Below are 269,895 nucleotides of genomic sequence, written 5' to 3' on the forward strand. Positions count from 1 at the left end.
AAATTTCTTCTTCTAGAAGTTGTTGTTGTTGTCCAAACCAACAATCTGACATAGATAAACTAAACTTTCTTTCAATTATTCACTTAAAACACGGCACTGTTTGATTACACACGAATTCAAGTACGTACTAGACATGAAAAATGTGTTTTTGTTTTGCTTTTTTTGGCTACAAAAAAGGGCATTCAAATCCGATTTTTCGTCGAAAGGTGAGTGTTTGGGACTGATATTCAGGTGAAAGCAGAAAATTTATGATAAATTTTCAGTAGACCCTAAAAATTGTGAAAACAATATTCACTCCTGTCAACCCACACTGCGGGGCAAGTGCAAACGACACTACCGGGGTAAGTGCAAACGCACCTTTAAGCCATGTAATATCAGACATTAAAAAAAAAATTATCTAAAAAATGGTTCAGCATTATATTAGAGTGGTCAGAAAGGGTATCCAAAGTGTTGTATCTGAAGCGGGTATTCAAAATTCCGTATTGCCTTGGCAAATGAAGGTCTTTTGCTTCAAACAACAGTCAGCAAAACTGAAGTTCCAAAAAGTAATTAATATAGCAGAAAAACAGCAAATACATCAAAAAAAGTTGATAAAACATACCGGAACGTGTATTAAATTCGTTTTAGTAACGATACACTGACGCATCTTTGAATAAGTTTGGAAAAAACATTGCGTTTGCACTTGCCCCCATAAACGGGGCAAGTGCAAACTTAGAAATTTTTTCACAAAAGTGCCGTTACTTTTTACCAACATTTTTTAAATTTTCACTTTCTACGGGAATTTGTTGAGAACCATTTTAATGATGCAACGAACGAGAATTGATAATTTTTGAAGATTTACATATTTTTCTAGGACATGTGAAAGTTGAACTATGGTGAAAACCGTTTGCACTTGCCCCGGTGTACCTTACATATTTTCTAGCCAATTTTTTCATTTTTATTATGCCTTCATGATTTGAATGTAATAAATTCATAATATCATCTTTTAAACTAGAAGGAATAATAACTTTGCCATCCATCATAAGCACTCCTTGCTCCAAATGTAGTTTAGATTTCAATCCATGAAATTCTTTAGTTTCCATGTCTAATTTCTTAGGCCAACCTTGATTTAAATACTCAATTATTTTACTTAGACATTTATCAGAACTAGTTTCCTTAGCAATAGAACAAAAGTTCAACGGCATCTCAGAAGAAAAATTTATTGAATATACATGATCTTGATCGAGAGAACTAGGAATTTTCTGCTCGAGGGGGAATCGACTACAAAAATCGGCATTGCCCATTTTATGTCCCGGACGATATCGAACTTCAAAATTATAGATTGACAATTCTAATAAATATCTTTGAAGTCGAGTTACGTACAACGAATGTTTACCCTCTTTACCGAAAATTCCCAGTAACGGCTTATCATCTGTGTAGACTACAAAAGGTTGACCAAATAAAAACTTATGGAATTTTTTTATAACACAAACCAATGCCAACGCCTCCAGATGTAGGATAGGATATTTTTGTTGGGCAGAGTTCAAAGAAAAGGATGTAAAACATACCGGCTTTTCCACACCATTGTCAATTTGTGCTAGTACTCCCCCTAATCCATACGTGGAGGCATCTGTGATTACAACCAACGATTTTTTTGGATCGTAATAGTCCAAAATATTAGCATTCAATAACGTGTTTTTGCTATGCAGAAAAGCCTGATTACATTGCTCTGTCCAATTAAAATGAGTATTCTTTTTTAACAAATCATACAAACACCTTAGCTTTGAAGATAATTCGGTATAAAACGGTTATAATAATTAATTAATCCCAGATAGGCTTTCAGCTCAGTTACGTTTTCAGGAGCCTTAGCTTTAGCTATCGTGGAAATTTTCTCTGGGGATGGCCGTAATCCATCTTTAGTTATCAAATGACCTAGATAAGGCAAGGAATCTACAAAAAATTTGCATTTATTATAGTTCACACTAATATTTGCATTGACAAGTCTATTGAGAACTTGAATCAATTTGTCCAAACATTCTTCAAAGGTTTTCCCAGCAATAAGCACATCATCTAAATAACAATTGACGTTTTTAATTCCTTTTAATATTTTCTCCATCAAGTTTTGGAAAACTGCTGTGGAAGAAGATGCTCCCTGTGGTAATCTGTTATAAGTAAACAAACCCTTTTCAGTGTTTATAACCACATATTTTCTAGATCTTTTTGATAATTGCAGTTGAGTGTAGGCTCCAGAAAGATCTAGTGAACAGAACACTTTGCATCCTGCTAAAGATGCAAATATGTCCTGTGCAAGTGGAAGTGGATAAGTGTTTTGTATTAAAATCTTATTTAAGGAAACTTTACAGTCTATGACCATTCTGATCCCCCCATCTTTTTTTACTATAGCTATTACCGGAGAGGCCCACTCACTTGATTCTATCGGGGTTATAACGCCTTGACCTTCCAGCATGGTTAAATGATCCAAGAACTTTTCCTTGATTTTGTACGGAACTTGGTACGCCTTTTTGAAAATTGGTTGCTCGGGTTTAAAATGTAAATCAGCTTCATGACCTAAAATTGGTTTAGAAAAATCTTTATCGAAGACAGACGCAGATTGAGCCTTTAGTTTACCTATTGTTTCTTCTCTTGTTTTATTCGTTACTATATTGTTGACCAATTCATTATCATGATTGATGAAACTCTTCTTCCAGTTTGGATAGAAAATTTTCAACCAATCGCGGCCTATCAAAGGTTTAAAATCATTATCGTTTTTTAATACAATCAATCTGGCTTTCTCCATAAATCCGTTAAGAAAAACTTCTGTTAAAATCTGTCCAGCTATTACTAATCTGGCTCCATTCACAACCGCTAGCTTCTTATTACAATGAACTAATGGAATTTTTCTGAATAGATTATTATACATCAGGTAACTGATTACAGTTACTGCCGAGCCAGTGTCAATCTCCATTTTCAAAACTCTACCATCGATTTTCGCATTTACTATACAAGGATCACTTATATTATTCACCGCAGATATTATCAAACATTCTACTTCAGAATCATCACTATTGTCATTCAACTTCAAACGATCGAATTTATCAATTGATTGATCCTGGATTTTGTCAACATTTTCCACAAATTTTACGGATGGGTTTTGTTCATAAGAACCGGCTCAGTTTTGTCAAACCTTGTTTTGAGTTTTGCTATTATTTCATCGTAAGTTAAATCCTTGACTTCCCTTTTAGGAAAAATCAGCTTAATTTCATCAAAAACGTCGTCTCCACTCAAGGATATAAACCACGATTTTTTGGTTTCTTCAGTGACTTTGTTCAACCCACACAAAATTTCAAAACGCTCAATATAATTAGAAAAAGATTTACCCACTTGAAAGTGGTCCATAGTACCAATCATTCCAGGTATCGACATTTTGTAGGTTTAAAAAAATGATCCAAATGAAAAGCAAAATTTTTGGTACTAACGTAACTCGGTGACTTACGTCCACACCAGTGACGGTTTGCTAAACCTTCTGATGATCACGAAACTATAAATCAGCAATATGCTCTGGGGTCAGCAGCAATAACTGCCTGTTTCCAATATAGTTCAACAACCCGACCAGTTGTCTTCGCAGTTTCCGTGGTTCACAACAATAGCAACCTCAACAGCAACCTTAGCAGCACCAACCATCAAGCAACAACAACAGCAAGTTGAGAGCGCAATTGGTTTTATCACTGCATGCAGATTAAACCAACTCGGACCGAAGTGCTCCTCACAGTGTCTCTGCCGAAATGACTTTGCAGCTCACTGGTCACCGATCTATCTCACTTGATCCTCGTCTGCCGAATATGCTCTGGTGATATGGTCACTATCCAATTGTTCTGTTCTTTGCTATAATTTAGCCTCTCTTACGCGCTTGCCAAATCCGGGTGGGTATAGAACAATGGCTCAGCCAAACCTATAGATTCAGAGGAGTAAATATCAAACAAAATGGCGTTAAACCACGTTAATATTGAGATTTTAAAGTATGTACTTCTATTTTTTTAATTAATCACAGTTTTAGTTAAAATCATTAGTAGAACATTTACGTTAACTTCTAATCGCTCAACAATTGCCCTGGCCAGAAGCAATGTCTGCAACAACAGCTTTAGTAGCCTTACCACACTACAATCAATCTTACCAACTGGTAGCTTATACTTCTCCAGAATTTTAAACTTCCGCGATCTGGATTCTTTCAGAGATTATAAATCTTTGTTCTTACCTCGTCGCCACTGTAATATATTACTATTTGCATGCAATTGATTTAAGTAGTTACTTAGGAATTCCTTTTGATTTTAAATAAAGATACGTTTCTTAGATGACTCCGTTAACGTTCACGGCTTCGAATAGACTGTCCGTCTTTTTATTCTCATAGTGTGTAAGGTTTCGAATCGCAATCCATGCGATGTTATCAGTAGTTATCTGTTATCAGTAGTGTACAGTGTCTTTCGTAATTCGAGACACCTTGAGGATATTACAGTCTCAAGCCGTGATTTGGTTTAAAAGATCGGCTACGTCAAGATTGCAAAGAAGAGAGCTGGACTACATACATACAGGGTACAGAACTTCCCAAACCGCGATGAGCGGCAACAATCAAAGTCTAAAACTCGGGCACGGAAGCTCTACGAAAAGATGCTGACAAAATATGGCTGCTGTGTGATGGACGACGAAACGTGAATAAAAGCCGAATTTAAGCAAATTCTGGGGTTTGAGTTTTTCATCGGCAAGAGCAAGTTTGATGTGGACGACAAATTTAAGAAGAAAATGTCAAAGTTCGCCTCTAAATATCTCGTTTGGCAGGTCATCTGCTCTTGCGGACTGAGGAGTGAGCCTATCGTGACACAGGGCACAGTAAATCGCCAGATCTACAAATCTGAGTGCCTCGAGAAGCGTCTTTTGACGTTCTTGCAGCAGCATGACGAAGCTCCTCTATTTTGGCCAGCTTTGGCTTCATGACACTCTTTTAAAAGTGTCCTGGAGTGCTATGAGGCCGATTCTGTCCATTTTGTTCCAAAAAAACATGAACCCGCCAAACTGTCCGGAGCTGTGCCCGGTGGAGCAGTACTGGGCAATAATGAAGCGGGAACTTCAAAAGAGCAAGAAGACAGTCAAAGACGAGAAGGACATGTTAAGAAAATGGAAAAAAAAACTTAGAAACTGGTACCGGATGACACTGTAAAGACTTTGATGGAGGGCATCAAGCGAAAATGCGTTTAATTTTAAACTCATTGATTAACTTTTCTTTTGATTTTTGAAGTAAATATATGTATAAAATACCCTCAAATTTTGGTTTGATTCTAAACATCATTAGAAAATTGGCATGTCATTTTCGGTGTCGCAATAATTTCGTGTTCGCCCTTGAGTGAGAATGGCACTTCATGAACGCCAAATTACAAATGCAGTTGTATTTCTTTCTCTAAAGAACGCGGACAAGGTCATCTCAATTGTTGATCGTTACTTGGCTTTATTGTTCCTTTTTTCACTGAAGTAAAGATCGCTTGGCAAACATTTATTCGAATCCGAGTATTTTTAAAAGGTAGAGGTTTTTCAATAAACAAGAGTCTTGCTTTGGAGTCAGGTTCGATAACAACAAGAGATTGTTCAATTGAATTAAAAAAAACAATAATACTGTAGATCGAGTCCTACGCCACTGGCAGCGACTCGTGTAATTTGGCGTTCAACGCGTCGATGGTCGCTTGGATTTCTTCGGAAATTTCCTTGCGCTTCGATAGAATGGCTATGGCATTTTTGTACTTTTTAACAGCGGTCCAGCTACGAAAAGAATAACAAAGTGAGTCTTTATAGAAAGTTTTCAAACAATTGAAGTCTCTTACATCAATGCTGCACCTTCCATGTTTCCGACACTCTCTAGGTACTGGGCCCACTCTGTACACACCTGTTCACGTATCGGGTCGTCATCGGCTTTGCGTAGTTTAGCTATCGCCCAAGCCTCACGGAAAAACTTATGCTTGCACAAGGTATCGATGGATTCGTCAATCTAGAAAAAAGGAACGAGCATGTTACCGTAGAGGTCGGAATGAAATTGAACTTAAAACATACCTTGTGGCAAGCAATGAAGTAAGGGACCGATGCTAAAGCGCCCCGGTTTCCCAGAATCTGATAGGCGTATGCCTCGCAGCTCTTTCTCCAGAATCTTTAAGAAGATTAAACATTAAATTGATACGTTGAATGTTGGTTGTAAGTATTTTGTTAACATACTCATAAGAAACAGAAGGAGTCAATGACAGCAGCTGATCCGTGAGCGTCCCCGAAGCGATTCGTTCGATGATAACTTCCTTGAGTTGGAAATTGATTTGAGGAAGCAGAACTGTACCGATAGATGAACTTGTTGAGTGACGATGATTCAAGGCTGAAAATAATAAATTTATAATTTATAAAAATTAAGTTTACCTTTTTCATATGTGGTTATATTGATCTTAGGAATAATTTTCTATTTCTAATTCTAGTCCATCAAGAAATACAACAAAATTTCCACAAGTCCCTCAGTGAATATATTTATTTTTGGTATAAGTACAAGTAGAAACACGAAAAACCGAAAGTAGAATTTGCTTCAGTCTAGAAGAAATTGTTGAAGCTGTTGATGGTCCAGTTCGCGTATTGATGATTGTTGGCGGCACTTGCGATCGCTTGGGATAGATTGTAAATATGGAAAAACCTTTATGCAGAAAGTCCACTATTCATTATTAATCAACATCATCCTAAAGCATGAGAATCCCGGACAAAAAACTACTTCAACAGGTTTTCAGGGATGAATCAACCATAAAGGCTTAAAATCCCGGACAACTGTTTTAAGAGCTTATGACCTCAGATATGTCAGGCAGGAAGCAAAGGGTTCGTTCAAAAGGAGTATTCTAAAAATATACGATTAGCAAGTGGACCAGCAGGCAACCAAAGGACCTTCAGCGCAGGGGCGGCGGGTTGCTGAACACCAGCAAGATGACACTGAAGTGTAACAAGTGCTCGGTTAGTGATGTCAGTGTTTGTTGGAATTTTTGTTCGCGTAAACTTTAAATGTGCCAAGAAGATTCTTTGCTTGTGGAGAAGCTGACCTACGTCGAAGTTCGCCCCAAACCCCTAGGCACCAACCTGACAGCAGAGCTCAACGTCAACCTAAAACCCCATTTCGATTTCTCCAGGACCCCGAGGTTTTACCTTGAATCGAAGGTGTGCTCCCCGCTTCGAGGCTTGGCCTAGACTCCGCCATTACAACTGAGCCCAGGTCCGTGCGCTGCAGTTACACTCACCGGCGCTCCGGCCAAGGCCCCACTCGTACAAAAGGGCCCGCTACGAACGAGAGAACGACGCATCGGCCCGTCAACATACCGAGCGTCGTGAACATCATCGTCGTAGCTTTAGTTGCCGCCTAGTCTGTAGACCGGAGCATCGACCGACAACCGCCTTATAGTTGTATTGAGGAACCGCCGACCGACAGCCAATCCAGTGCAGTATAGTGCAGCTCCTGTAACCTGCACGACCGCCGAGCCACGTTGTGGAAGCGGAGGGGCTACGACCAGGCGTCCGGTTCAAGGAAGAAGGTGCCCTCACAACAGCATAAGCCAGTGGTTCCGAGTTACGAGGTAGGAAGTAGCTATACGACCCAAGACTAACAAGACCAACTTAAATAAATGTGGGAGGTTTCAAAACGAATCGAAGTGTTTTCTTGGCTAGCCGAATCGTCTGTAGCTTAAGCCGACCCTGAGGCATAGAGGGGGAATCTCAGCATCGCTGAACCCGCTAGCCGACCATTTGTTATAGAAGATCGATGTTGGAAAGACGGGTTCCGAAATGGCAATTCTCGATACGTTCAGTTCCAACGGCGGAGACTCTGGGATCCGGATTTTTTTCTGCTAGGCGATTAGTTCGGAGCGGAGCTTAGATGAAGCTGAACACAAAGAAGGCTACTCATGTGATGATGTGCTACGCTGCGGGCTGAATCGGGAGTTTCTCATATCGTTACACCTCATATATATACACACCTTGGTTTTATCTGGTTTTACGAAAATCATCGATGGTGTCAGCCACGACATCTGGTGGCGGGTGTCGATACTATTCGACACTTCAAACAGCGACGCACTGACCGAAATCGGGCTATAAGCTTTATTGGAAATTTTAGTGTTTTTGCACTAAAGGAAAATCCAATACTTTTTACGATTTGACGGTCGAAATAGGGGTGATTCATTTTATAGGAATTTTCAATGAATTTCAAAGTGCGCCAGGATGATTTGATTTAAAGCATAGTTCTTTTAGAAATGGGACACTTTCTTTTGCTAATAGCTCGTTTACTAGTAATCGGACATTCAAAATTTTGCCAGCATTTTGTTGCCTGTAAAAAGTACTATCCGACCTATTTTTTTCAAAATTAAAAATTAACGCGTTTTTGAGATATTTACGATGCAAGAGAAAAAGGAAAAAATAATTTTGCACAGTTTCATTCAAAATCCATCATAATCAAATTGATAGTTGACAAAACCGTTGATTATTCGAAGAATCACTGTATGTAAGTGGTGGAAAAGTATGCAAATACTGTCAAAAATGTCCACAAAGTTCAAATCAAGCATTGGAGTGAAGCATATGATCGGCAACTCCGGCTAAGGGTCATCAGGGAATCAAGTCTCATACCAGCATTTTTAATTTTCAAAAATCGAAAAACTAAGGGTAGATCGCTGAAATTTCAAATAAAAAAATTTTCTCCGATAAGCTGAAAGTGTTGCCTGGTAATGAGTCATTCAAACCACACCTCAAACACTAAATTTTTGCTAGTTCTAAAGCTCGTAAGCTGTATTGCCGGTTCCGAGGCTATGGGATAGATGATTTCTGATGAACGACAAAACTTATGAAATACCCTTTTCAAAACACATTCCAGCGTTTGAATCCTATACCATGTCCGCTCGTGGCAAGGTCCCGAGTATATTAAAGTATATATTTGCTGATTATTTTGTATAAAAATATTATGATTTGCCAAAATTCTGCTCCTGTGTAAAGAAATAACAATATTCAAAACGAAAACTATGGTTTTCGCTGCTTTTAAAAGCCTAAAAAGTGTAATCTTTTATGTACCCTTCGCAAACTACGATCTATACTAACCGATTATACTTTAAGTTTAATCTCATGGTGGTTTTACTTAGTTATTGCCATATTTTGCCAGCAGAAATTCCACTAAAAACGCTAAAAAAGTGGCTCAAAAATAATCAAATTTGTTAATTTCGAAACATCTGTATCCACTAAATTGTCCTCAGTTTTTTTTCTAAAAGAGAAGTATTGGTCCAAAAAGTAGTGGAAATTGAAAGAAGAGGATGTAGCCACTAAAAATACAGATTAGACGAAGTCTGAGTTTGAAAAACTGATCTCAACCATGACTGAAAAAAGTGTGCACTAGCCGATGGGAGGTACCAAGAATAAAGTAGAATTTAGTCTTACAAAAAACGATAAATATTTTTTTTCAAATTTTTTCACGAATAATCATAAGATTACCTTCATTTCCTTCATAGAAAGTTTTTAGATCAAACGAAAGGTTTTTGAGATACACGCATTCGTAACTGTCCCATTTCTAAAAGAACTAAGCTTTATTAATTTAAAAAGTAAAATTAATAGTTCATAGATTCCATAAAATATGCCGTTGTTCAATTTATTTATAAATTAATTTGTTTTTATTCACTGCAGCTTAAATGAGATACATTATATGGAGCTTGATTGAACAAATTTATTGTCATAACCTAAAAAGAAAACTTTCCGTTCCAATCAATTGGCCATGTACATTTGGTGAACATTCCGGATAAGGTTCTGTTCTCAGCAGTACTGATAAAGTTCAAGGATTCCACACTCCATTTCGTACTCCGTTTGTATGTTGTCACCTGCAAATAATATTTATTGATAAATCACTATTTCTTAAGGAACCTTAATTTATATAACTTACCGATGAAAAACTTTCCATAATTGCGAAAATCTGTTCAACTAGCATCGGTGGCAGGTCCGGAAGTTCTTGCGGTTCGAGTTCCTAAGGAGTCTCGCGAGCCGGATTGGAATAAAGGAACAGCGGTATTCATCAGCTTTTTGAAATTGTTGCTTTACAATTATAATTCTTCTCATGTTGATGTTGGTTAAGTATGATGAACATCCAGTGAGCTTTTCCCGGATCATAATCACGCGCCCGAAAATTTCTCTAGCCGGATGTCTAATTTTCATTAATCCGTGCGCTTCCCTTTAAATAAAATGTGAGCTGGAAAAAATAAATTTATTGATATTTAAAACAAAATTATAATTTAATTGAGAAGTTATATTTACTTACGACGAGTTAAATTGTAACATTCTGGAGGAAATTTTTTATCACTAGCTGTTTGATTATTCGCTGCTGAAGGAGTTTCCGATTCCGCACCAACCTGATGAACAAACTGGGGTCAGAAATACACCTGACGTTCTGTTTAAATTAATTTTATGTTTGCCGGCTGCTGGTTCACTTTCTCTTAGTCTGAACCGGTATCGAAAATTCAACGAACAAAGCTACTGGATTTTCCAATACATTTCAAAAAGTGTTAAAAGTTCTTAAGATTTATTGGATTTTCTAGTATCTTTCACCGGATACTGTCCGATATCGTCGAACTGGTAGAAAGTATTGGATTTTGTTATAATTTCCAATTGATTTACCGTTAGTTCCTATTAGACATAGTATTGGTAATTATTATTAAAATGATCTTATACATTTTATAACCCGATTTGGTTCAGTGCGGGCAGTCATTTGCTCCGTGAGTCACTGGGGTGTGTTAGCCGGTTCTCGGAGGCGCATTGCCTGGTGAGGAACGTGAATTGTGGTCAGCAGATGACGCTCGTACTCAGCACACTTCGGAAGGGGTCCGCAGCGGTGAGCAATTTGTCGAATGAAGTGGTGGCGTAAGACGAAATGTCAAGATCAAGGTGTGTATATATTCAGGAGGTGTTACCGAATATCGATTCAGCCATTTTGGCTATGTAGGCTATGCAACTATGCGGAACTCATGAAGTTTGTTTACCAACAAACCACCGAAAAGCTGAGAAAAAATAAACAAACTCATTGAGAGCCCCGCTCACTCCTCGCCTACTTACTGTGAAAGTCGGAGAACCTAGTGTATCAAAAGACCTTGGTTAAGATTAAGATCTCATTTGTTAACACCAGTGATTGAAATCCTCACCAATTTTCTCATCAGAGGCATTCAAAATACACACTTTGAGGCCTCGCATAGCTATACAGGAGACGATACATATACATTCATTCAAACCTCCCCCCATGAGGAGGATCTGCTCTGAGTGACACTATTCGTTTGCTGCCCCGAACGAACTCTCTCAACGTTCGGTTGCTACATGATGCATGAAGAAGACGAGGCACACATACTCATTTACGTTCTTGAATTTGAATAACTCCAGCCGAGAGCTGTCGTTGAGGAGAACATCTTCAACCTCGCCGCAAAGGTTGAGGCAACAACAAAAACAACCGAACTTATTGCGTTGCACGGCCCGCAACGTATAGTGCAAAGAGGGGGGAGGAAAAAGAAACGAAAAAACTAGCTGCCTGCGCAGGGTTGCCAACTCTTTTTCAGAAAAGTCTGGAAGATTTTTAAAAAATGTCTGGAAATTTCTGCAAATGTCTGGACACCTAAGTTTTGAAGGTGGCGACCTTTTTTTTTTGGTCCCCAGATCTCAATGTTACAATAGTATTTTTCTGTCACTATATCAGTCACGTGCTCTGTCTGAGTCTCAATTTAACGTACATCCTCAAAGCGTTTGCCAAGGTTTCGAACCCTTATTGAATTCATAGTTCATAGGTTCTTATAATCATTTCCTCAGGGTGGCCACTCAAAATCCATTTTGGATTTCCCGCCTTTTTCCCGACTTTTTCCCGCATGTTAACAAGAAATTTCCGATTTTGTAAAACAGGAAACAAAACAAAAATCCGAATATTTATTTTTGAAACCACCTAGATTTTGAAAGACATAGATTTCTAAGATTTGCCTTTGTTTTTATATTTTTTTCAAAAATCGTCCTGAATTGCCCGACCATGTAGAAACGTGTGATGGAAAGTATGGTATTTTTAAGTTAAAAATCATCGTTCTTTGAAACTACTATTTTGAAGATATTTTGCTCAAATTCGACCTTCATATAATTCGATATCAAATAAGCAATTTCAACTTGCTTAGCACCTGCTTTGACATGTTTTGTTCCAGATTTCACAGGATCCAAATATCTTTGGTAACCAACGCCCTAGCAGCGACAAGTCATCTGATGTCCTTTCAATTCTTTGAGACATTTTGAATATCAGAGAAACCCCTACCTGCAAAAGACCTCGTAATACATCATATGGTAATATTATCTGATTGGAAATGATCGATTCAAAACCTGAGGGGTATTACAATGGAACAAATATAAGGAAAATGAAATAATCGCTCTTGGTTTTATAATTAAAAACTCTCTGGAGTATTCGACCGAATATTCGTTTGGCCGAATAGTTTAAAAGGTCAATATTCGGTATTAGGCCGTTGAAGCTTCAATTGTTTCGCCTCCTCGGCCGCCTCTCGCTTCCGATTTGCAATAGTTTCTATAACAGATTGTTTTCCTTTTTTTTTTTGTTTTAATAGGACTCGACATCTCTCGAGTGAGTATAACGAGCATACTGGATTAACGATTTCGTTACGGTTATTCCCGTTGTTCAATGAAGCAAGTTAAAACTAGTCAAAACCGATCCAACACGGTAGGAGGATCCATTTCGACCTGGTAGAAATCGGTCGAAGCCAATCGGAAAAAGATTGATGATCAACTGTGAATCATTTTTTACTTGTTTCGCCTTTTTCGTTCAAACTTCATTGAAAAGACTTTCACCGAGCCAAAAATTTCCGACTTTTCGGCAGAAATTCCCGGCTTTTTCCTGCATTTTTTCCCGGTGGATTCCAAATCCCGTCTTTTTCCCGCATTTCCCGAATGGGTGGCCACCCCGTTTCCTGCCATATTACACCATGACGAAATTGAATTTTCATAGAATCTTAGAACAATTTATGTCCGAACACAAAAGTCTGGAATTGTCTGGAAGAAATGCCAAAAGTCTGGAAGTCTGGAAACCTAAAAAAATGTCTGGCAAAAGTCCAAAAAGTCTGGAAGATCCAGACAAAATCTGGAAGGTTGACATCGCTGTGCCTGCGTGCGGTTGCAGTGCAATAATAGCAATAGCAGAAAAACCTCACGCATTCGATCCAGGCACAAACGAGGAGACTCGGGTTTGCTCTGCCTTTTGAATTCGGTTCCCTCAAGGTTGTAACAGGAGATGAGCAGCGTTACCACATATACAGATTTTTCTGTAAGTATACAGATTTTTTGGAAATTTTGTAACACAGAATCTGTATATACAGATTACAGATAATTGGAAATTTATACAGATTTCATACAGATTTTCAGAAAATCAGAGATTTTCCAGGATATTTTGATTATACTTCGAGTTAATCATTAATAATATGCTTTGATGATTCAACCATCCATCAATTCTAGCGTAACATTTCAAAAGGGCGAAACTGCCAAATGTAAACAAATCGAGTTAACGGTCATTCCGGATGTACGCGGTTGCACTTTATCCACAGAGAACAGACATACAAGCTAGCCCATGAAACTTGTGTAAAATTTCCAACGATCATTTAGAACCAACTTTTGTTTTTTGGTTGGGCCACCAGATGTCTCCAAAAACACCAAAGAGAACTGTCAAAACCAAACTGAGAAAAAAAACAAAATTTTGGTCAGTTTTGAACAGGTCGTATGAACTGTTAAGCATTTTTCAAGAAAATTACTGAAAAAGTTTTGTAACATTTTTGTTCGTTTGCATAATGAAAAAATATCTTGAAAGTTAATTGCTTTTTCGTTCAAACTGTGTTTAATTTTGGACAATGGAATGCTGATACTTGAAAGTAACGCGCTTTGAGATGTCTAGAATCATTTCTGATGGGTAAGGCTTATCGTCAAGAATGTTCCTAATTGACTGAATATATCCGATTCGTCCTTTGACGTTCAAGAAGTGCAAAAACTTATTGATGAACTGTTAGTCTGACTCAGTAGTGAAAAAATAAAGGAATGATCACCGGTGCTTTTTATACGGTTTCACTTATTGACTATTTTCAATGAGTTGAACAACTTACTTTTATTTTAAATTAAGGTAGCGTTTCGGGTTACTCTGGGAGACATCTGATGATGGATGAAGAAAAGTAACCGGAATAGTTACGTCAATTTAAAAAATAAATGAAAGTTGTTTCTCTCATTGAAAAAGTGAAAAAGTAAAACCATATAAAATAAAGGAATTGAAATTCTACCCAAACACAAGTAACTCTTATTGCATTTATTTAGCAATGAATTGAACCCGTCTATTTTAGACCGACATTAGTTAAATTATTAATGTCGACTACATACGATTACGCCTTTTCGAAAACTGAGCTGTCGAAAATTTGATTACTAACTTTTGAACGGCGCAATAGATGGCACTGTTTCCAGTCAATTTTCAACGTATTTTTTGGATGTCAGCATTTGAAATTTTACACACTTTTTTGAAGATTTTTTGTTCGAGCTTGTACGTCTGTTCTCTGTGCTTTATCTAATAAACACGGTTTCATCTTAAAAGCGCTTAAAACTTTCAAAAACTCGATAAAATTCAATTGGGCGAAACTTCATGTTGATGCATTTTCGATGGAACGCCTATTCAAAATGGGTTTAATTCTTCTATTCGTGTATAACGGCAGGCGTAACTAGAATCAAAAACGAAAAAGGGCAAAACTCAAAAATCTCTGAAATTTAGTGAAAAAAGTTAAAGTTCTTGATAACCATTGAACAATAAGTGAATATAATGCACATTTTTTTTATTTTGTTGTACAAAAAGTAGTCGATTTTTTAAATAGGATTTAAGACGATGTTCCGAAATTTCAAATGCGTTTTTCTCGATTCGAGCTAACTGCTAGTGTAATTTCCGAATTTGTAACACTCCTTTATTCGTGGCGAAGTTGGACGAGTTTTAAATTCCTACGGGTACAATTCGATTAACAAAATATTATGAAATTGTTGTTTTTCTATCTTACGTTTAGTGGCTTTTCAATTCGTAACCTTTTATCTGAACTTTTCAGCTTTGTGCCTGAGTTTTTCACCTGAACTTTCAAAACGTACATTTAGAACGAGCTTCAATAAGTTCTCTAAATATTTCTCACCTTCGCTGGGTCCTTTGCCGTTCAATAAACTTGCGCACCACCGTATTATCAAGTTAGCGCTGCAGCCTACGTTCGAATAACGTTAAGTTAAAAAAAGGTACAAATCTAGTTTCTGTTGGCCTACCTTAGCTGGGATGTAGTGAATATCACCTCTGCTCACTGCTGTACTAATGCACAAAGTTGTACACAAACGTTTGGCGATAAATTCAACTTAAAAAAAAAACTTTTGCGTTTCGCAATTCCCCTATTGTGTTTGTTTACAATTTCTCTATGTTTTGCTTCTAGCTTTCCCGCTTAATGAGCAACTCTCTTTTCTCACTCTCTCATCGTCCCAATTTGAGAACTGTCATCTATATGAGTGCGTTCAATGCTGTCGGCACGTTAGGCCCGTTCAAGTGACACTCCCCCCCAGTTTGCTGACTCCGTCTCTGAGTCTGCAAACTCTTTCTTAGTTCGCATGTCTAGCGCTGGAACCTTAACAGCTGATCTCTTGTACACGCCTTTCGCCGTCTTAATTCTCACGATACGCACCCACCCGTCTCGGTTTGCCATTCGAATAATAGCGATAACGCATACGTCGGCTCATAGATTGATCACGTGGAAACTGCCCACTAACCAGTGGTTTCGTGTAAGCGCAGGAACGGCTTCATCCTCGATCGGTACATAGGTGAGCGGCCTTGCGTTGAAGATGCTTTCGACCCCGACTGAGACACTCCTAAGTTCCTCCTCCTTAGGGCGATATGGTGATTGTAACTCCGCTAAGGTCTGCTTGACGGACTGTACAAATTGTTCCCAGCTCCCCCCCATATGGGGAGCTGCCGGTAGATTGAAACAGTAGGTGGTGGACACCAAACATAGCTCCTGGATGCCAACGAAATTGGTTTCCCAATTGCTGCCGCTGCACAAGTTTGAGGTTAAAGAGCTAGCTAATAGTAAGTACACCCCGAGGATAGAAAGACAAAATAGAGGACCCCCCAATCTCTTCTCAACTCTACTCCCTATAGCCACTTCCCTTTTTTTCAAAAGGTCGATATTAACGTGTGCGAATGGTCGAGCCGATGATGTGACTGAAGAATCCACAGGTGGGCCATCAACCGCAGGAGAACACGTACAGGCGGTTGCCTTCGATTCGCCTTTCGGGTATTGAACGGCGCGTTCATGCTCCTCTTCAGCGTTCGATTCTGTCTTGTGGTCACAAGAGGTAATGTGATAAGTGTAGTGTACCATGCTAAGCGCTTCTCCATTCGACGCTCCACTGTAGATCGCCCATCCTAAATCGGTCTTAACAGCAATCGGCTGACCAGGCTTGCCTTCTCGACATTCCCTGACAAGTGTCATGTTTGCATGTTGCACACCGATGAGTAGACGAGGCTGGATACTATGATACGACTCCAGGGGAATCCCTCGCAGATAAGAGTTTTCAGCCTGAAGTTGTTTCGCGTCGAGTGTCTGAGACGGTAGTTGCAGTCCGCATACTGTTCGTACGTCTCCCATGTGAAAACGCTCTCCCGTTAGGCCGGACACTTCGAAGCTGACAATCTGGCTATTATCTTCAACACGATGTGTGTCTCCAGTCCATTTGAGACTCAATGGACAAGATTTTCCAGCCAGGTTTAGTTCATCCGCAAGATCTTGGTCCATAAGTGTCAGCGAGGATCCGTCATCCAAAAAAGCGTAGCAATGGATTACAATCCCGTTCCCATACACCACGACTGGAACATAGCGAAACAGGACAGGGCTGGACCCAGACAAGTGAGTGTGGCAGGACCGCTCTTCCCGTTGCACGTTGTCTCCAGTCTGGATGGGCGCGGACTCTGCGTTTGGCTGCATGGGCGCGGACTCTGGATTTAGCTGCTTGTGCAGCAACGGGTGATGTTTGCATGTGCATCCGTTGACTCCGCAGTTCCTGGACACACATCCCCCTCTGTGGCGCTTCAGACATTTCCGGCACATCTTGGCTTCACGTGTGATTGCCCACCGTCCATCGTACGACAGCTCACGAAATCCTTGGCAGTTCGCGAGAGATGCACAAGATCCCCTGCAGACAATACACGCTGTGGGGTAGGTTCTTCTTGTACCGGCTGATGATGAGCTACCTCCTGGAAAATAAGCGCAGTACTCCCCCTGGTGCTCAACGTGAGCATTCACGTACGCCTGAACTCTCCTGCGAGGCTCCTGGTTGTGTGACGATACTTTGGTCTGACGCGGCTTCGAAACCAGACAGGCGTCTTCGCCTATCTCGTAGATCCACTTGTCAAAAGTCTTCAGGTTGACCTTCCGAATACTTCTGGAGTGTTTCGCCCACTGTAGTTGCATTGGTCCTGGAAGTTTGGAAACAAGTGAGTTCAGCAACGAAGCATCCTGCTTGAGCTCCTTCCGACCACAGGCGTCGATCGTCGCCGTCAGGTTTTGGACGTCCAGCGCAAAATCGACTATCGCGTTCATAGACTCAGGGTCGACCGGTGGAATGGCAAGAACTTTGTCTTTCAGGGATTCAATAATAAACCTTGGCTGTCCAAACTTCAATTTGAGCGCATCCATCGCCCTGTTTACTGTCTTTGGATGGAGAAGAAAACTTCGAACGGCAGCAAACGCATCTCCCTTCAGGCAGTTCCTCAGCCGAATCATGTTTTCGTCGTCTGTGTAGCCGCACATCTGGGTCGTGCTCTCAAAAGTGGAGAAAAACATCGGCCATTCCTCGGGATTCCCTGAGAACACAGGCAAGTCCTTAGCGACAACATGGCGAGCGGCGAGCTGATTGCGCGTCAGGTTACAAGTTAACCGGCTACTGGTTGCGTCTTTTCGCTTGCTTTCGCCTTTCTTTGCTGGCGTAGAACGACCCTTCGGATTGAAGCTGGATTCGTTAGTTCCTTCCTTTTCGTCTTCACTAGATCTATCGCTGCTGTCTGTCTCCGTTTCCTCCTCGGAATTATCGCTGGAATCTTTTTCTCCACTTTCTTCCTCTTCTTCGTCGTCGGAGCACTCTTCTTCTTCACTTGTAGAATTTGGTTCCTCTTCTTGGCGCTTGCTTCCAGCGGCGCCCAACCAGTTCTGTACCTTTGCATTAGCGTCCACTTCTTCTTCCGCTGCTTCTTCGTCTTCGAGATCGACCAGCTCCTCGAGAATGCTAAAGTGTTTCTCCATCAACTTCTTCTTTTCCTCCAACAGCGTCTGTTCCGCCACAAGTCTCTGTAACTGCAGCTCTAGATGTGCCTTCGCAGACTTCCTCGAGCCTGCTGACGTCACTGAGGCAGCTTCCAACGATTTTCGCTTGGGTTTCTTCAGCTTCTCCGGCTTCGGTTTATCGACCTTCTTCGGCAATGCAGCGTTTTTGTGAGCCTTGATATCACCTGCCTTCTTCTTTTTCGCTTTGCACTTCTCACAGTTCCACTTCTTACTTTCCACACTTTGGTTCACACCCACACAACTAAAGTGATTCCATCCATTACAATCGTCGCACTGCACCATCCGGCTATTGTCCACCGATTTACACGTCCGACAGCTGTGACCGATATTTACGACCGTTTTCGCGGGGGAAGTATGGCTAATTTCTTTGGGAGGAGTTTTGTTGGTAATGGGGTTGAATTTTTCAGAAGAGGGCCTTTTCTTAGTCGTGCCTGGTTTCGTATTGCCGTTCTCAGAATTGGGGCCAAGAGCAACGGACTTGAGTTGAAGGGGGATATCACTCTTGGCCTTAGGGGACCTACTAGCTACGCTCTTACCTTGTTGGGCAGCAGTGGCTGCGGTGCTGGCTGAATCAGACATCCTTCCGTAAACGAATTTAAAATGTAATTTCCGAATTTGTAACACTCCTTTATTCGTGGCGAAGTTGGACGAGTTTTAAATTCCTACGGGTACAATTCGATTAACAAATTATTATGAAATTGTTGTTTTTCTATCTTACGTTTAGTGGCTTTTCAATTCGTAACCTTTTATCTGAACTTTTCAGCTTTGTGCCTGAGTTTTTCACCTGAACTTTCAAAACGTACATTTAGAACGAGCTTCAATAAGTTCTCTAAATATTTCTCACCTTCGCTGGGTCCTTTGCCGTTCAATAAACTTGCGCACCACCGTATTATCAAGTTAGCGCTGCAGCCTACGTTCGAATAACGTTAAGTTAAAAAAAGGTACAAATCTAGTTTCTGTTGGCCTACCTTAGCTGGGATGTAGTGAATATCACCTCTGCTCACTGCTGTACTAATGCACAAAGTTGTACACAAACGTTTGGCGATAAATTCAACTTTAAAAAAAAAAAACTTTTGCGTTTCGCAATTCCCCTATTGTGTTTGTTTACAATTTCTCTATGTTTTGCTTCTAGCTTTCCCGCTTAATGAGCAACTCTCTTTTCTCACTCTCTCATCGTCCCAATTTGAGAACTGTCATCTATATGAGTGCGTTCAATGCTGTCGGCACGTTAGGCCCGTTCAAGTGACAGCTAGTTTCGCCCTTATGAAAAGAAAAAAAACTTCCAGATTAGAGTTCGGAACCGTTACAATGTAAAACAACATGCAAAGGGTTGAAGAAAGTTTTAAAACCTGTGTTATTGCTTTTAGGAAATGTAACTTTTAATGGTAAAGACTATTGACACAATGTTCAAATCCCAAATGATTGTTAAACCCCAGAAGCACACAGATCGTTATATTTAACGGAATATATCGACCTAAAACTTTGCGTGACCTTATTTTTCACACATGGTGGACATGTAATTTGCCGGTTCCAATTAATCGGACAAAGTTAGACCAAAAACGATTCGCGTATGCAAAATATCAGGTTTAACACTGTGTTGACATGTCTCACAAATAGTAGTCCGCAGAAATGAGCAGCGTAGTTCAAATGAGTGCGCTACGCATTATAAAAAGGTCACCGTAGTTCAGCGTAAGTATCCGGAATGGAAATTTTTGATACAGATTTCAATACAGATTTTTGAGATTTCATACAGATTAAAAAGATTTTTTGGCTCGAAAATACAGATTTAAATGTGGCAACGCTGGAGATGAGTGAGAGCCATTCGTTTGGTTTTTTGGATTCGCTGCCTCGAATGTATACTGCTTCTTGAAGGCGGGCCATATTGAGAGCGTATGCATCATCGGTTTTGTCGTTTTCGCTGCCTCAAAGCAACCTTTGCTTCCGAGTAAAGCAGTGAGCGAGAGAAGGTCGATCAATTCATGCTCAGCAAAATTCAATCACTGGTTAACACCCACCCACAATAATCTCTCGACAGTCGACAATGGCCCGCTTAAGCGAAATAAGAATGTTTGGCGAAAAGTTTTAAAATGAACATAAAAATTTTGAATTTTGGATTTTTTTTCTTGGAAATAGCAATTAAGTTTCCTTTTTGGCTACATTTAACGAGCTAGCCGGAGCCAAAGAGGAAGAAAAATCTATCTTCTCTGTAAAGACCAATAAAATTTAACAATGCTTATGGATTTTGTTGGAGAAAGACCGTCAGCACAGGCTACCGATCGTCTTTTTACGTTACTAGAAGGAGTTAGTTATCAGGTACTGCAGCGAACTCTTATTTCGTCTACACACCCCGCGGAATTTACGCCAACAGTAATTCTTCCGACTGCCGCCTTCCCGCACGCTTTGCAAATTCAACAATCCCATTTGGACATGCTGTATAGGAGATTCAACGAGCCGAGCGAAAACTTCGATTTTAACGTGTCAAAATTAACTTTTAAAAGAAGAATCCTTAGTTTGTAAATAGTCCGTGCATAGTTTAGTATTTTGAAAACAAATACGTAAAATTAAAAAAAAAAAAGATGTGTAATTTTTATATATTTTTGCGTTTGTGACAACAAAAATCTGAGAAACTAATAAGTTTTCCACTAAAATATCACATTTGGATCTAATTCAGTCGAATACTATAGAATTTTGAGATATTGTACAGCTATCCACGGAAATACGTTCAAGTATTTTTTTTTTATTATTATTTTTGGAAGATGAGTGAACAATATTGAGCTAAATGAACAATGTTCCCCAAAGTTGCTGTAAAAGATATAGTGAACAATATAACTAATTATGCCTTTATCTTGCTTCTTAAAAGTTAAATTTTGATGCTCCCTTGCGAAGTAAAATAGAACTTATTCAACTCAATCAATTGATAGCGCAAATATAACTATGTCGAAGACACCGATGAACTAAAACAAACCCTCTGGTCTGCAGTCAATTTTGACCACAAAAGTGTGGGTCGTCCGTCACTGGGAATTCTCCGAACAGATCGTAATTTTTTTTTTCATGGGAGTTTAACTGTCAGGGTCATTCTTCCCTACAACAGATCGTAAGGCTTTGCGTTTTCGTTTTAAGACAGAACGAACTTCAGGTCCCCACCAGGGAACTGCAGTCTAACCTGAGAAACCGTTTTTTGTTCCAGCTTCCATGAGGATTTTGATTAAAGAGGAGACTTAAGAGATGGGTTGAGTACAAGAGGAAATAAACCTTGTGATGTTTATACTGTGCGGCCATTGGGTCTCGTACGGTATATGGCAAGTGAAAGGTACTTAGCGTAGTGTGTAGGTATCAGAAAAAGTTACAGCCAACAATCGATGCAATTTAAGACAAGTTAACAACAAGCTGAAACAAGTTAACGGCAAATACTTACTTTCTTCATGAATAAGCTCTCGCAATTCTTTTTCGCTGCGGAATAATTTTTCGTTCAAATACAGTGCTTCAGCATTTGGTTTTGTTTGATCTTGCTCTGCGGCTTGGGCTTCCTTTTGTTCTTCTGCTTCCTCTAGGGGTTCGGTATACTTAGCCAAACTGGTGATGCATCGAAGGATGCGAGATGCTTTGTTGAGTTCCCGTTTGGTCAAGTGGAATACAGTCTGATAACTGGCGTTCAGTTGAACGTTCGGGGGAACGTTTTCTTTAACTTTCATATGTTGAAGTCGATCGGATAGCGACTGTAGAGAAGAATCTGCCTCAAGCTTATCAGCCTGTGTTTCTATTCCGTTCTCAAGATGATCTGGCAAGGCACCGTTGATTCGCTCTGTTGACACAGTCGGACTATTTCCAGGTGTAGAATCTGAAATTCTGAAGGCTTCAACTGCTTTCGATAAATGTTTATCTACTGATTTTTGCATCTTTTTACGTTCGCGAGCTAACTTATTGTTCGTAGCGCTTTCATCTACAGCCCACTTTACGGGAACTTTGGTTTCTGTAAGGGGAAACAAAAATGTTGACAAATGTATTGTTAAATATTCTGGAAAACAAATGCTTACTTTTCGTGGAACTATTCTCTGAAGCTAGATGTTTGGTGTAATCTATGAAAGACAAAGTCGTGCCTTTACCGGAGAAGATTATAACGTTCTCATGAATCGGTGAAAAGATAGCACAGAAAACCGAATCAGTCGAGTTGTATACGGCAATACAACTGGCACTAGTAGTGTCCCAAACACGAACTGTGCTGTCGAAGCTACTGGAAACAAGCAATTTACTGTCACCGTTTCCCCAACGAACAGTGCAAACTCCTTCTGTGTGGCCCTCTAACGAAGTTATGTTTTCTGTCACTTGGTCTAGAATTGAATGTTGCGTTATTTTTTTTAATATTCAGTAAGCAAAAAACTCTTCCTACCGTCCATGCCATTAGAGAAATCAACCAGATGAATGTTTACACCATTGGATGCTACGGCTAGTATGTCGTTTTTATATTGCATTGAGCAAATATACCGTCGTGCTACGTTCATATGGTAAAGCTTCGCCAAATTATTATCCAGATCGCTGATAGTAAATGAACCATCCTGACTTCCGACGAACAAATACCGACCATACGCAGTCACATCGGACACCATTCCAAACTGTTTAAGCTCGTTAGGTTCTAAGATTAAAACAAAAAGTTTTGATTAAGATTTAAGAAAACCGTTCAGCAGTACACAATTTTTAGAGGCGAATCTACCAAGCAAGCCTCTCTAATAAAATAAAAAAAGTACACAATTTGCATACCATGAATATTAAACCCCATCATTCTGAAGTAGGCAATATGTTTTTTGCCCGATGCGAACAATACCAGACTTTTGATGTTGTTTGCTTCGGTTAGCATGCACCACTTAAGGGCATAAACTTCACTGTTCAAAAATGGGGGTTTCATCAGAACCGGAACGTTGTTTGGGCTGTTGGTGTCCATCAATCCAATGCGGCCTTCTGCCGTACCGAAAGCTATCACGTTTTCCTTCTCCGGGTGCCAATCTAGGGCGGATACCTTGCTGACGACTTTATTCATGAACGGCACACAATTAACGTTGGTAGATGTCATACTGGCTAGGTTTAGAGTAATCAGCTTTTTGTCGGTACAACCAACAGCCAAACTGGAAAAAAATGTGTTACAAATTAGTATCGATTGCAGAATTAATATTGAACCTGTTGCACTTACACTGTTGATTCGTGTGGATTTTCTTGTATGACCATATTGCCGGATGCCATACTAGTGAGATCAACGATTACTTCTGGTCTATCTTTTATTGAGAGAGCAAGTATTTTTCTATTCATAGAAAGGCACCATAGATATTCTTTATTAGGATCATTGGAGGCAATAGAACCCTTAGCTCGAACAACCGAAACTATTCCATCGACCGGGTACCGCACGCTATTCATCTTAGAAGTCATTCTGGAAAATAAATTGTTACATTTATTAACATGCGAAGGGTTTTCATTTTGTTAAACCTACCGAACGCGAGTTGCTCGAAAACGGAAATTTACCTTCCATTCGAACACATGACCAGATTGGTTATTCGCCACAATCTTTTCCGGATTTATCCACGCAACAGTGATGAAAGTGGAAGGCGACATTTTTTTAAACGATGAAGAAGTTTGATTAAATACTCGATCGATAGCAACACCAGACTCAACATCCCAGAAATAGATACTTTGTTCTCGGCTACCGGTTACCATAATCAAACGAGCCAATTCGTTTTGGCTTTTATTGGATTCAGCAGATTCTTGTTTCTCTTTTCCCTCATCATCCACAATGATATAATCACGAAGCTTCTCCGCATCGTCCAGTTCATTTTCGTCATCCGTGTTTATCAATGGCCTCGATTCGTCCCCCAGAGCATCATCATCTTCTTCGTTTTCTTGTTTTTGAGCTTCAATAATATCTTGTTTTAAGCTTTGACAAGCTTCCAAAAAATTGAAACCTTCTGTTGTATGAATTTTATCCCGAAAGCGATCCCGTTTGTTGTAGCTTGACGTTTCTCGATCGATAATAGTTCCGAACTCTTCTTCATTTTCGTTATAGTCATATATGTCAAATATGTCTGAAGCATCAGCGACAGCTGCTTCCGCAGGAGGATTCTCAACTTGAGGGGGATTTTCATCTGAATCTGTCAAATAATCAAGGTTAAACAAAAAAAGAAAGCATTACAGATCGGATATCAAACCTCTCTCTTTTTTCTTCCGCGCTTCAATCTTTGGTCTTTCCTCCCGACGCCAGCTAGCAGAACAATCTTCCGGTATAACGGGGACTTGCATCCAATCAATGGATACGATCTCTTTATCATGGCCACGCATTGTATACAGAATTGTCATGTCTTTGATCGAGAACAGCAGCACAAGACCGGATCGTGTTCCAGCTGCAAAGATATACCGATCATGTGGCGAAGGTGACAATATCACCACTGTCATCGACTGTTTGAAGAAATCCGGATACACTTTGAAGGTATCTGTTAGCAGGCAGTACACGATTAGTTCAGAGTAATCCACCGAGATAACCTTTTCGGTTTGGCTGAAGCATATGGCCGAGCAAACATCTTTATCTCTGGTATGCTGCCGTTTTAAAAAGTGACCTTTGTGGCCCTTGACCGGGGCTTCCTTGTCCATGTCCCAGATGCAGAGAACGTTGTGGTCATCGAGAATTGCGAATTCTCGCTTTTCGTTCCAATCCGAAGAGCAAGCCATCGATTTTATGCTGAAACAGAGAAATCCGGGTAACAACCTTCAGAGCTTATCCTCGAAACATACAATCGCGTTTCCTGCTTTGCCTGTCCTCTCAAATCTTACATCATGCCTGATTCTAACCTTCTTACCCAATGCTGAATTGGGCCTAATTCATTTCTCCAATGATAGGCGAACCATCGCCAGTCTTGGATCTTACCCCATTTTCTTGAACTTGGGCGGAAGTCTACGTCGTACGTGACGTTTCCCCATCATATCAGGTCTCTTCATATATACGAACACCAACACATGGAGGATCTCAATGAAACTCGACGTTTCCTCTAAACTTAGCTCTGACCGTACATCTTTTGAGGATATGATGGCTAGCATCTTACAAATGCTAAAACCACCAACCCAGTGACTATGGACCATGACCGGGATTCGATCTCATGACCGTTAGCTCGTTATACTCTACGCCGCGGGCGGCGGTCAATTAAAACATTGAGGGACATTTTTAACACGCCTTATTATTATAAAAACGGCAGCAAACCCTCCCGAGAAATCCATTGTGGTATGACCGTGCGATCAATGATCTCATGGATTTGCAAACAAATTCCGCTAGTTTTGTGTGATGCTTTGTCTCGCTGCAACGAGTCGCAGGTCTCACAAGTTATTTGAAGCATGTTTCAAAGCCTTCCAAACAAAATGAGACATGCAGTTTGTAGCAGCAACCAAAATAACCTAACGTGGACTTATGGATTGAGATACAAATTATACCTTTAGCTATCTCTTAAAACAGTATCTTATCTAAATCCTATCTTGCTTGCTTATTTGAAACTGTATCTAATGTTACCAGATAAAATTTAAAAAAAAAACCGTATACTTACCTAGCCTTATTACTAAAAACTTTTACTTGCGGCATTTGTCCCTTTGCCAGCGGCGGAACGTAGTTAACATCCGACCGAGAGTAGTACAGTAACCCATTATCCGGTGTGCAGAGAAAACTGTTCTGCCGGAACCACGACTGCAAGTGCGGTACCACAAATCCATCGACTTCGTCACCCATGTTTGTAGAAAACTTTTCAAAACTTTTGCTTTTCTGAATAAACACGTTTATCTTGGAATTACTTGAACTAAAAAAAACAATTCCAATAACCGTTCCAACAAACCACGGGAAAAAGACTGCCGAAAAAAACACGCGCTTGTGTCTTTTGTTTTGATGATTTTTCCAATGTTTGTGAACTTCTTCTTATCACCGCTGTTTGCCAGAGTGAAATAGCAACATCGAAAGTTCGCGCGCCACTCGGGAGTCGGTGGATCGACAATTACACCGTTTTACACAGAACGAAATATTACGGCCAATATTTCAATTAATTTCTGCGTCACTGCAGAATTGTATAAAATGTAAAATATAAACTCAGGCGAATTTTTATTATAATCCGAGCTAGAACGGTTTTGACTAGTATCAACTTGCTAATATATGCAAAATATAAGATTGATACAATTTTTTTTTTGTTTCGATTATAGTCGTTTTACCATCTTTATGGCATCGATTATCGCGACTTTATCAACGTCCCGCATGAGCCAATACTGTACGCTAAATCTTCCGTATCATTCTATTCTGATTACATTAATAGTAACGTTCGATATTGCATCTTGGCTAAATGTGCCTTTGCTTGAACGGATAAAATATTATTCCCGAAAGATACGATGAATCAAGGAATATTTAAATAAGGTAGTGTCGAGAGCCATATTGGATTTTTTTTGTGACGTCACAAAAACGAATGTATCGAAAATTTATATGCGAATGGCAGAAATTTCAAAGAAAAACATGTTTTAGAACGAAAATGAATTCCAATTTCATTTTGATTGTGTTGTAAGACCTCTATTTCACTATGTTATGAAATTTTCTGGTCCTTTGAAGATTGCATTATGTTTTTTTCTCATTTTAATATTGAAAGCGATGTCATCTTGAAGCTAAAACGTTCAAAAACGAAGATAAAATCTACTTTAAAAAAGTCTAGCTGGTAGTTATTGACTGTTCAACTGATTGTCATGATTTTTATACAATCGGTTAACCATATTCAATTCTTATGAAGAACAATTAACATCAATTGATTATTATTAACTCGATTTACTAAAATGCGAATAAATAATTGTGGTTTTATACAAAAGTTTGTTTTTTGATAACTTTTTTGTAACAAGGATCTTAAACTGCACTGACTTGATAATTTTCATAGAAGACTTTAAACTAATTTTAATGTTTTGCAAATTTGAGTAGGAAAAATCCACCATTTTTTCGAACTTCGATGGTCTATTTCTTACAAAAATTACTCGAAAATCCAACTTTTTTCGTACCGATCTTGTAGAGCAAGAATCCTTCTACAATAACAGGTATTAAAAGTGGAACATTTCCAACAAATTTTTCAAATTATCAACGAAAAAGGCAAATTTCCTAGTAAATTAACAGATTTTTCGTGATTGTGACGTCGCAGTGTGTACTAATACTAAAGCAGGGCTGCCTCGACACTACCTTCTTTAAATATTCCTTGACGATGAATATTCTTAGGAACAAAATGATTAATTTTGCAACGCAACCAAATGATAGAGAACTATTTTAGAAAGATACAATTAATGGTCTTCAGAATCAATTGAGTATTTTAGCAACACGCACGCACTTCTTCGCTGTCACATCAACACGCGTTGTCGAACTGTGAAAAAAAAAGTTTCTCCCGGATGAGGTCGGGCAAATTTTATTATGACTCTGTCGTTACGAAACTGGAACCGGAAGACGAAGGCTCCGAAGGAGGATATATGAGGGTAAGTAAAATACCTTTTTGTATTCATAGTGGGAAACTGAAATTGTCTTTTTTTTATTCTCAGGCGCAGGCTAGAGGAAAAATCCGAAGAAACTTTTTCTTCCGGAGACTGAACCAATAAATGGAAAAGCATCACTACCCGCCGACCACTGTAGCAGCAGCGCATGTTCGGCAGTGCTGCAGCAGCAGGCTGAAGTTCGTAAATGCTGCAGCGATGGAACATCCGGAAGCTGTTCCTGCAAACATACGCGGAAGGTTTGTTTTTTGATTATTCATTTTAGATTTCAATAAACTATATGTTAAATAAAATGAATAAAAGTACATTAAACCTTTTTTTATTTTTTCCGGAAATCCAATTGCAATTTAAAAAATTAACAAATCCCCAAATTGGGTTTGAATCCTTTCATTATTGGGTGACGATATGCTCTATCGTTACCTTTTTATGAGAGGATCATTAGATAAAGATAACACGAATGATCAAACCGTTTTAGAACGAGTAGAAAAAAGCAAAAAAAATGAATGGTTACTCTACTTAACGACCCGTTCGCTGTATCGTAAAGTGCGTCCAAACGATTCCATTTCATGGAAAAAAGACCACCTTAATCGTACATCAATAATCCAAAACTATTAAGCTAATCTTTCGTGTGTCTGAGGAAGAAGATAATGGAAATCATTATTGTATAATACTGATTTATGCGGGGTTGCAGTTGGCGGATCGTTATTGGAAAACTTATCCGGTACAACTGTGTTCGATGTTTACTCTTGGGCTCGAACTCGCGGACATCGACTCAGGAGACAACAGACTTGCCAACTGAGCTATATAACAAGCCCTATTGATACAAAATGATACATCAAATAAGCTTAAATAATTCTGTTGCTCGCAAAAACTCCACTGAACCCAAATCCACTCTTAAAATACACATGATTTTTCACTTAAAAACAAGGATCCAGTGATTTTCTTCCATTCAAGTGCGACATATACATTTCACTTGGCAGTCACTTAAATTTCAAGTGAATTCATCCACATTCACTTCACTCGTCACTTGAATTTGAAGTGAGAAAAAATATTCACTTCCCCATCACTTGAATTTCAAGTGAATGTCGGGTCGGTTGTGTTTATTTTCAGAGTTCAAAATGGCAAATTTTAAAGAGCAGCGTTTAAAGCATATGCTGGATTTGGATTTTCCCAATTCTTTACTAGGCGATTTTGGCGGTAGTTTGTGTTAAACGTGATGTAAGAAAAAGTTATTTAAAGGTGTTATCATGTTTCAGCTTGTGGGTTGAACGGGACAGATTTTCTGGTTTGCAGCAGGGAAGATTTAGAAGTCGCACTATCCGCAGTAACCGATCTGCCTTGGGATTACGATGGAATTTTCCTTTCGCCATAAATTTATGGCGAAAGCGTATATGTAAGTATTTGAAATCGTAGTGCTGTTCTATAAATGTTCTTTTATTTAAAAACGCGAGAGATAATTAACTAGAAACTTACTTAGAAACTCAGATAAATTTCATTCGAACGTCATAGTGTAATTCACTTGACCGGTCACTTAAGTGAATTCACTTGACCCATCACTTAAAATTCAAATGAAATTACGTATGGCGAGAATTTACTACAGATGTCACTTATTTTTTAAGTGAAAATTATTTTGGGTGTCGGGAGTCGCAAAGGTGCATATATTACACCGTTTTACACATAACGAAAAATTACGGCCAATATTTAAATTGATTTCTGCGTCACTGCAGAATTGTATAAAATGTAAAATATAAACTCAGGCGAATATTTATTATAATCCGAGCTGGAACGGTTTTGACTAGTATCAACTTGCTAATATATGCAAAATATAAGATTGATACAATTTTTTTTTTGTTTCGATTATAGTCGTTTTACCATCTTTATGGCATCGATTATCGCGACTTTATCAACGTTGCAGTTGGCGGATCGTTATTGGAAAACTTATCCGGTACAACTGTGTGTAGGAACAATAGCTTAGAAATAATAATAATAAAAAAGTTAAATTAAAAATGTTAGGTTTCGAAAAATGAAATATCTGGTCACACTGGTACGCCGGCGGCTCACTGATGAGCCGTTGACAGAAATCTACGGCAGAGAAAAAGGGAACGCAAAAGAGAAATTAACGGCAGAGAAAGAGGGAAAGTAAAAAGGATATTTAACGGCCGATGTAAAAAAGGAAGGAGAAAATAAATCAGTTTGTACAAGGTTGTTGACAACAGAAGTTGTGTTTTATTTTGATCCGAAACGTTTGCGGGAGTTTTGTGCTACAAAGTTTAGTTCGTGACGTGTGTACGATTGGAAGATGGAGTGGGAAATTCACGACAATGGCGTAAGCATCGGTGGCGGACCAAATGCTCCCAAAACGTAAGTAGAAATCTAGTGAAAATGCGAAGAATAAAAAGATAAAAGAAGTTGCCCAATAATGTTTTTTTCATTGAAAATTGAAACTGACGAGTGTTAAACTATGTGCTGAAAAACCAAGATGGCGATTCAACTGTAAATTGTTTTAATTAAACGGAATGAAATTGTAAAGAAATTTTCATATGAGTGGGTATCGATCGGTTCTTTAAAAGGATTAGAATGTGTGGAATATGTTGATTTTGACTGAGTTTTGATTAATGATATCTAATTTTAATTCATTAATTACGCTGAAGAAATTCAAGATGGCGGTTTCCTGTTAAAAAGGTGGAATAAATTTAATCAAATGAAAATGAATGGTGGGAATGGAAATGCTTTTTTATAAAATTAAATAAACTGCAAAATATCGGGATTTTAAGTGTTGTGTTATTTTTTAACATGGATTTTACTTTGCACTGGTTATTTGCAAATTGACTTTTGTTGCGAGAACATGAAGGTGAATAAAACAAAATCAATGGAAACAATTAGATTTTCTTTTTTTTCGATTTCTTGTTGCGAGAACAGTGAGACGGATCAAGAAATCTTATGAAAATTTTATTTTATTTTTTCTTGTTTTCTTGTTGCGAGAACAGTGAGGCGGATCAAGAAAACACATGGAAATTTTTAAACATTTTTCTCTTTTCGATTTCTTGTTGCGAGAACAGTGAGACGGATCAAGAAATCTTATGAAAATTTTATTTTATTTTTTCTTGTTTTCTTGTTGCGAGAACAGTGAGGCGGATCAAGAAAACACATGGAAATTTTTAAACATTTTTCTCTTTTCGATTTCTTGTTGCGAGAACAGTGAGACGGATCAAGAAATCTTATGAAAATTTTATTTTATTTTTTCTTGTTTTCTTGTTGCGAGAACAGTGAGGCGGATCAAGAAAACACATGGAAATTTTTAAACATTTTTCTCTTTTCGTTTTCTTGTTGCGAGAACAGTGAGACGGATCAAGAAATCATATGAAAATTTATTTTTTGTTTTGCGAGAACATCGAAGCGGATCAAAAATATGATCTTTTTTCCAAGATTTATATTATTTTAATTACTCTTTTCGAAACCAGTGAAATGAATCCAGAAACTATGTTTGAAATAAAAACAGAAACGAAAGTGGCAAAAATCGGTTTGCATGATTAAGTGTAAACAATAATGACAAAAATGTTTTTTTAAATCGTATTGATTATATGGCAGCATAGTACTGCTGTAAGCCTCGAGTGGCAAAATCATGGCTAAAAAAAAAAATAAAAAAAAATAAAATAATAATAAAAATGGTGGCATTTATACTGCTGAAAGCCTCGAGTGGCACCAAATAGTGTTTTAGAAATATTTGAATTGTTGAAAATATTTTTCTGAATTTCTGGATGCCTCGAGTGGCTGATTCAGAAATGCATACACAACAATAAAAAAATCAACAATTCTATAAAAAGCCTCGAGTGGCAAGTGAACCAAAAATACATACAAAAAAAAAAAACAAAAATATAACCCTTTGAAGCCTCGAGTGGCAAATTAAAAAATTATATATGGCTAAATTTTATACTATATATGGCCTCGAGTGGCATCAAATAATGGAAAATATTTGAATTTTTTTTACAATATTTTTTTCATCTATGAATTTAAATATGTAAATGGCAGCAATACTGTTGCTAGCCTCGAGTGGCATATAATCATTCGAAAATATATAGACCTTAATCTAATTAAACTTGAATAACCATTGCTGTTAAAAGCCTCGAGTGGCAAAATCATGGTTAACAAAAATTAAAAATGGCGGCATTTATACTGCTGAAAGCCTCGAGTGGCACCAAATAATGTAATTGAAATATTTAAACTCTTTGAATCTATTTGCCTTTCTGGATGCCTCGTGTGGCATGTGATTCAGAAATACATACACAATAAAAAAAAATCCACACTTCTATAAAAAGCCTCGAGTGGCATCAATTAGTGTATTTGAAATAATTGAATTATTGAAGATATTTTTCCGTATTTTTGGATGGACGAGTGGCTAATTCAGAAAAACATACACAACAAAATATCAACAATTCAATAAAAAGCCTCGAGTGGCATGTGAAACAAAAATTGCATACAACTGAAAAAAAACATAACTCCACAAAGCCTCGAGTGGCAAATTAAAAAATTATATATGGCAACATTTTATACTATATAGGGCCTCGAGTGGCATCAAATAATGGAAAATATTTGAATTCTTCAAAAATATTTTTTTCATCTATGAATTTAAATAAATGGCAGCAATACTGTCGCTAGCCCCAAGTAGCATATAATCATTCGAAAATATATAGACCTCTATCTAATTAAGCTTAAATAACCATTGCTGTTAAAAGCCTCGAGTGGCGAAATCATGGTTAAAAAATTAAAAATGGCGGCATTTATACTGCTGAAAGCCTCGAGTGGCACCAAATAATGTAATTGAAATATTTAAACTCTTTGAATATATTTGCCTTTCTGGATGCCTCGTGTGGCATGTGATTCAGAAATACATACACAATAAAAAATCCACCCTTCTATAAAAAGCCTCGAGTGGCATCAATTAGTGTTTTTGAAATCATTGAATTATCGAAGATATTTTTCCGTGTTTCTGGATGCCTCGAGTGGCTGATTCAGACAAACATACACAAAAAAAATAACAACAATTCTATAAAAAGCCTCGAGTGGCATATGAACCAAAAATACATACAAAAAAAAAACATAACTCCTTAAAGCCTCGAGTGGCAAATTAAAAAATTATATATGGCAACATATTATACTATATATGGCCTCGAGTGGCATCAAATAATGATTTGAATTTAAAAAAAAAAAAAATCATCTATGAATTTAAATAAATGGCAGCAATACTGTTGCTAGCCTCGAGTGGCATATAATCATTCGAAATATATAGACCTCTATCTAATTAAGCTTAAATAACCATTGCTGTTAAAAGCCTCGAGTGGCGAAATCATGGTTAAAAAAAATTAAAAATGGCGGCATTTGTACTGCTGAATGCCTCGAGTGGCACCAAATAGTGTTTTTGAAATATTTGAATTATTGAAGATATTTTTCCGCATTTCTGGATGCCTCGAGTGGCTGATTCAGAAATACATTTACAAATAACAAATACAAATAAAATCAATAATTTTATAAAAAGGCCTCGAGTGGCAAAATTTAAAAAGGAGATATGAAAGTATAATAAAGGTTGCTGGAAGCCACAAATGGCATAACTACATCGAAATATGAAGAAGATTAGCTCAAAACATTTCAAAATCTCGAGAGTTAACATTTTACAAATATTTTAAAATGATAACGATGTTCCGCTGAATACATAAAGTTGATATTGAAAATAAATAACGAGTGGCAAAAATTCTTATATGCAACATATACAAACCCAAGTTACAAATTCAACGTGTTTTATTGTTTTTCTCCTAATAGGGAATTGAAGAAAACGGAGAAATCTAAAGTCCGTAAATTGAAAAAGGCTTTAGAAGAAGAAAAGGCACATAGTGATGCGTTACTTTTGAAGCTTAAAAAAGCTCGTCGTCGTAACAAAATGTTTCTCGATTCATGTGGGGAATCATCTGGACAGAAACATTCTACAATGCGTGAGGAGTTTCAAGGACATGACCTGAATGAAGCCTCGTTCTCCTTATCGTCTTCCATAAACAACTTGTCATTTGCCTCTCTCAGTGTTCCGGAATGTAAACCAGTCGCTGATGACGGAGAAATAGATAAAAAGACCTTCCAACAATGGAAAGATCACTTGGAATCTTCGATGCTTCTGACAGGGATAAGTGATGAATTCACAAAAATGAACGTGTTTCGTGTAAGAGCAGGTCGGAAGCTTTTGGACGTGTTGGATAACACAAAAACGCAGCTCAACTCACCTGATATCATAACGGCTCCATATTCAAATGCTATGCATCGATTAAGTAGTTATTTCGGATCTCGCGAATATGCTTTTATGCAACGCGAAAAATTGCGTACCGTGACACAGAACAAAGATGAATCAGATCTGAAATATGTAAAACGTGTTGTGGAAGCTGCTAAAGTTTGCGACTTCGATGAAAACCGATTAATCGAAAGCGTTTCCGACGTCATTCAATTTCATGCTACGAATCCTAAAGTTAGAGAAGTGGCTAGAAAGATTTTGAGAAAGGGAGGCAGTCATATCGATTTATTGGATAAGGTTCGCTCAATTGAGGTTGAGAAAATGCACGAGAATATCTATACAAAGCATAACCAGCAACCACAACAAGTGGAAGTAGCAGCCATTACGCGGCAACCACAACAATCAGGGTTCGGAAACATCAGAGGTGCTTATCGGGGAGGCTATCGTGGTGGATCTCGGTATGTCAGAGGAGGAATGCGACCAAATCCAGGATTTCATATGAACTATCCCGGTAATGCTAACAGCGGTTATGTACCAGCTTCGAAATATCAGCGAGGTTCCAGCCTTAGGCCTAACTGGTCTACAAGAGAAGCGCCTCAAGGTTTTACGCCTCAAGTTTTTTGCTGGAGATGCACTAGTAAATTTCACGAGGCTCATGAATGTTCTGCACAATTCAAGATTTGTAGGAAGTGTAACGAGAAAGGTCATTTGGAGCGTGTTTGTACAGGATCTTCGAAAATCAATTCGGACAAGACAGGCGGACCTTCACCAAATGTTTCAAAAATTGCTGCTATAACAATGTTCGAAAATGAGACAACTACTGAAGATAACGTAAGTGCTGAATAAATAGTAAATCTACCGTTTCAAAAGGAATTATGATTTTTTTTTAAGTTGTATTCACTTTTATGTATTGTTTTTGTTTAATGAAACTGGATTTGAACTAATAAAGTTACATTTTGGAAACATATTTTCACAATACTTTATTTCAGCGTGTTCAAGCGGTTACTGGTTCTACTGGTCACTGTGCTCCTGTGAAGAAAGATGAGTTAATAACCGGTTATATTGCTGGAGTACCCATTACTTTCCTCATTGACTCTGGAGCGGAAGTCAATACAATCAGCGACTCAAATTTCAAATTTCTAATGAACCACAGTGATTCCAGAGAATCATTGTTTTCTATCTCGATGGGTGCGGACGTTCCTCTTAAAGCGTATGCCTCACCTAATGAAATACCGGTGATTGCATCGTTCGTAGCAGAACTAACTATTTCCCAAGATCGTCCTACTTGTATGGAGAAATTTTATGCGGTTTCTAATGGTAGAGCATTGCTAGGTAGAAGCACAGCTCTTAGATATAGTGTCCTACAATTGGGTTTGCATGTTCCAATATCAAAGTTTGAAGAAAATTCTGATACTGAAAAAGGGTTTCCGGGTGAGATATGGGCAGTTTCTTCAGAAGAATTTCCTAAGTTCAACGTACCACCAGTTCAACTTTCTTATGACAGGAGTCTGCCCCCAACAAGAAACGTATTCACAAGTATCCCTCCAGCGTTCAAGGAAGAGACATCTCGCAGACTTCAAGATTTACTGTCGTCAGGAATTATAGAAGAGGTTACCGAAGAAATGGACAAAGCTTTTTGTTCATCTCTACTTGTGGTACCAAAAGGAAAATCGGACATAAGATTGGTTGTAGACCTGCGGGGACCTAACAAATGTATCATTCGTACCCCTTTTAAAATGCCCACGCTAGAATCGATTTTAGTAGACCTGAATGGAGCGTCTTGGTTCTCGACAGTAGATCTTACAAGCGCCTTCTTCCACGTGGAATTACATAGCAATTCCAGGCATCTAACCAATTTTTTCGCCGGAAACGGAATTTATCGATTCGTGAGGTTGCCTTTCGGACTCTGTAACGCACCTGATGTGTTTCAGGAGATCCTTCAAACCATTGTTCTAGCTGATTGTAAAGGAACCCGGAACTATCTGGACGATATCCTCGTCTATGGCAAATCAAAGAGCGAGCATGATGAGAACCTTAACGAAACCCTTCAACGCTTGAAGAACCACAATGTTCGTATTAATATGAAAAAATGCGTTTTTGGGCAAGAATCGGTCAAATTTCTGGGTTTCGTGTTGTCAAAAGATGGGATGAAGGTGGAAGATGAAAAACTCAAAGCGGTCAAACAGTTTCGCAGACCCGAGACACAGCACGAAGTCAAGAGTTTTCTTGGTCTTGTGAATTTTACTGAAAGATTTATACTTCATCGTGCGGACAAGACTGAAAAACTTAGGTCTCTAGCCAAGTCTGATCATTTTTACTGGACTTCTGCAGAGGAGTATGAGTTCAATTTTCTCAAAGAGCAAGCACTTCAAGAAATAGTACGTCTAGGTTATTTTAGAGAATCAGACAGGACTGAACTTTTCGTTGACGCATCTCCATCAGGGTTAGGAGCTGTCTTAGTTCAGTACAACGAGAAAGATGTACCCCGTATAATCTCTTGTGCATCTAAAGCGTTATCTGATATTGAAAAGAAATACCCACAAACCCAACGGGAGTCGCTTGCTGTCGTTTGGGGAATAGAAAGATTCACATATTACTTGACAGGCAAATTCTTCACCGTTAGGACTGACTCGGAAGCGAATGAGTTTATTTTTGGTAACTCACACAGAATAAGTAAAAGATCAATTTCGAGAGCGGAATCTTGGTCGCTAAGACTGCAGTCTTATAATTTCGAAATAAAGCGAGTACCAGGTCATTTAAATGTTGCTGATGCCCTCTCCAGATTAATTGGCAAAACACAAATCGATGAACCTTTTGATGAGACAAGCGAGAAGCATCTGCTTTATTCGATAAATTCCGGTACTATGGATATTTCATGGCAAGATATCGAAGTAGCATCCGAATCAGATGAAACATTGAATGAAGTCAGAAAATCAATTCAGACCGGTAAATGGCCACCTAATCTGACCCATTTTCAAGCTCATTTTAAAGAATTTCGTTCCGTCGGCTCAACTTTATTCAGAAACGATAAAATTGTTCTCCCAAAAAATTTGCATGCTTCCGCTCTTGAATCCGCTCATCAAGGCCATTTAGGTGGTAGCGCTATGAAGCGTATTATGCGCGAATATTTTTGGTGGCCCAACATGAACAAAACTATTGAAGTCTATGTGAAAAACTGCCAGACCTGTTTGATACTCTCTCGCAAAAACCCCCCGATTCCATTATCAAGCCGTGATCTCCCCGAAGGACCGTGGGAAATACTACAAGTGGATTTCTTGTCGATAAAAGGATTCGGTTATGGAGAACTGTTGATGCTCGTCGACACCTACTCGCGGTATTTATGTGTCGCTGAAATGAGGCAGACTGATGCAAAATCTACCAACCGGGCACTTTCAGAGATTTTTTACCAATGGGGTCTACCACTCATTCTCCAAAGCGACAATGGCCCCCCTTTCCAAAGCGACGAGTTTAAAGAATTTTGGCAAAACAAGGGAGTGAGAGTGCGAAAGTCTATTCCACTGTGTCCCCAGTCAAATGGATCTATAGAAAGACAGAACCAAGGAGTTATAAAGGCATTAGCTGCTGCCAAAAACGAAGGGAGATCTTGGAAGAGTGCACTGTTTGAATACGTTCATGTTCACAACACCAAGAAACCACACGCCAGACTCGGGATTACTCCATTCGAATTATTAGTCGGCTGGCAATATCGAGGTGTGTTCCCATGCCTGTGGGATGTCAGAGAAAACCAAATTGATCTTCAAGAGATTCGTGATCGGGACGCTGTTTCGAAGTTGGTAAGCAAGAAATATGCAGATTCTCATAGAGGAGCCATGGAGTCAGAGATAAAGGAAGGCGATACTGTAGTTATGTTGGTCCAGAAGAAAAGTAAGACAGACCCTACATATTCCAAAGAAAGGTATATTGTTTTGAAACGAATAGGAGCAAAGGTAGTTATTCGTAGCGATCGCGGCGTTCAATATGAACGGAACGTGCAGGACGTCAAAATAGTACCACCTACTGTTATTAACCTTGAAGACGATGGCACGCACGGTATTATTAGAGATTCTCGCTTAGAGAATTGTTAATATCACTCAAAATATGAATGCTAAATTTAATTTACTTCTAGGTTCAGATTATGTAGACGATAACTACGAGGTGGTGATGCCAAATAACGATCAAGATATTGCCCTCAATAACGAAGAAGACGATCAATCCTTATCAAATGACAACGACGGTAACATCGTAGCCAATCGATCCTTGGATTCTGAACTGAATTCTACAACCCGACCGAGAAGAAACATAAGAAAACCTGAAAAATTCAAAAATATGTTCCTATACCATGTTTTCAGTTAGAGTAGGAGAGAAGGAAGATGTAGGAACAATAGCTTAGAAATAATAATAATAAAAAAGTTAAATTAAAAATGTTAGGTTTCGAAAAATGAAATATCTGGTCACACTGGTACGCCGGCGGCTCACTGATGAGCCGTTGACAGAAATCTACGGCAGAGAAAAAGGGAACGCAAAAGAGAAATTAACGGCAGAGAAAGAGGGAAAGTAAAAAGGATATTTAACGGCCGATGTAAAAAAGGAAGGAGAAAATAAATCAGTTTGTACAAGGTTGTTGACAACAGAAGTTGTGTTTTATTTTGATCCGAAACGTTTGCGGGAGTTTTGTGCTACAAAGTTTAGTTCGTGACGTGTGTACGATTGGAAGATGGAGTGGGAAATTCACGACACTGTGTTCGATGTTTACTCTTGGGCTCGAACTCGCGGACATCGGCTCAGGAGACAACAGACTTGCCAACTGAGCTATATCACAAGCCCTATTGATACAAAATGATACATCAAATAAGCTTAAATAATTCTGTTGCTCGCAAAAACTCGAATGAATTGTTCTCGATCTCCTCTGTTCCCCAAGATGTTATGCACTCCGATGGGCAGACCGACCTGATTTTTCAAACACGCTTGAATTGTCCTGATTTTTAAAAAATGGACATGGATTTCCTGAGTTTCGAAAAATTTCTAAATTTTAACTGAAATTATATTTAAATGATGAAAATGAAAATAGTAAATTTGTAATAAAATAGTTTAACCGATTATAATTATTATTATTATCATTAAGATTAGAGACACTTTACCGTTTTCACGGCTTTCGTGTCTATCGTTCTATCAGCTTTTCACATTCACAACTTATCAGTAAGATTACAAAGTTTGATGAATTTCAAAACACAATTTTCCCTATTGTTATTGTCAATTGCATGAATTTTTAGACTATTGAGAGAATCTGATTTGACAGATAACAATTCCGCACTCACTAACACCATCACATTCTTTATATAAACTATCATGTGCTAAAAGTTGAAAAGGGACTATATGAAAAAAGGACCAACATCAGAGTTCAGTTACTTCAAATTATTTCTACCATAAATCAACTTTCATACGCACCGTTGCCGTCTTTAACAAACTGCGCAGATTGCACCTATTTCGACCCCCGTGCAAATAATTTGCGCGCAGTAAAATCTGCTCCCAGACCTATACATAGACAATGACACATATCGATATTCTTTACATCTTTGGATAAAATTGAATTAAAAACAATTGCGACTGGTGTGTCAGTAAAAATTGTCAGGGAATCCATAATTATTTGGCTAATTTTTCAGTAATTCGAAAAACGCCCGAAATGCATGATTTATTTGTTCCACTTACATTCTTGTACCCGAATGTACACAATGCAATCCGTTTTCTGTTCGTTTCTTTTCATTTGTTGATCGGTAAATATCCGTTGTTAAACTCCTTGGTTCGCATTCCATAATAATTTTCGCCAAAACAATAACGATTATGCCGTTTGGAAATGTGATTCGAAAATCAGAAGCGAGCAACGGCTGATTTGAAAAACTGACACAGGTTGTCTATGTGTGCGTCAGTGCGAAAATATTTCTGCGTGGAAATTATTTGCACAGGAGTCTAAATAGGTGCAATTTCCGCAATACAGTTGGAAAGAATTTCATAGATAGAGCCTTCCAATCCACATAAAGTCACGGGCTTCATTATAACCTCGATATTCTACCAAAATGTGTTCAACTGTCATTTGAACTCCGCAGAAAGAGCACTCAGGCTCTAATTCTCGATCTCGTTAACAAACATTGCTCTAAGGAGCATTTCCTATCTGTGTATGGGCTAATGTAATGTTTAACTCGTCGTGGAAGGGTTTTAGATCGATTCCATGTTGACTGTCATGCATCCGGTAGACAAGCTTTAACCGAATGGACAGCACCTGCTGCTGGAATGTTTATACTTAATGGTGATTTGCTTCTTCCTTGGTTTGCCAATTGATCAGCCTTCTCGTTCCCTTGAATATTGCAGTGTCCTGGAATTCATGCAACAACAACGTTTTTTTTTTTTCATCAAATGTTTTTCTGTTTCTTGGATCCATGGGTGCCTTGTGTGACCCTTCGAAAGCGCATCAATACAGCTTGCCGAGTCGGTGAAAATGATCGCGCGTTGCAAAGATATAAATTTCTAGGCTGCGATCATGAGTGCATACGCCTCAGCAGAGAATATACTGCAAATATTTGGTAAAGAGCAGCTAAATTCTATATCTCGACTAGAAACAGCAACTCCTAAGTCAACTCCCCAATTAGAAATCGATTATAATCGTTGGTTCAGATGATATTTGAATGGTGTTAACTACAGGCCAACCAAGGTTAGCTCGCTTCACTTGCATAATTTGAGGCGTCTTCAGTATCTGTATTTCACCTTTATCAATTACTGGTCCTGAAAAATCCTGTTTTTTTTATCGCGGCAACCTAATTTTGGACAATACCACTTATTGGCACCCCTGCTCTGTACTCAGGTTACACCGTCGAATTCGTTCATTACACCGTCGAATTTTTACCTAAACGAAAGCTTCGTTCGGTTTCAATCACTGGGGATGTTCAACGAGCCACAATATATTATGTCTGTTCAATGAAACCTAGTCGAAACGGGTTGACACATATAGAAATTGGGATTGGGCCTGCTAAATAGAATAAAGCTTGCTCTTCACTCTTACACAGATTTCCATAAGAATGACAGCTAATCGGAGTGAAATTGTTTAACACACTTCGACCGATTTCTACCAGGTCGAAACTAATCCTGCTGCCGAGCTGGATTGGTTTCGACTAATTTCTACTTGCTTGCTTGCATTGAACAACGACCTGACTAGTTTCGACCAAAACATTGGCTCGTTGAACATCTACCAGTTGAAACCGATTTTTACCAACCGTTGTACGAAGCTTTCATTGAACAGACTTTTTGTTCACCAACAAACCACTGAACAGCTGAGCAAATATTCTGATGTTTGTAAACAAACTCATTGAGCGCACCGCTTACGCCAGGCCAACTTATTGTGAAAGTCGGAGAACAACGACCTGACTATAGTTTCGACCTAAACATTGGCCCATTGAACAACTTTTGAAAGGAGCCAGTTGTTGGAACCGATTTTTACCTACGATTGAACGAAGCTTTCATTGAACAGACATAAAAAGTTTAATTTCGGTCCGTCGTGCGGTCGCATTTCAGTCGGCATTTTATCTTGGTATCGTGAGGACGTGTTTCTTTAACGTTACTTAACATCCGTTGATGTGACACGTGCGTGTGTTTGTGTGATACTCTCTCCATACTCTTCTTCCCCGTGGTGTTGGCTTGTGATAGGCTCAAATTCCTGTAGGAAGAAACTTGCCATCGGTGTCACTCTGTCAGTGTATTGAGATCTTCTGGCCTTGTCTCGCGAAAGGCAATTGCTACCGATTAGCAAGGAATAAACAGCAGTCAGCGAAAGCATCTCGCTCTGGCACGCACTCCATTAATATTCGGGTGAATGAGGTTTTAGTTTTTGGGTTACTTCAAGTGGATCAAATTTTAAACAGGATAAAAATTGTGTTATCGAATAAGTGTATCGTTGGAAGTTTCACAAAGTGAAATATCTTTGCCGCGCTGTATTCTTTCTTCTGGATTGATTCAGGTAAGCAACTCAAAAAGATATTCGGAATCTGCAATTTACCGTAGCTTATCTAAATCGATTTCACTTTGGCAAATGGCTCTTTTGTTGTATTATTGCATAAATTATTATAAATCAACAGTAGAACTTTGCGGGTACATTGGGGTTTAAATTTACATTTCAATGTAGAGCCAGTAGGGAAATACTAGCGGTCTCGTTCAATACTGGAAATGGAATCACAAAATTGCGTTTTCTCTGGAAATATCGGTAAAGAAATGGAGACAAAAATGTATTTTTCCCCTTGCGTCATGCTGGTGTTGAGCTCGTTGAGTAGCCAACACATTCGAACAAAGTTGATTCGATCGATGTGTGTTGGTGCAATTGTTTTGTTTTGTGCAAAATGTCATAATTTTTTTTTTTCGATAAAATAAATAATTTCAGGAATAACATATTAGTAGGGCATATCGTGCTGTGTTTGACGGAGTTGGTTAATTTATTTAGTTTTATTGCTTTTTATTATTAAAATTTTGTTTAAAAAACATTACATGGTAAAATGTCTCAAATAAAAAATCATAATAAAATAAACTCTAAAGAGTATACATTTCTATTGTAGAAAAAAAACTTAAACGCGTAGCGATATTAGCGTGAGACAGGATAGCTAGATTCTTTAGATATTCTACTCCGTTGCTTGGCCAACCAAAAAATAGTTATAGAAATTCCACAAAAATGTATGGAATTGTTTTAAACTATTGATTTTCTAGAAAAACTACTAATTTTAAAATTCTGCAAAAAATACAAAAATGTTAACCAATGTATTTACAATTCATTAAGCGCTTATGCGGTTGAAAAACATAATTTTTACGGGGATTTTTTATTGAGTTAAAAAAATTGCTTTTTGCTAAATTCCTAATGACTGATTGTTTTTAAATTTTGTTGGACCTAAAATAAAGTAGCATTCATTACAAGTTGCAACAAGTCATTTTTTATCATATCTTTTCAACTATATTTGCAAAAATGCTTTCCGAAATTCGAATGTTTTGCAACGAGCGACTTGACGGAACGACTTGTTCGACGAGGAGTGTAGGAGGGTGATGGACGAAGCGAAAGCCGCGCGAGCGGCAGTAGTGCACGGATGCCTTGAAATGTGGACAATCACCGACAACGGAAGAGGCAGCGAGTCCGAATTTTCCAAGAGAAAAAGCGCCGCCTGGAACAGGAGGAGCTCGAGGAGCGGGAGCAGCTGCATCGTTCCCAAGAAACACGAAAGTTCTATCAGAAACTCAAAGCATCCCGCAAAGGCTTCGTGCCGCAAGCCGAAATGTGCCGGGATAAGGACGGGGGCATCCTGACGGACAATCGTGAGGTGACCAATAGGTGGAAACAGCACTTCGATGAACACCTGAACGACGCACATGCAGGAGATCAAGACGGTGGGGGAAGGTACTTCGCCGGCGTAGCCAACGACGCGACGTAGAGGAGCCACTCCCAATGATGAGTGAAGTTAAGGAAGCCTTTAGCCAGCTGAATAGAAACAAGTCGGCTGGGAAGGATAGTATCAAAGCTGAACTCATCAAAATGGGCCAGGACAAGTTGGCCGATTGCCTACACCGGTTGATAGTCCAGATCTGGGACATAGAACAGCTACCAGAGGACTGGAAGGAGGGGGTAACATGCCCCATCTACAAGAAGGGTGACAAATTGGACTGTGAGAACTACCGAGCGATCATTGTCCTCAATGCCGCCTGTGGTAACCTATCTTATAGTCTCCGGACGGATAGAAATACAAGCTTACATTTTGGATGCACAATGTATAATATATTTTCTTTGACATTTTTAATCCAAACCTACTACGATACTTTTCACAATGTTAGATCGCACATCTCGTTTTTCATATAATTTTAAAATTAATTAAAAAATAGATGTGATATTACAATTGATTTGCCAAAACAAAACGCTTTAACTTTCATAGTAATCTCCAGGTTCATGAATTATTCTTCAAATCTTGCTCACTTGATGAGTTGCTCGTTCAGTTGGATTTGGATCTATCGATAAATGAGAACTGCAAACTCCGTTACAATCAATCAATGTTGTTCATGTTTCATCATCAATTCCATCATAAGTTTTGTTCAAGTTGTTGATAACTTGTAAACTTGTAACAGTTTTCCATTTACCCTCTAATTACTTAATCCTCCTCTTGTTTCAACGTTTTTACTTGAAAGAATTGATGATTCATCGGTGTAGTTGAGCTACCGTTGAGCATAGCTATTTTCAATGATTGCAAAATTCAACAAATTCTTTCATTTTCCCGTTGAAAGCTAGGTTACTCAAAGCCTTAAGATGCTTATTTGCGTCTTTAAAAGGGAAAATAATTTCTTGGTCAAACGAGTCGGCCTTTTTATTATAACTTTGAGCCTCGAAAACACCTTTAGTGCTAGCTATCCTATCTTGTCGTTACTTGAAAGCTATCTTCGATCGATTAAATGAAGTTCTTATTCAATGAAAAATTTCATGAATCGTTTGATCGTTCTATCCAGGCAAGGGTATGAAGGAAATAGAGAAACGAAAGTGAATTGTATCATCAACCCAGAGTTTTGTATGAAGCTTTCGTATGTTTGTTGTCATGATAACAAATATTTGGAACCATCACAACATGAACATTTTTTTTTTCACGGTCCACGAACGAGAACAAGGACTTATCTCAAATACTGCGTTTGATTGGATGACTTTTACGATACACAGACATTCTTCCTTCTTAAAGTTTTTTCTTCAACAAAACCAGTTTATTCCGAAAACTTCATTTCATTTCAACAACAAAATATTCATCTGTTCAGATGTAGCCTCAGTTTCCCCAACACCAAGTGCGACTGATTCCTTTCCTGTAAGAACTAATAAATGATTAGTTGTTTCGAATCTAACAGGTGATACAAACCAAGAATTCACTTTTCCAAATCCTTTCTACGATTAACTTAAAGGTTGAATATGCTATAATTATTAACATTGCTATAGTTGTTTTTCTACGAGTCGTCAAAAATATTATAGTCAACGGTTTGTTAGCTTTACATTTAGAATTTCTATACTTTCATTACCTCTTTCCTGTAGACAATACATTATACCTAGTTGCTGTGTTACTTGGCTTATTACTCCTCATGAATCTCTTGCTCACTATTCCTGTGCTTATTGAAGAACTAAAACGCATCGACTAGAAAATCATTCTACAGAAGATCTAAACTATGCTGATGCCTTTCTTTCCAAGTTGAACGTATAGTATTTACATACTAGCAGTTTTAACAATGACTTTAATGTACCTTCGTCAGAAACAATTTATTTTTAAGCACATCAATTTACTCTGCTCAATTTCGGTTCGTAAATTTTTTTTTTCTACCCTATTCACAGTCATTCGAGACCAAAATATCAAGTTAGGTACTTAGAAAACACCATTTCCTTATTTTATGTATGTTTCTGGTTCTTAGCCCCTGGAAAACTATTCTCAATGTCACCATATTTTTGTTCAGTCTTAATCGACCATTTGTGTCGACCATGATTAATGTTGAAAACCCCCTGAAATGGTCCGGATTCGATGTGGCACAATTTGAACTGTATCGAAGCGCAAATTAACCGCATTTTCGAGAACCATCGGCAGTTTTTGTGAGAGAAGGCCAGAGCTCTCCGCTTAACCTGATTCAGGTGGTCAACAATGGCGACTGGTATCGGAAGTTGAATTTTGTTCAGCTTGTGTCAACTGTAAGGCGCGATTCGATGCTGTCGATGGCATCCGTTCAGAGCCGGCTACAAAGCGAGGCTGGTATGAGCTTCACCGAATTCACCTATCAGATATGTCAGGCTTACAATTGGTTGCATTTGTTGCGCAATTGCCGGTTTCAGTGATGATCCTAATAAAAGTACAACTTAAGCCACTTCATCTTTCTCGAATTCCAGTCGTATTGATCTTGGTCATCATTTGTCCGTAACATCGTATCGTATCTCGAACCTGAGATAATGCTGTGTTTCCTGAAATAGCTTTTGTTTTCCTTTTAAACATTATATTGAAAATGTCTCATAAAAATGACTCAATTCAAGTTTCATATTCCTTCTATTTTTTTTAGCTGAAAATAAATGTATACTGTAATTGTATCAAATGTATACTGTCATTCAAACACATATGTTTTTTTCCTTTAACAATTTCTTATGGATTAAATGAACTCAGGCTTTTACACCATTCCCTGCTAAGCAGTGGAATGTTCTTTTTGAACTGGCAGATCATAATAATCAGACTATTACGCCAATTCTCTGCATAGCAGCAGAGTGTCCTGCTTAGAGCAGTGAATCTTCACCAACTGGCTATTACGCCAATTCCCTGCAAAGCAGTGGAGTGTCCAAAAGCAGTGGATCTTTAGTATCAGGCTCTTACGCCAACAGGTTCTTTCACCAATCAGGCTCTTACGCCAACAGGTTCTTTCACCAATCAGGCTCTTACGCCAACCAGGCTCTTACGCCAACCAGGCTCTTACGCCAAACTCTGCTGAAAGCAGACACTTATTTTTCTTACCAGTTCCGTTTTTTCCGGTTTATCCTCGTCGCCAGATGTGGTAACCTATCTTATAGTCTCCGGACGGATAGAAATACAAGCTTACATTTTGGATGCACAATGTATAATATATTTTCTTTGACATTTTTAATCCAAACCTACTACGATACTTTTCACAATGTTAGATCGCACACCGCCTACAATGTGTTGTCCCGAATCCTACACAGAAATTTTTTTGACGTGTCACTGAAAACTGCAACCTTTAAAATAAATCAACCTCTAATTAACAAAACCTGTAATTTTAAATTGTTTTCCTTGAAAGTTAACGAAGATTCATTTATTATTACAGCAAATGTCCTGTAAAAAAGTTGTACACTGAAAATTAAATGTCACGTAATTCGTTTTCGACCTGTAAAATAACGGTAAATGTCCTGCTCCTTTTTGTTACAGGACATTTGCGTAATTTATATAGTATTTTATAGTCTCACATTACATGAGTTAGATGATAAAGCAGTTCAGAGTCGTGCTAAAAATAGCATTGGCGATTAGAAATAAGAAGAAGGTATAAAAAAATGACAAAAAAAAAATTAAAAAAAAAACAGTTTAAACGGTTTTAAATGCCAGAGACAATTCATATGAACTTAAATGGCAAATAATATCAACAAAACAAAGTGTTAATGAAACATTCAACTAAAATTGATGAAAACTAAAAAAAATGCCAAAAATTGAAAAAAAAAAACAAATGTAGGTAATAATGACAAAACCAATGATTTTTTTAAACACCAAGGAAAAAAGTTGAGATAAAAAAGAGTTCTCTATCTCATAAAAGAGATGAACCAGCTGAAAGCTGAAAATCTCTATAATAGACATTAAAAAAAAAAGAGGTCTCTATTTGTTTAACGCCAAGATTTATGCGACTTATCGATTTTTACGATTATGCGTACTGATTTTTTTGCCAAAAAATCATAGCTCGACGGAGATTCGATAAACTTGAGGAAGAAAGTCTATAGTAAGTAAACATGCAAGTACATTTAATTATATTCAATATTATTGTAATTTGTCGAAAATAAATCAAATGCAAGAGTAGATCCCATAAATAAACGGGATGTGCACAAGTCAAACACACTGTTGTATTACGATGCGATACGGTTTTTATTTTCTGTATTAGTTTTGAGTAGTCGAACTCAGCTTTCTGTTTACCGAACGCACACAGTTCAGTTTCCTTACGTCTTCAGCCCTATGAATATTAAGAAAAATTTTCCCCGATCAGGCCGGTGTCACGTTTTCGATCACAGTGTCAACAGTGCCGGCTCGCGTGGTTATAATCACCCCGAAAGACGTACACATTCGCAAATTGGCAGTGATAGCGGTTAGAAATTTCACTTCGCGTATCTTGTATGGTGTGGCCATGCGGGACCGGATATTTTTGACTAGATTTGATGTTAATTCTTATTTTCTTCTCTTTTTTGCAGTGCCCAGCCAATCAACTTGACAACGATTTCTTAAAAAAAAATCTGCTTCCTCAGGTGAGTCGAATGGTTTATTATCATAACCACCAAACACAGCCATTGCGTTCGTAACATAACGTGAGCGACGACGTGGCTTTGGTTGGTATTTGTTTGAGTGGGGCGGCGCGCAAGATGTAAACAAGTGCGACCGTGTATGTCTCTGCTACTAGTGGTGCGATCATCCGATGGCCCGGTCGTCTAAAGCCGGCCCCATCCAAAGATGTTTCGTGTTTGAATGTGTGAATAAATTCGCAAATAGGCACCCGAGTACCTTTCGTTGGAAATTATTCAATCATCCATAATCCGGCATACAATTTTGAGCATTATCAAATTACACTTGGGAATTTTTGTCAGCATCTAATTCAGTGTATTGGATGCTTCAACTAGAATGCTATTTATTTCATTCAACGTGAAGTTGCCTTCTTTTCCGAATCAGTCAGCAACAGCCCAAGTCGAATCGTACGATTGCAGTATGTTTATCTTTCTAGTATTATGACAATATGTCAGTTTTTGCTTCATTCTCGTAAATGACCTATTGAAGTTGTGCAGCATGTTAGAAATGCCAATTGTTAGAAAAATTGTTATCAAATGCCTCAGTTAAAAATATTCAATCATGAAACATTCTTTTTCGTAAAAAAGGATGTTAAATTATTAGATTTTCAATCTGTAAAACTTTTATTTTAAATTTTGTAAGCGATTTTCAGCTTGAAACAGAAATTTTTAAATGGAATAACAGTTTTGAGATTGATACAAATTGTAGAAAAAATTCCAATGATTTCATTAATGTGCCCTTAAAAGTTACTCAAGTATTTTGTGTGTTAATTTTTGGATTCCCGTACCGTAAAATAGGGTGAAAAGGACACACTGTGAATAGAAATGAACAGTTATTAAAAAAATGTTCTTTAAAAGGAATAAAACTAACTCTTTACTTCCATTCATTTAATGGTTTAAATAAAAATTGCGATTTTTTTACCAGTTTGGATGAAAACATTGTAAATAAATTTATTATCGAAGATTATTATGTATTTCGTTAGTTATTTTTTAGGTATAAGTTTGTTTGTTTAATACATGAGAACATGGTGATGAAAGGACAACAAAACCTATAAATAAGAGAAACTCGAAAGGCTCCTGGCTTTTTAAGTATTTCCGGTCCAACCTACGTGGTTAACCCGTTTTCCAACCGTATTTGGGTGGCTTTGACGACCTTGTGCGTCAAGTCGTGCCTGTGAAAAGTGCCCCGCCCTAGGGGCAATCCGTGATGTGGTGAGGCCTGGTTGAAATTTCCTCTGGGCGTTAAAGAGCCGACTGATCTGTTACAAGCCCCTCGATAGTAGTGAGATAATAGTGCTCACAAAAGCCAACAAGTTTCCCAAAGAGCAATTCCGGATTCCGTCCTGTTCCGGTTTTCGCCCAATCTCGGACGAGATGTCCCCGAACCACTTATCCAATCAATCCCATCATTTACAGATCAACGGATTTCTATTCATGTGTCGCAAGTTAAAATCTGATCATTTTGATTTTTCGGATTCCGAAACCGACCACATTGACCGTGGCCAGGGCCAGATGGCCCCGACCCATTTCTCGTAACAATTCCCATCATTTACAGATCAAAAGCTTTCTATTCATCTAACGCCAACTCATTTGCGCCGCGCCTGATGCAGGCCTCCTAACCGAGAAACACCAATCCTGCAGCACAAGATACTCACTCATACACGACACGTACGCTTGAACATTCAAACTCCCGGCCAGGGACATTTTCGAAAATCAGGCTACGGTAAAGTAACGAAAAATTTTAACTCACTTCAGCAATGGTACCTAATCCAGTTCCGTATACTATCCACTTTTCATCACATTCGCAAAAATCAGGCAAAATCAGGCATATTTTCAAAAATCAGGAAAATTCAATGGCTTATCAGGTTGTCAGGCTGAGCCTCGAAAAATCAGGCAAATCCTAAAAAATCATGCAAATCCTGGCATCTCAGCTTCCGGTGATCCTAGCCCGGGCATGTGCTCGTTTGTGTTTTTCGCTCACCCATTTCGCAATCCGCAGAGTTTTCTAAACGCGCGCACATCCATGCTCCTTGCACAATTTTTTCTCTGCTCGTTTTGCTTTCCAATTGTCCGTGAAGATTTTGAGGAATAAAATGAGCGCGTGAACAAAGAATAAACGAGTGAGGAAAACTTTTTTTGAGGTCTTTCGACACACTAGCCTGTGTTGAACCCTGCCAGTGGCTAAGACTATACACGCTAACTTTTTGCTACCCCTTAACGAATACTTTTGACCCGTTATTCAATAATATCATATAATGTTTAAATATCATGTTTTATGTGAAGAAAACTACCCAACGTTCCAGTAAGGGATGTGTAAGCTGTGATGGACTTGGACTATATGTTCGAAATATACCTTTTCCTAAAAGCTATTGATCTTCGTCTATAATCTTATCAATCAGAGCATCGAGGATGGCCCACAGATTTTCGATGGGGTTCAGAACAGGACTTTGTGGGGGCCATTCAAGGGGTTTGATGCGGCAGGAACGGGAAAATTACTTCATCAGATTGGCCGTATGCTTCGTATCGTTATCCTGCCGTAAAACGAAGCACTCTTCGAGGCCTGTCTTGATGAGGGATACCTCGAGGTTTTCTCGCAGGATATTGGAGTATGACTCAGCTGTCATGATTCCGTCAATTTTTACCAAATTGCCCACCCCACCCCAAGAAAAGCACCCCCACACCATCACGTTACCTCCTCCGTGCTTGACTGTTCCTTGGATATGGCGGTCTTAGAGCTCCTCACCCGACTTGCGCCACATATGATCCCGCTTCTTCCGGTTGAATAGCTCGAATTTGGATTCGTCGGCCCACAACAATGTTTTCCAGTACTCGAGCCTTGGGGCGCGGTACTGAGTGTTCCTTGGCGAACTTGAGCCGCTTAGCCTTGTTCACCTGGCTGATGAAAGGCCTTCTCACTGCGATCTTTCTATGGTACTCCTTTGCATGGATGCGGCGACGGACAGTACAACGCAATACCGAAAATTGGAGCTCTTCCTGTATCTGCCGGATCGTTATTATTACGTTTTTCTTCACTTCTAGAATGATTTTCTTGTTCGTTCTGGCATCTGTCTTGGGCTTCACTCCTCTTCCTGGGCGATCCATCTCCGATCCGAACGTTTTCATCTTCTTCTTGATTTTTGATACCGCTCGCTGTCTTGCTGATTTCGTAGTGCTTGACCACTTCCCAGTGCGTTTGACCGTTATTCACATCACGAACAACCAGTTTCCGGATGGACAACGGAATGGAACCAGAAATTTATGCGTTCTCCATATTTTACAACTTATTTCTATCAGAAAAACTTTCTTTTTTTACCAGCGCAACATTAACAAAAATTAAAAAGAACATAATAAACAATATTTTAAAAATGATTACGATGTGTTTTCAATGAATTTTAACCAGAAAAATAAAAGAAATGATAAAAACATAATTTGGACACTTTATTTTGCCCCTCACTGTACGCTAAAGAACACACAAAAAAAAAGCATAGTAAAATTACTAAATCCGTGGTTTAAATGAACAACACACAACCATATTTTTGAGTCAATAATGTTTTGTTCTTGAAATTACTTCGCGCATAGTATTTTTACTATGTGTTTGTTCTTGCTGCGCATAGTAATTTCGACTACATTTTGTAGTAAAACTGTTATTGACAGAATGATTTCGTTTACTTCGTGCATAGTAAAAGTACAATTTTCCATTATTAAAGTAATATGCATTATTATCAAAATGTGTATCGTACCATGATAGAAATTATAAAAATAACATGGTATAATGATCTTTCAGCACGATAAAATCCCCATAAATTATGATATTCATTTTATTAAATTTCAATTTTTATTTATTCATTTTTTTATCCACATTACTTCACTTTACGATTGTGTTATAGCACCACCGGTCGGGGAACTCGGGCTGCAGCGAAGAGAACAGACTCGCTGATTTAGATGCACTTAGCGTCTGAAATGAAAATAAAAAAAAAAAAAACAGAAAAACAATTAATTGGTTAATTATGAGAAATTAAGAAAAAACTTATCAGTTTGCTTATTCAATGACCAGTTGATTAGTTTGGAAAGAAAACACAATTCCACTCACCTGAAAAACTGCATGTCCTCCGGCCAATTGTTCCCGAAATATTAACTTGCTACACCATCGAGGGAGGTTCCCCGGTTGGGGAACTCGAGAATAGCATGAGCCGACACTAAAAGAAATTGAAAAAAAAAAACAGTTAACCTTTCTTGCACACATTGGATTGGAAAAATGTTAAATTTGCTTATCCAATGAGCAGAATTTGAAAGGAAAAAAAACACAATCTAACTTACCTGAAAAATGCATTTCCGACCATACTGATCAGCTATCCGGATCCGACAGCAATAATAGATTCTTGTGGATTTCCACCCTCACCCGGAGCGTTGTCATTATCTCCCACAGCTGATTGGCCACATCAGTGTTGTCGAATTTGCCCCAGGTGCACATTACAAATCGCCGGACAATTTCAAAACGGCCACTTTATTGACGTACTTGCGGGGCAAAATTTGTTTTTTTCGCGTACCGAAATTGTAACCGACTGACGATATTTAACAAATTCAAGTGACTGTTAAAAATAATACATCTGAGCGTAACATTACTATGCACGTAGTATTTTATTAATATGAATGTATGATCAATGATGAAATTACCATGAGTATAGTATTCCCGACAACACGAAGGACGATATGCCAAAATTATCATGCTCATAGTAAATGCAAGAACACGAATCGTGCACTATCGGAATATCATGCGCATAGTAATTTCGACACGGGAAAAATACGATGAGCTGTCAAATTACTCATAGTAAAAATACTATGTTGTAGTATTATCGCCAAGATTTTTGATAGAAAATACTAAATCATGGTTAAAAATACTAAATACTGGATATAGTAAAATTATCATGACGCCGTATTTGAAAAACCTATGCATTTTTTTTCCGTGAACACTTCTAACGTGATTTTGGCGAAAAAAGGAAGACAATTGATTGCAACTGCTTAACCCTCATCCGTCCCTGAAACTTTTACCCGTTTCAGTCCCTGGAGTGTCAATTTGACACTCCTGACTAAAACAAATATTTCTGTTTTGTTTCTCAACCGATTTTTACAACATTTATAGTTGACAATTCATTGATTGAAAAGTACGGTTTTTACACCAGTTTTTTACATTTTTTAGTGGCCATGATCTTTAAAAAAAATCAAAAAAATATATCCTTATGTCCAACGTATAGCTTCTAACTTCAGCTTTCTTGGTCACTAAGTGAAATTCTGTTTGGGGGCATCCATAAATTACGTAACGCTCCTAGGGGGGAGGGAGTAAGCTCGAGCGTTACGAATTGTGACATAGGGGAGGGGGGGAGGCATGCTCATCGTTACGTAACGATTTTTTCCTCAAAAATTTTAGTTTCCTTAATCGAAGCTATTTTGATGTCATGCACTTTTTGCAGAATTATGAACAAACCAAAATCAGCTTAATTTGTAAGCTTCAACATGATTTAAACTGGTTTGACACCTTTGCTCTTTAAAAATTCTGAGATAGACTCCTTAAATGTGTATTGAATATCCGTGAAATAACTGTTGGAAAACCGAATATTAGGTACACAAACCTCAATTCAACTTTAACACGGTAATTTAAATATTTTTCTCAATTAATTAAAAAAATGCAATTTTGATTATTTCGACGAATATTACAAAGTGAAGTATATTTTGCATAACAAGTAATGCTCCTTAAACAAAATTAAGTAAATAATGTAGATCATCAGTGAACCAGCACAGAGCAACTCGTAATAGGACTATCAATTCATTTTATCAGAGAGTTATCATTAATGAGTTCTAAGAAGCGATTTGGATAGATATTTATTTCGTTTTGAAGCACGTTAAAAAAATTTATGTTAGAATGTTTTTTTGATCTTCGAAAACCAGTACTTAAAACATGCGAATATTGGAGGGGGGTATTTATCAGCGTTACGTAATTTTCAAAGGGGGGGGTTCATCGAAGCGTTACGATTTGTGACATACGGGGGGGAGGGGGTCAAAAAAGTGCAATTTTTGCGTTACGTAATTTATGGATGGCGCCTTTGAGCATTCCGTAGCTGATTTACAGTTTTTTTTCGAAGCAGGGTTTTTCGGACTTTTTTTTCATAGAATTTGAATGAAGAAAAACTGAAGTGTTGTAGGTGAATATTGTCTGAGTCATATTTTCCTTAGCATTCAGGGTGCGCCTATAAAAAAAGTAATGATGCAAAATTAAAGATTTCGAGAATTCATTGATGGTCCCCGAAGAATTGTTTTATTTGGATGCACCAGAAAAAAGTTACAAGCCGGCAAACTTCTAATAGTGTCATATTGACACACAAGAGCGGATAAGGGTTAAAATGACGACACATTTTTAGGCACTTATCTTGGAGTTGATAGAAATCGAACATATCAGTGTCTAGGATTCTCTGTAAATGAAGTAAATAATGTGAAACAGATGACAATTTATCTTTAAGTTTATTTCGGAAAATTCGCTTTCAACTTAGGTTGGAAGTCAACTTTCTTCGATATTTTTTTCCCTGGAGGTAGGCATTACCAATTCAATACCAATACATGTACATGTACATTATTTTTGCGAAGTTCAAAGGCTCAATAAAGTTTGCGGATCAGCTAGTATAGTATTAATCAACTATAAACCATATAGAAATTTCTGTCAACTTTAATAAAGTATTTCTAATTTTTTTTAATAATTACTAAGAAATAACTTGGATAAAGGTTATTTACATATTCCTTTTTGAATAGTGCAACAATTTCAACTTACATTGCAACTTTTACGCGTAAGTCTAAATTATTGCAATGTTCAACAAATCTTTTCAATAAAATACGATGATGTGAAACACTTAAGGAAATGATCTTCAATTGATCCAAACAACAATTGGTGGCATATCCTCTAGCTCCAAATCCGACAATAAGTTTTCCAGTTACTACCAGTTAGTTATCATCTCCGAAGCCATACACAGGAACTGGCGCCGGATTTTGTTTCTACGGTTTCTTATTCCTCCGTATCAGATTCGTCGAGGTACTATGTTTATACATATGTACTTATGTGGTGTGGTCTATAACCTCTATTCAACCCACAAATCGCCGCCAATCGATCCCGACTTGATAGTAAAAGTTATTGCAATCTCTTTCTCTTATCTGGAGTGGAACGCTTTTGGTTGCATTTTCTTATTGAGCTGTGCTTACATCACTGTATTAAATGATACCTGCTAAGGTATATGTATGTTTGTATGGTTTTTATCATAAATACTTCTACTGGGTGCTCCGGGTTTTACTTCTATTTCTGTAATGTTCAATGTATCAAGTTTTTCTGTGAAGTTTAAACTTTAATTTGAGCACAATCCCCAGATAAGCTCACTTACCTTTAAATAATTGAGTGAGTGTAAGGAGATAACGTTAAATCACTCGTGAAACTAAACCGTTGACGTATCATTTTTGTTTCGTTCCTTCCAATAAACGTTCACGTTTTTTCCAGGATCCCGTAGATGCGATAAGACGCTTTAACCTTGACAAATTACGTAATGGAATGAGACAAAATGTGCAAAATATTAAATTGCATTTTCCTGCTAATCGGTTGAAGCTGTCTTCGTATATAAAAACTGAATTAAAATATAAATAAAAACAAAAGGTTAATTCGATAATTATTTTCCTACTAATTATTTCACTGTAAAATAGAATTTATTTATCAAATTTTCATGCCAAGTTGTGTCTAAAACAATACCATAAATTATGCGTAAGGAGTTCTAAATGACCTGTAGCAAAAAGGCCCCCAGCGATGGTCGTCGCGCCCGTCAATCCAGGAAAATTTCCCACTCGGTTACATCCTTGTCATGTTATCTAGAGGTCAAATAAAGAATGAAATCGAATGCAGCTGTCTATCTGTACCTAGCTTCGCTGGGTGACGTGTATCAATAGTCGTTTTTATATTGCCATTTTTTTTACTAAATAAATAATAATGTTTGTTTTCCCATCGATGAATAGATAGGTTGTTGTTTTGTGTTTACAATATCCACTAGCTTTTGCATCCCTTTTTTTGCTGCGGTACCGGACAAAATCAGAGGAGTGCCCGCTGTCGAATAACGTTGTGCTTTTCATGATTGCAGCACAGATAGACACACTCTAGTCTGGTTGTTTTTGCGCAATAACCACTCTAAATAAACAGTTTACGCGAGCTCCAAGGGGACTAAAATGTCGGAAAAGGTGATTCCAGACGTTTAAAGTGCCTCCTTGAGGTTGAGGAATAAAAGTTGGCAGCCTACGTAAGGGCTTTATTATTGCATGTTAAACCGTTCCTGATCTGTAATCACGACACAGCTGCTAACCTTGTTATGGGCCTATCTCTTATGCCCTCATATAGTTCGATTGAAGCGAAAGGATATTTGAATAACTAATTGATTATAATTACAAAAAAAATATAAGGTGGTGTACGAACCCCTCCGATTTTATAAAATGAAACAAACAAACATTGTGTATTGAGTGCAGGAATTTGTTGAACATTGATTTAGTTAGACTAAAGAAATTATAAGAATCTCTTTTCATAGAATCCAATTTTCCAAAAACTAAGTTTAAAAAAAGTAATTAATATTGAATTTTATCGACGTTTTCCGGCTAGTTTCTCAAATTAAAAAACGTTTTTTACCAGTTCAAAAGTTTCGAGCTACTCTGGCATTCGCTCCTTTTATATATTTCAAACTACGAGCTTGTTTTAAACTTACAAATTACTGGATTTCCGTCTTTACTAATTTGTTCCTGCTCAGTTTGTTTTGTTTTGCGCTTACATTCGACAGATTTTACGCCTAATCGACACGAAGTTGGCATGACCCTATCAGAATTCAATGAAACTTTGTGGGCATAAAGATCTTACCTAGTAAAGCAACTTAGCATACTTAGTTTTCCCAAAAACTATCTAGACTAACATTTGAAAACGGCTAAACTTTTCAGAAAAACATTTTATTAACATTTTTAGCTCTAAAATTACAGTTCCTACACAAATGTGGTTAGTGAGAGAGTTTTGAAACAATAACTGAATTTTCAGAAAAAATATTGAATTTTTTGAAATCCTACACTGAGAAAAATTCATTTAAAAAACTAAAACTCAATGTCCCAAAAGATTCCATCTCAGAATTAGAAATTAATTTTTTTTTCTAAGCCGGGTCCATACATTGCAACTGTACACATTTAAGGGAACAAAGTTTTTCTTACAAAAACTTTTTCATGATTTTTATTTTTTCAGTGTAGATTTCCAACCTTTAATTCAAAAACTGCTTCGTTGAATCGCAGACACCAGATACCCAGACTGACCACTTAAGGCTGATTTTGGCGCTTGTTCCGCAGCGCTATCTACGGGTTATCGTGAAACTAACGGCCACGGGATATATCACACACACATTTGCATTGTGCTATTTGTTTTTTTATATCAAGCGATGAACACGGTCGTTTTTGATTATCTACTTTTGAAAGAAAAAAAATAACACGACCCGATAGATTTCGAAAACCACTACTAACCGTTTTTGAGTTGGAAGGCATTAACCAAATGAGGTTAGAATTCAACCATAAAGCTTATAAAAATACAGAGATTTTCTGCTCCACTTCCTTATAGCGTTGTGGTTGAAAAATAACCATTTTATGACATTATTGGCTTCATTTGTGAAGATCACTTTCAACTGCAAAATTTCGTTAACCCCGAAACTCCGTCAAGGGTAAGTTCAAGTTTACCGAGTAGAAAAATATTGTGACAACCCAATTTTTTGTAAATAGTTATAAAACGATTTAGGAATTGTTAAGAAAACGACAAATGACATCGTAAAAACATTCCACTGATTGTATATTGCAAAACTACAGTATATTGAATGTGGCTTTAAATTATATTACTGTTTAGAACTCTTAAATCAGTTGAATGGACGAGATTCTTACAAAATTTTGTTGAACAATCTGTTTCAGTTAGAGTTTCTCAAAACCCTTCACCCAGCCGAATATCCGCATTTATAGAGGTTCACAAAAACTGAATAAAATAAAAGTAGAGGTAATATTTACAAAATTTGTAAAGCAATGTTTTGTTAACAGAAAAAGCTTAATGAAAATCGCAACAACGAAATATACCATTAAGTCACCAGCTACAACAACAAATATCAGTGTCAGATTTTTATTTACTTTTTTCTCCAATAAATCCTAAACTTCCCTTCTATGAAAAATTTAGTCACATTCGAGAATTGTCTTCTTTTCAAAATATCTTACTAAACTTGGATATCAAACTAGCCCTTTTACCGCCCACTGGTAGAGGCAGTTGTGGAAACAATATTTTTGGCTTTGAGATGATGTATTTTCCTGAAAATTTAGTATAAATTCTAACAAAGTGCGTTGATTGACATAATGATGATTCTTGACAAACAATCTCAATCATCCGAGTCCGTTAAGTAAGAATAGCTTAGCTTTTCCTGTTCTGTTGTTATGTTATTTTTTCATTACTATTTTTTTTATTAAATTTCGAACCATTTTTTGAATATCGCACGTGTAATTGATTTTATCCATGGGTAAAATAAAACAAACGTGCATTCGTCACATCAAAATCAAAACATTAAATGAATTCACTCACACAGACATACGATATTTGACATTTCATAATACGACAAGAAAATAAAAATGACTTTCGTTTGCATCAAGATAGTACTGTTCTTTTACCATTCAAAATTCGTTTTGGTGGTGTGGAAAAGCATTGAAATCGATATATAAGTTTAGTTACAGCGAAATTATTTCTCATTTACTGTGCTGTGGTTAAGGAACATTAAAATGACCCTTATTCAAAATTATTGTTTTTTGAAGAATGAATTCATTTAATAAACTAATAACTTTCGAAATATGGTTTTAACAAAACTTTGAATCAAAGAATTTGGTTGAATGTCAAAGGTGAAAAAATTTCGGAAGCAAAGAGAAATGGATTTGAAACATACATTTTGAAATATTCCAAATTCAGTGCAGTTTTTCAACATTTTTTTTTGTCGAATAAAAGATTTTTAAGTTGACATTTCTCACGCGCACTTGCTCTCGTGTACGGATTAGGATGGGGAAAAAAGTCTAAAAACATGGTCGCTTTTAAGGTTAATCAAACAGTTTTATTACGAAAAAAAAAAACAAAAACTGACATAAATTAGTCGCAACTTCTTTCCATTTAGAATATTTGTAACCTTGACGACATATTCTATATATGAAATACAAATTTTAAAGTTGTTTTGATAACTTTTGAAGCAATTTTCTGTGAATTTTCAAGATATTTCGTACGACGTAATGAAAGCTCACGCGAGATGGTCATTAAAGTTGTTTTTTGACATTTCTCATGCACATTTGAGCAGGGAAAAATACCCGGTCGACAAACACGGTCGTTTCTGAGGTTATTTTTCCAAAAATTTATAAGTTTTAGTGAAACTATCAGCATTATATCACGAACACTTACAGCGGCAAATAGGATTAAAGATTTTATCATCATCACATTTAAATATTATTCAGCTTTTTTTTACATTGTCTAAACACGTTCCAATCAACCCAACGAGAATGTCAAATATTTATTTCACTTCCAAACCTATCAAGGTACGAGCCAAGAAACAGTTAAGATAAATTAGAAATCAAGTTTTTCAAGGAGTTATATGTATGTATTTTTGGTCGCAGTCAACCTTTCAGATTAAGACGAACAATTCCGAACCTAATGCATTATTTATAAAAGACATTATAATTTTCATACTGTTACTCAGCCGGATAAATTAATTTTGAAATCAAACTGAATCTCAAAATTAATTGGCTCTGAACTAAGGACCGCTATATCGTTGCGTTTGTATTTTTTTTTTCATCTTAATCGATCAATAGTCATTGTTTGTGTAACATTCATCTCTTATAATGATACATTAAATTAAAGGAAACAATTAACATTGCAGACAAAAACGGTAATAAAAATATTTGAGATAGAATTTCAAATACTAAAAAGTGATTCAATCAAGACGGTTTCATTTGGCTTGTTAATTATCAGTGTAATTTTATTTCTTAATGATGCACAGTAGTTTCACGATGCCCCGTCAGATGGCGTATGATTCTTGGCGACTTGTAGTTGTATGGATTCAAGCGCCTCTGATCAGTCTGGGTATCTGGTGTCTGCGGTTGAATTGATTGTTCTGATTTCGAAGAAATGAGAGCTTCGATTGTAATAACTGATGGTAAAAGTAAATGGAAATCCTCCACTGAAAAAAAAATGCGAACTAAAAACTAAAGAAGGTCGATTTAAAAAATGGCCATCTCAGAATTCAATGATTTTTTTTTTGTGGTGGGGAATAATGTGGTCTACAACTCTTCTTAACATCACAAATAGAGCACTCTTAAGGAAAAAAAAGGTTTTCTAACAAAAAACTTTTTTTGCTTTTTTATGAAAAAAGTAAAACAAATGTTTTGGGTGTATAATGATCAAACTTAATTAGAAGCAGATCATTATACCCAGCAAACATTTTTGTAGCTATGTTTGTGTGTATGGTAGCCACCTTGGGTTAGGCACAATTTTCCCGATTGTTTGGATAACGTGCTGTTTTAAGCCAAAACCTTTCTGATGGTAGCCACCTTGGGTGCACGGATTCACCGCAGTTGTGGCTAAGGGTACGAATACACCGGATGAATTTCGCACATTCACCGGATGAATTTCGCAAGTTCGTTTTTGAAGGCCGGCCACAGAAAAAAATTAATAAAAAATAACTAAGTAATAATAAGAACAATAATGACAAAACTCGAAAAAAAAACTTTGACAAAATCATGGAAAATATGAAAATACAAAAAAAAATATGACAAATATAATAACAAATCAAAAATTACGAATATGACAAAATTTTGCAATAAGATAACATAAATCTGGCAATACTACGACAAGAATCTTACAAATGTGATAACATTATAACAAAGCTACGACAAAAAAATGATAAAAATGTAACAAAACTATCATATTTTTTATTATTTTTTCGGATTTTTGTCATTTTTTGTAAAACTTTTGTAATTTTACTGTGGTATTTGTCATCAATTTGTCATTTTTTACATCAAATTTAAAAGTATTTTGTTATATTTTTATCTTATTCTTCATAAAATTGTCAGATGTTTGTTATTATTTTGTCAAATTTTTGTCAGAACTTTGTCAGATTCTAGCCCATTTGTCTTATTTTTTTTTATTTTAATGTCAAAGTTTTGCCATATTTTTAACATTTTTGTAATATTTTTTATTGTTTTAAATATGTTTGCCAGATTTTTGTGATTTCATTGTAAATATTTTGTTACTACTTTGTCTTTTTTGTAAATATGTTATCGAATATTTGTACTTATATTAGTTCTGTCAGGTTTTTGTCATTTTATCGTCAAATTTTGATCATAATTTTGTTATATTTTTTTTTCACATTCGTCATAGTTTTGCCATTTTTGAGAAATTTTTCTCATATTATTGTCAAGTTTTGTAATATTTGTCATATTTTTGGCATAATTTTTTTTATCACATTTGTCGTGTTTTATTCAAAGTTTTGTCGTTTGTCACTATTTTGTTTGTCATATTTTTGTCATAGCTCTTTCAAATTTTTGTCATTTGTCAAATTTTAGTAATAGTTGTTCATTTTTGTCACAGTTTTGTTATATTTTTGTAATTATTACTTTTTTTACAACACTTGTCATATTTTTGTTTATTGCTTTCAGTGCTTTTTTTCAGATTTCTCAAAATTTTGGTTAAGTTTTTGTCAGTCATTTTTCATCTACTTTTTGAGCCCTTTCATTCATTACCTATATTATGGATGGTTCATGCGATTGTCAGTTATTTACTGCATTTGGAATTAAGCGGAAACCGCCATCTTTGATTTCAAGATGGCGTCGGGAAGCGCAATTCGACTTCTACTTATTGATCGCTTTCATCCAATACCCATATTGCGGGAGTTTCATGTGTTTTTCAGTCACTTCCAGCATTTTAAAGTTGAGTGGAAGGGGCCATATTGGTTTTCATGATGGCGTCGGAAAACTCATACCAACTTCTATCCGTTCAGCCTCTTCACTCTATACACATATTGTAGGGCTTCCATGCCACCGTTTATTGCCAGATAGAATTTGTTTCCATTGAAGAAGACTGATACCGCATTATTTGCGAAAATCCGCACAAAAAACCGCGGATTTTTCGTAACCAACACAGAAACGGCGCTGATAATTAGCTTGAGCTTAGATAAACCGTACATTTCAGTAGTTGCTACTCCGTGATTGACAAGAACCATCAAAATTGTACATAGATCCAAATAAATGGGGCTTGGGATTAGCTTACCATTTTCTGTGTACACGTTTTGAAGGTTCTTTATCTTATATGGTCAATAACGGCGCCGGCCACGTCCTTACGGTTCATCGGGGAAAGGGAAGGATTATTAGTTCGACTTCCGTTGCTACTAGAGACCGAATACACCTCTAAATCTCCACGGTCGTCACAGGAAGGGTGGTTTGTTAGTGGGGAAGGTAAATAGGATCTGGATTTCCTTTGGGAAGGGATGTGATCAAAGCAAAGTTAAATATTTAATGATCGTCGCGTCGCACACTATCGAGTACATCGCGTTTTTATTTAGAACAAATACGTCCTAATGTAGCATTGTCATACACATACAATGCATTAAGCACCGGTCCAACTTTGAAGATTATCGCGCGTTTAAAACGAGAAAAGCAAGAATATCCTAATGAGAAAAAACGTAACGCATTATGCAAACGGGGAGAGAAAGAGAAAAAAAAATAAAGCTCGGGATGAATAAGCCTCCGAAGCTTAAAATTCTTAGAGAAAAAAAAGAAAGAAAAAAAACGCCTCCGATCGCGCCTCGCTTATCTGATGTACCTACTCTTTTCCCAAGCAACCGAACGGAGGAGAAAATCTCCATTGTTGCTCTCTTGCAGCATTAAGACACTATTTATAAACACAGACAACCGAATTAACCGATCACGTCAATTTTCTCCCCGCTAAAACACACTAACACACACACAACGAACCGACCCGACTGACGGAAAAATTATCCATTACCGGGAGAGAAAAAAAAATAACCGCATTTGAAATAACTAATATTGATATCATCATACACGTACAAAACACTTTTATCGCGCGCTTTAAACCAAAAGAAAACACGTCCAAAAAAGTTTCTTTTGAAAACAGAGAAACATGCCAAAAAAGTGTTGTTTAGACTAGAAATTAAAAGCAACATGTACTTATCTTGTTCTGATGTTGTACAGTAAATATTTACAGCGGTCACAATAAACAAACACGAAGCTTTTTCTGAAAAAGCAAACACTGCGCCATCTATCTTTTAAAACCAATCTTAACACGATTACAGCGCTATCTCCTTCCGAAAAATGACATCGCACTTTCGTTAAAGCTCTTCAACAGCCATGTTGGCGTCATCACACCACCAAAAATAAAACGAAGCAATCAGTGCACTTAAATTAAAAATTGAAAATTCGATTGATCCATCGCGCTATTCATTATACCACCTTGATTAACATTGGTCCAAACACTAAACATATCGACTTAACAAATGAAACAGAATAAAAATTAACTCTATCACTATAAAATGAACTATTTCTTCCACTCATGGAAAATCACACCCTATACTAGGCAGTGCTTCCAGATCTCCAACACAGAAACGGCGCTGATAATTAAATAAATAAACTTTTGAAAAAGTTTTTTTGATAAATTATGATTTGCGATGAAAAATATCCGAGAGAATATTTTCAGTGTATGTCCGGATGAACTGGATGAATTTGCGCGATCGAGACGGTTCTTCCCGTGAAAATTCGCTTGCACTGTGGTCAGTCGATGTTTTTTCAACGTGTTTCAATGAAAAGCTGGTTTTCGCGCGAATTGGAAATTCGCTTCGCACTTCGCTTCGCGCTCACTGTGAACTCGACCTTCATCAACAAGTCATCGTGAGTTACCCTATATCCAGTCAATAACTGCTGGATGAGACGTTCAAGAGAATGGATTCGTAAGTAGAGTAACTCACGATATCCGAAGGGTTAGGATTGATTGGTTTCGAGAAGTTATTGCCGAATAAACAACTTACTCACTATGCATGCTTCTGTAGTCCCCGCCCTCCAAGATTTGTTTTTAGAAGAGCGCGTCAAACAGCAGTAAAACTTAATACGAGTAGTACTGCCACAGATGCATACCCATGCGCTTAATCTCTTTGTTTGATGCCCTCTTGCATCCCACCTATCCCACACTCAGAGGAAATCTTATTATAAATTTCATAAGATACATCTTATGAACCACTTTTTTGCGTCCAAACTAATTTTTCATAAGAGTCTTATGAAATTCTTTCAATTTTCATACGATGTTCTTATGAAAAATAGAAGAAACGGCATTGTGAAAAAATGATGAACACATTCATTCATAGCATCAGTTTTTTTTCATCATCTAACAGTACGAAGCAATCGCCAGTTCATAGTTATTATAGTTTTCCTACAATGTTAAATGTTATTGTTATCTCCGGAATGGTAAGTTCGATTTGATGTTTTTGGTGTGAACGTTGAATATATTAGTAAACTAAAATACATTATTTGTTTACTTTTCAGCAAGCTGATCGGCAGAAAACGAAAGGTCGAAGATTAAGATGCGGCAAAAAAACTTTGATGGAGCCGTCTGTTGATGCGCTGCTGATGGTGACCATGAAGGATTTAATTTTAAACAAATTTGGCAAACAATAAAGTGAATGTTTTCAACATGAAATATCGAGAATTTTTCTTATTAGAAAGTGATTTACTGTTTCCATAAGAATCTCTTATGAAAAGCAACAACCTCTCATTGAAGTAGGCGTTTATCTTCAGAATTCATTCGCGTCATAAGACAATCTTATGAATTTCATTAATTTTTCTTATGGCGCCACTTCATAAGAGAATCTAATGGCATACATAATAGTATTTTTCTGAGTGCATGATAATTTGAAATGCTATACTGATAATGTACGATATGTATTTTGATGATTATATAGTAATAGGTGATATAAAATAACAATATTATGAATGAAAATGAATAATCATGTATTATAGGTATGACATAATAATAATGTGAAAATAAACGGGTTAGATAATAATATGATAATATTTTGGTTATTTATGATGCCCAGCAAACATTTTTGTAGCTATATTCATATTTTGTTTTATTATACGTTTCATATACATCATAGAATGATCGTATAAAATTTAAAAAAAAATAGTATTTTCCAACCAAAGTTCAGGCAATATGCATACATATATATTTCGTTTCTTTCTAAAGCGACGAAAACTACACCAATTGAGCGTTATCCGACACCTTATTCGTACCTATCAGAAGAATGCGAGAGAGCGCAAGATTTTGCTCTCATAGCCTTCAAATCGTTGCCAGCGACAGTATTTTCCAGATTTCTCATTGGTCAATATTACTCAATTCCCATCTGATTTTTAGCCATCTACATGTTGGTTGCAGAGAGAACATGGCGGACTTTCTATCATATCCGATTTAAACTGACTTCAGGCGACATTTTATACGATCTTTTCACTATGCAGTTGGAATTGCGATTCGCAACACCATTGTAAACGATTTCAGTTATCATTTCAGATACGATGTCATGTTTGCTGGGTGGTAATCCATTGACTCTGGGAATATTTAAAAATTAGAACAATTACGTACAAACAAGTGCATTTAGGTATAATGTGCAGTATGCACATTCAAAAACAAGATGTTGGCAGAAAGAAAGCTAAGTCAATTCTCGTTGTTGGGTAGTCAATAATAATATTTTCAATCCTAGGATGATGAAACTGTGTAATGAATTGAATACCAATACTTTAGAAACAAGCTTCAGGTAATAGAAAATATTTATTTTCTTTACAAAAATTACACCAATAAAATGATACACTTAAAAATATATGTTATTTCAGAATGGACTTGAAAAAGTTTTTGTTCGAATAACTTTTTCCCCTCAATACATAATTTTATAATTTCGAATGTATACTCACCGCAAATCTAGTGGTTATCTTAAAACTTGCTATAGATATTTTAGTGAATTTTAATTTCTGTCCACAACCGTTTATCACAGAATTAAAACCAATTTTGAGCAATCAAAGGGCAATGATATAAGCCAGAGTGGTTTGGTACCGACAACCCAAAAACAAACAAATCAAAACCGATGGAGGGAAACAAACTTCGCTTCATTATGCAACAGACCAGAGTGAGTATAGGTGCATATAACAAAAGTGAACAGGTTCGAAATGCATTCGGCGATGTTGTTATTAAGGTGTGTAACGGCTTAGCTTCCAAAATGCATCGCTACACGTGAAGGTGCTGCAACAAGGGCCCTCCCAATGGAATCCGGTCTCCCCGGCTCGGTAAATTGGTGGTCCCTTCGAAGTGTTGTACCCACTACTAGCAGCCTTCGATGGAGGGGAAAATGTGGAACACCGGGACAAACAAAAAGCGATTTCCAAGTTCAGTTATATTATGTGGCTCCGATGGCCGCTGTTGAAACCCAATAGGCTTACTTGAGGCGAAACTTGTTTCGGTTCGGTCCTAAGGTGAGATCTTAATGATCAATCACATTTGAGGTTGGGTATGTGAGGAAGGGCATTTAAAAATTCGACCACAATGTCTAGGAGTGTTGATGAAATGCATTCAAAAAATCTTTCTTCCATACATAATTGAAACAAGAAACCAAAAATAGCCAAATATCGATTTCCATCTCAACCGGACATGCCAAAAGTGAGTCAGCGAACAATAACCACGGATCGGTGCAATTTGAGTGTGGCTTATGGAATCACAGCTAAAACAGCTCAGCAGTTGTCCAGCTGGATGGGTTTTTTTTGTTCCGCCGTAAGATGCTGTCCGCTCGCATGACCTTTGGTTGTTAGCTTTTTTGTGTGACGTTTTTTGCATTGTTCTCAATTTTTTGTGACCGAGCAAAAAATGTCGCTACATACGAGAGGGTACACAAACCCGTGGATGATACTATCGATAGAATGACGATAATTTCAAACAAACGAAATCTCAAACTCATCCCCAACTCGTTCCGACGTCAAAGGGGCGAATCTTCTTCACACATGCGGGGCCTATGTATAGTCGCTTATGAAATCGAAAGAAAAAACGGACTCTGATTCGGGAGATTTCGAGGAGAAAAATGCTTTGTTGATGACGTCAAACTGGGGTAGTTTTTTGTATGTGGTTCTGTGCTGGTTCTTCTCTTTGGAACCTTTCAGCAGAGATAAGGTATAAGGAAGGGCTCATAAGTTGGCAAAATAATGTATATTAAACATTGAGTTGTAAATCATGAATCAATTTGTATCAATTGGGAACTTCGAACTTGAGTAACTAAGTCCTAAACATAAATGCTACATCAGACTCTCAAGCTTTCCCCTATTGGCGCACTAATGCCTGTCTATTCACATTTCTTTCAAATTTCTATAAAATAAAAATTCTCTCTAGTTTTTCATTCCGCCGAACATGCCATTAAAATTATAATCAATTTTTAACTAAATATGTTTATCAAAAGTTTCGTATTTTTAATTTGCATCCGAATCTTGAACGTGATTAAATTTAATCTCATTCACCACTCGAAAACGCACGCTTATATACTTTTCTAACTCCTTATCTAAACCATTTTAAAAAAATGACTATTTACAAACATATCTTTTGGTTTTTAACCTCCTGTACGGTTAAAAAAAAGAACTATCTATCTATGATTGAAAGATTAATTATAATTTTGGTGGCGTCGGAAAATTGAGCTGATAGACAAAATGGCAAAAATAGATGGCGTTTTTGAACAAAGATTGTGACGATCCCGGGTCGAATAATAAAATTTCAATATGTCAGCTAAATTAAAACTGATTAAAAGATTCAATTCAAATAATAAATGCTTTTGGTTTCAAATATCGTACGCCATAATTGGAAATTATATTTAAAAAACTGAAAAATCTGTGACTTTCTTCATGAAAATTATTGTGTTTGTTTTTACTGAATATTCAGCTCATATTCAAAAACCCGGCTTGATAATTTTTTTTATATTTTAAAATATTATCAATGAGGATTCACTAATTTTGTGTGTGATTTTGTTCCAGAGAGAGATTTCGGGAGTACACCGTGCCTTATTTCGACATGAAATAGACCAAATATACAGATTTCCTATTCTTGAGTTAATCAGATGATCGTTTTTCATGTCTCGTAATATTATTTGTCAAATAAATTTGAAGTTTTAGAACTTTTCAAGCAATCAGTTGTGGTCTGTAAAACCAAGCACTTTTACTGTTTCAATATGAGCTTTAAATCTATCTGAAAACATATAAATCAAAAACATTTGTATGCGACTTCAGCAAAACGAGTTACGTTTGTTGCAATACACCCGTTTTTTAAGGACTTTTTTACTTCAAGGTCGGTTTCTGAAAACCACAAAAACATAACCAAAATCTTGGGAAATTATTTTATTGGCTATATCGGTGAAATTTTATATTCTTTGAGAAAGAATATTTAAGAATTGAAAGAGTATAGTCGGATAGAAGATTAGAATAAGATGAAAGATGTCGAAATTGAGCAGAAGGGTAATTTTAATTTGAAAAACTTTTCATCACATTTCATCGTTTTGTTCCTCACGGGCCTACTACCTTGCAGTGGTTGATACAGATAGTTTAACAACCACCACACAATAGTAGGCCTAGCGTGGTTCGTCCCAAAAGCGGAAACTTGCAGTACGAACGAACCGATTTATCGATTTAAAATATAATTTTTGAATGAATTTACGAAAAAACAATTTCTAAGCCTTCAAATGAACCCTTCAGATCTGCAATACGATGTTAGATGAGAAAGATATGAATGAGATAAATTTGCATGTTTTTAAAAGAATGATCCCAAACTTTTGGCCGATACACCATACTGAGGGGTGATGTGATGTCTATTTTATTAATTAAAAGTACATTCTTAAATTTTTGCAAATTTTTTGATCGTGTTTTAAGAAGTATAGAATAAGGATTCTAATGCAACTGAAATTTTGAAATTTTGTCCACCCTATCCCGAGATAATCGGCTTTGAATATTGAGTGCGACTTTTTGAAAATGTTTTAACTTTAGGTTAAGTTTTAGGTGCAAAACTAAAACATTATTTCTGGGCAAAATAACTCCAAAATAGCTATTGCTCATTATCGTTCAAATGAGATCAGAAGATTTGCAATATTTCCTAAGACGGCTGAGAAATGAACAATCAAAATTTGCATGTTTTTAGCGGGTGATCCCAAACTTTTGGCCGGCAGTGTAGGCCCTAACCGCAAAGGAAGGTTAATTCTGAAAAATGCGTTTAGTGAATTCTCTCGAATATTAAATTCAACATTTAAATTTGTAAGCCCATTTGTGCCTTCAGCTTGATATTTTAGTATGGGAAGAAGAGAACATCACTTACGCTTTGAAATAATAAAATGAAATATGTAAACGTTGATAAACTACAAAAGCAATTTTTTTTTATGCACGAATAATCGAGTTCAGCGTATATTCGAGTTCAGCCTATAATCGAGCCGAAAAAAAGAATAAATCACTCATAAAAGGTGTTCGGCTGAAAAAGTGGTCAACTGAAATTCGCCGTATATTTTCTATTCATTTATATAAAAAAAAACCTGAACACCTCTCATTTTGTAGGTGTGTGTAGAATGATGCCTCTTCTGGGATTTTGACATTAGAACTTTAGTTATCAAAATAGCGTAGAGCTTCAGCTAATCAAAATTTTGTACATGCGTCGTGATAACCCAAAGTACACGAAAATATCGCTTTCCAAGCCACAGGTACAGATAGCTTGCTGAACGAGATATTTCTTGGCAAACTTCGATAGTATAATATGCTTGAAAATGTCTACCACCTTTCCCCTTCCGGTTGCTGTAAAATACTCTTGTCCAGGAGGCTGTCTGAAGTCTGCCTTGGCGTAGGTTTCGTCGTCCATTACCACGCAATCAAACTTTGTCAACAATGTCGTATACAGCTTCCGAGAGCTTGTTTTTGCAGTAAGGTTTTGCTTTTCATTACGATTAGCAGTCACTTAACCTTCTTATAAGTCGATAGTCCGGATCGTTTTTAAGATGTTTTTTGATGGGTTTGCGCTTGAATGCGCTAGCCACTCTTCTGTTCGTCACAGCGGTTCCGGGCTTCCAATTTTCCCCAGATCCAGGTTTTCCAAGTGTTCGACAAACAATTTTCGAAAAATTTTATTACTTTGATGACGGTTGGTTTGGCCACATTCAACGATTTTGCCATATCTGAGTGCGTGTAGTTTGGATTTTCATGGCAAATATTAATTTTTTCATTTTAATTATTTTTGGGCAGGGTTGGTCAGCGCTTCTCAAATCCGACAGCGCTGTGTAAATCGCACTGTTAGCTGCTACGATTTGAAAAGCGCAACACTTCCTTCCGAATTGCTCTACACTCGTTTCCGAGTACAACCGAAGCCAAGTGCCGAGCGAAACCGGTGCCCCAATAGCAGCACTACTGTGAGAGAAGGAGAAATCCCAAAATACACCACACAACAACTAAAGTGCAATTTTTTTCCTTCTCTTCCTATCGCAGTAGGCAACAGCACGAAACGATATTGCTTCTTCTTCTTCTTTTCCTTGTTGGGAAAGAAAGAAACCAACTGAGTTGCTTTAGCGCTGCTCCCCAACACTTAATGAGCAGCTTGCTCTCACCCTGGCGAATCATTTTCTGCTCTTTATTGGGGGTACGGTCGGTGCGTCTTATCAGAGAAGAGCAAGTGTTTCAGAATGAAAAGTTCACTGAGTTACATTTTTCAAGCCGCTCGAGGAGAAATGGACCACCACACTCAGAAAAATACTATTATGTATGCCATAAGATTCTTTTATGGAGTGGCGCCATAAGAAAAATCATTGAAATTCATAAGATCACAACATCGTCTTATGAAGCGAATAAATTCTTCAGATGAACACCTACTTCAATGAGACGTTGTTGTTTTTCATAAGATCGTCTTATGTAAGCAGAAAATTTCATATTTGATGAGAAAATATCAAGATAATTGTTTAACATCAACGTCCAGTTTATTTTCTGGGTAATTTGTTGAAATTATATCATGAACACCATCCGCAGCACATCAACGCCAATGTTCCAACAAACATTCTACCGCACCCGGTCCATTGAACTTATCGCCGGTCAACATGCTGAAAAGTAAACAAAAAAAAATGTGCTCAAGTTCACAAATAATTGGGAAGCTCATACAATAAAATAAACTTACCGTTTAGAATAACAAAATCGCTTTTAGCTTTCAGAAAAACTAATTGCTCAACAACGATGAAAAAATGACTGGTGGAATGAATGTGTTCAATATTTTTTCACAATGTTCTTCTATTTTTCATAAGAACTTCGTATGAAAATTGAAAGAATTTCATAAGACTCTTATGCAAAATTATTTTGGACACAAAAAAGCGGTTCATAAGACGTGTCTTATGAAATTTATAATAAGATTTCCTCTGAGTGCATGTTTTTGCGGCCACCCTAGTCGAACATAAATGGTCTACTCTAATGGAAAACTTATTTCAAGATGCTTTGTAAACATTCAAATGGTTTACCTTTGAGCCAGTAATGATTTATTTTACTTGCCAATCCTTAAACATTCAATATAAGTAAATCCGAGAACAGAACTCGTACTCGAACGAAAAATCTCCCGAAAGATGTGATGAATGCTTATGCCAATTTATAAATTTATTGAAAGAAATTTATCGCTGAACATTCTTTTCGAAGACCGTTACTCCGTATCTTATGAGGCAAAGAATATTAGTGGATCAATAGGGGTATGTTTTATGTCATTGAAAAACAATCAATTCAACTGACATCACTGCTGGAGCCTAGCGAGGTATTGCATGACTACTCGTGTGGTAATGTAAGGCCAAAAATACAATGCATTGAATCTAACAACCCCAGATCGGTATCTGAATTGTGAAAACACTTGTTAAAAAAAATGCAGTGACTGTCCGAAAAATATTATTACATTGAATGGTAAAACTCGGACATCAACTTCTGCACGTTCTTTTTTTAAACTCAAAATTAAGTAGTTTTGGTTCAAAACACCACTTCGGTGGCATCCCTCAACTTTGAGTTTAACTGGGCAATAGCAAAACTAAGTTCTGATAGGCATACTCAATACTAAGTTCGGCAGCCGAACTCGAATTTATCCTTCTTTTTCGAGGGTAGCTTATTTTCAGGGAATAAAAGGATGATTAAAATTTGTTGTACCCGGATGTTGCTGTTCCGGTACAGAGCGGTTGAAAGTTTTGACACTCCCGGTCAAAGAAAACTTCCGGATGTTACTTCCCACGGGAAGTAAACAATATCCGGAAGTTTCCGGACATTCCAAGCCGCTCACCATATGATGACAATGACGGACTGAATTTTACGCTGACACGGTGAACATGCATTTCATTATAAAGTTCCTTCATAGTCTTCCAGAAATTGTTCGTGTTCGTTGGTTGCTGTTCCGGTTCGAACTGAACTTGCTAAGTGTTTTCAGTCCAACAAAGAAAGTTCAATTTTTAGTTCATAAGGTCGAACTCAGCTTTGATCCCTCGCCGAAGGAAAAAAAGGGAACAATTTTGAGTTCGCAGTTCGAACTCCGTTTAGATCCATCGCAAGGCGGAAAAAGGGTACTTAACTTTAAGTTCATAGAATCGAACTATGTTTTGAACCTCGGTCATACTGAATTTTGAGTTAAAAAAATAGAGCGTGTGGATTTGTCTTTAGAGGACCGCAAATTATAAAAGCTATAGCTCAAGAAGAAAAAACTATCATAATTTATTAAATTTATTAAGCTTATAATTAAGTAAGGGCTGTAGTACATGAGTATTGCATCTTACCCCGCTATTGTATTATACCCCGTTTGACATTTTTTTTTCGGGCTTAAATCTTTTCAATTACTCAGCCATCTAGTTTATTTTAGATTGAAGGGTTGCCATCGAACCGGGAAAATCGATATTTCAAACTAGCCCCGCGAAATAACCGGGAATTTGATATCAAAACCGGGGAAAAACCTTATGCAGTGCAAATCACTTTTTCTACATAAATCCAACGTATAGAAAAGTTTGAAGTTAATCAAGAATAAATTTTCATTAAAAACTTGACATAGAAGTTAATTGCATTTCTTTGATGAAAATACGAAATGGGAAAAGTTTATGCGTGTTTCCATTCTTCAATATTAGCTTTTCACCGAATGCCAGAATCCAAATTTTGGATTCAGAATTGATATTGAATTGAAAAATTCAGGCTCAGTATGATATTTGAAATTGAGATTCTGAATGCAGATTTGATTCAGAACTCAGAATCGAATTAAGTTCTCTGTGTTAAGATTTTAATCTTGCATTCGGAAGTTGGACTCAAAATGTAGTTGAATTTTTGAAAAGATTTTGGTGTAAGTTTGAGATTTCAAGTTTTGTAATCGGACAAAAAAATTAAATTTCAAAATTTAATAATATGACTAAGCTTGAGACTATAAATTTAGACTCATTATCTGGATTTAGCATTCTCGTTTTAGAACAGGAATAAAACCAAAACTAAGAAACTAGTAATTGTAATCCATTATTTAGTAACCAGTACACAGTACTATGATTTTATAAATAATTATTCAAATAACATTCGAAAATCATATATCCATATTCAGAATAAAAAAATCCAACTGCAAAAGTCATGCTTTTTATGCAGTTAATATTAATCTAAATCTCCAAGTTAAATCTTAGGATCAGAATTCAAAATTAAAATTCAGAGTTCGAATTGGCAATTAAATTTTGAAACTAATATCGACATTTATTTATCACAATATCAAGATGGTATTTCAGAATTTGAGTTCAACTTTTCAAGTCCTACTAAAATACATTAACATCACAAAATAAGCTTGTTTATTTATAAAAGTATATCTACTGATTTATCAAAATTATTTACCAGGTAAAATATACAGTCCCCCCACAATCATGGGTCACACATAATTATTAGTCACTGCTAATGATCATTAGAACTGCTGATATCTACTTAACTAAAAAAAATTATTTCATATTCATATTTTTAGTTAATCGACAATATCATCAAAATGCATTAAAAATATTATTTGTGCGTTTGATATCAATAAAATTGCTGTTTGAATACTTTTTATCATAGGTAGGTGAACTATAAGCTGTCGAACTACCGCATAAAATTCCAATGTTATTAGGTTGACATCTTGAGCCGTTAAGCCCTATTTCAAAGATTCCAACCAAATGAATTGGTCCCATATAAGCCCAAAGGACGAGTTTACATTTTCTAAGTGAAACTGAGCGAATGAGATGCGAAAGTTCAATAATATTTGGCAAAATAAAAGTGACCCATAATTATTACAGAATCCACCAAGTTCCACACAATCATGGGTCACTTTTTCGCAAGCAAAACAAAACATTTCTTGGTTGCTAGCTCAACCCAATTATTTATTTATTTACATAGTATTCCGTCTCACGACATAACTTGACGAACATAATTCCTAAAATTCACTCGGTTCATAGCAACCGTTCTCCAATTTCTCGGGCACCCCACGTTCGCCAGATCACGCTCCACTTGGTCTAACCACCTCGCTCGTTGCGCCCCCGCTCGTCTTGTTCCTACCGGATTCGTAGCGAACACCTGTTTTGCAGGACAGTCGTCCGGCATTCTCGCAACATGTCCCGCCCAGCGTATCCGGCCAGCCTTCACCACCTTCTGGATACTGGGTTCGCCGTAGAGTCGCGCGAGCTCGTGGTTCATCCTTCGCCTCCACACTCCGTTCTCCTGTACGCCGCCAAAGATGGTTCTTAACACTCGTCGCTCGAATACTCCGAGTGTACGCAGGTCCTCCTCGAGCAATATCCATGTCTCGTGCCCGTAGAGAACAACCGGTCTAATGAGCGTCATATACAGGTTACACTTCGTGCGAGGGCTAAGTCTTCTCGACCGCAGTTGCTTGTGGAGTCCATAGTAGGCACGACTTCCGCTGATAATTCGCCTCCGGATCTCACGGCTGGTGTCATTGTCTGCGGTCACCAGTGAGCCGAGATAGACAAAGTCTTCGACTATCTCCAGCTCGTCGCCGTCGATCGTGACCTTGTTATTACTGGACAAGCGGGTTCGGTCGGTCTCGGATCCGCAGGCCAGCATGTACTTCGTCTTGGACGTATTAATCATCAACCCAATCCTTCCTGCTTCGCGTTTCAGTTTGCGGTAGATCTCCTCCACCGCCGCAGATGATCTGCCGACTATATCAATGTCATCGGCAAAGCAGATAAGTTGACTGGATCTGTTGAAAATCGTGCCCCGCATTTCGCCCACCGCTCGTCGAATAACACCTTCTAGCGCCACGTTGAACATCATGCAGGATAGACCATCACCTTGTCGAAGCCCCCTGCGCGATTCGAATGAACTCGACAATTCACCCGAAATCCGCACACAGCACTGCGTTCCATCCATCGTCGCCTTGATCAGTCTGATCAGCTTCCCGGAAAAGCCGTTCTCGTCCATAATTTTCCATAGCTCGTTACGGTCGATCGTGTCGTATGCGGCTTTGAAGTCGATGAATAGATGATGCGTAGGGACTTGGTGTTCACGGCATTTTTGGAGGATTTGCCGCAATGTGAATATCTGGTCCGTCGTAGACCGTCCCTCCATGAAGCCGGCCTGATGACTTCCCACGAATCTGTTTGCTTGTGGCGTTAGGCGGCGGAGTAGGATTCGGGACAACACTTTGTAGGCGGCATTGAGGACAGTGATCGCTCGGTAGTTCTCACAGTCCAATTTGTCGCCCTTCTTGTAGATGGGGCATATTACCCCCTCCTTCCACTCCTCCGGTAGCTGTTCTATGTCCCAGATCCGGACTATCAACCGGTGTAGGCAATCGGCCAACCTGTCCGGGCCCATTTTGATGAGTTCAGCTGCGATGCCATCCTTCCCAGCCGACTTGTTTCTATTCAGCTGGCGAATGGCTTCCTTAACTTCACTCATCGTTGGGAGTGGCTCGTCTTCGTCGTTGGCTACGCCGGCGATGTACCTTCCCCCACCGTCTTGATCTCCTGCATGTGCGCCGTTCAGGTGTTCATCGAAGTGCTGCTTCCACCTTTTGATCACCTCACGATTGTCCGTCAGGATACCCCCGTCTTTATCCCGGCACATTTCGGCTTGCGGCACGAAGCCTTTGCGGGATGCGTTGAGTTTCTGATAGAACTTTCGTGTTTCTTGGGAACGATGCAGCTTCTCCAGCTCCTGGAGCTCCTCCTCCTCCAGGCGGCGCTTTTTCTCCTGGAAAAGCCGGACTCGCTGCCTCTTCCGCTGTCGGTGATTTTCCACATTTCGACGGGTGCCTCTTTGCACTACTGCCGCCCGCGCGGCATTTTCTTCGTCCATCACCCTCCTACACTCCTCGTCGAACCAGTCGTTCCGTCGAGTTCGCTCCACATAACCGATGACGTTCTCCGCAGCACTGTTGATGGCTGTCTTGATGGTATCCCAACAGTCCTCGAGAGGGGCTTCGTCAAGCTCGCCCTCTGCCGGCAGCGCTGCTTCGACCGATTGCGCGTAGTCTGCCGCGACCTCAGGTTGCTTCAGTCGCGCGATGTTTAACCGAGGCGGGCGCCGGTTTCGCTTGTTGTTCACTACGGAGAGTTTTGGGCGCATCTTCACCATCACCAGATAATGGTCCGACTCGATGTTGGCGCCCCGACAGGATCTGACGTCGATGATGTCCGAAAAGTGCCGGCTGTCGATCAAAACGTGGTCGATCTGTGATTGCGTTTGGTACGGTGATCTCCAGGTGTACTTGTGTGGGAGGCGGTGCTGAAAAAAGGTACTACGTACGGCCATTCGTTTGGAGGCGGCGAAATCAATAAGTCTGAGGCCGTTTTCATTGGTCAGCTGGTGCGCGCTGAACCTTCCAATTGTCGGTTTAAATTCCTCCTCCTGGCCGACCTGAGCATTGAAATCCCCGATGACGATCTTGATATCATGTTTTGGGCAACGGTCGTATTCACGCTCCAGCTGCGCGTAGAATTCGTCTTTGTCGTCACCGGTACTTCCGAGGTGAGGGCTGTGCACGTTGATGATGCTGATGTTGAAGAACCGGCCCTTGATTCTCAACCGGCACATTCGTGAGTTGATCGGCCACCACCCGATCACGCGCTTTTGCATCTTTCTCATCACTATAAAAGCTGTTCCAAGCTCGTGTGTGTTGCCGCAGCTCTGGTAGATGGCACGACCATCTGGATACGTTCGTACCGTGGAGCCCTTCCAGCATACCTCCTGCAGCGCTACGATGTCGAATTTGCGGCTCTTCAATTCGTTGGAGAGCACGTGGGTACTGCCCACAAAATTTAGAGATCGGCAGTTCCATGTTCCAAGTTTCCAATCGCTAGTCCCTTTTCGTCGCGTGGGTCTTTGCCGATTTCCATCCGAAATTTGTTGTTCGTTATTCGTTGCTTATGTTTTTTTAGTAGTCACAGGCTCGCAAGGCCCGCAGCTAACCCCACTATCTCGCAGGAGGACCGTCGTGATGTTGCTGTTTTGGGTCCCGAACACCACCGGGACGCTGTTGCACTCCGCACGCCGCCCCTAACATGGAGAACAGACGCGTACGAAGCCCCCTAACTCATTCTGCATGCGACCAAAGCATCCACCGGGGTTGGGTACCCGATCTCCGCTAAGGTTGCTCGCACCCCAGCTAGTACCACGGGGAGGTAGAGAATCGGAGTTGCAGACAAGAGGTGATATGACCACTACCCGAGGGTTGGGTGTATGGGGTCTCGAGTTGCACATTGTCTACTTCACTAGCCAACCCAATTGCCCCTTGAATGTATACTAGCAAAGAATGCCTCTGAATGTTTGCCAGAAACTTGTTGATTTTCATGTTGATATTCGGGTGTTGCCATGGACTTCTATGTGACTAATAATAATTGTGGGCAATTTGACTAATAACACTAGTTTACAGCATTTTTGAAATCAGTAAACTGAAGGTCATTTTTAATGTGAAATCGGGCGCTGAATCCGAAAATGAAATTATAAAAAATCTCAGTAGAACCGTTTTTGAGTTATGCTCCAAATATGAAATTTCGGAAAAATTAAAAAGTACTTGTACTAAGATTAAAATATCTCAGACGGCATAAAGGTAATTTGAAATCCTTCTTTTGCATATTGAAGGTGAATAAATTTTCTATCGATCATCTGAACACTGTTTTTGCGTTTGACCAACAGTATTGTTGACATTAGTGACATTATAAGAAAAAAAAATTATAAAAAACGAATTTTTTTATAGAAAATTTTGTTTCAACGAAAGTTTTAGACTCGATGGTAGCATTCAAAAAATCTGATTTTCTTTTGCCCTTAAATGTCAATTCAAATATTTCAAGTGGTTATTTATCAAAATCGGTTGAAAATTGAAGAAGTTATGGCTCCTTTACCATAACTGTATTTTTTGTAGTTTTTCATAATTTAACGAACCGCAGTACACTTATCATAATATAGGAAGAATGAAACATGATAAATCTCACTCGCTCCAAGTCAAAATTATTTACTAGCTCACCAGAAGGTCACATGCCAAGTTTCAGGAAGATCTGACCATAGGGAGGGGTTGTTTGAGTCTCAAACGTGAATAAAATTTTGAGGTATTTTGCCTGGAAGGAACGAAAAATACTGGTTTTTCATCAATAACTTCTTTCATCACTAGCTGATTGTTTTTATGGTTGATTTTCTTAAAGCCTAAGTTGAGACAAATATTTCATCCGAAGACTGCAACTCGATTGGATTTGAAACAGAAAAGTTATTGCGGTTCAAAAATTGTATTTTGGTCGAAACTTCTCGTATAAAACGCAATGCGTAAAAAGTACTCATTGCGTGTTGGACAAAATTTGCGGCCTTTGAACTGCAATAATTTTTTTACTTCAAGTCCAATCGTGTTGCAGTCTTCGGGTGAAATATTTGTCTCAACTTAGGCTTTAAGAAAATCAACCATAAAAACAATCAGCTAGTGATGAAAAAAGCTATTGATGAAAAACCAGTATTTTTTGTTCCTCCCGGACAGAAAACCTCAAAATTTTATTCACGTTTGAGACTCAAACAACCCCTCCCTATGGTCATATCTTCCTGAAACTTGGCATGTGACCTTCTGGTGAGCTAGTAAATAATTTTGACTTGGAGCGAGTGAGATTTATCATGTTTCATTCTTCCTATATTATGATAAGTGTACTGCGGTTCGTTAAATTATGAAAAACTACAAAAAATACAGTTATGGTAAAGTAGCCATAACTTCTTCAATTTTCAACCGATTTTGATAAACAACCACTTGAAATATTTGTTTTAAATTGAGATTTAAGAGCAAAAGAAAATCAGATTTTTTGAATGCTACTATTGAGTCTAAAACTTTCGTTGAAACAAAATTTTTTATAAAAAAATGCGTTTTTTATATTTTTTTCTCTTATTAAGTCACTAATATCAACAATACTGTTGGTCAAACGCAAAAACAGTGTTCAGATGATCGATAGAAAATTTATTCACCTTCAATATTCAAAAGAGGGATTTCAAATTACTGTTGTGCCGTCCGAGATATTTTAATCTAAGTACAAGAACTTTTTTAATTTTTCCGATATTTCAAATTTGGAGCATAAATCAAAAACGGTTCTACTGAGATTTTTTTGAATTTCATTTTCAGATTCAGCGCCCGATTTTACATTGAAAATGTTGGTCAGTTAATCAAGTTCACGATTTTTTTTGAATTTTGTAAACTAGTGTAATTGTTACAAGCTATAATTTTGACCCATAATTGTGGTTTTGAAAAACGTTGATTGTTTCGGAGAATTATGTTATTTTTTAACAAAATTGAAAATAAAAACATATTTGAAATCAAAGAGGAAGTATTTAATGACTGAAATTCATGCAAAGCTTGATATTTGGTAAACTAACACCCGAATAAACGAACATTTTGTGGTGAAAGAATACGTTAATTGACTAATGATTGTGAGGGAACTGTATCATTTTCCAGCCCTTTTGATGTTGCAGCTTTCATTCTAAGACATCATTATGGGCTTTCCGTGCCTTTTAGAGTAATCGAGGACATAATTACAATAAATCTCTTTTTTTGCGTCCAATTCTAATAAATCTAATATGATTTTTCGAAGAATTCATATCATTTTTCAATAAAATACCTAATACTCTTTCAATTCTTCCCGCAGATAAAAAATGACAAAATATTTGCATTTAAAATATTGATTAATTATTTTCACGAAAAAATTGTTTTAATGACAAATGGAAGTTTCGGTTCTGATTAGTTGAATGAACTTTGAAATCTCCCAGAGAATTTGAGATCCAGAACGTCAACTTAGATGTACCACATGAATCATGATATCATAATGTGGTTTTAAAATGATAGAATGCGGTTTTTCATGATTCCAATATGACGCCCAAAAAATTCAAATTATATAAATAAAGAAGTTTCCGTAAAAAAACATTTGTCAAAGACTAAGACGAAGGTGACAATTTTCGGTGAACAAATGGAGTACTGGAATAATTTTAGTACCCTTTTACATTTCAACATTTGAATAAATTTATTATCGGTACGAAATCCAACAACTCTCACCGTAATTTTTGCAGTTGTGAATAACTTTCGAATTACAAAATTGATTCACTGAAAATTTTCGGTTTTCACACACTTTTACTTACAAATATCATTAAATGTCTATTTATTTGGTAAATAAATCTTGTATAAGGTATTAAGCAGTTTACTCTTAAGCCGTGAAAAACATAAAATTTCACAAGGGAAAACCAGGAATTTGAAAATGCAAACCCGCTGGCCACCCTGAGATTGACTCCTGATGATAAATCTTCTGAAAGAAAACACTATTTTAAGAACGAACGTGTTTTAAATATTTTCTTTGGAAAAACAAAATTTATCACTTGTGTAAACAAACTAAATAGGATGCAGTGCAGGTACTCTTCAGTTGTGAAGAATTATTATTCTCAGGTTACTTTCTTTACTTTTAATAATTTTCCTCGTTCTAGTCCATACAAGCTAGATAAAAAAAAACTTTCAAGTATCCAACAAAAGCAGTACTTGAAGAAAAATTTTCTTATCCGTGCTGAGGCAAAATTTCACCGGTCCTTTCTTCCCAACGTCACGCGGAGAATGAGAAAAGCGAATCAAGAAAATCCATAACACGACCTTCTTCAGTGGAGTGGACGATTGAAGTGCACGGTGTTTTTCTTTTAACCTTGTCAGCCAGATGCCGCGTGTATGACTTTTAATAAGGACGCTAGATTAGTCGTGTTTTTTTTTCCTTTAACGCTTTCAATACTCCCAGGTTATCTATTCACAATTGCAGAAAGTCAAGTTCAAGAATGCACGCCTCCATTCACTTGCAACAGTTGTGGTGGCCGCTTAATCATGGGTACTTTATCGGAATGACTCCTCGTTGGATGGAGGAAGCGAAACGCACGAATCGAAGAAAGGTGCTATTCAAAAAAAAACAGCCGACACTGATAATACCTGTACCTACTACCTAGTCAACACTAATCCAAATCACATCGCGTTGACTCTGGAATAGCTCAACACAATCAGCCCCATGGACTGGACTCCACACACCGGGTGTGGTTATAACACATGCTTGCTTGACTGGCTGTTAGGTTTGTCTGTCTGTCTGAATCTGACTCTGACTCTGACTCTGACGTTACCTTCTCCATCCGTATGTACGTGAAGAAAGCTGCCCCGTCGTCGCCGAGTTCCAAACCGTGACGGGCTTAAGTCAGTCAGCTAGTCGACCAGTCAGTTACCGGGAAACCTCGCGAAAGATCGGTTCGCATTTCGTTGTCTTGGGCGCAATTCAATGCTCGTAAGCTGACGGATTACTGCAGATATTACCGCACTACTCAGTGGAACAGGTTAGCTGAAATTATACCTACATTGTTGTTCGCTACAGATCTTGTGCAAGGTGTCGTCTTGGGGCTTTGTGACAACGTAAATTAGCAAAATTTCCCGGATTAATATGTTTATTGCGAATTGGACCCACCTTTCTGGTTGATTGATTTATCTCATGCGATTGCTGGGAAAATTTGTTAATCAGATAAAGAAAATCTATCTACGGCCCCCTTCCAGTGGAAAAATGGAAGAGGATCACTAGGTCGGTGGATCATGGACCGTGGAGAAGATTAGCTGGCACGTATGCCAGTTGGACATTTATCGCGCAACCCCCTGAAAGCCACCGATTACAAAATCTACCTCGTCTCGTCGTTCGTCGTCCGCGGCTTAAGACACAAGGTTTCGGAACCCGATTGCTTAAGAATTGTTCGGCCGTTCGTTTGTTCGTTTACTACAACTCCGACGATGGGGTTGTTCCGCAACCGAGCTCTTACGTTGTTATGAGTCTGTCCATTGCGTTGTGGTGTGACAGAAGAGTGCCTTATTGTTCACCACAAAACAACCCAAAACGGCAGAAGCGCTGAGCGGGAGAGAGAAAAAATCGAAGTAGTATGATGTTGGCAGACACATCAAAGTGAAAGTGGCACGTGGAAGATACCTGCAAACCTGCGCTGGACAGGGCCGGATTGATAAATCTACTAGGGGTTCTAGGTTTAATCTTAACTACAAATCGTGTTGAAACTTTTCCCTCAACAACCACAAATGTTCGGCCTTAAATCCGAACATATTTGGCATTATATCCGAAAGCGAAATTTTGAAAACAAACAAAAAATGTTTTCACTTTTTCTTGTAAAAAAAATTGTTTCTTCTAAACTTTTTGCTGATCCGGTGCGCTTTGCTACCCCTTCCATGGAAAAATTTAAGTTTGTGCAAATTATTTCAATTAAATTAAATTTAATTTGAATTTCAACATTATTCAAAAGGGAACTATTTTTCAAAACTTCAGTTTAAACCTTAAAATAACTTGAAGGCTTGAAGGTTGAAGGAGCCACAATAGGAGCGATCTTCAAAACAATAAATAATCCCGGAGGAGTTAAATACAGGCAAATTTGCCCAAAAACAAAAAATGTACCAAACTTTATGAAAACACTAAACCATTGGTTTTGTTGATAACATGTTTTTTTTATCCCCACTTAACCATCCTTGTGGCATTCGTGTCTGCTTAATAACATGTAGATATGTTACATTTCTTATGAGAATCTTCATTCATTAACTCTCATCCGTTCGTGAAATTTTAATCCCTTACGCTGCCCCTACTTTCATAACAGTCCCATATGCAAAAACACGCAAGCGAGAAAATCAGCTTTTTCTGTTTTGAAATATATTCTTTAATTATGACCACAACTTTCAGCATAAACGAAAATCGTTTGATGGAATGTGTTCTAGGTTGTCATAATTCATCGTAAGACCTGAAATTTTAGAAATTGGGCCATCGGTAACGTTGGGAGCACCATTTTATTCGTTATGGGACTGTTATGCGAGCATATTTGAGACCTTTTTCAAATCTATTCGCATAACAGTCCCATACAGAATGTGTTTTGCTAACCAAGCTACTGTCTAAGACTCAAATTTGATCATTTTTTAACTTCTAAATGCAGTTATCAGAAAAAGAAACACACCTTTGGAAAAATATCGTGAATTCTACATTGTAAGTTGAATCTTTTTACGGTTTTGATTCCATCTTTTAGTTTTTTGCTCAGAAAGACATTCCTTCCTTCTTACTGACCTGCCTTCAAGAACAAGTGTGCATAATTCGACATCAAGTGAGTTTAAATCTTTTTTGAATGATTCAAAGCAATCTATTTCGCCGAAAGAAGCATTGAAAAGTAACCAAATCCGTGGTATTTCACATATGGGACTGTTATGCGGGTATATTTCATATGGGACAGCCACAAGTTGATATTTTTTTCGAAATTTCTAGAACAAAATCTCTTTTTTTCTGGTTTTATATTGAAGCCCTATGTTCAAAATGACGAACTGTCAGGTTAGATGAAAAATGTCGAAAATTCATATGGGACTGTTATGCAAGTAGGGGCAGTACAGTCCCTGGAGTGTCATTTTGACATTGCTGACTAAATCCAATATTGTTCTCTTGTTTCCCAACCGATTTTGATAAAATTTATAGTTTGGGAAACCTCGTAATGTAACTCAAATATGTTTCTCAGATAATATTCAGCTAGAACACTTTAGTTTTCCGTTATTCAAAGTCTAAGAAAAGAATTCTAAAAAACATGCTTCAGAAAAACGACTGTAGATCAGCTACAGAATGCTCCATAAAATTTCCTTCCTTTCCAAGAAAGCTGGAGTTAGAAGCTAATCGTTGCACATAAGGTTTTTTTTTTATTTTTTTTCAAGATCATGACCACGAAATATTGTAAAAGAAAGTGCTGTAAAAACCCTACTTTTCAATCAATGAATCTTCAAAATTGTATTTAAGTTACACCAGAGAAATTTTGAAAAGATCATTGGTAAGTTGACGTAATTTGGCACATTTTTGCATTTTTTGTTTTTTTTTTTAAACGAACACACACATATAGGATCTCAGTGAAACTTCATGTTTCTTTGAGGAGATCTAAATTCTACTTGAGACTAAGCATGCATCTTTCAAGGATATAATGGCTAGCATTTTACTAATGCTAACTTCACCAACCCACAGAAAGAGTACTATGTTTGCCGTGACCAAGACTTGATCTCATGACCTCTGGCTTAGAAGACTTGAACGCTATCCTCTAGGCCACGGTCGGCGGCAAAATATGAAACGGCGGTTTTTCAAAATATGAAACATAGAATTCTTAACGAATTTTCATAGGTAGCTGTTTTTCAAACATTTTGTCAATTTGCAATTTCTCAGATTTTCTAAGACTTAAGTTCAACTTTGCATTGGATTTTGAGTATATTAACACGACATTTTCACCAGAAAGGTAATTTCATACCCCGATTCTAGTGGTGTAATTACATTGTAGTTTTTTAGGTGAGAATAATGCCTGAGAAAAATATTTGAGTTACATTACGAGCTTTCCAAAACTTTAAACTTTGTAAAAATCGGTTGACTAACAATAGAGATTCATTGAGAGTCCCCGAAGATTTTTTTTATTTGGCTGCACCCGAATAGATTTTATAAGCCGCCAATCATCCAATACGGTCATATGACACTCAAGAGCGAATTAGGGTTTTTTTTAAAAAGGAAGCGTCTATAAATACAAAATATCATCTAATTTCGTAAAAAAAATTAGTTGTCAATTCAATAATTCATCAAATTATGTAAAAATGCTTACGTTCATCAATTTTCAACAAAAAATCCATCGAGGATTTTATAATATATTTGTTAATTTTGTATGTCGACATTTCGAATAACGAGCGTAAACACGTTGGTATTGAGTGATTTTCTATCATTCATTTACGACAAGCTTTGCCCAAAAACAGTTGAATCTGATTCTGATAGCAGTTCAGTCAGTTCGGAAATATGTCTCCAAAAAGTTGAAAATATGCTAATTCGATATTAACGAGTTGGGCTATTTAAAAGTGAACTGATTTACGATAAATTGGCGATTATTCAATTGACACTCTATCCGGTTTCTCCCTTTCTTCTTTTGACTGGTTCGTAAAAAGAATATCTCACCTATAGAGCTATAGCGTGGATCATAAACTGATGAGTTGGCATCGTGGTAAAATATTGGATAGCGAACTCGAAGGACTGGAGTTCAAATCTCGGACGAGGAAAATTTTTTTCCGTTTTACTAAAATTACTTAAAATCCTTCATTCTTCTTTTTGTGGGTAAATCGAATCGTTGGAATCTTGTCATTTTAAATATAGCCTCCATTATTGTAGCTACAGTAGGGTAAAATTCGTTTAAACGCATGCTATTTTTGTTAGTTTATGCTTCATGCGATCTAAAACATGTCAACTAAATTGTATGCTATTAGTCATTTGGTGATATGAATAAGAACCTAGCAATCGCTTTTGCTAAGCAAATCGAGCAGTCGAGCAGTCGCTTGAAGCAAATGCTTTGATTGGTATGAATAAAGTTTTTATTTGACAGTTGTTTTCTTGGACACCAGCTTTTACTTTTAGAACAAGATAGTTGGCATGAATAAAACACAAATATGAAGCAATTACTTGGCAGATAGCCTAGTATTTGCTTTATTTCTTAAGCATGCTCTGTAGTAGACTTTTGAAATAAAAATTTGAGTCCATAAACAAGGAATTATATTAAAAATGATTCTTCATTTATTGTTATAGTATATTTTGTTGTTGGATGTAAAATTAAAACAATGGGTGGTATGAAAAAAACTTAGTAATTGCTTTTGCTAAACTGAATCGAGCAGTCGAGCAGTCGCTTAAAGCAATTGCTTCGGTTGTTATGAATAAAGTTTTTTTGACAGCTGTTTTCTCAGTCAGGAGCTTTTACTTTTAGAACAAGCTAGTTTGGTATGAATAAAGCTCAAATCTGAAGCAATTGCTCGACAAATCCCATAGCAATTGCTTTATTTTCTAAGCATGCTCGGTAGCAGACTTTTCCAATGAAAAATTCTTTAATAACGTCATGAACTTATCAAATTAGCAATATTTCACTTCAAAACAATTCAAAAAGGTATTTTCAACATGGATAAAGAAAAGTCGAAGTGATAACTCCACTTTTTTCATCTTCCTGTCGTTGTATAAAATCATTCGTCTAAGATGACAATAAACAAATCAATTAGTAAATATTTCAAATTAAAAAAAATCCGGCTATAGTGGAAGAAGTCCCAATTGGCTCAAAATAAGAAATAAATTGTAATAATTTAAAACATTATACAGATCTCTCATTTTTATATAATTTTTTATAATCCTAAGATTTAAAAAAAAATCTAAATTAAAATGCGCGCCTATTGCCTATTTTTTTTATACATCGGATTATCCCGATCCAAATACATGTGGGAGAGCTTATGATAAATATTAAAGTTAGGCCATTTTTGGTTTGACAATATTCGAATATCTTTCTTTAAACATCAACATACGAGCCCGCATTAACAAAAAATTCCGGTCGTTCTTACACCCACCACCCGCACCGTCGACTTCAAGGCTACTTTAGCCGTACTTTTCAATTTTCTGATCGTCTTCTTTCATTTTACTTTAGAAAACTTTAGATTCTGCTGGTTGGATAGCTCTTTTTTTCGAAGCAAAAGCTATGTTCTAAGACTTTAGTACACATCCGCTAAGCAAATGTTTATTCATACCAAACTAGGCAAATGCTTTGGACTTTTGCTTTGATTGATTTCGAGCTAAGTAAAAGCTACCGAAGCAATTGCTAAACCTTATTCATACCACTAAATCAGTTTGTTTTTTAAGAGAAAAAACTATTTTTCATTACATGAAATATAATTTTAATTTGTTATCACATAAATATTCTCTGCTGGAGAAATAGAACCTGATAAACTTTTTTTATCATTTTAATTATTGAAGTCTATATTTTATACATTTTGCAGCTGATTATAAGTTTATGTAAATTTCGATTATGTAGACATTCATGGAAGATCCCCATGGGCGATGGGCGCGCTCGCAGTCCCGGTATACGATTTCTCGTGTGTTAAACAGAGAGAGAAATAGCCTTCACTCCGATTAGCTGTCATTCTTATGGAAATCTGTGTAAGAGTAAAGAGCAGGCTTTATTCTTTTTAGCAGGCCCAATCCCAATAGCCTTGTTTATGTTTTTGCTACAACTGATCATCAGGGCTTAGCTATGGAAAAAAATGTTGGATTGCTGCGATGATTTTTAATAGTTGAAAGATTTAGAGTAGTTTTTATGCTAGTTTCTGTACATTTTTTTTTCTTCGGTTTCGTGCCTGTGTGCTAATAGTTAAAGCGTAATCATGAATCGCATGATTTTCTTTCCCCTTCCCTTAACTGCTGATTTTGAAGATTTGGATTATCGCGAGAGTAAAGTGTACCATCCAAGACGTACTGGCCACGATAAGAACTTCAAAAGCTTGTACCGGTTCTCACGTAGAAACGTTAATTTTTTGGCAAATACTTTTTTGAACGAATACAATGAAAAGCGAGGTGGTGCGCTGGATAATATACATAAAATGAAATGTTTACTTCGTTATTTAGGAGATCCCGGATTCCAGGTAATTGAATAATATAATTAATTAATTAATAATGATTTCATAATTTTTAAGGTTGGCGTTGGTGAGGATTTAGGCATTCACCAATCTACTGTTTGCAAAACTATTTGGAGTGTTGCTAAGAAAGTAGCATCTAAGGCTTCCGATTGGATTAAATTTCCTCAGAATTATGAAGATTTCGAACAAGAAAAGAAAATTTGGCATCAAAAGTACAAATTTCCATCCGCAATAGGAGCTATTGACTGCACGCACGTTGCCATAAAAAGACCACACATTTTTCACGAAGAATATGTGAACAGAAAAGGTGTTACAACTTTTAACGTACAAGCAACGTGCAACGGAGCTGAATTGTTCACCAGCGTTGATTGCCGGTGGGTTGGCTCAGTTCACGATGCGAGGATTTGGCGCAATTCGGGAATTCGAAACCTTGTTGCAGAAAATCTTTCAGGTGCAATTCTCCTAGGGGACGAAGCTTATCCTTTAACACCATGGCTAATGACACCCTTCAAAAAAGCAGAAACAGTTAGACAAAAAGCATATAATAAGTTGCACTCGCAGGAACGTGTGATTATTGAAAGACTTTTCGGGCAGGTTAAACAAAGGTTTCCAATCCTTCAATCAAAAATACGTTTATCCACGGATAAGATACCTACTGTGATAATAGCATGCTTCGTCTTACACAACGTAGCAAAATTTCTGAACGATGATGACTTCGCTGAGGATCTTGATAATATTCCTGATATTTTAACTAACACGGGACAAGACACTGAAAATTTAAATATTATAGAGCGGGGTAAACGTCGACGAGACGTTATATCATCCTATTTAAGCTAACCCTTACATAGATTATACACTAACCTCTACCAATTAATTCATCAATGTAATCTTATATTTTAAAATGAAAGCGTTTTCTTTGTAAAACCATCACGTATAAACGGTCGGTCTGAACGAAGGCATTCGAGGGTTTCAATCAACTTTAAATGGGATACAAGCCATACAATTTTGTTGCGATGTTCTTAAAAATCGATTCGCGAGCACGAAGAAGATAAGGACGTGTATATGAAATAAAACATTGATTTCGATATATTTATTCAAAGGTAAAACGAAGTTTACCGGGTCAGCTAGTGTTATATACCTATATAAAAATGAATGTTTGTTGTCTGTTTCCTATAGACTCGGAAGTTACGACACCGATCAATGCGAAATTTTGTTTGTAAGAGTGACGACGACGACAGTTGGGTTGAGATTTTTATCCCACGATTTAGAGTGGCCCATGTTACTCCACCGGGTCAGCTGGTGCGCCATAAAAAAGTTCTGCCAGAACATTTTAAATGCCAACTATATCGAGCGAGAGTATAGGAAATTTGTTAATTGTTCCGTTTTTTCGATGAATATACAAATTCAAGTAATTGGAGGTTGTATGAATTTATTTCGGAAAGAAAAATTTATCTATTTTATAAATCGTTTTTTTTTTTCAATAACAAAAGTTTTAAATCTTTAATTTCTTGCTTTGTTTTGAGCAACTCCATCTCCTTTTGATGCTTCTCCGTTTGCTGTGCTATAGCCAATTCGTGGGACTGCCTGATAAGTAGGTCTTGGGTTCCTATTAGATTAAGCTGCTCTTGAAGCACAATCTGTTGCAGCTCCGCTATTTCAGATTTTTGTGTTGTTCTCTGTAATTAAAAAAACTAGTCGACCAACTAGTCGAAAAAGAAGAATACAGTTAATATGAAAAATAGAATAAACAAACATATTTTACATGATCTTTCAGCTATTGACGGGTTCTCCTCTCCTCCCATAAGCTCAAACATCGTTTTTTCGGCTCCGGTTAGCACAATTGGCAGGTTTCCAGTTTGTTTCAAATCTGTTTTTTGTTTAACTTTGCCTTTCATGTTTGCTATTTTTTTGGAAACCTGTTTATCAGTCATCTCTTGACCATAGCGGACAAGCAACTCCAGTCTGAACCGTTCCATGTCACGGATCTTCCTCGCCTTCATAGCAGGTGATTGGGATTTTTCCAGCAATGAAGGTGCCAACTCTTTTAAAAGATCGACAAAACGCTGATCAAATTCGGTTTGCTTTTTCATTTCGCGCTTTCGGGACGGTCCTGCTGATGCTGCAATTTCCTCTCCGGATGCTGAAAATAATGAAACATGTTTCATTCACTGCATGCATTCATTTTACATAAAAAACGGTCAACGAAAAAACAAACAAATTTACCATACAAAATAACCGAAAAACCTACCTGAATCGTGGACACTTCCTTCTGACACGGCGATAAGAGGCGATTCGACGGCGTCATCTACGATTTCTCTAGTAAAATCCATTTCGTACGGAAACCTTTGAGTTAAACCTTAACGAACGCGGTAGAGGTAATTTCCAAACAAAATTAAATTTCAAAATACCGCCAAAGGCTACTAAGCAAAAGCTATGTTCTAAAGTTTTAGTACATCTTCGCTAGCAAATTTTTATTCATATCAAACTAGGCAAATGCTTTCGACTTTTGCTTTGCTCGATTTTGAGCTCAGCAAAAGCTACCGTAGCAATTGCTAAAACTTATTCATATCACCTATTGGGTGTGCAACTTACAACTGTAATGACTCAATTTGAAAATTGAGTGTATTTTGAATACGATACAAAAGATATTGTGATGGAAAATTCGTTTAAACGCACACCATAAAAAGTATGCATTTCGCTTACCTGCGACATCGAAACTTTTGCGTTCTGTCATTTTGGTCTTGTAGTAGTGTAAGTGCGCTTTGTTCTGCTTTCTGCTTAGTCGATCCTGACATTTTTGCGGTGTGATTTTTTAAATGGCGAAAGGTAGATACTTGAGTGAATCGTAGCAAAAGATTCCTCTTGAAATGAAGAAAACCGGTATGAGCAATTGTGAAATAGCAAGGAGAATAAACAGATCCGAAACAGTGATTCGAAATTTGTTGAAGGAAGGTGAAAAATACGGTGTAACTACAGAAGAAAACCAAGGGAAATACCAAAATCAGAAACCGAATTCTGGAGCTGGCTCGAAATGGAAGGTACAATGCAAACAAAATAAAAAGGAACTTGGACTCCCAATTACCAACAAGCGAATTGCGCAGATACTACGAGGTTCTGGACACTTGAAGTACACAATAAAGGCCAAGAAACTGAATTTGTCTCAAGCTCATATTAAGGCGTGATTGAATTTCGCCAAAAAGTACATGACTTGGAGAAATGAATGGAATAATGTGGTGTTTTCGGTAAACAGAAATTCAATCTAGACGGGCCTGATTGTTGTTCATACTACTGGCATGATTTGAGAAAGAAACCCAAGGTTAAGCTTAGTCGAAGATTTTGAAGGCGGGACGCTTATGGTTTGAGGTGCTTTTTCACGTCACGGAAAAACCCCTATTGCTACCTTTTCCACCAAGATGAATTCAGAAAAGTACGTGGAACTCCTGGAAGACGTTCTGGTTCCATTTGCTGAGGATTTTATGCCGGAAGACTTCATTTTTCAACAGGATAATGCAACCATCCATGTCAGCAACACAAGTATGCGATGGTTTTTGGAGCGAGGCATTACGGTTTCGGATTGGCCTGGTCGCAGCCCAGACCTAAACCCGATAGAAAACCTTTGGGGCATCCTAGCTCGGCTTGTGTTCAAAGGTGGAAAGCAGTCATGATCTGTTAAGGAATTAGAGGCTGCTTTGAGAGAATGCTGGCGATCAATTCCTGGAAAACGCTAGAAAATCTCGTCAATTCAATGCAGAACAGAATTTTCCGAGCTATTCGCCAGAACGGAAAGCAAACCAAATATTGACCACTTTTTACTGTTGTAAATTTTTACTTAATTTTTGATTCAATACATAAAAGCTTAAAGCGTTTAAAAGAATTTTTCTCATAAAAATCTATTTTTGTCTCTATTTTTGTCCCAGCTTATAACTTTTTTTCCTAATAGAATACGAAGTTACGGTCTTCAACAAAGTTGTTCAGCGGAAAATTTCCTTGAGAAAATTTATAAATTTTCACAAAAACCACCATCTGGCTCGGTTCTACAGACGAAAAAAAATGATGTTGATTTTTCAATAAAAATTATTCAATTTTCTCATACAAACCTAAAAGTTCAAATTTACTCATGTAAACGTTACTTAAAAATTTTGCAAAAAATCATGGATGAGTTTTGGAACCATACGAAGCTTTTTAGACCCCAGGGTTTGAGAAATTCCAAAATGACCCAAAATCGACTCATTCTACTGTATATGCTATTTTGGTAAGTTTAATACAATCTTTTCATCTGGTATATTTGATTGATTAATACTGCTGTTCCTGCGATATACCTTCTTGAATGTTTGCTGGGCTCCCATTTTTGGATTCGGTGGAGTTTTAAAGTATTAAAGAAACCATTCCCGGTCTTGAAAACGGCTACACACTAAGTTTCATGTTGATTGGTTCAGCAGTTTCCGAAAATTGTTCAAATTTTGTTATCTTTTTTATTGATTTTCTACGGGAGCTTCCACTCCTTTAAGTCGGAGCGATTTGAAAGTATTTTAGAAACCATCTCCGACACCAAAAATTCTTATATATCAAATTTCAAATTGATCGACTCAGTAGTTATCGAGTTTCGAGTACTACGAGTTTCGAGTCGCAAAAACATATCGACATGACCTTGATGCATTAAAAGAAATTCAGTAATCGATAAGAATTTACCGTGCTTTAAAAAATAATTTAAAATATTATTTGAAAATCACAACATTTATGTCATCAACCAACGAATTGACTTCAGGTACACGGAATAATCACAAAGTTAGCAAAAACCGGATGCAACGTCCTCAGAAATTTTCATAAAAGTATTTAAAGTTGGCTGACTAATGACAATTCCTTTTTCTAACAAGAGTTTACCATCAGATGCTCGAGAAAAAAAATACAAAAAATGCTTTCACTTAGACTTAACAGGAAATGCATGAGCTATTTACGTAGAAAAGAAGGAATTACTACAAGACACACGTAAAAATGATGTGATGCACCAAAACACTAGTTTACGTGAAAAATACCGTAAAATTAATTTCTAAATTATTTTGGGTGTAGTGTTTTTGTCTGCTTTAAAAAGTATTTACTTTTGTTCCCATCTTGTTAGAAGCGTTTGCTACCTGCATATGTGAGTGAAGTTTTTCTACCATTGCTGTTTGTTTTTCGATGCATTGCGATTTATTGCCATTATCTTTTTCATAACTCTTAAAGGAGATGTTGGCCCACTTTGGTGTCTTCAGATGGAAGTTGCATCATAAATTGGGCTTTACAATGGTATTTTTAACAGAATTATTCAGTTATGCCGACGACACTTTTAGACACCATTTGAAGCTCATTTACAATTTTTCATGGTTATAAGATCATTACTTAAAATTACTTTAAATATTTTATAGCTGATAAAATTGCAATGCGTTTTAATGTACAATTTTATGATTTCCGTTGAAAAATATCAGAGTTATGAAGCTTTCAGATATGGTTTTATGTTATTTGCAAAAAAAAATCTAACCGAATCTAACTCGATAAATAAAAATGCATATGTGCAAATACATGTGTTTTCATGTCACAGAAATTAACCAAATTTTCAATTTTGGGAAAGCTATGAAGACCATCGGCACAAATTGTCAAATCATAAAAAAATCCCCTTCTGGCAAAAGTTTGCAAAACGGAAGTTGTAAATGATGAATATTTTAAAATAGAACATATTCAGATTTATTATTCGTTTTTTGATTGAAATTTTTTGGTTTTATAGATTCTTTGTTGTTTTTCACTTGTATACTAAGTTATCTAACGGTTTTTTTTCTAATATTCACTGTATCAATCAATTTTTAGAGAAAAACTGTTTAAGTCTAAGCAATATATCAAGCTAGAACTATCATTTTCTTTGCTCAATCTGTTCCTTTTTTCCAATTTAGATCATGTAGGGGAGATAGGGCATAATAAGCACCCTTCTTTTATACAAAAGTACGTATTTTCTTTTAAAAAAAAATCATGAGGATTTGTTTCGCACTACATATAGTAAAAAATTAACACCAAAAAAGAAATATCCTTTTCATCTTTACAGAAATATTAAAAAATAACCAGCTAGGTTCTCAAGTGACGAAAATATTATAATTTTTGAGCACCACTAAATAAGCTTTTATGACCTTTAAATCATCTTGATCTTAAATGTACGCACTGCAACATGATTTACACATTGTTTCTCAATTTTCACCATCATAAAACTTTTGATTTTTCACTAAAACGCGTTTTTACTTAACCTTCCCATGCCGTTCGGGTCAATATGACCCGAAGCGCACATTTAAAATCTCTTCATCATTATTCCAATATACTGAAGAACTAGGAATTTTGACAGACCAAGTATGTTCTATGAAAATAATGATCAAATTAACGTCAAAAAATTGAAATTTGAGTTTTGAAAATCGGTTCATTGGGAAATGAAATACAGCTAAGCAAAGCAAAAATTGGATAACGTTTTTTTGAAGTTAGATTTTTTTCTACCGGAAGATCTGAGATAGCGGTCAAAACTTTCATTGGACCCCAACATATCTATACACTGTCGGATAGATGGATTCTTGACGATTTCAAACATCAATGAAACACTTAAATACAGAAAAGCTGTTAAAAGTTATGAGCATTTTAAAAATAAAATTTATTTTTCGGACTTTTTACTTTCTGAACCAGTTTCTGATAACTTGGTAATACATATCGACTTTATTTTAACATTTTGAGTAATAAGAACAAATTACCTACACAATGAATATAATATCATCAAAATCGGTTAACATTTACAGCCAGGAGAACGAAATCAAACCACAACTCAAATTTCCCTGAAACGGATATTTTGCGAACGGCATGGGAAGGTTAAATTTGTTGACTCGGGGTGAACAGAGCACTACCAATCAGGGCACGATGAGCGTTTTCTGCCGTAGAATCTAGCAGCGAATTGCACCGTTCAGTGCAAAATGCATCAATCATGATTGGTAAATGAAAAAAAAATCGCCTCGACCAGGAATCGAACTCGAGTCTATTGATTACCTCTCCGACACCTTACCAATAGGCCAAATTAGATGGTCAGATGAAACAAGTCAAGCTGTAAAAAAACGCTCATCATGCCCCAATTAATTGTGCTTATTCTGCTCCGGGGGGGTTCTCATTATGCCCCTACAATGACTGGTTTTAAGCTTTCGGCAAAAAAATTTAAGCTGCATTTTTAAACGTTTTTATCTACTTTTTCAAGTTTCATCCAATAGACAATAGACTATTTGAGTGTCTGATCAGGAAACAATGATGTCATTCACAAATTAAAGCTGTTTTTTATTGTTAAATAAGCGTTTTCCTTAAGGTGGCCATTATGCACTTATCTCCCCTAAATTTTTAGTAATTTGGCACTTTCTATTGGCTTCGGGAATTCCCGGGATTTTTTAGCATTAAGCGGTAATGCCAGGCAGAGATGCCATTCTCTACCGAGAAAAACAGAGAACGGAGAAAAAAACACCCCCGTGCGATAGTTGCAAATCACCCGGGTGAGATTTTTCGATCCTCTCCACACATTATTCGCACCCCGGTTTCGAAAGCCACACACACCTAAGTTCAATAGCTCCGGCGTGCGACGATTTGTCACTGTATAGAGCACCCCGGTGAAAACACAGAACCGACTAGTTGAAGCCACCAAAAAGCAAAGACAAAAACAAACACGACGGTGTGCATAATAATAGCATCAACAAACGATGAATGTTTCGGGCGAGTGGTTCAGCTTCGTATGTGTTGGTAAACGCAACAAGCCAAGCCAGCTGCCGTCGCTGTCGCTCTCCTTGGTGAAAACATTTTTTCACTGTAGTGTGTGTTAGCTCTGTCGTGTTGATTTACAGATTCTCTACAGAGGTTCGTCTAAAAATCTCTGCGGTGCGTTTCAGAGAATCTCTACCGAGAATCGAAAACCGAGCACATCGGTGATTCTCTTTAGAGAAATTGCAAGCCTGATGCCAGGTAGGACACTCTATATGTGACCCCTAAATTATCATTATTATTTCTTTATTTCATTCATTGTTTTATTATGTGGTAGGGTTTTTTCTCGTATTTCCTTTATAACTAATCGTTCCTAATTTGTTATTAATTTTAAATGCCGTTTTATCGTTTTACGATATTCGGCCCAGACCAGAGTGGTAGGTCGCTCTTCGACTAGTAGTGACTTCGATGAGTCTTTTTCGAGTCTAACGATGATGCTCCAATGTGCTGTAATCAATTCAAACACAACAATAACGGACGGCGGAGCACGGCGACTATTTTTGATATTATCCAACATCGATATTGTTTCTTCGTTGTTTTATATGGCTCCTTTCCATTGGCTTTGGGTTTGGTTTGGGTTATTCAACATGCGGAGTCCGACCAATGTTATCTGTTTGTGTATCTCTTTGAGGTTGCTTCAATGTCGGCTGTGCTTTTTTCCGGCCACGAAATCGCGCCGTTGCATCCGCGTCCAGCTGATAACGACGGTGAGCTTGTGATAAGATTTAAAATCAATAAAACAAGTGCAGCGGGTCATTGTGTCTCTAGGTGTATACTCCTTTCGTTATCTCTCATTTGTGCGTGTGCTTTGATGAAGTATATGTATCTTACACAATGCTAAGAACAATTAATAAATTGAATATTATTTATCGAGTATTGTTAAAAGAATCAGAATTTGTCCGTACAGTCCAGAAGATTTTGTAAATAAATCGTTCCAAACATTACGGTTGCCGTTTATGCTACCCTGTCCATTATTCGCATGCGAGTTAAGTCTAATGTGGATTAACTGTATAGCTAAGACCAAATTTGAGCAAAACAACCATAAGTAGGACCTATTAGAATTTATGACAGGAATGTCTATTTGGTGCGGTATAGTTGAATTTGAACAATTTTGATTCTAGCGAAATGAAAGAATGGATGAATGATCCAGACAACTCGTCACTGATTGCGCGTGAATTTCGCGACCGGCTAATCATCCAATCTAATGCTCTTGACTTTGTATTCTTTATTTCCTTACAGATTCTCGCGCAGCGGTAGTTAGGAAAACATCGGCCAAAATTTCACCATCACAATCACTGGCAGCGAAAAAAATACCTGATAACCAGTATAAACAGTCGCCCCAGCACCACAGCGCTTGTATTGTCCCAGTTGGTCTCAGCAACGGTTAACGTCGTGCCGGTTTAGTGGTCTAATATCTCTAATATCATGTCAGCGAAGGCAATACGCGAAGCAACCGGAAAGGACATCATCAACCGACACTTGCCGGGAAGTGATCATGGAGCGGCCCAGTGTCGGTTTGCCGCCGTCAACGAAACCACCAAGTGGGCCCAGCTGGTGGCCGAAAATCCCTGGTTGGAGACCACCGTAAGTGATTCTTGTTTCTTTTTTTTTTTTTCGCGCAGCACGAGAGGGGATCAGGTTATGTCATAACTTTTGTTATCTCAAACGACACGGTGGGCTTATCAGTGCGCCGATTGTTTTGGTGTATTTTTTCGTTTGTTCGGAATGAGCTTGTTGCTGACTAATAGATTGCTGTTTTTTATTTCTTGCGTATTGATGCAGTTCTGAAGCCTTGTCTAATTTTATTATGCACCAATCGTATGATAACTGATAAATGCCTTCTGGATGGCAACAGCTTCTCAGTTTAAGTTTGCCTTTGTTCGCAATCTGCAGATTTGAACTTGACAAATGTAACTTTTTGAAAAATAACAGTTGACAGAAACCAGTAGAAATCAATTTCACGATTGAATGAAGCTTGAACAGACAACAGAATGCATTCTGACAAATTACGATATCAGAATATGACTCCATTGAAAGTTTGGCGGCTTGTAACTTTATTCGGGTGCATCAAAATTCTAAAAAAATCTTCGGGGACCCTCAATAAATTCTTGAAATCTTTAATTTTGCATCATTATTTTTTTATGGAAGCACCCTGAAAGCCCAGGAAAAAAAACTTCCTAATCAGACCTGTATAGATATAGAATATAGAAATCGTTGCGCCCAATAATTGATAATACTTATCCCCTATCCACTTGCAGCCTCTTGTTGTCAAGCCGGATCAGCTCATCAAACGGCGCGGCAAACTAGGACTGATTGCCGTCAACAAAAACTTCACCCAGGTTAAACAATGGGTTGACGAGCGGATGAACAAAAACCAGAAGGTTGGCAACGCCACCGGAAAGCTGCGAACCTTTATCATCGAACCGTTCATACCACACAAAGATGTAAGTAGAAAGCTGTGGACGTCCGGATCAATATTTATAATCTCTCTAATCATCCTTATTCTGTGTTTTTTTTTCAGAATGAGGAAGCGTACGTTTGCATATATTCGCATCGTAACGCGGATACTATTCTGTTCTACCATCAAGGCGGGGTAGACATTGGAGATGTCGACTCAAAAGCCCTGAAACTAGACGTACCTGTTGGACAAGATGTCACCCAAGCGGACATCGAAAAGGTTTTACTGAAGGAGGTGTCGGCTGCCAAGAAAAAGTATAGTCCTCTAAATTCGATTCCAAAATTATTTTATTACAATCTGCTTTCTTTTTACAGGAGAATCGCTAGCTTCGTATACAATTTGTACAAACTATACGTCGAACTGTACTTCACCTATCTAGAAATCAACCCACTAGTGGTTACGGACAGTTCAATCTACATTCTGGATTTGGCAGCGAAAGTGGACGCAACTGCAGATTTCATTTGCCGTCCAAAGTGGGGAGAAATCGATTATCCACCGCCATTCGGACGTGATGCCTATCCGGAGGAAGCCTACATTGCGGACTTGGACGCCAAGAGCGGTGCGTCGCTTAAGTTGACCATTCTGAACCGCAACGGGCGAATATGGACGATGGTGGCCGGAGGAGGAGCCAGTGTTATCTACTCCGATACTATCTGTGATTTGGGTGGTGCCACAGAGCTGGCCAACTATGGCGAGTATAGTGGAGCTCCGTCCGAGCAACAAACCTACGAGTACGCAAAGACCATCCTGAGCTTGATGACCACTAGTCCTAAGCATCCACAGGGCAAGGTCCTCATCACAGGAGGTGGTATTGCTAATTTCACCAACGTAGCAGCAACCTTCAGCGGTATCATAACTGCTCTGCGGGAATTCCAGCAACGGTTGATTGAGCACAACATTTCGATCTTTGTTCGGCGTGCTGGTCCTAACTACCAGGAAGGTTTGCGGAAGATGCGCGAAATCGGAAGTACTCTTGGTAAGTTTCTTAACATGTTTGAATGTTTTTTTAATGGTTCTTTCTTGCTACAACCACGTCCCATTCCTCCTTAGGAATCCCGCTTTACGTATTCGGTCCGGAAACCCACATGACCGCGATTTGCGGAATGGCCCTTGGAAAGAAGGCCATCCCAAAGAGCTGTAATGTCCACTTCGCAACTGCTAACTTCCTGTTGCCAGGCGGTCAACAAGCTGCTGATGCCGTCAAGAAGTCTTCGACTGGCTCTGGCGATGCGGTCAACGGTAAGTCCTGATCTGAAGTTTATCTCAAGTCATCCGGTAGAGTTATTGTAGTAACACCAAAACACCAACACTAACACTAATACTATTATCTTACTACTCTTCAACTAAAACTTAACACTACATACATACATGAACAAGATACTCAAACTTAAACGCACCTAAACACTTAACAACATCCACATAAGACACTCCGGCGTACCGTAGGGAAATCGTTTAACATTGAAGAATAAGTTTTTCCGGCAGTTTCGACCCCAGTGCAAGTGACATCTACGGTAGCCCGCCTTAGTGTGGCAAGATTGCTCTCGAAATTATTCTACTCCAGTAATTCTAGCTGTGATGCAGGTATAATGAGATGTTTTCTGTTTGATTTTTTTTTTTGTGCATATCTGAGTTTTGATATTTACCGGAATTCTGTACATTTGCTACATTGAAAGCACGCTCCTTTACTACGACACTTCCGGTGGATGGTTTTAATTGGGTTTATACCTGTATTTTCTGGCTGTGTTACTGGATGTTGAATAATTTTTTGAACATCAAACCTGTTTCCATACTATAACTTTGTGTAGATTTTGATGGAAAACTGTGATTAACAATTGTTTTTTATTGTGTGACATTTTCCTACATTGTTTGCATTACCATGTCATGAATTTGGCCAACCCGTGAGACTTCTAGTTGATTCTCGGGTGATGGCCCACTTGGCAGTTTTGATTTTTTTCCTGACAAGTTTCAGTTTGGCAAAGTTTCACAGGTTGACAAATCTTCCCGCTCTTGGGGAATGAATGTGATTTTGTACTTAACATGTGATCTTGCGACCTTCTAAACATCGCTTTAGATTACAGAAGATTGCAAACCGTTCAATCACCTTCACATTATCGACTTCCCAATCTTGTCTAAAGCTTATGGATTGTTCACACGCTACTCGAGTGTAAATTTCTCACCATGTCTATCGACATCAGCATCCATATAAGTAGTCATATTTGCCGCTGATAGTGTTCGTGATATAATGCTGGTTGTTTCATCAAGACTTTTCAGTTTGGGGACAATCAACCTCAAAGACGACCAACTCTACAAAGTTGTTTTTGACATTTCTCACGCACGCTTGTTGAGCGTGTACACACGCAGCGAAAAAGTTTTTTAAGACCAAGAAATTTTCCTTTGTTCAGTGGCCAAACAAAGGGAAATTATTTTGATTCTGGGACAATTAAAAAATCCTTTGTTTCTAATCTGTTTTCCTTTATTTCAAAGATTTTTTCACCTTTGAAATTAAAACAAATTGTTTGATTCAAAGTATTATCTTAATTCAAAGAATAAATCCTTTATTTCAAAAGTTTTTCTTTAGAATCAAACTCATAATACATTGTGTCAAATAACAAAGAGTTTATTTCTATAGAATATTTTTTTGAATCAAAATCAATCTTTTTTTGGTCCCAACACCAAGATTTCTCTGAGTGCAGATGAGACGGGACAATTAACCTCAAAAACTCTCGGTACAAAAACGGGCAGCCGTTCGACACACATGGTCGGTTGATTGTCCTGAAACTGAAAAGTGTTGGTGAAACAACCAGCATTATATCACGAACACTATCAGCGGCAAATAGGACTACTTATATGGATGCTGATGTCGATAAAGCCATGGTGAGAAATTTACACTCGAGTATCGTGTGAACAATCCATAAGCTTTCACAAGATTGTGAAGTCGATAATGTGAAGGTGATTGAACGGTTTGCAATCTTTTGTAATTTAACAAATAGGGCTATAAGGATTACATTCTTAAAACTGATCTTGGAAAAAAAAAGAGTTAACAATGGTTAAGGAGTTTGGTGAAATAACTTAGATTAATTAAATCAATTCTTGATCTAACCGATTGTCATGCGTATGATTTTTGAGATTTAACTGTATGGTATTGTTAGATGAGATGCGTGTTTGTTAACCAATATACGGCGTGTTCGTAAACTGGTTTGTTTGGGTGATGCATCGAATTTTTTGGTAGATGTCAAATCACCTTCCAATGCTTTTTCATACATTTTGTTCAATTTACGAACGCCAGCATCGATAGAAAAAATCACTTCGATAGAAAAAATCAATTTACGAACACGCCGATAATCCTTTCTATCAGCGCGTGAGTGTAAAATTCAATATTTTACATAGGGCTCTAAATCTTCCTTTTCCTCGTTTCAATACAATTAATCCATTTCCTTTAATCCTACTAATGTACCAACAACACTGCACATCCTTTTTTCTTTCTTTTAATTGGCACGAAATTATATCCCTTTGACTGATTGGAAATTTATTCAAAATTATTATCATTTTCTTTTTTCATTGATTCCCCCTTGGATTGGCTACAAAAATTCCAAACGCTATTACCCGCAAATACATATACACAACCTATCATTTGTCCACCTTTGTGATCAATCCGTATCACACCGCCAAAACCCGTTCCTGAAATCCTGATCCTGAATGTTTGGTGTGCGGATGTATGCGTGCGTGGGTTGTCGGCCAAAAACTCGTGATCAACACTGTCACATCGTTCATAAACACAACAACAATACATGATCTGAACATCGGTCAACGACGAACAACACCTTACATGAAGCAGGAGCCTCATCTTCATCATCACCGACCACCACACCGGCCCAGCCTGATTCGGCCAACACCGTCGGAACTCCTGTTATTGACAATGGCAACCTAATCGGTAGCAGTAGCAGTTCATTACTTTTGTTTTCGCTTCAGCCACAGGCAACTGTTGGCAATGGTATCTGTAGCTGTAACGGTAGTGATTTCGGTGGTGTCAGTATTAGTAACGGTGTTATTAGTAGCGCTAACAATAGAAATAGTAGTAACGGTAGTTCGAATAGTCATAACAAAAACATAGTCGCTTCCACTAACAACAGCTACACCAATAGCAATGGTAGTAATGAACCTTGTCACTATTCTCTTTTCTTCAAAATAATTCATGGGTGCTTCTTCCTATTTAGGCGGAACAGCCGTTCGATACGCTCAGGCAACCATCGGAAGTGGAGAGTACAAGCGCATGTTTAGCAACCGCACAAAGGCTCTGGTTTGGGGTATGCAAACGCGTGCCGTACAGTCGATGTTGGATTTTGATTTCATTTGCCGGTAAGTGGAAGCCTTTGCCCAAACCCTAAACATTGCTTACGAATATTAAACAAATTTAATCCAATGATATAGCCGAGATGAGCCTTCTGTCGTGGCCATGGTGTACCCGTTCACTGGATATCATAAGCAAAAGTTCTACTGGGGCCACAAGGAGGTGCTAATTCCAGTTTACTCAAAAATGTCCGATGCCATTACCAAGCATAGCGAAGCTGACGTTTTGGTTAATTTTGCATCGCTTCGGTCTGCCTACGATAGTTCGATGGAAGTACTAGATTATCCGCAGATTCGCACTATTGCGATCATTGCCGAAGGCATTCCGGAAAATCTCACCCGCAAGCTGAACCAGGCCGCGCGGGCTAAGAATGTTTCCATCATTGGTCCCGCAACAGTCGGCGGTGTCAAGCCCGGTTGCTTCAAGATTGGTAATACCGGCGGTATGTTGGATAACATTTTGCACTCGAAGCTGTATCGACCGGGGAGTGTGGCGTACGTTTCTCGTTCCGGAGGTATGAGTAACGAGTTGAATAATATCATTGCCCTAACGACTGATGGTGTGTTCGAGGGCGTTGCTATTGGTGGTGATCGTTACCCGGGAACTACCTTCATGGATCACATTTTGCGTTACCAGGCTGATCCAGATGCCAAGATGATTGTATTGCTTGGTGAGGTTGGTGGAGTTGAAGAATATGAAGTGTGTGAGGCATTGAAAGATGGTCGTATTACCAAACCCTTGGTGGCTTGGTGTATCGGAACTTGCGCCGGAATGTTTACATCAGAGGTACAGTTTGGACACGCAGGTTCGTGTGCTAACTCAGATCGTGAAACTGCTACTGCCAAGAATAAGGCACTGGCTGCTGCTGGAGCTCATGTCCCAGACTCTTTTGACAGTCTAGGAGAATTGGTGGGACAAGTGTACACCAAACTCGTTTCCAGTGGAATCATTGTCCCTGCAGAAGAGGTTCCACCTCCCACCGTTCCAATGGATTATTCGTGGGCTCGCGAATTAGGATTGATCCGCAAACCAGCGTCCTTCATGACATCGATCTGTGATGAACGAGGACAAGAACTGCTATACGCTGGAATGCCCATCAGTGATGTTCTACAGAAAAATGTCGGTATCGGGGGCGTTGTATCACTACTCTGGTTCCAACGTTGCCTGCCTCCGTACGTGTGCAAATTCTTCGAGATGTGTCTAATGGTCACGGCCGATCACGGTCCAGCCGTTTCCGGTGCTCATAACACGATTGTTTGTGCACGCGCTGGCAAAGATTTGGTTTCATCGGTCGTTAGCGGTCTACTTACCATTGTAGGTTGAGCAATATTTTGGAAATATTAATTTACTAACCGAGAGCTATTTCAGGGTGATAGATTTGGTGGCGCCTTGGACGGAGCTGCCAAACAATTTTCCGAAGCTTATGACTCCAACCTGCACCCAATGGAATTCGTCAATTCCATGAGAAAGAAGGTTAGTTCAACGTAATTTTGAACAAAATTGGCTACAGAGCTTTTATTTCTTTTGATATCAGAAAAGCTTATCGAACAATACTAAAAACACACTCACTGTTATAAAAAATATTTCTTCATAATTTTTAGGGTCAGCTAATCATGGGCATTGGTCACCGTGTGAAATCCATTAACAATCCGGATATTCGAGTGAAGATCATCAAAGAATTTGTCATGGAAAACTTCCCAGCTAAGCCGCTGCTCGAGTACGCCCTAGAGGTGGAAAAGATCACCACCAGCAAGAAGCCTAATCTAATTTTGAATGTGGATGGTGTCATTGCAACATCGTTCGTCGATATGCTTCGAAACTGTGGTTCGTTTACGAGGTGAGGATAGATTTTTGCTTATTCCCGAGATCAGTAGCTAAGATTTGTTTTTGTAATTACAGTGAAGAAGCTCAAGAGTACATTAACATCGGTGCAATCAACTCGTTGTTTGTTCTGGGTCGCAGCATCGGATTCATTGGGCATTTCATGGACCAAAAGCGTCTGAAGCAGGGTCTGTATCGTCACCCATGGGATGATATCTCGTACGTGTTACCGGAGCAGTACAATTAAGGTCACTGATCGATAACCAAACGACCCAGGGCTCAACCTGACCAGACACAATCGCGCAAATGCATTAAGAAAAAGAGATATCTGTTGAACCTTTCGAGACGCTAAATACGTTGTTCAAATTTGATCCGATTCCCACATAGCACTGGGAACCCTTGATTAACAGAATCTCTAATAATTTTTAGCTGTTAGACCTTGAGAGAAGATACAAACTTCTCAAGCTATAAACAAATACGAAAAGGTACATCCGATTCATTCCATTTGTTAAAACGCCTCTGCACGAGTAATTTTTCCAATACGCTCCTGACACCCCGTTAAGAAATGATTAAGAGCATTAACTCATGTTTAAAACTTGATAAGTAATGCATTTAAAAAACCGCTATGAGAGAATCTAAAATCTGACCGTTTCCTCGGCTACCGAAAGTGGAACCTCAATCAAATTGTATCTCCACGGTCACCGGTAGTTTTCTGCCACCAACCTGAACATTGATCCGTCAAAATATGACGATTGCGGATTTCATAGAAACCTGTTAACGAAAATCGTCATACAAAAAAAAAAATGAGCATGCAAATAAGATGACAAAAAAATAACAATGATAATGAAACTTATTTAATGCGAAATCAACTTTAAATTATTTTCTCCTTACACCGTAAGATTGTCGTTATTATTTAGGATGAACAGCGGAAAGGCGACTTTTCAAGCACTGTGTTGGCGTTCTATATATTGTGGTTTATTGGCAAGTAAGCAAAAGAGAAATAATCTAAATTAGGAAAATTAACGGAAAGGAGACCATTGATAGAACGACCGATTATTGAAACATTAATAGCAGGGAATTCAGTGTGAGAGGTTTTCCAATATATATATATGATGTATTTTTTTTCTCATACAACAACCCTTTCTAAATATTAAGTTATAATTGATTTTCTTTTTGTTTGTTCGATTTATGTGGTTTTTTCGCTCTCATAAATATCGTTCATGATTTGAACATGTTGATTTCAGTTGTGTCTCATATAGGTAACATCATTTTAGTAACCCTGGAACTATTGTATACAAAACATTCATTAAGATTTGGCAGAATTCGTCTTCAGATATAATTTGTGTTGTAAGTCAATCATTATTTTTTACAGTTTTATTGTAATAAACTGATGAATGCTTCTTTAGTTATTGTTTGATTTTATTTAAAACTTGTTTCGAAATTTTTCATTCTGAGCAATGCTACCACTCACTAAACATTCTATAAAAGGAAGTTTAAATTGTTAGTAGGAGGAATTGTCTGTTTTCGGTAAATGCACAATGGCAACATGCTGAATATTTTATCAAATACTAACCATGCACTCAAAACATGTTGAAAACAGATTAATCTCTTACACATAGACGCATGGATGTTGAAAATTCGCACAACTATTGAAGAACTGCACCAGCTAGATAAGCTATATGAGGGCTCTCAACGTAAAACAAAAAATATCATAGAAAGTGCACTGAAAATATTACTAAAAATAGCTCACACAGCGATTATCTGCACAACCCCGCAACCACACCTCTATGTGTAAAACGAATGCCTTCGGAAATTATTGAAAAAGTGAAAAGTTCTTTTGGAGAAAGTGAACCAGGGAAGTTTACATACATTCTTTGAACAAAACAGAGACCTATGCTTTAATTAAAACCTAGTAAGCTATTACCATAAGTTGTTTTACTTCCCTGGTGAGATATCATTAGTATTCAAATATAGATTCAGCAAAAATACATTTCAGGTTGCAGTTTTCAGACGCAGAGTCTTCACGGAAGTAGGTAGGCAGTCAGTGATCAAATCACATTTTAACAAAGAGTGGAATCAACATGCAGCACGCAGCCAAATTGAAGACCATGTCGCAACTGAAAAATCTAGCACGTGCTCACATACTGGTTAGCTGGGACTCAAACGCACAGAATTCAAAGCGTTTGTTTATGAAAAAATATCGCGGTTATTGAATTTTATGCGTTGGATCATTTCTCGATGAAAAAAGATTGTGAGTTATATATCTTTCTAATGATTTCAGTTTTTTTTTTACCGAGAATGCATATACTGTTTTCTGTTTGTTTCTTTTCATATAAACGTCGGCATAGGTGTGTTTTTCGATATAAGTCTTCTATTACGGGTTCGTTGGTGGCTTCTTATGCTTTCGATACACTCAGAAATAAGAATAATTTAAAATAAGGTACACCGGGGTAAGTGTGGACGCGGGGTAAGTGTGGACGATGGCTATAAAAACAATACTGTGCACTATTTTTTCAAACTTTTGATGCAGAATGTTCCATTTACTTGTAATCTATCCAATAACTGTGAAAAAGATACGATTCAGACAATAACGGTTGTTTACAGCGACTTTTTCGGAATTTTCTATTTTCAACTACGATGTCGAGTTGATGTGCATCTTTTTCAATTGCAATTTTCTCCTAAACTAGCTGGCTCTCGATGAAAAACTCTACATTGAAACAATCCTTACATTCCAAACAACCAGTTAGGAAAAGAAACGGCAGTTAAAAATTAAGAAAAAAGAGTTTATTTACAAAAAACTAAAATTTTGTCTCCAACCCCTACCAGGGGTAAGTGTGGACGGCTTTAAAAAGACTTGATGTTTACACATTTTTTCAATTTTCTGTCCTTCATCCTTTATGAGTTGTATTATTTAGCTATATTAAGCATTCGGATCATGAAAATTTGAGTAAAGTACTTATTTGTTCTGTGTTTTTGATGAAATCGGATCTCGTGTGTTGTAACATAAATTACACACTATAATTATAGTATCATGAACTTTTTTCAAAATTTTGGACGGTTCAAGCAATAAAGTAACGTATTCAACCAAGAAAACACAAATTTTTTGAAAATTTCCTGAGAAATCAAAGGGAAAATCTACCGTCCACACTTACCCCATAAAGCGGGGTAAGTGAGGACACCAGCCGTCCATAACGATTTGCGTGATAACTTTTTTCGCTTTGCTTCTATCGAGCTCATCTCTTCAGCTTTTGTAAAAAACATGTTCTGCATCACATTGATCGTCAATTTATCAAAATTGCTCCACTGCTGATTTTTTAATGATTTTTTAAAGTTGAACTATACGAAAACCCGTCCACACTTACCCCGGTGTACCTTAATTAATTTTCAAGTATTTGGTTGTTTCTCTGATGATAATAAACTGGAATCATTAAAAAATAATAACACAAAATCATTTCTTGTCGAGAAATGGTCAATTGAATAAAATTTAATAATCGCGAGACATTTTCTTTCTAAAACAAACGCTTTGTCTTTTGTGCGTTTGAGTCCCAGCTAAGACCAGTATGTGAGCACGTGCTAGATTTTTCAGTTGCGACATGGTCTTCAACTTGGCTGCATGCTGCATGTTGACTCCACTCTTTGTTAAAATATATATTAAAATCGAGTATGAAGAGGACGAAAGCAATATCAGTAGTAAGTATAATAAAAAAGAACAGCTGCTGTTCTATTTTGTTGATGCATGATGTATGTTGACCAAAAACGCAAACGAAAATTAAGTGATTTTCGTTTGCTTGTTTTGTTTTAGTTCAGCTTCAGAGTATATTCATAATAGTTATGGGTACCACATCGAGCGTGAAACTAGCCCACACCGAGCATGATAACGTAGTTGTTATGAGATTTTTCATATATGAAATATTATTATTATTAATATTATTTATTATTAATATTATTTTTTTTATTATTATTTTTCATGTATTTCCACGCTTTATCGTGCCCACTTACAGAGTTATTTCTCTGGGTGTAATTACTGGGATATTTCTCGCCGAGAAATATCTCGGTTATTAAATTTTATGCATTGGGACTATTCGGAAGTGACATCTGGTGGTTGGGGAAAAAAGTTTAGCCGGAGCTTATAACAAACGCTTAAAGCAGAACTAGCCAAAAAAAATCAAACGGAAATCATTTAATTTTCGTACAAGGTCTATGGTCAATGTGCATTATTGACCATAGCATGCAAAACAGGCATATTTTTCCTGTTTATCATGACTTGCTGCTGATTCCATGCTTATAAAATATTATTTAAAAGCGTTTCCACAAAGGATGGAACCAACATGCAGTCAAGTTGAAGACCATGTAGCAACTGACAAATCTAGCACGTACTCACAAACTGGTTAGCAGAGACTCAAACGACAAAAGACAAAGCGTTTGTTTTGGAAAAAAATATCTCGCGGTTATTAAATTTTATGCATTAGATCGTTTCTTGGCTAGAAATGATCGTGAGCATTATTTTTTAGTGATTTCAGTTTATTATCGTCAGAGAAATAACCGAATACCTGAAAACTAATAATTTTTATATTATTTTCATTTCTGAGTGTACAATATGCTTGGAAATAGTATAACAATTTCCACGAAAACTTAGATATTTCCGTGGTAAATTTGCAACTTATGCAGAAACGCAAACCAAACCGCATTTTTTAGGAAGCTCATAAATCTGGGAAGTCGAATTTATGAATTTAAGGACAGTGGCGTACAAGTTAGTGGTATTAAAAATAATTTTTATAGAAAAACTGAAGAATTCAGTACAATGCTCGCTATTTTTCATATCACTACGTTTAACGAATGAACTAAATATTAAAAGCCTCTAGCCTCGGTTATTTCTCTAGTGATAATAAACTGAAATTATAAAGAAATAACTCACAATAATTTCTTGCCGAGAAATAATCCAAAGCATTTTCAGTTGCGGCATACGTTCTTCATTTTGGCTGCATGATGATTCCACTCTTTGTTAAAGTGTGATTTGATCATGCATATCAAGGATTGAACCAATATTTATTAGCTTGAGTGTGCCTGCATGTATGCTATGGTCAACCATGAATATTGACCACAGAATTTAAACGGAAATCAAAATATTATCGTTATAGTTTTTAATTTGCAAATATAGTTCTGCTCAAAGCGTTTGCCTCATTGCCTGTATACAGTCCCGGCTCAAACTTTTTTTTCTTACTCCCAGATGTCGCTTCCGTCAGAATCCCAATGAATAAAATTTATTGTCAATTGCATGAATTTTTAGACTATTGAGAGAATCTGATTTGACAGATAACAATTCCGCACTCACTAACACCATCACATTCTTTATATAAACTATCATGTGCTAAAAGTTGAAAAGGGACTATATGAAAAAAGGACCAACATCAGAGTTCAGTTAATTAAATTATTTCTACCAAAAAATCAACTTTCATACGCACCGTTGCCGTCTTCAACAAACTGCGCAGATTGCACCTATTTAGACCCCCGTGCAAATAATAAAATCTGCTCACAGACCTATACATAGACAATGACACATATCGATATTCTTTACATCTTTGGATAAAATTGAGTTAAAAACAATTGCGACTGGTGTGTCAGTAATAATTGTAAGTGAATCCATAATTTTTTGGCTAATTTTTCAGTAATTCGAAAAACGCCCGAATAATGCATGATTTATTTGTTCTGTACATTCTTGTACCCGAATGTACAGGATGCATTCTGTTTTCTGTTCGTTTCTTTTCATTTGTTGATCGGTCAATTTTCGTTATTCAACTTCTTGGTTCGCATGCATTTCATAATAATTTTCGCCAAAACAATAACGATTATGCCGTTTGGAAATGTGATTCGAAAATCAGATGCGAGCAACGGCTGATTTGAAAAACTGATACGGGTTGTCTATGTGTGCGTCAGTGCGAAAATATTTCTGCGTGGAAATTATTTGCACAGGAGTCTAAATAGGTGCAATTTCCGCAATAATAACCGAAATATTTTTCGACGAGAAATATCCCAGTAATTACACTCAGAGAAATAACTCTGTGAGTGGGCATATTTTTATATTCTTTCATTTCTGAGTGTTAATTTTTGTTAAATGGAAGCGTTTGCTGTGTTTTAGGGAAGATATGCATTGCAGGCAGGCAATTCCCGGGAAAAAGTTTGTGTCCCTGCTGAAATTTCACTCTCCGCAGCCATTTGTCGTCACTGCTTTCAATATTCCTGTATTGCATGAAATTCATGTGCCGACAACCAAACACTCGATCATAAATAGTACATTGAAATATAAATACTTATGACACTCGATAAGGTTTTTGTTATTTGAAACGCTTCGAAGAGATCATAAAACATACCTACTTATAGAATATCACATTATTTTTCATATTTCTAAGCGATTGATACCAGGAGCTTGGAGAGCTAAACCGCGGAAATCAAAGAATAGAATTTGAATTTAATCTTTTCTTGGTGAAGTAATAAATACCTTTTACTATAGTGGAAATAGTTACACTAAGCAGCACTCAGCCAGTTTATTGCTAACGTTTAGTTGGTATAGATAAATGAACATGAAGTAATTCTCTACTAGATTGAATAAACAGCTTAACACAAAGCAGAGTTTTATTTCCTAATGCATTGTAATACAAACGTTTTATACATATTATAGACACGGTATGAGTACGAATAGATCGCTATCGATAGAATGGTCTCAAGTAGCACATATGTCGTCATTACAGGAAATAAGGCGTAATCCGTTGGCTCGGTATTACTCTTTCACTATTTGGCACCGCCTTGAAAATCTCCACGGTTGATTTAGCAGCGGTGTGAAACTTCAGAATTGCGGCCACGTTTCCACATCGATAGCAATAATTTGGTGCCGACCAAACAGTGACTAATCGCTTGTCATACATGTAGTTGATTCCCTCGTGAACCAATTGATGGGCCCGGCATATCATATTCAGAGAATTTTCGCTCATGAAATCGATGGTAACATCTTTGCCGAACAACCAACCCGCACCTCGAGGGCTTTGAGCCCATCCCGTAATGTCTTCCGGATCTGACCATACGAGATCACAAAATGCTCCCTTGTGTGGAATTTCCTGATCTCGATTAATCGTACGAATTTGGTCGAGAGATTTAATCTCTGGGCTAAGCCCTCCATGGACGCACAGTACTAAGTTATCAATCAAGGCAGCTATGTTAAGAAGATCAAACACCCGACAGCAGTACTTCCAGGGATTCACGTTCCCGTATTTGGTAAAGCATTCGTCGTAAAAGCCGTATACTTTTGTAATCTGTCGCGACTCGTGGTTTCCTCTAAGCAATGTTATTTTATTCGGATACCGAGCCTTCAGCGCTAGCAAACGTGTAAATGTCTCCAAGCTGTAGTATCCTCTATCCACGAAATCACCCATGAAAATGTAATTGACGTCCGGAACCTGACCGCCAGTTCTAAACAGCTCTTCCAAATCGTAAAACTGACCATGGATGTCACCGCACACCGTCACCGGAGAGCTGACAAGCTGGACGTTGGGTTCCTCGATCAGTAAATCACAGACAATGTCGCACAGCTTTTTCAAATCATTTTCTGGCAGGTATTTGCAGAGTTTGGTCACCTCAATCCACTGGTCGAGTTCGGATGCCATTATTGCGTTTTATTTTATCTAGAATATAAAAGGCTTCTAATCGTTATCAGTGCTAAATTTATCAGAGAGTACCTACGCAAAATATTTCTTCGAACACAGAAAAAGGAATTGGTGTTGTCAATTTTATAAATAGCTCAAAAAAGCTTTCTTCAAAACGAGTAAAATGTCATTTTAAACAGTGCTGCCAGATCGAGCCATTTTGTTTTACATACTGTTTTACCGGGATTTTTTCCCGGGAATACACTCAGATAAAAAGTTATTATTTTTCGTTGCACAGCTTGTATCAAGTTAAGGCCGACACATTTCAGAGTCAGGGTCGAAACATTTCAAGCAGCTGTGAAACGAACCCAGATAGGCTAGCGCTATCTGTGGGACAATAGAAAAAGCTTTATACTTTAATGATTTCCAACTGGATGTCCGTCGATGTTTGGCAACTTATGTCAACCAAGGATAAGTTGCTAAAAGCAAGTAGGCGAAACCCCTCAGATCAACGGTTAAAAGACCTACTGAAACAGGCCTCCAAGAAACTCAACGATAAAAAGAGACAGTGCAAAAGAAACTATTACTTTAAACTTTTACAGACTGCTACTCCGAAAAAGTCTTGGAAGGTATTAAACGAAATCTTGGGTAGAAATTCCAAAAGCTCAAGTAACACCTCCCTATTGGTAGACGGAAGTGTCGTATCTTAGAGTTCGGCTATTACTTTTAAGCACCGCGTCTTTCGGAAATGCCTTGAACTGCAACTCGATCCTTATACGTCACTCCTAAAACTGATCTCTTTAATCTTGCGCGTCTTTGGTTGCCGTTCGAGACGAAAACGATAACTTCTATCTCTCTTCAATAGTCTCCTCGTTTTAAGTTCTCTTCTTCTCTGATCAGAAACCAACAGTTGAGTTCGTTAAGTTTTCTCACTCCACCAAGGAAATTAAGAATGTTCTCAACTCTCGGGCACCGCTGCCGTGAGATTAATTTAACACACCGAGGTAAATGAATACTTTGAATCTACTGGTAATACTGATTATTTTGTTCCTTCGGCTTATTCTCTACATTTCCCTTCTCCCCTACTCTTAATCAAAAATTTGCAAGCATTATTAAGATTTTTTTTGTTCATATCGCAATGATTTTGGATTCCGTTTTCTGAATTCGTTTTTCTTTTACTAGGGGTAAAATATGAATTAGTATTTCAAACACGGCTTTCTGCATAAGAAATAACGCTAATGACATAAACAAATTCAGACTTAAACTTGAATAGAATTAAAAATGCACATCTAGATTAGCTTTTCAAATGACATCTGATTCATATAGTAGTAACCTTGAACTTTCTAATTAAAGATTGTAATCCCTTTTAAATCGATTTCTAAAATAATTTTTATCATTCAAAAATAAGATGGGGTTTTTTGGTTCCCTATGTTCATCGAATTGGATCCCAAATCATTTTAAAACTTCAATTTAGAACCATTAAATGTAATTTTTGTTTCGGTTTCGTCACAAGATTCAAAGTTCAGTTCAAGTTCTAATCTATGTACACGAATCAAGATTCAAACTTATGGTTAAAAACTCGAACATTGAATACGATATTCAGACTTGCTTAAACTTCATTTTCAAATCCAATCCTCGGATTCAGACCAGTAAAGAATTCAGTTCATAGAAGACATTTGAAATATGATTCGAAATGAGTATTTAGGCAACGACCTATTTATATCCAGACTCTGACATCGTACATAAACTAAATTTAAACTCCTTTTTTTGTAGTTTTGACTCATTTTCGAGTTTTATAATATTAATCTCTGACATTAATTCAGAATTATGCACTTGGATAAAAATCTCGACCCGAAAATCAAATTGTGGACTGAATTTCAAGATTGAGATCTTTCAAGTGTTGGGCCACGGATAAAAATGTTACATTTTTTTTGTTCAGATTTCACACTAAGAGTGACACTTCTAACTGCAAACTCTACTACCCTGTATTAAATATGTTGGGACGTTAGATTCCAAACCTCGCTCTCTTTTTTAGACTTTTTTTTTAAATTTGTGATTCTATGATAAGGTTTTCCGCTCTGATCTTCAATATAATTCTTGATTCAATATTCACATTAAGGCTTCAGATTTGGCTTGCGTTATATAATTTGACATTCAGACTTCTAGGTTCTCTTTGTTCTAGGTCAACATCGATACAGATTTTAAATATTATTCTCATTTCAGTTTTGCGACGCAAGACTATACTCTTAAACTCAGACCTCAGCCTTGGATTTTAAGTAAGATGTATTTATTGTATTTAGGTATTCATAATTTTCGCTCAGATTTAAAATACGTAATTCTAGACTAGATTTGAAATGAAGATATCAGATTTAGTCAAAACATATAATCGGTTAGACCTAAGCGTTAGATGTTATTCCCACAAGTTCGAATATACGACTCCGATTTCGAAACGAAAAAATTGATTTAAATAACATTTACATGTGTAACTCGCACCTCACATGTTGACTCTCACCTCACATCCAGGCTTCTGATCTGTCGGAACATATTTTAGTGTATTATTGCTGTTTTATTTTCTTATACAAGTTCCCTGCTATTTCGTTCACCAGAATTAGAAATTCAATTTTAAAGACATACTCTAAATTATGATTTAAATTTAAGACTTTCCCATCCATTCAAATGACAAGTTCATATTTCTAATTTTCTAATAAACTCATGAAAACATCTAGTTTAGATTCCGAACTAGTACTCAGACCCCAGTGTTAAAATTCATTCTTTCTCACTGCAACATTACATTTATAATGATTCAGATTTCTTATTTTGTTTTTTGATTACCACCTCATATTTAGACTTCAGAATTAATTCAGAATTCATTCACACCTAAAAAAAATTTCTATTTCAATCACGTCCTGAATTTTTTAAAGCTCAAGCCAAACTTAACACAGCTGAATTTTGTTTTACTCGGGGAAGCGTAGCTTCTCATTTTCGCAGGCCTCACAGAATTGGGAGCATATTATTGATCTCTCTCAGGAGATATTGTTTTAGCGCTTCGACAAAATGGAGTTCTTCATGAAAGAACGCTTCCTTACCAGCCTCACAGGGCTTCTTTTTGTTTAGCCTCACAGAGCTTCTAATTTTTATAGCCTCACAGAGCTTCTATTTTATTTTTAGCCTCACAGAGCTATTATTTCAGCCTCACAGAGCCACTTTTTTAAGCCTCTCAGGGCCACTTTTTTCAGCCTCACAGGGCAATTTTTCGAATGCCTCACAAAGCTTCAATTCCAGCCCCACAGGGCCACTTTTTTTAGCCTCCCAGGGCTTCTAAATTAGCATTGCAAAACTTTTATTTTTCTTTAAGCCTCACAGAGCTATTATTCCAGCCTCACAGAGCCACTTTTTTAAGCCTCTCAGGGCCACTTTTTTCAGCCTCGCAGGGCGATTTTTCGAATGCCTCAAGCCTCAGAAAGCTTCAATTCCAGCCTCACGGGGCACTTTTTAGCCTCCAAGGGCTTCTAAATTAGCCATGCAGAGCTACAACTTTGCATCACAAGGCTTATTTCCTCGCAGGGGAACGAGAACCTTAGAAGCCTCACAGGGTCACAACAATTTCCACTATCACACAAACTTTCAATGGGAGCATAAAGATTTGCGCCATTTGTCGTATCTTAGAGTTCGGCTATTACTTTTAAGCACCGCGTCTTTCGGAAATGCCTTGAACTGCAACTCGATCCTTATACGTCACTCCTAAAACTGATCTCTTTAATCTTGCGCGTCTTTGGTTGCCGTTCGAGACGAAAACGATAACTTCTATCTCTCTTCAATAGTCTCCTCGTTTTAAGTTCTCTTCTTCTCTGATCAGAAACCAACAGTTGAGTTCGTTAAGTTTTCTCACTCCACCAAGGAAATTAAGAATGTTCTCAACTCTCGGGCACCGCTGCCGTGAGATTAATTTAACACACCGAGGTAAATGAATACTTTGAATCTACTGGTAATACTGATTATTTTGTTCCTTCGGCTTATTCTCTACAGGAAGAACCATAAATGATCCCTTGCAAGCAGCGGACTGCCTTAACGATTTTTTCTGCAACATCGGACACAACTTGGCTTCGGAGTTGAATAGCGACAAGGACATTTGTAAATTTGGCACATTACGATCTCACTTTCCATCGTTATTCATGAGGCCAACAACCGTAGAGGAAATTATCGTGTTGATCAATAATCTCAACACAAATAAGGCGCCAGGGCCAGACAAAATACCAGCTTCTACAATAAAAACCCACCATCTAGCTTTCGCACAAATTCTTAAGGATGTCTTCAACGAAATCATAGAGACTGGAGCTTATCCGGAAGCTCTCAAGATAGCACGAGTCACGTCGATCTTCAAGTCAGGTGACAAATCCAACCCATCCAACTACCGGCCTATCTCAACCTTGTCTACGATGAACAAAATACTGGAACAGAAGCTCAAAATCTATTAACCAACAGGCAGTACGGGTTTAGGAAAGGATGCGACACACTCACCGCGACCGGAGAACTTTTGGAAGAGGTTTACTGTGATCTCGACAACCGACGCTATTCTGGTGCACTTTTTCTGGACCTCAAGAAAGCGTTCGACACTATCAATCATGAGCTACTTCTAAAAAAACTAGAAATAAACGGGATAAGGGGATCTGCCCTACATTTGCTGGAAAACTACCTCTCAAACCGTCAGCAATTTGTTTCTTGGTGTGGCACTAACAACAGCAACAAAATGCTTACCATTGGGGTTCCACAAGGAAGCAACCTAGGACCTCTTTTGTTCCTGGTGTTCATAAACGACCTCTCAAAATTAAAACTCCACGGGACACCTCGCCTGTTTGCCGACGACACCCTGATCTCCTACAGCAGCCCCGACCCCATTCAAATAGCCCACTGGATGAATAGAGACTTGCTACTCCTAAACGAGTATTTCAACTGCAATTTGCTTTCTCTGAACACAACAAAAACAACATACATGTTGTTCAACTCCGGACGTCGACCGATTCCTGAACTGCCATGTATAAGCATTACTAACACTGAAATCCACCGTGTCAAGAACTTCAAATATCTGGGTCTAGTACTGGACGAAAACCTAACATGGAGTGCACACATTGAGCAACTAAAAAAGAAGTTAGCTCCAGTTTGCGGCGCCCTCTGGAAAGTCTCGTCCTTCGTTCCGACTGCGTGGGTAAAGAAGCTGTACTTTGCCCTCTTCCACTCGAGGCTGCAATACCTGGTCTCGCTATGGGGTAACGCAGCCAGAAGTCGTCTGAGAGAACTTCAGTGCATGCAGAATCGAGCGTTGAAAGCTGTCCATAGGAGGCCCTACCTGTACCCATCAGTATTGCTATACAACGACATCGAGGATTCAATTCTACCCATTCGTGGACTTCGCGAGTTCCAGAGTATAACGTTCATACATAGGATACTAACGTGCCCCGCAGCACACCACAATACCGTACTGCAGCGGGTGTCATCGGTACGTGCATCGCGACAGGCCAATCTCATCCGGCTACCTAGAGTAAATTCCGAATTCGGCAAAAAGAAGCTGAGCTACTTCGGCAGCACGGTGTACAACGGACTTCCAGTATCCTTGAAGCAATCCTCGTCAATCCATCGCTTTAAAATACAACTGACCACATCCTGCAAGCAACACATCAGCCGCTACCTCCACTGAATCAAGTCAATTGCCACGCTAATACACCTGTATATTTCTTTTTATCTACCACCTCTCCGCCTAGACCACCACCGCCTCACCACCGCCTAACCACTTCACCGCCTCATCATACCACCGCATCAACATACCACCGCCGCCTCATCACACCATCGCCTCAACATATCGCCGCTACCACAACATCGCTTAAGCATTATTCGATTATATAACTTCACAATTCTTTCTACTTATAATTGAAATCATGTAAACTTCATTGAATAACATCAACAACAATATGTTCCTTTAAAAGAGCATCTACTTGCTCGCTGGGAACACCCTCTCAAAAACCCACTATTGATGTACGAAATAAATAAATCTAAAAATCTAAACAACAAATTGCAAGCTACACTCACGGCGTGTTCGTAAATTGATTTGTTCTATCGAAGTGATTTTTTCTATCGATGCTGGCGTTCGTAAATTAAACAAACTGTATGCAAAAGCATTGGAAGGTGATTTGACATCTACCAAACAAATCGAAGCATCACCCAAACAAATCAGTTTACGATCACGCCGTCAGAAATAAAAAAAATATAAACATATTATTTTTCATGCTTTTTCAAGCTTTACCGTGCCCACTCACAGAGTTATTTCTCTGAATGTATTAACTGGGATATTTCTGGCCAAGAAATATCTCGGTTATTAAAATTTGAGACATCTCGTGGTAGAAAAAAAAAAAGATTCAGCCAGGACCTAGAGCAAACGCTTGACGCTAAAATAAAACAAAAAAAAGCAAACGAAAATCATTTGATTTTCGTACAAGGTCTATGGTCAATGTGCATTATTGACCATATAATTACAAAACTGCATGCAAATTTTCACCCGATAAATAAACGCGTGCTTCATCACCAAAGTTCATCTGTGATAGTTCCACTCAAGATCAGTTTTCGGCTAGTTTCGCTCAAGATCATTTATCCTATGGGTAAAAATGTCCCTCTTCAGGTGGTTCTGTATAAAAGCTTCGAGTTTTGAAAGAGTTGTTCTAGCTAGATGATATCCACTCGAAGCACAGCTTAATCTCTAGTGACCATATCACTCGTAATTACCTCCCACTCAACCGAGGTTACAACATTGAGAAAAAAGAAAATGAGTAAATAGCTCGAGTTTGAGACAAATACATACATAAGATTTTAAGTAAAACAATACTTCTAAATTATTTATTTACATTGACATTAAAATCTTTTCAGAAAATGAATTGTTTTCAAACAAACCTAAAAATTAAATTAACTGCGTACAATATAACACCCAATACAATTCGACAAGATTTTTGTATCGCTCCGTTGCGGCCATTTCGATCAACTAACGGTTGAAATAAAGCAAAATCCTCCATCCGACTACTCCAGCCAATAACCTAAAATCAAGTCGAGAATACATTACTCGTGAGAAAATTTTTTATCAGGTATTTGATGATTCTCACCGTTTCGCCACGATTTTGTAGCTCGAGCCATGCTTCCAATGGTTGAAAGAATTCCAGCAACGGTTCAGCCGAAAGTCGCGATGTTTTTCCGCGGGTTAAAAGTTTTATCAGCTTCGAGGAGGTGAGCGATGCACCCTGTTGCATTGCATCGCTGAAACGATAAAAAGTACAACGTTAGATGAAAAATTACATAAAATTATAAATTGATGATCACACGTTCTTGAATCAAAATTTAAAATTTACTAAATAAAATTTTAATTTAAACAATTCTGTGTTTCTAAAGGTTTCGTATTTCACTAATAAAAAAAATCTTACCTGAGTATCCTGCCTGCATCACGGGAGCGATAAAAATCGCAAGTATGGAGCGGTCCCACGTGATGGGATGCCACGCACAGCTCGGAATAGATCTGGAACTGGAGCACCGTGGCAACGAAGTATTTGATGTAGTCCTGATCCGATATAACGTGGTACTTGGAACCGGGATCGAAATGTTCGAAGCCTCTCCCCGTCGGCGGAATTATGCCTTGATAACGTAGCCGCAGCTCCCACCAGCGGGCGTTCATGCCTACCGGTCCCTTTTCAAATACATACCAGCGCCACTGGAAAAGGAAGATAGCAGTTTTAACAGATGCAATTTAATTTAGAACAGTGGTAGAAGAAGAAGAAGAATTTGATTGAATCTACTGTGAGAGAATCGAACATTCGACTACGACACGAGATTTTATTCTCAAGGGTGTATTGTATGTATGTATGTATGTATGGTTCCCCCGTCGGTAGCGTCGGTAGCTAGCAAGATCTATATAGCCTATGTCTGTGTGGCTTGGCCTTCGAATTGCTTCTAGGGCTTCCACGGCCGATGGTTCGTCGAGGAAAGACATCCAACCTTCAGAGACCTACAATGGTTGGCAATCCACTCCGCTTGCAATAGTCTCTTCAGATTATCCCCAGATGCATTACCTCTGAAATATTTAGTACATTTAGTTATTAATACAATGAAACACATCTTACCAGTCGGCAACTTAGGGGATATTCGAACCCAAGAGTTTTCTTGCCGATACCGGGAATCGAACCCAGTACGCCTGGGTTACCAGACTCGCGCCAGCCTATCCACTAGACCACATCAGCGCTCTTATTTTATTCTCAAGGGTGTATTCGATGTAAAAAGCGAGTTGCTCGAAATGCCACGTGTCTTTGTTTCTAAATTCTCTTTTTTGATTCCCTAAAACCCAACACCGGAGACAGGGTTGCCTTCAGAGAGGGTTGCTAAAATAGGCACAAAACCAGAGGCAATCAATAGATTGACTTATTTTTTACGCAGAATGTTTCAAAACATGTTTATCTAATAGTTTATACTAATGATAACTGTTCGATAAGCAGTTGTCACAGGCTACAGCCAAAGGACTGAAGCAACTGTCAAATCACATACAAACGGACCATTCTGACTTTTTAGAACCAGAACGTCAGTTCCTCTTTGATTTCAATGGCATTTTGGTACCAAAACGTCAGTGCAGTACTGAAATGTAAGTTCGGAAATTTTCTTCTCTTTCAACTGAGAGAACTTTACAACGATTGCTCGTTTTCGCAGATTTCATCATGTTCGCCGTGGTGGCTAACGCGCCGTTGTACTGAAACGGAGATACAGGTTCAAGTACTGCCGGTGAGCCGTTGTATCTTTTTCGAAAATTTCATGATATTTATGGCTTATGTTCTTTCGTTCTTTGAGACCTCATGTTTCTCTAATTCTTTCCATCACCTACGAAAATATGAGAAAACGTATCGTAATCGTAATTTTATAAGATTTCTTCAGTTAAATGTGAGAGGCCTAAATGATCCCACCAAAATGGATTTTATTAAAATATTCCTAGAGCAATTCCCTGTACCAGTAGATGTTTTGGTCCTGGGGGAGACATGGTTGAAAGATGAAAGAAAATATCTAGCAACAGTTAATGGATACCGCAGTTTTCATTTATTTCGCTCTGATTCGAGCAGCGGAGATCTTGCAATTCTTTTTATTAACCCTCATCCGCATTAGATTTCATTACCCTAATCAGCACTTGTGGTGTCAATTTGACACCACAAGCTCAAATCGTTATAACTTTTGACGTGTTAGACCGATTTAAACAAAACTTACATCAAAAGAAACCTTGTTATGTCAGTAAAATATGTTTAGAACATTATATAAAGCTAAAGTTACAAGTTTTCTCGTTATTCAGCATGAAAGAAAAAAAATCCGAAAAAACATGCCTCACGAAAACTGCTGTAGTTCATATACTACACGTTCAAAAAAATATTTGTCTTATGCATATGAAAGCTGAAGTTTATGTCTACACCATGAAGACAAGAAATATTTTTTTAATTTTTTTTTAATGAAATGATCACAAAAATTCAAAAAAGTGGTCTAAAAAACCTACTTTTCATTCGATTGCTAGTAAATACTGTTTGAGCGATGGTAGAGTTTTAGAAAAAATATGACTACAAACTTTATTGAAATTCTAACATTTTGCTGTATTTAGATTTTTGATGTAACAAAAATTGAATTTACTGGAATTTTTCAAAGTTCACTACTTTGCGCAATTTTTTTACAAATTGAAATTTCATCTGTTTTTGTGATCCACCGTCAGGTTGTACTCGGATTTTCAGTGCTTTTACTTTGTTTGGACCAATCAAAAGTATATTCATTGGAAAGCTAATTTAATCTACATTCTAGTGAGGTGCAACAAATCACGCTGTGAGATTTCACAAAAATATGAAAATTATAAACGTAAAATCATTCCTGAATTTCTAGAACTACAAGCACCGCGTCCAGCAAAACGCAGTGTTCCGAATATCACTCATTTTCAATGAATGTTCCTGATTGCACTTCGCAACTGAACGTACAGCGATCGGGTTTTGTTATTGATTGCTATTGGACCTATCCGATCATTGTTCGTTCTATTCATCGCTAAAATACAGATCACCTCGCATGATGCTTTCTGTCAAAACAGTACAGCACCATCATCAAATTGGAATCTCACCAAAGAGCGATGCATACGGCGAATCATGTTCGTCTAGGATCAGGAGTGAATGGTTCAGGCAGTGAGTGAGTGATACATTCAACCGATCATTAGCAAATATTATTTGATTTTAAACATAGCCAGTTAATAAATTTATTTGATTATACAGCGTGTTTTTACACCAGTAAGCATAAAATCCAATTGTAATTGTGTTCGTGAGGGAAAGATGGTCACTTCCGCTGTGTTTTCAATTTCAAATAAGCTAGGCGGATACTGAGTGAGTGACATTCAGAATGGATCAGTTTGTATCTCACTCATCTCCGATATGCGGTGTTTGCAAAACCGATGATACTGAATGATGCGACTCGGTTGGCATTGCTGAGTGGAACGCTGATCGAGATTGCATACCAGTCGGGCGAAGCAGTTGCGAGAGGCGCCTTCCTATTATACTATCAGAATGTTTCAAATAAGAAACGTATCCTGAGTGTTTGTTTTGATTGATTTTCGGAACACTGGCAAAACGTCTTTGTTTGCTCTCCGAGTAGTTACGGTGGGTGGTGATTCGAGCAGAGAGCGAAGCCGACAGACGAAGAAATGCACGACACGCATCGTTATTTCGTCTGTCGGCTTCGCTCTCTGCTCGAATCACCACCCACCGTACCTACTCGGAGAGCAAAGAAACACGTTTTGCTGGACGCGGTGCTTGTAGTTCTAGAAATTCAGGAATGATTTTACGTTTATAATTTTCATATTTTTGTGAAATCTCAGAGTGTGATTTGTTGCACCTCACTAGAATGTAGATTAAATTAGCTTTCCAATGAATATACTTTTGATTGGTCCAAACAAAGTAAAAGCAATGAAAATCCGAGTACAACCTGACGGTGGACCACAAAAACAGATGAAATTTCAATTTGTAAAAAAATTGCGCAAAGTAGTGAACTTTGGAAAATTCCAGTAAATTCAATTTTTGTTACATCAAAAATCTAAAGACAACAAAATGTTAGAATTTCAATAAAGTTTGTTGTCATATTTTTTCTAAAGCTCTACCATCGCTCAAACAGTATTTACTAGCAATCGAATGAAAAGTAGGTTTTTTAGACCACTTTTTTTAACTTTTTGTGACCATTTCATTAAAAAAAAATTTAAAAAATATTTCTTGTCTTCATGATGTAGGCATTAACTTCAGCTTTCATATGCATAAGGCAAATATTTTTTTGAACGTGTAACATATGAACTACAGCAGTTTTCGTGAGGCATGTTTTTCGGATTTTTTTTCTTTCATGCTGAATAACGAGAAAACTTGTAACTTTAGCTGTATATAATGTTCTAAACATATTTTACTGACATTACAAGGTTTGTATTGATATAAAATTTATATAAAGTTCATAATAATTCAAACGACTTAAATAGATTTTACTTTTGTGGTGTCAAAATGACACCAAAAGTCGGAAAAGGGAGTTTTTTTGTCCAGGCTTCCAGGGTTCGTCCATAAAAAAGTAAAGATGCAATATTGAAGAACTTTTGAATTCATTTAGGGTCCCCGAAGAAATTTTTGTATTTTGAAGCCTCTGAAAAAAGTTACAAGCCTTCAAACTTGCAATGGTGTCAAAATGACACCCTAATCCGGATGAGGGTTAAAGATTCGCTCATAGTATCAGAGAGTCAAAATGTACACGATGATGGCTTTCATTACATACATTTGCGCATTGAACCGGGTGGCTCACCAATCGAATGCCATGCAGTTTACCGACCCCCTTCTCAAGATCCACGTATCTTTTTTGAAAAACTAGACTCCATACTCACATCTTTGAAGCCTCACTCTCAATTATTGATGCTTGGCGATGTCAACATTCCAGTTAATAAAACAAACTGTCCGGTAGTCGAGCGATACTTAGATCTTCTGAGATGCTACGGTTGCCAAGTCTCCAACACAAATATAACCCGTCCAGCAAGCTGCAACATTCTTGACCACGTTGTGTGCTCAGATTCGATAGCCGAAAAAACCTTAAACGAAACAGCAGCACTCGATATAAGCGATCATAGCCTAGGGTTGACTACAATAAATAAAAAAAAAACCAATAGCTTATCGAAAACTAGAAAAGGTTATTGTCCAGCATGAACAGATCAATAAGGCCTTCCAAACCGAGATCCATAACATACAGGCGAACAGTCCCGCAGAAAAACTAGAAAAACTCTGCTTGTTATACAATCAACTGAAAGAGAGATATTCCAAGACAGTATCTGCCGAAGTTAAAATCAGGGGTTACTGTCCATGGATGACACTAGATGTATGAAAGCTGATGCGGATTAAGGAAAAAGCTTTTGCGCGATGTAAGAAGTACCCTACCAATGGCGACTTAAAGGACATTCCCCAGACAACCAGAAGTCGTATTTTCTTTTACAGATTACATCGTATAGAATGTTATTTATTCTCATTTTCGTATATCTGCACCTACAATGTGTGGTCCATGTATATTCTTTATCGTATTTAAAAGCATTGCATGATTTTATTACGACAAGAAGAGAGACTCGTATTTATGTACATATGAACTCGACCTTTGTGTACGACAATTCGCAAAAAATCCGTGAAACGACCGATAGACGGTGATCAGCCGTGACTGAGAGATTTTGTCGTGCTATGCATAAAATAATTCGAAATAAAAAACGTATATAACTACATTGATTCGTAATAATGTGCATGCAATCGTATACCTGTGCAAATTGTCTGATTTTCGTAAAACGTATTTGCTGGCAATCGTAAAAGAATACAAAAAAGTTCAATAAAATCGTTTATGATAATGGGACATCGATGATTGGAATCGAATTAAAGGAGGCTTCAAAATGTTGGTCTATTTTTAGATCATCGATGACGTGTTCTACGATTTGAAAGATTTATGTTATAGAAGTATACGATTTGCTTTTGGTTTAATGCCTTTGAAGCAAATCCCCTTGAATTTATATATTCCAGATAGCGTCGAGGAACCATCATGAGCTGCAGATCGTATGGTCAGGGGATCAAGTCCAGGTACAAACAATAAAATCAGCAATCAGGCAAATAATAAATTTGTACGATATAAACTTGAATTTGACAACAAAAAACGCATTTCTTTGAAATAATCTTATTTTTATTATTTTTATGGATGAATAAACTGATTGGTTTAAAGTATAAAAAAATAATAATCTTATTTTTATTCAACTGACGGAAAATGGTAGCCCTGCACTCAAGTCGCAAAAGACGACCAAATCAGTCGTCAAACTTTACATATTGTTACGAAAAATGTCGTATATTACAACCTCAATCATCTATATGATGATGTAAATTGTCATAGTATATTCCAAAAATAATCAGGGTAGTCGTAAATGATGCGCATGACAAGTCGTGCAAATCGTAATTTAATACAATCCAAATCAAGAATATGTTTGCTAATGTACCTATATGGCCTCCAAAATGATACGTATATACTGGTTTTGCTACATTATATACGATATGTTTACAGGTATATTTGCATGTATATTTGCGTTGCAAATTCGAAATACCCACCAAACGGTTGTCTGGGTCTGTTCCAGGTATCAAAACAACTTAATAGTGCTAAAGCTGCGGCGAAGAAGAGTTTTTATCACAAGGTTTTCCAGAAATCCACCCATAAGGAAATATGGAAAAACTTAAATAACCTGATAGGTGCAAATGAAACACAAACAGAGAGGATTAGGATTGAATTGAATGGAGTAATCACGGGGGAAGGGAAAGCAGTTGCCGATGCGTTCAACCATTACTTTTGTAGCATTGGAACTCAACTCGCAGCTACGATTCCTCGAAATGTTCAGAGTAGTGTAGAATATACCACTAGCAGTAACAGTATGTATATACCTTCGACCAGCAACTGAGCAAGAAGTTGTAATAAAAATCGGGAAGCTAGATCCTTCAAAAAGCCCGGGATCAGATGGAATTCCACCTCAGTTTGTTAAAACCAACCATCTTATTTTCGCACCTTTTTTTTTTTTAACTTTGTTTATTTGAAACGGCTCATACCGAAGGTTTTTGTATTTACAATTCATACATTGTATAGTTGAAGAAAAAAGAATAAAGAAAAAGGGAAAACAATTTTATACACGAAGATCTATAGATTTAAAGAAAAGGTATAATTCGCACCTTTAGTATGCGAAATTTTTAACCAATGTATTCAAAATGGAGAACTTCCGGAGTTCCTTAAGATAGCACAAGTTATACCTATCTTCAAAACAGGCAAAAAACCGATTGTAGCAACTACCGCCCCATATCAGTACTTTCGGTTTTCAGCAAGATTTTGGAACAGCTTATAGCAGATCGTGTCTTGACATTTTTGAAGCACCATAGAATACTGTATAGTTACCAATACGGGTTCCGTGAAGGATCGAGTACTCTGACAGCTGCAACTGAACTGGTCGATACCATCCATGAAGCTTTTGACAATCGAAAGTTTTTAGGAGTCTTGTTTCTGGACTTAAAAAAAGCTTTCGATACGATTGACCACGCCATTATGCTTCGGAAACTGAGTGATCTTGGAATCAGAGGCAACGCGAATGCTCTTTTCGCCAGTTTTCTTGCCAATCGGAAGCAGTACGTGCAAACAAACCAGTCATCTAGTGACCTCGGAGACCTGTGTGTAGGAGTTCCCCAGGGCAGTAATCTAGGGCCACTTCTTTTCATTCTATATGTGAACGATTTGCACAAACTACGTTTGCATGGTAAGCCTAGGTTGTTTGCTGACGATACATCTTTGTCATACGAGAACTCCGATGCTACGACAATAATTTCCCAGATGTCAACGGATCTAGAAAAGTTGAAAGCTTACTTCGATGTCAACCTTCTTTCACTTAACCTGGATAAGACCAAGTACGTTATCTTCAGCTCAACCAATCGGCTCTCTTCCTACCAGGGACAGCTTCAAGTTGATACAACTGTCATAGAGCAGGTGAAAACCTTTAAATACCTGGGTCTTCATTTTGATGAACGCTTGAGATGGGACACACATATTGATTGTCTCAGAAAAGACCTTAGTGCCATACACAGTATTATATGGAAGATATCTCGATTCGTACCTACTAAACAACTAGCTACCCTGTATCATGCATTTGTGCAATCCAAGTTGCAATACATGGTCTCTATTTGGGGAGCTGCAAGAAAAAATGACATCAAACCACTACAAGCTATGCGATGCCTCAAAGCTGTGTACAAACGCCCCAGACTTTTTTCCACATACAATCTATTCCACGAAGCCTCTCCATCCATATTACCAATAGTCGCATTACGCGAACTTCAAATCCACAATAAGCTACACAACCCACTTTTCCACCACAACCAACAAATCCAGCAGCTAAATCACCGATTTCCCACAAGGTCAAGAGGAAATCTGATACATAGTAGAGCTAATACAGAAAAAATGAAGAAATCTCCAAACTACTTCAGCAAAATTAAGTATAATGCTCTACCGGCGTACTTGAAAGTCATATCAAACAAAATAAGCTTTAAATGCCAAGTCAAAGCTTACCTAAAAACCAACTTAGCAAGCTACTTAGTATGATGGAGAAATAAAACCAACAAAACTGTGAACTAGGTGACACACAGTTCGTAGCCCCCTTAACAGAGTGTAATCTCACTCGTATTATATCCGTTACTAATCTCCACAATATCACTATTTTCTGTATTTCCTTCTCTGCCAGCCACCTCCGCCACAAAACCACCCGCCACGAAACCGCCCACCAACCCCACCTCAACACCGCCTACCACGAAACCACGAAATTTGGTGTTAGAGTCTCAAACATTCTGGTATGATTTTTTGAGACAAAATGATCCTAAGTTAAGTAGATTTACAACATATGTTAACTCCGTACTCTTCGTATAAGTTGAAATATTATTTGTGCAATAATTTTGAAAAAAAAATAATAACGAAATATAGCTATGAAGCAGTCTAAATATGTTTCGTAATTTAGGAAAGGAAAACGGTTGAAGCTTAGCTTAGCTTAGCTTGTTTGACTACTCACCACCTTAAATCATTGAACTCGAAATTATTTTTGATATTGTCCAAATAACACAAAATATCGATACATATAAACATTTTACATAATATACTTGAAATCCAAAATTTATCTTTCCTTTGCATATCCTGATCTTGATTGAAAAATTTCGAATTCCATGATTGCAGGCGTGGCTCAGTAGAACAAGTTCCACATCGCCAATGGTTGCTACTCTGTGATTGACCGAGGCCATCAATTTTGTACAAGAGTCAAAAGAATGGTTCTTGGGATTAGAAGATTAGGAAAGAAAAACGGTTGAAGTGTGTAAAAACTACAACCGGAAAAATACAAAAGGCAACTTCCTTAACCCCTGTGGTTATGCAACTGATAAAATAATTTTTTTCGCTGAAAAATTCACAAAAGCTATGCTATATGATTACAAACAACTTTTGTTCTACGAAAAACTTCAAAAAAAATTTGACTGCTTTTTCAAAAATTGCTGGGAATCTTGACTTTCAGTACTTTTTCGGCTGTAGTTTTTATGCACTTCAACCATTTTTTCCTAAATTTGGGAACATATTGAAACCTACTCATAGCTATATTTTTTTTTTATAAATGTTCCACGAATAACTGAGATATTGCAACTTTTACGGAAAGTTAATATTGGTTGTCGTTTTTCCCAACCCACCGTTAGACGGGATGCATGATTCATCTGATTTTCAAACATTGATAAGCGGACACTAAAAGCTCTTTTTGTTCTCTCGTGGAACCTCATTTCGTCAATTTTTCATTAAGTAAACTCCTAGATTGCGTTTTTTAAATTCTTGACAAGTGGGCTACTAATGCATTTGTAACTTATGAAATTTTGTTTTCATCCAGCTTTTTTGTTTCAAGCATAAGTACCGTAAACTGGGGGAACTTTGATCACTTTTTTCATTCATTTTTAAATATTTTGGAAGGAGTTGCTTTTTCGTAATACCTGAAAATTTTAAAACACTTACTGAGGTGAGGAGTATAAACATCTTTGATTGCAGTAAATTCAAATAACATTGGTGATAATAATTAATTAAATGTTTGTTACAAAACCAGATTTCGAGTTTCGGGGTAACTTTGATCACTATGGTTTTTACGCACATCTACATCTTCAAAATATGGTGCCATTTAGCACAGAAGGCATAAATATTAATAGCAGTAATTTTTGTTAGGACTAAACTGATTTTTTCAACTTTTTTTTCAAAAACATTTATAATCAATAGATGGACAATGTTGCTGCATACATCTAGGGGTAAAAATTATGAACATTTCTCAATTTTTTTTTTGGCCTTAAAAACAAATGAAATTTTACCTTCATGCTATTCCCAAGGTCCTCGCACTGTTCCCATGTTCATTTTTTCTTCAAATTTAACCACTTGATAGGGTTTTAGCCATTTTTACAATACGGACTTTCTTATGGAAATTCGCCGTTTTTTCGACATCCAAAAATTATCACCAAATGACCATAAAATAACACTTAAACTGAACCTATACAAAGGAAAAAGTTGAACTTTCACATGAAACAACCCATTTGCTCCTAAATGCTTAAATTTTATCAGGAGAGATGGTTGTTTGAGAGCCTTCGAAAAATCAGATATTTTGAGATTTTAAAATTACATTTTAAATAATATCAAAAATCTTCTAATAAAAACCAAATTTAGTTTATTTGTAACTCAATTTATAAGCTTTAAAACGTAGTAAACAGTTTTCAAATACATTAACTTTTTATTTAGTTAATGATGATTATCTGCAAAAATTTCATGTTGATCAAAGTTACCTCGATGACTAAAGTTCTCCCAGTTTACGGTACTCCTAGCACGCTTTCTCGTATTTTGATAAGCGGAGTCTCAAGGCACTTGCATCCTTTCTTAAATTTTATTATCGGAATTTTTATATGTTTTCCAGCGAACTCTCGTTTCTTCATTTTTCTAATTGATGCCAAGCAGTTATCGCGCTTGCATCTTCAGAAGACTTAGGTACGTCTCGTCGTTTTTACTCTACATGCCGAGCGGACTCTCAAGCCGCTTGCATCTTTTCAGTCTTCCCGGTGGACTCTCGTCTCGCCATTTTGTCAAATAATGCCAAGCAGATTCTCAACGCGCTTGCATTTTTTTTTACTTTCCCGGTGGACTTTCGTTTTGCAATTTCTTCAACTGATGAATTTTTATTTGAAAATAACGAACTTATTGAAAAATCACCTAAATTATGTTCGATTTATAAAAATCCGACCATCTGGAGGGTCGAAACAGCTTTCAGAGCATATTTTCCATATAAAATTTTACAAAATATCAAATTTTGTGACGTGAATTCACTCATTCGCACTGTTGTAACTTATCTAGATTACAACCGATTTCTATAAAATTTAGTGTTTTAGAATCGTGGTATCATTTTCAAAGAAGATATCATTTTTTATGTAAGAAAATGTCAAAGTTTTCTCGTAAAATTAAAAACTTCGCCTTTTTCGTGACGTGAATTCACTCATTTGCGACTGTTTTCGTTCGCTTTTCAAAACAACCACATTGAATATAAACAAATTCTTTTTTCTACAAAATGAAGCAGTGTTTTTTGGCTTCAAAACGTACCGTCAACTGGGGCAACATGCAACAGTTTTCAACTTCAATGGCTTCTAAAATCTTAAAGCATAAAGATAATCATACCTCTTGTACATCAAAAGTTTTAAGGTTGATGGGACACCAAACTGACGTAGTCAGAAATATTATTGGTTTTACCAGTTATTTTGAAATTTACAAAAACATGCGATTTTCACCCTACTAAGAAAAAGGGGTAAGTTGAAACAAACTCTGAAATTAATGAAAAATCAAATGAAAACGTTTGAAATTTTAAAATTTTTGATACATTTGTGATGTCATAACGCATAAAGCACCAATTGCAGTAATTTTTGGTTTTGTTCGAATTAAATTTTTCATTTTTTCTGTCAAAAATGATTTTAAGAAAAAAGTGTTAATCTGCTGCATACATTTAGGGGTAAAAAACGAAACAATCATATCCCAGCATATGCAAACGCGATTTATGAGATTTAACTCTGATTTGCATTTTGTTGCATTTGGCCCCAGTCAGCTAACTGAATTATAAAAATATTTATTTAAAAAAAAATTGGTGATTTTCCGAAAAAATATTTATACACCAACAGTGTTGGTATTGGATAATGAAAGCAATATAAAGTTTGTAGGTGATATCATTGACATTAAGGCAATACGTCATACGAGGTAAAGTTTTTTACGGCATCGAAAAATGTAAAAATTTGCACATCTATTGCTCGATTTTTTAAATTTTTTATGAAAATCAAAAACTTTAACAAACTTTTTCACGATGTTAAAAACTATGTCATCATCAATTTGTTATCATTCAATGATAACTTTATTACAGTATATAGAAATAAAAATTGAATGAGTGTTCTGGTGGTATACAAATGTTGCATTTGCATGATGCCCCGTTTGACAGTATTAAAAATGTATGCAAATATTTTTTTTCTAGTACAAAAATGCGAAATTTTGACATAGAAATACATTGTTTACTGTTTGCTAGCTTCAAAATAAGGCTAAATTGGTGAATATCGTTACGATCCATCTATGGACTTAAGCATATAGGGTTACCATACGTACTCTTTTAAGAGTACATGTACTCTTTTTCGATCGAAAAATGAGCGTCTCTTCTTTTTATGGAATATTACGAAATGTACTCTTTTTTGTGTGAAAGGGATTAAATAGAACTTGCTTATATAAATTACCTTAATTCTTCCGATACATAAATATCCTTACCAATACAAGGGATCCAACTTTTTATGCATTCGTTGCGAAACACTTCAGTTTTGCTTATTTTGTTGAATGTTTCAATGGAGGGAATCACTAGTAAGTACATTTACAATTTCAACCGGAATTTTTCGTTCAAAATAAGCGCCTTTGAGTATGCAATAAAGTCCCGGACAGCAGACAATATGCATAACACCAACAACACGAATCAGCAATAATACTTTTAATGAATCCCAAAATTCGAATAAATATTTTGAAAAAAATTTAAATTACAGTTTTTTTTATCAACTTTGGTGAGCTTTCTCAGTATACAATCGTAAACTTTGAAAAGTCCAACTTAAAATTCTGAGCATTTGACATGTACCTTACAACAAATTGGCGGTTTTTGAATAACCTTAAACATCATGGTTTTTGAATATATATCGTTGGTCTTTACATTTTTTCGCAATGTACTCTTTTTGGCGTTGCAGGATATGGTAACTCTAAGCGTAATGAAACTAATAATACTAAATATCTTACCTTTTCCAGAGCCAAACTGTAGGACATGAAGGGTAGCTTGTCCAGCGCGATGCCCAGCAGATATTCAATGTTAACCATGGTGTTGCCGTTTGTAACCGAAACGACACTGTTCAGAAGACCCAGTTTCTGCAGGTGCGTTGGACCTCCAACACATAAATTAACGGCATTGGCCAAGGCTTCGTGGAACGCCGGATTTGGGCCGTCTCGGTACAGAAACGGCTGACTAGCGTACTGCACGTAGTACTGTATATGAGTCATCTCGTGATGGGCACTTATAAAATCTTCCAGGTTCACCTGGGTGCACTGTTTGATGCGAAAATCAATCTTATTGCAAAAGTCCCACGCCGAAGCTGTGCAATGCCCGTATACTTCATTGGTCCGCTGAAGCATTGAATTTCTCCAAAACTCCGGGGTCATTGGCGGTAGACCCATGGATGTGAAAAATTCTTCAGCCGTTTGGAATATTTTAAGAGGTGTGTAGCCTTGTCGGATCATTTCTCCGGTAACATCGGGAAATTCCGATGGTCCTGGTTTGACAATGTCCAGAATACTACGCCAGTTTTGGCCCCACATGTTGCCCAAAAGATGCGCCGGCAAAGGCCCGTCCCTTCGAACAACGTATTCTCCATACTGTCTGACAAGGCCCTTCCGGACAAATGTGATCAATTGTTTGTAAAGCGGTTGAACCTTGGTCCACAAATCATTCACGCTGAAATAAAACTCCGGATCATCGTAAACCGATCGCATTTGCTCTCCGGCATCGTTGAAACCGTGACGCTCCGCTGCCTGATTGGCGAGATCCAAATAGCGCATAAACGTGTTCTTAACCGGTGGGCCCGTTTTTTCGCGCCATGCCGTCCAATAGTAGCGAAGCTCCGGCTCCACGCGACTCGTTTCCATTAGCTGAACCAGGTCGGGCTCTAGCTTCAAATCGCAATATGTTGTATATCCGGTGACGTAGTTTGAGCTTCGATAAGCATCAGTCCCCCCGGCAGTTGGCTGAGGTCCATTGTATGGGCACAATTTGACATTGTTGTAATTTTCCTTCATAAGTGATATTACATGTGTTATCTGAAATCAAAAGTCAAACGACAGATAATTACTGTTTAGGGCTGAGAGGCTATCTAAGAGTAGGTAAAAGAATCATTAAGCGACTGTACCTCAGCGTTTTTGTCATCGCCTAGGCCGCATCGTCCCGGTTGAACGATTTGGCCCAACTGTCGCCGGATGCTGGAATCTACGATGGTGGAGGAATCGAAGGAAGCTGCCCGGCGCCAGCTCAGGCACTCAAATTTGGAAGCTAAATTTTGCTGCTCCCTCATGCGCCGTTTGTTGAACTCGGACGTGTTCGTCGCGTACTTCCACTCACTGCTGGTTACCCTGAAAGATTTGAGTTTAATTAGCGTGTGGATCTAGGAAGTGCTTTTTCCAACAGGGAACATACCGATTGCACATTTCAGATGCCTCACGATCAAAGTCCCGCAGAAATTGTATAGCATCTCCGAGATTATCGTTGGTGCTCTGTAAATAATTAGGAAGTTTTTTGTTCATTTTGTCTACAACTTTTTTGAAGACACCAATATTCTAATACTACAGAGAGAACATAAAATAAAGATGATATGAAGTCAAGGCCGTGCCAACGGGGTTTTTTTAGGGGTTTATCCCCCCCCCCCCCCCTCCTCTCATACAGTTTTTTTTTCAAGTAAAGTTTCCAGTTCAAGAAATGCATTTACCGGAGTAACGTGAAGTTACTTGATCCCAAAATGTGTTTTAAAATAAGTGTTTACAAACATGTCAGAAAGTTGGCTCGCCTCCGGCGGTATTAAATAACTATCACTCTGGCCCTAAGACATTTCATTCTAAACCACTTTATGACGTTCACGTATTGAAACTAATTTAAAATTGTTAATTTCGATATGCAATTTAATGAACTTGTTGAACTGAAACTCAAATTATTAAACACAAACCCCCTACCTCGTCTCTAAATTTTTTTTTATTTAGAAGGGTATCTAAACAAGTTCATCCCTAGATAATTTTATTATGGGAGAGTGGGGAATCATGGGCCACTTTTTTTTCGTTGTTTCATAACTTCTTTATTATAAAAAATAAAATAAAAATAAAAAATGGTATGGTTTTCTACATTTTCAAGGTACAATATGGTATTTTAAAAAAAAATTAAATAAGTTATTTCCCTCAAATTCTGAATGTTTGAAAAAAGCAATATTTTTTTGGATTTTGAAAAATGGTGGGGAATCGTGGGCCACCAAATCCAAATTAACCAAATAACCTGCAAAGTTTATGAGTTGACAGAAAACTGTGATTTCCTAATTCATTTCGTTATTTAAAAGCAATTTCAGATGAAATAAAAAAGAGAGCTCTGTGTATGATCGCATTGATTCCAAAACCTGGCTCGCGGACGTTTTGGCAAAATTTCTTATATTGGATGGACAAAATATTTTTTATAACTCTTCATTTGGCATGAGAAAACTTTGCAGATAGGTAAAACATATTTTAATTTTAAGTGTATAAAAACATAAAAATATAGGTGATTCAAGATGTGTGGCCCACGATTCCCCACAAGCTATGATTTGAAAATTGGTTGCGTTTGTGTGACTTATTGACGTTTCATCAAAAATTCCTTTTCCAAGTGAAAGATCATGACAAAACTAAGATCACAAGCGTATGAGCGTATTTTTGTTCTGCACTTTAGGTTCCCCATCGATGAAATTAGCGGGTATTTTTTTTAACTATGTAAGTAAATTTTCATAACTTTTTTTAGCTTGATAAATAAAAGAAGCATATGATGTGTATTTCAGTCAACAACATATACAGGGTGGCCACCCATCCGGGAAAAACGGGAAAAGCGGGAAAAAGACGGGATTTGAAATCCAACGGGAAAAAAGCGGGAAAAAGCCGGGAATTTTTTCAAAAAGTCGGGAATTTTTGACTCAGTGAAAATCTGTTCAATGAAGTTCAGTCGAAATAGGTCGAAACAAGTGGAAATGGATTGACAGTTGATCACCAGTCTCTTTCCAATTGACTTCGGCCGATTTCTACCAGGTCGAAACGAATCCTCCTGCCGAGCTAAATCGGTTTCGATTAGTTTGAACTTGCTTCATTGAACAATAAAAGAATGTTACCGAACAGCCAGATTGCTAATCCCGATCAGGAGAGCATATCAAAATAATAACTCAAACGTATCTCACCAAGATATTTACATCTGGTTCAGTTATAATTAAGTACTCCAAATTTTCGATTTTAAGTTTCTCCATTCTGAATTATATCTTATTCTGATTGACAAACTTGAATGGGGTTGAGCTCATTTTCAATGATCAAGATTTTTTTCGGATTGTCCTGAAATAAAATGATTATATCTTATTTTGATATACGTACAACTTTTTCTGAAACACGGACATCGAAGTCAACGGCTCAAACCTTATATTAACGAGTTTCGCTCTACAGATTCATAAAATTGAATCAAATTTTATGAAAACCAAAAATGGGGCATGGTTTTATCAAATAATGTGGTTTATTGACCTTCCACTAAAAAATTTTCACGAAGTACTCATATCTTGATAAATTATAATTTGGATATAATTTGTTCTGTCCAATATCAAACTATGCTATCTGAACGAGATATTATCTTGATAGGAGCATATCTAAAACTGATATAATTTAGCTATGATCGTATAGATTTTTTGATATAATTTGAGATATTTTAACATCCTACGAGTACTGAATTATAACTCATTTAGATAGAAAAAAAAATAAGTATCAAAATATCTCATTTTAATATAATTTTGTTTTTCTCTCCTGATCGGGATCGAATAGAAATGGGAAGAACTTAAATAAGCTATTTGATTCCACACGGTATTGCTCTCTATTTTTTGAATGAAGTTTTCCATTTAATACAGAATTGTTGCGAGTTCGTATTAGGATTTGACGAAACGTAAAATAAGATTATGCAGAAGCAACAAATGGATATTGCTGTTCGCTTCTGGAATCAAAACACAAACCTAATTGAAGCAAGGTGTATTAGTTCTATATTCTTATCGTCGACGCGCTCGAATGACCTTCTGAATGGCGTGAAACAATGTTTTTCGAAAAATCCTGATCTACTGAAACGAGTGATCCAGTATTCCATGGATGGTCCAGCAGTAAATTTGAAAATGCTCAAGGAACTACATAACTAGCGAGGTTCAAGAGCTTGTTTCGAATCCGTCGTACGAGATTCTCACCATTGGAAACTGTGGACTTCACAATGTACATAAAGCGTTCAAGGAGGGACTGAGGAAAAGTGAATGGAATTCGGATAAATTTTTGAGGACGTTGTATAGCCTGTTCAAGAACATTCCACTTAGAAGGGCAGATTATACTGCAGTAACGGGTTCAGCTATATTTCCGTTAAAATTTTGTTACCCTCGCTGGGTGGAAAATGAACGCGTTGCAGAACGTGCTGCCAAAATGCTACCGTATCTCAAACGGTTTGTCGGCGAGGTTAAAAAAACAAGAAGGAAAACCATCCAATTTTTAAGCGGACTTTTCCATCGATTTCCCGGTCGAAGGAATGCGACATTGTTGCTAAAGCTGTAGATGATAATTTTCTGGGACCAAAAATGAGTTTTTTTTGTTACGGCCGCTTCGACTGTTGAGTCCTTTTTACGCGAGTATCAGACAGAAGCACCGATGGTTCCGTTTCTCTTCGATGATTTAACCGGGCTTGTAAGAGCGTTGATGGAGAAAGTTGTAAAGCTTGAACGACTAAACGTAAAATCAAAAACACTTATTGGAATTGAACTCTCAGAAATAAATCTTCTATCTCCTGGAAGCGTAGAAATTGGATTCTCAACTAAATCGGTAATTAAGAAAGCAAAAGAGTCTGGTCACGACAAGGATCCTTGTATTCAGAAATAGCTGTCGTTCGTTTTACTGTGGATTTTCGAATAAAATGGCTATACCATCTCCCTTGTCTTATCCAATCACTCAATATTTATTGAGCGTTAATCCCGATGTAATTGCACACTAGAGTGCCCCAAATGACCCGACATTTGAAAAAGTTATGCGCTGCAGGCTTAAATTGATCCTAGGCCTAGAACACGGTCTCATGTCAAATTGGGGTCAGTTCGGATCACCGGAAGGGGTCGCACAACGAGCCTAAAGTTTGTATGGGATTTTGAGACATTTTGTTCGGGAGGAACACAAAAATCCAGTTTTTCATGAATTACTTTGGTCCCCTTCAGCCGATTTCTTTTGAAAACAGTTTTTCTTAAATCCAAAACTATGAAAAAATATTTCAACCGAAGACTGCATTTCGATTCGAGTTAAAATAAAAAAGTTCCCGTGATCCGATCTGGCTCAAATTTGGCATGAGACCTTCTACTAGGCCTAGGATCAATTCAAGCCTGCAGCGCATAACATTGCACAAGCTTGAAATTTCCCATACACATTTGGGGCAGCCTTTTGCACGCTATCTAGATATTGTCAAAAAACGTTTAGACCTGTGTCTAGAAGTACTTGTTGATAAGCAACACTTAAGTAGAGCTTGTGGCGATAAAATTAAAGACGAATTCGGAACATTATGTGCAATACCTTCAATAAAAACATCATTTCGGGATATCGAAGAAAACACAACCATTGGACATTTTTTGAAAGGAACTTATTGGCGAACCGTAAAAGGAGTTCTTCAATTTGACGACCTTATTGAAGAAAATTCTAATTTTGTCTCATGGCAACGCGACGATGGAAAGAGGCTTTGCCGTTAACGCGAAATGCCTAGTTGAAAACCAAACCGAGAGTCTGACAGCCCAACGTATCGTACACGACAGAATCAACATGTCAGGGGGAATTACAGCAATAACGGTAACGAAATCGTTAATTTAGTATGCCCGAATATTCGGAATTTTGTTTGATTTCCTGTTGTATAAAACCGGGAATTTCGTGAGACCATGCGGGGAAAAAACGGGAAAAATGCGGGAAATCAAAAATTGATTTTGAGTGGCCACCCTGCATATAGGAATACATGCTCACGTAAAGCGACGACGATGATAGTTGGTTTGAGATTTTTATCTCAACACACATCTGAGATATTAAAAGTGGCCCACGTTACCCCATGGCCCACGATACCCCACTCTCCCCTACAAATCACTTTTAAAATAAAAAAAAAATAGATAGATACAATTTATTATTCAAGAAACCAATTTCAGCCACAATTTTATTGTGTTTTTTTTTATTCAACTCCACATTCAAAAAGATTTTGATAAATTACACAAGGCCACAAAATTCACCTTTTTCTGAGGTGCAATGAATTTAAGAGCTAATTTTGATCAATTTTGGCGCATTCGAACTTTTGAAAATAAGATAAAATTTTTTGAAAAAAATCTTCACTTTTCTTCTGACAAAATTTTAAAATATTACAGAAAATTTGAAATAAAGATTTTAATCTTATATTTCAAGGGGGGGGGGGGGGGGGGGGGGGTGGTGAGAGGAATTGTGGGCCACCAAATTCAAATTGAGAAATAACGGGCAAAGTTTATGAGTTGACACAAGACTGAAATTTCATAATTCATTTGGCTGTACTCCATTTTCCCGAAAACCATTGTCCAGAATGAAAAACCAGAAATTCACTTCCCCAGATTTTTTCCCAGAATGCACCATTTACCAGATTTTTTCTCCCAGTATGAACCATTTCCCCGAAAAAAAATTACCAGAATGAACCATTTCCCAGAATTTTTTCGCCAGAATTGCCATTTCCCAGAAAATTTTATATATTTATCCAACCTGAAATTCAAAAAATTCAAATAGATTTTTTCCACAAATATTGGGTTCCCATAATACAATTAATTTGCGGCAAAGCCGCATAACCAACGAGGATGAAGGGGCCGAGGTGGCACAAAGCCGCCGAAGCTCCCAAATCCGAGGCGGCCGACGACCCGCCGTCGGAAGCGGCGGCCCTAATACATTGGTCTAGGTCTGCCAGGGCTTTCTAGGCCAGCGTGAAAGTTTGGGGTGATCCTTTAGCCCCGTCCGCCACGCGACAGCGTGAAGGACAAAACTTCTATCAAGTTCGAACGCGCAGCGTGAGGAGTCGGATACCAAAACGGTTTTTTAAAGGACCATGGTTAGTATTTAATCAATTAAAGTACCCAAACCATAAACAAAGTACAATATTGGTTCTAAAATAAATTTAGTTGGAAAATTTCAAACCTGTAGTTGCATTTAAAAAATCATTTTGAAAAAATAAATTTCGAATCATATGAAATTTACAAGAATTCATTAGAAAAAAATAAGTAAAAATACTAGAGGAAAAAATCTGGGATTTGTGCCATTCTGGGAAATGTTCCATTCTGGGGAAAAAAAATTCTGGGAAATGGTCCATTCTGGGGAAAAAAATTTCTGGTAAATGGTGCATTCTGGGGATTTTTTTTCTGGGAAATGGTTCATTCTGGGGTTTGATTTCGGGTATTTGTCTTGCTGGGAAAAATTCATTCTGGGCAAAAGTTTTCGGGTAAATGGGATACAATCGTATTTAAGTCAAAACATATAGAAAAATATGCTTACGCAAACCTTACGTTACCCCACTCTCCTTTACTTAAAACAATTTCAGCAAAAATTAAACAAAGTTGATTCAAACAAAAAGCGTTTATTTGTAAAATTGTTTGCATATATGGTTGCTTTTTGTGAGATAACGCTATCACATTAATCATTAAAGTTAGTAATTTTCTTTTCCTGATTTCGCTTAAATGCTTAAATAAACAACGGATAATGGAAGGAATTAGTTTTTATTTTATCATGTATTTAGGAAATCTTATTAATCTTCACCTAAATGTTAGAAAGACAAAAGACGCATTTTTTCATTTGTTATCTCATTGCGAAGGGCTTCTAAAACATTCAATTTTAGTTAATTTTATCTTCATTTTTAAATCTACGACAATTGACATTCTCAAATCATTGATTCAAATAAAATTGCATTTTTTGTTACATAAATTTACAATTATTTTTAAACAGCTTTTAAACTTTTTATATAGTCTGTTAAGTTTATAAGTCTGTTTCACACACGGAAAATAATAAAAAGGTGAAATTTACCGAGACAGCAAAGGTGAATGCTCGCAAAAGCCAAAAAGGTAACTTCTACCTATTCGAGGTGAAACTCACCTCACAGCGAGGTAAAATATACCTGAAACGAAGAATGAAAAAAGGTACAATTCACTGAGAAAAAATGTGAATCCAAAAAAGGTAAATTTCACCTCGTAGCGAGGTGAAGTTCACCTGGATTGAGCTGAATCAAAAAGTATAATCCACCTAGAAAGAAAGGTAAATCCAAATAAGGTAAAACTTACCTCGTAGCGAGGTGAAGTTGACCTGGATTGAGCTAAACAAAACGGTACAAATCATCTCGAAAAAAAAGTAACTATTTGACGAATCCGTTTATTGAGGTTAAGCTGTTTTGCCGTTTAGGAACAAGTTCTGCTTCGTGCACAATATGTGAAAATCGGAACAAAATGGTAAGTGTTTTCTTAGATTTCATTTAGTTGTGCTGGTTCTCTTCATAATACTTTACTTTTGTTTCAGATCGGCCCACAGAGCTTCGTGTTGTATTCCCGTCAGCCTTCAGATATTATTCCGGACAAGCCGGACCTGACAAGCTTGGCGAACAAAGGAATTGCCTCAACAATTTTTAAAGAACACGGTGATATATTTCAAAAATAAATATTAGGTAACAGTCCCTATTTATTTAAAATAAATACCAATTTTTTCATGAATTGTGTTTTTTTTTAAATTGATTATTATTGAAGAAACCAATCAAACAAACAAGCATTTACCTTTTAAATCAGTGAATGGGAAAACGGTATTATTTACTATTTTGCTAGGTGAATGAGAAAATGGTAAAATCTACCTTTTTGCTAAGTGAATTGAAAAAAGGTAAAATTTACCTTTTTGCTAGGTGAATGAAAAAAAGGTAAAATTTACCTCGAAAGAGGGGTGGAAAAAATTCACCTCGCAAAAAGGTAAATTTTACCTTTTTTTTATTTTCCGTGCATAGAATCGCATCTTTTCATTTACTGTAGCGCCCCTAGTTGTCACATCGCGAATCTATTGACAGTGTTTTGAGCCGGATGGTTTGTTTACTTAGTGGTGAAAATTTCATAAAGGTTGAAACAGTCAGTCTAAAGTTATCGGCGATGGAACGCGAAAGGCGAGAGAAAATTCTACACACTCACGTAAAGAAATCGACGTGAGAGGAAAAGATCGCGAAATTCCTGAAATATCCAAAATCGACTGTAAATTCGGTGCTGTAACGTTACCGGGAGACCCTTACGGTGGATCGAGCAAAACAAACCAGGCGTAAAAGTCGAACATATGACCGGAAGCTGCGAGCAAAGGTAATTCGATCAGTTCACAATAATCCTGGAATCTCCTTGCGTGATTTGGCGAAAAAGTTCAAGACGAACCACAGTACAGCTCGACGAATTTGTTTGCGAGAAGGCTTGCGGTCGTATCATGCAAGCAAACACCCCAACAGGACGTAAAGGGAATGTTGCGGGTAGATTCAAGTTTGTTTTCGCAGATAAATTTGCTCGTAAGTTGATGATTTGGCAAGGGATCTGTAGTTGTGGGAAGAAGACTAAGATTTTCATCACTGGGGACACAATGAATGGAAATGTTTACAAAGAAGGATGTCTCCAGAAGAGGGTTTTGCCATTCATTCGGTCCCACAAAGGTCCGGTGAAGTTCTGGCCGGACCTGGCAAGCTGCCACTACAGTCGGGATGTCGTTAAGTGGTATAAGGAGAACAAGATCGATTTTGTTGAAAAAAGTATCAATCCACCAAACTGTCCGGGTTTTCTTCCCATCGAGAAATATTGGGCAATAGTTAAGGGCAAACTGAAGAAATGTGTCAGAACCATGAAAAACCCGCTCAATAAACACCTGAGACCGTAAAATATGCAGACTATAAATTTAAAAAAAATTATTGCGCAAATGATGTTCAATTTTTCTTGAGACTAAATTTTATTATGTATCTTGATGCGTTTTTAAAATTTGTCCAGTCTCATTAAAAAAAATCTATTCAATTGATGAAAACAATCATCAATATACTTATTGAAAACACATTATTTGAACGTGGGACTGAAGGGGTGTATAAAATTTATTTAAGCAATTAGTTCTTAGAGCAAGTTCACTGGTGTTGGGAAAAAGTGGTAGAAATTTTGACATTTTGAAAATATTGCCATGCATAAACGTTTGCAAGATCTGTGGCCTTCAAGTTTTTTTACAACACGTGTTGTATTTTCGCATGCTGTGATGCAGAAATAGCAATATTTCTATCACATACGGCTGAAATTGAAACAGTGTTGTAAAAAAAATACGACGGCCAAAGATCTTGAAAGCATTTTTGCATGGTAAAATTTTCAAAATGTCAAAATTTCTACCACATTTTCACAACACCAGTGAACTTACTCTTATAGAACTTTTATCTCGACTAGCATAAAAATTTCTATGCAATCCAAGTTTTGAAATGTTTCTGAAATTCCGAACGAAATATTTTCTGCCTGCAAATATCTACGGTGTCAAAACCTCTAAAATTCATGTTTTTTTTTAATTATTGTAAAACATCATTGACAATTATGAATATTGACAAAAACGCAGAAATTTGCAATGAACTTATCTTTTGAACGTCCTTAGATTATTGGCGATTTGCAGCAAAGCTGCTTGACATGCAACGCCAACTGTATTCCACTTACGGAACTAACAAAAGGGTGATGATAGCTGAATTTTAACACGGTAGTGTATACAAACTGTTTCTGAAATTGAGATTTCTGTGAAAACTTTTTAACTTCAGGCAATGAAAATAAATGAATCTGGTGAGAAAATCACTAATTTACTTATTTCAGTGCTTGTTGCTAAAGAAAAAAAATCTATTGCATGGTTTTCCTATCAAAATTCAATTTTGAAATTTCTAGATATGAATCATGAAGAAGTTTCTCAGAAAGAGAATCGATTCTGGAGCATGTGTTAGAATGTGATTCTGTCTGACTTATTTGAAAAGGATCTACAGCTGAAAATTTGTTAATATTTGCTCTCGAGATGTTAAAATTTACAGTTCTTAAGCTTTTCAGTTTGAAAGCACCGTGAGAACTCTTCTAGAAAAATCTATGTAGGTATATTTTAGTTTTCTACTCTAAGAGATCTAATATTTATAATTTCTATTTTCAATTCATTCTCACAAAGTTTTTTTTCGAACCTGGCAACGATTTTATTTTAGATTGGTTCTTTAATGCAGGTATTGATATTCAAACTATTTGAAAAGTTGTGGATAAAAGATATTTATATGTAGACCTAGAAAAGAAGATATTTATATTTTGTCATTATAAAATAAAATAACTCGATAAAATTTTCTTCTTTTCATTTCTTCTCAAAACATTATGGATTCAAACAAAGATTTGATGTTTTATTTTTCAATTCTATGTTTCTGAAAACTTTTCGGCACGTTTCTTCAAATTATATAGCATTTTAAGTCGTAAAGAACGGTAAAGGAACAGCATTTTGTTTCCAGAAACAATCCAGATCCAGATCTGCAATTTATCTTGCCAGCTTCAACAATGAATATGCTGTTGCTTTCGTCATTGCTTCGCTGTTGTTTTTTGGACAAATATTGATTTGACAAATTTATGTCGATCAACACCACTGTAATTAATTAAGATAATTTCCTTTCGCCAATTGCCATTTGGTTTTGAGAAGCAACGATATTCCAGCTTTCTTTCACACACGGAACATTCTCACTCTCAGCAGTTGAAATCCGAATGCTTATTGTTGTGGCGTAAAACATTTGGTTCGGAAACATTGTTTTCCAGAAAACTAAAAAATTGAAGATTTAACAGCGATAGGTTAAAAAAATATATCTACAGTAATGTAGTTCGGATTTTCTTACCATATTCTTCAAACAAGGGTAAAAAAAATTTTCATTTAACTGCGAAAATTTGTATTTTTCTTCAATGTTTTGAGAAAATACTACGCGTTTTGACACTTGAGTCCATAATATCATGATTTTGATCGAAGTGTCCTTCGAACGTCGTTTGGAGCTGCAAATCGCCAATCGAAGAAGCTGGTCTTCAGTACTTTTGAGTAGGTCCGGCGTATCACAAGACCCTTTTACCGCAGCGCAGCTACTCAGAAATTCAACACTTATTTTTCTGATTTGAACCCCGAAAATAAACTTTCTCGATATCAAACACTACCAAACATTGGACCACAATTAGACTTTGTAAACGTTAAAATCAAATTTTAGCAAAGATATCATTTTTTTTTTAAATTTTTGAAGCAACGAATCAAAGAAAAAAAACGCCAACGCTTTCGGGCACGGCTTACTAAGATCTTTCGATCCCAGGCAACTTATTTTGATTTTTATAAAAACAAAAAACTGGAACTAGAACCTTGGAAATGATTCAAACCCAAGCTTACCACTAAAGGCGGCCGCACAATAGCCCGTTCGTCGTCGCGTCGCGTTGACATTTAATTTTGAGGATGCCATTTTCCGTTTGAGTCACCACAATGGTGCGTCGCGTCAGTGAAGGCATTGTACTAAAACGCAAAACTTGTTCTAAACGGCAGCGTTTTCCAGCGTCGACGTTTTGGTTTTGAAAAAAAATCAAAATTCAAGCGCTTCAGCAAGGTTTGAACTATTTGTTTTTGATTTTTTTCGTCAAAGATTGACACAAACAGATTCAAAAATCATATTATTGTAATTTTATCTCATCTATGATTCAAATTTGTTAGAAACGTCATTGAAATTTATTTTTAAAAATTTAATATATTTGACATATTGATGAAATCATATAGCATTTATTATAAATATTAGCTTGATTTGTCAGTTCCCGTTTTTCAAAAATAAAAATAATAATGAATGAAACATTTTGTGTTGGAGTTTGCCGAGTTTTGTCTCAATATTTCCCTGTCAGCCCTGTCAGTGGACGCTATATTGTGGTGCGAAAATTGTAGAGTGCGTCGCGTCAACGTTTTAGTACTTAACGACGGCGTTGACAGCTGACGCGACGCGACGACCGACGTGCTATTGTGCGGGCGCCTTAAGGACTACCCAAGTAACCATAAGCATTAAGCCATAACCCTTAATTAGCATTAAATCAACGTTTCTAATGCAACTTAGCATTATATCAACATTCATAATGCTTTTTAGTTTCAAATATGCATTATTAATGCATAGAAGCAATAACAAAAATTAACACTAATGATAGCACTATATGCACATATAGAGCTACTATATAAAGTTAACAAGCATTAAGACTGTAGCACTAGAACTTCCTGTTAATGCTTATATAAAGCTTTTATAAAGCGTAGAAACGTCAAACCCGCGAATGTAAACAAGAATGATGTTTTTCATTTGCTGCGTGTGAGTAAGAAAGACAACAAACGAAAACAATCAGAGCGGGCAGTTGCAGTTGTCTTCTCCCAAAATTTTCCAATACATTTCCAAACCATCTCATGCATACATTGTCTATGAAGTTGTGTGACCCGAAGAGTACTTGAAGTACGGGTTTTTTCACCTACGTTATCAGCATCAAGAGTGGTCGAAATGGTAAAGGCGCAAGGAAAGATAAAGGCTGCTGAGGGATCCTCGGTTCGAGACTCATCAAAGTTAATTCATAATTCAATTATAATTACTTCTCATTTCATAGAACACTTAGCAAGCATAATCCTTCATTCAGCAGGTTGATTGATGTTGTAGATAATGATTTTATTTTTTTTAATTTTTGTTCATTTTCCTATTTTGAATTTCCGTTTCACATCAATCATGATCAAACAATTAAAAGATGTTCTAAGTATGCATTATTAATGCTTTTATACGGCTGGCGAAAAATGACGTTTTGATGGTGCTCTAATTCAGCATTTGTAATGCTTATTAAATGCTATGTTGTGATAGCATTTATTCAGCCCGCTATTTCGCCTTTTTAGCATTAAATCTGCATTATATACGCATATAGTGCAAAACAAGCATTAATTCAGAGTTATATATGGGAATATAGTGTTGATTAAGGGCTATGTTTTAGTGCTTATGGTTACTTGGGTAAGGACTCACCAATTTCTTTTGCGAATAACTTTTGATAGAGATTCTCGAGTACAGTCTATAAATATCTATCAACAAGTGAGAAATTCCTAAATGTTTTGAAAAACTGTATTAGAATTGTGGACCTGGGATAATATTTTGAAGTTCTGGCATTTGTTGTGGGTCAAAATTAGATTAAGAATTTAAGATTTTGAGGTAGAGAAGAACATCTTGACGTTTTTGGACCTTGGGGGAGGGGGGAGGGGGGTGCGGTTAACCCTCAAACATCCCCCCTCCCAGTCATACGGCCATGCTACCTAGTATTGTCAATACATATGCTGTACAGTTTTTTTACCGTCGACATCTTTCAATGCGCAACCAGAACTTTCAGTCTACTGATCACATTAAATCTTTCCCCCAGCTAAGCACATAGCATAATTTGAAACACTCCAGAAAGCACACTTCGAACAGAACTTAGCCGATGTGGAGCTCGGTTGGTGGCAGAATTGCACGTGCCAATGCACAAACGGGTCAATTCGTTTGTTTTTTCTCGACAACCATATGTTCTTTCTTCCGGCGAGAAGAAAGTAAATCTTCGTAGAAGTTTCTCCCCTTAGATTCAGGTGTTTCCGAATTGGTTGAACGAATTTATAACTTTAAATATTAATCGAATCACGTTTTTGCTACATATATTCACGTTGTTGATCAATTTTCATAAAACTTCCTCGTATACACTTAATAGATTACCTCTGTATATCTTAGGTCACTAACTTGAGCCGTTATCGGTAGGATAAGCCAGGCGGCATGCAAACTAAACAGCAGTACAGAGATCATTTCAAAGGTTGTCAACTTCCGGATACACATCACGTAGAACAACTGTTGAACATTTTCAAACTCGAATCTCGATCCCGGATTGTTCGAAATATCTATACCGAATGCTTCAAGTTCCCGAACGTAACTGAAAATCGTCTTGTTTTGCAAGGGGAACATCTTCTGTGCCAGCCTTTACTAAATAGTCATTAGAGGGCCCATCAGCCACCACCGGTAGCTATTTGGTTATACTCCCATAAATGCGGCTCTCAAATGTTAGAACGGTTCAAGCTGGAGATAAAAGTTACCAGTGGAGAATTTTTTGATTTGTAATTAGTAGCATCATGATTTTAAGCTACGACTTATGTAAATAACTTTAATGAGGAGCCTATTAGTAACGTGATTTTTTTCGAAAAATCGCAAACCTAAAAAATAAGTTCCGTGAAACTCCCAAAAATATTATAAACCAATCAGATTTGAACCCGCTCAGGTTCCCTGCGCATACGTTTGATGGAAGGAACAACTTATATGTTGTGATTATCGTGATTGTTTCGGAAAATCACACACTGTGACCGGCTGAGTTTTCGTTCCCTGCAAGATGATAGTGGCTAAGGTTTAGGCAGCTCGTTATTTGTGCGTCGAGTTCTTATTGTATTACGTACCTACATATGTACATATATTTTAATTTTTAACTTTACTCTATCTATGAAAATCTCTTCTGAACTACTCGATCTTTCATAATCTCACTGTGATGATGGGATGAGAAAACTTTTTTTTCTGACTTCTTACTTTCATTTTTTTTAATTATTTTTTTTATGAAAAACTTGTTTTGAAAACTTTGTACAGAGAGCAATGATTTTTCATACCTTATACAAATTTAAACCAGCATCGAGATTCTCGCCAACATGAACAATTCGACCACATACGACTTGGTAGGCTGTGGCCGAAGGAAGAGGACGTGTTTTTGCTGTCATCAAAAATTAAAACAAATTTCAAAACTCGGAAAATCGGGTGTACTTTTGAGATGGAAGCAATCCAACGACGGAAATTTTTAGAACATTCAAACAGAAAATTCCTCCTCAAGTTTCAAGCATGCATCCTGGTGGAATCCTCCAACATCTAGAATTTACAGTTTGTTTAGCATTCCCGATGAGACCGTGGTAAGTGAACAGGGAAGTTAAATGGTTCAAGCACCTATTCCTTTGAAGGACTTTTCAGTTGAAGGTACTCGAAAATCGCTGATAAATTCGTGTTCATTCAACTTTCTCTAGAGAAATTTGCATGTTTTTCGGTGAAAATCCAACTGCTTATCCCCAGTGTTCGGAATATAAAATTTGGGTTCAACACCAAAATCATGATTCGTTGCGCGCAGGTGATCTTGTCGTTTATCAGAGGGTGACATGAAAATTAGATCGAGCTGTGATTTGAAACTGTCACCTCGTTTGAGGCACTTTATTGAAAATGAATTTAGACTGTTTCTACAACTATCGTTTTTTTTTTATTCTTTCAACTTCTAGACGGCTGTTCGCTAGAACTTTAACACATTCGCTGAGTGATGATTGATCAAAGAGCGAGCAATTACCTACCCACCCATACTGTTTGTAACGTTCGCCTCTTAACATAATTAGCCAACCGTGAAAAATGACACAGAAAGCGTTAGGAGGTAGCTTCTTATGAGCTTTGGCGAGTAAGGTAGCAGACCCAAGCCTTTATTTTTAAAAAGACTTCTTTCTAATATGAATAACAATGGATATACAGTCGCAAGTTGCACAGTTCACTTACCTTACTATCAGACAGTTAATCTTTTGCTATGTTTTTTGGTGTAGGTTATGACCTTAAGTCACAATTTAGATCCTATCATTTTCCAAATAGAAGATTTACCAAATAGACTAATGAAGATAAGATGTCAGTTGTTAGTTTTGATCTACACTTTTCCCGTTTAACTGATTCATTCTGTGTTATGATTCAAAACTTCGTCTTGAATTACTTTACTTATTTACAACCCGCATTTTGGTACTTTTTGTTCTATCAAAATGACGGTTTCAAAACAAACTGAGTCGTTTTCATTAGTTTTATCTTTAATAGACTGAGATATCACATGGAATCGGATGATTGTTCATACACTAAAATGTTTTTTTAAATTTTTTTTATTTGAAGTTGATTATGAAGTTATTTTAATTAGAAGAGTTTAAATCGTACTCTCGTATGATATAGTCTCGAACCAACTGCTGCACCCTCAATGGGAACAACCTGAAATGAAACAATCATTAGTAGATATCTTGAATTTGACGATAAGGAAAAGAAATTCTTGCTGTAACAACAGAAACAAATAATAGTTTAAAAGAACAAAGATTCATATACTGGAGTGATTTGAACGCAAAAAAAAAGAAATAGAATCAGAAAAAAATACTTTAAAATTGATATGAGAAGGTTTTGATTTCTTCACTGAAAAAAATATCATGGTATTCTGAAATAAATAAAACTGTTTAATTTTACTATGTGCTGATTTTGTCGCTTTAATTTTTTTTTGGTTTTTTTGCAATCCCTTGGTTAATTTTACTATGAGTACCAAAAACAAAATGGTAATATTCAATAAAGAGAGATTTAATTTTACCATAATCAAAAGTTTGAGGATTTAAATAAAGTTGTGGTTTTCATGACAACCATCTGGTTAATTTTACCATGTGATCTTAAACTAAATTAGTATCCCGAAATAAATGCGCTCATCCTGTCAATTAAATAATAAAAAGGGTAATTGTGACAATCCTTGGGTTAATTTTACTATGCGCGAGATATGTCTCGATTAAAACGAAGTTTTGTATATCCAGGGTGGCCACAATATTTTCATTTTGAAATTCCCGGTTTTCCCGGTCAAAAGTTCAAAAGTTTCCAGACTTTTATTGTCCATTTTCGAAGAATATAGCAAAATTTTCAACATATTGCATTCATTTGGTTGTTTCTTAACACTCAAATCAAGACACGAACGCCACAAACGTGGTAAAGTGTCTATACTTAGAGAAAAAAAACACTCAAATCATTGTACACTTAGACGAACTCGATTCTTTTTTAAGGTTTTCATTATATTTCCTTTAAATGATAAAAAAAACATCCTACATAAAATCGTTTTGGGTTTTAAAGCCATGTTTACAAAAAATTAAAAAATGATGTTTTCAATCAATAATTCGTCATGTGACATTCTATCATGTTTTCATAAGTTACAGATACCAAGTGTGTTACTACAGCTCACAAAATCCACGTTTCTGAGAATATTCGAAACTGTTCTGAGGGCGTTCAATCAAGTTAATCTCTCGTCACAGTAAATTCAGTTAAAATTTTGTTTCCAGCGGTATTACATTCAATGATAAATGCATTTTCAAGTGTAATATAAATTTTTGCTAAAAATTTATCTCACTGATTCACAGATGACTGTTTATAATTTTCCCATATTTTTCAAAACACGGGATAAATACTTGTTTTTAGGCATTGTTTGATTATCTAAACTTATCTTTAATGTTTAAATATGTACCAGTAATCATCAAGATCTTGAAAATAAACCGTTATACATAACTTTATCAGTTTCTAAAAATCTGTAAAAATGAGATTGTAGGACATAATTCCCTGTTCCTTTGTGAATCTAAAAATTGCCAAGACTAATTAAGGGTAAATATTGAAAAATCATTAATCCTATCTAGACGCAGTGTTTAAATTTATCTAGAAATATTGCCAACACTAAAAATTGTTACGTAAGAGAATTTAACAGCATTTATTATTACCCCAAATTCATCTGGGTAATTATGAACAGATAAGACCAAAAAAGAATCATCTTTGTTCATAATAACCTCGAGGTTGACCCTACCATTTTCCGAAAATTTGTCTTCTGTTTTCAGCCTAGTTTATAAAAGATTTTTTTAAGTATTCAGTAAAGATGTTTTATATTGAAAAGGCCAAATATTGAAAAAAAAAAAAAGAAACAAATTAAACTTTTGAATCGTTGTTATAATTGTTTCTTATACAATTAACGTATAATATCACGTGTCGTCAACATGTGATTATTTGTAAAGATGCAATTCTTTTAAAGTAATCAATGATTTTCTAAGGAATTTCTCGAATTTGCATGAAATGTGTATGCCACTCGTGAAAAGATTCGACATTTTCAGCACTCGACTTAGTTATCCAATTCGGCAAGCCCCGTTGGATAAAGCCCCGTGCTAAAAAAATAAATTTTTGCAACTTGTTGTAATCAATTTATAGTTACTGATTAATTAAATAAGTAATAAATTACTAAGAAATCATTCACCAGATATTGTTTTTGCATCGTTTTTAAGCATTGAATGCAGAGCATGGAAATCATGATCTCTATTTTGAATTCTGACTTTAAAAGTGCAAAAAAATATGGACAACGAGTTGCATCGTCTTGACTTAACAGTTTTAGGGATTATTGACCAGCATTTTATCAAAGTGTGAGATGAAGAAAAATTAAAAACATTTATTCGATTCAGATTCACCCATTGTATTTTTTTTATTTCAAATTAAGGAATTTCAATTTTGAAATGAATATTTAAACAAAATGCACAAAGAATTCAAAATTGTGATATCTAAATTTATTATCGTAAATCAATAAAAGTAAGAAACATTTATTTTTGATTTTCATAGCGTAGTAAAACAGAAATTTATGATTGTGCAGTTTAAATTGATTGAAACTTGAATTAAAATAGCTATATTATTAAAAAAAACTTTTGAACCCACTAATTTTAAGTCCAACATAAAATTTGGATTATAAATTTCGAAAGAAATTCATAAAGAAACAATGTAATTTGTGTAGCACCAATAAATTTTTTTTAAGAACTAATTTCTAAATCCTCTACTGCATTTATTGGTCTGATTGCATGATTCAGTTCTGTAAATAATTGAAAAATATATTTACAATTTAAAACAAGTGATTTCATACATAACTTACACAGATCTATTTTTTTGCAAAATAAAATATTTTTGCTTTAAAAAAAATTCTCAACATTTTTATGGTTCATTCAGTAGATGGTTAGCTTTATTAGGTTGAAAATTAAGGATTTGATTTCAGTGAATTAAGTTACAGTTAATTGTTTAACAAATATTTTTATTTTGAGTCAGTTGGGTTGAGTCAGGGGTTAAATTATGAACAAATTACTGTTCCGATTAATGATAAAGTTATAACATATTTTAAAGCGTTTAATTGGAAACGACCCCTGTATAAGAGAGATAAATCTTATAAATTTTTGCAAACACATGCTAAACTAAGGCTACACGCGGAGAAAACTAGGCTTTTGAACCAAAACAAAAATGATTTTGTTTCAAAACATTAATTTTTTGAATCTAACTCCTGTTTTATTTGAACCAAAAACTTTTGTTTTTGATTCAAAAATATCAGGTCAGAGTTAGCTATATTAGAAGGATTTTGGATGAAGTATGGTAAGTATGTTAATTAAAGAGTGAATATCGAAGATTTTCTATAAGTGATTGCGTTTTTACAGAACCAGAGCCGAAGGATGGTTTCCGTGGATGCCTCAACTGAGATGAAAGCTGCGCACGATGAAACTGCTTCAAATCCAGCGGTCAGGTCGACAAAAATTTGGACCGGATCGATTTTAGTGAACTAGTTTAACATATAAATTTCTTTCTTTTTATTTTTTGAAATTCCTAATAGGAATTTCAAAACAACAGGAAATATGTCCTCCAATTGGAATAAATGGAAAATGGTTCAATGAACCAATCTTTTTAAATCTAAATCTAAATTACATTGTGGCGAACGAAATCAACTTTGTATCAAATGAAACTGTTTTTTGTTTCAAAGTATTAAGATTTTGATTCAAAGATTTTTCAAAAGAAAAATTCTTTGAAACAGAGGAAAATGCTTTTGAACCAAAAGAATTTTTATTTGTCTCAAAACCAAAGGAAAAAATCCTTTGTTTTTGCGGCACTTTCCTTTGAAATAAAAAACCTTTTCGCTGCGTGTAACTCTAAGGACTTATGCAAAATCCAATTTGAAAAGTGTACGAATAAGGTTTTGAAAATCAAAGAGACTTAACAGTGTACATACATTTTTTTTTAAATATAAGTTTAGTTATAAAATGCAGATTACAATAAAGAAAGCCATTATTTTAAAAATTGATTTTGCCGTCATGAATTGGAATCATTTGTCAGATTCTATCAAATCTAGTGATATTGGGTTTCACTAAGTTTTGGGCTAAATCAATCATTGATAACTAATAAATCAACGACCCTCTTTAAAACAACAAAAACTGATTTAAAATATATTTATTATCCTTCATTTGAAAGAGGATTAATATATTAAAATGTTGATCATTGATTCGAAACCTTAGATTTAAGTACATATCTTAGAAAAGTTCTAAAATGTTGATAAAAATATGCACGTCTCGGTGGCCGAGCGATTAGCGTGGTAAGACGGTCTATTGATGACATGGGGTCGATTCTCATCTCGGTACTGGATGTTAAATGTTAATCTTAAGTTGTCCCCGTCTATTCAGTCTGTAAAGCCTAAATCGGCCAAGACGGTGTATGTCTTTAAAAAGAAATAAACCCTTGAATTTCAAAAACTAGAGGCAGCAAAAAAAAACAAACTGCATATTTGGATCTGTCGCCCTCAAATCAGTCAAAATCAGCTTTTAAATTCTCTTCAAAAGGGAAAACGTGAATTTTGTTGCCTTGTTATTCAAAATTTTCTGGATAAGTTATGACCAGTTATCGAAAAATGTTAATTTTGAAAGCACAACTTAAAAAAGTTGATTTGGACCCCGTGATGGTATTTTTTTCTAACAGTACGTTTGATAGGAGATGGTTTCCTTTTTAAGTCACCAATGTCATATTTGTTATTATAAAGCTATAAAAAACACCGCGCTGTGCGTAAAGATGACAGTCTTGCGTTTAACTCTCGAATTAAACATTATCACTCAAAAATTTGAATATTAGCATCTTTTTAAAATTTCCAAATTTGAAACCAAATGACATGATCTTCGATACTTGCAAAAAAAATTAGGAGACTTTCTGTATTCCTCATCTCGTTCTTCGAGGCAGTTGTAAACTTTGGTTTCGGTATGTGATTTTTTTTCAATTTAGAGGGGTAATTGAAGAGAGGTCAGTGTAGTTAATAAATTTTAAAACTTATGATATTCCTCTTATACATTTTTTAACTGTTCAATTCTGTCTTGGACACTTAAATTATAATTCTGAATTTTGAATTTTGGGTTGAATCCCTGATCTTGTAACAAAAACTAAATTTCGGTGTCTTGTTGTCAATTTTCCCGGTTTTGGATCTTAATTCCCGGTTTTTTCCGGTTTTCCCGGTTCGATTTTCAATTCCCGGTTTTCCCGGTTCTGTGGCCACCCTGTATATCGTTGCAGCTTTCGGATTGATATTACCATGTCTACCATAACTCTCTTTGGTAGATTTTACTATGTGTCAATTGTGTTAACGCCATTTTATTATTTGCATATGCACAAGCGCCGGTCGTGATAGAGTTCTGCACGTTTTAAAGTTAAAGTTTTCGCCGTTAAAGAACATTTTAGGATGGGAAATATCGATATCATTGTTGATAACTTTGATTTATCGGCCTAGCGGTGAAAAGTGATGTCCTTTTTAGTAGGAACATCTAAAGATTGTGATTTTTATTTATATAGATGGATAGAAGGTTCGAAGAAATGAAAGATGGTGAAGCTGAGCGGGTAGAATTTATTTAGAAGCATTACCATCACATATCAAATTTTTGTTCCTCACGGGCCTACTACTATGAAGTGGTAGATACAGATAGAGTTGCATCTACCACCACACATTAGTAGGCCTAGCGTGGTCCGCCCCACAAGCGGGAAACTTGTAGTACGGACGAACAAAAAGATTATATGTGATCGCTCAAATAAGCTCCCTTTAACTCAGAAACGCACCCTTTAACGGGGTTTGGATGCGAAACGGTACGGTGTGTGGTGGTAGATGCAACTCTATCTGTATCTACCACTTCATAGTAGTAGGCCAGTGAGGAACAAAAATTTGATATATGATGGTTATGCTTCTAAATAAATTCCACCCGCTCATTTTCACCATCTTTCATTTCTTCTAACCTTCTATCCATCTATATAAAAAAAATCACAATCTTTAGAAGTCCCTACTAAAAAGGACATCACTTTTCACCGCTAGGCCGATAAATTAAAGCAACAAACATAAATTACGGTGGTTAATCTTTTCATAATAATTGTTGATAACGTTCTGTGGGATCCCGCATTTATCGAAGGTAAGTGATTTGTGGATGAAAATATCTTGTGTACCTAGGCATACATTTTTTTTTCATTGACTTGCAGAGGGCTGTTATAACGAAGAGCTGAGACAGTTGATTGTGGGAAATTGGCAGTTGGATGAAGCTATATACGATATTACGAAAATAGTTCAACAATATTTCGATTCCTATAAGGCTTTGGACGACAGAAATCGACGAATTTTGGTTCACGTCATTGTGAACTACTTTATTTCAAAAAGTACTTCAGCCTGTCCGAAATGAAAATTTTCTAGAAGATGGATTCGAGGTGATTCCTCTCTGAGATTGCTGTACATTTTCTGAAACAAAACTTTAATAACATTAGTACTTTACAACATACTCAAATATTTAAGGATTAAATACTGAAATACTTCTACAGTTAATTAACATTTTTATTTTAATCCCAGGGATACGAAGCCTGGGAAAAAATATCCCTCTGGTTTATTTAATGACCGGTTCCACATTCGCAACAAATCTAAAATTAAGAAGCCCAAACTGGAGGGTCCCTTTGATGTATCTATCATATCGGTTCGGTTGCATCATTAACATCGGAAGGTAAAATCAAAATATTTATCCACTAACCAAAATATTTCACCATTCTTAATTTTACAGAATAAGATGAATTAACCTCGCATAAAAACTGGTTGCGCAACAACTCCAGGCTCGATGATCTAGTGTTGGAACACTGGAGAAGATCGACCCTTCTACGCGTAAGAACGATTAACGAAGATTGTGTCAACGTTTTCTTTGAATGGCCTAGACTCAAAGATATAAACGGATGTATGTTGGTAAGTAATCCAAGTTTATGTTTTTATTTTCTCTTATTCAATTAATTCCTTCTAGATCGATATCGATTTCAAAAAACTTATCGGCGAAAAAAGGCTGCTTTTTAATCGCAGGGGTGCTTTTGTCGAGAAATTGCGGGAGTTCATCAAAACGTTTGAGGTCCGTGATAAGTTATCACAACCATGTATTGACCAGCTCGAAAAAGAGGAGAATCCTTAAGGTTAATTCTTAGTTTCACTATTGTTACCAAAAAAGCTTAATTTACACCTTAAGTGTAAATGAACGAATCAACAATTCCTAATTCATCTGTATTTTTTTTAAACTCTTTTCCGTTTTTCAATTTTTCAATCAATGTGATTTGCTCACGTTCTTTTTAACATCTGGTGTAAATTAGGCATTATAGAATAAAAACATTAACAAAAATTATATCTTTTTAGATTTCGGCAATGTGCTTGTTGCGGCTATATTCCAAGGCGTTGTGAATCCAACACATAACTCACTGCACGAATTGCCTACAATTTTGCAGGCCCAACTGGATTAGTACTTTATTTGCAACACCCAAGACGATCTTTCGAATGCAGTAAACGATTGGATGCAAAATTCAGCAAATCACGGAGTAGCCAGTTTTGCACGAATCCAGATCTATGGAAATAAAAAAAAATTGAAAGAATTTGGAGTCACTACCGAAGGTGTCTGTTACCACGTGAAAAGCATAGACGTAATTAGTAAGCTCAAATTCCTTCTACAGTTACAGTTTGCTGAAAGTTGCGAATTGTTTTGGGTGTTCGTTACCCATTATTTTTATGGTTTTACCAATTCCTCGCCTAAATTAAGAAATAGTAGGGGTTACTGCAGCTATTGGCATTCCTGGAAGAACGGTCCTATCAAACAGTAGGGGAGAATGAGGATACTTGACCCCTGGGGATACTTGATTCCTTAGCTATATCTCCAAACTGGAATGTCGTACAAAGATCAAATGTTCTAGAAAAATGTGCCAAATAAAACAAAACAGCAATGGTTGAAGCTCAAAAAATTTTAACAAAACAAGTTTTTGGGTTATTGAACTTTGTTTGAAAAAATTCACAAAATGTGACTTGAAGATCTTTTTTCATCATTTTAAAATGTTCCTAACATGGAAATATTAAAATAAAAATATTTATTCCAACACATCAATCTTTCGGGTGTAAAATGAACTTCAAAATACAATATTTTCAAAGCGATGGAAAACTCACAACTTTTTTCAGAAAAAGTTTTCTAAAATGTTGATTTTGAGTACAATTGATCCCTAATATATGGGTACAAATGATCCCAGTATATTCTTCTTCTCAATGGATCGTGATCATTGCTGATTACGAGTTTGATAATATTTATCCAATAGCTAATATTCATCCATCAATTATCTGAAGAAAAGGGCAAAAATAATTGACTTTCTCTTGTTTATAAAAAATTGCGCCCATAAGTATGCAATGTCATAAGGGTTGAGAATAAGCTATAGATTTTTTTTTTCTGATAATTATAGATTGTGAAATGAGAACAAACATGACCAAAATAGTTAGTTAACATTCTATATTGGGGTTTTGTTGGGTTTTTTTCCATAGATTAGGGCTTCCTGAATAAAGGATCATGTCTCCCCTAACTTCAAAAATATCGCAATTTTTTTACTCCCACGAAAATGCTTCTAGTTCATCTACGAGTTCAAGTATCGTTCTAATTTTAGGAGCATAGAAACTTGAAGTTGCTAAATTTTTCCAAAAAGATATGGTGCGAATAAGAAAAAGGGATCAAGTATCCCCACTCTCCCCTACCGTAATGGATTGCTTTGTGTGCCATTCTAGGCAAACAGTTTTGACAGAATACATCAACCATCTTAAATTCAATCATGGACTTCCAGCCAATTTTGAGTATACTTGTACAGCATGTGAACCATCAGCTTTCTCAAACATATATCGTTTCAAAACGTTCATATGCGTCTAATAAACTATTTTTTTCCGAGTCCTTCTACCACGGTGATTCATCTACCTGTTCCCGTATGTGAGGTCCCACGCGAAGCATCAATTCAACCGATTGATACAAATCCTGAAACGAGTTCTTTAGAACTAGGAAGAACATCAATCAATGAATGTTAAACGTTTGATTCATTATTAGCTTCATTTTCAACTTTAGCTTAATATTATACGGCAATAAGAATTTTCCTCGTAAACAGGTTATTACTAATACTAATACTAATACTTATTAGTATCCAAAAATTTATAGCAGATAACCTTACGTTCCTTATTAACAGAGAACTTGAGCAAATAAATTTGAACTGTCAATACAAAGATATAAAAGAACTCCTTGAACATATAAAAGAATCTTTTTTTTTAGTTCAATAAAAAGTGAACACAAGTGGGGATTTTTTTTTATTATCTGACGGGTTTGCGCCGGGGGTCTTCAGATTTTCCCCAAAATTGAAAATTGGGTTCATTTTTGCGACTTAAAAACACATGTATTTTTTCAGATTTCTAACATTTTTATTTTTTGAGTTAGCTTCGGTTAGATTTTTTTGTAAATAAAAAATAACCATTTTTCAAAGCTACATAACTCTGTTGTTTCTCAACGGAAATTATAAAATAGCACATCAAAATGCATGGAAATTTTATCAGCTTTCCAAATAGAATAGTTGAAAAAAATTAAATAATGACCTTCAACATGAAAAGTTGTAAATAAACTTTAAATGGCGTCTAAAAGTACCGTCTGCACCACCGAATATTTTGCAAAAAATACCATTGTATAGCTCGATTCATGATGCAACTTTCATCTGAAGACACCAAAGTGGGCCATTAACACCTTGAAGAGTTATGAAAGAAATAATGACAATAAATCTCTTTTTTTGCATCGGAAACAAACAATGGTGGAACAACTGCACTCACATATGGAGATAGCAAGCACTTCTTACAACATGGAAACAAAAGAACTTATCAAAGCAGGTAAAAAACACTATTTTTTCGTCCTTTTCAGACCGCCCCTACTCGCATAACAGTCCCATATGAATTTTCGTCATTTTAGGTCAACATAAGGCTTCAACATAAAAGACTCAAAAAAAAAATATTTTGTTCTAGAAATTTCGAAAAAAAATATCAATTCGTGGCTGTCCTATATGTAATATACCTGAATAACAGTCCCATATGTGAAATACCACGGATTTGATTACTTTTCAATGTTTCTTTCGGCAAAATAGTCTTTGGTTTATTGCTTTGAATCATTTAAACATTTTTTTAACTCACTTGATGTCGAATGATGCACACTAGTTTTCGAAGGCAGGTCTGACGTTCTTAGAAATGACTTCCTGAGCGAAAAACTATCGGATGCAATCAAAAATCGTAAAAAGATTCAACTTACAATGTGGAATTCATGATATTTTTTTGCAAAAGTATGTTTTTTTCTGACAATTGCATTTAGAAGTTCAAAAATGATCAAATTAAGTCTTAGAAGGTAGCTTGGTGAGAAAAATATATTTTGTATGGGACTGTTATGCTAGTAGATTCGAAAAAGGTTTAAATATGGCCGATTAACAGTTCCATAATGAATAAAAATGGTGTTCTCGACCTTACCAATAACTCCATTTCGAAAATTTCAGGCCTAACGATTTATTATGACAACCTAGAAACGATTTTCGTTTATGCTGAAAGTGGTGGTAACAATTTAAAAATATATTCCAAAACAGAAAAAGCTGATTGTCTCGCTTGCTTATTTTTGTATATGGGACTGTTATGAAAGAAGGGGCGGTAGATTGTTGCAGCTTAACTGACTTCATGTTATATCCAAAAATCTAATAACGTATTCGTTTATACCCAGTTTTGCACCAGGTCACAACAAGTTATGCACATTTTACTGTCATTTTTAGAAGTTTATGCGCTAATTTTTGCATCCGTAATTCCCCAGATTTGATTTAAAATGGACGGTGGAACACTGGAGATTCGTGTGTGAGCGATCGAGGTAGCAAAACACTGACGACGAATTATGTTCGTTCTAGTATGGTAAACCTCAAAACTGGGCGAATGTAGAAAACGAATACGGTAAAAGTATCATATTTTCATCATTTTACAGCCTGGGCTGGCCATACTGAGCTCTTTGATTATTTCTACAACATTTGTGCCACTTTATCATACTTTTTTGATCAATGGGAAAGGATTTTGGTGTCCAGTGCTTAGCTCCCGATATAAAAACTATGTAAAGCACGTCTATATTTCATTTTTTTAATCACATTTTTGTAATCCCAAACACAGGTATTGAACCTTCTACTTTAGGCATTGATTATGCTTCACAATGATCTTTGATCGAAAAATTAATAAGTTATATAGTTATATATGACTAGGTTGTAAAAGCAACATTCCCATTATTAGTTATATCACTTAAACAATACGATACTCAGAATTTTGGTTAAAATTTGAAGTCAGTTTTGCTGCAAACACTCTACAAAGCACGAAAAAGTAGTGTTTTTTACCTGCTTTGGTAAGTTCTTTTGTTTCCATGTTGTTAGGTTAGAAGTGCTTGCTATCTCCATATGTGAGTGCAGTTGTTCGACCATTGTTTGTTTTCGATGCAAAAAAAGAGATTTATTGTCATTATTTCTTTCATAACTCTTCAAGGTGTTAATGGCCCACTTTGGTGTCTTCAGATGAAAGTTGCATCATGAATCGAGCTATACAATGGTATTTTTTGCAAAATATTCGGTGGTGCAGACGGTACTTTTAGAAGCCATTTAAAGTTTATTTTCAACTTTTCATGTTGAAGGTCATTATTTAATTTTTTTCAACTATTCTATTTGGAAAGCTGATAAAATTTCAATGCATTTTGATGTGCTATTTTATTATTTCCGTTGAGAAACAACAGAGTTATGTAGCTTTGAAAAATGGTTATTTTTTATTTACAAAAAAATCTAACCGAAGCTAACTCAAAAAATAAAAATGTTAGAAATCTGAAAAATTACATGTGTTTTTAAGTCACAAAAATGAACCAAATTTTCAATTTTGGGGAAAATCTGAAGACCCCCGGCGCAAATTGTCAGATAATAAAAAAAAATCCCCAAGTTTCAATCAAAATTGATCGACTCGGGCTTGAGTGAGGCGCCTCTACCAATAATAATTGATCACGATGAAAACGAATCTAAAGCTTATCCGACAGCAATCAAATTCCAAATGAAACGATACTTTGAGTCTCCCGATGTATTAGAAGAAACATTAAACAATATGAAAGGTTTAGAAAATGATCAGAATATAGCAAACATTATCAACAGTAATTAATGGAAAGCTGTCAAAAATATGTTTCCAAATAAAACAGTTTTTTTTTGTGCGAACTCGAAGTTAATGATGCCATTGGTGCCCATTCAGGAACGTATAAGGTATGAGGCGTACCCACTATATCGGTTTACCAATTATTTAATCTCAACAATATTTTTGCAGCAGGATTTTTCGAGGCAAGTTACGTCATCTGAAAGGACCAGCATATTGTTTTAAAGAATAAGTTGATACTCTAAAAGGCATTGAACAAAATGGCACTCAATTGCTTGTTAGAAATGAGCTTGTTAAAACGATGTGCACTTTTTTATGATCGGTGACAATTTAGGAATGAACTCTTTGATGGGATACGCTACATCGTTCATTTCCAACTATTTTTGAGGATTTTGTAAAATGAGTGAATACGATACCCGAACTAAAACTTGTATTGGAGAGTCGCTGAAAAGAAATCAAGAGAATTATTAAGCAGATCTTTTAAAGACTTGTAAGTATTCCGTTTTAAAAGAAGATTCAGTATTCAACAGACTGTTATTCATTTCTGTTGCGCCAGATTTCAAAATCTTTAGATTTTTTCAAATAGGTATATGGTTTTGGATTATATTCACATGATGGTTAGGAGAGTATAGTCCGAGAATATACCTACCACAATACTTATCAAACGAACTGTAGTAAATTTTTCCAACTCTGCGGTTCAACAACCGAAAGTTCGGTGATGTTTTACCAAATGTGTGGATATTTTAGAGAAAGTTCGGTAGTTTTAGCCGAAAATCTTAATGTTTTGATCGAAAAAACTGTATAAATTCAGTAAATAACTAGTCGGTTAATTAAATTACCGAGCTCGTAGTTCACCAGCTAATGTATTTATAGATTCCAATCAATCCATCAGAAAATGTGACTGACATGACTGATTGTCTAAATAAGAGCGCGAACCAGTCGCTCCGTCGTGTTAGTTCCACATGACTGATGACCTTCTCCACAGGATTTGTATGGAATCTTTATGAACTGGCTTGTTTAACAAATCACTACTCGCTCAAAACTCTATGTCAACCATTTAAAAAATCATCAAAAATGAAATTCAAATGTAAAATGATACCAAATTGAATAACATGCCAAAAAGTCAAAAATGAAAGAAAAACAAAAAATAACAAACATTGCGAATTAAAAAAAAATGTCAATAAATACACAAATGAAAATAACTACAAAAATTGCAAAAATTACAAAAATCACAAAAATTACGAAAATTACAAAAGTTACAAAAATTACAAAAATTACAAAAATTACAAAAATGACAAAAATTACAAAAATTGCAAAAGTTACAAAAATTACAAAAAATACAAAAATTACAATAATTACAAAAATTACAAAAATTACAAAAATTACAAAAATTACAAAAATTACAAAAATTACAAAAATTACCAAAATTACCAAAATTACAAAAATGAAGAAAAATTACAAACATTAAAAAAAATACGAAATTACCAAAATTTTAAAGTTGCAAATTTTAGTCGTTTTAGTCATTCTGATTAAATCTTAGTCATGCCTTTAATCATTTCCTTTTACCAAAAATGAATGACCAAAGTCCAGTTCAGCAAGAATTTCCCAGGGGTTGTAAAGCAAACTTACTGCATGATTTTAACACCAATTTCGAAAAACGGTGGTATCGCTATGAAGTCTTTGTTCTGTAGAATTCCTTCCACTATCACTTGGGCCGTTCGTTCGGTGGTTAGAATTTCAAATCTGAAATTCGAAAACAAAAATTATTTGCTAGTTGTTTTTTTTTCCTATTTCACCAGTAAAATACCGAGGTTTTTTGAGGAAATCGACAATATCCTTCCGGGTGGCAATGTAGTAGGGGCACACGCAGGTCGTCCGGATGTACTTCGAGTGGCCCTGCAACCGAAGCTGCTCCGTCAGGGCCGACATGAAACCATTAACCGCATATTTGGACGTCGAGTAGATAACCGCCCACGGGAAGGCATACATGCCGGACATGGACGAGATGGCAACGATGTGGCCGCGCTTGTTTTCGATCATCTTCTCCAGAAACACCTTCGTCATCTGGAAAGAAAGAATGAAACAGAAGAAGAAGAAGAAAAACTTCAAGTGATGTAATTGCCTATTATTCAAATTAAAGAGTGCTAATGCTGATTCCATGGTATTGCTCAGATCAGAACTCGTTATTTGGGGAAATATATTTCGTGGACACCTAAATGAAAAAGAAGGTTGTTGGGAACAACTTGTTTATCACATCCAGTCGTAAAGTGTCTACCAAACGCAGTGATTAAAGTTCTTATCAAGTTTATGGCCGATGTTTATGAACGATAGCCCGAGCTATTTTGTTCATAGAATATCTGAACTCTTATTAACGAAAATTTTACAATTAAGACACTAGTTCAACACACATGCCTAGCTAATTAGATGTTAATAATTACAATGGGGGGGAACCAGAAAACATAAACACATGAAAATGCTATTTTTGATTTGAAGGTTCGGGCCAAGCGTTTTCGTAAAACAAACTTTCTGCTGCCTTTCAATATTTGCTTAGAAAGCTTTCTCGATGACGAGGAGATTATTAGCAAATCACTTTGATAAATGTTGCCGATTGAAAGTGAAATCTTGTTTCTTCCATCGAACGACAAGCTCGCGAATGGTCATCGTCATTGATTACATCTGAGTGCGAAATTTGCATCCCACTAAGTGGTTTAATAAATTATTCTTCTTTTTTTTTCGAAGATATTTATCATTCAAATTTCTTAGTCAGTAACCATACTGTTTGTTTTCAATCAATCAAGATTGGATAGCACTTGATTGTTTTTTTTTATCTTTTGCAAATTTATGAATGTTATTGGCAATCTGATGAACGAACCGTGAACTGGGGTAACATGTAATATTGTTCAACTTCGATGGCTTCTACATAGAAAAAATATATTTCCACATAATTATAAAGCTTGGGTATCAAAAGTAGTGAGGTAGATTGGACATCACAATAACGCACCTTGTCAGAAAAATTATTAGTTCCTTAAATAATTTGTAGGACTTCAAAAACACGCGTTTTGCTTCCTACACAGAGAAAAGGAAAACTTGCAACAAACTTTCATTTTAATTAAAAAAAATCAAATGAACCCCTTGACAATTTTCCATAATGGTGCCATGAGGAATAAAAAGCTCAACATAAAGGTGTTGCATACATTTGGGGGTTAAAATTTATACATTTTAATAACAATAGTTTCGAAACATGAAATTTTACTTTTAACAAACGTGTGTGTAGAGAATATTGATTGGAAAATGAAAATAAAATTTCGGGATCAGAACATATAATAATTTATGGTCCATCCCCTATGACTCTCATAGCAGAATAGATCTTAGAATGTACAATACTTACAATGTAAAACGTGTGTGTGTGCTGGTGTGTTCCGTTAGGATAACGAGAGATGGATGGAAGTATAAAGCGGGCCATAGACTACACAAATGGTCTGTACAAATTCGATGATTCCACGACGATTGTTTGATCTATGCTCGCCCACACACTATACAAAAAATTTTCACGCGAACACAAACGATTGCTGGCGAAAACAGCAACAGCAACAATGAAACCCATCTCCACCCCGGCTGGGAGGATGGTTTGTACAAAATATTTCGATCCCGACCGATTTTACTCAACCCGTTTGGGCGCTCATTCAAGCAGTGCCATACACTATGCAAATCGTGTTTACAGCGACAAAATTTCATCGAATTTCATCGCATTTGTACAAATGTTGTGTAGTCTGTGGCCCGCTTAACAGTTTTTGGAAGAGCAAGAAAATATACGTCAAAGAGAGAGATTTCGAGAGAAAACAAGCCCTTTTTGGATCAGGCTTTAGTTCGTACAGAGATGTTATCAAGAGTTGTTGGTTCGCGTTTAATTTTCTGGAGGAAAGAAAAACGATCGTTCACGACAGTGTGTTGCTTAACAATCACATTCCAGCGTGTGTGTGTGTAGAATGTTGCTCCTATTTAGATTTTGGAATTCACTCTTCAGTTGTCAAAATGCCGTCCAAGGAAAAAGAGCAGCGTATCAAAATTTTGTTCGCGCATCGCGAAAATCCGAGCTACTCGCATGCAAAGCTGGCAAAATCGCTCAAAGTTGCCAAATTAACCGTTACAAATGTAATTAAAGTGTTTGGAGAACGTTTGTCGATAGCCGGAAACAGTGCTCGAAACAGTCACCTTCATTGACAGAAAACGGGTTGAATGTGAGAGAAAAAGCTCTCCCTTTCATCTTCTTCGGCAGTCGATGAAATAATCTCCGTTTGGAAAGAGTGAGCTTCTTGTTGACTGTGAATGTCTTCTCTTTTGTTTCACCACTCGTTTCACACTCATTCGTTCCACAAAGTCGTGACAGGATCAAACGTTCAAAAATCATTCAATTGGATTCTTTTTGAATGTGTGAGCCAATCATATTCGCCTGTGCTACTTTGCATGTACCGAAAAAAGTGATCAAATTTAATAGCGGCTAAACGGTAAACGATAGACACTTGATGTCTTCGAAACAATTTATCTACGCAACAAAAACTTTCGTCTTCTATTGAAAAACATCTTAAAAATTCATCTAGAAGGGAAAAATGTCTATTTTCAATCAACTTATATAGTTCGGCTGAGTTCGTACATTTTTCTAAATGGATTCATTTTTCAAAGTTATTGGCTTTCAGACGATGTAGGCGTACGAAACATTAATTTTCATTAGATGAATTGCAAACTGAGGCGTTTTCACCTAAAAAAAATCAAAAAATGAATGATAAATCACAATAACAGAAATAACTCAATAGTGATTGATTGTATACAAATAAACTAATGCAATCTAATGTTTCGTTTTTACATCATTGAAAAGCTGATAACTTGAATAATTGAATCAAATAATAAAAAAAATACTCTTGAAGTAATCATTGGGGGCATTGAATTGGTATAAATTCTTCTTGTCTCTATAATGTTCAACAAAGTTGGGTATTTTAGCAATTTGAACATTTTTTTTATAAATACACTGATGTTCTGAAACTTTTGCAAAATAAAAAAAAAATTAACCCTCTAGTGCCACATCCGCCTTAAGACGGGGTCTACTAAAATCGCCATAAAACCATTTTTTTACTACAATAAGTTTTATTTACTTTTTTCGCAGAATGTTTCTAAATATGGAAAGCTTACAAACCATACTAATGCAAATGGTTTGACAAGCAGTTGTCAAAAGCAACAGCTAAGAAAAGTTTAAAAATATGCGAAAACTAAAAATTGACCTATTTTTCGAAAAATGATCAATTTGGTACCCTCAGAAATCCTTGGTCAATGAGTTTTACGATCTAAAAAAATATTGGCAGCAATGTTCCGAAAATCAATCAAAATAAACACTCAGGATGCGTTTCCTGTTGGATACATTCTGATTGTATAATGGGATAGCGCCTCGCGCAACTGCTTCGCCCGACTGGTATGCAATCTCGATCAGCGCTCTACTCAGCAATGCCAACCGAGTCCCATCATTCAGAATCATCGGGTTTGCAAACATCGCATATCGGAGATGAGTGAGATACCAACTGATCCATTCTGAATGTCACTCACTCAGTATCCGCCTGGCTGATTAGAGATTGAAAAGACGACGGAAGTGACCATCTTTCCATCACAAACACAACTACAGTTTGATTTTATTCTTACTGTAGTAAAAAAAGCTATAAAATCAAATAAATTTATTAATTGGCTATGTTTAAAATCAAACAACATTTGCTAATGATCGGTTACATGTATCACTCGCTCACTGCTTGAACCATTCACTCCTGATCCTAACCCAACATGATTCGCCGTATGCCTCACTCAATGGTGAGATTCCAATTTGATGATAGTGCTGCACTGTTTTGACAGCTAGCATCGTGCGAGGTGATCTGTATTTTAGCGATGAATAGAACGATCGATGATCGGATAAGTCCGGTAGCAATCAATAACAAACCCCGATCGCTGAACGTTCAGTTGCGAAGTGCAATCAGGAACATTCATTGAAAATGAGTGATTTTCGGAACACTGATTGGCAGTAAGGTTAAAAAGTTACCGCCATTCTGGATTGATTTTTTTAGAAGACAAATTCCTAAGTTAGGTAGGAGAGATGAATTCTGCTTATAGGTGGGGTTGGAAAAGTATGACAACAATTCGTAAAATATGTACAATATTTACTTTCAGTATAAGCTGAAATATCTCAGTATTTGTGGAAAAAATTCAACAAAAACTACTTAAAAATATAACTATTGATCAGGCTGGGTTTATATATTTCAAAATTTAGGAGAAATTGGTTGAAAATTACAGAAACTTCAATCGAAAAAGTACTGAAAGTGAATTTCTTTAGCTCCTATGCAATTGTCAAATTTCTGTTTCATCTTAAAAGTTTTTCGTAGAATAAACCTTGTTTGTAATCATAAAACTAGGCTTTTGTGAATTTTTCAGAGAAAAAAAATTGGGTTCTAGAGCATTAACAAACACGAAAAATTCTCATTTTATTTTTTAAATTGCTTACATGTTTTTTTCGTTCGATTTCTGTGATGTCCTTAACATTTTTTTCTTAATTGCACGATCTACAAATCTATTAAATGAATCAGGTGTATACACGAAGTATTTTTTATCTCCCTTCTATGTGAATCAATCATTTATTTTCAAATAGAATATGAAAGATCTTGATGCGTAAATAAATTCTCTCAAAGACATCAAGTTTCTATCGTTTACCGTTTAGCCGCTATTAATTTGATAGCTTTGCGCCGGGAACAACGCGTACGTTCAACTTTTCTCAAACGGATTCCATTCATTCAAAATCGAAATGACTGAATTTGCATCGAAGCTCACAGTCATGTCCTCGAAGTGACTGTGACCGCAGGCCAAAACGAATGGGAAGATGAGCGAAAGAAAATTGTAAACGCTGTCAGTCAGAGAGAGCTTTTTGAGTGAGAGAAGGCAATGAAGGAAACGAAAACGGAAGACTCTGAATGGAGAGAAATTTCACATTCACGCAAGGCTGTCGATAGTTTTATGCTCTGCAGGAAGTCTGGATCGGGGGGAAAACGAAAACCGGAAGCCTCAGCGGCAGACGACAAAGTGAGTTGCCGTTAGTTTCAAGCGAGACCCTAACCAGCCTTGCCAGATCTACGGATTTCTCCGTAGTTCTACGGATTTTCAGCATTTCTACGGATCTACGGATCGATGCTCGAAATCTACGGATTTTAAGCATTTCCTAAGGATTTTCTACGGATTATCGAAAAAAATCAAGGGATTCTGCGGATAACTGAAAATTCTACCTGACGACCAAAAAAAAAAAAAGATCATCAAAATTTATTTTGCCGAAATTAGTACATTTTTCGATTTTCTTAAAATCTACGGACTTGAGCGGTTTTCAATCTGGCAACGCTGACCCTAACCTATGTCTCCGAGATGCCGCAAATAAACTGGGTGTATCGTCTACAACCGTGCATCGAGCCAAAAAACGAGCCGGACTATCGACTTACAAGAAGGTAGTGACTCCAAATCGCGATGATAAACAAAATACGATGGCCAAAGCGCGATCCCGGAGGCTGTACACGACGATGCTGACGAAGTTTGACTGCGTGGTAATGGACGACGAAACCTACGTCAAAGCCGACTACAAGCAGCTTCCGGAACAGAAGTTTTATGCGGCAAAAGGAAGGGGAAAGGTAGCATATATTTTTAAGCACATAAAACTGTCAAAGTTCGCGAAGAAATATCAGGTTTGACAACCCATTTGTACCTGTGGCTTGAAAAGCAGCATTTTCATAGCTTCCGGGACTGTCAACCAAGAAATTTAGGTGAAAGAGTGTTTGAATAAACTTCTGCTGCCTTTCCTGAAGAAACACGGTTGTTCCGTACTGTTTTGGTTGGATTTGGCATCTTGCCATTACGATAAAAAGGCCATGGAGTGGTACGCCGCCAACAACGTGCAGGTGGTTCCCAAGGACAAGAACCCTCCCAACACGCCAGAGCTCCGCCCATTTGAGAAATACTGGGCTATTCTCAAGCGGAACCTAAAGAAGACCAAAAAAACTGCTAAGGACGAGCAGCAATTCAAGTCAAACTGGCTTCCTGCGGCGAAGAAGGTGGACAAGGTGGCTGTACAAAATCTGATGGCAGGGGTTAAGCGTAAGGCCCGGCAATTCGGATTTGGAAAAGCGGAAGCCTAACTGAATATTTTTCCTGAAATTTTTCCTGAATTTTATACTAATTAAACTTGAAAAAGAAATTTAATTAGATTTTTTAAATAAACGATTTCACCGATTTTCACGCGTTTTCCCTTGACCAAATTTTGACCGTATCACCCTTTAATGCCTGGTTAGAAGGAGTAATGATAGTACATATATTTCCAGTGCTGTGGAGAGAGAGTTTTCTTCTTGGCTGGTTTAATATGAAGAAAATTGCGATGTTCGCAATGAAGAATATTGTAGATATTTAGGATAAATACTGGGAACAGCAATTTTGGTGTTAGATGGTTTCAAATGGAAAAGATTTTTGCACAGATGCAGTGAAATGGTAAACTCATTTATGCAAAAAAAATGTGTTTAGTTTTGGATTCCATTCTACCATTCCACCATCCACCATTCTATTTTTTATGAATTCTTGACGCGAAGAGCTCGGCAGAGTGCTTTAATTGCCGCAAAATGATAAAAAAATGTGCCACTTTTTTGTGCTTATTAAAGCCTTGATTTGGGGAGAATAATGAAGATCATATGTTGTTGATTTTGTGCTGCTGTGACTATTCCGGTCAATTGAAATCGTATGCTTAGGAGAACAACAAAGGTTTGAGTATTGGACCCACCCAAAGATATGTATCCCTGAATTTTTTTTCATTATTCAGATTTGCAGTTAAAATCTATTTTTGAACTTATGATAAGCGTTTGTATTTTTTGGGCGTCATTCGTTGTTATAACTACTTTACGGATTCGTGTGTTTAATGAATGTTAAGTATTTTTATCAAAGCTAAAATTTTCCACATTGATTCCACAAAATCTTTCGAAAAAGTAATTTCCAAAAGATTTCGTGGCTATGCTTATTTTGTTTTTTTGTTCCTTCAAAGTTCCTTTTGGACCTTAGGCTTACAACCTTATTTTTTATTTATTTTTTATTTATTATTTACATAGTATTCCGTCTCACGACATAACTTGACGAACATAATTCCTAAAATTCACTCGGTTCATAGCAACCGTTCTCCAATTTCTCGGGCACCCCACGTTCGCCAGATCACGCTCCACTTGGTCTAACCACCTCGCTCGTTGCGCCCCCGCTCGTCTTGTTCCTACCGGATTCGTAGCGAACACCTGTTTTGCAGGACAGTCGTCCGGCATTCTCGCAACATGTCCAGCCCAGCGTATCCGGCCAGCTTTCACCACCTTCTGGATACTGGGTTCGCCGTAGAGTCGCGCGAGCTCGTGGTTCATCCTTCGCCTCCACACTCCGTTCTCCTGTACGCCGCCAAAGATGGTTCTTAACACTCGTCGCTCGAATACTCCGAGTGTACGCAGGTCCTCCTCGAGCAATATCCATGTCTCGTGCCCGTAGAGAACAACCGGTCTAACAAGCGTCATATACAGGTTACACTTCGTACGAGGGCAAAGTCTTCTCGACCGCAGTTGCTTGTGGAGTCCATAGTAGGCACGACTTCCGCTGATAATTCGCCTCCGGATCTCACGGCTGGTGTCATTGTCTGCGGTCACCAGTGAGCCGAGATAGACAAAGTCTTCGACTATCTCCAGCTCGTCGCCGTCGATCATGACCTTGTTATTACTGGACAAGCGGGTTCGGTCGGTCTCGGATCCGCAGGCCAGCATGTACTTCGTCTTGGACGTATTAATCATCAACCCAATCCTTCCTGCTTCGCGTTTCAGTTTGCGGTAGATCTCCTCCACCGCCGCAGATGATCTGCCGACTATATCAATGTCATCGGCAAAGCAGATAAGTTGACTGGATCTGTTGAAAATCGTGCCCCGCATTTCGCCCACCGCTCGTCGAATAACACCTTCTAGCGCCACGTTGAACATCATGCAGGATAGACCATCACCTTGTCGAAGCCCCCTGCGCGATTCGAATGAACTCGACAATTCACCCGAAATCCGCACACAGCACTGCGTTCCATCCATCGTCGCCTTGATCAGTCTGATTAGCTTCCCGGAAAAGCCGTTCTCGTCCATGATTTTCCATAGCTCGTTACGGTCGATCGTGTCGTATGCGGCTTTGAAGTCGATGAATAGATGATGCGTAGGGACTTGGTGTTCACGGCATTTTTGGAGGATTTGCCGTAATGTGAATATCTGGTCCGTCGTAGACCGTCCCTCCATGAAGCCGGCCTGATGACTTCCCACGAATCTGTTTGCTTGTGGCGTGAGGCGGCGGAGTAGGATTCGGGACAACACTTTGTAGGCGGCATTGAGGACAGTGATCGCTCGGTAGTTCTCACAGTCCAATTTGTCGCCCTTCTTGTAGATGGGGCATATTACCCCCTCCTTCCACTCCTCCGGTAGCAGTTCTATGTCCCAGATCCGGACTATCAACCGGTGTAGGCAATCGGCCAACCTGTCCGGGCCCATTTTGATGAGTTCAGCTGCGATGCCATCCTTCCCAGCCGACTTGTTTCTATTCAGCTGGCGAATGGCTTCCTTAACTTCACTCATCGTTGGGAGTGGCTCGTCTTCGTCGTTGGTTACGCCGGCGATGTACCTTCCCCCACCGTCTTGATCTCCTGCATGTGCGCCGTTCAGGTGTTCATCGAAGTGCTGCTTCCACCTTTTGATCACCTCACGATTGTCCGTCAGGATACCCCCGTCCTTATCCCGGCACATTTCGGCTTGCGGCACGAAGCCTTTGCGGGATGCGTTGAGTTTCTGATAGAACTTTCGTGTTTCTTGGGAACGATGCAGCTGCTCCAGCTCCTCGAGCTCCTCCTCCTCCAGGCGGCGCTTTTTCTCCTGGAAAAGTCGGACTCGCTGCCTCTTCCGCTGTCGGTGATTTTCCACATTTCGACGGGTGCCTCTTTGCACTACTGCCGCCCGCGCGGCATTCTCTTCGTCCATCACCCTCCTACACTCCTCGTCGAACCAGTCGTTCCGTCGAGATCGCTCCACATAACCGATGACGTTCTCCGCAGCACTGTTGATGGCTGTTTTGATGGTATCCCAACAGTCCTCGAGAGGGGCTTCGTCAAGCTCGCCCTCTGCCGGCAGCGCTGCTTCGACCGATTGCGCGTAGTCTGCCGCGACCTCAGGTTGCTTCAGTCGCGCGATATTTAACCGAGGCGGGCGCCGGTTTCGCGTGTTGTTCACTACGGAGAGTTTTGGGCGCATCTTCACCATCACCAGATAATGGTCCGACTCGATGTTGGCGCCCCGACAGGATCTGACGTCGATGATGTCCGAAAAGTGCCGGCTGTCGATCAAAACGTGGTCGATCTGTGATTGAGTTTGGTACGGTGATCTCCAGGTGTACTTGTGTGGGAGGCGGTGCTGAAAAAAGGTACTACGTACGGCCATTCGTTTGGAGGCGGCGAAATCAATGAGTCTGAGGCCGTTTTCGTTGGTCAGCTGGTGCGCGCTGAACCTTCCAATTGTCGGTTTAAATTCCTCCTCCTGGCCGACCTGAGCATTGAAATCCCCGATGACGATCTTGACATCATGTTTTGGGCAACGGTCGTATTCACGCTCCAGCTGCGCGTAGAATTCGTCTTTGTCGTCACCGGTACTTCCGAGGTGAGGGCTGTGCACGTTGATGATGCTGATGTTGAAGAACCGGCCCTTGATTCTCAACCGGCACATTCGTGAGTTGATCGGCCACCACCCGATCAGGCGCTTTTGCATCTTTCCCATCACTATAAAAGCTGTTCCAAGCTCGTGTGTGTTGCCGCAGCTCTGGTAGATGGCACGACCATCTGGATACGTTCGTACCGTGGAGCCCTTCCAGCATACCTCCTGCAGCGCTACGATGTCGAATTTGCGGCTCTTCAATTCGTTGGAGAGCACGTGGGTACTGCCCACAAAATTTAGAGATCGGCAGTTCCATGTTCCAAGCTTCCAATCGCTAGTCCCAACCTACTGCTCCCGATTTATTAAATTTTTATTGTATCCAAAAGAAATGACAGACCTGAAACTTTGGCGTCAACTTTTAGCATGAAAACACGGCCACGAATTGAAACTTGGAACGTTTTAACCCTTGCCCAACAAGACAAGCTGGCTCAACTCAACTCAAGCTAAAAATTCTGGGACTGGGCGAAGTCCGTTGGCCTTATTTACTCTGGAGAACACAAGACACAGTCCGGGCAAGTACTGCTTTACTCTGGGATACGAGGAGAACAAGCTACTCGGGAACGAGGAGTTGGTTTCCTATTAAGCCCGCAGGCCCGGAAAAGAATAATCGTAGCCAGATTCAGGACACGGGTTAGAAACCTTACAATGGTCCAGTGTTATGCGCCAACTGACGTTGCCGATTTGCAGGAGAAAAAGCAGTTTTACAGTTTTAAGCAGTTTTTGAGAAAATTCCGAAGGGTGACATTCAAATCCACTTAGGCGACTTCAACGCAAAGTTTGCCTCCGATAATCAGGATTCCGAGCACATCATGGGGCGCCATGGCCTAGGACAGATGAGCGAAAACGGATCGCTCTTCCCCCATCGACCGCACATAAGGTTACTTGGGTATCCCGAGATGGCCGAAAAGAAAATCAAATTGACCACATCTGCATCACCCGAAAATGGAGAAAGAGCCTTATTGATGTCCGCAATAAACGAAGCGCAGTCATCCCAACAAACATTTTTGCTGATTAAAAACGCCAATTTTCTATCGTATGCTGTTTTAAGGTGCTGATTGCTGTTTCAGCTTTCTGGCTTTATTTATCGACAGCAAGCAATAATTCCTACAGGGACAACCAGATCAGGTAAGCAGTGTTCCTTTTTTTTTGTCAATTAATGTCTTAGATCCAAATCTTGTTTAACAGGAACTAACGGTGGAAGTTAGTTAGCCTGTTGACCTGCAAGCATCTAAAAATATACCTCGGAACCGCGTCAGATGTTTTGACCCTGAAAAATTGGCAGTAGTGCGGAATCAGGTTCTTTTCCGATTGCCATTGAGCGTTTCACAGCTTAAATCACTTCTGTCGAATTACCGGGTGTCCAAAAATGAAAGTTGCCCCCCACCGTTCAAATAAATAACCATCATGTTGGCATGAATGTCACTCAATGACAAATGTCTCCATATCCGAAGATATTTAACAGTAGACTGAGTCGATTTGGGGTCATTTTTGAATTCCTCAAACCCTGGGGTCTAATAGTAACGTTCAGCGGAAAATTTCCTTGAGAGAATTTAGAAATTGGCACCAAAACCATTAGTGGTAAACCGGTTCCACAGAAGAAACAAAAATGATGTTGATTTTTCAGTACAAAATATTCAATTTTTCCATACAAACAAAAAAGTTCAAATTTACTCATGTAAACTCATTTACTTAAAAATTCTGCAAAAAATCATGGATGAGTTTTGAACCAATACGAAGCTTTTTAGACCCCAGGGTTTGAGGCATTCAAAAATGAACCCAAATCGACTCAGTCTAATGTAACAGTGATATGATTATAAGTAGCATAACAGGGATATTTACGAGTATATCAATATCGCGTGACATTGTATGTTTGATGGTTACTGTTTGCCTGCTCTGCCTAGATCAGTGGTCGGTAACCTTTTGAGTCAGAAGAGACGAAAATTATAATTTTTCAAAATTTCAATGTTCAAAAGAATCACATTTGTTAGTTGTATGTAAAACTTTTCTATTTTCTATTTCCTATTTTCTATTTCCTAAATAACACAAGGTTTCATGCTTTGTCTCCGGCAGCTCTAGTTTTGAAAACTAAGTTCATTCAAAACAGAACTTTGAAAATTCCTTTTATTTTTTTGTCTGCAACACTGTGAAATTTTATTCTCTTTTTAAAACTGAAGCTTCAGTCAAGAATCAGCATGCTCTAAAATCACAATAGATTTTTCTTTCTGTTCTTTGCCTTCATTTAGTTAAAAATGTGAATTTGATGAAATTTATGAGCATGTTGGAACAAATTGTTATTTTCTTTATATTTTTAAGCATAAATCATAACATACTGTGGTCAACATGGTTGCTCAGAAATTAGAATCTTCAATATAAGGGACTTAGAAATTTTTTGTGAAACAAAAATATTTGGTAAAACATATTTTGAAAAAAAGTGGGGAAGAATTCCTTCAATTAAAGTCATATTACAATACTGTTTTTTTAAAGTTGCGAATGCCACAAAGATGGTAAAACGACTATAAACGGAACAAAAAAAAAACAATACGGTTTTGTTTGAGAAAACTTCAATATACGAGCTTATGGGTTTTTCGCAAAACTTGGGAAACTAGTAAATAAAAAAAACCCTAAAAAAATATTTTTAATATACCTTTTTTGCCTATGAACTTAAATTCTCAACTTTTGTTTTTTTTTATCCTTAAGTTCTTTACATTTAAGTTGCTACAAGAGTATATATAGAGCCCCACAATAGAAACCAAAGAGTCTTAAGAGAGTCTTGAAAGAATCTTAATTTATGTTTCTAAAGAGTTTGAAAAGAACATCAAAAGATTTAAAAGAAAGTCGAAAAAATCTTCAAAGAATAGGCTCAAATATGTTCAATCTTTTCTGGGTATGTTCGAAAAGAGTCTCAAAAATTCCTAAAACAAATTTCAAAAATTCCTAAAAGAGTCTCAGAACAGTCGTCAAAGTTCTTCAAAAATACCTTCCAGAGTCTTAAAGATTCCTCAAGAGTATTGAAGATTTCTCAAGAGTCCTGAAAGCTGTTCTTTCAGCTTTCTGTTAAAGAGTCTCAGAAGAGTTTTGAAACAGCCCCAAAACAGTCAGAAAAATCTCGAAACAATCTAAAAAAAATATAATAAAGTCTCTTAATTATCCTTTAGAGCCTCAAAAGAGTCTGAAAATAGCTTTATAACAAGCTTAAAAGGGTCAAACTCAAAAGAGTCTATAAAAGGGCTCCAGAGAGCCTCGAAATTCCCTCAGAGAGTCTCAACAAGTCTCAAAAAAGATTGCAATTTAAAAACAGTCTTAGACTAGCCCTAAACGAGTCTAAAAAAAGTCCCCAATAATTTTGAAAAAAGTTCAAAAGAGTCTTAAGATATTTGAAAGTGCATCTAATGGCTTTAAAAAAGCTTTTAAGGTTGTTCTTATAAGAGTCTACAAAGAATATCGAATCAAACATAAAATAATTTTGATAGGGTCTCAAATGAATCTCAATAGACTCTGAAGAGAAGCTCAGGAAAGTTCCATATGAAACTTTTTTTTAATTTAAAAAACGTTTTTGCATTTCTAATTTCTGGTTGAATAGTTTTTTTTCTCACTTGTCTTAATGTTTATTTTCAAACTTAAATTTGGTAGTCATACTTGTTATTCTAATTTAATACAAAAAAATGCTTCTCGTCAAAGTCAGTAATGTTTTTTTCGATTTGGTATTCATACCTAAATTTTTCTGATAAAAAAAGTATCAGTTGATCCATATAGTAAGGTTAATTGGTTGGATAAGCAAAGTTTTAAGTAGGTATACAGGTATTTGATTGAAATATTATTTGAAATTGAGCCACATGAGGCGCGCGAGCCACAGATTGCCGACCACTGGTCTAGATCATTAAAATATTTATAAAACAATGACTGTCACTCTGTATATCATCGTTCAAGAAGTTCAGAGTCAAGAGTCAGTTGAAAATTACTTTTAACTGAAACAATAATATAAATAGGGGAGAGTGGGGATACTTGATCCCCTTTTCTTAGTTTCACCATATCTTTTTGTAAAAATTTAGCACCTCGCTCTCTTTTACATTTTCTGACAGCGTGTTACTTCAAGTTTCTATGCTCCTAAAATTAGAACGATACTTGAACCCGTAGATGAACTAGAAGCATTTTCGTGGGAGTAAAAAAAATGCGATATTTTTGAAGTTAAGGGAGACTTGATCCTTCAGGAAGCCCTAATCCATGGAAAAAATAAAAAAAGAAAACCCCAAAATAGAATGTAAATTGACTATTTTGGTCATGTTTGTTCTCATTTCACAATCCATAATTGTCAGAAATAAAATTATATAGCTTATTCTCAACCCTTATGACATTGCATACTTACGGGCGCAATTTTTTATAAACAAGAGAAAATCAATTATTTTAGCCCTTTTCTTCAGATGATTGATGAATGAATATTAGCTATTGGATAAATATTAGTAATCTCGTAATCAGCAATGACCACGATCCATTGAGAAGAAGAATATACCGGGATCATTTGTGCCTATACATTAGGGATCAATTGTACCCAAAATCAACATTTTAGAAAACTTTTTCTGAAAAAAGTTGGGAGTTTTCCATCGCTTTGAAAATATTGTTTTTTTAAATTCATTTTATACTTGAAAGATTGATGTATTGGAATAAATATTTTTGTTATAATATTTCCATGTTAGGAACATTTTAAAATGATGAAAAAAGATCTTCAAGTCACATTTTGTGAAATTTGCCAAACAAAATTCAATAACTCACACAATTATTTAGTTAAAAAATTTTAAGCTCCATGCATTGTTGTTTTGCTCCATTTAGCACATTTTTTTTAGAACATTTGATCTTTGTACGGCATTCCAGTTTGGAGATATAGCTAAGGAATCAAGTATCTCCAGGGATCAAGTATCCTCATTCTCCTAATCAGAAAAAAAATTACATCCCCCAGTTATCTGATCACCTTTCTGCATTGAGCACAGAGACATGGATTGCAATTTCGCATAGCATAACCCGAAAAAAGGTCTTGCAATTCGGTAGCATGTATGTATGCTAATTTTCTCACACAAACCGATTCGAAAAATAGTAGAACAGCCATGCGCATCCAATAAAACAGCACCGGTTTTTGGTATCAAAAGTACATTTACCTTTTGCAAACATCACCAGAGCGGTGTCAAATCAAGTTTATTTGCAAATCCAAGCTGTCATTCTTATCAACGATTTGCAAAATCGATTCAATACTCTTTTGTTTGGTAACTCACCCAATTTCTGAAAAAATGAGAGCTAAATTTGAATTACAAATTTATTAATAAAAAAGGAGAATTTATTCTCTTCTATGAGCTTTGACTCAGACCATCGGAACCGTTCACTCGAATGCTAACTTACCCAAACGTTGGATTTTACGTTCACATCAATTATGCGATCAATCTCACTCGGAGAGGTCTCCTGAAGTGGCTTAAACTGGACGAGACCAGCATTATTGATCAGAATATCAATCGGACCGACATCCCGATAGATTGTGTCAGCGAGATTTTGAACATCCGCAAACGAAGACACATCAACCCGAAACGGATGAGCCGAGACATTATGTTTCCGCAAATCTTCGCAAGTACTTTCTGCCGCTGCCAAATCAATATCCACGATCACTAAGTTGCAACCTCTGTTGGCCAACTCTGTGGCCATCTGTTTACCCAACCCGTTGCCTCCTCCGGTAATCTAATACGGGAAAACGAGAAAAATTTCCACAATTTACTCAAATCTTCCATATTTCAAAACACATTCCACTCAGGTATACCAAAGCCAGTTGACCCTTCACATTTCGCGGATCTTTAGGCACTATCAATTGATACAATTTTCTTCCTAAGATTGGGCCACTCAGTATCACAACTTTGACGAAATCTATCACCACTGTCAGGATCATGAATAATCGCTCCAGGTGCAAACTTTTGCCACTCGCTGATCCCGCCGATCGAGTATCAGCTTGCTTCATTGACCATGACACTGCAACGCCCGAACGGAGAGACATATTTTTTTAAGATGTTGCTGATTCGAACTTGCTAAACCGACTAACGCAAAAGCTAAGCTCAACCAGTGCGTTGCACCTAACCAAAATTTTTGGCAAGAAATAATAATGCCAAAGCGCGGGTGAATTCCACGGTTGATGGCTGTTGATAACCGATCCTTTCGGACGACGGGCTTCACCTTCGTGACGGCAAACATGAAACCTTCCTCAACCATAACTGATGCGAAACAAATTTCATGTTGATTATTTTTAATTGATCTCCATCTAATAATGTTTCTCACTACGTAATGCGTTCCGCCAATACAATGGGAAGGAAGGATACGTTAGTATCGTTAGAGGAAAAATCAAACTCAAAACCGAAACATATAGAACTGAGGGCCACTTTCAACCTTGATACCATCGCGTCGTCGTTTGATTCCATGATCATCACATTATTAAATTGTCGTAGGCACACTGACTTACGTTTTGTAGACGAGGTCATAACATTTGATGTGTGTTTTTGTTTGCGTGGAAGCCTAACTACCGATAGTTGATGGGCTTCATTAGCACATTTGAACAAGCAGGGAGCGTCTATCGGCTTGCGCAAAGCGCGATGCACCGTGTAAGCACCATTGAATGAATTAAAACTTAAGACTGTTGTCGAATGTTTGATTTAATTAATTAGATTCTTCAAATTTGCACCAATTCCACGAGACAAACGTCACGAGTAAATAGATGAGTTAAATATATACCTACTACCTAACATTCGTTGAATCAAAAATAAATTACCTAACGCACATCAAAACTCAAACAGCAGTTACAAATTCAACAGTTTCAAAAAGGATTGTACTTGGTGAATAATTACGCTACACAACTAGAGTTGAACTTCAGCCTAACTATAATCAAGTTTTTTTTAATAGTTTTTAGAATTCCCTGAGTAAGGTGAATGAGGACATTGACTTATTATTTGAGAAAATCGTAAATTTAAGAATCGCGAAACAACAAGAACAAGTTCATTCAAGCTTTCATTTTTTAAAACGTAAATTACCGTATTTAACGGTGTATATACAGTCATTGACAAAAGTTAGTTATCAAGATAAATTTCCCCCATCATCTTGCATATGGTTGTTTTATGAAATGATTGTTTTATGAAATAAACTAGGGTAGAATAGGGACACTTGATCTCATTTTCTTATTTTTATCATAACTCTTTGGAAAAATTTAGCAACTCGTCATCTTTTTAATTCAATGGCAGTGTGTAATTCCAAGTTTATATACTCCAGAAGTTAGAAGGATACATGAATCCGTAGATAAACTAGAAACATTGTCGCGAGACGAAAAAAAAGTGATATTTTTAAGTTAAAGAAGACTTGATCCTTTATTAAAGGAGACATGATCCTTTATTCAGGATGCCCTAACCATTGGCAGCTGTCAGCGATCTTTTCGGAGTTCCGTTTAGCAAACAACCTTTTAAGTTGGTAATTTGCTCAAAGCTGCAAATCATTCAATTCATTTAGTAAGGTTACAGTTTATTTCATAGATCTAATTTACATATTAAGTCTCCTATTCTCGCAAATTCGTGGAAGATCTGATTTTATTGATATAGGAATCGTAGCTTTACAGGGTCCGGCAATTGAACTGCTACAAAACTTTAAGAGTTATTATTTCGAAGAATACAAAACTGAGTTAGACGACACCTTGTCACCTTGTCAACAATATGTCTAAGATGTCAGAGGATATTTTTGTTAATTTTGTAATCAAGTGTTTTTTTTTTTTTTGTAAAAATAGTCCTCGAACCTTAACGTAGTGCTTTGGTTGCCTAGTTCCAGGCTGTGAAACGGTAGAAAGACATATTTCGTGAGTTGTCCAATGAGTGTATGTATTTTTGTTTATTTTGGCTAGCACTTGGAAGATAACTGGAGATCAGAAGTACTTAAGTATAGTATGGTGGGGATCGTCAAGCTACAGAGGTGACACCTACCATGGTGAAGATCATCAAGATGCACCCTGAGAGAATTTCTTGACGTAGTAACACTAATTTGGCGATAGAACTACAGATTTTGGTAGCCAGAAAGATCACGAACCTGTGCAAACGTATCAAAGGCCACAAGACGACAGAAATCTGTCTTATTAAAGGTCTGGGTCGGAATCGCCCGTACTTTCCTGGTGAAGATCAACCGAACACCCTGAAGAGGTGTAGATCAATCAATTTACGTATCAAAAATAGTTCTACGGCATGTTCTCGAACTGTGAACATGTCCTAATTTTGGTTTTGGTTGGTGGTTTTTCAGCAGAACTTCGCATTGGCTTACGAATCAATGAAGAATTTTATTGTTTGTTCTACATTCAAAATATAACAAAGATTCTGTTATTTTTCAAAAAAGAAACAAGAGTAAAAGAATTTACATTTTAGTTAACTATACATCATTTGCAACTTTCGCTTTAGTACTATGACGATGAAATGAACTAATGAAAGCAAGAATTTATCATTTTAAAAGTATAATTCCGAGTTTATAACGGCATTTCGGTTTCAATGACTTAAGGTGGATGTGAGTAGTCAATCAAGCTAAGCTAAGCTAAGAACTTAGCATTGGCTTACGAAGGAAAGAGGTCCCAATTTTTGTGTGCGAATTTTTTTCGAGGGTTAATTTCGAGTACGGAGTGGTCGGGGAGTTGGCCGGACCTGAACCCTATGGACTTGGCTGTCTAGGGTATACAGAAGTCAGAAGTCTACTCTGCAAAACATGACGGGTTGGAAGTTCTGAAGCGCCATCTAGTTGAATCCTGGGGCAAAATGCCACACAAACCACCTGCGGGATTTTTAGAATATGTGCTATGAGCTTCTGCAGCGAGTGGTTATGCTCAAGGACAAAAAATCTAAAGGCGCCAATGGATTTTAAAAATATGATCTGTTTTGATGTGAATCGTATTAAATTTGAAAGAAAAAGTTTTTGTTTTGATCAAATTATTTGTTAGTTCCATATACTTCAATTGCCGGACCCTGTAATATGATAACGATTCAACTACAAGTGACGTCTAATGTACAAAAAATGAGGGAATACGATCTGAGTTAACCTTACTATAAGCTGTCATCTCTGGACTCTACTGCTCTCTGCTGAATCTCTCGTCGGGTGCACCGGGCAAAAATTCACGCAACAGCAGCAATCAATCAAAATGCAAAAATAAAAGGTCTGTTGGTTGACTATTTAATCAAAAGTTCGCCTTCTACCCTATAGCAAGGTTGCCGAAAAAAATACTGTGTTTTTGAGACAAAAAATTCTGAATTTCTGTGATTTTACCCAAAAATTCTGTGATGGTTTTCTGTGATGCTTTTTCCTTTATTTTCATAGAAAATTCATGATAAATTGGGTGTTTTTTACATTGAAGTATGGCAAAATCAATTAAAATTATATATCCCATCATACTTTTTTAATTTAAGGTAAAAAAATCTTAATTTTGTTTTGGCTAAAATATCATAATTTTGGAAATCGATTCAAAATTCAGAAATTCTGTGAAATCTGTGAATTTTTCAAAATTCTGTGTTCTGTGACACAGATTCTGTGATGAAAATTTGCTCAAAATTCTGTGAAATTACAGATTTTTCTGTGATTTCGGCAACCTTGCCCTATAGCCCTATTGTCATTGCATACTTGAAGGCACAATTTTCTAATTTTAAGATTAAAACGGTTTTTTTAAGTCCTTTTTATCAGTTAGCTACTGGATAAATATTAGTAGCGTAAGAACACTATATATTGACCACCATCTTTGGGCTTCAGCCAATTTGTGGACCACAAAAAACAACGAAAGGTTTTTTGGATGAAATTTGGATAGTGTAGCTTAAGCTTGCTTTACAGCTGTGAATCGATATGATTTTTTTTAACGGAAATATGTTTTTAAACCATCATTTAAGCCTTTTTATTCAAAATTGTTTTTGTCCCAATAATTGAACACTATGATTCAAATATTGAACAGCCAATGTTTTAATTACTAAACACGTAAACATTTGAAATCATTGTATACATTTAGGAGTATTTCATTCAGCAGGAAACATTGTCGGGACGACCGGGACAATTTGGGTTGAGCTAGTAACCAAGAAACAGTTTGTTTATGTTTCCAAGCACCCAACAGACGTTTGTTCAATAATAGGCCATGGAAGCGAAAAGTTATTCTTTCTCTCCTTAGAGCAAGTTCACTGGTGTTGGGAAAAATAGGTAGAAATTTTGACATTTTGAAAATTTTACCATGCAAAAATGTTTTCAAGATCTTGGGGCGTTGTATTTTTTACAACACTGTTTCTATTTCAGCCGTATGTGATAAAAATATTGCTATTTTTGAACCACAGCATGCGACAATACAACACGTGTTGTAAAAAAAACTTGAAGGCCACAGATCTTGAAAATGTTTTAACATGGCAAAATTTTCAAAATGTGCCATAAGTGTCAAAATTTCTACCACTTTTTCCCAACATCAGTGAACTTGCTCTTAGGAAAAATCCGTATGATCTGCCAAAAGTTGGGTGAAATTTCAGTTGCATCGCACTTGCACTAGTGGAAAACCATCGCCCAAATTAGGCACTGCTTCCATCGCCTATTAATGGTACATGCATTTCTTTGCGAAACAGGTATGGTAAGATTGAATGTCCGATAATTGAAACATTGGCATTTTCAGTGTTCCAAGGATTGAACACTGTAATTTGTAAAATTTTAAGATAATACAGATAATAAAGGCTGCCACTCTTCCATAAATCATTAAAGAAAACTTATTGGAAAACAGTCACGATATTATTATAGAGTTTTAATTGTTTTTCATCCATTCTTTCCATTGAAGCAAGGTCTGTTTTCTGTTTGCAGAAATATTAAAGTTTCGCAGATTGTCGCTCTTAGAGTCCGAAACTCTTGAAAAAAGTTGAACAGATAAACAAATGCTGCAACAGTGACACATCCATTTTTGATTAATTTTTCTAGTGTAAGTATGTATTTGATTAAATTGGTTCATGTTTTACTAGTGTTCAATATCTGGTGCCGTAAAACGGGATAACTTTGATCTCCGGGGTAATTTTGACCAACAATAAATTTTTGCACATTATCATCAATAACTCAGTCTATAGTTTTAATTTTTGAAAACTGTTTTCTATATTTAAAAGCCTATTTATTGATTATCAAACAAGCAAAATTTGGTTTGTATTTGAAATTTTTTCTATTAGTAAAAATTCAATTTCAAAATCCTAAAATATCAATGTCTTCTAAGGTTCGAAAACAAACAGCTCTCCTGATGATACCAAAAAGCTTTTCGAAGCAAACGGAATGTTGAAAATGAAAGAACAACTTGTTTTCTTTAAATATGTGTATTTATAGTGCTATTTTTATAGTCATTTTGTGGTAATTTTTTATATTTAAAAAATAAGGACATTTTCCAAGAGTAAACCCGTATTGGACAAATGGGTAGAAACCCTATCAAATGGTTAACTTTGAAGAAAAATGGAAATAATGGGAGGGTCTAGAGGAATATGTGAAGGTAAAATTTCATTTGTATTTAGTAGCTCAAACTATTTAGCAATTAATTTATTTTTTGTATTAAATGTATGCAGCATAATAATTCATTTTTTCGATTTAAAATGTTTTTAAAAGAAAACGTTAAAAAGCAAGGTAAAATTTATAAACAAGCATTTGTAAATATTATGAAGGTGTTTTGTTTCCTTTATGATCAAAAAAACTCGTAAAAACCTTCTAAAATAAAGACTGATCAATAGACTGAGTCGATTTGGGGTCATTTTTGAATTTCTCAAACCCTGGCGTCTTAAAAGCTTCGTTTTGGTCTGAAACTCATCCATGATTTTTGCAGAATTTTTACGTAACGTTTACATGAGTAAATTTGGACTTTTAGATTTGTATGGGAAAATTCAATATTTTGTACTGAAAAATCAACAACATTTTTGTTTCTTCTATGAAACCGACCCTGCTAATGGGTTTTGTGCCAATTTATAAATTCTCACCAGGAAATTGTTCGCTGACCAACTTTGTCGAAGATCATAACTTTGCATCTTTTTAGACAAAAAAGTTATTAGCTGTTAAACAGGGGAATGTTTTTTTGGTTTGATAAAAAATAAAATCAATTGACACAACTTCTGTGCCTCTCGAAGTATTGCATGAAAAGAAGTCATGCAATAGGTACCTCGCTAGGCACCCAGCAGTGGTATCAATTGAATTTATTGTTTATTAATGCCAAAAGACACACACCTGTTAAATATCTAATAACTTTTTTTGTCTTAAAAGATACGAAGTTATGATCTTCGACAAAGTTGTTCAGCGGAAAATTTCCTATGAAGAACTTATAAATTGGCACCAAAACCCATTAGCAGGCTCGGTTCCACAGAAAAAACAAAAATGATGTTGATTTTTCAGTACAAAATATTCAATTTTCCCATATAAACCTAAAGGTCCAAATATACTCATGTAAACGTTACTTAAAAATTCTGCAAGAAATCATGAATGAGTTTTGGACCAAAACGAAGCTTTTAAGACCCCAGGGTTTGAAAAGTTCAAAAATGACACCAAATCGACTCAGTCTACTAATCAATGTTACCCCAAAGTATCAGATTCAAAACAGAGACGAAATCGATTTTTAGAAGTAGTCTAAGAAATTTGTGCAACCATGTTTTACGTTCATAGGAGTCCAGTACTGGTTTTAAAAATATGAAACATGCCACATTCCCCTGTGATCAATATTACCCCGGATTACGGTACCTGTTCAATAGTGCTTCTATCCTATATTATATTGGACAAATATTACTTATTTCGTGCTAAGCAATGATCACGATCCATTCAAAAGAAAGAATATATCTTTTTGGACTTACGGGACGGGATCAATTGAACCCATAACATACATTTTGGAAAACTTTTCTGAAAAAAATTGAGAGTTGACTATCGCTCATATTGCTAAATTTTTCAAACAAAGTTCAATAACTCAAAAAAAAAAAATTTTTTAAAATTTGTTGAGGTAACAGCAATGTTGTTGTGTACTAACTGATACTTTTTGAGTCCCTAAAGACTACCATGAAGGTTTCTTTTTTCGAAAAATTATTTAACTAATTTGTTAGACCCATTTTAATTTTTATTATGAGAAAGTAACCCAAGTAACACCGATAATTTTATTAGACTGTTCAAGCCGCCTATAAAACCAAAACTTTATCTAATAGCCTGCCATAAAATTTTAAATGTTACTTGGGAAGTAACCGTATAAGGTAAAAGGGATAAATTCATCAAAATTTAAAAGTAAAATAAGTCAAAACGTGCCATCTGTCCTAAAAATATCAACAACTGTCATATCAAGCATCGACTCTGACCATTGAGATAGATAGCATACACTCTCAGATGTCCTTATCTACTGTTTTTCAGTTCTCCATTGTTCCTTAATCTTTTTCACCGAGGATTCTTAACCTGCCTCTTAAATTGGTTTTGGAAGTATTTTAAGACGTTTAGGGGTATTATACAGTATTTACTCTCGTACATAATGAGGGAGTAATCACGAGGAAAACTCAATTTCTTCACGAAAAGTTAGAGGTCAAGTTATAGAATGGCCGAACAATCCAGTTAGAAATTTTTTTGAGTTTGAACATTTTATGTTTTGAAACATAAAGGCCTCTCAAGCACTCATAAAGCATAGTTAATCTGAAATCTGGACGCAGTGTATATTATACCACAGCGCTCCAAGTAGTCGGATCTAGAATGTTTTGACAGTACTTTGTTTCGGAATATTTTCTGTATCAGTTCTGAAAATTTCATAACGATTCGTTTTGTTTCAAAAATTCGTATTAGATGCATACTATCTATCGGCAGGTTCATACCAAGCGTCATAGTGGAACAAAGGATCGGAAAATGCCGACCGGTGCACCGACAGAAGGATTTGTCTGCGCGAAGGAAAACGATCTTATCAGGCCAGTAAGCAACCAAACCGGACATAGAAGCAGAATGTAGTAGCCAAAGGACGTGCCCGGAAGCTATACAACAAGATTCCAACGAAGTACGACGGATGCATCCTCATGGATGACGAAATGTACGTGAGTATGGACTTTGGGCAGCTTCCTGGCCAAAATTTTTACAAAACTACTGATCAGGGTGATGTTCCCGGCAAGATCAAAATCTATTTTGCCGATAAATTTGCAAGAAAGTGTTTGATCTGGCAAGGTATTTGAAGCAGCGGACGAAAAAGCACGGTTTTTGTGACAAACAAGACCATGGACTCCAAGGTGTACAAGGAGGAGTGCGTGAAAACGTTTTTTCCCCTACATTAGATCTCACAAAGGACCAGTTAAGTTTTCGCCAGATTTGGCAAGCTGGTACCACTACAGCAAAGAGGTACTACAGTGGTATCGGGCGAACGGGTAGATTTTGTCAAAAAGACATCAACCTACCCAACTGCCCTCAATAACGCCATAACGAAAAAAAAATTGGGCAATTGTCAAGCAGAAGATGAAGAAGAATGGTAGGACGACTCGGGATGCAACAGGTATGAGGAGATGGTGAAACAAAATGGCCGCTGAGGTTAGCGAACAGGGTGCCCAAACTATGATGAGTGGTATTGTAACACTGTTACATGTTGTAAATAATTGCATAGATATATTGTATACATTTTCTTAACTGTTATTTATTTATTTATTTATTTAATATTCGTTATTTATTTATTTAATATTCATTATTTATTTATTTAATATTCGTTATTTATTTATTTAAGATTCGTTATTTATTTATTAAATACTATTGTATAGTTTTGTTACTTATTTATTCGTTATTAGATTACCAACAAAGAGCAACTAGACCAATAAGCCTTTCCACAAAAAGAATAATTTCAAACTATTCGTTTCGAGCCAAACGATCTTGCATGCCACTTCGCATACTAGCTTTTTCTCAAAGGAAGTCGAACTCATAGGTTTTAACATGGCGTTCTTGATTTGGCGTCGCCTTCTGAATTGGACCTAGTAAATGTTGAGATTCAAGGGCGGATCGGGATGAGAAGGAAGATTGATGTTATGGGGGAATGAAAGGGATATTGCCAACCCGTGCCGAGAGCGTATATATGACAAGAACCGACGCTCGAAAGGTCGATGACCGTCTTCGGAGATCATCGGATTTCCTTTGAAATAAACCAAGATTTTAAAAAACTTGCGACCTAACTGAGGATCCCAGGAATTCACCTCTTTGACTTCGATCCTGCCCGTGATAAAGGCCGTAGCGAGTGTTTGTTTTTTTTTTTATTTGTTCCGCGTGTAGTAAATGATAGCGCAGTTAGCTAGCTAGTTGTTGTGCGTGTGTTTTAAATCGTGTGCAAACCTTCAAAATAAAAAGCCGTTCAACGGCTTTTTATGTAGGAAGCCACCACAACGCTTCTAGCGATACACAACCACCACTCGAGCCCGCTATAGGTCCACGGTTCTGGAAACAAGGTTTTCCCGGCTCTGGATTGCCGGAAGTGAACCACCCGTCAACACGTGGTTTCAGTGGTCTGGCCCGTTACACCCCTTCCAGACCACCTAAACATCCAGTTCCTTGATCGAAATCATCACCGCTAAACTTCATCAACATCGACACGCCGTAAGGTAATCCGTTCCCGGTCTCTGAGTCCGTCGGTGATATTCCGCCAGCAGAAGGATCTATTTTCGGCAACCGGCCGACCAATCAACTCTACTTTGCCGACGTAAGCCGAATGGTACTGTAAGTACAGAAATAGATCATACCCATGCGCATGTGAGGAGATATTTTTGGCCAACTATAATTAATTAGCCACACACAGTTTTGGAAACCCTTCCGATCTGAGGTTTCCCAGTTGGGCTTAGCCAATAACAGCCCATTCTGAACCAAAAGCACACGTAGGGAAAGTAATAGTAGGAAAAGGAACAATAAAGTCAAAATGTAATCCTAGGTAAAACCAAATAAAATAACTAGAATAAGATTTTGTAAAACCATGTAAATACGTTCTGATCTTGTTTTTTCTCGTTCGCCAATATACGACACAACATGTCTCGTCAACCCACTAATTAGATCTACTTACTTTCCCAGAACTTAAAGTCGAAATTGAGAAAGTCGTTTCACGTGTTCTATCCGTTAGTTTATAGTCTAATTTTTCCTGTAGTTTATTTTCTTCTGCTTCGGGACGAACTGCTCGAGAAATCAGTTCCCTCGCTTACGCCTCGATCACTAAGGGGAGAAGGGGAAAGTGAGTTCCTCCTGTGACGAGAACGCAAGCGTGTGTTTTTTCAAACGGATAGACCGTGGTTTGCGTCCCAGCTACCTCTTCGAATCGAAGGTGTAACTTCCGGAGTAATTTTCTCTAATGTTGGTCTTCCCGATTGTTCCGCATCCGTTTTTGGATCTTTAGGAAAACCCGCCCTGAGGTTGGGATTCTCGCCGGGCAACAACCCTTGACGAGCGGTCCTCGAAAGAGGTGGCGCTTAAATCGCTCGTTTACGAACGCAACAAAATATTCAGAGATTCTCATCCCTAGTCGCACACGTGCGTACTTACACTGGCATCCCGCGCCTGCTACAACTGGCGCCCAACGTTAAAAAAAGAGGCTGGTTTTTTCAATAAAGGCTCTAGTTTTGGGAAATAGAAAATTTTTCTTTCAGATCATTTATAAAAAAACAGTCATTATCTCATAACATTGTAATATATTGGTTGTTTAATTATTGCTCTAATATAGTTTGAACATAATTTTGTTGGTACATAGTGTCCTATTTATTGCTTATTTTGATTGAGAGTGGTTACATAATTCCCAAATTATAAACTTTCTTCGTTATTATACATTTTGTCATACATTGAGATCTAGACATACTTTATTCGGTTCTTGTTTAAATAATTGTTTATTGGTATATTTCATTATTAATTACCCTAATCTAGTCTTATTTGCTATTTTTTACACCTTATTTAATTAACTTATTATTTTGTTCAGGCAATTTGTAGATATAGTTCGTTAAATTATTATTTATTTATCAAGTTCATGTTATAAATGTTCAATTGCGTCGCCTCGTACTGTTCAATTAAAAATTTCCTGGCGGATATTTTGATACTTTGTTCTTTAAATCGTCCTAGTTATAGAAACACACAAATTGTGATAATATTGACGTAAATAAAAAAAATCGTTGAGAAACAAAAGCAACATAGTACAGTACAATAAGGTTCAAAATGTCGATTAGACTACCTTTTGCTGACCATCTTACGAATGAAGAAGCCGAGTATGAATTACTTCTTAGGAATGAATTAGAGAATGCTGGAAGTGACATTCAGTCCAAACATAGACTCCTCAGAAAACTTTTTAAAGACGAACATCTGGGTTCGCAACTTTTTGATCCACCTTTTCCCTTTGAACAAGATGCAAATCGAATCGAAAGTCGAATTTTGGAATTGGTTAATCAGGCTAAAACTAAAGCAAGTGATAGAACTCAATCAAAGTTGAGACACTATTTCCTTAGGTTGGAACGTAATCAGGGGCGAACACAAGAATCCGAGAACAAGAGGTTGGATTTATTGAGGACTATCGAAGAAACCTTAACAAGTCTTACGTCGTTGCCAAATCCATCGGTTTCATATGAGGATGAAGCAGCAGGATTCGGTGGGAATGATAATCGCCCGGTAGATCCACAACGTTGGACAAGAAACTCTCCGGTAAAAACTACAGGAACACCTGGTAAAACAGTCGAACCATTTGAGGGATTACTGAAAACTCCAAGACAAACAGGAACAATTCGCAAAACGCAACCAATATCTCAGGTTCAACCATCGTACGATGAATTGAAGAAAAGAGTCTGGAATCTGGACCATCTAATCGAAAAATTTTCGTAATTTCAGTAGGGAACTATGTAACACTGTTACATGTTGTAAATAATTGCATAGATATATTGTATACATTTTCTTAACTGTTATTTATTTATTTATTTATTTAATATTCGTTATTTATTTATTTAATATTCATTATTTATTTATTTAATATTCGTTATTTATTTATTTAAGATTCTCGCCGGGCAACAACCCTTGACGAGCGGTCCTCGAAAGAGGCGGCGCTTAAATCGCTCGTTTACGAACGCAACAAAATATTCAGAGATTCTCATCCCTAGTCGCACACGTGCGTACTTACACTGGCATCCCGCGCCTGCTACAGTATTCGCCGAAAAGTTCAAGATTTCATCAAAACTACATCTGAAATTTTTTTTCATTTTTTTTTTCATTTAAAATGCAATAAAAGTTCAAATTTTGAGTACATAACATTTTTATTTTGTTTACATAGCTCCGAGATAGACCCGTTTTAATGCGTCCAGATTTAGGATGATCCATGCTTTAAAAAGCTTGTTAATGCCGGTCCGGCATAGAATTTTATACCGATAATTCCACCTCCAGGAAGTTTACTATTGGATAGAGTCTGATTTGTGGGTTTAGAATAGAAGATGTTATTGAAAGATTCCTTAGAATTAAACAAATATGCTGAAATTCGGCAAGGAGCCTTCTACCGTTATCGGACCACCTTAATGAGCAAGGATGTTTCGATTGTTCGTCCTTAATATACTTTATAAGTTTTCAGTGTTTGAAAGTGTCCAATCGTGATGAGATCCAAAAAAATGTTTGATTCAAACTTTATAAGCTTCGAGGAAGAAACAACATTTGGTCGCTTTGTTAACAGACTGCATGAAATGCCATTCACATTATCTGAAATTCATATTTGTATTCTAAGTCCTCAGTTCTACCATTTGATTCTATTCAATTAGATAGCTATTTATTTACTTGCTTTGCTGTACACGTTTTTTTAAACGTGACATCTCACACATATCGGAATGCGTTGAAGAAACGTCACGCAAAACTCACTCCTTATTCTTGTTGATATTTAAACGGTTAGGCTTATTGTTTTCTAATGCATCTGTTTTTCTGGTATAAAATCCTGTACCAGAAAAAAACTAAATATGCTCTAGTCTCAAGGAGAGCTTTTTGAACCGATTATGTATCACTTACCCATACATGAGATTTAATGTTAACATCCAAAATACGACCGGCAAATTCTTCATTGGTATTCTGAAGGGAGTTGAAGTTCACTATTCCAGCATTATTGACCAGGATATCGATGGGTCCAACTGTCGAATTCAATTCGATTGCCAGTGCTGCGACATGCTCGTAGGAAGAAACATCGGCCCGGAAAGCGTACGCCTCAGCGCCAACATTCTTCAGCTCGGAAGCTGTGCGTTCAGCGGCGGCCAAATCGATATCCACCAGTATCACGGTACAACCTCTAGCGGCGAATTGAGCCGCCATGGCTTTTCCCAACCCATTTCCGCCTCCGGTTATCTGAGAGGCAAGGGAAACACGATTTGAAAAAAACTGGACCAGATCACTAAACTTTTCATAATTTATTTACCAAGACCTTTTGGCCGGCAACATCTTTCAAACTCCGTGGCAAAACGGATCGAATTATGGTATAAATCACTATGGGAACCGCTAGCACCAGAACCGTTGCGAAATCCACCACTATCGACACTTTTTCCATGAACACATTCATTGATACAGGACAAATTTCGAACTACAGCATCCCGACGACCACGAGATCGATTGACGCGCATCCGGTTAATGCGAAACGGTCAAACTCTGGCACGAAACTAATTTGCTTCCCGGTTCTGCTGCCTCCGATCAGACTTTTCGACTCATCGATTATTGTTTTGTAGGCAGGTAGGTACTACAGTTCAATGAATTGTAATTGAAGTTCCAAACGCACAAACAAACACAAAAAACCTCCAACTAATGACTTTCAATTTACAGAACCACTGTTTGGTGTTTGCTGGATGGATATTTTTTAACGGTATGAAAATTCAATTGCACGGTGCCCCTCAATGACGTAGTCCGGGATGAGTTTAGTCAGGTACACATTCCTAATTTATGACATGTAGTCAGGCCCTATTAAAATTGCATCAAATGTCAGATTTTTTTCTGCGAAATTGGTTTGCACAAAAGAAGCTCGAATGATTTTTCATTCGATTGTGTCCAAATGGAACGGCTCTGCTATAATTGCAGTAAAGTTTTTTTGCCGGTAGTATGAGCAGTGACTTGTTAAAAAAAGTTCCTTAAATGATTGATTAGGTTCAAGAGGAACATGAATAATTCCCAAATCTCAGGTACAAGAACATGAACAGAAGGCATTTTTCATTTTGTTGAAAGTGTTTTTTCATTGGAATTAATAACTAAGAAACACAAAAATTACAAATTGGGCAAAAGTTTTTTTCAATGTCTTTATTTAAGAGATTCTCAGTTATCACTGGTTCATCACTTGGACCAAAATTATAAATGACTAAAATTACGCTACAAATGTAACTAAAACATGACAAACATAAATTTAACTATTTGAAACCTAGTGTTTTCGCTGAAAATAGAAGCTTAGTTATATGATTACTATTTAAAAGATTTTTTGTCTTTGAAAAACTTTATCCATCAATACATAAGACGTTTTTTTTAAAAAACTGCATAACCACAGAGGCAAAGAAACCTGACTATTAAGACTGACTCATAGGTCATAGCTATATTTTGATATGATTTTTGTAAAAATGGTTTTGAAGATATTTCTACTAAACTAGAAGTGAATATTTCACATATTTTTCGGATTGTTGTCGTTCTTTCCCAACCCCGCTTTCAAACGTGGCCGCGAAATCTAAAATTTTTTTCCTTATTATTGTTCTAACCAAATTTAAAAAAATAGATGTACATGTTAAGCGAAAACTAAATGAATTGATCTTACCAAAATTTCTCATTATCCTTCCAGTTTTCTGTTTTGCATACGAATTTCTAAACTACCATTTTAAATTATTATACAACAAAGTTTATCAATGGCATAGAAATTTCTGATTTCTCACAAAACTCAATCAAAGGAATAGGCTTCAAAAGAGCTGTAGGTACATTATTGTACACAATTTCACGAGATTAATGTTTTATGCACTAGATTCCAAAGACAATGTAAAAGACCTTATTGTGCATTGTAAATGGAGAAACATTTCTAGGGCAAAAATCTTGATTTCCCCCAACAAGTACTAAACTGAACCATTAAGAAAGTAATTAGATTTTTTGTAGTCGGCAATACAAGAATGGAAATACTTAGCTTTGTCCCGTATTCCGACGTCTTTTCGAACCTTTAAGCCATCATCAAGAAGGAAGTTTTTGCTCAATTGTTCAGCAGCCACAATTTCCGCCCTTTTCCTAAAAACAGTGGCCAGGTTCTTTGATCCCTCTGGCTAAATTTGGTGTTTCATCCGAATGCAGTTTTAAGAATTTACTAAATTTTCTCTTCTCAGAATTTCGCAGTCGAAAAACAAACACACCCGTCACAAACAAGCGTAGCCTACTCTCATTAACATGTTTTGAAACATATTGCGTAAAAAGTAAGTAAAAACCATGGTTGGATTTGGGTTTTGTTGTAAAGGGTAAATTTTGGTCACGAATAAAAAGGTTTAGAAATAAAATAAAAAAAAAGCAAGTAAAAACAACAACGTGTGAAATTCCCCTCGTCATTTCATTGCACGTAATTCAGCCCTAGGCCTGCCTTAAAATTTACCTAGTTTTTATGTTGATTTCGCTTTCTTCAATCTACTTTTGTGATATCCATTCATTAAATTCATTCATGAAGTCAAGTTCATGCAACATAAACGCCTTTGGTTAGACTAGTTTAAAAAAACTTGCACGCAAGTATACAATGTTTCGTTCAACGATCATACCTTGTATGCACGGAAACCCAAATTGAGATAAAAACAGAAAATTATAATATAGGTAGCCAGAAAATAACTCCACTCAACAGGAAGAAGAAGCTGCACCTAAGCCGAAGTTTTGTCCAGAAGGCCAAAACTAAGGCTGAGCTTCGAACGTTCAAGGTACAAAAGGCCCCTAATCGCGACGAGAAGAGAACAAGTCCGCCAAAATCCGTGCCAGGAAGTTGTACCCTTTTAAATGTGGATTATCAAATAAGTAAGAATATTGGATTTTGAAATTAAATCCTTACACTTACATCCTTCATAACTTTGACCCACAAGGCGTTAGGCCACAAGATAAAATATGACGCTGATAAATCGTAACTTGTTTTTCATTCCATAAAGTACAAAACTCAAACTTATATGAAATCTTAACACTCTGAAACTCTACATAGAATTTTAAACAAGTTCGGAATTCCAAACAACCATTATAACTTCACAAATTCACTCACTAATTGAACATATCGACATGGTTGTAGCTAAATGACAGGTATTAACTATTCATGACAGTCATTAGAATGCCCAAACTTAGGTCAAAATCCCAGAATCAAATATTTGGTCACTAAAAACTTTCTACAATTAAAAAAATAAGTTAGGGGAGATTTGGAGCATTTGGAGCCTAATAAGCACTCCTTTTTTCTACAAAAGAACGTATTTTCTTAAATAAATTCTCATGATGATTTGTTTCGTAGGAAGTATGGTACAAATTTTTCACTAAAAAAGAAATCTTCTTAGCATCTTTACAGAGAAATATTTAGAAAAGAAACCAGCTAGGTTCTCAAATGACGGAAATATTATAATTTTTGAGCCCCACGAAATAAGCTTTTATAACATTAAAATCATCTTGATCTATAATGTACGTACTGCAACATTATGCACACATTGTTCTCGATTTTCACCATCGTTAAGTTTTGGATTTTTCACTTTAGTCAATTTTAAAATGCGTTTTTACTTAAATTTGTTGAATCGGAGCGAACAGAGCACTTTCAATCGGGGCATGATGAACTTTTTCTGCCGTATAAATAATCTAGCAGCGAATTTAACTCGATGTAGTCAACTCAATTATAGAGCCACAGCTTGACTAGTTTACATCTGACGATTGGGCCTCTGATTAGGGGCCGTCCATTAATGATGTCACGCAAAATTAGGAAAAAATAGACCCCCCCCCCCTTGTCACATATTGTCACAATTTTCGTCACACCCCCTTTTTGTATTACGTCACGTTTTCATGAACCCCCCTCCCTCCTCTCCCTAAGGGATAAAATTTTCGACTCTTTAGAAATTTGATTAAAAATGTATCTTTATTTTAAATTTGTCAGTTTTATTCAAAGAATTGTAAAAAAGGTAACCAACTTTTAACAAGCCTTCATTCATTGCTTAAAACACATTTCAATCATAAGGCCAAAGATTATGTCAATGACCGGGAAAGTCGAGGCAGTATCTGCAGCATCAGCGACGATGTTTGAGATACCATTCAAATCTAGTTCCTCTTCTTCAATCAATTCGCAATCCAAATCTTCTTCACAGGTTAGAACAGCCAAGCATTTCTGTTCACGTTTTGCCACAATTTTAGTGTGGCGGACTTTCCTGAGTGTTGCAGTGGAAATGTTCTTGTGAACTTTCTTATGCTCATAAAGTTTAATTAGTATAATTTTATTGAAAGTAGGATAAAATTATTTGTTATTGTTTTGCCTTTTTTGTAACAATATGTGATGTCACGTTTAAGCTGACCCTCCCCCCCTCCCCCCATGTCACAAATTGTCACAAAAATCGAAACCCCCTCTCCCCTCCTGTCGCGTAATGCCATAATTTATGAACGGCCTCTTATCTCTCCGACACCTTACCAATTGGGCTTTGGCCGGCTAAAAAGAAAAAAGCTTGCTTTTTACTCTTACACAGATTTCCATAAGAATGACAGCTAGTCGGAGTACAATTGGAGTGAAGGCTGTAGTTTTCTCTGTTTAATGCAGGAGAAAACGTATGCCGGGATAGCGAACGCGCCGATCGCCTCTAGGCCAAATCGTCAGATGAAACAAGTCAAGTTGTAACTCTATTATTCACTTGACTTCACCGAGTTGAATTCGCTGCTAGATTCATCGGCAGAAAACGCTCATCGTGCCTCAAATTAATGATGCTCTTTCGGGTGGTTCTCATTATGCCCTGCAGTGACTGGTTTTCAGCTTTCAGCAAAAAAAAACAAAATTAAAATGCATTTTTAAACGTTTTCATCCACTTTTTAAAGTTTCTGCCAGTTAGGAAATAGACTTTTTCAGTGTCTGAACACGAAACAATGATGTAATTCACATATTATAGTTGTTTTCTTGGTTGAATAAGCGTTTTCCTCAAGGAGACCATTATGTCCTTATCTCCCCTATGTCATAACAAACTTTCTTTTCTTCTCTTCTTGAAAAATTAAATTTCAGCCTCAAGTTGTTTGTTTTTTTTCTTCCTTTTGCTCATATCTCCATCTAAAGGATTTTGATTAATTATCAATTAAATTCTATAAGTGCATAAAATTTGATGATACTTCAATTAAAAAAAATCCTTCTTAAGATAAAAAAAAACATTTTTATATTCAGTGTTAAATTTCAAATGAATTAACAGAATTTTAAATTACCAACATCAGGTTAATCCAAAATATAAATATTGATTTTCGTCATAGCATAGCATAGCATAGCATAGGGTGACTACACACATCTTGCATTGGCTGATACACAAAGTACAACTCAATAATCAAAACAAACACAAGATGCCAAAAACGAGTTTCTGGATTAAAAACTCATTTCAAGTGTTAGTTTTGAAAATAAGTGTGGTACGATAATGCACACCGTGACAAGTCAATGTAATCATAATGGGGATGATCAGATACAGCTAAATGAACTATTCAGGTGCAGAGAACTCATACGACCCAAGGTGCTGTATTCAGATAGGTTGGGGAAGGGATATACACATGGGAAATCCTACTTGGCAAATAGGACTGATACGCAAAATAAATTTAATATGATGTAAATGCATTAAATAAAAAAATCGAAACGATCTCACCAAAGTCCATTAAAAGGTGGTGTTTTTCAGCCGGTGCTGTCTCTATTCTTCCTGATTCCAGTCATTTTGAAATGGGTTGCTTCCAAATATGTTTTTTAAATATCTGTTGCCTATGAAAAACGCGCATCGCAGCAATCAGGAAAATCACGCTGTTGTTTGCCCATCGCGGCTTCAAATTTTTCTCACTTTCATTAACCTTTAACTCAGGCTGCGCCACGACAATATCTATTTGCCAAATCCTTCAGATTTTTTTACACCAACTTATTCTGGCTTTACCAGCATTCGACCACTAAAACAATTATTGTACCAGGGCTTCGTTGAATTTTGCACTGCGCAAGTGAAAAACACCGCCAGCCATTTTTCTTTGCTTTTCTTTCAAGCACTATTTTTCGAATAAAAATAAATGAATCCCGGCTAGCTGCTCTCAAAACATCACATATAAATATACTTTACTTCACTATATCCTTTTCTATGTAAAAAGTTCAATCCATAATTAAACATTTGAAGTAGTTATGAGAACGCGAGACGGAACGCGCTACCGAAAAAACACGACCGTATTCGTCCAAGGCCAACGTCATATTCAACAAAATTCCATTCTTGGAAAGCGAACTAAATTTCGGGAAAATAAAATTCACTATTGAAAAAACAGACTTTGAAAAAAGAAAAAGTATCTAGGAAAAAAACCCTAACATGAAATTTTAATTCTTGCAAGTTATTCATCCCCAGAATACCTATGCGGAAATAAACAGTGTATACAAAAAAAGATAATGGCACACGAAACAGCTCCAAAATGGATCAATTTTTTTCGGATTGAATCGGTTCAATTATGGAAGACGATAGTTTCAGTTTAAAAATTGCAGTTCAATTTAATCTCTCGCTATATCGTTCGTTTTTTTTCTTTCTTTTCAATCCTGCACAATCACATTATGCTTACACAAAACATGAGGAACTAGGTTTCCTTTCTCACACAACAGAAATGGTTTCAACGATTCACAAAATACTACATATTGGTATGAAACATTATTTACACAAAACAACCATGGCAGTGACTTTCGGTTTGCTTTCTAAGCTTAAATAGAATTGAAGGGTTCGGCTAACGGGTTTTTTTTTTTATCGGGCTGAGTTGAACCAAATCAACCCCCTTGAGGGCCCTTGAAGATCTTCATCTGGTTGGTAGTTATCCATGGGAAAGCATGAGAAGCTAGGTAGGTAGACTAATAAATATCACAGGCCACTACTATTGAGGGAAGCAGCTCGGGAGATTCTTAGTTGCAGTATGGGAAGTTCGGGCAGCTGTGGGGAGAAACTCCAGCTGGGTACTGACGCTCGGTGTATCCGGGCAGAGGGGCAGCGGCTGGGGCTCCAGCAGAGTGGGTGTTGTCACAGTATGGGTAGTTGGGGCAGGTCTGAGGGTTCACACCAGCTGGGTATCTGGAGGAGAAAGATAAAGTTGACATGATTAGTTGGATTCTTCGGATTTTAGGGATACGGTGCTAAAGAAGCGCTTTCTTTCTTCACATTTTTGAATCTGCGATATGAAAACATTCTAAGTAAACGAAGGTTTTAAAAGCTTCGTTTTATGAAGTAAAATTTGAAAAAATTGGAAAATGTGAAAAACATCATTAATTGAATAAAGAATTTAAGCTCAAACAACAATGTAAAATTAAAAATGATCAAATTTATAAAATTGTAAAGCTTGCATTAATAGTTTTAGTTTAGTTCTGTGTTCAGATTCTGCCTTGAATCTACCAATTTTTATGTTCATAAACTTTCATCAAATCACGTTTTTTTCTTTGACACTATTTTTCGAATGAAGCACAAAAGACAGTGGGATGTAGTACAGATAACTTAGAAACATAATATCTACTTACTTGTCACCACCGGCAGTTGGGGCTGGGGCAGCGGCCAGATGGTTGTGGGCTGGTCCAGTCAGAGCTGGGTACGAGTTCCAGGTTGGCTGGGCGTTCCAGGCAGGAGCAGCGGGCTGGGCATTCCAGGCTGGGGCAGCCGGCTGATGGTTCCAGGAAGGCTGAGCATTCCATGCCGGAGCAGCAGGTTGGGCGTTCCAGGCAGGAGCAGCTGGCTGCTGGTTCCAGGTGGGTTGGGCGTTCCAGCTTGGGTTCCAGTGGTTGGAAGCGTGATTCTGTTGTGGATTGTGCAGGGCAGCGTTGTCGCAGTTGGGGTAAGATGGACAAGCAGCCGGATTCACTCCAGCCGGGAATCGGGCAGCTTCCTGATGCTGAGGGGCAGCAACAGCAACGGCGACGAACGCCAGAACAGCAATCTGTAATCCGCAAGGACAACACATTTCCATTATTCATAAAATAATATCACAAAATCACTCAATTCACGTGTTCATAACAGTTCTTTGAATAACATGTCTTCATCATATCACTAAGCCTTCTTCGATCCCAACCCAAAACTTTTTCACAAATCTTCATAATCCCAAAAATGTCCTTACCATTTTGGAGTACATTTTCAAGGATTTCAAATTATTCTTCGAATTGGACTTTTATGTCACCGACACTTTACTTTTAGATGGCGCTTAACACAAAACTTCCAATTGAGCTCACCGAACACTGATCTCCGGTAAATCGGTTCTTGTCTTTTATAGTAACACCACACCCAGCCCGCGCTTCGGTGTCCAAGATCGGTTGTTCTACGTTCTAACAATCGGAAAAAAACCAACAAAACCAATACTCTCTCTTCCCATATCGGGCTCGGTGAGTTGCTCTAGAACAACGTGGGTTCACGATCCCCCGTGTACGCGAGGGCGCGAAAGAGACCGACCCGATGATGGTTGAAAGCTACAAGGATTTGCTCCTTGGACATTCTCGTCAAGTGGAAAATGTACGCGGGCAAAAAAAAACCGACTTCGTATCCACCCGCCGCTTGACGACATCAGACAGCAGCAGCACAGGACCACGATGAAATTTCGCGCGAGTAAATCGTAATCCCCCGAGCGAGCGGCCCCGACCGGCTTGGCCGGACCAATTGGCTTGCGGAAATCAACGCGCGCAAGCACGCAAGAAAGAGAGATCGTTGGCCGCGCGGGCAGCCGAAACCTCACCGAGAACAACCGTAACAGCTACCCTCGTGAGTAACATGGAGGTAGGGTGGGTTAATCAACACTAGTTTCTGGATCAGAAATAATGATTCAATCAAAAATTGGACAACTTTCCCTTGAGCGAAAATCGTATTATCTAAATATCTTAAAGTACCCATTTTGAGAGAAAGTTTTTTTTCCTCAAGACGTTTACTCATCTAAAAAAAAAATAATTGGCACATACATATTACAAAATGTATATATGCGGTAGAATATACTGAGCAAAATAAATCATCGCACATAGAATCTAGAAATAATCACTTAATAAGGTATTAAACTTTTTTTTAACTATTATTTCAGGACAACTTTTAATCAATTTACCCTAAAACAAACAGCAAAAACGCCTTAACCACCCGGAGAAATATAGTATAGGTACTTAGCGTTAAATCGATCGTCTAATATACTTACTTGGCGCACATGGTTTATCTTGGCTGCCAGTGGCACATTAAGGGAGCTTAATCATTCATCATAATTCTTCAAAACATGTTTAAATTTGATCTTTTTTCGAAGTTTTCCTGTAGTGAAGCTTTGTTCGTTGTTCTAATAAGTAGACGAAACTTTTTCTGATTTTTTTAATTTTTTTTTTTAAATAAACGGATGCTGCAAACGTTGATGAACCGTACACACTAGGTAGGTACAGATTGGAATTCATTTTTTGAATTAGGTTCGTCTTCTTTACTATGCCCTACCATTGAAGTCTCTTTAGAGGTAAAACGTTTTTTGTAAGGGAAAGCAGTCTTGAAAAATTCCACATTCATCTGCCTGACAGCGCCAAACGTTGAGAAAACATCTCAATCAGCCAGCTATTTTCCGCGGTCCATGATAAACAAACAAAAGTTGCGTTCATGAAATCCAATTTCCATCACCTTCTGAGAAAATGTTTTTCTGTTTCTTTCCGTTTCGAGAAAATCGTTTTCATGGTGATCCGAGTGAAAGCGATAGAACAAAAATATCAATTCTAGAAATATCAGCCTGCTGATATTCCTGTCAACATAGTGTTGCATAGAGCTACTAACTGATTGATTTAAACAGGTTACGCCCAAGGTGGGTATATATTCAGGAGGTGTTACCGAATATCGAATTCCCGATTCAGCCATTTTGGCTATGTAGGCTATGCAACTATACGGAACTCATGAAGTTTGTTTACCAACAAATCACAGAAAAGCTGAGCAAAAAATAAACAAACTCATTGAGAGCCCCGCTCACTTCTCGCCTACTTACTGTGAAAGTCGGAGAACCTAGTGTATCTAAGAACCTTGGTTACGCCCCTGATTTTGTTTACTAAGATATCGGCAGAGAAAAAACCACTACAGTGTGTGCCGAAACGTAAGAAGTATAAATAATAACAAGTTGCCCTTGATTGTTGGTCCGGAAAAGTATGGATTCTTGTGGCATCCAGTAGATATAGGTATATTTCTTTTCCTTCTGGTACAGACAATCAGGTTGAGCTTCGAAGAGTTTGCTTCCCCCCTTTAGTAGTGCATGGGTTCTACAGAATCTACCGGCTCTGTCCATCTGCGAGAGAACCCACTCATGTTTCTTTTCCTGCTGACATGGGCGAGCTTTTGGTCCCATGATTGCGTTTATGGAGCATTTGCTGCTGCGCTGCGTCGCGTCGCCTGATGGGAATCATGCCTGCAGGCAATCCATCTTTTTCCAAATGCAGCTTAAGAACTTTGAACAAACATAGGTAGGACCCTTATGACTGTGTAGCGAATAAAAGACGACTGTTTCCGCAAGTCGTGTCGATTTTATGAACTTGCAAACAAATTTGCCTACCTTTCTCTTGATACAAGAATTAATTTTTAGATACAATTTTTAAACTGTTCAATGAAATCAGCATCAGGGGAGAGGAGGATTTAAGAGAAAAAATCATTTCAAGAAATGAATTTCCAGTTGTTACGGGAAACTTCTTGATGCCTAAAGCAAAAGGTATTCTAAAGTAAGTTTTAAAAAAATGTCAGAAAATTGGCTCGCCTCCGGTGGGATAGAATTCTATATGTATCGCTTTCAGTCTAACTGATTTCTTCTACGAAACTATATAACGTACACGAATTTAAATTTATTTGAACTTTAAAATTTTGATTTGCAATTTAATAAAACTTTTGAATTTTTTTATGTGTGAGCAGGGAAAAGTGAGCCTCTGGGAGTGGAGCTAAATTCAACCCCTTCTCTCAAAGGCATATAACCTCCTCATCACTCCTTTAATTTTTTCTATCTTTGCAGCTATTTTTTCAATGATATTTTTGTATTGAAACTCAAATCTTGACACTCTGGGTTTTTATTTTAAAAATATAATTATACAAGTTCAGAATTTGTAACCAACCATTTTAACTTCAATAATTAATTAATCGAATATCTACTAATTTTACTCATTTTGAAAGTACTCAACAAGTTGAATGCCATGTGACAGGTGGGAATTTTTCTCTATTAGCTGACGGGTTTGCGCCGGGGTCTTAGAATCTTCTCCCGAATTGAAAATTTGATTCATTTTTACGATTTAAAACACATGTATTTTTTCAGATTTCATTTTCATTCAAATAAAATAGAAAACGTTAATGCAATGTCCTTTACCATGAAAAATTCCGAATAAGCTTTAAAATTCTTACATTTCTCCTTGAATAAAGCTAAGTCTTACGTCAAACAAAGCAAGAAAGTTGAAGACCTTATGTTGATTAATTTGGGTGCTTTGAATCCAAATATGCAATGAATAAGTTTTTTTCTATTAGCTTTTGTTTTAGATACTATTTTTGAAAAAAGGTAAAATCATTTATAAATTTTTTGCACTTTTTTGATAAAATTGTAAAGCATTACAAAAAAAATTAAATCAAATATCAACTTGCCCCAAGGCCGCAAGTAGTTTTGACTTCGGCGAAAAAGTTATAGTAGTTTTCATTTTATTTACTTTTCCCCAATCTGTTAGATACGATTTTTTATAGAATTTTAAAGAAGTACCTAGGTAACTAAATCTAAATTGAAATTTAGATTTATTTCAAAGCAAAAATCATATTTTTAAAACTGTAGGGATAGGCCTAATAGCGGCACGTTATCCAAACATACGGAAAATGTTTGCCCCCGTATAAATCCGTTGAGAAAAAAAAATATCGATGGAAATAACTTGACCTCTAAATGAGAAATTTATACCAACGAACAAAAGTGTTTTTTTTTTTCAATAGAAGATTCTCGAGTAGGCTGTGCTTGAAGAAGAAATCCTTGACAGAAGCTCCAAAAAAATGAAAATTTATAAAATGTATGAAAATTTTGAAGTATTATGAATATTACGGTGTTTTAGAAGCAGGAGGTTATCAAAAAAAATCAAGGTTTGTAAGATTGGATTAGAAGTACCCCCAAGAATCGATCTCGGTAGGCCCTGGATGGAAGATTTGGACTTACTGAAACGAATCTCTTAAAACCTGACGAATATTTTTTTATTGGTTTTATTGGTGAGTTTGTTTCATGTCATAAGCTGCAGCGAGTTTAGTGAAAATGACTAAATCGTGCCAGATTCCTTGAATTGGTATTAAATACATAAATTTCGTTCAATTTTTCATTCATTCATAGTTTGAAAATATGTTTAAATATCATAACCTAATTCTACATAATCATAAGAAGCGTTTGGCAGGTAACTCCACGCTTCATCCATCCCTTGTTCCCGTATCTTTTGCGTTTTACATCACATGGTTGGGCTGGCCGTAGTAATTTCTGCTATGCATGTTCTATGTATCAGATGATATGTTTAAAAGAAAAATGAAGAACGTAAGTTTTTTATTTGCCAACATGCATACAAGTTTTGGCCATTTATTTTATTTTATTTATTTATAATGTTTATTCTTGCAACGTAAGATGACAATCTTTTAATTTGTTACAATCTGGCATAAATATTTCATTTCAATTTCTTCTTTTAATAACTAATGATTAATCGTTCCGTCTGTTTGTTCTAGTATCATTTATCTAACTATGTCGTTTTACTCCATGAATTCTTCAAGCAACCTCTTCTTAAACTCCGATTTATTATTTATGATTTTTAAATCGATGGGAAGATTATTCCAATTGACAGTGCCTCTAACAAAGAATGTTCGACCCATAATAAGACGAACTATGTGAAGGGATCAAGATATTGCCAGTTCGCGAGTTTCTTAGTGGCGTGAGCAAAGTTTTTAAATAATTTGGTGTACCAGTTTTTAAGATTCTATGCATTACTACACAAGAGCGATACTTATAAAAATTTTCAAATGAACTACCGATGAGAAGTTTTTGTAGATCTGACACTCGAGAGAATCGCGATAATTTGAAAACATATCGAACACAGGAATTGAGGGCTATGCGTAATCTGTTTACAGATCGTTCAGAAGCATTAGAATACAGAAAATCACCATAAATAAATAAAGGAAAAACGTAAGTTTAGAACAGTTTAAGTTTAGTATTAACGTCCAGATGATTTGTTGTTAAATTTAACCTCTTTATCGAACCATAAATTTTGCTGCATTGAGCATTTATTTGTCGGTTCCAGGAGAGATCCCGATCAAAAATTATACCGAGGTTTTCAGCATAGTCGACGAACTGAATTACCGTATTGTTGAGAACTAATTGCGGTAAATTTGAGAAGGGTAACTGTCTTCCAAAGAACAGAGCCTTTGTTTTGGATGGATTTTGGGTAGGAGGTTAGAACCAGACCATTCATTAATTTTGGCAAGATCTTTATTTATTTTGTTAAGAAATTCATTGAGATCTATATTATTTTTCTGGCAAAGATATATTTAAACATCATCTGCAAAAAGGTGAATTGAGCAGTGTTTAAGGACTGTTGGAAGGTCATTAATGAAAAGAGAGAAAAGTAAGGGCCCAAGAATTGATCCTTGAGGAACTCAAGATCCAATCGAAGTAAATTCAGAAAGGTAACCGTTAGAAAAAAAACTGCTTGAGAACGTCCTTGAAGGTACGACTGAACCATTTTTACGGCTGAACCAGAGAAGTTATATTTGGCAATCAGTTTATTAGAAGAAGTGTTAGAATAAGAAAAAAAACAAAAGTGTTTTTTTCAATATTTTCAATTGTTTAATGAGAGTCAGAGGTTTTACAACTGCAAATATTATGTTCGATGCGTTAAAATATTTTGATACATTTTATAGTATGTACTAACTTGAGCAAGAAAATTTAAAAAAAATATCGAAACTATGTATGTACGGGCTCATTCATACAGTAGAGACTTAAGTCATGTAACTTCTAACATATTTTCGATATTCGAGATTCTTTTGTATTGTGAGGTTAAAAAAATGATATTTTGAGCGCTTCGAAGCACCTTTTCTTACACATAATATTGAGCTGAAATGTTGAACATGTCTATTTTGGACAAATCCTTATGTTACTAAATATGTAGATGCTAACAAAACTAAAAATTGCGCAGTTAAGCTTGAATTTTTTTTTGCCTTAGAAGGTAGGTATGAACGATTTTGGTGCATTCTATGTGATGTTCACGTAACGCTGAATAGCTCATTCACGTAAAATCTATGTCAAGGGGAGAATGGTGATACAGTAGTTTCTCGATTTTATCACTGTTCGATTTTATTAATTCTCGCCAAATTCACGCTCGATTTTATCACGGTTATTGTTTCGATTTTATCACGCTTTTTTTTGAAATCATTTAGAAACCATTTCCAAGACCTTAGTTTTCTTTCAAAAGCGTAGAGCGTCTTTGTTCATGATATTTTTCATGGTTTATGTTATGGTATATAAGTATTGAATAATATGAAAATGCCTTTGAACTGGTTATTTTGGCTGTATAGTATAAAAATCGTCATTTGAATTTTAAAAACACTTGTAATAATCGACATACTAAGTATTTTAACGTCACGCTAATGCTTGTATTGTTATTTGTGCTTGGATAGCCGATCTAAATAAGAAAACTTTTTTGGTTATGCAAATCATATAAAAATGTGGGTGAATTTAAGCGTTTTTGAAAAAAAGATATGTGTCTCTGATTTATTTGTTTAATTTGTTTATTTGAAAGGGTGGCGTGCGCAATCCTGATTGGACAGCCTTTAGTATTGTCTGAATGGATAATTTTGGAAGATCAAAATGAAATTCTGCTAACTTTGTCTTAAAATGTGTAGAAAGGACTAAGATTTATGTTTTTCTACACATGAAAAACCAAGCATTATCTGCCCATAAAACAATTTCGAGAAACACACTTAAAATTCAAATTAAGCTAATTTCAAAATATTTTTCGAAAAAGTTAACTTTAAAGTTAATCCAATGTGTGAAGATTAAAATATTGAAATTTGAAATTTGCAGAAGACATTTTTTTGATGCTTTTTTCTTTGAACTCTTTTTCAAAATCGACATAAGAGATAACAACTGTTAAATTTCCATGAAAACTTAATAGTTCACTTTAATTAGATGTAGACTTTAATTAGATGTATAATCTACATAATTTTATTACAAGAAAATATCTTAAAATTGCTAAAGATAAGATTAATTTGAACTGAAATCGATCCTTTGTGTTTAGTTATCTTTGATAATTCCATCTTATGATCAAAATTTATTGATACAAAGCGTTTCCACCACTGAAAATATTATAAATTATTGATAAAAGTCAATAAAAATATTATTTTCCTCTTTAATTTTTAGTTTCGCCAAATTCACGATTTCGCCATATCTCATCTTCGCCATATCTTCATCTTATCTTTTTGGAAAATTCTTGCAACTCGCCGTCTTTTGCATTTTCTGACAGCGTGTAATTTCAAGTTTATATGCTGCAAAAGTTGGAACGATACATGAACCCGTAGAAAAACTTGAAGCATTTTCGTGAGACGAAAAAAAAATTGTGATATTTTTTAAGTTAAAGGAGACTTGATCCTTAATTCAGTATGTCCTAACCCTAGTCGAAAATCAAGCAAAATCCAAAGATAAAAGGTCCGTCGACTATTTTTTTTTTGCTATATTAGTTCTCATTTCACAATTTGTAAGTATCAAACAAAGAGAATTCTAAAGTTTAGTCTCTTCCGTAGAGTCATAGCATACTTTCAGGCACAATTTTTCTTATTTTAAGATAAATACAGTATTTTGAGTCCTGACAGATGATCACGAAACACTCAGAGAAAAATACATCTTTTTGGACTCTAGGGGTCAATTAAAGCCATAACAAACATTTTGGAAAACTGTTTCTGAAAAAAAAAATGAGAGTTTATTATTGCTTTGAAAATATGGCATTATGAAGTTCATGTTATACTCCACCGATAGACATATTGGCAAAAATATTTTCATTATTATTTTTTATGTGGAAAACATTTTTGTAAATCCTTTATTGCTCTTTAAAAATAATGCTACGGAGTTGCTATTTAAGTCACGTAAAGTATGTCCACAAAAAAAGCAAACCATAAGATATTGTAGCATTTCCATTGAAGTTTCAAAATTAAAATTATTATAGGAATTCTATCGTAATTAAAGTTCAATCATTTGACAACTTTCACCTCACCACGCTCTAGCAGCATAAAATAGTGTTTAGAAGTTTGGCAAGAAAAGTACAAAAATAAATATAAATAAAACCACCCTCACACTCGTTAGTCACCGTTTTATTTCTGGTTCACATACCTACCTAGAATTCCGTTTGATGATGATTGCTGGTGGACATGCGCCGCTGCATTTGAACTGATCGAGCAAACGAAAGAGCGAGCGCACCCGTTTCGTTTCGTGTACGAAATTGTGACAAGAAGTAGTTGATCATGTTTGTTTACGCCATATCGCCACTCAGGTGTGGAATTCATAAGAAGATTAATGAAGATTACCGATCATCAGCCAGCTAGTTTATGGGGTGGATTTATCAAACTCAATTAGGGGTTTGACTTTTTTTTTCATCAATGCTGTCAGATTGTACTTGAAGATAAATTGGCTTCAATAAATTGCTTCCGTTTTTTTTAATTAAAAAGAAACTGAAAGTGGGCACAAAAAATGTGTGTCTGGAATTCTAGATGATGTTTGAATGCTGAATTGTGGAATATAAAATAAAGAAATACAAGATATTAGACAAAATTCTGATTAACCTGAATGAAGTTTTAAAAAATAAAATTCGAAGTATGAGTCAGTGCAATAAAACTCAAAGTTGAATGGGGATCGGTGTACTCTAATCGTTAATATAAATTCAACCACACTAAACAGAATGGCATGGAACAATCAAATTCTTCATTCCAGCCATAATCTATTAGAAGCCATTAAAGTGTTTTCCGTAATAGCAGAATGGCACGATCACCACACGATCGACAATTGGTTGGCTCACCTTGCCATGGGGCAGCCCCTGATGGTAGTCTCGATCGCAGATCTTTGAGCGCTACGAAAAAAGTTATCGGAATCAAATCGATACAATCGATTTTCGACGAGAACAACAAAAATTTGCCATTTCATTTAAGGGTTCGAAAGAGTGTGATGAACTCACCGTCTGACTTACTAGTAAAAAACCCTTCGGTCTCGATCGGAAACTTTAGCCTAAGTGCACTTGAAAGGCGTCCATAATTTAGTTCAGGTTAGGAACACTACAGTTTTCCGCCTTATTATGCGGAAGGGGTGCCCGGAGAATCCTTCACGATGGGATCCAAGTCCGAGTGCTAGTGGCCCGCACCCACGAGAAATAAAGAAGAAAAAGATTCAGGTCTCATGCTCGGGCCTTTTAAAGCAGGTATAAGTAAGTATGCGGTAGAAGTTACGAAATTGCATCAGTTTGTACCTTAGAATACTGAAACTTCTCAGCTAGTGCCGGCCCAAGAATGGATTAGCGTAAAAGCAACGCGGCAGCATCGCCGGTATTTGTGACGGGGTCAGCCAGATTTCTGCTTATTGATAAACTCTCTACTTAAACTCCATCACAACGGAATCGAGAACAGGTCGCCCATGGTCTTGTGTTCTTGGTCATAACGCTCAGTGTTCCGCACTCGGTAAATTAGCCTTCGATCTCGAAGTTGCACACAATCGTATGAAGTCTTTCATTGACAAGAAGGTGGTGAATCTAATGGGACAACAGGACGACGTATATAGGCGGTTTTTTTTCGTTGAAGTTCTATTCCGAAACAGGTCGTGCACTATGTTTGTCACAGTTTTTCCGGGGCACCTTCGCTAGTTTGAGCTCCATGTGGACATATCCTAGGTACAGCCAAGAATGGAACATTGCATTCGATCGTGTCAAGTTCTCGATTTGGGAACGTGCTAAATCTGAACTAATTCTTTTACAAGTAGAATGGGTACCATAATAAGCCAATAAGCCAGGTTGTTAGAAAAATATATTTAACTTTACACCCTAAAGACTGCATCATTCGGAGTAAGGTTTTGAACAATTTAGTTTCAACATTTAGGGACGGTATCAGTCCTAAAACTCTTATCAGGAGAAGTAAGTTTTCCTAATTGAGAAAATCGAATAATATGCGCATACAGCCGTTTGACAAAATGGCTGATAAATTAACATATCTACTTCAACAGTCCAGTTTGAGGATAGGTTTAACATTAAGCATAAAATTTAATGATTGAAAAACAAAGTCTATAAAACTTAAGCCGTTTTCATTACTTTTACAGAATTCTCTTTCATGTTGGTTAAATACTTACATTTATTGATCAAAGTATCTTTCATTCATTATGTACTTTCGAGCCTTTAACCCAATCCTACTGATACTTTTGAGCCTATTAATGATTCTTCACATTCAAGTTCCCTCATTGTCTTACCAGGAACCTACGAAGGTGTATATATAGGAGGTGATACGGTAGTATGTCAAATTTCCGATTGAGCCATTTTGGCCATTTTGGTTTTGCTACCGCGGAAGTTTGTGTTCCATGAAACTACACAGTAAATTGCCTTGATTTTCTGCAAAACAAAAATGCTGAAAACGTCCAGCAATCCAAATTTTTGCTGGAAACCAGCAAACATTCTCTGTCTTGCTGATTTTTCCAGCACTTGATCTGAATTGCTGAAAAACCAGCAATCGATCTGTCAAACTCGAATTTGTTTTTGTTTTTGCTAGTTATTTTTCATTGCGCGCGAAAAGTGTTTGTCTGCTTGTCGTTTGTCGGCGGTGACGGTGTTCCTCCATATTCCAGTGATGAAGCAATCAAGCCAAACGTAAATTTCAAGAGCAGAAGAGCAAAGTTTTTCGTAAAAGAAACTAATTGTTAATATTTTTCATTTCAGATGGAGCACGATGATCAAGACTTGGTCAGATATTGATCAGATATGTAATGTTCATTTCTATGACTTGCGAGCCATGGAGGTTGAATATTGAAATTTAAATTGTAAATTTTATTTAGAACTAGCTGACCCGGTGTGCTTTGCTACACCTTTCAAAATCGAATGATATTTTCAGAATTTATTCAAATTTTTATTGTTTTGTTGGCATTATTTTAAATCAAAATATAACATAACTCATAAGCAACCGCTATAAAATGAAAGCTGCAGCTGGAGTTTCGAATTGTTACACAAAAATAACTTATACTAATATTCTGAATCTTGATTTGTGTTAAAGATCTGATAATTTTAATCTGTTTCTTTAAACTCCGCGCTAAAAAAGGAGGGTTCCATATAAATCGTACGCAAACAATCAAACTAATAGAATATGGTTGTTTTTGCTTGATTTGTTCTGAATTTATGATAAAAAACTGATAAGAGAGGCAACCCTCTCCCTCCTGTCCTTCCCTTCCCCCTGCTGAATGGAGATCGTGATTTTTAATAATCATACCCATTTTTTTCGTACCCAAAAATCTTCTTGTATCAAATATTGTTCCATTGGTTGATTATTTTTTAAGCATTACAACAAAATTTATATGGAACCCCCTCCTTTCTTCTCCTCTCTACATTGTAAAGCGTAAGGGTCTATAATAATCTCGTAACCAAGTACCTTTCTATGCCATATTTGTTTCCATTTGTTGGCTTCGTTAGCATAAACTGAGAACTTATGCTAACAAAATTCTATTGGGTTCAAACCCCTCCTCCTATGTACCTACTCACTGAAAGGAGGATGGTGTGTCAGATAATCATAGAATCATACCAGAATGATTTTCCATGTTAAGTTTTGTCCATTTCTCGGATTTTGTGAAGAAAAGTTAAATGTAAGCTTTCCTCTTCCCTTCCTTTATTTCCAATTCTATCATCCCAATGAAAGAAAGGAATTGTTTGACATGCAAAAATTTCTCGTATTGAAATACCATCCCATGCCAATTTGCGATGAAATTCCGGAGTTATGCAGAAACTTGAAAGGAAATACCAATCCCCTTCCATTCACCCCATTAAATGGATGGGGTGAGAACTTAATATTCATAAAAGTATTTTTTGTACTCTATAAATTTTTGATACCAAGTTTCATTTCATTTGCTCTATTAATTCTCAAGTTATGCAAAAAAAAATGTATGGTAGCCCCCCTTTCCCCTTTATATCTTTCCGCTGAAAAAAGGTGGGGATTCAATTTATAATAGAAACATTTCTCGTATCCATATAACCTCACATGCCAAATATGGTTCAAATTTACTCAATCAGATCTCCAGTTATACTGTAATTGTAAGGGAGACCTCTTCTCCCCCTTTTCAAACACCTTTTGAAGGATTGAGGGATACCAAATATTCAAAGAAGCATTTTTCGTACCCAAATATCGTTCCATGCCAAATTTGGTTCCACTTGCTTTTGTAGTTCTTGAGTTATTCAATAAAAATTGTATGGATCTACCCTCCCTCTTTCCTTTCTCCCCGCTAGAAGAAGGAAGGGGTCTCAAACAATTATTAGAACATGTCACGTTCCCAAATATCCGGCCATGCCAAATTTGGTTCCATTTGCTTGATTAGTATTTGAGTTATGTTAAAATTAAAAATAGGGCCCCTCCCCCCTTTATATCTCCCTACTGAAAAGAGGGAGGGGTTTCAAATAATCATAGAAATATTTTTCGTATCCAAATTCCTTCCCATGACAAATTTGGTTCCATTTGCTTTATAAGTTTTTGAGTAATGTAAAAAAATATGAAAGATGCCCCTCCCCCTTTCAACTGCAAAAAGGGAGGGGTCTCAAATAATCATTGAAATATTTTCCATATCAAAATACCTTCCCATGCCGAATTTGATTCCAATATCTTGAATAGTTTTCGAGTTATATGTAAAATTGTAAGATAGCCCCCCTCCCCCCTTTCTATTACCCTACTGAGAGGAGGGAGGGGTACCTAATATTCATTGAAATATTCTCCGTTCCCAAATACAACCTCATGCTAAATTTGAAACCATTTGCTTGACTGGTTCTCGACTTATGCAAAAAATTGTCTTTTTTTTTGGGAGGCCCCTCCCCCCCTTCTTGTTAGGGGGAGGGGTCCCAAAATATAATAGGAACCTTCCCCGGCCTCCAATACCCTCACCTGCCAAGTTTCACGTAAATCGGTTCAGTAGTTTCTGAGTCTATAGGGAACAGACAGACAGACAGACAAACAGACAGACAGAAATTCATTTTTATATATATAGATTCAAAAATCCCCGGTTGTTTTAACAAAAAAAAAGTGCTGATTTCCAGCAATTCAGATAGCTGGTTTCCAGCAATTAAGATTGCTGATTTCCAGCAAGTGAGTTTGCTGGTCGTTTTCACCAATAGAGTTGTGTTTGACATTTCTTACGCACACTTGCTGAGCGTGTACAGATGAGTCGGGACAATTAACCTCCAAAACTCTCCAAACCTCCAAAACTCGCGGTACAAATTTCAGTGCAAAAACTGGACAGCCAGCCGACGAACGCGGTCGTGTTCGAGGTTAATGTTCCCAAAATTGAAAAGTATTAGTGACACTTCCTGAATTATGACACGAATACTACTAGCGGCAAATAGGACTATTCGAATTGCTGTAAATTTTGCCGGAACTCAGCCGGAAGTTTTTTTTTTCGTTTCAAAGGATTAGGGTAACGGACTTATTTTGAACCAGAGGACCAATTTTGGACCACCTTGTCTAGCTATCTTATAAAACAAATTATCATTAAATTTTTTGGCAAATATTGTTGAAGCCCGTGCACTTAACGTAATGCACTAATTTTTTTCATTATTAGTTGCTTTATAAGAGAGCTAGACAAGGTGGTCCAAAATTGGTCCCCTGGTCCAAAATAAGTCCGTTACCCTATATTTTAAAAAATCAAGGCAAAATCTTTGTCTGAGCAATATTTTGACTACTGGCAAAAGTCCGTGTTTCACAAACAAATCAGTGGCTGCGTTTCACCCCCACCTACGCAACCAATAATCGTCAACTTTTTGCCAATCAGACCACCATTCTAGATGCATCATGATCAAAACAAAGCAACGCCAAGTTGGCGCGCTAAATATGCATACACTGGTTCAGCTCATCTATTCGAAATTTTTACGAGGGAGAAAAGTTTTAGCAAAAAAAGTTTTTTTTTAAGTTTATGCTTATATTCTAACATTTGGTTGTTGTCTAAAGTGGCAAAAAATTCAGCCAAATGCAGGTTTTTGAGTTCAAATGTTTGTGAGTTAAGGTACAGTATTTGAACCAAAATTCGATTTTTCGTACTTTTACATTCAAACAGTAATATGGCAAAACACATAAGCCAACCAAAAAAACAAAATTTAATAATTTTCTAAAATATGTATGGGAGAGTGGGGAATCATGGGCCACTTTTTTTCGTTGTTCCATAACTTCTTTATTATAAAAGATAAAATGAAAATAAAAAAAGGTTTAGTTTTTTACATTTTCAAGGTATCATAAGGTATTTTTTTTTTAATTTTTAATAACTTATTTTCCCCAAATTCTGACTGTTTGAAAAAAAGCTATATTTTTTGGATTTGGAAAAATAGTGGGGAATCGTGGGCCACCAAATCCAAATTGACCAAATAACATGCAAAGTTTATGAGTTGACCCAAAACTGTGATTTCCTAATTCATTTCGTTATTTAAAAGCAATTTCAGATGATGAAATAAAAAAGAGAGCTGTGTATGATCGCATAGATTCCAAAACCTGGCTCGCGAACGTTTTGGCAAAATTTCTTATATAGGATGGACAAAATACTTTTCATAACTCTTCATTTGGCATAGGAAAACTTTACAGATAGGAAAAACGTATTTTAAGTTCTGAATGTGTATTAAAAACATAAAAATATAGGTGATTCAAGATGTGTAGCCCATGATTCCCCACAAGCTATGATTTGCAAATTGGTTGCATTTGTGTGACTTATTGATGTTTCATCAAAAATTCCTTTTCCACTTGAAAGATCATGACAAAACTAAGATCATAAGCGTATGAGCATATTTTTGTTATGCACTTAAGGTTCCCCATCGATGAAATTAGCGGGTGTTTTTTTTAATTATGTAAGTAAATTTTTCTAACTTTTTTTAGCTTGATAAATAAAAGAAGCATATGATGCGTATTTCAGTCAACAACATATAGGAATATATGCTCACGCAAAGCGACGGCGACGACAGTTGGTTTTAGATTTTTATCTTAACACACATCTGAGATATTAAAGCCCACGTTTCCCCGTGGCCCACGATACCCCACTCTCCCCTATCATTTATTTTTGGAAGGTGTAGCAAAGCACACCGGTGTAGCCAGTTGGCGTATACAAATTTTTCCAAAAGGTCAAAGTTTTTAAAATAGATAATAAATAAAATTTCCAAACAATTCAGAAAAAAAATGTTTTTGTTTGAAATAAGTAGATAATGTTTTGAAAGCAAATACCTGAGCCTAACTGCCCTGACCTGAGATTAAGTTTAGATAAATTTGAAATGAATGCTGAATGCTGACTGATTCCAATCATGCAACTTTAAATGCTTATTTTAATTTAATGTATCATTTTATAAATAATTTTGGATTTTGTTTCATGAGCTTAATTCAGTACTTACAAAATATTCAAATTCTATTGTGATTTTCTTAAATAACTAGGTTCGCTTGCTCATTTTTTCGCTTGTCAAAAATTTACATGAATCTTTTTCTCACTTTTTTTGTATGTTCTTGAATCATTTGCTTACACACATCATCTCACAACTTTGCAACGTTATGAAGCGATCGCACTAGACTACAAGATATGCGATTTTAATGTTTGCAGTCTTATCACAACTCCCATAGTATTCAGAAGACTTAGGGGAGATGAGGGCATAATGAGCACCCAGGGCATAATGAGCACTCCTTTTTTCTACATAAGTACGTATTTTCTTAAACAAATTTTCATAAGGACTTGTTTCGTACTACCCATAGTATTAATTTTTCACCAAAAAAGAAATATCCTTTTCATCTTTACAGAAATATTAAATAATAACTAGCTAGGTTCTCAAGTGACGAAAATATTATAATTTTTGAGCACCACCAAATAAGCTTTTATGACCTGTAAATCATCTTGATCTGAAATGTATTCACTGCAACATGATCTACACATTGTTTCTCAATTTTCAACATCATAAAATTTTTGATTTTTCACTTTAATCAATTTTAAAACGCTTTTTTACTTCAATTTGTTCACTAGAGGCGAACAGAGCACTTTCAATGAAGGCATAATGAGCATTTTCTGCCGGGGAATCTAGCAGCGAATTCAACTCGATGAAGTCAACTGAATAATAGAGCTACAGCTTGATTAGTTTCGTCTGTCGATTTGGCCTATTGGTAAGGTGTCGGAGAGGTAATCAGTAGGCTCGAGTTCGATTCCTGTTCGAGGGGATTTTTTTTGCACATACCATTCATGATTGATTTTTTTTATTGTTACATTTTACGGCTAATAGCATCAAATCATCATCCGTCAAACAAAACACCAGAAACATAATGTATGAGCATGTGTTGATTCTTTGAATTCTACAAACAGACCTAGATTATTTTGTTATTGCTTTGTTTCATGAATCTCACCGTTTAGTGCAATCATGATCATGAATGAAAAATGAAAAAAAAATCACCTCGACCAGGAATCGAACTCGAGCCTACTGATTACCTCTCCGATACCTTACCAATAGGCCAAATCGTCAGACATACAAGTCAAGCTGTAGCTCTATTACTCAGTTGACTTCATCGAGTCGAATTTGCTGCTAGAATCCCCGGCAGAAAATGCTCATTATGCCTTCAATAATGGTGCTCATACTGCCTCGGGGGGTTTCTCATTATGCCTCCACAGTGACTGGTTTTCAGCTTTCGACAAAAATTTTTAAAATGCATTTTTAAACGTTTTTATCTACTTTTTCAAGTTTCATCCAATTAGGCAATAGACTATTTGAGTGTCTGAACACGAAACAATGATGTAATTCACATATCACAGCTGTTCCCTATGGTTAAATAAGCGTTTTCCTTAAGGTGGCCATTATGCCCCCATCTCCCCTAAGTGATACAAATGAAAGATTAGGTTTGCCACCAATAAAGACTTAAATCAGTTGTATAGCAAACTATCCACAAACACTCGATAGGTAAGCGAAATAGTGCCCTTTTTCTGTCAAATCTTGGACCCGTAAGAAATTTGTAATTGTTTTATTATGAAAATTATCTAAAGAGTTATGTCTTGTTTATATTATCAACTTTGTTTTTGGATACACATTTACACATAAAAACCTCACATTTGGTTCATTAAATGAAGAAGGTTGATGTGACTTTGTTCGGCGTTGTTCGTTGCGAAAAACCCATTACAATCAACGCTGCATTGCTAAGAAATTTCCGTGAATTTACGAGCTACGATCCGAACCGCAAACGCAAAGTCGGAACAGTTGTCTCAAAAAAGGATAATTCAGCACTAGAGGAATTTCAAAATTTAAAATTTAATCACAGTAAAACTTGATTCGCCGGCTTACCAGAACAAGATTTTCATACGTTCTCATTATTTCCTCAATGATATTATCTTCGTTTCCCTCCTTTAAGCCAGAAATGAATTTTAATTAAATAAAAATTAAATAAACCGTATAGAATATTATTGTTTTCATGTTTTTCTCATTGTTTATTTCAACATAACTTGATTGCTTTGATTATAAAATTAGTCATTTCGTATGTTTTTTAATCATTCCACAGTTACTTTTTGTCTCGTATTCAAGAGACGTACGAATACGAAGGTGAGAGAATAAGTACGAAATCGTAGAGCGAAATTAGACATTGACAAATTTTTGTGTGAAAACTCTAGCGCATGACTTATCCATTAAAAAAAACCTAAATAACTGAGTTTTTTTTAAATCGATAAGTCAAATTCTGAGCTAGAAAAATAATCTTTTTGAGTTCAAATAAAAAACTGTACAGTATTAAAGTCGCTATTTTACGTTATTTAAGAATGCAAAAGGATGCTTGTGATTACTTAAGACTGAAAAAGGAGGTAACAATCGCCTTTCCTATCGATAAAAAAATTTTAATTTATTTTTTGTTTTGCTCACACATTTATTCGAAAAATTTCAAAAGTAAATATTTTGTATTTCCTGCTAAACTTATATGTTTTAAGTTTACAGTTAGTTAATGTTGTTTCAAAACATATCTATGTATTTAAGGGTTTTTGAAAAAAAAAAATAGTAACATAACCTTAATCTTTATTCTGATGCTTCAAAAACAAAAAAACGAATAAAATTAAACTGGAATGGAACCTAAGTGTTAGCTTAGCTTAGCTTAGCTTAGCTTGATTGACTACTCACATCCACCTTAAAACATTGAACCCGAAATACTTCATTTTAATTTTTAGTAATAAATTAATTTTGAACAACTCCGCTGCATTTCCTCAGTATGCTTTTCAACTCTTTATTGGTATAGCAATGATATTGAATGAAATGCATTTCGAATTCCATGATCGCAGGCGTGGCTCAGTAGAACGAATTCCACATCGCCAATGGTTGCTACTCCGTGATTGACCGAGACCACCAATTTTGTTCAAAGGTCAAATGAATGGTGTCTGGGACTGACAGCACATTCATAATGCACAAAACTGATGCTCTCTCTTCAGACATTAATAACGGCGCCGGCCACGTCCTAGTAGTCAATAGATAGTTTGGAAAAGAGAGAAAGGGATGATAGGAATTATTTATGGTTTAGGACCGAGGTCACCTCTGCATCCTAGCAAATAATTTTGTTCTGGGGAGTGGGTAAAAAGATGTGATCTGGAAACACTTTTGACTAGTGTGATCTGATTCTAAGCATCCTATTCTTCTATTGTCCTTAAATCATAACTATATGTTAGAATTCAAGTTAATTAAAAGTGTATTTGAAAAAAAAACTATCTTAAATCCCTCAATATCAAGCTCGTACCCTACACCAGAATTTCTATCTTGTCAATGAATATGTTTTTCATCTTTAATACTTTATAACATCAACAAAACCAATCTGTAACTCCTCTTTAAAAGCGGTTGAAAATAAATAACTGTCAAGCATGCATCTTTTTTATTTAAATATGCCTACTCCTACACCTGAACCTTCGCATATCCATGTTGTATCAAAAGCTATCAGGTTGAAATTTAATGATTCATGAAGAAAAATGTTAAGCTTTGAATGACCAATTACTAATGTTCTTTGGAACAGTAATATAAAACTGCTGTAATTCATATTGTTGAACTCGAAACTAACCTATTTTCGATTTCCTACCATAATTTCGTTCATTTGTGTTTCGTTCAAATATCTGACCACCCTAAACGCTAGACAATAGATACATTTATTTTTGTGTTCTTCGTAATTCTATAACCCGGGCTAGATAGAAACATGGCGCAACCACAACATTATACACTCCAGAACAAATAAAAAAAATGCCTGAGTCTTTGTAAGGAAAAAAAGTAGTAATGCCACTTTGAACGATTTTATAATGAGAAACACAATCAGGGGATAATTAGGTATTTCATTTACGCTCTTTTGATTCTACTTTTTACCAAAAACCTGCGGTATAAAGAAGATGCAAATATCTTCTTTTGTTCAATACTATCAAATGATTTCTTGGTAAAAACTTTCTATCAAATTCTGGAAATTCAATATATTTTCATTTCAAAGGGTGACATAATTTTAAAATCAATCATTTGATAATCTAAATATAAGTGTTATGACTAGTACTTTTAATCTTGTCTGTCAAGTTTTAATGTTTCTGATTAAAAGAAATATATTTGAAAAAGTAATTCATCAAATCAATCAACAATATGAATGTTTTTTTCATTATTGCGAGTAATGGATAACTAATTGTAGATTTCAACCTAAGATATTCTGTTTACGTACTGAATATTGAATATATAACTACTTTTTCATAGAACGGAAAATTGTTATAATAATGTTCACTTTCTCACAACCGTATGTTTCCAGTTTGACTGAGAATTTCGAACATGAACTATATCCTTCAAAATATTTATACAAGTTCTAAAATGAATAAAATATTTGAATCTCAACACTCAAGTTAGTTGAAGGGTTTTGTTATCGTAGTAATGAATTTTTGCTCGGCAAATTTTTGATCCTGTCCATTAATATTTTTTTTAGAAACTAGAGAAAAATACTTAGCTCTGGGTTTTGTTTGGATTTCGTACAACTTTGTGTAGACCTTCTTTATCTACATGCTGCAACTTTTATTTCTGGAGCTTCATAAACCTCGTAGGCGTTCTTAATTTCTCTCCTATGGTAGGTTCAGGATACTTATTCATCAGCAATTTTCTCTGCTAGCTTCCTAATTTCAAATCTTTGTGCAACGTGCAGCTGGAAGGAAGCCTCCTTTCTCTCGAGATTGGGCAAATTAAATCACAAACACTTTTTAACAATTCAATATTTTTTCATTATTAAGTTCTTGAAATTTCTCACCCCCGAAAACATGTCTGGCACTTACAAGCACAGCCTACCAAGTCCTAAACTGAAATGGAACCTAAGAGCAAGTTCACTGATGTTGGGAAAAAGTGGTAGAAATATTGACATTTTGAAAATTTTACCATGCAAAAATGTTTTCAAGATCTTGGGGCGTTTTATTTTTTTACAACACTGTTTCTATTTCAGCCGTCTGTGGTAGAAATATTGCTATTTTTGCATCACAGCATGCGAAAATACAACACGTGTTTTAAAAAAAAACTAGAAGGCCACAGATCTTGAAAATGTTTTTACATGGCAAAATTTTCAAAATGTGCCGTGAGTGTCAAAATTTCTACGGCTTTTTCCCAACACCAGTGAACTTGCTCTAAGTGTTTTCGATTAACAACTTTGATTATAAATATGCCGGGTGTGATTAACCTTCCTTTACGGTTAAAAAAAAGGAGAATTGGCCGGTTAGGGTCATATACTTAGACCCTGATTACTATTTTTGCTGTATCTTCACAAATACTGAACCGATTCTTATAAATTATATTATGTGTATAGCACCAAACCGAATAGCGACAGTAGGACTAGCGACGCTTTTTTACTAGCGAGATTTCTGTCATTCGCAGGTTTGTTTTGCTTTTTTCAGTCCAGTAGGCGATTTCGATGTAGTACTCGAACATTGTTTATGTTATTTACTGTACATTTTCCTTAGGCCATCAATCGCATGCTCCAGGTACCCTAGGAAACTTGCTGTGCGTCGTTATTATTTTCAACGTCGCGACGTATGCGACGTGTCGCTAGTAGGCATAGCTGCTATGATTATTAGCGCTCATATTTTGGAATTTCTCTGCATGCATAATACCATTTTGGAATCGTCTACATGCTCTTTATAAATAAAGAAATAATATTTTTTTCTTGTGTCTGAAAATTGGGCCGTGACAATCCCGGTTTAAACAATGAAATTGCACTATGTCAGCAAACTTCGGCTAGTTCACAGATTCATTTAAAATTAAAAAAAAGTATTTGGTTTCCGATGTCATATGTCGTGAATAGAAAAATAAGAAAAAAAATAAAAATCATTGATTTTCTTCTTGACAACCATTGTTTTTAACTCAATTATTAGCTCATATTCATAAAACTAGGCTGATAAACTATTTAATCTATAAATACATGAAAACCATTTTTGTGATTTTTTTATCACATTGAGAACCGCGGACAACATACCAAGAGAGATTTAAGAAATTCGCCGACCCGTATTACAACATAAAATGGCTTAAATGAGCAGATTACAAAGTTGTGCTCAGAGTAGCAAAAACGCATTTTTTTTTCGATTATAGTCGTTTTACCATCTTTATGGCATTCGCGACTTTATCAACGTTGCAGTTGGCGAATCGTTATTGAAAAACTTATCTGGTACAACTGTGTTCGATGTTTACTCTTGGGCTCGAACTCGCGGACATCGATTCAGGAGACAACAGACTTGCCAACTGAGCTATATCACAAGCCACGAAAAAAAACATAAAGTAAAAGTCGATATACCTCCGATTTGATCCTCAATATGTTGAAATTCATGATTTTGTACTAGAATTGGTCAGCCTATCAGTCTCTTTATTATTAATTCATCATCACTATCGGTTGGAATTGAATGTACATATAGTTGAACAGAAAAGCCAATATTTTCATCAAAATTTCTTGATCCTCATGAAAAATTAGTTACAAAATCATGGAATAAACAGCTGCGGTCTGTAAAACCGAACACTTTTATTATTTCAATATGAGTTCTCAATCTATCTGAATTCATTTCAATCAAAAGTTTTTCAATACGACTTCAGCTAAATGAGTTTTCATTGATGCAAAACACTCATTTTTAAGGACTTTTTGGCTTTTGAAGGTCGTTTTCTGATGATCATAAAATTTAAAACTCAAGTTTAAGAAGTAACTGTTAGCAGACATTCGAACGATTTCAAAATGGTAGTGTTTATGAAAATCGGTTTAGTAGTTTTGTTTTTACAGCCAAAATAATAATCCGGGTCTATGTGACCCTAACCGGCCAATTGTCCTTTTTTTGCTGGGTGATTCTGGTAACACTTTAAAAAAAATACAGTTCGGGTAATATAACTGCAATGGAAGGTTAAATTTTTTATTTTAAATCCCTGCGTAGATACAAAGTGTGTTAAGATTTATAAATTTTATGTTATCTGACTATTTACGTTGGATTTCAGTTAAAATAGTAAAAACTATCATTCAACAAAAAAATTACCTCTACACCCAAAATAATTTAGAAATTATTTTTACGGGATTTTTCACATAAACTAACATTTGGTTGCATCATATCGATTCTACGTGAATTTTGTAGTAACCACAGTGTTTCAAGTGATCCCTCGTAATAACTACCCCGAGCAGACTTTGATGCCAAAATCGATACCTAACAGTAACCAAAATGTGCTATCAATGCCAAAATGATAGCATAATTTAGTATCGTATTTTTCCGAATGGCAAAATAAGGTTTCATAGAAGCATCAATATATCGAAATATGATGCCAAATCAGTACCTAAATAAGGCATTGAGAGCAAAGTGAAAGCACTTTTTGGTTTTGTTTTTTACAAGATAACAAAACAAGGCATCATTAAGGTTTCATTTATCACGATAAAAAAGAAAAATGAGAACAAAATGATAGCATGATTTGGTATTCAATAAACTTTGTCGATTTTTTTTATGAAGGTGATTGAATTTAAATCGAACTGAAAAATGAATCCCAGATAGTTGCGCATTTTTAAGTGTCAATTTACGCTTACAAAACTAGGCATCATTAAGGTATCATTCTTTGTGCCGAATACAAACGAAGGACAAAAGTTATTATATTATTATATTCTCTCAGCTTATTAGAATTTATCAAATATCGGCATCCTGACTATTTTGAAACTGTTTTCCAAAAACTGTAATTTGGGCACTTTTACCACTTTTACTTCTCTGGTTCTAAGCTCCTTGTTTATAATTTAAAAAAATAATGAGGAACATGAGGACTTGAGAAAATGATATTCAGGAACTATATTTATTTTAGGCGACTCTTCCTGGTTATATTATTAAAATAATGAAATATAAAAAAGGAAGTAAGAAATATAGTTACTTAGACTTATATAAACGTTTTGTTTTCAAGAAAAAAATTAGCTAATTCTGTTTATAAATTTTTAATTCAATTTTAATTTTGAAATCTTATCATGCAATGATAAATATTATCATATAAATATATTATTCAAGTCAAGATACCATTTTTGATACATATTTAATCTCCCTAAACACTATAACTAAATGTTAAAATACCTATAATAAAGAATAGAATTGAAACAAAATGGGGAAATCGAAATGTTATAACTTTTTACAAACATAAAAGCAAGTTCACACGTGTTGGGAGAAGGTGGTAGACATTTTGACACTTGTAGCACATTTTGAAAATTATACCATGTGAAATTGTTTTCAAGATCTGTAGCCGTCATATTTTTAACAACATTCTTATTCCATTTTCGTATACTTTGGTGCAAAAATAGTTGGAATTCTATCACACAATGAAATTTGATGGCCGAGACCTTGAAAATATTTTCGCATGGTAAAATTTTGAATATGTGCTACAAATGTCAAAATTTTAAACAATTTTTCCCAACACTAGTGAACTTGCTCTTATTATATTTATTTTTCAAATATGAATTCCAAATTGTTGTTTTATTTAACATTAAATTACGAAATCAATTAATATTTACATGTTATTCAATTCAAAGATGAATGCTGCAAAAACTTTGAAGAGACGGGAAAATAAATGCTGGGCATATATTGTACTTCACTGATCCGTTTGCGAGTTGCTTTTACGCTGTCAAAATTATAACGCACGCTAGAAATTATTAAACCATTTAGGAATCAAAAATAACCATTTTTGACCTTTTCCCGGGAAATGCCATTTTATGAGTTCTCCATGAGAAGTCATAAAATGACTTCTAGGGGAGAAGTTTGAATATGGTTATTTTTCAACCGAATAAAATTTCTATGGAGATGTTGAAAAATGGTTAAAATTGAACCTTAATTGAAAGAGCCGTTTGTTTCGATCAACGAATTTAATTGAAATTTTGCAATATTTAAGAAAAACGCAGTAATTCGCAACAGTTTATTTTGTATATTGTGATGTACAATTTGTTGGGAGGTTGTGTTCGAGTTCAATTGATGCTGCCATCATCAGATGCATGTCCGGGATTGATTGATTGCGGGAAAATTGTTCTTCAAGCGAACTGTTGAACATCTTCGGGTGCTTGTTCCAATCCAACTGAGCACTAAAAAGCAAAATAAGGTGTTAAATTAAACTAAGAAAACTTTTTTGTCTAACTTACTTGATGAGATTGTAGAACGACAGGGCAAAAAATGATTTCCTGAACTGATATTTAATGTTTCCGGAAACATACAACGAACGTAGTTTCGGATCCGCCAAATCAGTGGAGCTGAAAAGGAAGCAAATGGTCATGGTTCTACGGTCGATAAAAAAATAGTAAAAAGATTTACTGGCAGATTGCTTCATGATGCAATGAAAGTTGGTCTAGCCTCTTGGGAAAACATAAATCCGGATGCGGGAAATGCTGCTCGGATTTAGGTGTTCGCTGTGCACTGACACGGTATAATTCTGTTTGCTCTTGTCTGCTGGTATACATCCATCCATCCTGAACAGTTCCAAAGGTTGATTCGCTGGGTCGGATCCGAAAAATGCTGCTCGGCACCGGCTCGCCAAGTCTCTATTTGCTAGCTGGGTGGCTTGACTGGATGATTGATTTCCTCCGGCTCCGAACTTCTTTCTTCTGCTCTGTTCTTCGCGTGATTGTTCATGATTTTTGTTATCTTGTTATACTCTTTCAGAAAACACAGAAAACACCACAAAAAACAAAATTTCGACTATTCAAATAATCGAATACAAAATAGGCCCGATAAGTTGAGGTTAAATTTTCAACCATATTATGGTTTACGCTCCGAAACTTCGAATATGGTTTAAATTTTAACCATATCGTTTCTTAATAACCATATTTACAGTTCTACAGCAAAACCCGAAAAATGGTTATTTTTCAGCCAAATATGGTTGTAGAAAAATGAGCGTGCGGTATTTTTGTGTACATCAATCGGTTGCGTTTCTTGCGTGTGAACAAACGGTGGATTAGGGTTAATTTGTGCATGTTTTAGGACCACTATATCTGAGGTTACTTATGCTACCCGTCGGGACCAAACCCCACAACCAACAGCAAACATGTCCTCCTGAGAAGACATCCAAGCAGTGCATGTGGCAAGAGGCAAGGCAAGAGGGACGCCAGTATTTGATGCTTGGCGGCGGAAGCTCCCCGGGTCAAAGTGTTGTGGGTGGTCCCATCCTGACGGAAGCCGGTGCCAGTGATCTGGTGGAGGATAAAAGCAAAGTGCTGCACTGGTGTCAGTTAAACGGAAACAAGGTAACTTCTATTCATACTGATTGATTCTAATGAAGATTGATATAATATTCTTTTTTTAGCTGACATCGACAATCAAATGAAAAAAAAAACTCCTGGTGCAAGTTATGTCGGGTCGGACTTTGATATTGCCCACTAAATCATCTCAGATTGCACAGCGAGTAGAAACACTGATTCTCAAACCGACCCTCTGATATTCCGTGCTCTACTATCTGCACCTTGCTCACAGCAAAATTCACAATACAGACGGATCGGTTTCGATTGAATTCTTCACTTAAATAAATACAAAGTAGTAAAAACATCACCAGCAGCAGTCGGGGCTGGAGAAAATGTGTGCCGATTGCCGAAACAATAAATCCGGAAAAAGACACGAATAATCAGCTGAAACAATTCTGGTTAGAATTTCCTGCATCTAATTGGACAGTGAATCCACTTGAGTATGTTCCTCGCTTAGGCACATATTTCATCCACCTATGGATAGTGCAGGATCTTCCAAAAGTACCAAGTTTTGCTTGGAAAAACGAAATCATAAATAACAAGGTATGTTTTTTTGATTATAATTACTAATAAATTTTGGTTTGGAAAAGTCTTACTGAACTTAACAAGAATTTGCCTAGCATGATAATAATTCGTTAGACCTTGTAACTTAAAAACTCTTTGACTATCAGCTCGTTCTAAACGTACCTTAAACTATTAAACACTCAGTTAAAACAAACTTAAGTATTTTTAAAATTCTTAAAACGGAATTTGCAATTCGGTTTCATAATTTTTATACCATTGTATAGACAACGCTCAAATTTTGGATGAGAATAAACAAAAATGTATTTCTTCTTCATTATCAAAGTATTGTATAAAAATAAGCAGAATTCGTTCTGTTTGCAAATTTTTTGGCATCATTCGTTCATATTCATTCAGACGTTTAGCTGTTTTTTTTTAAATTAAATTACTCTCCAACTTTCTAAATCCTAATCTTGCTTGTTTGTAAGTTAAGGACCAGATACATCCTTTTCATCAGCTGTTTCATCTAAAAAAGAACATAAACATAAAAGTTAGTAATATTTTCATTCAAATTCATTATTTCTAAAATTGAAGTGAAAATTAACCCAGAATTATCAGAGGTGGTAATAGTTTTTTAAAACTGCATTCTGAACCTGTTCTCTCTTAGATATCATCCTGAAGTCTCAGGAACAGTATAAATTTGATTTATTCGAAAAAAAAGTCACTTTTTTAATGCTTGAATAATCTAATAATATTCACAGTATATCGGGTGCAATATTAAAAATCAATTTTATTGATCGACCCTTGCTCAGACACTCTGACTTAAGGGGACAATTATTTAGAACATTACGGATTTTAGAATTGAATTCTTCTTGTTGTTTCCAATTTAAGTTTGTTCAAAAAATGATAAATTTTTTGTTGTGTAATTGATAAGCATAAATTTTGCAGAAACTTCATTTCAGATTTCCAATTTTTATTAAAGATTTTTTTTCAGGGATTTTCATCCTATTGGATGATTCATCCCATAAAAGGTATAAGACACCAAACTTATCTATAATGACACAAAATTCAAATAGAATAATAAGTAAAATGGAATGATATATTGCCTAACATTGTGGACAACTTTTTATTTTTAGGTTAGCGATGGCTGAGAATAATTTTCGATCACACTGAAGAATCCCGGTTCCTATAACGAGGCCGATTTATTATTCCTGCTCAACCATGGTTTCCTTTTGCATCAAATAAAAGTGATTATGCAACAACATCGCAAACAAAACTTTAATTCAAATAATTTTAGCTTTAATTATTTTTTTTTTCAACTTCAAAGGCTTTGCGTAGAATCATAAGCTCTATTATAATTGAAGCCCTCAGGATCAGAGGGGTGAGAGTCTCAATTATTATCATAAAGTTAAGATAAACACTACTACTGGCAATTTCTGAAAAGATGAAAAAAAAAATGAAATCATTGTCATGTGAAGAAAATTAACGCAACGTTCGTTTTGTACTAAATAAATTTAATATAAATGTTAATTTAGAAAAACAGCAGTGTGTACTGAAATCCTTTTATTCTTCAGATTTGACGAAAGCAATGAATTGGGTGAAACACCTCTAAAAGCAATTAAAACATTCACCTATTAAAACAAACTACCTATACTGTATAGAATACCTGATTATGTAGATTTACAATTATTACGTTACAGCATTTGTTATGTAAACTACGTCAAAAATATTGTTCCAAATATTTGCAGCTTAAAACACGTTATGTTTACCAAGTTTTTTTTATACTGTGTATGCAGGAATCATTTTCGTTAAATAAAAAGTAAAATGACAACGTAAAAAGCATACTACCTACATTATATGTATTTTCTTCTTTGATTTTGAAAACAGTAATTTCAACTCCGCTGTCTAACTTAACTGTCTGACTTTATTAGGAGATTAAACATTTGGATTGGAATAAATTCAGGCGTTTAGCTGGTTGGAATAGGGAGAAGGTTTGAATTCGAATTAAAACGCTTAATTTGATTAATTTTATTAGAAAGGCTTGCTTGATAGATTCGCCTATACTTAAAACGCTTATGAAACTGTACCTATTATGAATTTTACTGCTGAACAAAATCGTCTTAATTAATGCAACCATAAGTGCAGTCGCTATTTATAACACAGTGCAATGTTTATTTTTGGAGTTACGTTTGAAAAGACGATATTCATATAGCGCTCATTGTAACGCCTGAATGTAGGCATACAATACAATTTTCTTTTGTTATGTAGTAAACCATTCGATGGTTTAAAGTTCCTTTGCTATCATGTCTTTTTAGTGAAATTCGGTATTATTGTTCCGAATAATAGTGGAACAATACCAAACTATAGCGCTTGTTTTCTAAATACAGATAGCACAGTTCTACCAAATTTTGGTTTCGCAGAATGATTTTTGATACCTCGTTTAGCCATTCATTTTCGAAGAAATTTTGAAAGCACGATGATGCCAAATTTAAGCCTTAAATTATACCTTAAAGTGGCATCATTATGCCCTCGAAATTCATTCTGAAACGTTGGCTAAACGAAGCATCATTGAGGTTTCAATGAAACCTACACTTGGTATAATCGAGGTATCCGCATATGAAAAGTGAGACCCAAATTTTGGCATTGTACCACCTTTATTCGGGCAAAATGATACCTCAATTTACTTTCAAGGCATGATAGCAAAATTAGGTATAATTTTGCCATAAAAGTCTGCTCGGGACTTTACTTCAACATAATTGCCTTATGAATTTCAAGTAAAATCTAAGTGGATGTTTTAAATCGGTTTCGAGTTTTTTTTCTCAAATACTTATAAGAAAAGGTCATGCTGCTGACTTTGTTCGTTTTGGAAAAAAAACAGCTGAGAAAGTTGTGTTAAGTTTTCGCTAGTATTACACCGAAAACCGCTACTGCTGCCAATTGTCTCAGAATTATTTGTAAGGTGAGTTGACACAATATTAGGGATTCGTGGCCGAATATATTATAAGAAAACGAATCCTCGACTGATCCGGTAAAGGAAACTTATTTACAATTTAAAGAATTTATTTTTATTTATTCAACTTTTTATTTTTTTTCTACAGGATAACACAATCAAACCAGGAACGGAATGCGAATTGTTGCTGCTTTTTTAGTAATTAAGTGTTGGTGTAAAATTCGGTTTGTGTTGTGCAAAATGAAATTTTGAAAAAAATATAATTTTAAAGAAACTTCTTGTTTTTTTAAATGAAAATAAAAAGAAAAACAAAAGTCACGAGCGAATCAATCTTAATTACATTTCAATACTAACGAATCTCACGAATCTTTCATTATCACATCATGTCGTACTCACTAAAAATTCACGTAAATTGTATTTGATGTTCATTATGCACCTTCTTATAGCAACGCGTTTACATCTTCATACCGTAGCATCTACGTGAAAATAAATTAGATAAAAACTATGTAGTTTTTCACGTAGCCGCTACGTGCAGATTATTCTGGGTGTACAGTTTAATATCTAATCCAAAATTCTGAAACCAATAAAAAAAGTTTTGTTCGATACTTCATGTAATTCCAAGGTGTGAAGTTTGTAGAAATCGATTCAGTAGTTCCTGAAGCTGATCATGGATTCTCGTTAGGACCAGGATTTCGGATAACCTCTCTTGAAGGGGTCATTCTGTACAAGATAAATTCCCACTATTTTTCTCGACGGTCCTCACCTACTTACCTACCTAAGAGTCCGGCGCCGATTGACCGACGCATAAGACTGAGATAAAAGATCTCCACTGCTGGCAATCCGCAGCCAGCGTCTTCACTTGCTGCCAGCCAAGGTTCTCGTCAACTCTGCGGATTTCAGCGACGGTCCTCAGTGTAACCAAAACACACGTTGGGTCTTTGAGTGTTAAAAAGCTTCTTCCATTGCACATTCTTAATTGAATTAACCTATGCATACATTTTTAAACAAGAACGTACAGACATTTGTAGATATAATTTGAAATTATCAGTTCCCTTTGTAATCACCTACCAGCTTACATGACTTGTAACAATAGACTGGCCAATAACAAAAAAAATCATTATATTCCACGCGGCACCCCCTAGATTGGTGCATTTAGGTGAAAAAATGACTTTCTGAAAGTTTCAGGTCTTTTGCCAGAAGCACGAGCTGGCGCAAAGTACTTGAAATTTGTATGGAGATTTTCGGAAAAATGTATGAAAAATCAACATACTTTCACTCTTTTTGTTCAAAAAAATGTTTCCAGTATGCTAGAAAGCTCAGAATTTCAGGAATTGTAGTTCAAATAATGACAAACAAGTTTGTAGAAGATTGTAACGCGATACGAGTTGACTGAGATGAGTTATTTGCAATTGAATGTGCGCTTTTTTCGCTTTTCTTTGATATATCGTGTACGGTGTATCAGCTAATAATCGCACTAACTTGATCGCATAATTTTTCAAACTTTTATTTCAACTTTTTGCAAAGATATTTGTTCTAAGATAAGCTACAACTTTGCCGAGGACAAATACTTTCTATCTGTTATTCTCATTGTGTGACAATGCGTTAAGTTAGTACTAATAATCCACTTATACACCGTTCAAGAAGATATATCGATGAAATGCGAAAAAAAATCACACATTCAATTGCAAATAACTCATCACAGTCAACTCGTACCGCTTCAGAATGTTCTACAAACTTGTTTGTCATTGTTTGAACTATAATTCTTGAAATTCTGAGCTTTCTAGCATACTGGAAACATATTTTAGAACAAAAAGAGTGAAAGTATGTCGATTTTTCATACATTTTTCCGAAAATCTCCATACAAATTTCAAGTCCTTTGCGCCAGCTCGTGCTTCTGTCAAAAGACCTGAAACTTTCAGAAAGTCATTTTTTCACCTGAATGCACCATTCTAAGGGGTGCCGCGTTGAAAAAAAATGTTGTAAAAATAATCCCATACAAATTTGGGCCAGTCTATTGTAACAATGTTGGCACTTGGCACTTTTCCAACTATATATAAGACGCGAGGAGCCAAGTCGACAGAACCCCGGCACCTTCCGTGTACCCTGCTATTAGTGCCTTGTAGCTATTGATTTGAACCTATCTGAAATAGTGATTATCGAATAAAAACACAAATAATAAGCGTGATGATTGGTCGACGGTAAGTAAGTGTGTTAAATTACGCGACGACTCCCCGGCGTCGTGCCACTCTACACACTACACTACTGGTCAGTTCGGCCGATATCCGATAGCTTGTCATACGGACGCCACTTAAATACATAGGTACCTAACAGTCAGCTGCCCAAATGATGGATCGTGGCAAGGTTCTTTCAAATTCAGGCTATATCTATGAGTTGGTCTTTCGGTCAGTTGGCAAAAAAGTCTAGGAATGTTGATTATACCCCTTGCCATATTTAAGGTGAGCAGCGGTTGTCAAAACATGAAAATAATTAGCATAGCTCGCTTTTGGGTTATTGGGAGACATTTCCGGAATTCTATGTGCCTATAGGATGAATTGAATACCTTAATATTTGGCGCGATTGAAATCATAACATTCACTGTAAATATTCCAGCTATAACTTAATCACGTTTTTTATTCCTAAGGTCGTGTGACATTTGTTTACCTACTGGATGAAAATCCCGAAAATGTGATATCTGTTGGAATAAAAATATTGTCAATGCTCAAACTAAAATTAAACCTAATTCGGTGAGAAATATACAAATATTTACAGATAATTTGTGAACTTCGATCAGCGTAATACATTTGGAATTGTGAAACTACCGATTCACTTATAAGCTTCTAACTGCCCCGATTCATGAATGCGGATTTCAACACCATCGGAATTGATGCCATCGTCGATTCCAGTGATAAATCCCACACAACACCACGCCTTCACACGCCACAATAATAATGGTGGCAGCGAACCTGCATAAATAATTGATACAATTCACTTTCAATCGTCCATTAACTTTGGTGCTCCTCACCTCTAGGCTCTGATGGACCAATCAATACTCAAGTGTGCCTCTCTAGAACTACCAACTGGTCCTTTCCCTCTTCCCGCACGTTGACGGTCGGATGGACCTTCGATCTTCGAACCGGATTGCGGGCCACTAGTTCCGCACACGGATTGCCATATGATCAGAATTCGACTCGATGTACAAGTACAGTAGTAGCAGGCTCTGACTGGCTGAGGTTGGTCTTACGAATCATGATCGAATTCTTGTTCGCCACCTTCCTTCTCTGAGAAACTCTGTCGATCAGCAGGAACTTGTCCTCCTATAGGTAAAACACACGGCAGGAATCGTATGGGTCGTTTGGGTGGGTAGATGACTTCCAGCGATAGCCCATCAACGGACCATTACTTATTTTTGTACCTTTTTGTCGGCTGTGACAGATATACATTGTTCGGATTGTCGTCTACGGGCTTACACGTTGGCGATATTGAGAAACAGAAAGGAAGTTGGAATCAATTTTTATTCCAATATCAATAAACTAAACCCGCCAGCCAGACGACAATATTGAGCTCATTGAAGGATTAACTGATTGTCCAATTGTGAACAACTGCATTCAAACCGTTCGATGGGCGTAGTCGCATTGTTAACTGAAATTTAGGTATCGCTTTTAGTTTCATAAATATATTGGTACGATTACGATTTACATGTTTTCCGGCAGATCAAAACCATTTATCATTTAGTTTGTGCCTCTCGCGCCTTCTATTTTGATGGAACTGAGACAGATTCCATGTTTAACCGAAAAAAACACTACGGGCTCTGCATAAACTGGACATTCATAAAAGTTTTGATTTGCAAAGTTAATCCTTTTTTATAACCTATTAAAATAAATGATAAAATATGCCTCCGGTTTATTTAATTCAGCTGTAGTTTTTAAGATCCAAGAATTAACTATAAAAATTGAAAATTTTATAGTCGATGGGCAAATTAATAGAATTTATTAAATATATATTCAAGATAAAGGTTTTAAATTAAGATAAACTTAATCAAAAAACGCAAGTAATTTTATCTGCTGAAATAAAAACAGAAGTATTATATTCTTTCACTTTTCCACGATCTTCAAAATGAATGATTTTAAATGATATTGCGATTTTATTCTTGCGCTAGAGTTTTCACACAAAAATTTCGTCAATCTCAAATTTCGCTCCACGATTTCGTACTTTTTCTCTCACCGAATATGAGTACACCTCTTGAATAAGAGAACTAACTAATCACAGCAATCATGTAATTAACAACAAAAATAAACAAAAATTCATGAAACTTCACTTCGAGCGAAATTTCAGGGTAGAGAATGGTGGGGTAAAAGTACGACCTTAGTGCTATCCTGTTTTTAGAAAATTTTGCAGTTGTTTTCCTAAAAACTAAGAACAGCATTGGATTCCTTAGACTTTTATCTCTCTTCTAAAAAATTACGAAGATAATCGATCAACGCATTTGATAGCAGTAGTGAAAATGCCAAACTGTTATCGAAACGTACTCTTACCCCACCTCTGGGGCAAAAGTTCGAATGATGTGGGGTAAAAGTACGACCATTCAGAATTCCACATGTCATGAAGTCAAGAGGAAAATTATTCAATATCAATCTTTGGTTATTTCTGTTCTGTTCTGATACAAATCCTCTACATGGGCGAACAACCTGCGCGTATTTGGAGTTCTTCACTAATTGTACAAATTCAACAAGTTTTCGAAATCCAATTCTCATCGTATTTGAGCAATTTTTCGCGCGAGCAAGTCTTCGTAGAAACAAAAATATGCGCTGATGTTCCCAGTGAATTTTAGAACGAAATTCAAACTTTCCGTACAGATTTATTTCAGTAGACCCTGTATATCATTCGTACTTTTGCCCCATTTGCAGTTCGTACTTTTGCCCCTTCAAGATTTCTTGTGATTCACAGTTTATTGTGCAAAACAGAGACACATTAATTAAATCCTTTCTTCGGCATTTGCTAGTGGTTGAAAATAACTAAACAGACACATTAAGATTTTCATTGAAAGTCAGAATTTTAATTGCTCAAACATGTTTCCCGTTATTTTAAATATTACATCATTTGGGCAAAAAAGCTGCTTCACCTCATTTTTCGGAGTATTTTTAATTTTTCCAAATAAAAATTATGTCAGGATTAAGGCGGTCCAAATCACTATCAATCCACTCCAGAGTTTTGAATTTTTCTGATCTCGGTTTGTGATAATCTCAAAACGTACTTTTACCCGACTCGTACTTTTACCCCACCTTACTCTAATTCAATTATTCAAATTAATCGATTATGATATTTTTATTGAAAAATTTTTTTTTCTAGGTAGAACCGTTTAAATTTACCTCGAAGAAGTTGTATGTAAAAATGAATTTGTGCCAAAAGTCCTTCAAGTACTGAATATCGTGCAACTGTGAAATTCGAGACAAGGACGACTCAAGAGTGTTCTAGATCTAATTATGGTTATGACCGTGTTTGAGTCAGCAACAAGCCATGTAGTTATTGAAAATAAAGAAATTGAAGAACTGGAGGAATAATCTTATTTAATTTCTAAACCAAAATGTTTGACAATATTTCACAAATCCCATCATAATTCTTATCGCGGCGGGTCAAAAAATGGCTAAAAATGGACACGGGTTTAGCCTAAAAACGGACGGCAGAAAACGTATCATCGTCTGATAAAAGTTTTCGCCAAGGTCTTGAATTGGCCCAAAATATTTCTGTTTCTTGATTCGGTTTTAGATCATTTCTTCCAGTCATCTATATATTATTCCACCGAAATATTTTGCAGTCTAGTATTATAGATGCGGCTAAAAATCTCGGATGCAATTTTGTGAAGGAATGTCATTGCAAAGTTGTCAGCTGATAAATATGCGGAAACAATTTTTTCAAGAACGTACAAAGGTGAGAAAACGATTTATGTAAATTTTTAACAATTGAAATTAGTTGCAAGCGAATCTAGTTATTCAACAAAATCTCAATATTTTTTAAGAAATTTATCTCAAAATCAATCATAGTTATTTTTTAAAGCTTGAATCAAGACGTCTTCACACGTATGAAAAACTCTACGAGGTTTTATTAAAATTCGCATGGTTAGCTCTTCCATATCACAGATTTTTGATTGAATCCACAATTTTTCTTAATCAACATCGATCTAACGAATTGGCGTTGTTGTGAAGTTGAATCGGCTGTACAGGATTTCTCAACTGCCCATCGCTATAATTATACAACAGCTGGTAGATTTGGCTTTTTTTTCATACCGTCGACCGGGAAACATACAACACTTTTCAACTTCAATGGCTTCTAAAAACTGAATGTCCACAGATAATCAAACTGCTTGTACATCCAAAGTTTTAAGGTTGATGGACATCAAATTGACGTAGTGAGATCGCAGCAAGCCGTGCTCGAGAACGGTCGTGTTTTTTTCCAACGTCGCGTTTTCTCGTTTGTATTTTCGCGAATATCAATTTTGGTGAATTTTAGGTGTTTTGGAAATTTCTGTTTAGAAAGATACATATTACAAGTGATTGAAATGCATTCAAACAATTGAAGTAGATGCTTTTCAATTCTAAATTTGGTGTTCTGTTGTGCTTGACGAATCGTGCGTGAAGAAAATCAATCGTTGGTTACAGAAAAAGGAATTCTATTTTCGGTCGTCGTGATTTTCATACTTGAAATCAAATGAGTTAAGTTTCGGTTGGAGGGATATTGATGATCTTGTGATTGTGCATCAATCGATGAGTGTATTTTCGTTAAAATTTTTGTTCTCGTAAAATGCTAATGTAGATTTCTCCGAATAGAAGAACGGAAAAAACGAACATTTACTTTCGGCTCGTATTTGCTTTTTTAAGTACTTGACAAAGCCTAAGGTAAACGCGAACAATCAATTGGCGGTTGATGTTAGGCGGTTGAAACTAAGGGAACAGTGATGTTGAGAACATGTGAATGCAACCAATTTGAAGATGACCGGAACCAGGAAAAATAGGGAGGTAGCACCAGCGGGAACCTTTGGAGTTTGGTGAGATCGTTTCTTTTTAAAATTACTCATTTAACCCTAATTCGTCCCAGATTTTTCCCAATTACCAATCAGTCAATAGTGTTAAATTTTAGCAAAATATCATATGAAGCGTTTGGCAGGGAACTCCACGCTTCATTCCTCCCTTGTTCCTGTATCTTTCGCGGTTTTCATCACATGGTTGGCCTGGCCGTAGTAGAATCTGCAATGCATGGTAAGATGTAACAGATACGCTGAAAAGAAAAATGAAAGACGCAAGTCTTGCATGTTTTGGCCATGTTGATGTAAGAATAAGAAGAAGAAGAAGAAGAAGAAGAAGAAGAAGAAGAAGAAGAAGAAGAAGAAGAAGAAGAAGAAGAAGAAGAAGAAGATGGGACATCAAATTGACGAAGTCAGAAAGAATATTGGTTTCACCAGTTATTTTTAATTCTGTCAAAACATGCGATTTACACCCTACTAAGAAAAAGGGGTTATTTGCAACAAATTTAGTTTTTAATGAAAAATCAAACGAAAACGTTTGAAATTTTTTAGTTTTGAAATATTTGTTATGTCGTAACGCATAAAGCACCAATTGAAGTAATTTTTGGTTTTGTTCGAATTAACTTTTACATTTATCTGTCGAAAGTGTTAGACTATCTCACGATGTGAGAAACTAAGTCGTCGTACATATGCTGGATCTAACCCTGCTTTTCCATGATGCCCCGTTTGACGGTAGTCTTCTTGATAGTCTTATGACACTGATATGCTTGACTTTAGTTTGTGATATGACATCGAAAACGTGCAGATAGCCTGAGTCGCAAATGGTATCTAATATTACTTCATTCGAGCTCGAAAATTATTTTTGGGCAACTTTAGATGAAATCATAAGCCGTTAAAAATAAATTAATTCACGTTATCAATTTGAATGTTTGCTTTTGTTAATTAAGTGATCAAATTTTTTGACAAGTGGATTGGTATCAAAGACTTGAAATAAAGATTTTTTTACATGTTGATATAGGGATGAGAAAATTTAATCAGATTAAAACTGCAAATCATTTTTTCGAAAAAAAATATTCACGAGCTCGTTGTACACTCAATTTTATATGTTTTGTTAAATTTATTATATTACACAATTATCTGAATTTTCTGTTCGAGATTGTCCTAAGCGCAGGGTTGTGGCTATCCGAATACGGAGCACTTTTAAACGGTTGCTAAAAGTTGTATTCAGCACTGTTAATGAGGCGTCAATATGTTCGACCGCCTCGACACAAGAGTGATGAATACCATCCTTAAAAAAGTTTCTGAGAGCTCCGCCATCTCATTCTAACTATTTGATATTGACATTATTATAAACATCAAACTATATAAACAATGGGGTTTCGCAAATCCTCGGGATAAAGAAGTTGTACTAAATTAAACAGTGCTGTGAATTGTTTTATTAAATCAACCTCGACCTAGGGGAAGTGTTTTTGAAATCCTCAAAAATGATGAACCATGTGAAAAATCGCTAATTAAATTTCTGAAAGAATGTAATCTTTATGAAGATCTGTAAACTGCAATTTACATGACACGAATGCCACGAAGATGGTAAAGTGTCACTAATAAAACTTAAAAAAAAAAAAACCTCGACCGGAGATATTTTTCGCGGTCGCGTTCTGCTAATCTGTGGACAACATAGACATTTGAAATTGTCAAGAAAAGTGTTTTTTTTTACACGTTTGTCGCCACGCTCATTTTGGTAGTTTTACTAGACGGGCCCAAACAAATTTTCAGAGAGAGAAAGCAAAGAGGGAGAACTCCCATATTTGAAACGTGTGGCGAAGCTGAGCGGTAAACTCAAGTAAGAGAGCGTCACACGCTTTTTGATGTGACGGGGCCTCCCAGGAAATACACCCGTCACCCGAATATGGGTGCCGTGACAACGAACGTGTTAAACTGGCTCGAATAAAAAGATGCATTTGTCTATAAGCAACTTGCAAATGCAACTTTTGCAATTGTCTAAGCCAAGAGGAAGAGGCAGATTTTGTGAATTGTGAAGAATTGATAATTGGTGTGAATCAAAGATTCAATTCAAGTTATTTTGATTTGGTGATGAAGAGGGAAGAAGTGCATGTATACTAGACTAGTTCACTTATCGACTTTTTTCGCAGATCAAAACCGGACTCATATGGGTTGTTCCTCAGGCATTTTCAAGTATTTCTGCCAAATTTGAGATCTATTGAACTAATTTCTGTTCTGCGCAATGAGTTTTTGTGAAAAAAGTCCATTTTTCTTGAAAATTTTCTTATGAGAGTTTTAGAAAGCCCCTGTTGATATTAAATGATAATTTTAGAATGCATGGTGGTTGATATTATAAGCTGTTTCATGGATCTGTTTTAGATAATCGTTCAAAACAAACCGAAAAAATTTAAAAAATCATAAACTACCAACTTGTACAGAAATTTTACTTACAAATTGAAGGTTTAAAATCTACAGTAAATCCGAAAAAAATATTTTTCACAAAATCTTTTTTTTTTAATGTAGCCCTGTTTATTATCAATCATTTGATGTATAAAGTTTAATTATCGCAAGAATAGGAGCAAAGTTATTCAAATATTAATGCATCAGTTTTTAAATCAAAATTATATTCCTATTCAAGTTTTAGCTTCATGCAACCTTAAAAACGTGGCATCAAGAGACCTTGCATACAACTTTATCAAAGCGCGCGCTTTTTTTTACTCCTGGCCTACTCTTGGGGTACTAGATTGAATAAAATATTTTTGCTTGTGCACAAGTTGATGAGGAGAAAACTTGATTGAAAAATATTTTATCAATTCAAATTTTTTGGAAACATCTGTAAATAACTTGACCGCTATATATCCAATTTGTATGTTTATTGCATCAAAAGAAAGGTAATAAAAAGAGCTAGCTTTACAAGAAAAGCTTTTGCTAAAAATATTTTTTTCGGATTTACTGTAGATTTTAAACCTTCTACTTGTAAGTAAAATTTCTGCACAAGTTGGTAGTTTATGATTTTTTTTAATTTTTTCGGTTTGTTTTGAACGATTATCTAAAACAGATCCACAAAACAGCTTATAATATCAACCACCATGCATTCTAAAATTATCATTTAATATCAACAGGGGCTTTCTAGAACTCTCATAAGAAAATTTTCAAGAAAAATTGACTTTTTTCACAAAAACTCATTGCGCAGAACAGAAATTAGTTCAATAGATCTCAAATTTGGCAGAAATACTTGAAAATGCCTGAGGAACAACCCATATGAGTCCGGTTTTGATCTGCGAAAAAAGTCGATAAGTGAACTAGTCTAATGTATACAATGTGTTTCATTAACTTTATAAGTTTGTGTTTTGGTCAGCACGTCCAGCAAAGATAGAGCAATACAAGGGACGACAGCGTCGCACAGTGCGGTGATCCCATAGAGCCGATGGACAAAAGTCGTAAACAGTTTTAATTCTATAAAATATTTGTTTAAATGTTCAATAATTGAAAATACGTTAGAAAAACTGTGTTTTGAAGGTTTTGTCTCAATTTTGATTTTTTAAGCCTTAAAATCCATGACTCAAAAACCCATATTTTGAAGATTTTCAATCTTTCTTATAAAAGATCCATTGGATATTTGCTTTCATGAACGATGAAGTTTGGTACTGATATTGTTACACATAGAAAATAACTGAATACAACAATTTCCTTTTCAAGCGAATATGGTATTCACGGGAACTTGGCCGATGAATACTTAATCTTAGGTCAAAATATTTCAAAATTCAAACCACAAAGCATCTTATAATTTTTCAATGAGATTTCAAAGCCACAACCATATCAAAAATCCATTTATATTCAAAATATATTTTAAAATATAATACTGATAAGTTCAAGAGGAAAAATTCACTTGATTTCGGTTTTCGTTTTACCACAGCGGTTCTTTTTCGAAAAAAAATTATTCCTGAGGCGTAAAAATGACCCTCCGTAAACTACTCATATCTCTGTTAGCGCAAAAAAAACGCAATTCAGCAGGCATAATGGGTGTTCAGGATGATATTCCCTAGCATTTGAGTGTAAAATGGTAGTGACGTCTTGTGACGCGAATTTGTTCTGTCTAGCTTAAGTTGAGCAATTTTTGTTGATGAAATTAACAAAAATAATGGTAGATTCAGAGGTAGCTGTAAAGACCAAAAACGATTTTTTCTCACTCAAAAAACACAATACGACATGCGTTGAGTTTAAATCTTCAACTTGTAGAACGAAGAATTTGAATTTGCTGCGAAACTTGTCAACGGTAAACAAAAGTTTCAAAAAAAGTGTATGTTTCCGAAAAAAAAAATTGTTTCTTGCCTTCTTGATGCATCGACTTTGAACCAATGCTGCGCGTGTAGGAAGCAAAATTATGTCAAAAGCATGTCCGTTCATGAAACTCCAACCTCTTTCCAATCGTTTGGTAAAGTTGAATTTAATGTTTGATAAACTAAAATTTTTGACTTTTGTCCACTGGTCACCGCACTGTGCGTCGGTGACAGTTTTTACGCAGATTGCTTTGATTTCTTCAAGAGGACAGCAAAATGCTGAGGAAGAAATTTCGTTCAACAAAGGTATCAGCTAATTAGAACTTACTTATGTATTCATATGTAGGGGAAATAAGGGCTTGTTGGCCACACGAGGCAAAATGTGCACTGTCAGTTTTAGAGAAATTTTGCTACTTACCATGTTTTTCAAGCCATCACCCCATTCTATTCTAGCCATCTATCAAATAAGTCTCAAGATTTTACTTAACTTCTTTTTTAAACCACGCGCTAGCTCAAGATGCCTGTCTTTCCCTTATTCCTCCTACATGTACTTATGTTTTGGACCTCATTAGGCCGGAACAAATTTCAAATCCTTCTTTTGTCACTCGGAGTGTGAACATCGCGAGGGGGGGCGGGGGGACAATAAAAAATAAATTATAATTAAATTCATAAAAAGCTTGTATGCAACAAAGTTGCAAACAATATCATTGCACGAAACCTAAAAAACAAGTAATTTTTTATCGAAAAATTCAATAAAATCAAGAATACAAAAGGCGAAATAACTTCCATCTTCCAAAATTTGTTTTTTTCGTCTTGTAATCTTTTGGATTCTTAATTTTTTTTCGAAATTTGCATTAAATACTTCAAACTTTATTTATTTCCCCCTTCGCGTTTTGGGAAATTTCGAAGGGGGGGGGGTGTGACAAAAGAAGAAATTGATATTTGTTCCAGCCTTATATAAATAAGTAAAATAGCTTGACTCTATCAAGGGGTGTTAGAGGGGGTTGGACAGGACATCAGACGATCGGAAGACTGATATACAATGGATTGTGGAGTTAAGCCAGCCGGAGTATCTCGGCAAATGGGGAATCATGAGGCGGATATTTCGGTACCCTTTCAGGATTCTCTATTTGTTTCGAACAGTTGGAAGGGAGTAAGATGAGCCAAACATGTCCCAAGCCAGTGGTAACCGACTCGGGTCGAAAGACCTATCAGGTGGGTTCTCATACATACATACATACATACATACATACATACATACATACATACATACATACATACATACATCAAACTAGATAAACAATGGCTACTTGATTCTGTTGTGGTATGAGCCTACTTGGTTGAATGATTCAACTGAATCAAAGCAATCGAAAGATTCCTTTTAATTCAACCACGGTAAATGAAAAGTTCATATACCAGTATTTCGATAGCAACTTACTACCTTCTTCAGTGAACGTTTTCGATTGATAGATAGATAGATAGATCAATCGAAAACGTTCACTGAAGAAGGTAGTAAGTTGCTATCGAAATACTGGTATATGAACTTTTCATTTACCGTGGTTGAATTAAAAGGAATCTTTCGATTGCTTTGATTCGGCTACTTGATGTAATATTGCATATTAGATATAAGGTTGTGATATTATAATACGTAACCTGTTCAAGTCGTACAGAGTTTCGATTTGATATTAAATCAGAAATCTTTGAAAACATTTACATTGATTGACTCACATCTTCAAAAATAACATCCGGCATGGTTTCTTTTTTTTTGCTGTGTAGACCTGAATCGAAAATTGTTCAGCCAACTTTGATAACCAAGACGTAAAGAAATGTAGAAGAATTAAAGATACTAGGTATAGGCTCGTTAAGAAGAATAAGGAGGTGTTTTAATTTTTTCTGGAAAAGATAAAACTATTTTTTTTTTTCTATTTTTAAACTGTGACCCAAAGATGGGTCTTGACTCAAACATTCAGTCAGCGAAACTTTTTTTGTAGAGAAATGAATCCAACTTAGATGAAATTTCAGGGACTAGATAAGAGAAAATTGATGTTGAAAAACATGCGAAAAAAATTCGCCTTGTCTCCCGGTGAGACTTGAACCCACATCTTGCGCCTCTCCGGGGCCCATGTATTAACATTCTACTACAGGAGACCAACCTGGCGTATGAATATTATACTGGTTGAGTGTCGATGTCTATCGGAATGAAGTGAATAGTTCTCCCATGTGATCATAATCATTTTCCTGGTCTATTTCTATTCCCATCTTTTCATCTTACGGTAGTTGGACTCAAATTTGGATATTTTAGGCACGGCAAGATTTGCATTGCCTTCTCATATACTGCACGGGTTGTCAGTTATGATGAGAAATGATGCGTTTGCCGTATTTGGATATCCAACCAAATTCGGTGTTTGGCACCGCCTTATTTTCTATTTTTAAACTGTGACCCAAAGATGGGTCTTGACTCAAACATTCAGTCAGCGAAACTTTTTTTGTAGAGAAATGAATCCAACTTAGATGAAATTTCAGGGACTAGATAAGGGAAAATTGATGTTGAAAAACATGCGAAAAAAATTCGCCTTGTCTGCCTTTCGCTGACTGAATGTTTGAGTCAAGACCCATCTTTGGGTCACAGTTTAAAAATAGAAAATAAGGCGGTGCCAAACACCGAATTTGGTTGGATATCCAAATACGGCAAACGCATCATTTCTCATCATAACTGACAACCCGTGCAGTATATGAGAAGGCAATGCAAATCTTGCCGTGCCTAAAATATCCAAATTTGAGTCCAACTACCGTAAGATGAAAAGATGGGAATAGAAATAGACCAGGAAAATGATTATGATCACATGGGAGAACTATTCACTTCATTCCGATAGACATCGACACTCAACCAGTATAATATTCATACGCCAGGTTGGTCTCCTGTAGTAGAATGTTAATACATGGGCCCCGGAGAGGCGCAAGATGTGGGTTCAAGTCTCACCGGGAGACAAGGCGAATTTTTTTCGCATGTTTTTCAACATCAATTTTCCCTTATCTAGTCCCTGAAATTTCATCTAAGTTGGATTCATTTCTCTACAAAAAAAATATTTTTTTTCAAGTTGTTTTTTTTTGAGTAAAACAATATTCCATCGTTTCAGATACACCTACTCGGGCAGGGAGTTGCAGCGGGTGTACTTTGATTCCCGTAAGGGCGATCCGAAACACCGAAGAGAAGCCCGGATTTCTGTCCCCAAATTAATAATATCGCATAAGTTATTTATTATTAAATAAATTCTTCAACTTACACCTGCATCTCGCCACTTCTGATGTAATTTAATTGGCATCCGTTTATTTAAAAAAAAAACTCGTAGCTCTCAATTACGGAAGCATTCCGAAAGCGATTGTCTTCATGGCTTACAAACTTGCTACCCGGCTATCCATAAACAGCAGCAGTTATCATCACAAAAAAAGAACAAGCTACGCTTTTGAGCAATAAGCAACTAGGTACCTATATGTAGGTGAATGTAGTTTGATTCGAATAAATAGTTGTAGCAGCAACAAAACATTGAACTTGAAAATTTAATCTATACGGTAGCTTTTCGTTCTCAACAGTTTTGATTTATTGAATAAATTGAAGAAAAAAAACTCATTCCTATCACCGAACGGTCCCAGCTCTGCACGAATCGGTCCTAACTCATAAGTCTGCTCTTAATTTGGGTGATTTGATAGTCCGTTTAACGACTTTTCGGGGCTCCGGGGATCAAAAATAATCAATTGTTGAAAATCACATTCAAATAATTTTATTGGATATTTATGTAATCCAGTTTTTGTTTGCTCTTTCCACTTTTTTATGAGCTTAGTTGAGGAATGCAGTTTTCTGCACCTATGGAAAAGAAATATAATTATAGGAATATAATTAGGCCGGAACAAATATTAAATTCTTCTTTTGTCAACGACCCCCCTTTGATTTTTCAAGAATACCGAAAGGGGGAATTAATCAAGTTTAAGGTTTTTTTTAAAGATGAATTTTTGAAAATTCAAACATTTTAAAGAACGAAAGTCAAATGTTAAGGATGGGAATAGTATCACGTATCGCCTCTTATATCGAGTTTTTTTTTTCAAAAAAAATCTAAAACAACTCAATTTTTTAGTTGTTGCATGCAATGTGTCCAATATTTTTCCCAATTCATTGAAAACTTGGATATTTTTTATGATCCTTCCCCCCTCGTGATATTCCAACTCCATTAAGGCCAGATCAAATTTGAAATTCTTCTTTTGTCACTTGGAGTTGAAACATCACGAGGAGGGGGAGAGGGAGCATTATCAAAAAAAATAATCCAAAATTGAAAAATTGGAATCAACAAACTTGCATACAATCTACCATGAAGAAACTGGAAAATCGAATTGTTTAAGATTGAAAATTTGGAAACACCACGAACATAATAGGTAATACAATTTCTATCCCCAACGTTTGACTTTGGAGGAGGGGGTGGCATGACCAAAAAATAATTTCACATTTGTTCCAGCCTAACTGAACAATTGTAGCCGGATTATGAATATTGAACGTATTTTGAACAAATCGACGTTCCAAGCCACACTGGCATGGCAGTTATTTATCCATTCTCAAAGCTAAGTATCCTTAATTGACACAATGATTGCACTTCAACGCTCCGGTACAATGAATGAGAGCAAAGCCCTGGATGTCATTTGTATCAATTTCCGCTCGAAATTAAGTCATTATTCGTGGTGTCAGTTTCAGCGAAGTGGGGTCGGCCATTCATTTCTCATTCTTCTATGTCAGATATCAACGAAGAGTATTTATCAACCAACTTCAATTGAACAGGATGTCAAGTATTGTATGATACTTAAGAGTTAAGGGATTGAAAACCAGTTGAAATTTATGTTTGAACATTATTCAATTTGAAAATTCGAATGAAGCAAAAAATATATACCTAACTATCGTTTGATTCCCGAAATACCTTAGCTTAGCTTAATTAGCTACTCACATCCACCTTCAATCGTTTAATCCGAAATACTTCATAATTGTTCTCCCCAGCTCGAGGAAAATTATCCTAACAGGTTCAATTCCTAACAAAAACTTTCAAATGTTCTTAATGTAAGATTTATCATTATTTTTTTAAATCAAAATTTATCGTACACTATGATTCGTTTCATGCTCGAAATGATACAATAATTCAGTTATAACTAATAACCGATCTGAAAAGCCCAACAAAGATTTTGGCTGATTAAAAACGCCAACTCGCTGAACAAAAGCTGAGGTAAAGCGTTATTGCTGTTTCAGCTTGCTGGCTGAATAAAGGTAAACCGAAGTGTTTTTTCAGCGTGAAAAGAAGTTTTAGTGCAGCTAATGGGAGAAGTTGAAGAGTAGTTTACGTATCATTTTTTCAGCCTTTGTTCAACCATTCCTGCTACCTTTGAAATTTGACAGACTGATATGAACTGTGGTAAAACTGCAATGTGTGATGGCGGATTTTTTGACCTGAAATTATTTTTGTTTTTCTTATGAAAACCATTTTTCATAATTTCTCACTACCTTAATTGTGAAAAGTAGAATGGTTTACTGGGAGGATTTCATGCTCGATTCGAATAGATGAAAAAATACCATTCCAACATTAATCATTCCCTTTCCGCAGAGTGGCATTTTGGTTGTTTAAGAACGACAAATTTTCGTCGCTCCGAAGACTTCATGGTTGGTTCTGCGTACTGCGGCTTGCGACCAGTAAGCCGGAGATTTAAAGTTCAGGACAGGTTAAAAACAAAACAAAAAAATAGAGGGTAAAGTGAGTGCCAAACATCGGGCAGACATCGATCATCCCAACAAACATTTTTGGCTGAACAACCGCTGAAGCATTATTTAGTTCTTATTTTAAATCAGCTAACTTGCTGAAAGAAGGCAACCAACATTCAGGGAGAAGCTGCTGTTCAACCCTTAAACATCGAGATCTGGAGAAATTAATCAGCGAAGATGACATGAAACGTCAATTGACGGATCAACAAAAAAAAAAAAAAAACAAAAAGAATGATGACCGATGTAGGTCCGATGTTTGCCAGCTATCTTTCCCCTCTCGTGTTATTTTTTTCTTCATTTCTCGAATTTTGAACCTACGCCTTGTTATGGTCTCATGCCGCAGTACGCAGAACCAATCATGCATTCTGCGAAGGGTCAGAAAAGTGTCGTTCTTAAGCGACCAAAGTATCTCCCAACCAAGTCCAATTTCATATGAAGAAATTGGAATTGAAATGTTTCGAGAAAAAAGTAAATTTCCCAGTTAGGCCATTTTACCAAGCAAAGTGAGAAATTTCAAATGATTAAAAGAATAAAAAAAATCTTATTTCGATTAATTCGCTATCATGCATATTGATCAATAACTGAACAACAGAAAAGTTGATATGGCTGAAAGGCGCTTTCGAAACTACCCTTGTACAGCTGACGCCTGTCAAATTTGAATAGTGTCAAAAATGGTTGGACAAAGGCTGAACGAGTTATTCTTCAACCAATTTTCCCCTACTTTCTATTGGCTGAAATAAAACTTCCTTACACGATGAAACAGCGCTGAAGTATTGCTTCCTTCAGCCAGCAAGCTGAAACAGCAAGAAGCACCTTAACACAGCATACGATCAGAGAATTGGCGTTTTTAATCAGCAAAAATGTTTGTTGGGATTTTATTTTTTTAATTTTTTTTTTCGGTCACACTGTCAATTGACGTTTGATGACGTTGGCTGGATAATTTCTCCAAATCCAGATGATTAAGGGCTGAAAGCACGCTTTTTTGTGAATTTTGCTGGCCTTCTTTCAGCCAGATTGCTGATTTAAAAAGTAACCAAGATATTTTTTCAGCCCTTTTTCAGCAAAAAATGTTTGTTGGGATGTTTTCAGATGGTTTTTGAAACGCTAATAAAACTTTTATTAAACATACTGTTTTAGTTATTTTGAAAGAGTTATGAATGCTCTTTTTAAACTATAATAAACCACAAACTTAGAAGTTTGCTCCAAGCTTTCTTTTGCATGTTTTATAATAGCACTCAGTGCATGATTATTAAACCGCCATAAAACTTAGTGACAGTTCTCGATCAAGATGTCAAAACAGGACACGCTCAGATAAGATAGCACATATTTGAATTGGAATCCCATTTTTACACATTTTTGGTAAGTTATGCGTGTTGGTTTTGAGTTAAAATTGAAAAAATACATCTTTGAAAACTTGAAATCACCGAAAGTGGTACGAATATCTTAACAACATGAGTATTGAGTGAAAGGGCCCAAATAGTAGGAAAAAAATTGATGCTTGACGCCATCATTAATTCAAGATGGCGGCTTCCGCTTTTATTTTCAAAGCCGTAAATTACTGAAAATATCGTGAAACCTTCACAATATGCCCAGACAACCAGAAGTCGTATTTTTACAGATAACATCGTATAGAATGTTATTTATACTCATTTTCGTATATCTGCACCTACAATGTGCGGTTCATGCATATTCTTTATCGTATTTAAGAGCATTGCATGATTTTATTACGACAAGAAGAGAGACTCGTATTTATTTACATATGAACTCGACCTTTGTTTGCGACAATTCGCAAAAAATCCGTGAAACGACCGATATACGGTGATCAGCCGTGACTGAGAGATTTTGACTATGCATAAAATAATTCGAAATAAAAAACGTATATAAACGCATTGATTCGTAATAATGTGCATGCAATCGTATACCTTTGCAAATTAATTCGCATGTCTGATTTTCGTAAAACGTATTTGCTGACAATCGTAAAAGAATACAAAAAAGTTCAATAAAATCGTTTATGATAATGGGACATCGATGATTGGAATCGAATTAAAGGTGGCTTCAAAATGTTGGTCTATTTTTAGATCATCGATGACGTGTTCTACGATTTAAAAGATTTAAGTTATAGAAATATACGATTTGCTTTTGGTTTAATGCCTTTGAAGCAAATCCGCTTGAATTTATATATCCCACACAGAAAAAAAATCTGAATCCTTAAAAGCACTGAAATTGAAAACCCTTAATATTACATGACATAGAACGCGATTTCATACTGCAAATTTCTGTCACTTATGATGCTTCTTTTTATTTACATCATATGTGATGTAATTTTAAAGATTGTTTCGTAGTGCGAACACAGAAAATTACATGTCACAGAAAATTGCAAAAACTGAATCCTTAACAACTCTGAAGATTGAAGAATTGAATCTTACATGACACGGAACACGATTTTCTATTGTAAATTAGATATGATTGAATCCTTGACAGCACTGAAAATGAAAAAAAAAAAAAACAAACACGAAAGCAAGTTGTAAGTTTTTTGACCTGTCGGGTGTTTGCGCTGCCGTGTTGTTTGATTGTGCGTTCATTGTGGAATGGTAAGTTTTTAGAATAAGTAGTTAGAAAAAGCTAAATATGCTTTAAACAATTTGTTTTAATTCTAACAGATTCGCAAAGTACGTTCCGGGAAAGGCTCCGCCAGATGGAAATGGCGACGATCGTAGCCATGGTTGGAAAAAGTGGCAGATCAAAAAAAGTGGCAAAAGTGGTTTAAAATAAATGTAATCTGGTGTGTACAAAAAGATTGTTTTTTTTATTGAGAGATCTTCTTTGAATCATATTACTAAAAAGTAAACAAAAAAATCCAATTGGAAGTGTAAACATTACATCACTTTTAAATTACACGTCGGCAAATTTTACAGGCGTGTAATATCCAACTTGCACTGAAAATTCCGTCATATATGATGCTTCTTTTTATTTACATCATATGTGATGTAATTTCACAGATTTTTTTGGTAGTGTGCAGATAGCTTCGAGGAACCATCATGAGCTGCAGATCGTATGGTCAGGGGATCAAGTCCAGGTATTAACAATAAAATCAGCAATCTGGTAAATAATAAACTTGTTCGATATAAACTTGAATTTGACAGCAAAAATGCATTTCTTTGAAATAATCTCATTTTTATTATTTTTATGGATGAATAAACTGATTGGTTTAAAGTATAAAAAAAATAATAATCTTATTTTTATTCAACTGACGTGAAATGAGAGCCCTGCACTCAAGTCGCAAAAGACGACCAAATAAGTCGTCAAACTTTCCATATTGTTACGAAAAATGTCGTTATTACAACCTCAATCATCTATATGATAATGTAAATTGTCATAGTATATTCCAAAAAGAATCAGGGTAGTCGTAAATGATGCGCATGACAAGTCGTGCAAATCGTAATTTAATACAATCCAAATCAAGAATATGTTTGCTAATGTACCTATATGGCCTCCAAAATGATACGTATATACTGGTTTTGCTACATTATATACGATATGTTTACAGGTATATTTGCATGTATATTTGCGTTGCAAATTCGAAATACCCACCAAATGGTTGTCTGGGTGGTTATTAGGTGAAAGTGATAAACGAGTAGAAGTCAAATTTCGTTGCCCGTCGCTATCTTAAATCCAAGATGGCGGCTACCACTCAACTTGAAAATACTGTAAATGACTGAAAATCGCATAAAACCCATATTATAGTGGTATAAGTTGAAAGAGATCAACCAGTAGAAGTTGAATTTCGCTATCTAACGCCATCTTGAAATCCAAGATGGCGGCTTCCGCTAAACTCTAAAATGTAGTAAATGACTTAAAATGACATGAAACCGAAATTGGTATTTGGTGAAAGGGCTTAACGAGTAGAAGTCGAATATTGCTATCGTACGCCATCTTGAAATCCAAGATGGCAGCATTCGATAAACTTTAAAAATGCTCTAAATCATTGAATATGGCATGAAACCTCCAAAATATGGGTATTTGTCAATTGGGATAAGCTATAGAAAGTTTATTTTTGCATTCTGACGCTATCTTGAAATCCAGGATGGTGGCTTCAGCTGAACTTAAAAATACTGTAAATTAATGAAAATAGCATGAAACTCCCAAAAATATTGTATTGGGTGCTAAGGCTAAATGATAGAAGTCAAATAACTCTTTTCGCATTTCTCTGAAAATCTGTAAGTGACGAAAATCCCACAAAAACCACCACAATACAGACCAAGTTCGTTTTTGGCAACATTCGATTTTAGCAACATCGAATTTGGCACATGTGCCTAAATCAAACGGTTAACAGAAACACCATAACCTTATAGGTTTCGCTAGAATAAGACCAATACAATTTAGAGATAATAGCACGATAGGAATAATAGAATGACATAAATGGCAAAAAAATATCAAAAACTATAAACAAAACAAGAGAAGTTCTAAATGCATTAGAAACATAATGAAAAAAATAATAAAAGTGATTTAAAATGATCTATATTGTCTAAAAATAGTGGTTTTAATGTATATAGTATTAAGTGAAAAAAAGTTGATAAAAAATCGTTCGATTTTGGCAACACAAAAAGTTGGGGCGTGTTGCCAAAAATAAACAGGGTCTAGTTCTTCTTGTTTGGCCCTTTCACTCAATACCATTATTGTAAAGCTTTCGAGCAATTTTTAGTCATTGACAGTTCAGTGGAAGCCGCCATCTTGAATTTCAAGAGTAAAAAAGAGGAATTCAACTTCAACTGGTTTCGCTCTTGAACCCAAAAAAAAATATTGTGGGCGTTTCATGCGATTTTTAGCGATTAACAGTACTTAACAGCTAAGCGGAAGCCGCCATATTGTATTTCAAGATGAAGTTTGGTAGCAAAATTTGTCTTCTCTAGGTTCCACCCTTTTACCCAATACCAATATTGTGGAGATTTAAAGTCATCTACAGCATTTTAAAGTTCAGCGGAAACCGCAATCTTCGCATTTAAGATGGCGTCAGATAGTTAAATTCGACTTCTACTCGTTGATCGCTTTGAAGTAATACCCATATTGTGGGGGTTTTACGCGAGTATTTGTCATTAATAGTATTTTAAAGTTGAGCGGCAGCCGCCATCTTGGCTTTCATGATGGCGTCGGACAACGATTTTCGACTTTTATTTGTATAGCCCTTTCACCCAATACCCAGTATTGTGGATGTATCATGAGATTTTCAGTTATTTACAGCTTTGAAAAGAATAGCAAAAACCACCATCTTGGATTGATGATGACGTCAGATAGCGAAATTCGACTTCTTCTAGTTGAGTCGTTTCACTCAATAATGTTGTGATTTCATGCGGTTTTCAGTGATTTAAATCATTTTTAAGTTCATGGGAAGTCGCCATATTGGATTTCAAGATGGCGTTTGATAGTAAATTTCGAATTCTACTCGTTTGGTCCTTTTACCCAATACCCGTATTGTGGTAGTTTCATGCGATTTTATTGATTAACAGCAATTTAAAGCTCAGTGGAAGCTGCCATCTTGGATTCCAAGATGGCGTCGGAAAGAAAAAAAATCGACATCTAGTTTAGCCTTTCCATTCAATACCCATATAGTGGTGGTTCTATGCGACATTTTGTCAGCATTAAAGCATTAAAAGTTGAGGGGATGCCGCCATCTTGGATTTCAAGATGGCGTCTGATAGCGAAATTCGACTTCTACTCGTTAAGCCCTTTCACCCGATACCCATTTTGTTGGGGTTTCATGCGATTTCAAGTCATTTACACCATTTTAAAGTTCAGCGGAAGCCGCCATCTTGGATTTCAAGATGGCGTCAGACTACGAAATTTCCCTCCAACTCATGATTTATTCCACGGGTCATTCACAACCAATCCCTTTTCATTCAAAAACTAGTAAATCGAAGGGCACAAAATGACGCCATGTTGATGGATTCACAATGCAAGCATTGGAAAATATTTTTATAGGCCTTTTTTCCATCAATTCCATCATGATTGACCATCCGATTTGACGAGGCGCATTTATTTTATGATACTATTTTATACACATTTTACCTAAAATCTTGACTGGCAGTAGAAAAGACGCTCATTATATGATTAAAACATTGGTTTTTTAGCTATTAATTTTACCAGAACATATTTGAATAATGCAATCATCATTCATCAACCATTATGGTTGCTGGAAAAAATAAAAAAAAAACTCCGAGAACTCACAGAATCGAAAAAAAAAACAAACATTTCTAACATGTTTAATAATAGCTTTTTAAAAGCTTTGGTGACCAACATTGATGACCAACAATGATATGTCTTTATGACGTTTCTAGGGTAGGGCCAAACAGCCTAATTTTGGCTTTATTAGAGTCCAGGTGATGTTATAGAATGCTCTTTAGCTTTTTATAAAGATTAATTCTATAGTCCAAACGAAATTTTGCTGACCATAATAAAGCTAAAATTGTTACTTGGGAACCGAGTCCCATCATTCAGAATCATCGGGTTTGCAAACATCGCATATCGGAGATGAGTGGGATACCAACTGATCCATTCTGAATGTCATTCACTCAGTATCCGCCTGGCTGATTAGAAATTGAAAAGACGGCGGAAGTGACCATCTTTCCATCACAAACACAACTACAGTTTGATTTTATTCTTACTGTAGTAAAAAAAGCTGTAAAATCAAATAAATTTATTAATTGGCTATGTTTAAACTCAAACAACATTTGCTAATGATCGGTTACATGTATCACTCGCTCACTGCCTGAACCATTCACTCCTGATCCTAGCCCAACATGATTCGCCGTATGCATCGCTCAATGGTGAGATTCCAATTTGATGATAGTGCTGCACTGTTTTGTTCAATAACAAAACCCGATCGCTGTACGTTCAGTTGCGAAGTGCAATCAGGAACATTCATTGAAAATGAGTGATTTTCGGAACACTGGTCGGGATTAAGGATGTATGATACATACATTTGCCAACAATTGTCATGAGGTACACCGGGGTAAGTGGGGACGCGAGGTAAGTGGGGACGATGGCTATTAAAACAATACTGTGAACTATTTTTTCAAACTTTTAATGCAGAATGTTGAATTTACTTGAAATCTATCCAATAACTGTAAAAGTTCCGACAATTGCGGATGTTTACGGTGACTTTTTGTTAATTTTCTATTTTTAACTACGATGTGGAGTTGGTGTGCATCTTTTTCAATCACAAATTTCTCGATAACTAGCTGGCTCTTGACGGAAAACTCTAGAAATATCACCCAACTTTTGACAGATCGTTCAGATTTTTCTTAAGGAGAGAAAGAATTATTTTTTCTATTTCTTCGCCCATAGCCTACTGTTGCTGGCAGCCTTGAGATTCAGCATCGGAATTAGTGTGGTTTCGCGGTGATCAACAGACAATTTATGAAAACATAAACAAATCTCGAGTTCAGTAGAAACACGTTGTTGAGCGGAATAGTTTGGAGAAGTTTATTAGCCTTCATTGAGCCTTTAGACGCAGTTTGGTTTAGAAAACGAATTTATCTCGCTTGTTGGCAGGTTTTGCAGTACTTTTTTTTCCTGTAGGGGAGAGCCCACTGCGACCAGTAGTTGATCTATTGTGGTGTTTACCCCGCGTTACTATATGCTGTCAGGTTCACCTGCACTATTGATTGGAGTGACAGTTGATTGCTGACTAAGCATTTTATCCCAATCGGGTATGATATCAAAGATGTATGATATAACCTTCTTAGGGCTGATATGCAACCATATGTCTTGTGCGCTTATTAACTTTGCCTCAAGTACACGCTCTCTCCTATTTAGGAGGGCGCAGCAGTTGCATAGAAGATGCTCTGCAGTTTCTTTTTCGAACCCGCAGAACCGACAGTCGTCGTTTTGAATAATGTTTATCCTTTTGAGATGCTGTTTTGTTGGACAATGTAAGGTCAAGATACCTGTGTAAGTACTTAGTTCGTGCTTACTTAAGTTCAACATGTTTTTTGAGAGTCGTGCGCTTGGTTCAATGAATCTTTTTGCCTGAGTTGCTCCCTCCGCTGTTTTCCAGTTGGAAACAATAGTGGTGCTTTCCCAGTTCTTGAGCTCCATAGTCAAGGCACTTCTCGATACTCCGCAGAAAGGTTCAGGTCCAATCAACAGTCCCTGAGATCCTTCCCTAGCTAGTTGGTCTGCTTCTTCGTTCCCTAGGATACCGCAGTGGCCTGGTACCCAGAATAAAGATACTCTGTTCCTTATGGCCAGGTTTCTTAGTGCAACTATACACTCCCAAACTAGTTTGGAGTAATATGTGAACGTACTTAGTGCTCGGAGAGCAGCCTGGCTGTCAGAGAACATGCAGATACTTGTGTACCTGTATCCCCTTTTCAAACAGGCTAAAGTGCAGTCTAGAATTGCTTGAATTTCAGCTTGGAATACTGTTGGCCAGTTTCCCATAGGAATTGAGATCCTGAGTCTAGGTCCGAAAACCCCTGCCCCAGTTCTTTTATCCATTTTTGACCCATCAGTGAAGAATAGGATCGATCTGGAAGGAACCGCAGGTCCACCTGACTCCCACACGTCTTTATCATTGATAGTTACATTGTATGGTATGTCTAGGTTGAAAATGGGCTCCATCCAGTCATCATTTTTCACAATAAGTGAGTTTAATTTAAATTTCTTTAGGATTTTGAGGTGTCCTGTAAGATCTCCTTCATAGAGAGTTTTGTGTTTGGAGAGTCTCAAGGCACTACGTTCCGCCTCTAACTCAATGAATTGATGTAGAGGCAGAATATTTAGTAGTGCATTTAGAGCCTCATTCGGTGTGCTTCGCTTTGCGCCAGTTATAGCTAGCGTTGCTAGTCTTTGGAGCTTCGCTAGATTTTTCTGGACCGTAATTTGCATAGTTTTGGTCCACCATACTAAGGAGGCATAAGAGATTTTGGGTCTTATAATAGCTGCAAATATCCAGTAGATAATTTTCGGCTGTAGTCCCCATTTTTTCCCTACTCCTTTGAGGCAGACCCATAGAGCTGTTGTAGCCTTAGCGATTACATGCTCTATCTGTGGGTTCCATGATAGCTTTGAGTCTAGTACTATGCCTAAATATTTCACTTGTGATTCGAGATTTAACACTTCCCCATCTAATGTTAGAGGTTTTAGTGTAATTTTTCGTCTCCTAGTGAAGGCTATCACAGTAGGGTTTATGTTTAGTCCCTCTTCCCTGCACCAAAATAGTGCGTAGTTGAGTGCAGTTTGCATTCTATTAGACAGCACATTCTCACGTTTTCCCCGAACTATAATAACTACGTCGTCTGCAAAGCCAATAACTTCGAATCCCATGGATACAAGTTTGTTTAGGAGATCGTCCACTATCAAGGACCACAACAACGGTGATAGAACCCCGCCTTGGGGACATCCCTTCGTTGGTGTGGCTTTGATTGTAAGTCCTCCCAAGCTTGCATAAATGGTTCTGTTTATTAGCATCGCACTAGTCCAGTTAACAATTGCCGAGTGGCACCCTCGCAGTACTTTACAGAAAGTGCTAAATAGCTTATCGGTAAGAGAGTGTTCACAATAAGAAGTTAATTCGTTTCTTGTACCCTAACTGAAATTAAATTTACTAGATTGCTCGACTAGTTAGTTGATATCGCCATAGGAACTAATCTTACCCTTGGGAATTAGTCCGGTAACGTAAGTGATAGTGCCTACTAGTTTAGTTAGAGTAATTACATCCCACTATCAATAAACAAAACCTACTATAATTCAACAGACATCAATAGCTGGTGCTAACGAGTGTCAGAACGTGCTTGAAATAGCATTAGAAGGAGCACAAATAGTATGTATTACTAGACCGCTGCAAAAAATGACTTTTTGCTCCCATATGTTTTTTCGATGCCTTTTGAGTCACCAAGCATCAGTATAAAATTTGAGATGATTTGGTTGATTCCTGAGTTAGCGCAACGCGTTTCAATTTTGTATGGAAGAAGAAATTTTTGCACATTAAGTTATACAGAAAATTCAAATAAGCTTGAAATGAAGTCAGTCTTTGATTTTTGGTTTTAATTATTCTAAAGCTTAATTTTTTGCTAACATGACAAGCAGCTAAGAATTTCATGAATAAAGTTATAACCATTTGAAGATAAAAAATCTGAATCAATTGAAAAGTTTTAAAAAATGGCAGACTTTGCTTGCTAGAGCAGTTAATAATTGCATGAAATGTTTCCGCAAAAAATTAAATGTTTTTTGAATCAATAAATTCTCTGGCAATGCAAAGCAGTTTTTTGAGATTTTTTTGTACTCATCCCACGACTAGCTTTCAAATAAGCAGACAGAAACGTCAAAATTTAAAAAATAATTTTGAAAACCAAAAATTTTATACAACATCATATAACTTTTCTGGGATACAAGTTAGGTTTGTGCGTTGTTCACATGAATTGTTCTCCAAGAATCAAGGAATATTTTTCATCCAAAGTTGAATTTTTTGGAACTTTCAGTAAATCTCTGGTGATTTTTGAATGAAAAATTTTGTTTTCCCATACAAATTTCCATACAAAATTAAAACTCGTTGCGCCAATTCAGGACTCAATGGATCGCTTCAAAAATTTATTGCTATTTCTGGCAGCAAAAACAACTAAAAAAAGTGATGGGAGGTACAGGTCGGACTCGATTATCCGGAGACTCGATTATCCGGAGGCTCGATTATCCGGAGTTCGATTATCCGGAATTTTAGACTCGATTATCCGGAATTTAAAAAAAGAAATTTTTTTTTTTAATTTTCATTTTGATTTTTTAAATAGTTTAGTACTATAATTTACAAAATAATATTTTTATCAGCTTTGGACGGAGTTAGGGGGGCCAGGGACTAGTATAGTAGTTGTACTTTATATTAAAACTCGGTTATCCACAGTGTATTATTCAAGATCAAACTCATTAACTCTATAATACATAATATAAATATGTGGTTAAGCAAGAACGTAGCAAGGAACAGGAGGGGTAAGAATAAGAGTTGTCAATGTGTTTAACTCTCTACATCCCATGGTAGCACAAGTGATCCACAACATTTGCGTCTTTTTCAAGTTTGTAAATCTACTATGATTTAGTCAATAATTGTATAAACTTCCTTGTGTACTCATTGTGCTTGTCTATAAGCTTTCTTGAAATTTAGATATAGTAACTATTGAAAAACAATCTAGAAACTATTGAAACAATCAAAAACTTTTTTCAACGAATTACAACTTTTGAGGCCATGGGGAACAACTTTTGTTCAAGCTCTTTCCTTACAAAAGCTTTTTTGTTGTTCAAATATTTAAAAAAAATCGTGGGAAGTAACGGGTTAATTATTTATTATCTTGTTTAATTAATTATCGATTGCCTTCGGTTGAAAATGAGTGGATTTTGAAATGTATTGTGACGGCGCGCCTCCATCAAAATCATTTTCAAAAATTTGTAGAGTAGGAAGGGAAATTTTGAATCAACATATAAAGGCCAACTGAAAAAGACCTTTTACTTGTGTGAGGAAATAGTTTGGAGAGAACATTTCAGAAAAAGAAAAGAAGAATAGTTAGGAGAAGCCATCTAGGAATTTATTGAAAAGCGTGGCACATTGTGAAGTCTAAAATTTATTAAACTTATAACTAAGTGGAAGTTATCAGGAAACTGAAACACTTCAACGCCGTAGTGATATCACCACAACGTCTCGTTGAGAATTCTCGAGCTGTGCATACATCCAACGCGTAGAACAGTTGCAAGTTGAGCATCCCGTAGGGCCCAAACGGCATCTTTGCGCCGGTTCGTAAAAGGTTAACATACTTACCTATCCACCGTTGAAAAGTGAGGTTACCTGAAACTTTTATATAAACAAAATACTTACCCAATATTATTGTACAAACACTCCAGGAACGTCCGAAGTTAGTACGTTGAACTGAATTGAAGAAGGATTAATTTAGAAGAGGAAAAATTAGTAAACGTAAGTAAAACATATTGTAAAAACAACAACAAAAGTTATATCTAGAATAATTGCAGGAAATTTTTAATACACTGTTTATTAAAAACTCGGACAAGGACTCTTCATTCATTCTTCGGCGATTCACATTAAAAATTTCGTTTATCACGATGATGTCGGAAGCTGCAACTACTGCAAAAGATGCCAATCGAAAAACTGGAACAACTCCGAAGGTAGTCCAAGGTGCTTCAAACCTATCGTGCATCGGTGCTTCCTGCAGTTTCCCCGGTTCAACCGCCGAAATGTTACAGTGCAACAAATGTTCAATCTGGTTTCATCTGAAATGTGTCGGGGCTTCGAATGATGCTATCAAGAGAGCCTGGACGTGCAAGTCCTGCGTTCGTACCGTCTTTGCGGCGCCTGGAAATCTATCTGCACTAATTAGGGATGCATTATCAAGCCAGTGTCAAGCCTGCGGTGGTCCGGAAACGGAAGAAATGGTGCAATGCGATTTTTGCGACCTCTGGTACCATTTTCAATGCGTAGGTGTCTCAGAGGAAATTGCTAACATGAGTTGGAAGTGCGCTGGTTGTCAACATGAGAATATTACGGAACATATTGTAAGTACTAGAAGTGAATTCGTTGTACCCCAATCAAATCCTCAATTAGAAGCTAGAGTTTCATTGTTGTCAATCGGCGATCAAACTACTACCGCAAATTCGACGGTTTTTCCAACAAATACAAACCCTCATGCAAAGCTTCCACTATCGGTTACCCCTGCATCCACCCTCGCTTTGACTTATACGCTCGCTCCCTTGGTTACTATGAATTCTCAAAGCTATTTGTCTAGTGCGACAAATGCTTACCAGGTAAATAGCTCGCTCCCGAGTGCTGTGTTCAGTGAAGTGCGCGAACGCGCTGTGCCTCTGGCAGGCTCTCCTACTTCCTTTCGAGCAGAGGCTGCAGCCACAACCCAACCTGTTCACACCATCGCCACCATGAAAAACTTTCGCGCAATGCCCTCATTAGATCGTCACAGTCATCAACATTTTGAAGTTGTGGATCAACCGAGAAAGCTGGACGTACCTGTTTTCCCACGGCCTCCGGTGAAACGAAACGTACGATTGGAATTGCAGAAATTAGAAGAAGAACAACGGTTGAACGAAGAAGAATATGCTAGGAAGAAGGAACTACTTCAGAGGCGCTACCAATTGATGCTAGAAATGGAGGAAGAGCAAGTTGATATCGAACCTGACACTAGGGCGAGAGGACGACTGCGTCGTATGGAATCGGGCGTAGGGCTACGAAACCCATCGAACGATCGTCAAATGTACCAACTCGATGCTGTAGAAAAACGTTACCCCACAACTCAACCAACAATAAGTAGTCATTTGCCTCAATCGCAGTCTCACTTTTCTCAGCCACCTTTCGAGAGAAGACATCCACGTAGGATCGCAGGGGATTCAGGTCTTAATCCAGCCGTAGCCGATTGTCAAAGTAAACAGGATGATTTTCGACCACCAGTGTATTCCGTTCATGGACAATTCACTCCCAGACATCGATCTACGCCGCAGTATCCTGCACATCGCTTTATGACAGGAAACGTTTATGGTGAAGCTGATTTCGAAAGTGATCTGACTAACAGTCAAGTAGCCGCCCGAAAAGCAGTGTCCCAAGAATTGCCGACCTTCAGTGGTGTGCCGGAAGAATGGCCGTTATTCTTGTCGACATACGACACTACAACAACTATGTGTAGGTTCACGCCGGAAGAAAATTTGATAAGGCTTCAGAAATGCTTACGAGGGAAAGCATATGAAGCTGTAAAATGCATGTTGATGCACCCATCGAATGTAGCATGTATAATATCAACACTGAAGATGCTATTTGGCAGTCCCGAGGTGATAGTGCATAATTTGATTTCGAAAATTCATTCCACCCCTTCCCCAAGAGAAGATCGATTGGAAACTATGGTAGAATTTGCACTTAAGGTGAAAAATTTGTGTGCCACCATTTATGCATGCAGATTGGATGAATATACGTATAACGTTGCTTTGATTCGAGAATTAGTTGCGAAGTTACCTATGCAATGTAGGGTTGAATGGGCTAAATATCGGAGATCGATAGGCGAAGCGAAACTCACAACATTTTCGGATTGGTTGTACGATTTCGCGGAGACTATTTTACCGATAACATCTTTCACAGAAGCCGAATCCAAAACGGTTAAATCTTCGAGGAAAGGACCAGCATTTTTGAATACTCATTCCGAATACGACGATGATCAATGGATAGATTCTAAGGATCACATGCTACATTATCATCAGAATACCGAGCTGAAGGAGAAGCAGAAACAACACTTTCAGGCACCTGCTGAGGTGAACAGACCGTGTAAAGTTTGCAAAGGCAACTGCACTTCGCTGGAGAGGTGTAAGCGTTTCGGAGAGCTCACATATAACGGTCGCTGGGCTGTTATCAACGAGTATGGTTTATGTAAGAGATGTTTGGGGAGACACCCCAGAACACCATGCAAGTCACAAAAGCTTTGTGGTCAAAACGGATGCTCATATAAACACCATCCGCTAGTCCATAAATTTCGAAGCGACAGTCGCGTTGATGGAGAAGATGGTCAGGTAGTCACTGCGGATTGCAACGCACATTATCAAAACTCGAACCAAGCTGTTTTTCGTGTGATACCCATATTTCTGTACGGACCAAGCAAGACGGTAAAAACCTACGCGTTCCTGGATGACGGCTCATCATTGACATTAATGGAAAGTGCTCTAGCGGAAGAATTAGGAGTGAGCGGAAAGGCGGAACCATTGTGTCTTCGATGGACCGGCCACAACACTCGCAATGAACTCGATTCACAAAACCTGGCAGTCGATATCTCCGGAACAGGGGCTGGACATAAAAGGTATTGTTTACCGGAAGTGCACACCGTAGCCAACCTTGGACTATTTCATCAATCACTGGATATGCAGAATTTAACTGAAAAATACAGTCATTTGAAAGGGATCCCTGTCGAGTCATACCATAATGTACAACCTCGTATATTGATTGGATGTAACTATGCAAACCTAGGGTATGTCCTTAAAGGCCGCGAGGGAAAAATACACGAGCCAGTAGCGACTAAGACTCGTCTTGGTTGGATCGTCTACGGTGGATGCAATTTACATAACCAACAATTCTCAAGCTATCACGGTGTTCATAAGTGCAATTGCAACGGCACTCAAGATGACGCGCTTCATCAGGCGATGCACGAGTATTTCTCAATAGACGGGCTAGGCATCACTAAATCCACAGCGCTTTTGGAATCTAACGATGATCGTCGAGCTCGGGAGATCCTTGAACGTTTCAGGCGAAGAGATGACGGACGCTTCGAAGGTCGACTACTCTGGAAATACGACAAGTTTCGGCTTCCAAATAGTAAACCGCATGCTATGCGCCGGTATGAATGCTTAGAAGCCAGAATGAGGAAGGACAACTCACTAGCAATCGTTCTTCATACAAAAATGCAGGATTATATATCGAAAGGATACATACGAAAACTGGATGATGACGAAATTGAAAAGAACAGTCAACGAGCGTGGTATCTTCCGATTTTCCCAGTAGTCAATCCGAACAAACCCAACAAAATTCGCATCGTATGGGACGCGGCAGCAAAAAGTCACGGAATAGCACTCAACTCACTCCTCCTGAAGGGTCCGGACCAAAATACTCCACTAATTGACGTTCTTATCAGATTTCGGGAATTCAGGATTGCAGTTTGTGGTGATTTGCGGGAAATGTTCCACCAGGTTATGGTTTCTGAAGAGGATCAACACTACCAGAGATTTTTGTGGAAGGAAAATCGTAGCGATCAAACACCTAGCACCTATGTGATGCAGGTTCTCACCTTCGGCGCATGCTGCTCTCCGAGCATTGCACAGTACGCAAAAAACATGAACGCAAGAGACTACGCAGGACGGTTCCCAAAAGCAGCAGCAGCAATCATCAACAACCATTACGTTGACGATATGTTGCTGAGCGTTGAGAGCGAGGCGGAAGCCATTCGCTTGGCTGAAGAGGTGCGTTTTATTCACGGAAGAGCTGGATTCGAAATGCGAAATTGGATTTCCAACTCTACAGAAGTGTTGGCCGCTTTAAATCAACCAAACATCGCAGAAAAAAGTCTAAACCTTGATTCAGAGCTTTCCACCGAGAAGGTTTTAGGCATGTGGTGGTGTACTGCAACCGACAGCTTTACTTACCGGCTATCCCAAAGGCACGACGATGATCTTTTAGCAGGGAGGCGTATTCCGACGAAAAGAGAGGTGCTTCGAACACTCATGTCCGTTTTCGATCCCCTAGGATTTTTATCGAATTTGCTGATACAATTGAAAATTATTCTACAAGAAATATGGAGAACTTCGCTAGGATGGGATGAACAAATCCCAAAAGGTATCTTCGATCGTTGGCTAGAGTGGGTAGCTGTTCTACCAAAAGTCAAAGACGTACAAATCCCGAGATGTTTCCGCTCAGATGTATCAATTGGACCAAATACAAATGTTCAATTGCACACGTTTGTCGACGCAAGTGAGCTTGGTTACGCAGCAGTATTATATTTACGTTTTAAGCAGTATGAGAGGGTTGAATGTATGATTGTTGTTGCAAAATCTCGAGTAGCCCCACTTAAGTTCTTGTCAATTCCGAGAATGGAACTTGAGGCTGCATTAATTGGAGCAAGACTTGCAAATTCAGTATGCCAAGCATGGAGCCTAAATGTTGATCAGCGATTTTTTTGGAGCGACTCTAGAGATGTCCTTTGTTGGATCCGGTCAGATCATCGCCGCTACTCACACTACGTAGGACATCGCGTTAGTGAGATCCTTGCGCTAACTCAAATTCCGGAGTGGAGGTGGATACCAACCGACGAAAATGTTGCGGACGAAGGCACCAAATGGCATAGATCATCGGTACTGACGAACAACAGTCGCTGGCTAAACGGACCTGAATTTCTTAAAGAAGACGAGGTGACATGGCCAATCGAGCGAGTGATCTTAAAACCGACAAACGAAGAACTCAGGGCAACTGTTTATTACCACAAACTCGTCCACCGGGCGCCAGTCGTTTTGTTTGACACAAAGAGATTTAGGAGTTGGAATCATCTAAGAAGAACATCAGCTTGGGTTCAACGATACTGTACTAACTTTAGAAACCGATGGCAGAGAAAACCATTTGTTAGAGGTCCGCTTTCTGGTCAAGAAATCCACCGAGCAGAAATGGTCTTGTTTCGCCAGGCACAAAACGAAAGGTTTGCAGCGGAAATTGAAATTCTATCAGACGATAATGCTTCTCACAAACTGTTACCCAAATCTAGCTCTATCTACAAACTCTGGCCGTTCATAGATAACGAAAGAGTATTAAGAGAAAAAACTCGTATTGGCGCTTGCGTGATGACTAGTATGGACGCCAAAAACCCAATTATATTACCGAAAACCAGTCACATATCGATCCTCATTGTTCAACATTACCATGTAAGATTTTACCATCGAAACCATCGCACCGTGTTGAACGAAATTAGACAACGTTTTTGCATAGTACCCCGCCTTGCCAGCCTCCTCTGGCAGGTACGTAAAGAATGTCAAATTTGTAAAAATCAGCGAACAGTTCCATTACCCCCTCCGATTAGCGAACTTCCTTCGGCAAGATTAGCAGCCTTTTCAAGACCATTCTCATTTGTTGGGATTGATTATTTCGGACCAATAAACGTGACGGTAAGACGCAGCTCAGAGAAGCGATGGGGGGTATTAATAACTTGTCTAACGGTGCGGGCGATCCATATCGAAATAGCATATTCACTATCAGCACAATCTTGCATCATGGCCTTAAGAAATTTCATGGCAAGAAGAGGCGTTCCCATAGAAATATACAGCGATCGTGGTACTAACATGGTGGGGGCTAGTAAAGAACTTTTAGCGGCTTTGAAGTCAATGGATCAAAACACCGTCATTAAAGAGATAGCAAGTCCTAATACTACCTGGTCATTCATCCCTCCAACTTCGCCGCATATGGGTGGTTCATGGGAAAGGATGATTCAGACAGTGAAAAGAAATCTCAATCAAATTAAACCACGTCATCAACTTACTGATGAAGTTCTTCAGAATCTTTTAATTGAGATAGAAAACGTCGTAAACTCCAGACCATTGACACACTTGGCTTTGGAAGCCGAATCGTCTCCTGTTTTGACTCCCAACCATTTTCTATTGGGTTCTTCAAACGGACTGAAGCCAACGACTTTATTCAATGATAGCAATCAAGCTTTGAGAAATACATGGCGAACTTCTCAAATCGAAGCAAACGTATTTTGGAAACGATGGATTCGTGATTATCTTCCCGACCTCACTAAGCGATCGAAATGGATCACTCCAAACGCATCGATCAAGGTAGATGATGTTGCTGTGATTGTTGACCCCAACCTTCCGCGAAACTGCTGGCCACTCGGTAGAGTAATTTCGGCTATCCCAGGCAAAGACGGTGAAGTCAGAGAGGTGGTAGTTCAAACTGCGAAAGGAATTTATGAGCGACCCGCAGTGAAGCTTGCTGTACTCGATGTTCGACGCGATGTATAAGTAAACCAGGAACTGGTGTACCCGGGGGAGTGTGACGGCGCGCCTCCATCAAAATCATTTTCAAAAATTTGTAGAGTAGGAAGGGAAATTTTGAATCAACATATAAAGGCCAACTGAAAAAGACCTTTTACTTGTGTGAGGAAATAGTTTGGAGAAAACATTTCAGAAAAAGAAAAGAAGAATAGTTAGGAGAAGCCATCTAGGAATTTATTGAAAAGCGTGGCACATTGTGAAGTCTAAAATTTATTAAACTTATAACTAAGTGGAAGTTATCAGGTAACCGCATCTGAAAAGAAAAAAAAAAAGAGAATTAGTAAACCAGTTAATTTTTATATTATTAGGAAACTGAAACACTTCAACGCCGTAGTGATATCACCACAACGTCTCGTTGAGAATTCTCGAGCTGTGCATGTAAGTTGTTAAGCACGTTAAATGTCATAGTAGAATGCAAACTATTTCTAACATGTAAAATTACAACAGACATCCAACGCGTAGAACAGTTGCAAGTTGAGCATCCCGTAGGGCCCAAACGGCATCTTTGCGCCGGTTCGTAAAAGGTTAACATACTTACCTATCCACCGTTGAAAAGTGAGGTTACCTGAAACTTTTATATAAACAAAATACTTACCCAATATTATTGTACAAACACTCCAGGAACGTCCGAAGTTAGTACGTTGAACTGAATTGAAGAAGGATTAATTTAGAAGAGGAAAAATTAGTAAACGTAAGTAAAACATATTGTAAAAACAACAACAAAAGTTATATCTAGAATAATTGCAGGAAATTTTTAATACACTGTTTATTAAAAACTCGGACAAGGACTCTTCATTCATTCTTCGGCGATTCACATGTATTTTAGTTTATTTACAAAGTATGATCAAATGTACAAACGTGAAAGTACTAAGAAAAAAAGGGACTCAAGCTAGGGTGTCATTTCAGTATGTTCCCCTTTTGATATTCTTTTTTGTTTCATTCTCATTTTGGTTAAATAAAATTCCCATTTCTTGTCAGGAAACTTCTCGTTTATTTAAGCTTTAAAAAAATTCATTCATTGAATAACGAAGCATGAGAACAAAATTCACTTCCGAGATGTGGGGATTTTTTTTTATTATCTGACAATTTGCGCCGGGGGTCTTCAGATTTTCCCCAAAATTGAAAATTTGGTTCATTTTTGCGACTTTAAAACACATGTATTTTTTCAGTTTTCTAACATTTTTATTTTTTGAGTTAGCTTCGGTTAGATTTTTTTGTCAATAAAAAATAACCATTTTTCAAAGCTACATAACTCTGTTATTTCTCAACGGAAATTATAAAATTGCACTTCAAAATGCATTGAAATTTTATCAGCTTTCCAAATAAAATAGTTGAGAAAAAATAAATAAAGACCTTCAATATGAAAAGTTGTAAATAAACTTTAAATGGCGTCTAAAAGTACCGTCTGCACCACCGAATATTTTGCAAAAAATATCATTGAACAGCTCAATTTATGATGCAACTTTCATCTGAAGACACCAAAGTGGGCCATCAACTCCTTGAAGAGTTATGAAAGAAATAATGACGATAAATCTCTTTTTTTGCGACGAAAACAAACAATGGTCGAGGAACTGCACTCACATATGGAGATAGCGCGCACTTCTAACAACATGAAAACAAAAGAACTTATCAAAGCAGGTAAAAACACTACTTTTTCGTGCTTTATAGAGTGTTTGCAGCATAACTGACTTTAAATTTAAACCAAAATTCTTAGTATCGTATTGTTAATGTGATATAACAAATAATGGAAATATTGCTTTTACAACCTGGTTATATGCTATATAACTTATTAACTTTTCGATCAAAGATCATTGTGAAGCATAATCAATGCCAATAGTAGAAGGTTCAGTCCCTGTGTTTGGGATCGCAAAAATGTGATTAAAAAATGAAATATAGACGTGCTTTACATAGTTTTTATATCGGGAGCTAAGCACCGGACACCAAAATTCTTTCCCATTGATCAAAAACAAAGAGTGTGGCACAAATGTAGAAATAATCGAAGAGCTCAGTATGGCCAGCCCAAGCTGTAGAAAGCATCATTCCCATTGTAGCTAATATGACATTGAAAATATGATACTTTTACCGAATTCGTTTTCTCCATTAGCCCAGTTTTGAGGTTTACCATACTAGAACGAACATAATTCGTCGTCAGTGTTTTGCTACCTCGATCGCTCACAAACGAATCTTCAGTGTTCCACTGTCCATTTTGAATCAAATCTGGAGAATTTCGGATGCAAAACAGAGCGCATAAACTTCTAAAAATGACAACAATATTTGCAAAACTTCTTGTGACCTGGTGCAAACTGGATATAATCGAATACGTTATTAGATTATTGGATATAACATGAAGTCAGTTTAGCTGCAACACTCTACCGCCCTTACTTTCATAACAGTCCGATATGCAAAAGCAAGCAAGCGAGAAAATCAGCTTTTCCTGTTGTGATCACCACTTTCGGCATACATGAAAATCGTTTCTAGGTTGTCATAATAAATCGTAAGACCTGAAATTTTCGAAATTGGGTTATTGGTAAGGTCGAGAGCACCATTTTTATTGATTATAAGACTGTTAATCGACCATATTTGAAACCATTTTCAAATCGACTCGCATAACAGTCCCATACAGAATATTTTTTTCCTCACCAAGCTACTTTCGCCAGCAGCCTAGAGGATAGCATCCTTGTCTTCTAAGCCAACGATCATGAGATCGAATCCCGGTCGTGACATAACCAGGCACACATAGTATGATGAAGGTTGGCGGTTTTAGCATAAGTGAAATGCTAGCCGTGTATACCCTGGAATTGTACGCCCCAATGATGCAGCACATGCATGTGGATGGATCTTTTCAAGGGAACTGAGATTGCACTTGGAGATCCTTCCTAGTTATGTGTGTGCTCGTAGTGCTACCGGTAAACAACTGCATCTTCAACCAATAGTGCAGGGGTATCAAGTAGCATAGCAAAGTAAAAATAATAACGCGGGGTAAACCACAATAGATCAACTTAATGGTCGCAGTGGACTCTCTCCCCAACAGGAAAAAAAAAGCTACTTTCTAAAACTTAAATTTGATCATTTTGAACTTCTAAATGCAAATTTCGGAAAAAGATACATACAAAATATCGTAAATTCCACATTGAAAGCTGAATCTTTTTACGATTTTTGATTGCATCCGATAGTTTTTCGCTCAGGAAGTCATTTCTAAGGAAGTCAGACCTGCCTCCGAAAACTCGTGTGCATCGACATCAAGTGAGTTAATTTTTTTTAAATGATTCAAAGCAATAAATCAAAGACTATTTCGCCGAAAAAAGCATTGAAAAGTAACCAAATCCGCAGTATTTCACATATGGAACTATTATTCGGGTATATTTCATATAGGACAGCCACAAATTGATATTTTTTTCGAAATTCGTAGGACAAAACCTCTTTTTTAGTGTTTTATTTTGAATCCCTAAAATGACGAAAATTCATATGGGACTGATATGTGAGTAGGGGCAGTTTACAAAGCACGAAAAAGTAGTGTTTTTTACCTGCTTTGATAAGTTCTTTTGTTTTCATGTTGTTAGAAGTGCGCGCTATCTCCATATGTGAGTGCAGTTGCTCGACCATTGTTTGTTTTCGTCGCAAAAAAAGAGATTTATTGTCATTATTTCTTTCATAACTCTTCAAGGAGTTGATGGCCCACTTTGGTGTCTTCAGATAAAAGTTGTATCATACATTGAGCTGTTCAATGGTATTTTTTGCAAAATATTCGGTGGTGCAGACGGTACTTTTAGACGCCATTTAAAGTTTATTTACAACTTTTCATATTGAAGGTCTTTATTTATTT

The 269,895-nt window shown here is 36.6% G+C and overlaps 10 protein-coding genes and 3 long non-coding RNA genes across 18 annotated transcripts; 6 read left to right on the forward strand and 7 right to left on the reverse strand.

Moving 5' to 3' along the window:
- Positions 1-5,449: 5,449 nt before the first annotated feature.
- LOC129747177 (protein rigor mortis) lies at positions 5,450-26,324 on the reverse strand. Its single transcript, XM_055741225.1, has 12 exons — positions 25,979-26,324; positions 24,599-25,125; positions 23,887-24,541; positions 23,593-23,826; positions 23,166-23,527; positions 22,798-23,040; positions 22,445-22,738; positions 21,826-22,380; positions 6,229-6,379; positions 6,070-6,163; positions 5,844-6,007; positions 5,450-5,781 (listed from the first exon to the last, which is right to left on the reverse strand). The coding sequence occupies exons 1-12, from the start codon at positions 26,155-26,157 to the stop codon at positions 5,652-5,654; spliced, it is 3,588 nt and encodes a 1,195-aa protein (XP_055597200.1). The 5' UTR covers positions 26,158-26,324; the 3' UTR covers positions 5,450-5,651.
- Positions 26,325-30,136: 3,812 nt separating this feature from the next.
- Positions 30,137-35,198, forward strand: LOC129748351 (uncharacterized). Its single transcript, XM_055742928.1, has 2 exons — positions 30,137-30,287; positions 33,741-35,198. Exons 1-2 carry the CDS (start codon positions 30,226-30,228, stop codon positions 35,041-35,043), a joined length of 1,365 nt encoding a protein of 454 aa, XP_055598903.1. The 5' UTR covers positions 30,137-30,225; the 3' UTR covers positions 35,044-35,198.
- LOC129748350 (uncharacterized protein K02A2.6-like) lies at positions 35,015-38,820 on the forward strand. Its single transcript, XM_055742927.1, has 3 exons — positions 35,015-35,028; positions 35,187-38,247; positions 38,324-38,820. The coding sequence occupies exons 2-3, from the start codon at positions 35,340-35,342 to the stop codon at positions 38,548-38,550; spliced, it is 3,135 nt and encodes a 1,044-aa protein (XP_055598902.1). The 5' UTR covers positions 35,015-35,028; positions 35,187-35,339; the 3' UTR covers positions 38,551-38,820.
- Positions 38,821-41,746: 2,926 nt separating this feature from the next.
- LOC129750122 (ATP-citrate synthase) lies at positions 41,747-106,720 on the forward strand. Of its 3 annotated transcripts, XM_055745348.1 has the most exons (13): positions 41,747-42,199; positions 48,173-48,226; positions 97,410-97,754; positions 98,429-98,614; positions 98,692-98,882; positions 98,943-99,604; positions 99,679-99,867; positions 102,464-102,559; positions 102,843-102,984; positions 103,057-104,290; positions 104,345-104,449; positions 104,578-104,813; positions 104,876-106,720. In XM_055745348.1, the coding sequence occupies exons 3-13, from the start codon at positions 97,596-97,598 to the stop codon at positions 105,042-105,044; spliced, it is 3,369 nt and encodes a 1,122-aa protein (XP_055601323.1). In that variant the 5' UTR covers positions 41,747-42,199; positions 48,173-48,226; positions 97,410-97,595; the 3' UTR covers positions 105,045-106,720. The 3 variants fall into 3 exon arrangements, with proteins under 3 accessions (XP_055601323.1, XP_055601325.1, XP_055601324.1); XM_055745350.1 differs by lacking the exon at positions 102,464-102,559 and having other exon boundaries at positions 41,749-42,199; XM_055745349.1 differs by lacking the exons at positions 41,747-42,199; positions 48,173-48,226 and adding an exon at positions 82,079-82,237.
- LOC129750126 (uncharacterized) lies at positions 52,113-52,654 on the reverse strand. Its single transcript, XR_008738298.1, has 3 exons — positions 52,577-52,654; positions 52,350-52,455; positions 52,113-52,214 (listed from the first exon to the last, which is right to left on the reverse strand). It is a non-coding gene; the product is annotated as an uncharacterized LOC129750126 (long non-coding RNA).
- Positions 87,940-89,674, forward strand: LOC129750123 (putative nuclease HARBI1). The gene is made up of 2 exons (XM_055745351.1): positions 87,940-88,382; positions 88,434-89,674. Exons 1-2 carry the CDS (start codon positions 88,125-88,127, stop codon positions 89,211-89,213), a joined length of 1,038 nt encoding a protein of 345 aa, XP_055601326.1. The 5' UTR covers positions 87,940-88,124; the 3' UTR covers positions 89,214-89,674.
- Positions 106,721-111,409: 4,689 nt separating the features above from the next.
- Positions 111,410-112,644, reverse strand: LOC129750124 (serine/threonine-protein phosphatase 6 catalytic subunit). 2 transcript variants are annotated; one of them, XM_055745352.1, is made up of 2 exons: positions 112,529-112,644; positions 111,410-112,470 (listed from the first exon to the last, which is right to left on the reverse strand). In XM_055745352.1, the coding sequence occupies exon 2, from the start codon at positions 112,450-112,452 to the stop codon at positions 111,538-111,540; it is 915 nt and encodes a 304-aa protein (XP_055601327.1). In that variant the 5' UTR covers positions 112,453-112,470; positions 112,529-112,644; the 3' UTR covers positions 111,410-111,537. The 2 variants fall into 2 exon arrangements, with proteins under 2 accessions (XP_055601327.1, XP_055601328.1); XM_055745353.1 differs by having other exon boundaries at positions 112,525-112,569.
- A 6,658-nt stretch (positions 112,645-119,302) lies between these two features.
- Positions 119,303-147,902, reverse strand: LOC129745949 (angiotensin-converting enzyme-like). The gene is made up of 7 exons (XM_055739348.1): positions 147,686-147,902; positions 134,327-134,403; positions 134,043-134,262; positions 132,883-133,953; positions 119,889-120,172; positions 119,574-119,724; positions 119,303-119,507 (listed from the first exon to the last, which is right to left on the reverse strand). The coding sequence occupies exons 1-7, from the start codon at positions 147,800-147,802 to the stop codon at positions 119,358-119,360; spliced, it is 2,070 nt and encodes a 689-aa protein (XP_055595323.1). The 5' UTR covers positions 147,803-147,902; the 3' UTR covers positions 119,303-119,357.
- Positions 147,903-149,876: 1,974 nt separating this feature from the next.
- LOC129748901 (17-beta-hydroxysteroid dehydrogenase 13-like) lies at positions 149,877-193,581 on the reverse strand. 3 transcript variants are annotated; one of them, XM_055743690.1, is made up of 5 exons: positions 193,308-193,581; positions 192,902-193,231; positions 163,909-164,165; positions 163,731-163,844; positions 149,877-149,998 (listed from the first exon to the last, which is right to left on the reverse strand). In XM_055743690.1, the coding sequence occupies exons 1-5, from the start codon at positions 193,440-193,442 to the stop codon at positions 149,923-149,925; spliced, it is 912 nt and encodes a 303-aa protein (XP_055599665.1). In that variant the 5' UTR covers positions 193,443-193,581; the 3' UTR covers positions 149,877-149,922. The 3 variants fall into 3 exon arrangements, with proteins under 3 accessions (XP_055599665.1, XP_055599664.1, XP_055599663.1); XM_055743689.1 differs by having other exon boundaries at positions 193,302-193,579; XM_055743688.1 differs by lacking the exons at positions 192,902-193,231; positions 193,308-193,581 and adding exons at positions 179,294-179,623; positions 179,703-180,269.
- On the forward strand, positions 156,669-157,865 carry LOC129748902 (uncharacterized). The gene is made up of 3 exons (XR_008737863.1): positions 156,669-156,833; positions 156,889-157,051; positions 157,269-157,865. It is a non-coding gene; the product is annotated as an uncharacterized LOC129748902 (long non-coding RNA).
- Positions 193,582-199,551: 5,970 nt separating the features above from the next.
- LOC129747595 (circumsporozoite protein) lies at positions 199,552-201,329 on the reverse strand. Its single transcript, XM_055741884.1, has 3 exons — positions 201,173-201,329; positions 200,583-200,995; positions 199,552-200,142 (listed from the first exon to the last, which is right to left on the reverse strand). The coding sequence occupies exons 1-3, from the start codon at positions 201,185-201,187 to the stop codon at positions 199,977-199,979; spliced, it is 594 nt and encodes a 197-aa protein (XP_055597859.1). The 5' UTR covers positions 201,188-201,329; the 3' UTR covers positions 199,552-199,976.
- A 24,131-nt stretch (positions 201,330-225,460) lies between these two features.
- LOC129749691 (uncharacterized) lies at positions 225,461-226,461 on the reverse strand. Its single transcript, XM_055744741.1, has 3 exons — positions 226,049-226,461; positions 225,880-225,987; positions 225,461-225,822 (listed from the first exon to the last, which is right to left on the reverse strand). Exons 1-3 carry the CDS (start codon positions 226,192-226,194, stop codon positions 225,660-225,662), a joined length of 417 nt encoding a protein of 138 aa, XP_055600716.1. The 5' UTR covers positions 226,195-226,461; the 3' UTR covers positions 225,461-225,659.
- Positions 226,462-226,684: 223 nt separating this feature from the next.
- LOC129750177 (uncharacterized) lies at positions 226,685-229,098 on the forward strand. Its single transcript, XR_008738324.1, has 3 exons — positions 226,685-226,977; positions 227,037-227,514; positions 228,609-229,098. It is a non-coding gene; the product is annotated as an uncharacterized LOC129750177 (long non-coding RNA).
- Positions 229,099-269,895: the final 40,797 nt, after the last annotated feature.

Source organism: Uranotaenia lowii, chromosome 2 (assembly GCF_029784155.1).
Source record: "Uranotaenia lowii strain MFRU-FL chromosome 2, ASM2978415v1, whole genome shotgun sequence".
Taxonomy (NCBI): Eukaryota; Metazoa; Arthropoda; class Insecta; order Diptera; family Culicidae; genus Uranotaenia; species Uranotaenia lowii.

Bases quoted from the DNA above. Each gene is read 5' to 3' on its own strand.
- LOC129747177 (XM_055741225.1), bottom strand. From the start codon at position 26,157: ATGGGTGACGAAGTCGATGGATTTGTGGTACCGCACTTGCAGTCGTGG. The intron at 6,380-21,825 runs GTAAGTATTTGC...TATTATTTTCAG, and splicing joins AGAGCTTATTCATGAAGAAA to CCTTGAATCATCGTCACTCA. The intron at 5,782-5,843 runs GTAAGAGACTTC...TTCTTTTCGTAG, and splicing joins ATGGAAGGTGCAGCATTGAT to CTGGACCGCTGTTAAAAAGT.
- LOC129748351 (XM_055742928.1), top strand. From the start codon at position 30,226: ATGGAGTGGGAAATTCACGACAATGGCGTAAGCATCGGTGGCGGACCA. The intron at 30,288-33,740 runs GTAAGTAGAAAT...TTCTCCTAATAG, and splicing joins GGACCAAATGCTCCCAAAAC to GGAATTGAAGAAAACGGAGA.
- LOC129748350 (XM_055742927.1), top strand. From the start codon at position 35,340: ATGAACCACAGTGATTCCAGAGAATCATTGTTTTCTATCTCGATGGGT. The intron at 38,248-38,323 runs GTATTATTAGAG...ATTTACTTCTAG, and splicing joins TGAAGACGATGGCACGCACG to GTTCAGATTATGTAGACGAT.
- LOC129750123 (XM_055745351.1), top strand. From the start codon at position 88,125: ATGAATCGCATGATTTTCTTTCCCCTTCCCTTAACTGCTGATTTTGAA. The intron at 88,383-88,433 runs GTAATTGAATAA...ATAATTTTTAAG, and splicing joins TAGGAGATCCCGGATTCCAG to GTTGGCGTTGGTGAGGATTT.
- LOC129750122 (XM_055745348.1), top strand. From the start codon at position 97,596: ATGTCAGCGAAGGCAATACGCGAAGCAACCGGAAAGGACATCATCAAC. The intron at 102,985-103,056 runs GTAAGTGGAAGC...CCAATGATATAG, and splicing joins GATTTTGATTTCATTTGCCG to CCGAGATGAGCCTTCTGTCG. The intron at 104,814-104,875 runs GTGAGGATAGAT...TTGTAATTACAG, and splicing joins AACTGTGGTTCGTTTACGAG to TGAAGAAGCTCAAGAGTACA.
- LOC129750124 (XM_055745352.1), bottom strand. From the start codon at position 112,452: ATGGCATCCGAACTCGACCAGTGGATTGAGGTGACCAAACTCTGCAAA.
- LOC129745949 (XM_055739348.1), bottom strand. From the start codon at position 147,802: ATGTGTATCCGGAAGTTGACAACCTTTGAAATGATCTCTGTACTGCTG. The intron at 134,404-147,685 runs GTAATCTATTAA...AATTATTTACAG, and splicing joins GTGACCTAAGATATACAGAG to AGCACCAACGATAATCTCGG. The intron at 119,725-119,888 runs GTAAGATTTTTT...TTATCGTTTCAG, and splicing joins GATGCAGGCAGGATACTCAG to CGATGCAATGCAACAGGGTG.
- LOC129748901 (XM_055743688.1), bottom strand. From the start codon at position 179,933: ATGTCTCTCCGTTCGGGCGTTGCAGTGTCATGGTCAATGAAGCAAGCT. The intron at 179,624-179,702 runs GTATACCTGAGT...TTCCCGTATTAG, and splicing joins TGAAGGGTCAACTGGCTTTG to ATTACCGGAGGAGGCAACGG. The intron at 149,999-163,730 runs GTAAGTTTGCTT...GTTTCATTTCAG, and splicing joins ATTGGTGTTAAAATCATGCA to GTTGTTCCCATTGAGGGTGC.
- LOC129747595 (XM_055741884.1), bottom strand. The intron at 200,143-200,582 runs GTAAGTAGATAT...TTTCTCCTCCAG, and splicing joins CCAACTGCCGGTGGTGACAA to ATACCCAGCTGGTGTGAACC.
- LOC129749691 (XM_055744741.1), bottom strand. From the start codon at position 226,194: ATGTATACCAGCAGACAAGAGCAAACAGAATTATACCGTGTCAGTGCA. The intron at 225,988-226,048 runs GTAAATCTTTTT...CTTCCTTTTCAG, and splicing joins CATCATGAAGCAATCTGCCA to CTCCACTGATTTGGCGGATC. The intron at 225,823-225,879 runs GTAAGTTAGACA...TTTGCTTTTTAG, and splicing joins TCGTTCTACAATCTCATCAA to TGCTCAGTTGGATTGGAACA.